This window comes from Phyllostomus discolor, chromosome 13 (assembly GCF_004126475.2).
Source record: "Phyllostomus discolor isolate MPI-MPIP mPhyDis1 chromosome 13, mPhyDis1.pri.v3, whole genome shotgun sequence".
NCBI classification, from domain to species: Eukaryota; Metazoa; Chordata; class Mammalia; order Chiroptera; family Phyllostomidae; genus Phyllostomus; species Phyllostomus discolor.
The window spans coordinates 45,806,190-46,071,004 of NC_040915.2; the positions used below are offsets into that span (position 1 = coordinate 45,806,190).

A 264,815-nucleotide genomic window follows, 5' to 3' on the forward strand; every position below is an offset into this window, starting at 1 on the left:
GCCGGGTGGGGTTGGGATCCTTCCCCGGGTGATGATGAAAGCTGCGGTGTCTATTGCACCGAACAGCCGGGCGCGCGCAGATAAGGCCCAGAAGGAGGGAGTCGGCTGGGGCGCGCCCCCTCGAGGCCAGGCAGCTGGGCCCGGCCCCGCCCCGCCCATGCCCCGCCCCATGCCCCGCCTCTTCAGTACCTGACCCCGCCCCCGCTGGCTGAGGTACTTGGTGGTCTGCGGGCGCTACGTGGGTGGGGCCAAAGTTGCTCCGCCCCTCGGACCTTTCATTCCCTTCTTTAGGCTGCGTGTTGCGAAATCGGGTGGGCGAGATGTGGGCGTGGCCTAACCAAGCCCCTCCTGTTGCCGGGCCCGCGTTGGAGACGCTAAGACCAGGCCAGCCAGGGAGAAGCGAGTTGATGGGCGGGGTCAGGTCCGGCCCGAGCCCCCTCGGGCTCAGTCTGGCTCGCGGTTGACATGGGCGGAGTTCGTGTAGCCCCGCCCAGGCCCCGCCCAGGCCCCGCCCCTGCCGTGGCCGCCCTCCCCCGCCGGGCTGCGCTCTCTCAGCCGGTTCCTCTTTACATAACGGCGCGGGGCGGCATGGGCTCGGGCCACCGCCTCCGCCCGGCGGCCCGCCCGGACTATCGCGGCCCGCGGTGGCGACGGCGGCAGCAGCAGCAAAGTTTCCCCGGCGGCGGCCCGGGGGCGCATCCCCCCGCAGCTGTCAAGCTCTGGCGGCGGAAATGATGAGACGCTGGCCATTTTCCGAGCCCGGGTTTCCTGCCTGAGCCCGGCTTGAGCGAGCCGAGAGCCAGGAGCCGGCGCGCAGAGGGAACGTGCCCGGGGCGGGGGCCCGCCCGCCCCCTCGGGATTTCGTGGGGCCAGGGGCGCGCGACGCCATGGGCCGGCCGGGCCCGGACCCCCTCTCTCTCAGGTAAGCCCGCCTTCCCAAGCGCTCGCGTCCTCGGGGACGGGAGGGCTTTAATGGGGGAAGAGGAGGCCCGTGTCCAGTTCTGCTCAGTGTCTGCGCACTCGTACGACAGCCTGAAATGTTGTCCTGCAGCTAACTCGAATGGGGGCGTTCCCGGGGTGACCCTTCTTCAGCGCCTGCGACACCCTCCCAGTGACACCCCCACCCACACACGTGCTGGGGATGTAATGGGGGTAGCCCAGGCGGCGAGGGAGACACCGAGAGGGTATGGCCAACACTGCCAGTCCGCCTCTTTAGCAGCCCAACCCGTTGAGGGCAGCAGTCCCCCTCAACTTGTGATCGGTGAGGAAGGGTCGGGGGTCACCGCTAGGTACCTTGAAAGTGAAAGTTGTCCAGCTGAGGCTGTGAGAATAGGAGAGCCCTCCAGCCTCGGCTCACTCCCTCTCCCAGGCCAGGCCATGTGGCTAGGAGAGTAGCACCCCGATTTTGGAAGCCCCTCTCCCCACTCCTTGCACTGTGGGGGTAAGCCGGGTCAGATGCCCCCATGCCACTGAATTTGGAGGTTCACAAGGTTTAGGGGGTCCTAGAGCCCAGGTCTCTTTGGCCAGGGACCCTCACAACTAGGACCTGGGGCTCCAGGGGAATTATCCCACCAAAGAAAGGGTGGGGTGGGGTGCGGGGCGTTGGACTGATAGGTCAGCAGGGCTGGGAGGGTGTTTCAGAGGCCTTCCATGCCCAGTGAAGAAACCCCTCCCTCCCTTCGGCCACCAGGGCTTTTGGAATGATGGGGACTGCATTTGAGGAACTGCGTGTGCCTGTCCCGCTGCTGCTTTTTCTCTTTAGTTTCCTCATTCCCCTGTTTCTCTTCCCCATTCCCGGGGCCACGATGATGTAGGTGAGGAGGTCACTGCCTGCAGCTGGGGGCCTCCAGGGAGGGGCCTGGCCAGGCCGGACCTAGGGGGAGGAAGTGAAATTGGGGTGTGGGCAGGGGCTTGAGAGCAAAGGGCCTGGCGATGCAATGTCTGCAGGGCCATGGTCCAGCTTTGGGGGCAGGAGGGGCTGAGACCCGCGCCCCCTTTGCCTGGGAGGTGAGCATCCCCTGACACCCGCCCGCTGCCAGGCTTAGCTGGGGCCGCCAGCCCATTCCGCATTCCCACTTGTAGCCCAGCCACGGGGCCCCTGCCAGGGCGGTGGGCGCATAGGTCTCCAGGGCTGTGGGCTCGAGTCGTGTCTGGATTTCCCGTCACTGACCTGGCCGCCAGAGCGAGCGGAAACAGCTCTGGCGGCTCCTCAGGGCCTGTGGGGGCTGGAGACCCAGCCCTAATAGGGGGAGAGCAGGCAGAGGCCGCCTGGGCGGCCTGGGGTCAGTGAATGAGAGGCCAGGGCCTGTTGGGGAAGCTGGAAGGGTTTTTAATACACTTTTTCTGAGCCTTTTCCCACAACCCCCCTCGGGGAGGGAAAACCCTTCTGAGCCAAAGGGTGAACATTCCTAGAACTTGTTGGAGTCCCTGCGGGCTACAGAGGCCGCGGCAGGGAAGGGGGCTGGACTGAGGACCTTCAGGGGCTCAGCAGTGGCAGAGGAGTGTCCTGGAGGCTTAGATTCGATTCTCTCACCGCCTCCTTTCCAGCCGAGGGTGGGGGCAAGTGCTGACACTGGTGAGCCTCAGTTTCCCATTATGTTAAATGGGGTAACAGCAGGTTTGTGGTAGAGACTTCAGGAGCCAGTGTCTGAGAAGCACCTGCTGCCTGGCAGAGAAGGGGTTCAGTTACAGGTGGAGGTGGCAATGTTATCGTTGCCATCATGAGTGTCACCGGCTGTGGGCTGTGGAGTGTTTGTTGGTGGGTGCCTTGAGCACCTCCTGCATGGTCAGCTCCGGGCTCCCTGAGTCTTGGGGAGAAGAATTCTGAAGACTCAGGCAGGTTGCTCAGATGGTGCTTCCTTGGCTATGAGACCTTGCTTAGCCACACCAGCCTCGGTTTCCTCATCTGTCAAATGGGAGAGTACCTGCCTCTTAGCGCCCTTGGGACCACACATACGTGAATTCACCAAGTGTTTACAACTGCGTGACCAGGGGGAGGAGGGGCGATAATGATGAGATTGTTGTTATACTGTCTGTCCTGGATGTGAGCTCTGCTTGTTCTCCTATCAGGTCCTCCCCCTCCCCGCTCTTCTGGACGCTGGGCACGAGCCTTCTCTGATAGGGAGAACTTTATTTTTTTTAACTTTTATTTTATTTATCTTTTGGAGAGAAGGGAAGGAAGGGAGAAAGAGAGGGAGAGAAACATCGATCAGTTGCCTCTTGCTGGCCCCCAACTGAGGACCTGGCCTGCAACCTAAGCATGTGCCCTAACTGGGAATCGAACTGGTCACTTTCGGTTCACAGGCTGGCACTCAGTCCACTGAGCCGCACCAGCCAGGGCTGACAGAACTTTCTTTTTTTTTTCTTTTTTAAAAAGATTTTATTTATTTAGTTTTAGAGAGGGAAGGGAGGGAGATAGAGAGAGAGATATCAATGTGTGGTTGCTGGGGGTCATGGCCTGCAACCCAGGCATGTACCCTGACTGGGAATTGAACCTGCGACACTTTGGGTCACAGCCCGAGCTCAATCCACTGAGCTACACCAGCCGGGGCTGACAGAACTTTCTAATACAAGTCAAACTCTGCCCGAGACCAGCAGGTGCTGGACGGGGAGCCCTGCTGCAGCTCAGCCTGGGGGCCCCCTGGGATGTCTGGGTCCCAAGGTGCCACCCGGGACCTCCTGGATGGAACCTCTCTTTGGGCAGAAGGGGGTGGGGCTGGAGGCGCCTCCCACTGCCTGTCCTGGCACCCGCCCACTTTGAGTGGCAGTGACAGGGTGCATAAAGCACTTAGTACTGGGCCCTGGCACTTAATAATAATAGTTATTATTATTATTATTATTATTATTTAAATGAGAGGCCTTTCCTGTTAAGTTGCCAGTTCTCCCTGGTAGCAGCCTGGGCTTTGAAGCCAAATATGGGCTCTGCCAGCCTGTAGCTGTGAGGCCTTGGGCAAGTGACCTGACGCCCTCCGGCCTCACCTGTCCGTTGAGGGCGGAGAATCCCAGCCTCTCCAGGTTCTGTGAGCCTGTATGTGGGCTCATATTCTAAGCGTGTGAGCCCGGCAGAGTGTTGGGGGTAATTTCTAGGGCTCTGTGACCTTGGGCTTGTCCCTTAACCCCCCCTGAGCAACAGGTCCCCTCCTGTAGGTCATGGGAGTACACGTGACTTCACAACAAGGTTGTTGCGAGAAGAGGCAGGTGCGGAGCCTCGCGCACAATCAGCGCTCGGTCAGCGTGGGCCACTGCTGCTAATGCCCGGGGGAGGGGCTGGCACTGAATCGCCAGGTTCCCTGGGAAAGGGTCCCTAGGGGGCCCTGGCTGTGCGGCGCTTGGGGCCGGGAGGGGCAGGAAGCTGCTTCCATCTGGCAGGCAGGAGAAGCCCGCCTGGTGGAGTCCGAAGGTGTAGTGCCAGTTGCGAGCTCGCAGCTCCCCCTCCTCCCCGAGGAAACTGAGGCGGGCAGGCCGCCCAGGGGAAGTGACTCAGCTGGGGTCACTAGCTGAGTCAGGCCTAATTGGACCCAGGAGCCCTGCACCCCAGCTCCCTGGCTTCCGGGGGCCTGAGGTCCCTTGGGAACCAGGCGGGTCCAAAGGCCACAGCTGGATACTGCTTGCTGGGGCCCCTGAGGCCTGGGTGACCAGCTCTCCTCGGTCAGGGCTCCAGGGTCCCCCGGCCGCCACTGGATGCTCAGCCCCGCGTCCTTCCTCCCAGCCGGGGCAGGGGGCACTTCCCCAGGAGAGCAGGTCCTCCCGCCGGCGTCCCCGGCTCGCCCAGGCCGGAAACACGGCAGCTGAGCAGATGGCTGGAGGATTTTTCCTCCCACGCCACCCTGTCAGGGGTCGGCAAGGGGGGCCGGGCTGCAGGCTTCCTCGCGAGCCAGGCCTGGAGCCTCTGGGGGCTGGCCCGGATGTGGGCCCCCACCCTGGCGGGCCAGGGGGAGGCTGCCGCTGCCCCAAGCGTCCCCAGGGAGGCCTGGGAGGGAGGAAGTTTGTGCCCTGCTCACCGGGAGCTGACTCACAGGGCGCCTGACGGTGGGGGGTGGGGGAGCCCGGCCTCGGGGGCCCGGGGGACTGGAGACGGGATTGGCGGAGGTGGACACAAAAGGGCCCTTGGCAGGGAGTCTGGCCCTGGAGAGCTGGCACTCCGGCGGTGTCGTGTCACAGGAGGGGCCCAGAGAGGGTGACGAGTGTGGGGAGAGGCACAGGAGTGGGTGGGCTTGAGGGCACCCCTCCTGAATCGCCCCAAAGCAGCCCCGCTGGCGGGGGAGGGGGAGCTTGCTGAGCTGCTTCCCCTCGTGCAAGTCAGTCTCACCCTGCTCTCCTCGGCCCCAGGGCAGTTAACCAGGAAAAGTCGCAGGCTGGGACGGAGAGGGGTGGGGTTTGGGGAGCACTGCCCATTCTTGGGGGGTGGGGGGATGGCCCCTGTCGTTCCCCCGCCTCCCCAAGCCCTGCTGGGCCTGGGTGTCAGTCTGGGGCGGGGGCAGAGGAAGCAGGGGGCATTTCCGGTCTGGCAGACTGTGCCTGTCTGATAAATGTCCCTGAGCGTGAGGGGACCCAAGAGAGTGCATCAGGGCCCCGCCGGCAGCCCGAGGGTCTAGGGCAGACCCCACCTCTCAGCCTCCCTGGGGCCCCAGAGCCTTTGTTCCCTACTCCCCAGGGCTGCTCCACTGGGGGAGCTTGAGTGTGTGCAAGGGCCGTGGGCCACCGGCCCGGCAGTGTGTGTTGGGGTCCCCCCAGCTCTCTGGGCCTCCCTGGGCAGAGGGTCTCAGCTCCTGGAGAAGTTGGTGGTGTGGGTGGGAAACACAGAAGTGCTCCCCGTGGCCTGGAGTCAAACCTGGAGGCCTCCCCAGAGGAGGTGTCTCTGAAGGTTTGAGACTTCCTGCCCAAACATCTGTGAGCTGGGGGCAGGGCTGCTGGGGACCTGAGGGAGGGTGGAGGCTCTGTTTGGCTCATTTTAACTCCGTTTACCACAATTTAAAATATCCTCCCCACACCTTGGCAGGTAGAGTTCCCACAGGTGGGTAGGAGCCTTCTCTGCACCTGGGCCCGATAGTTTAAAGGGACACGGTAGCTTGCCGAGATTGCATTACCCGGGGTGGTAGGATGGGGGCGAGCCTGAGAGCCCCATCTCAGGGGTCACGGCCCCACGCCCAGAGCCAGGGCTCCCAGCTGTGTCAGAGCCTGACCTCCTCTCCCTGACTGGGCAGAGGCTTGAGGGTCCCCTAGGATGGATATGCTTCAGTGAGGGGGACCAGACAGCAGGCTGAGACTTCGGGGCCCTCACCAGGTCGCCCTCCGCGGGCACTCCCGTGGACACAGTGGTTCTGACGGTGGTTCTGAGTCCGGGGTCCTGGGTGGCAGACCGCCCCCTAACACTGCCCCTCAGCCGGGCCACAGGAAGCTGTCTCCATCTCCTTGTGTTTGCGGTGGGGGCTCGGGGGTGGGGTGCCAGGAGGGGATCTTCTGGCATCACCTCCTCCTCATCCTCACCCTGCTGTGGCACTGGGGAGTCCTGGGGCCCTCCCCCACAGCTGCGGAGTCCCTGTCCCGGAGGCCAGACTGAGCAGGTGGAGGACCTCTGGGCGTGCAGACCCCTCTGGGTAGAAAGCTGTTCGTCCCGCCGGCTGCCCAGGTTCCTGAATGCTGTGGTCGGGGGGCTGAGGTGCCCAAACATCCCTCTAACTCCTGCTCCACAGCCTCAGCCTGGGGGCTGCTGGGAACCCCCAGGTGGTGAATCATTGCTTTCTGTCCGGAGCTTTTTAGCCCCTGACCCCAGGGTTGGCATGATCTGATCAACTGCCCTTCCTCCTGGCTTGGCACCTAGTAAGTGCTCAATAAACGGCCGCCACCTGAGCCGAGGCCCAAGACGGAGACTGGCTTCCCATGGCCTGGCTGCCTACAGCGCCAGAAGCCTCCTGGCACCGCCGCCTCCTTGCTCTGGGCCACAGCTGGCCATTTCCTGCCTGGAGCAGCCGCCTCTCCCCTGAGAAGGCCTTTTGTTCGGTTCCCGTGATGCCCCCGCCCTGCCCACCAGGCCAGACTCTCCCTGTGGTTTCTCCTGGCCGGCAGGCCTGGCCTCCTCGGGAGCCGGCCCTGCTCCTCCCTAACAATAATCGTAATAAAGTGGCCATGGCCATGCGTTTCTGGAGCCCTGCGCCAAGCACCCCGCAGACATCAGTCCTTAGAATACTCCTAGCAGATGCCCAGAGAGCATCAGCCCATTTCACAGGTGGAGACACTGAGGCTCAGAGGGGGAAGCCCCTCTTCTGCAGCACCTGGCAAGGAGGTGACCCCGGTTTTGGTTGGCAGTTCCACCACGGAGAGGTCATCTGGGTGGGGGTAGGGGTCTCGGCGGGTTCCTCAGACCCCCACCCACTCACTGCCTTCTCTGTCGGCCCTCCTGGGTCAGCGGCGTGGCTCTGGAGTGCGCCATTTGCAGCCTATCCGGACCCCGAGAGTTCACTAATTCACACAGCTGGCATTTCTGAGTTCCCGCTGTGGCCGGGCCCTGGGGAGCAGGCAGGGCCGGGAGGGCCTCTCAGTCCGCTGGCCGCACAGCCCTGGGGGAGGGAGGTAAACGGTAGGCAGCAGGGCTCCTGTTCACTGAGAGTGACTGGGTTCTAATCCCAGCCCTGCCCCTCGCCGGCCCCGTGAGCCGGGGAGAGCCACTCCTCCAGCACCTCGGTTTTCTCAGCTCTAAGTTGGGCGTGACTCGGGGACTCCCCCTCCGACGGGGGACGGACGAGAGAAGAATGCGTCTGCCGCAGAGCAGGGCACACGGCACGGGCGAGCGTCGCCTGTTTTGTTTCCTTGCTTTCACCCTGTGGCTATTTCCCTGACCCCCTGGTGCGCTGGGGACCGGGAACTGAATGGGACCTTTATGCTCCTGCCTGGGTCACACTCATCCATTCCACAAACACTCGCTGGGAAGAGTCTTCTTTGTGGGGTGCATTCGGCACCCACGGGCGTTTCGGGGGCGCCTCCTGCCGTCCATCCTGAGCTGTGGCGCCTCTCTGTGCCTCAGTTTCTCCAGCTGTGAAATGGGGGCCGTTGTCGGCCCTACCTCTGAATGCCGTCATGAGGCCTGGCGGGGGCGGGGGGTCCTCGTTTTGCCAGGGCAGTCAGAAAAGTGTGTGCGATGCAGCGAGTGCTCAGGACACGTCACTCTAGGGGAGAAGCCGGAATGCGGGCCGTGGCGAGGAGGGGGCCATCCATCGCCCGCGCAGGGACGGAGCCCGGAGTGGGCACAGCTGTGCCGAGAAGGCTCCTGCTAGGGTTTGGCCCCACAGGTGGACGTCGAGACTGACACGCAGGGGCGGCCAGGGACAGGTGTTCCAGGCAAAGGGGCGGGCAGGCAGGCAGAGGCCCAGGGTGCACAGGAGGTGGGCTGGCCCATCGGTGGGCGCCGGCCGCCGCGTGTCAGCCGGAAGAGTGAGAGGCTGCAGATCCCGCCGGCCTCCTGCATGTGTTCACTCGACAGGAACTTGCTGAGCCCCTGCTCGGTGCCGGGAGCTCCTGCTCGGTGCCTGGAGCCGCCGCCGCAGAACGGGGAGCCCCTGGCCTCGTGGAGCTCAGTGTGGTGGGAAGACAGGCGCCCATCACACAGTCGTAGCTGCCGAACGGCAGTGTCACGCTGTGCGGGGTTGGTGAGTTCAGGGGGGCTGCCCGCCTGCGAGCAGGCGGGGCTGCAGGATGCCGGTGCAGTGACCGCCCAGAGGCGGCGGGGGCCGGTGGGGGCCGGGGCCTGGCGTCCGAGCGCTCTAGTCCCCAACCTGAGAGGACAGCCCTGCCGCGCCTGTGTCAAGGCAAGCTGCAGGGCTGGCCGGGGCCCAGGACACCCCCACGTGCAGGCGCAAGCCTTCCGCTCAGCAACGGGGCGTGGGTTCTCAGGGCGTGACGGTCAAGGGCATGTGTGGCTCCTCGCCCTCCCCTCTGTCCGGCAGCTTTTGCTGCCTGCCTACTCGGTGCAGGGAGCCTAACGTGTGCGGGTGCTCAGCCCTGGGCTGTCTTGGGTGTCCTTCTGTGACCAGCAGCGGCGTCACCACCGTGGTCTGGAGATGGTAGGGTGACAGAACCCCAGTTTCTGGGCTCAGGTCTCCATGTGAGCCCCCTTTTTAAGGACTCCTCATAGCCATTGTATGAGGCCGATACCACACTGCTCCCTGTTTGACAGGCGAGGAGCCCCGGGTTCAAAGAGGTCCAGTTGGGTATCAGGGACCACCCAGCCTGTGTGTGTGTGTGTGTGTGTGTGTGTGCACGCGAGTGTGAGATGCAGCCTCAGGAGAGTGAGCATTTCTGTCTGGGTCTCCGGCACTGCTGCATCCCCAGGTCCTGGCACAGTGTCTGGTACATAGTAGGCCCTCGGTAACATTTTGGGGGGCAGGCAAATAAGCGGCCATGATTCTGTGTCCCCCAGTGGGGGCTGGAGCGCAGCCGGGTCCAGCTGGAAGGAGGCCAGTACTGGTGGTGCCCTGGGGTTCAGCACCGCGGACAGCAGAGGGTGGGGGGCTTCCGCCCCTCAGATGGGCCTGAGGAGGGACCTGAGGGGCGGAACGGAGGGGAGCCCCAGGCAAAGGTCGGCTGAGCAGGAAATACCTTTGCACCTTCCCTGAGTCTAGGCAGTCTGTCCCTCTCCATTTGTGGCTTTGTGTTTATTGGCAGCAATACACGGTCCTTGTAACATTCAGATAACAATAAAAACAGCCAGCCCTTACTGTGCTTTTCCTAGTCTCTGAGGCCTTTACATTAACTAACTCAGTTCTCACAACGCTCCAGTGAGGCAGGCACAGTCATGGCCCCCACTGTACAGACGGGGACACTGAGGCAGGGAGAAGCTGAGTAACTCACCCAAGGTCACACAGCTAGTAAGTGCCGGCGCTGGGCTCTGAACTCAGCCTCCCGGCTCCGTGTTTTTGGGTTCTGTTTTCAAAGGGGAGAAGCATCAAGTCTGAATACCTGTGCGTGGGGCATTCACATAGACCAGAAGTTCCAGAGACAGGCCACACTGGGCGTCTGGGACGTTCCGGACGCAGGAGAAGGGTTGGAGCGGTTTTAGACTTCAGAAGGGAGAATGGGTGATTGGCAGGTGGTTGAGGAAGAGCCGGACACACCTGGCAGGAAAATCCTCGCGAGGAGACAGGAACCACGGGACGCGGGGAACCGTAGCGACGGGCTTTGTGTTGTCAACCACACCTTCTGGCGAAGAGTCGCCACGGTCGTCCTGGGTTACCTGTCGCCTGCACCCCAGGTCTGGTCCCTCGGCCACAGAGGTCGCCACAGTTTCTGGATGGGTTTGCTCCAGCCACGCCGTCCTCGCCCACCACGCACACGCATCCACGTGCCCACGAACGCCGGCAGTGGGGTTCCGTGCGTGTGTCAGCAGGACCACGCCGCGTGCATCGCTCTGTGGTTTGCTTTGTTTGCCTCGTGGTGTCCCCTGGAGATCTCGCCGAGGTGGCGGCACCGGTCTCCACATCCTCCCCCACTACTGCAGGAGATCCCAGCCTGCAGGTGCGCCACGGGCTCCGGCCGAAGGGCAATGGGGCTGTGGCAAGACAGGAGCCTGAGGTGTCCCAAGTTACAGCAACAGGCTGAGAGTGAGGGGTGGAACAGCACCTCTGTGGGCCAGCGACGGCCAAGGCCTGCTCTCGCGTCTGTGGGTCTGCTGCCACTGAGGATGGGTTTCCAAGGGATTATCGAGCCCCAGGAGCCTCGGCTCCTGATTTACACATGAAGTTTCTAATGCGTGTGTGTGTGTGTGTGTGGGGGGTTGCATCAGCTTTGTCTGTGGCTGGTGTAAATCCTTTCAGACCAGGCTTAACCCACCCCCACCCGCCTCCACCCACCCCCACCCTTGTGGTATAAAAACCTGTGGGGACCTCCAGGGCCAGGACCCAGTGGCCCCCCCCCCCCCAACCATGCCCCCGGACCAGCCGTCCACGGCTTCTCCTTTCTTCCCTTTTGTCTTTGGGCCTGGCAATGGCCTAATAAACCTCTTTCTTTTAAAAAAGACTTTCAGCCACGGGAGGCTTAAATTTTTGCTTAACAGTTGTATCTACTTTTCCCCCATTTTAAATGTTGGGCCGGGAAAGGTCTAGCAGGGGGTTGTCCTGAGACTTCTCTTGAACACTTAAAAGTGGAATTACTGGGTCCGGAACTGGGACCCGGCCACACTGCCCTCCAAGAAGGCGGTGCCGCTTAACGGTAGCCGCAGCTTGGTACGGAAGCGCCCGTTTCGTTGCATCTCTGCGTTGCGAGGGATCTTCGATGGCCGGTGTTGGGCTTGGTGAATGACGAGCCCCCGGCGGCGGGTTTAAGAGGTCCGATCTCACCTGTGTGCTCACTCCCTGCTGCCTGTTCCCACCTGTTTTTCAGCCCGGCCGCGCCACCTGCATCTCCGCCATGAACGGGCCCGCCCTGCAGCCCTCCGCGGCTTCCTCCACGCCCTCCGCCTCCTCACCCACGAACGCGGCGCCGGCCCCGGCCCCACGGGGCTGGAGCGAGTTCTGCGAGCTGCACGCGGTGGCCACGGCGCGAGAGCTGGCCCGGCAGTACTGGCTCTTCGTGCGCGAGCACCCGCAGCACGCGCCGCTGCGCGCCGAGCTCGTGTCGCTGCAGTTCACCGACCTCTTCCAGCTCTACTTCTGCCGCGAGGTGCGCCAGGGCCGCGCGCCCGGGCCGCCGGCTCGCGACTACCGGGAGGCGGGCCGCGGGCCCCCGGCCAAGGCCGAGGCCCCCCGAGCCGAGGCGGGCTCCGGCCCCGCCGCCCCTGCCCTGCCCAAGGCCCGCAGCTCGGAGGAGCTGGCCCCGCCGCGGCCGTCCGCGCCCTGTGCCCTCCAGCACCTGCGCCACAGCCTCCGCCACATCATCCGCCGCCGCTCGGCCGGGGAGGTGCCGGCGGCTGGAGCCGCGGGGGAGGCCCGGCCCAAACCCGGCCTGGCCAGGAAGTTCCTGCCCTGGAGCCTGGCCCGAGAACCGCCGCCCGAGGCCCTCAAGGAGGCGACACTGCGCTACAGCCTGGCCGACGAGGCCTCCATGGACAGCGGGCCGCGCTGGCAGCGCGGGCGGCTGGCCCTGCGGCGCGCCCGAGCCCCGGAGGGCGGCGCGGACCGCGTGCTTGAGCTCTTCGACCCGCCCAAGGTAAGCAGCCGGCGGCCTGCGCTCGGCGCGGGCGTGGGTGGTAGCTGATGGGGTGGGACCTCGGACTTCCAGCAGGTGGCCGCCAAGTGCCCGGAGGGAAGTATACCTTTTCAAAACTGAACTTTCTCTTTGAGAACCACCTGATGTATGGAAAAGTCGCTAAGACAGTGCCGAGTCTCCCTGCCCACGGCGCCCAGCTCCGCCTGATGCAGCGCTACTGTGTGTTCGCCACAGGAGCCCGCCCACCCTGGTCACTACTATTAACTGAACTTGGCGGTCACTCTGGGTTTTGCCCGTTTTCCCCAAGGTCCCATTTCTGCTCTGGGGTTGGATCTAGTCGTGAGGCGCCTCTAGTCGTGTGGCTGTGACGGGTCCTGTCTTTCTTTTCTTGTTTGTGGCGACCTCCACAGTGTTGAGGCGCGCCCGTCAGCGATTTTGTAGACTATCCAGGGACACCCCGAGTCACCTGGGCCGTGGTAGGCTGGCCCGAGGTGCTGGGAAACCCTGACCCAGACCGACCTCGACATGCAGGCGGCTGTTTCCTAGGGCGCGGAACCGCTGTGGCACTCCTTTGCACGTGCGCACTCAGGCCCCGATGTGTTGTGGATGTCTTATTTCTTTCCAGTTTTAACAGTTTCGTCTTTTCCCGGTTGCAACTAACTCAATCCCAGCTGCGTCGTGAGACTGAAGGGCCGCTGCTCCACACACCTGTTCCACCCCCACCCAGGTGTGTCGGGTCGATGAGACGTTAATGCCTCTCTCCGTGGCCCAATTGCGTGCTCTAGGGGGCGAGCCGAGCACACGTGATCCAGCCCTGGGGGCTCGCAGGCTGGGTCGGGAGGCAGTTACACGCTCGTGCTAGGGACGGGGCACTGGGCGGGGCGGGGCTGTGGGAGGAGAAGGCCGGCGGGTGTGCACGGAGTTGCAAGTACGGGCTGTGTTCGAGAGCCAGAGCAGCGGGCGGCCCAGCGGGAACCTCGGGCCCGAACCGTGAGCGGGATGGGGTGTTGTCAGCGCTTCCTCTCGTGTGACGAAACCGTCTCTCTGACTTCACCGCGGCGTCGGGTGCACACACCCGAGTGTGGGGCGTGCCCCTGAAGCTCCGTGAGTGTGTGTGTGTGTGTGTGTGTGTGTGGCTCCCTTCACCAGTGACCCCCACCGACACTGGGTGCCACCCCACGGACGACAGGCCTCCGTCCTGGAGCTTCGTGGACGTGCAGTCACGTGGCCCGTGGCCCTTTCTGTCCGGCTGCTTTTGCCCAGCACCGCGTTCTGGGGGTCGTGCGCGTTCCCGCGTGTGTGGCCGGGCCGTTTCTCTCCGCCGCCGGGCAGGGTCGCGCTGTGGACGCACCAGCTCCGTGAGTTTATGGCGCGTTTACCCACTCACCGCCGGTGGGCGGCGGGCCGTTCCCACGGAGGGGCTCTGACGGACCAGGCCGCCGCGAGCGGTGCCTGGAGGCCCTGGGGGACAGGCGCTCCCACTTCTCCGAGGTCGGCTGCGGAGCGGGCCTGCAGGCTCACGCGGTGAGGGCGGGGTTAACTTCGTAAGACACGTCTAACCTTTTCCGAAGTGGCCGCGCGATTGCGTGCGTGCGTGGGTTTTCAGTCCCGCCCTTCCGGTGGGCGGGCTCTGGGGTCTCGCCGTGCCTTTAATTTGCATTTTCCTGACAACTCGGGAGGTCAGGCACCTTCCCAAACGTTTGGGGGACGTTAGGACGGACTCTTGTGAAACGCTCGTTGTCTTTGTTGAGTGTCCACCTTCTCACCGGTCTGCGAGGGTGGTTGTGTGTTCTGGACGCGCTTCCTTTGCCCGGTAAGTGCCACCTCCCGCTCCGCGCGTGGGTTCCCTTTCTGCTCCTTGAGAGCGGAGCCTCCTCCCCGGGCGGAAGGTCTTGTTTTAACGAGGCCCCGTTTACCAGCGGCTGCCCTTCGTGGTTCGTGCTTCTCGCGTCCCGTTGAAGAGACCGTTGCCGCCTGGGTCATGAGGCTCGTTCTCGCTTTTGGTTCAGAAGCTCTGAGGCCTGGGCGCCCCCGTTTTGGGCGGGGGTCCGCCTCGAATCCGTTTCCGTGTGCGGTGGGAGGTGCGGGTCTCGATTCCCCACGCTGCAGCGCTGTGTGAGGAGGTGCCGCTCCCCCCGCCCCCCCAAGGCCAGTGTCCATGTGTGTGCTCGGGGCCCGCCGGCCCCCTCGGCCTGCGTGCCTGTCCTTGGGCCAACACCACAGGGATCACCGAGGTTTCGTGGTGAGTCCCGAGAAGGTGACTTCGGACTGAGAGCTTCACCCCGAGCTAAGTCAGACCCTCGGGGTGTCCCAGGCGGAGGGAGGAGCAGCGACAGAGCCCCGAGATGGGAGAGCGTTTCGCGTGTTTTGAAGAATGACGGACAGGCCGGTGTGTGTGTGTTGGGGGGGGAGGTGGGGGGGTGCGGAGGGAAGATGGGGACCGTGTGGGGGCAGAGGCCCCCGTCCGGGGTTCGAATTTCACTCCAGACACAGTGGGGAGCTGTCGGGGAAACACAAACACAGACAGAGACTCGGGCTTCTCGTTGCTGTCGGGGTCAGTGACGGCCGGAGAGGCGACCAGCGGCCGAGTTGTGCCCCCCCCCCCCCCCCCCCCCCCCCCCCGCCCCAGGCTCCACTGCAGAAGCTGCTGCTGCTGCTGCTGCAAACAACCCGTCTCGGCGAACCAGGTGTCAGCAGTCAGAGGGGCCGAGTGGGATAATGAGCTCGTTCTTCCCCGGCCTGGAGGCCTTAGGCGAGCGACACCAGTTTTCCGAGCCTCAGTTTCCTCCTCCGCACAAGGGGCCCATTCATAGCGCCCGCATCGTGCGGCTCATGTGGTGGCCGGGCGGCGCATCTGCCGAGCGCCTGACGGGGAGGCTCCGTGTGGGCGCTGCGGGCGCTATGGCGACGACTCGGGGGCTGTGAACGCGGGCCTCTCTCCAGGGTTGCTCTGGGTCGCGTCTGGGCTCCTGTTCTCCGTCCGGGCTCCTGTTCTCGGGGCGCCCTGAGCTGGTGAAAGAGTCCGGGACCAGGAGTCCGAGGGACAGCCAGACAGCCGGGGCTGGGGTGGCCGGGGGCAGGGAGGGACGGGGTGGGCCAAGGGCTGGGCTGGGCTGGGTGGGGCCCAGAGGGGCTGAGACAGGTGCGGGGGCGGCCCGGGCATTCCTGGCCTCGGGGCGGCCGCGGCAGAGTGTGGCCCAACACTGCTCCTAGAAGACCCTCCGGTGGCCACTCTCCCTGCGGCGCCTGCCCCTCCCCCCCATCCCCTGCCCCAAGAGGCCCCACTCCCAACCCCCAGCTCGAGTCGGAGGGTGCGGGGAGCCAGTCCAGCCAGGCCTGTGAGGCGCCACCCTACCCGACAGCTGAAAGAAAAAAATAAGAAAGTTGGATTGGTTGCCAGTGTTCAAAAACACAAAGTGGAGGGAGCTCACGTGAACGTCCGGATTCCTGGTTCCTCTTACAGAAGCGCCTGGCCCTGCCCGAGCTCTGCCCAGGGAGCCGTGGGGGGGGGGGGGGCCGGCGGCGGGGAGGGTGGCAGAGGCGGCCACTGGGCTGAAGGGTGGCAGCTGGCCTTGGGGCAGGGACTCCCGGGCGCTGGGGGTCCATGTGGAGCAAACCCGCTGGCCACCGCCTTTGGGCCAGCCCTTGGCTCTTCTGGGCCTCAGTTTCCCCGTCTTCCCAGGCCTCCGGGCTGTCTGAGATGGTCTCAGAGCCTTGCGAGCCCTGCGGGGCCTGGGGGCCGAGCCTCAGTTCCCCTCACCTGCACGGGGGTGAGGCCGGAGTTCCAGCTGCGGCCGAACTGGCCTTTGTAGCCAGCGTCGACCGGGCACCTGCTCTCCGCCCGGCACCCTGCCGACCCAGCTCCGTCTAACCCTCCCTGCAGCCCTGTGGGGGGGCCTCCTCCGGTGGGGGGGCCCACTCCGCGGGCCGGCGAGAGGGCAGGTGACTTGTCCAGCTCTCTTGTGGCCGACGTGGGGCCGGAGCCCGGGCGGCCGGGCCGGACCTGGGGCCGAGCGGGTCTTCAGGGGGCATAGCAGCGGGCTGGCGGCGGCGTTGAGGGTGTCCGTCTGGAGTCCTCAGACCAGGAAAGGCTCCCCGTGGCCACCTCATCCGAGGCCACCGTCTACCTTGGGGACCCTGAGGCCCAGAGCAGAGGGAGGGGAAGAGGGAGGGGGCCACCTCAAGGGACTCGGCCCACAGCCCTGAGCCCCCGCCGCCCCCTCCTGGCCTCACGTGCCCCCAGGGAGAAGTGCTCTGGTGGGGGGCGGCCGTCCTGCTGGCCCGGGGGTGGTCGGGGTGGGCCAGGCACTGAGGTTCTGAGTGCTGCCCGCTCTGCTCCCGGGCCGGGCCCCCTCGGACAAGCGCCTTGAGCACGCTGGGCCCCAGCTGCCCTCCTCCGTAGAGTGGGCTGGTCACGGCGCCTGCGGGGGGTGGAGTCACGTGGGCGAGGCCGAGATGCGCTGGGTGCCCACTGGATAAGTGAGGGGAGCCCGGCCCCGGCCCCACCCCCACCCCCACGAGCGCAGAGTTCAGCCTGCGGGACTGGGTTTGTGCTGAGAGGCCACTCAGGCCGAGGGCCGCCTCCGCTCCCTGCCCGTGCCCGGGGTCAGCCCGGGAGCAGGCCGGGGCACGTGGGCAGTGGGTGCCCGTGGACGCCTGGGTGGGCGCCCAGCAGCTCGCAGGGGCCGGCCCCGCGGGAGCAGCCCACCAGACGCCCGCCCGCCACGAGCCTGCAGGGTGGACGCCGGCGCCGCGCCCGCGTCGCAGACGGGGACATCGAGGCCGAGGTGGCCGCGGTGTGGACGCTGGGCCGGGCCTGGAGCCGCGTCCCCGAGTGTGGGAAAGAGGAAGCAGAAAGCGAGGGACGTCGTCCGCCGGAGGCCTGGTGGTTTCCTCGAGGCAGGAGCGCGAGGAGGAGGAGGAGGAGGAAGGCTGGGCAGGAAGCTGCGGGCAGGAGGGGCAGCTGCGGCGATGGCTGCCTCTACCTCCCGGGGTGGGGAGGCTTTGCCCTCCCCCTCCCTGCCTCTGCTTTCTCGGGTGAAAACAGCCGCCCCCCGGCCCCACGGCCCCAGGGCCCCAGGGAGTGGTCATGCCCCCCCCCCCCCCCCAACCAGGAGCTGCGCCCAGCGCGCCACCCGGCCCGGCCCGTGCAGTCACCGCCGGCCCCGGGGTGTGGGGACAACGACCCGGGCACTGGGGCACGGAGAAGCCGAGAGGCTTGTCCAGGGCCGCACAGCAGGGAGGTGGCGGCGCTCAGCACAGAATCCGTGCGTCTGGGCCCCAGAGCAGGCAGGGGCCTCGGCCTCCGGCCCGGCCGCCCCTCCCGTGGGCAGGCAGGACCCCGCGGGTCTCGGGGGGGGGCCCCCAGCCCCACCCTCCCCAGGAGCACGGGGGGCAGAGGCTCGGAGGGAGATGACGACGGGTTCAGTCCTTGCCCCGCCGTGGCTGCCGTGCGACCCGCGTGGGCCCCTGCCCCTCTCTGAGCTGCGACGTGGGCAACCCGGGGGCTCCATCCTGGCCCCCGGGCTGGGGCGGGGGGCGGGGAGGAAGCAAGGGGTGCCGGTGGGCAGGGCTCCTCGGGGCCGCCCCATCTGGCCCTCACGGGGTTCCGCGTGAGACCCTCTTTGAACACTGCTCTGCCGCTCAGAAGCACGCCCGACCACGCCGGAACCGCGGGCGATGGTATCGCCGAGCTTCCTCTCAGCTCGAATCCTGTGAACCCGCAGAGGAGCAAGGGCCCCGATTCCAGCAGGCGGGGGAGGGCGGGCTCGGCACCCATTTCTGGTCCTTCACTGAAGCCCCCCAGCGCCACCACGGGGGGCCGGTCCGCGTCCCCTCCTGCTGTCCGGGGGGGGGGGGGGGGGGGGCCTGCCTGCTGCTGCCGGCTTCTTGGAAGTTCGCCTTCTGTGGTGTTTGCTGGGGGGCGGGGGTTGGGTCTTGGGGGGGGGGGGACCCTGGCGCTGCGGAGTCTGGGCTTCGGACTGGAGGCCAGGGAGGGGTTTGATGCCCTGGCCTCTCTGAGCCTCAGTTTCCCAGTCTGGAAAATGGGACGTCGGTCCTTGACTCGCTGGGCGGTTAAGAGTCAAAACAGGCTCAGGGAGGGCCGGGAGGGCCTGGCACCGGGTCCCCGCCCTGAGAGGCGGCGGAAGAAGGGGCTTCCTGTGCAGGAAGTGGCCGGACCCAGAGGTGGGTCCCCAGATGCCCTCCCAGGGACGGGTGGCCACCTGGCCGGCCCCGCACCGGCGGGGCCTGGGCACCAGCTGACGAGCCCGCGGGCTGGGCGGCACGGCTGGAAATCCCCCACCCACCTCCTTGTGAATGGAAAGGAAACCAGCGTGCACCAGCCGAGATCTCGGCGTTCCGAGCGGCCTGCCCTCGCCGTGGGGGGGCTGTGGGGGGGCTGCTTCCTCCCCCAGGGCAGGAGGGGCCGCCTCAGCTTCCTCTTCGGGGCCCCACACCCCTTTTTCCTATGTCCTCCCTGAGCCGGGGAGGAGGCCGCTGTGTTCCCCGGGCCGTGCGCCTCAGCCTCGGGGGCCGGTGGGCGCTCCCTCATCGCGGCGGCTGCTGCCCGGCTCGGCCTGTCACAGGCCCGAGGGGACTCCCGACCGTGCTGAGCAGAGGGGGTGGGGGCTGACCCTGCCGGTGGCAGCAGCAGCAGCCGCAGCCCCAGCCCCAGCCCCAGCAGCAGGGGGAGAGACTTCTCGCGGCCGCCTGCAGCTGGGGGCCCTGCTCCGTCTCATCTCGAAGCTCCGTGTAATCTAGGAAACGGCCCGCCGAGGGCCTCCAGGCTGGCGTCCCTAATGGCTCTGGTCTTGTTTTTTTTTTTCAATGAACAAAGCTCATGGAAGGAATTATAAAAAAGTGACTGAAACACCACCCACAGCCCCGCTCCCCGGAGCGAATCAGCGTTTCCATCCTGGTGGCCTTGCTCTCCTCTGGGTCCGGGACGTCTCCCCCGAATGGCCGCCCCCCCCCCCCGCCCCGCCCCGCCCGGCCCGGCTCCCTCTCCCCCAGCCCTGCCGCCAGCCGGGCGCTGGCGGGGGCGCCGGAAACACAGGTGGGAACCTGCGGACCAGACCCCCTGCCCCCGTGGCGCGGACCTGTGTCTGCCCTTTCCCGCGTGCGTGTCCTGAGCGGTCGTCTGTCTTCCAAGACCGTCTCCTCTGAGATGCTGGCTGCCTGATAGCTCACGTCCACAGTCAGGCCGCGCGGTCTGTGTGTCTGCGGCCGTCTGGGTCCCCGATTCAGCCATCTCTGACTCTCTCGTTCAGACAGATAACCCGGTGACGGCGTCGCGTCCGTCAGTCTTGGTGCTCGCCCCTGATTGTCCCCTTGGGCCAGGGTCCCCGAGGGGGGCGTGCTGGCCGGGGCGGGGGGGGCGGCTGTGGGAGCCCCTCGAAGCTCGCAGGGGCGCGTGCTCTCTCTGAGCTTCGCCGAGACGCCGTTCACACGCCGCGGGGTGGGCTCGTCTCGGGCGTGCGCCCCCGGGACCGAACTGGACGAGGCTTTCCTCGTCTCAGGAAGGAGCGGGCCGCTGGCCGTCCCTGCCCCAGCCCCGGGCGGCCACTCCTCCTCTCTCTGCCTCTAGAGTTGCCCGTTCTGTTCTTTCCCGTCCGTGGGATCACACAGCCTGTGGTCCTGTGGGACCGGCCTCTGTGACCGAGGGTGGTGTCTTCAAGGCTCACATCCTGCTCTTCCCCTCGGCTCTGGACCAGGTCGTGGAGGCCGCTGCCAGGAACCCGGGGTGCGGGCAGACCTCGAGGACACGGTGCCCCCCCTCCAGGCCGGGCGAGGCACAGCCTCTTGCTGGAGGGGGGTCGTCTGGCTTTCCGGCGTGAATGGACGCGACACCCGTGGTGCCCTGGAACAGGGCGTGTGTTCCGTGTGGACGTGCGTCTCCGGGGCCCGCATCCGCAGAGCGGCGCTGCCGGGTTAGGGGCCGAGTGTTCGAAGGGCGAACCCAGCTGGCCTTCTGAGCCCTGGACCGAGTGCGCCCCCAGCCGGCGACTCCTCCGCCTTCTCCCGACACCCACCACTGCCCGCCCTTCCGGTCAGAGCCGCTCTCCCGCCGGCGGCCCCCCACCCCCACGGCGGCTCCTGGACGGCTGGGCACCCCGGGCATCTTCTCGTGTGCTCACCAGCCATTTCTAAAGCGCGTGAGGTCCCCTTTTCAAAGAGCTTTCCAGAAAGGCTCTACCCACCCGTCTTCTGGCCAGCGGTGCGAGCCCTGGTGGTTGGTTGTCTCGTCCTCTCGGATTGCCAGCGCGGGGCGGGGGCGGGGGGGGGGGGCGCAACCCAGGGAACACAGAACGGGCCATGTGGGGGCGCTGCAGGGCCGTCACCCCAGGGGAACCCCAAGGGGGCCCCCTGCGCCCATCAGCAGGCAGCCCCGCCCGGTCCCCAAGCCCTAGCCCCTGGCCACCACTAGTCGACCTTGTCCCTGCGGACGGGGACGGCTTCTCTCGTGCTGCCTGGTCCTGTGGGTTCTTCTGCCTGTCTCGCAGGCCCTTTGCTCCGCGTGCTCGTCTCCTGCACCGTCCGCCTTTCCGCGCCGCTCGGCCGGAGTCCTCGAGTGCCCTAGCTCTCCGTCACGTGTGGCAGGGACACCCCCCTCCCCTGGTTTGCCGTTCGGCTTTTCTGTTTCAGCCCCGAGTTTCTCGGCTTCGGAGGTTTTTCAGTCTGGACAGGGGGATCCGGTGACCTTCCCCTTCGTGGCTGCACGCTTGGGTTTTTCTGCTGAGAAAGGCCTGGGCTCAGACAATCGCTTCGGTCTTGTCTTTCACTTCTAATTACTGAGTCCAGCTGGCTCTTCCTCTGTGTGCCTGGTGTGATTTCCTGTCGTGCTTTCGATGTCAGTGAGCGGCTGTGCTGCAGGGCACGTCACATAGTAGGTGCTCACTAAACTCAGGGGGACCGGGTGCTCGGACGGGGGGGTGGGGGGGGGAGCGTTGCTGCGGTGGCTGCAGCTGGGACCTGGCCCGCTTCTGGGGCTCCCGTTTGTCAGCTCAGCCCGGGGCGCTGCGGCCCCCAGCCTTCCTGGCGCCCCCCCAGCCCCTCGCGCTGCGCCAGGGGCCTTCGCCGTCACCTCTTCTTCTGAATCAGCGTTCTTCGAAGGCAGCCGGTGGCCGCCGTCCGGGGCTCGGGGATCTCGGTGACAACGAGCCCCCCCACCCCCGGCGCACCCCCACGGAGGCCAGTGACAGAGGTTCCTTGTTGTTCTCTAACCACAGGTCTCTCCACGTCTGCGGGCGCGGGGCGGACACCGGGTCCGGCCGGGCCGTGGGGCTTCCCCGTGTGTCTGCTCGGGCTCTGCAGCGGGGCTGGGAGGCGGGCACCCCCCCCCTCCCGCCGTTCGGGCCCCGGGGGGGCTGGGTGGCTCTGCCCCCCACCCACCCCCGGCCCTGCGATGCCCGCCGTGGTCCCCCACAGGCCGCCGTGGGCCCGTCTGCCTTCCCGGGGTGTGGGGTCCACGGAGCCCACAGGAAGGCTGGGGGCAGTGCCAGGTTTGGTGCTGGGCATGTCCCTCCCCACGCAGGGCCCCGGACACGTGACGTGGTCTCGCAGAGCCACGGCCTCCCCTGCTGCCTGGAGGGGCTGAGAAGCCTCTGGGGCCTGGGGCGTCCCAGGACCGAGGTGGCCGGGACTGGCACCGTGTGAGGGAGGCCCAGGCTGGGTAAAGGTGTGGCTGGGGACAGGGCGCACTGGCCTGGGGGCTCTGGCCACGTGGGGACAGTGGGGGGCGGGGAGGACTCCTGGCAGGGGCGCCGGGAGCAGGATGCGGTCACTCGAGGTGTGGGTGGGGGCAGCGGGTGTGCGGCAGCCGAGGGGACGGGGTCCGGCTGGGCCTGGGACCCTGTGCCAGACACGTGGTCGCTAGAGGCCTGCCGGGTGCCGGCCGGGCGCTCCCGAGGCCGCTGTGCCCACGGTGACGGTCCGGGCCCGCAGCGCAGGGGCCGGTGGCCAAGCAGCCTGTGACAGCCCGCTCTCCCAGGCAACTCAGCTCCGGAGGCCGGGCTGTCCCCCTCGTCTGTCACCCTGGGGGCCACGGGCTGGGCAGGGAAGGTGGCTGTATGGAGGGGACAGAGGCAGGGGGTGTCCCTGGGTGGCCTGGCCCCTCACCCCTGCCCTGCAGGCCCCGTCCCAGGGCGTCTGGCCCCGCTGAAGCCGGGACGTGGCCTGGCCGCCCGTCGCAGGCGGTGGAGGCGAGACGAGCCGGTGAAGGTGCCGGTGGGTGACCAGCGCCCGGGCTTGCCTGTCCGGCCTCGCCCACGCGGACTCCAGGGCAGCCCCCCTCTGAGGCGCCGTCACCCTGACCTTCGGTGCGGCCTGCCACTGGCGGCTCTCAGAGCGGGGTGCAGGCCAGCCTCCCAGGTGGTCCTCCGAGCCAGGGCGCCCCCCGCTCCTGGGGGCGGGGCCGTGGCTGTGGGATCCCAGGCCGGCCCTGTGCTGGGGGGTGGGGGTGGGGTCTCTCTCTATGGGGGTCTCTGTCTCTGGGTGCTTGTCTCCGCAGGGGGAGGCCGCGCCAGCCTCTGAGAGGGGCTTTGTGTCCCTGTCGCTGTGATTCTGTGTGTGTGTGTGTGGGGGGGTGGTCTCCGTCTCTCTGAGAGGGGCTTTGTGACCGGGTCCCTGTGAGTCTGTCTGACGTCGGGGACCCCCCTGCGGGGGGGGGGGCTCGTCAGACGGGCCCCCGCCCGCCAGCTCCCCAGTCTCTGGCTGGTGACCACCCCGGCCTCCTGGAGCCTTGGAGGGTCCGAGTGTGGGAGGCCCCGGGGGTCCAGGGCTCAGTCCCCCGGGGTGTGACCGGGCACCACCCGCCCACAGGAGGGCAGCAAGCGGGTGGGGAGCCCGTCTGTGAGCTTGTCGGTTGCACTTGGGGGTCTGCGCCTCCCATTTTTCCTTGGCTCTTGCGGGGCGGGGGGGGGGGGATCTGTTTCTGGCACTTGCAGGGGGCTCTCATTTGCCAAGGGGAAAGCTGACCTGATCCATGTGGCTTTTCTCGAAGCTTCTCTGGTCCCTCTCCTCCTCTGTGGGGGCCCCCCAGGGGGAGATCTGGCCCGTAGGGACGTGCGCGGGGGGCAGCCTGGGAGGCTCCCGTGAGCGCAGGGCAGCAGGCGGGTTCCCTGCGGAACCCGGAGGGCGTGGGCCGCCATCACCTCCGCCTTACAGACGGGGAAGCGAAGGCCCCAGGAGCGAGGCGGTTTTCTCAGGGGTCACCCAGGAGAGGGGGCCGGCACAGGCATCTGAAGCGGGGGGCTTGCAGCCCCGGGCGCGGGCAGAGGAGGGAAGGGACCGTGACCCGTACGTCCGACGTTGGTTCAGTCCCCCCCACCCCAGGGGAGCCCGGGGACGGGGGTAAGATAACTCTTCCCACCCCGCGCCTGCCCCTGCTCTCAGGCCTGAGGGCCGGGGCCCTGGGCGGCCGCCCGGCCACTCCCCATCCGCGTGGCAGACCCTCTCTGAGGACCTCCTGCGGGCCAGAGCCGGTGCTGGGCCCCAGCGGGGGGCAAGGCTGGGTGCCCTGTCCCCGCCCTCGGAGGAGCTCCCAGTCAGAAGGGGGGGGGCGCCCCATCGCCAGGAAGCAGTGGCCGGGCCCGATAAGCCCCAGGCACAGGAATCGCGCTGACCATGGCGGCGTGACCAGAGAGGGCTCCCTGGAGGAGGGGGGCCTCATTCTCCGCCACGACCTGCAGCAGGAGAGGCCGGGCCTGGGCTGGGCCTGAGCCTGAGCCCCCGCTCCGCCTGCCCAGGCCTCCGCTCCTTTGCCTGTTGCCCGGGCTCGGTCACTGTGCTGGGGTCGGGGGTCAGGAGCCTGCCCCTCGGCCAGTCTTCTGCTGCTGCAGCGGGAAGGTGGGGGGACGGGGGGGGGGGGGTCAGACCTCACTCCACCCCACCCCCTCCCTCCTCCTCAGCCCGAGAGGTGGGGGTGTCTGCAGTGGGCCCGTGCCCGACTGACCCCCTGCGCTCATGATACTCGGCAAACAAGAGGCCGATGACAAATGCTTTTGTGGGAATAAAATTGAGGGCGTCCGACCCACCAGGCCCTGTGCTCGGGGCTGGGATCCCCTGTGAACAGGGCCAAGTGCCCCCGGGTACCGTGTCCAGAGGGGCCTTGCCGAGGCGGCACTTGGGCTGAGCGCCCGAGCAGGGCGAGATCTGGTGGACTCAGAGGAACTGCCGGTCAGGCGGCGGCAGCGGCAGGTGCAAAGGCCCTGGGGCGGAGCGTGCTCAGTCCGTTCGCCTCCAGGGGAGGACAGTGTGGCCGGAGCTGAGTGTGAGGGACGGGGCTGCAGTCACAGCGCCGACACGGACGAGAACCCACGGGGGCCCCAGACCCCCCTTGAGGACTCTGGCTTCCTTGCTTAGTGCAGTGCGGCCCACAGGGGAGTCTTGGGGGGCAATGGGAGGCAGCCGGAGGAGCTGGCTGTGGCTGGGAGCAGGACTGGGAGGTGGCAGCACCTCAGGGGGCACAGGATGTCACCCTGTTTTCCAGCCCCTCCCCCTGTCACGGGGGGGGGGTCCCCCACGAGCAACTCCTCTGCCCCTTCAGGGCTCCCGTAGCTCCCCGGTGCCTGGGGAGGCAGCAGGGGGTGGTGTGTTCTCTGTGCCGTCCCCACGGAGGTCTTCCCAGCCCCTCCTCCTCCTGTGGGAGGTGGGGGCAAACTGCCAGCTGCAGGGGCTGTGGCGGTGACAGAGGGAACGGAGCAGGGCGGTGAGTCTCCTCACCAGAGCGCCACCGTGGACTGAAGGAACATCGGGGACCGCCCTCCACTCGGGCACAATGCCCTTCCTACTTCCTTGGTCCCCAGCACCTCCCTTCCTTGACATGGTGTTCTTTGCTGTGAAACCTAGAACATTCTTGAAATGGGGCCGGTCTGGGAACCCAGCCGTCCTGCAGCTGCTGGCTGGGGGGCCCCCCTCCTGAGGCGCACAGTAGGCACGCACCGAAGGGGCTGTGAGGGCGCTGGCTAGTCCCAGCCGACCCCCCTGCCCTCCCGGGGGCTGGGCAGCCCTCGCTGGCCCCTGGGCTCATCCTCCAGGAGCCTTCCCTCCAGCGTCCCACTCCGGAGAGGTCAGCAGACGTGAGCAGCCCCACGCTCTGTGCCCTGCAGGACAGGAAGATGGCCGGGGGGGGGGGGGCGGGCAGGGGCAGGGAGTCCTTGCTGAGCACATGGTCAGCTGACGGGGAGACAGCCCGAGGGCTGACGACAGCAAGGGGGCAGCGGCGGCGGCGGACAGGGTCCTCCAGGAGCAGCTTCCGGAGCCTGGGCCCCCGAGGCTCGTCCGGCCCGGGCCGCTCTGCTGCCGTCCGCGGGCTTCCCCACGTGCCCCCGTGTGCCCGCGCTGGGCGCCGTGGTGCTCACCGTCTGCGGGACGCTGGGGCCCAAGTCCAGGGGACCCAGGGTGCTCTGCGCCAGCGCCCGCTTCTCTGGAAAACCCCTTTGCGTTGGCTGCCACGGAGCTCAGACGTGAACTTGAGCACCTGGGGTTCCCTGTCTGGGTGCCCCTGTAAGCCGCCTGAAGTCCTCTTTGGAATAAGGACGTTTCCTTGTGTTTCAGGTGGTTCCGATACCGATCAGTGAGACTCGAGTGAGCGTTTTCCGTGACATTTCACCTGCTGGTTTTGCTCCTTCATCCAGGCGGCACCCACCGTGGGCACTGGGTGGGGGCGGGGTATCGGCTGAGCCTTTGGGTTTCCAGGGCCGCCCGCCCTCCCCCTACTTGGGGCGGTCGGCGGGGTTCCTCCGCCTGCGGTTCCTGCGGAGACCAAGGCTGCCGTGGGCGCTGGGCCCATGGCCCAGAAGGTACCGAGCGGTGCCGCCCGGACGCCAGCTCGAGGGCAGGGCAGGCCTGGCCGGGGCGTGGGGCTTGAGCCTAGACACCTGGCCGTGTGCTGCGTCCCACTTCCTGGGCCACTGCTCCTCTTGGTGGGAGAGGAGGGCCCAAAGCCCGCGGAGACCAGGCTTCCAGGGGCTGGGGTGGCCTGGGGGACACCAGGTGGGGGGTGGTCTCTCCTGTAGGCTTTCGCTGGAGGCCCCTTCGGTGTCCAGGCGGGTCGCTGTGGCTGCACCAAGGCCAACGTGAGGGTCTGGCCTGCCCCCACGGTGGAGCCCACGTGCTGGGCCCTTGGCCGCTCCGCTCCCCGCAGAGGCGGCGGCGGTCACCGCTGGGTCTGGCCCCACAGGCAGACCTGCTCCTGCCGAGGGGTCCAGCGTGAGCTCCCACTTCCCCACACCGCCTCAGACGAGCCCCAACGGACTCACTCCCCCAGCCCCGAGACCCCTTGGGGACTTCCAGGCCCACTGTGGCCACCTCACCGCGGGACCCGGAGGCCCAGGTGCTTCCCCAGCCCAGCGCGTGCGCAAAGGCCATCCCGGGGCCTGGGGAGCTCAGCTCAGCTCTTAACGTGGCGAAGCTGGCCTTCACCGCCTCCCGCCTCCCCGGCGGGCACGCAGTTCCCGTGGGAGACCAGCAGCTCTGAGCGCCGAAGGCCGAGTGTGTTTTGTTCCTGCCGGGGCACCGGCACCAGCGGCTCCGTGAGGGCTTGGCCAGGCCCTCTGCTGGCCCCGGCCCTCAGCACCCAGGGAGCAGCGGCAGGTGGTGGCAGTGCCCAGGGAAAGCCAGGCCGTGAGCGACGGGCCAGTCTGGATGCCGCCGTCGTTTTCGTTGGCCCCCAGGCCGACCGGGGGCTCCCAGCCTCTCCACTGGCAGCCACGGAGACCCTGGGCCAGCGGGAGCTGGGGGACGGGATCTGTGGGTGCAGGCAGAGCTGTCCACACGGCCCTCCAGAGACGACGGACCTGGAGCCAGAGCTCGCTCGTGTTACACACACGTGCATGGGGCTTCTGCCCAGTGCCGGCGCCCATTGCCCCGGCTGGCCGTCCTCCCAGGCTCACCCGGCCCCTGGCTCCTTCACGTTATTTTTTTAAAAACAAACTCAAGAGACACCCAAGTATATCATGGGCACAGTCACAGTGAAGTGCATTTTATTTTAGTGTGAACTACAGTCTCTCCACTCCCTGTATCTTAGGGTATGTAGGTCACGTCGCGTGTGTGCACCACTGCAGGCGGTGAAGGGCACGCTCCGAGTCACTAGCAGGGCCCACACGCGGGGGGTGGGGGGCCGGCTGGAGCGCCCTGCTCAGGAACCCTGGGTCTGACACTGCAGCGGACCCTCGAAGGCTCCCCCCCGCCTCCGCTGGCCTCCGGCCCCAGCAGCCCCGTGGAGAGAGGCTGTTCAAGCAGCTCTGCTTTCCGGATGGCCCAACTGGGGCAGGAGGGCTGAGCCGCTGGTCCGGGGTCACACGAGAAACGGGAGGGTGAGGGGATCAGAGCCCAGATGAGCACAGCCGCGGAGCTGCCGAGGACAGAGTCAGAGCTCCCTAGCGGCCAGCGCCGAGTGTGGGTCACCCCACGGGAGTCACAGTGGCCCTGGGAACGGAGCCAGCCTTTCGGAGGTGGGGCGCTACACACGTCCCCCAGGAGTGGACACCACAGGACGTGGTGGGCGATGCAGCCGCTTGTACCACAGCCACCTCCAGTGGTTTGGCTGTTTTGATCACCTGAGCAGTGTGACTCCGAGGGGGGTCCCCAGAGCTGGGGCTCGCTGGCCCTGCTTGCTCTGCGAGGAGGCAGGGGAACTAGGGCGTGTGAGAGAGGGGGAGCCTGCCGCCCCGCCACCCCACGTTCCTCTCCGAGTTTGGGTTCGCGTCTCTCCATCACGGCTCTTTGTCAGCACGCCTCTCCACCGGGAAGGCCCCCGCTGGTCCCTCCACACAGCGGCCGGTGCTCGGGGTCCTGCTCCAGCCCAACCTCGGGTGCGGCTGTCCTATCTTCAGGCCTCTGTCACTTGCCCCTCCGATCCGGGGCGGCGTGGAGTCAGACCCGCTGCTGCAGACCCCAGCCCTGCACCCAGAGCTGTGTGACTCTGAGCAGACAAATGGGCCGCCCTGAGGGTTGGAAGGCCCTTACCCTGCAGGCAGGCGGTAGCCGGGACTCAGACACCATCTGTGCAGCCGGCCCGGTGGGTGCGGAGGGGACCCCTCTCCCCACCACCGCCCGCCAGGTCAGCAGTTCCTCAGCTGCTGGGGGTGGGGCTGGCACGGAGGGCCCCACATTCAGAGTGAAACCGGTGGCTTTGCCGCTTAATCTCTGCACTCACTGGGGCTGGGCCCGCGGCCAGGCCTGGAGCAGAACTGAAAGGGAGGCCAGGCCTGTTCCCCTCTCGGCCTGGCCTACTTCCTCTCGGCGATCCTGAGGCCGGGAGCCCGCGGGCGGGGCGGGGGCCGGGCAGGGCCCTTGCAGAAGCAGGAGAAGGAAGGAAACGGCCCTCTGTGCCTTACCCACTCTGCAGACAGGAAGCGGGGGCTCGGACCGGCTGGCTCTGGAAGCTGCCGGGGCACAGAGGCCCCTGCTCCCCAAGTGAGGCTGCTGTGCTCCCCACGTCTGACCCCCAGGCTGAGAAGCTGGGGTGCAGGGGACATGGGAGAGAAACTGGAAAGGGGAAAAGGCTGGGGTGGGACCGACTAGCTATGCAACCCCTCGCTTCCTCCTTCGTGCCGTCAGTGTGACGACGCAGCAAACCCCGGCAGAGGCCAGTGGTTCCTCGAGTGCTGCTCCTGCCCCCAGATGGCTGTGTCCACGGGCAGGACCGGGACCTCCCAGGAGCCCTGTGGGGCGCTGGGGGCCGCACCAGGAGGAACCCCAGTCTGGCTAGCCCTCTCGCCAGGCTGCCGTTCCCCCTCCCTGTTCACTGGCCTCCCTGCCAGGGGGAGGGGCTGGAGGCAGGCAGTGAGAGGTGCCTGGCTCCTGCGTGGCCACCGCACGGTTAAGCACGTCTCTGTGGGGACCACCTTTGGAAAGGGCAGCTCCCGGCCAAGAGGTGCCCTTCTGGATGGAGGGGGTGGAGGCTGGATCCCCCAAAGCCTGACTCTCGTTCCCACTTCCCCGCCCTGTGCTGGCTCTTTAGGGGCCACCGCCTGGCCCTTCTGGGGGAAGGAGCTGCTGGAGACGGTGGGAGCTCAGCAGGGCCCCCTCTGCCCAGTCCCAGCCCATCTCTGGCTCTGTCCACCGTTCTTATCTTCCAGTCTCTGCTGGAAGTAGCCACCGTTGCTGGCCCAGGGTTTGGGGACCATTTCCCACCTACGCTGGAGCTCGTGTGTGTGGATGTCATGGCAGGCTCCTGGGCCCGAGGCTGTGTGGGGCTCTGGGCTGGCTGTCACCTGGGGCTGGCCGGGCACGCTGGCAGGAGCCCCCAAGGCCTGTGGCTAAGCTACTCCTCCAACCCCTCCTTGTCCTGAGACAGGACAGGTTAGTGAGTTTTTGGGAATTGGATGCTCTGGCATTCAAAACCTGCTCTTCTCTTCCCCGAGTCAAACGGCTTCACCCCCAAGATCTGCGTTTTTTTCATAAGCTGCAGTGACAGAATCTGCTTCCTGGGGCCGCTGTTAGGTCAGAAGGAACCCATACTAGTGGGGGGCTAAAGACATGGCACAGACTTGGGGCCCCTGGCAGAGCCAGGCAGCACCAAAGAGCAATGTGACCTGGGTTAGAGCCCCTCACGTCACGCCCCCTCTCCGGGCTGGTGACAGGTCGGGCAGTCCACGTGACAGGGCTGCGCACGGAGCTCTTCGCCCCAAAGGGGAGAGGAGAGAGGTCAGCAGGCGAGCACATGTCGGTGCCGGACTGTCCACCCGTCCAGGTGAAGGGGAGTTGGCCCCCGGCCCACACAGGACTCACTCCGGGGATCTCAGTGTGGGGGGTGCTCCAGGGGCTGGAAGGACCCCCTGTGGGCTCCTGAAAGCCAGACGCAAGACTTTCCTCCAGACTCAGGGTGCCCGCTTCGCAGCACCGTGAGCACGTGCTCAGCAGAAAACTCAGAGGCCTGGGGGTGGGGGCAAAGGGCCATCCGAGGGACAAGCCCTGAGTCTCTGCCTTGGTCGCCTAGAGCTCCAAGCCCAAGCTGCAAGCAGCCTGCTCCAGCCTCCAGGAGGTCCGGCGGTGCACACGCCTCGAGATGCCCGACAACCTCCACACCTTCGTGCTGAAGGTGAGTGGCGCGGCCTCCCACACCCAGGGGCAACACCCCGCCCCCCACAAGGACCCCATACAGCCGTTCCCTTCCTGCCCACCAGGTGAAGGACCGGACAGACATCATCTTTGAGGTGGGAGACGAGCAGCAGCTGAATTCATGGATGGCTGAGCTCTGGGAGTGCACAGGCCAAGGGTGAGGCGCCCCAGCTCTGCTCCTGGCACTGTTCCCCCTCCACCCTGATCTGCACAGAGCCCTAACCCCAGCCTCTTCTCCAGCAGGTTGGAGAGCGCGGACCCAGAGACGCACATTCCCTCGGCTCCAGAGCCCGGCACGACCAGCTCACCGAGGGGAAGCACCGAGTCCCTGAACCAAGGTCAGTGGGTCTGGGCCTTGGTGCTCTGAGTAACGCCTGAACCAGCCTCAGCCCAGGGTGTAAGGTACCCGACAAGGGGTCACCATTACCCATCTTCTCTAGCAGGGGCTTCCCCTGGGGCGTTGCTGGACCCCGCCTGCCAGAAAACAGATCACTTCCTGTCCTGCTACCCCTGGTTCCACGGCCCCATCTCCCGAGTGAAGGCCGCCCAGCTGGTCCAGCTGCAGGGCCCCGACGCGCACGGAGTGTTCCTGGTGCGGCAGAGCGAGACGCGGCGCGGGGAGTACGTGCTCACGTTCAACTTCCAGGGCATAGCCAAGGTAGGGGCAGGGCAGGGGGGGCCGTGCCCCCACCCCAAGTTCAAGGCCCGTAGGGGCCACTGCCTGAGCCAGCCCTCTCCCCGCCTCCCCCCCCAGCACCTGCGCCTGTCGCTGACCGAGCGGGGCCAGTGCCGCGTGCAGCACCTGCACTTCCCCTCCGTCATGGACATGCTCCACCACTTCCAGCGCTCGCCCATCCCGCTCGAGTGCGGCGCTGCCTGCGACGTCCGGCTGTCCAGCTACGTGGTGGTCGTCTCCCAGCCCCCAGGTGGGAGCCCACTGCCCCTGGGTCAAGGGGGTGGCTGGCCCAGGGAACCGCAGGGGGCGAGAGCTGCTGCGACCCCAGGGACTTGGGGATCTTGTCTTGGGTCCCCCCGACACCTTCCTGCCCCGTGGACGCTGACACTGCGGTCTGTCACTTGGTCCCCAGGTTCCTCCAACACCGTCCTGTTCCCGTTCTCCCTCTCGCGCTGGGACTCAGAGCTGGGGCTGCCCCACCTCAGCGCCGCTGCCTGTCCGAGGGGGCCGGGCCCCGGGGGCCCCCCAGGCCGGTCCTCCCCCCCAGAGCAGATCTTCCACCTGGTGCCTTCGCCCGAGGAACTGGCCAACAGCCTGCGGCACCTGGAGCCAGAGCCCCCCGGCCGCGCCCGGGACTCGGACTACGACATGGACTCCTCCCCCCGGAGCCACCTGCGGGCCATCGACAACCAGTACACACCTCTCTGACGGGCGGCGGACGCCCCGGAGGAGCAAGCACAGCGAGTGGAGACAGGACTTGTGAATGTAACTGCCTTTCCTTCCTTTCAGAGAGAGGGGACACTGTTAACTGTTCTTCCAGTTTGGACGCAACCCTTCTATCAGGCCTGTTACAGGGCCCCTCTAAGTTGCAGGCTGACTTTCTCCTTGTTTACAGACGTGGTTCTTGTTCGCAGATGCCGCCGGCTCCCGCCCTGGGCCGGCCCCCGTCACTCTCAGGAGGGGCGGGCAAGGGCCAGGCCTGGCAGTGGAAATGTGTTCTCTTTCTCACTGACGCTGTCGCAGCTGATGACAGGCGCTCTGCTAGCGGGGAGGGGTCCTCAGGAAGCCCAAAACACTAACCAGCCCTGGACTGTCGCATGGTTTTCCCGTTGTGGCGTCAGTGCACGTGGCCGCTCTGCGGTGCCCCCGCCACGGGCGACCACACCTCTCCTGCTTCGACACTCAGCCTTACGACTAAGCTCAAGAATGATGTTAAACATTTTACCTCAGATAAATTTTTCAAAGGATTCAGGTTTGAAAACTAAACCAAGCATCGCTCATTTCACTGTACTGTCTGAACTAACACCCAGGTTTCTGCAGCTAGAGACAGCTATGCAACCCCCACCCGACCAGCTCCCGGCCGAGCCAGCCGCCGGGCCTCCTTGTCTGGCGCGTCCTGAGGACAGGCACCTGCTGCTGAGCAGCCGCTGTCCTCCCCGGTGCAGAGAAGTGGAGCCTGTCACCCTTTCGGGGGCATCCAGGCAGTTACTGAAATAGGGTGGCAAGCTGTTGTTCTACCCTGGTGCCTTATGAGTCAAAAACTGGATTCTGCTTCACAGCAGCTTTACGGTGGGCGTTAAACTGAGGGGTGAGGGAGGGACAGGCAAGGAGGGAAGGAAGAAGGCTCCCAGGCCTGCCTAGTAAGCCCTTCCCGAGCAGGGCCAGCTCCGAGCTCCCTGGCATCCACTGGCTTATTAGGTTGTCCCGCAAAAGGGTTCCGGCTAATGCTGGAGCCAAAATGGAAGCTAGGACTCGGGGCCACAGCTCTGGAGGAGCTCCGGTGACGGCCCACGGCTGGCGCCCTGTCCCTGCGGTCCTGCTGTGCACAAGGAAGAGTGCACTTGGGCACGCATCTCCGGCACCCAGGGAGATCCCGGAGTACAACCTCCATCCATGCTTCCTTCACAAGCGATACAATTCCTAGTGAGGGGGCTCGGGGGGACGGGAAGCCAGCTGCTTCTGGGGCCAGCACAGCCAGGCCCACCGAAGGGGCCCCCAGGAGCCTGAGTCTGGGGAGTTCAGCGTAGCTCTAACGTGCACACACACACATACCCATCAGTCAGCCAGAGGCTGAAGGTGAGCCTTGGCCTGAACCCAGCCAACTGCGGCCTGCCTTACCTGGGCGAGCGTCTGGTCTGCTCCCGCCAGCTGCACTCTGCACTCTGAGAGGCCAGGCTTCTGCTTCTATTTTCTGTTTTTCGCTGGGGGCCAGTAGCCACCTCTTTGCTTTTAAAACCAACATTCCTGGGTGTTGTCACGGGTTGTAAAGCAGCTCCAACCCCGATCCAGATTTCTGGTCCATTTCTAAGACAGATTTCCTACACACCAAGCAGGTTTCTCTAAGTAATGAGTGCTAAGCAAAGGGTGCACCGGACAAACAAGCACTATTAAGAGAGAAACCTCATCACAAAAGTCAATGCCGACAAGTCACTGGTGCAGGAAAGGGGTCAGACAGACAATGAACCGAGCGAGCCCCACCCATCGCATCTGGGCTATGACATCTTCAGGCCAGGGTGCTCACTCCTTAGCAATCTCGCCACGTAGAATCCCCAGGCAGTGCCGAGAGGCGTGCCAGACACGGCCAACGAGCAGCTCCGACCCCCTGGTTACAAAGTACAAGCTCGGACTGACAGAGAACCGAAGTCACCCACCTGCAGACTGCTTCCGTGTGAAGTGTCCATGAAAAGCACTTTTCTCTAGACATGTCTGAGTTACCAGGACAGCTCAAGTACACCCTGACAGAAAGCCCCGTCCTGACCTGGGGAGAAGTGACCCCGAGGCCATGCCTCTCCCTTCTGCTGCAGCAGGTTGGGGTGCATGGAGGGAGCAGTGGGCCCCTTGGCTGGACGCCCTCACAGTGACCCCACGGGCGGCAGCCAGCCCCCAGCACGACAGCACACGCCGCCCTCCTTCCGGGCCTGACGTGACCGCTGCTGGCGGCGCGAGGCCCCGGCAGCAGCCTCCACCGAGAGCCCACGCTCAGTGCCAAAGGGACAGTTCGCGCCGCGGTCTCGTCGGGCGCCCCTGATCGCAGACGCCGAGGGTGGCCTGACTGTCCCCAGCACCAACATCCCCTTAGTCGGACGCTAACAGACTTCCACAAACTAACAGTCACCAGCACCAAAGAATGAAGTCAACTAACCTGCCTTGAATTTTAGACCAGCAATCCATATGGCTTTATCTGGTATAAATCTTCTGCCTTTGATCATTTCTGGACCGTGTAGGAGAAAGGAATAGCAATCATTAAAATCTCAGACTAGAGAACACTATTTTTATATGACAGTTTCTTAACCTAAAATCAAGGCCTTGCACTCTCCCCTCCCCTAAGGGCTGCCCGTGCTTTCTTCACGCTTTCCTTCAGGGCTAAGCCTCTCCGCGCACCGCCACGTGAGCGCCCCCCTCCCGCAGGCCGCAGGGGCCTGCAGCACCTTACCCACCGCCGCTTCACAGGGACACGTCGGACTCCAGTGTGCGGCTGGAATAAGAGCACATTGTGACAACACAGAAAACGGCTTCGTCTTGTATCGTGGTGGGCAGAAGGTCTTTGGCAAGTTTTTATGTCTTGTTTATGTACTGTATACGTAACTTATTCTTGAATAATGCAAATTTTGCTCTAGTGTACAAATTGCTACATATGAATTAAAAAAAGTTTTCAGGATCTTGACTTGTTGCCGAGAGAATTCACAGGCTCGACCTGGCACAGCAGGTCTCCCCGGAGCCCGGGCCCTGCTCCAACACTTGCCTTCCCTTGCCCGCCTCCCACGAGTGGGCACACTCACGAACACTCGGGCGCCCACAGCCGCGAGCTGCTCTGTGGGCCGCTGCGTCGTTTCTGCCCTCTGGGTTTCTCTATCCAAGTTTTTTCTTTCCTCCCCCATCCCATCTGTTTTTTTTAAATGAATTTTAATTTTTTCAGTTATAGTTGACGTACGATATCGTATTAGTTTCAGGCAAATCTTTATCACCGTTTTTTAAAAAAAGTATCTCCCGCCCCCCTACTGGTCAAACAGACAGATGCCTGCATCAGGACACCTGCCTGACGCACACACTCATCTGGGTCCGGAGACTCTAAAAAGGAAGCTCCCAGATCAGTGTCAGGCTGGGGATGCGGGTTTCAGCGCCACCGCCTTGGGCCGGCCTCCCTCCTCCGGGAGCAGCTCTCCATCCACCAGGGAGAGTGTCTCAGTCTTGTCTTTTTCCAGAGAGACCTTGAACCAGAACTAAAGGTGAAGAGGAAAAAGCATTTGACAACTAACCTTCCAGGGTATTAAGAAAGCACACTCCGCCCTCCTGCCTTGGTATTAACCAGCATCTTATACAAACGCACACTAACTGGGTATCAGTTTTTAAAACTTTTTTTATTTTTTGATTTTTTTTAAAGTTTTTATTTTATATTATCTACAAAGTAAAAGTTTTTCCCTTAACTTAAAAGTTGAACCACTGTAGACAGTGATCACTTCATCAAACTTGATTTATAAATAATAATCCATCAGTTTGACGGTAAGAATTTACTGAAACTTTGTCAAGTTTAGTAAAAGGGTGTTCCAAGTCTTGATTTGTTTTTGTTTTTTTTGTTTTTTAGCAGTAATCGCAGCAAGAATCACTCTTGTTACTTTTGCTAGCTGATGTGTTCATGACTTTTGAGGGTCATTAGAAAATAAATAACTTCCAGTTTCAGCAAGCAGAGCTGGGTACTTGCAGGACTCTGAAACAGCACGTGGAAGTATGGGACAGCCCACAAGTTCCTAAATGCCTCTACTCAGTCCAAACATCTTCCACTGCAAGTGAACTGTTAGCATTCCTATCGGATGTTACAAGAAATCAACATATATTTTTAAAAAACAAAATAAATGAAATTCTAGTTTTCTGTGCTTCCAGTTGGTAGAAGCAGTAGAAGGGAGGAGGGAATTTGGCCTTTCGGTTCCTCCAGGGCAGCCTTACAACTGCTGTTGGTGGTGGGCTTGTACTGTAAAAAAGAAAAGTGAATATTTAAACAGAAAACTGGCAACACCGCACGTTAGCCTAGTGTCTGCAGCACGTGACTGTGAACTATCCTTGTGCTAGCTGGACAAGACTCAAAATTCGGTTCACTCCCCCCCGTCCCATCTGCACCAAAATGGGGAGGGGGAGGGGGCAGGTGGAAACAAACCAGTAAGACATAAAACCACTTCAGATAAAACTCCCAGAAGACTTGCTGCTCGTGGGGTAGGAAAACAGGCCTCACCACACCCCCCCCCCAAATGCCAGCCAAGCACCAGCACTGCTCTCAGAGGAACAGGTCAGACTGAAACCTCACCGTGGCAGCCATCAGTATTAGAGCACCATCGCGGCCTTCTCTCCCTGTCAGGGCGTAGCTGGAGCTAAACTACTCTCACAACCGATCCACGCACAGCACTCCCTCCTCAGGAGTTGGCTCCAGAGCTACAATCGAACTGTCCTGGTGGTCGCCCCCCAGTCAGACTTTGGGACTCGGGAAGGAGACGCTGCCCTGTCCAACCTGTCATGAACAAGGCCAACTGAGCCCTCGGCGTGCACCAGCCCCACAGCTGCTGCCGCCGCCGCTGCTCCTCGAGCCACACCCTGTACCGGCAGAACACACACAGACTCGGCTCCGGAAGCCTCCGGCCCTGACGCTGGCTGGCTGCCGCAGTCCCTGCTGCGCACACTGACGGGTCTCGCTAGCTCTCAAATGCGGGGTTGGAAGCGCTGGCCCTGCCTGCCACTCGACCTGTGCGAGCAGAATGCTTCGGGGTGCCCGGCGGCCCCTGCACACACACGCCTCACCTGAAGGGTGCGTCATATAGGGGAAATGCGCTGTTGTCGAGACTGGAATGGGCTGTAGTGCACTTTGAGCGAGGGCGGCCTGGGGACCGCCGGGTGGCTGTGTCGTCATTAGCATCATTGGCGCATGGGCAGTTGGATGAGAAGGAACCATTCCTGACTGTACATGAGCCTGAAACAGAGAGCTCTTTTACGCATACAGGCAACATCTCCAGCTTAAACAACATGTCAACTGTGTTCCTTTCACGGGGCTGGGGCTCTCAGGGAAAGGCAACAGTGGCCCTTGGGGCCCTTTCTTTTCTCGGGGGACACTCCCTAGGAGAGCACAACTGACCTACAGACATGCTCTGCCCTTTCGCAGATCGACCTGCAAGGCTGAGGGAGCAAGCACTGGAGAGCCCGGGTGACGCCAGGGCTGCAGCGTCCTAGCCTTCAGCGCTCTTGATCACTGGATGCCACGCGTGGGGCGTGGTCTTCATCAAGATCAGGCCCCCGGCCCAAGGGCCACGCGCTCAACTAAAGAGGCAAGATGCAATCATGCTTCCGAGTCTGGCTTCCCTGTGGGGCCTGAAGACATTTTACACAGGACAGAAAGCAGATCGTTACCTTATGAGCAGGGACTGTCAAATTCTGTTCTCTGGATACTCTCCTTGTTTGCCCCCAATGCCCACCCCTCCACTTCTTGCTTGCTCACCAGCACCCCTCAGTGAAGAATGAGTCAGGGCAATGAGAGAAGAGACTCACCCCTCTACTCTGCTAAAAGATACGCTGATGCAGCAGCAGGAGGAGAAAGATGCAGTGAATGCCTCCAGTGAGACAGGGAGGAGCAGTAAGACGGAACCCAGGCCAGCCCACTGTCCCTGTACCAAGCGACAGTGAGTTCAACCTGGTCTCACTGTCAAGTTGGGAAGGTTTTTGCCATCCCAGACAGGCAGACCTCAGTTCTGCAGGGATGTGGCAAGGCCAGGAGGAGCCATTTCCGTGCCCCCCACACCATGCACAACTCCACACCATGATAAGCCTTGGATGAAATGCTGTTTTTCATTCTCTTACATATTCACATGGGCCCATGGCATACCTGGGCTTCCCTGTGTTAATCCATTCTGCTCTTTCAGCACAAGAACACAAAAGCGAGGTTTTTAGGAACCCCAACCTACATGTAAACTCACGTACCCACTTGGCCACCGGCCACGGCTAGACACCTACAGGGCCCCAGCTCTCGGGAAGCTCCCGATTCGGCCGACCCGTGCAGACCCACACCTGACCGAACCAGCACCCTCCCCGCCATCCAAAGCAAACCGTCCACTGCGGTGCGCCACACTACAGAAGCCTCCCGGAGCGGTGGAACTCGGACAAGGACACCTGAGAGCGCCACCTGAGTTGCACCTCCAGCTCCCACCACACCACAGCCTCAGCGGCACGCTGTGTCACGTGACATGTAGTTCAGCAAGGCAGTCTAGCTCAGACCACCTACATGCTGTTGTGAAAGCAGCAAAGAGAGACATCGAATATACCGCAGATTCGCCCTTCACACTCCAGGGCGGGCCTCACGGACAGCGTTAGAGCCCGACTCCAGTGCGGCTCCAACTCCTCATTAAGACAGTCCACCTCGGCCCGGGGTTGCCCTGGACGTGAGTCAGTCGCTGATGCAGACAGCAGCCACCGAGATGGCCACCACACCGTTCTCCCTTTAGCAGCTGACACTGGGGGTGAGCTCCAGAGTGCACCCAGGGCTGCTCGATAAGAAAAACAGGAAAACCTGGGTGCTTTCGACTTCTCCTTACACTGCCCCAACGTACAAGGCCAAGCCTTTCCAAGAAGTACAACACGCAGTCAAAGCAGATGCGCGGGTGACCAGAGGAAACGAGAGGAGAGGTTCCTCTGGGATCCACGTGGCTAACGTGCGAGCTGACAGGCCCAGGGCGGTCCGAGGGTTGAAACTTGTTCCGGTCCGCCCTCCCTGCCACACACTCTGTGCGTGTGCGTGCACGCGCGCATGAGAGAGATTATATATATGTATGTCTACACACATACATATATACATGTGTCCATCTCTCCCCCAGTGAAGCTACTGAAACACAGCGAAGCAGACACAGGAAGGAAAGGAGGGCTGGGCTGCATTCCGAAGTCCCAGGTATTTACACGCTCCCGGCCGGGAGATGTGGCAGGACTGCCCATTCAGCAACTTCACTGCTCCCGTTACAAAACCACACGAACATCCATGTAGGGCCAGATCACATGTATTTGAGCGGGAAAAGGGAGACAGGCAAATCACACACAGGGTTTCCTAGCTTGGAGAGCATCTGGCTCTTTGCTGCTTATCTGGTAACCTTCACGTTCTGCCTGGTCCTTACGGAAAGTTGCCTAAAGCTGGTTTACCTGAGGTACGTGGGCCATGTGGGGTGGGGTGGTGTATGCCGGCTGAACGTGAGAAGGATGGATTGTAAAGACGGTCTGTTGTGCTGCTGGGAAACTACTCTGTGGCGACTGCGTGTTGGAGGCAGGCGTCATGGAAGGTGGGGTCGGCGCCAGCCCCGCGTGGTAAATGGCTGACTGCTGCTGCGGGCTGGCCAGATGGAGGGCCTGTGCGGCCTGGTGCTGATGGTGCTGCAAAGGGACAGGACAGGGTTAAGAAAACCACTTCTTCACTGAAAAGTAGCTGAGGGTCAAACACACACACGCACACACATGCACACGCACAGCTGAGCTTTGCGCATGGAAACGGGCTCCCCCCTGGGCCCGCCTAAGATGGGGGGCGATGGCAAGCACAGAGGATGTACAGGGTGGTCCGAGCAGGGTGGGACCCGCTCGGAGACCTCCTTTCTGGGGTGCAAGCCCCATCCTCAGCCTGGCAGTTACAAGCCCTCGACCGAGCAGACGTGAGGCAAGACTACTGCCCCAGGGGACTGACGGACGCCAGAGATGCTTGGCTACCTCGGGTGATGATTTAAGAAACTAATAGGAAAAAACACTTATCATACAACTATTAGGAATAGAAAGAAAGTCCCAAGCAAATTTCTCATTCTACGTTAAATTAGATTTTTCATTACTGATGCTTCCAGAATTCAGTCATCTTATTCTTAACATGTATCTTCCTGTGACTTAAAACCAACCCTGGGGCCACAGCCTGCAGAGCCGTGTGATGGCTCCGCTCCGGGAGGCCGTGCGAGGTGTTCTGACCATGTGGTGCCCGGCCTCTGCCTGGCCCCTGCAGGGAGCTCTCAGCAAGGAGCAGCAGTGGCGATGCCCGAAGGCCTCTGAGTCTCTCCTTACCTGAACAGGGCTGGGTGCAGGGTGACTTCCACCATGCTGGCTCTGCTGCTGTCCGGTGGGGGTGGCTGAAGGCTGAGGATGTGGAGTATGTGGGTGCAGGGTAGCATTAGGGTGTGCGTACTGCTGAGCAAGGGAGCCAGTGGAAACTGAAGTGGAAGAAAAAGTGCAGTGTGTACGATTGGCTCGTGACGATGCTAACAGTCCCTCGACTACTGAGACAGCCTCGTCTACTGAGTTTCTTGAAGCTCAAGGCCTAACTTATGCTGTTACCAATCTCTATATTTACCTCCATTTAGACCAGCATTTTTCATAAAAAATAAGTGATGTTACTTCTTAACATTAGATTAGCATTTATTCACATAACACAGCTATATACTTTACATTAAAATCCAATTAGTTTAAATGTACTCAACATAACTAGGTTTTCCTGAAAAGGTAACATAGGCATAAACACTTCAAACAATCTCTCTCTCTCCCTCCCTCCCTCCCTCTCTCTCTCTCGCTCTCTCTCTCTCTCTCTCTCTCTCTCACACACACACACACACACACACACACACACTTTAGCTCAAGGCCATCATCTGGCTAACCTCACCATGCTACTGCCCTGGATCTGGCGCTGTGTCCCATGGGCACACAGTATATTGGATCTGGGGATAAGGGACTGGATCAGGTATGTGGCAAGGTCAAGGTCTTATCTTCAGGGTCAATGACCACAATTTTTCTCAGCTTATCACAGAAGCTACCTGGGCTCTCCCTGTTTCAGGATCTCTCACCTTGCTTTATAAAAATCTAGTTGATAGAATTATCTAAACCATGTAGAAAAGTGAACTCTCTCCAAAAGCATCTCAGCTTTTAGAAAGAATTTTACTAGTAAGAATACCTTCAAAGGAAACATGAGGAGCCAGTTTATTTAACAACATGTTCATTAAAGATAAGAACCCAAAGCCAATTCTTTGTGAATCTCAGCACGGACCATACCTTGGTATAAATCAGGGAGATTGGGTATAAATGCATTTATTCATGTCTTCCCAAAAGAGCAATTTCAGAATCAAAAGCACAGAACCAAAAGATGGGTCACTGTGTCCAGTGACTGTCCACAGCACACTGCTACGAAACGGACGGTGGCGGAGCGATGAGCTGAGGTCGTTGTTCCAGCAGCCCATGACTCAGCCTCCTCTCCAGTCACTGCTCAAGTCCTTAAAAAGCTAAGCCCGAACGTATACGGACATACAGGGGGCTGGTGGAGACAAGCAAGCACTGCTTTGGGACCAGGCACCCTAACTTCAGCAGTCCAGAGGGCGAGGCTGCTGCCAAGGGCTCTCCGAGTTGGGGGGCGAGTCCCAGGTCAGTGTCCTGCAGAGGGCTGGACACACACAGCAGTTCTGCGACGTCCAGCACTGCAGGGCCAGGGGCCACCACCGCTCTGGCCCAACCGCTATCTCCCCAACCTTGTGTATCTTTTAAAAGAGGGAAGGACAAGGCAAAGAGTCAGTGCTAGGATCACCTGTGCATCCACTGCCAATGCCACAGCAGGTGTTAATGCCCAGTTAGACTAAACAAAGGGAGCACCTGCACTCCGACATCGGGAAATCTCCCTACCTCGTGCGAGTTAACATACACTGAAACACACAGGACAACTGCGGCGACACAGCCGCTGAGTGGTTTCTCTTCACTTTATAAGTAATTTTTATTTAAAAATTTTCAGTATAGTTGGTATAAAGTATTATATTTCTCTGGGTGTTTTTAAGAAGTCAGCTTTTAAGAAGTCCCAGAAAACAGCCTGGCAGCTAGGAAACATAATGTGCTAACTGTGCTGGACTCACTGGGCCACGAGTCTGGGACAGCAGGCAGAGACTTCTACTCACTGGCTCACTGGAAGGCCACTCTTCACCACCGTGCTCGTAAACTTTCAGATCCCCCGAACTGTCTAGGCAATGACTTAGTCTGAAACATCTGACATAAATATTGAATCTTTATTCTTACAAAAATCTTACACTTATCTCTCAAATTTAAGTGATTAAAACAGTCAACCACACGTAGCTGGTAGATGGTCAGACGGCACCACAGAAAGTGGTTTAATTCCGTCACCACAGAACGTTCTACTGGACAGTGGTGTCCAGCCTTCATTTTCGCACCTTCAGTATTAAAACATTCCCTGTCTCCACGCTTCTTAAAAGTTTCATCTGTAGCAATACTAATCTGGGCAAAAGCAATTCTCAAGTCCCACAATCTATTTATGAGGTTTCACAGAGTAGAGAATCTCAGGGTTCTATTTTTTAAAAGTTTATTTGTTCAAGAAATTTTTGTACTAACAAGTTTAGATTTCACTTTTAATTATCTTATAACCAAAGTATTAAGAAAATAAGTAACAGATAAAAAAAAACACCATCCTTCCCCTACTCTAAACATCAGTAAACTACAATGTATTATTAAAAAAAATTAAGCAAACGTAATATACAGTTCTTAAGCAGCAAATAAAATTTAAGTTAGCTAATTAGAAATATTTTCCTTTGTTCATCTCCTTGCTTAAGAGACATAAAGCAAGTACATTGTCCAGGAACAACTTTTCCTCCTCAAATACAAAAATGGAATGGCTGGCTAATTAAAAGTCAATACTAGTAACAACAAAATATAGTTTGGTTCCTTGAAAGGCCAGAATAATGGGACAAAAAAAGGTGGGAAAGGGGGAAAATTAAAAGGCTGGAAGGAAAGAAGAGAGGTAAGAGGAAGGAACCAATATACAGTAAACAAGGAAAAAATAAAAGCGAATTAGGGAGTAAGAAGGGGAGAGCAAAGGGCAGTAAGTTCCGATCTTTAAGAAGTGGATCACTTAACCACTTTTATTACATACACTCATTAATTTAGCTCAAGACTTCAAGACTTAACGATAAATGGAATTTTTGTCAAAAGTTTCACTTAGCTATTCATCAGTTAAACTTCCGTTTATAAAACTTAATTTGCCTTCATGAAACCTGGATTAGGTCAAGCAATCAAAGAGGTATTGGCCAGACCTTGTCCAGAAGTTTCTTTCCTACTTGCGGTGTTCCTGGAAATAAATGCTTAAAAGTCTAAATACAGGATTTTTAAAATCCTCCTAACCACATTCCAAAAATAGTTTCCTAAGCCATGATCTTACTGAAGTCAATTCAGTCCATAAAGCTGTGTGTTTTAGTTAGTGAGTCGATTTTTAAATTTTGACCTTGGATGCACAAGTTACGAGGGATCACCAGCACTGCAAAGCTTTAAAAAGAAAACAAAGCAAAACAAAATCTTCCAACTTTTAAATTTGATGTTAAATTTAGAAAAAAATGAAGACAGCAACAGTTGAAAACTATTCAAAAGGGGAGTAGAAGGCAACCCGACCAAACCATGACCAAATGGCTTAGAACAGGGAGAGGGGAGGGGAGGGGGACTTTGAGCAGCAAATTAAATTACAAATAGCAGCCCCCGCTGTTGGTTTCTTTTAAAAGGTGCTGATACTCATTTTAAAGGGAAGTTGTACTAAAGCAGTTAATGCTTAGGTGTGATGATTAAGGACCTTTCAGCTTGCTTACCAGGAAATGACTCCAAAACTAACAGAGACAGTAAGATGGTGAGGGTAACTACATTTGAGACCTCAAATTGAGTGCATAAAAAAATGAATTACTGACACTGTCTTTTACGTGCTATATCACATTCATAGTTTCCCTTTAATAGTATTTATATACAGCAAGACTCCTTTTTAAAGAGTATCTATTAAAGGATTAAATTTGTTAACATTTCCTAGCACCACATAAATAATATTGATACACTTATTTTTGGATACCAAGTCATGGCATAATTAATGAAAATTTAAGTCAAAATGTAAACCTGGCATTGAGTAGATTCAGACAGTGAGTCATTCAAAAATAACTCAAAATTTAGTCTCTAAAACAAAATTTTAATCCTTAATATCCTTGACAATATAGTATTTCACATAAAGTGACACATTACTGGCATAAATCTTTAACAAATTTGTGCAAGTTAGTACTGTTCCTATTCAAATACCAAAAGCCCATGACTAGCTTTATTTAAAAACTGACCTACAAATAGAGAAAACACACCTTACAAAGTTCATTTCCAAAAGAAAGCTCTGTCCAGACTTTCTGCCTTTAGGAGCGATCATTTACCTTTCCACTGGTGGTGAGAGAGGGCCGGGGTTGCCAAGATAATCTCTGGTAGGTCATGCTTTCCTGCTTAGACCCAAATATTTTAAACCTTCAGTCATGCAAAGACTAAAAAGACAGAAATGTTTCTCCCTTAGTTTTTCAATCCTATTCAATTCAACATCCTGGGAAGAATAAACTTCTTACCAGGACACTAAAAAACCCTAACTTTTTAAAGTTGTTTTTTTTTTATACTAAGTTTATGGCTTGGTTAAAAAAAAAAAAAGGCTACTTAGGAAAAGCGTCTCACATAAGGAAAATATCAGGCATTTCCAAAAGTCACATGTTTGCTTGGTATGCAAAAATTGATTTCTGAAACAACTCAATTTTTAAACTCCAGCTTTCTTAAGCTGGGTTATATTTTCTTTTTTAAAACTCTGAATTATTTACAGATATATTTTTAATAATTTTGTCTGGCACAGGAAAATACTGCTCAACAAGTCTACTCCCTTAACATGTATTCTTTAAAAAGTGTTTTACTGTTTAATTAAAATTAGTATAAAAAACCCAACTCACTGGCAAAGTAGAAAGAAGGGCTTGTCTCCTTGTTGTATGGTAATTTGGGACATGCTGAATTTGGGAAATAGAAAGGTAAATTAGCCTTTTGAGGTCTGCATTTTCCTAATTTTCTGGAAAGGTTGACATATTTAGTAATTTCTTTTTGTATCCATGCATAATTCATAATTCTTATTTCACAAGAGATGACAAGCACTTTAAACACGGCTACAAAAACTAAGTAAGACAGGGCTGAACGAAAAGACACTTTTCTTCTGTGCACTGGAGTGTCAGGTTCTGCAGGCTGACTTGCTTAAACAAAGGAATAAAATTATTATCTAATAAACAGAGCAACACGGCACTCCACTGATTAACCTTGATACCAAAAATGTACCAAAATAATATTTACCAGGTTTAATCCAAAAGACAAACAATTTTGCACATCACTATTAATATGTCATTATTCTGTAAGATATTTATCAGGCACCTGGTAGTGGGTCTGAAAACTCAGAAATCATAGCAATATTAAACAGGGGGCGACACTGTTTTTTCCTAAGATGACTGCGTCAGGGGTGTGTGTGTGTGTGTGTGTGTGTGTCTGCATGCACTTGGAAGGACACGCACCCAAACGTTACCAGATGTTGTTGGGGGGAGGGGTAATAGGTGCCGTTTTAAACCTTTTTGCCTACTTCTTTTCCAATTTACCTGCATTTAACTACCAAAAACAAACCGAAGAAGATCCTAGATCTAACTCTTCCTGATGGCTTTATATAGAGAAAGTTCCATTATCACTGTTTCTGAAAGGGAGAACACACTGCCATAAAATGAAGCGGATGGATTAGAAAACTAGAGGTGAAGGAGGGAAGAAAGTGACTTCTTTGGAGGGAGGGTGGAGAGGCCATGATGAAAGTCAGATCAAGGTCAAAGGGATGAAGTCTGTGATCAAAGTCCTTTCTAAGATAGCTCTCAAAATGTGTACATGTATCTCCTAATAATTAAACTGTTCGGTAATCTGTTAGCACATTTATATTAAATATACCAAAAATGCAAAAACAGTATTAGTCTCTCGTTTTGCAGACATTAGTGGTCCTTTCTATTCTCAAAGCCTTTACTATGACCCCATCAATCAATGAATGACAAAAAGGTGACATAATTGTCACCAACATCTGGGTGCATATTCCTCTGTTTACATAAAAAGCTTTTAAAATCTGCAGAAAGGATGTAGCTTAAAAAGAAACAATTCATACTCAAAGTATTTGGTTCCTTTCAGAAAACAAAATATAAACTGTTCAAGGGAGATGAGTATATCATTAGCCTACTAGTATATCATTTCTACACAACAGTTTTGTCTTAGTTTAAAATAATATACTTAAAATTGTCTACATTTGTTAAAAAATTTGTCTATATTTGGCATAAGTAGGATTTAGAATATCTAAAATAATTAAAATAAATTACTGACATATTAGTGAATTTACTTTAGCAGATTAAATTATGGTTTATGACAGCAAAGAATAAAGTAATTCTCTAGTGTTGTTTTTAAGGTATGAACCTCAAGTAAGCAGCAAAAATCATACTAAATCCACAGCCTTGCTCTAGCCAGCCCTGGTCAACAGACATCAATTAAATACGACCTGTGTAAACTGCAGGAGAGTCATTCATATTTAGTTGAGTAACTTTCTCCTGGCATTAAAGAACTGGCTCTGATGACTAGTAAATTAAGTCCAGTGTTTCGCTTTGTTTGCAACATTTCTTATTTACCCATACTTGAGCGTACTTTAGGGTCCAAGGTCAAGTGCTTTTCAAATGAAATGTTCTGGGAAAGTAGTTATAAAAACCACCAGTGCCTCAAATAACAGTATTTATTGTACAGACTGTTTCAAACCGGTGAGGCTGTTTCAAACCAATGGACATCCATCCGAAAGACAAAGCCAGATGTTAGCACCGAGGACAAGGCCCTGCTCAGCATCACAGCATCGCCAGAAACCCTCAAAACCACGGGTGCACAAGAGCTGCTCCCTGAAAGCCAGGAAGTTTTAGCTCACGAGTTTCAGATCTTATTCCAAGAGGAGTATGCCAGAAAATGGAAATACATAATTGTTTTTCCACTTATCATATCATGATGTATTCACCAGAAATATAAAACAATCATAATGAACTTTTCACCTAAGCCTTTAGCAAACTAAAAAACTGTTGAAACGTATACAAACTGCGTAAGAGCCAGTGTGAGGAATCAATGGTGCTTTTTCACACATACCCGGTCCTGGTGAAGACAACTAAGGACACGCCAATGACAGGAGATCATAACCAAAATCATGGGTCAAGTCAGTCTGTCAGTATATTCTTTTTTTAATTTATTGATTTTTAAGGAGAGAGAGAAAGAGAGATTTGTTGTTCCACTTATTTATGTACTGACTGCTTGATTCCTGTGTGTGCCCCGACTGGGCATCAAACTACATACAACCTTTGGGATATCAGGACAATGCTGTAAGCAACTGAGTTCCTAGCCAGGACTAGATTCTTCTTCTTCTTCTTTTTTTAAAGATTTTATTTATTTATTTATTTATTTTAGAGAGATGGGAAGGGAGGGAGAAAGAGAAGGAGAGAAACAACAATGTGCAAGAGATATATCTACTGGTTGTCTCTGGCATGCCCCCAACTGGGGGCCTGGCCTGTAACCCAGGGACGTACCCTGACTGGGAAATCTGGGAATTGAACTTGTGACGTTTTGGTTCACAGACTGGCGCACAATCCACTGAGCCACTCCAGCCAGGACTGGACTATATTCTTGAAAGAAATGTAGTCATTACATCATTTTTATCTAAAGGGCATAGCCCACAATGAAAAGTCTGAAGTGATCATGTAGGAAATTAAAATCAGACCTCAGCGTTCTGTGAGATCAGGGAGCCTGTGGGCAGGAGCTCCCCGCCCCCCGCCCCCAGGAAGAACGTGGACACGCTGGGTGACGGGCGACAGGAAGGGCGAGTGTTGTTGCCCGAGTCCCGTTCCTGCTCACCTATTAATGTCAGAAACTGTTATCTAAAGTTAAAACACCTTTACACTCTCCGTCATTCAAAAAGTTTAAAAGAGGTTTTAGAAGATGAAATGTCCGTGCAGTTACATGTAACTGTGATTTCATCCTCACAGTGGTCATTCTTTTCAAATCTCTCTCCTCTCACTCCAAAGAACTGAAATGCCAAATCCTAAATGTCAGTGCAGTTGTTCTCGGCAAAGCAAAACACAAAACCTACATCTTAATAAAAATGGCAATAAAGGTGCATTTTAAAAACATAAACATGGGAAAATTCATGAATTCTATATTACACAAGATATAAATGGAATTCTTGTTTTAAATTCTCAACATTGAAAACCACATTATTTTAGAACTTCAGACAGCTGCTCAACTGACCTATACGAAGTTCTCTGCCTATAATATTAAGATGTAATTTTTGCTTATTAATTAGCCTTATATGCATTTAGTTTTATATACAATACTAGTCATTTTCATCTTACCACTGTTTATACTTAAAATGTAAATGTCTAAAGCAGACCTATTACATAATTTTGACCCCTTAAAATACAGCATGATGTGGAAACAGTAACATTATAAAAAATAGCAGTAAGACCGTGTAACACCAGTAAGCTCCAGAGCAAGAGTGGGAAGTGCTGGAGAATGCTTTCATTACGGCAAAACTTCCCTGCACGCCTTGCGCAGGGCGCACACCAAATGACGATGCTGATGAGAAGAGGTGAAAAGACACCTCTCTCCACAGAAGATGGTTTCTGTTACACACATCGTTACACTTGCTTACAGGAGAGACATTCGAACAGAGGACTTTCAGAACGGAAGTAATTATTAGCCAAAGACTTAAAAAAGCAGGTAAGAGATAGAAATGGGTCCATCTTTTCTTTAATTTCTTTACCCTCAATGTCATAGAAGGCCAAGTTATTCTTAAAAAGGGTATCTTTTCAGAGCTTTAAAACAAATTAAGAGCTGCCAGTCGCACACTGGAAAAGACAAGGCAGGTGCTCCCTACCATACATCGCATGCGTCTGCTCGGGAGCCCCGTACTGCGCGGCTGAAGACGACACTAAGCCAGGCTGGGCGTGCGCTGCTGGCGCCATCATCCTAGCGTTGCCCTGTATTACAGGGCTGTAGACATGAGGGTGCTGTGTTCAAAGAGAAAAGAAAGAGAAAACACTCAAATACCACACAGACTCACTCAAGCAGATTTTAGTTAGATGTTTTAACTCCACAGTGTCCACTTTTTCACAAACAACTCTGAAAAATCTAAAACTTGTCTTGGCTACTTCTTTTGAAATACTTAAAATAATCAACAACCTTCTAATACAATATTTAAAAGCGCCTTCCCAATCCTTAGCTATCAATCACAGAATTTAAAAAGTGCAGGTATAAAGAAAAAAACACCTACTAAAGTTCAAATTAAAAGTTATTTAGCCCTGAGCAGTGTGGCTCTATTGGTGGGCATTGTCCCACAAATCGAAAGGTCACTGGTTTGATTCCAGGTCAGGTCACACACCTGGGTTGCAGGTTCGGTTCCTGGTTGGGTCAGGGTGCTTACGAGAAGCAACCTATCAGTGTTTCTCATATTGCAGTTTCTCTCCCCCTCTTTCTCCCTCTCTTCCCCGCTCTAAAAATAAATGTCTTAAAAAAATTAAAAGTTGTATGAATGGAACAAAAATGGTGAGTTAGGTCCTATCAGCCTTACCTGAGATTGATAATGTGGCACGTGCTGAACAAGAGGCTGATTTGGAAACTGCTGAGGACTATAGGCAACGTATTGTGTGGAGTAAGCCGGTGGGGTGGCTACAATGGGAGGGCCTGCTGCTGAGGCTGGGTGCATCATGGTGCTCTGATGATGCTGGTCTTGCCGCTGTTGGGGCATATTTGGTACTGCAGAAAAAGATGACTTCGTATGAGAAAACAGCATCTCTGTGTACAAATGCATGAACATGGTCCCTGAGGCTCTGCAGGATTTGACCTTCCTGCTTGCCTCTCCAGTGCTGTGTCATATGACCCCTGCCACTGCTTCGGCCACTCTGGGTTGTTTTCCCATACACAGGCTATTCCTGAGCCCCAAACACCAAGTCCCCACTCCCAGCTTGGATAATTCTGACTCTTTCTTCAGGAGCCAGCTTGAAAGCAACTTCCTTAGACCCCCCCTTTATGATGACAGCCAAACTGGATCAACCTATGAAACGTTTCCTTCAGACTACTTCTCAGATAATCCCTGTTTTGTAACACCAAATCATGCCACCTGCTAAAGGAAGGCACTGAATTTATTCAAAGAAAAACAAATGTACAACAAAAAAGCCAAAATAGATCCAACGTTAACCTTAACTTCATTTTTCTTAATTTTCCACCACTGAACTCGCCAATCATGTCTTGCTCTTTCTCAAACACAGAACCACATGCTATCATGTAGGCAGGTGTCCAAACAGCTCTTTTAAAAAATTACTTTATGTCCACACAGATTCTGCTCTAGTCCTCCCCCTGCTAAAGCTGCAATTGAGATTTTTGCTCCAATGTCATTTTCTCTATAATGTTCTTTCCAGTTTCCCCTAGAGCTAGCTGCAAGCTCTGTGTACCCTTTCCTCGCATGTCTATTATAGCACCAACTGTTTTATGTGATGAGTTTATGGTGTGATTTTAAATAAGCCACTGGAGGGAAGGCATCATAAACCACTGCTTACATCAGGTATGAGGCACAAAAAAAGTGTAACAACTTAGTATGTTCATAAAATCATTGGAACTATATAAGTAGCTGCTAGTTTAGAGATAGAATTTGGTTAAATACTTGAAATTCTTTGTTAAAAATGTACTAATTGCTGTTGAAAGTTAGGAAAGCCCATTATATACTGTTTTATTTACTTAGAAAAGCAAGCTTTTTAACAGAAGAAACCAACACAGTAAATATTTTTCCGAATTTAATCTTGAGGTTCCTCACATCAAAAAAGCATCTCCTTTTAGTAAGGACACCCCAAAATCAAGCATCACTTTTATCAAATGAAAGTCTGTCTGATTAAGTTCACTGAGTCGCTCTGGCTGGTGTGGCTCAGTGGAATGAGCAATGGTGGGTTGCCAGCCAGGTACCTCAGCTGGGGGTGTGCAAGAGGTAACCAATCAGTGTATCTCCTCACACTAAAGTATCTCCTCTCTCTAAAAAGTAAACAAACTCTTAAAAAAGAAAAAAATAAGTTCAATGAGTTTAATTTATTCACTACCATTTCTTGTGATACACATTATGACCATCACATATTAAAACACACTCTAAATGCTAGTCAAGTTTACTATCTTTTTTTATTTTTAGATTTTATTTATTTAATATATTTTTAGAGAAAGGAAGGGAGGGAGAGAGGAGAGAAACATCAATGTGTGGTTGTCTCTCCCACACCCCCTACTGGGAACCTGGCCCACAACCCAGGCACGTGCCCTGACTGGGAATCAAACTGGCAACACTTTGGTTTGTGGGCCAGCACTCAACCCACTGAGTCAACGAGCCAGAACTTTATCATCCTTTTTAAAATTAAAAATTCTAGTTACCAAAAAATGCTTGAATACAATCTTAAGAGCTAAAAAGTTCAGCCCTGGCTGGTGTGGCTCAGTGGACTGGGTGTCATCCTGCAAACTGAAAGGTTGCTGGTTCAACTGCACATGCTTGAGTTACATGTCTGGTTGGTGGTGTGTGAGGGCAACTGATCAATGTTTCTCTCTCTCTCCAATAAATAAATTAAATATTTTTTTAAAAGATAAAAAGTTCAATAATATAAAATTACCCTTCCAACATCTGCATAATATTCTCTTCCAAAACCAACCACTGTGTAGCCTCCTAGACCATCTTCTATGCACGTGCATACACACACATACATACACAGAGACACACGTGGTTTCACGGTGGTATGTTTTTTCCTAAATTGAATCTACTTTAGTGTTTACTTAAATTACAATTTTAATGAACCATACTTCAGCTGTTTCGTTATGTCAATGGTTTTAAACTGGGAGTAATGTTGCCTTTCAAAGGACATTTGGCAATGTCTGGAGATATTCTGGTTGAAACAATTGGGGGAAGGAGAGGTTACTACTAGCATCTAATGGGTAGAGGCCAGAGATGCTAATAAATATCCTACAGTGCACAGGGAACACCCCTCCACCCCACTGCACAAAGAGTATCTGTCTCAAAATGTCAATAGTGCCAAGGCTAAGAAATTCTGCTTTGACAAGTCCTTAACTCTGGCATATTTTCAAACACAATTCCACTTTTCCCAAAGGTTGCAAAAAAGATAACATTGCATTATGTACCAAGAAGACAGAGGTGGTTCTGTGCAAAGGCCCTACCGCCATGCAGGGAAGACATGCCTTATACAATCCATGGCTGCATTCCAGAAGCAAGTCCTTGACTTTGTTATTTCACGGAGTACAGAGGCAGAATACAAAATTAACATAAAGAGAGCAATAACCTTTATGTACAGTACTTCATGAACTTACTTTGTAAATAACTACTTGGAAGATGCAATGGAAAAGATGACCCCAGTTTACATTAACAAGACAAGAAAATACCTAAGGCATAAACTGAAGAAACACACAAACTTTTCAGAGAAACTCAGAAACGTTACTGAAGATACAGAAGCAGATTTAAACAAAGGGAAAAGCATAATTTGTTCTCAGATAAGAAGACACAATATAAAGACAGCATTTCTCTCCTAGGTTAATTTACAAAAATTTAATGTGATGCTAATAAAAATGCCAACTGTCAAACTGAATGTTAAAATCCATAACCCCTACTGATAGAATAAAATGCCCTCAACAGTCAACCCTTTTTAGAGGATAGTAAGAAAACAACTCATTATTTTGAGAACTGCTTATAAATGATAGGCATTTTAGTTGTCTTTCTTGCACAAACTATACTTCACGGTAACAAGATAGTTTTTTTAATAGAAATATTCCAGCTAACAATTGAGGAAGGATGACAGAGGCTGTCATCAAGTGCAACCCAATGAGATAATGGCTCTAGGCCTGGACAACGGTCATCAAGGGCCGTTAAAACCAACACGGAAGGACTGGTAGGGAATGTCTGATCAGGTTACTCCTGCTGTCACAAAAAAGAGATGACAAGACATCACACGACTCCTAATGAAAATACGCACACTATCCATGAAACAGTCCAGATTAAGTTTTTTAAAAAAATATAACCTAATCTTATCTAATACCAGTTTATAAAGAGACAGAGGGTCACTTTAAACAGCACAGGATGCAATCCACAAAACTGAGATGGTGGAAAAGAACACAGGAAAAATTAGCTGAATTTATATAAAATGTTAAGGGAAAACACTCTAGGGAAAATTGTAAATTCGGAAAGACTTATAGAGAGCTACTGTCAATCAAAAGAACAGCATGGACTTTGGATTATGGTTCAAGAAGCCAACTATTAAAAAAAATGTGTAAGACAGTAAGACAAATTTGTACTCTGGATATTTGATGAGTAAGAAATAATTGCTGACATTTTCAGGTGTGAATAATAATACCATTAAACTATGATTTAAAAAAGAAAGAGTATAGACTTCCAGCCAAGATGGAGGTGCAGGTAGATACACTTTGTCTCTTCTCACAGCCAAAAGAAGGACAGTAACAGATTTAAAAACAAAAAACAACCAGAACTGTCAGAAATTTGAACTATATGAAGCTCGACAACCAGGGAGTTAAAGAAGAAACATTCATTCAGACTGGTAGGAGGGGGGTAGAGAGGGGCAGCTGGGGCAGAGAGGACATGCAGCAAGGTGGCAGCCGGAGGATTGGGAAGTCCCACATTTGTGTGCAAATAAACTGGGAGGGACAACTAGGGAGTGAGACAGACCATACAACCCAAGGTTCCAGTTTGGGAAAAGAAGTCCCAAAACCTCTGGCTATAAAAACCTGTGGGGGTTGCAGCAGCAGGAGAAACTCCCAGCCTCACAGGAGAGTTTGTTGGAGAGACCCACAAGGTCCTACAACATACATAACCCACCCACCTGGGAATCAGCCCCAGAAGGTCACAATGTGCTTGTGGAAAGTGGGGGAAGTGACTGAAAGCTGCTGAAGAGCCAAGCAAGCAGCACTGTTAGCCTCTCGGACCCCTCCCCCACTTACAGTACCACAAAGCAGCAATGTGGGTTGTCCCACCTTGGTGAATACCTAAGGCTACTAGGTAATAGCCGTGCCTCCAAGACAAAGATTTATGGCCCAAAGGAAAGAACACATCAAAACTCCAAAAATAGAACTAAGTGATGAAGAGACAGCCAACCTGTCAGATGCAGAGTTCTAAACACTAGTAATCAGGATGCTCACAGAAATGGTTGAGTATGGTCACAAAAGAGAGGAAAAAGTGAGGGCTGTGAAAAGTGAAATAGAGGAAAATGTACAGAAAACCAATAGTGAAGGAAGGAAATCAGGACTAAAATAAATGATTTGGGGCAGTTCGAGGAAGAAATAAACATTCAACCAGAACAGAATGAAGAAAGAAGAATTAAAAAAAATAAGCAAAGTCTTGGGAACCTCCAGGACAACTTTAAACGTTCCAACATCCAAATTATAGGGGTCCCAGAAAGAGAAGAGGAAGAGCCAGAAATTGGAAACTTATTTGAACAAATAATGAAGGAGAAGAACATCCCCAATCTGGGGAAGGAAATAAGACTTCCAGGAAGCTCAGAGAGTCCCAAGGGAGTTGGACCCAAGGAAGCACACACTAAGGCTCATCACAATAACATTACCCAAGATTAAAGATAAGGAGAGAATCTTAAAAAGCAGCAAGAGAAAAGGAGACAGTTATCTACAAAGGAGTTCTCATAAGACTATCAGCTGATTTCTCAAAAGAAACTTTGCAGACAAGAAGGGGCTGAAAAGAAGTATTCAAAATCATGAAAGGCAAGGACCTACATCCAAGATTACTCTATCCAGCAAAGTCATTTAGAATGGGAGTGCAGATAAAGTGCTTCCCAGACAAGGTCAAGTTAAAGGAGTTCATCATCACCAAGCCCTTATTATATGAAATGTTAAAGGGACTTATCTAAGAAAAAGAAGACCACAACTATGAATAGTGAAATGATAAACTTTCAATTATCACCAACTAAACCTAAAAAAAAAAACGCATTAAAATGAAAACAAACTAAGCAAACAACTAGAACAGGAACAGAATCACAGAAATGGAGATCACATGGAGGGTTATCAGTGAGGAGGGGGTGGTGGGAAAATGGTGGAAAAGGTACAGGGACTAAGAAGCATAAACGGTAGGTACAAAACAGACAGGGGGAGGTTAAGAATAGCATAGGAAATGGAGAAGCCAAAGAACTTACATGAACAACCCACAGACATGAACTAAGGGGGAGGGGGAGCTGGTGAGAGGAGGGTGGAGGGGAATAAAAGGAGGAAAAAAAATAGGGCAACTATAATAGCATAATCAATAAAATATACTTTTGCCCTGGTTGCTGTGGCTCAGTGGATTGAACGTGGGCCTGGGAAGCAAAGGGTCACCAGTTCGATTCCCAGTCAGGGTACTTGCCTGGGTTGTGGGCCAGGTCCCTGAAAGTGTGGGGAGGGACGACATGAGAGGCAATTACACACTGATGTTTCTCTCCCTCTCTTCCTCCCCTCTTCCCCTCTGTCTAAAAATAAATAAATTTTGAAAAATCTTAAAAGTAAATAAAAAATAAAATGTACTTTTAAAAAAAGAGTATAACTCTTGAAGATGCACACTGAAATACAGCAGTCTCCTTGCTAGAGTCTTTGTAAAGAGTCAGTGCTTTCTGGTGCAACATGTCGATGAGAACACACTTTCTGTTCACATCTTCCCATTTCACAATTTCAGATACAAGATTTGTTCCTGAAGTTTTTTCCTTCCCTCACTAAGTTGAGAACTTTCACCCTTTTCACATAAAGAAATCACTTTAGCCCTGGCCAAGTAACTCAGTGGTTGCAGCATTCTCCAATATGCCAAGGTTGTGGGTTCAATCCCAGTCAGGGCACACACAAGAATCAACCAATGAATGCATAAATACATGGAACAACAAATCTATGTCTCTCTCCCTGCTTCCTCTCTCTGAAATCAATAAATATTAAAAAAAATTTTAAAAAGAAAATAAAAGAAAGCAGTTTATGGCTCCTTTTGGCATATTCAAGTTGTCAATATCACTAACTCTTGCACCTCAGGGCCATTATTAGGTAAAATAAGACCGACTCAAACACGAACACTACGGGTACCATGCTAGTCGATCCGATAACCCAGAAGAGGTCACAAGGTGACTAGTGATGGGTGTGGGTGTGTAGCATATGCACCATGGACATGCTGGACAGAGGTGATTCAGGTCCCAGGCAAGACAGAATGGGACAGTGCAGTATTTCATCACGCTACTCAGAACAGCATACAATTTACAACTTATGAACTGTTTAATTCTGTAATTTTACATTTTTATTTTTAGGCCCCGGTTGACTGAAACCACAAAAAGCCAAACTGGATGGGGGGATTACTACATTAGAAAGCTACTGCACTATTAATTCTTTAAGGTGCAATAATGATACTGCAGGTGTTTTATGGTTGTTTTTTTTTTAAGGTGAGAAAACCCCCTTTAGTGGAATTTTGATGATTTCTGAAGGGAACTACTCTCTGCTTTAAAAGAAATTCTGGGCTTTGGAGGAAAATTATATGTCAGTGTAAAGTAAGAATGTCAGGAACCTTGGTAAATTAATTTAGCAAACCCTCTTTTCAAATTTAACACTGAAAACTTCAAAAGTCAGTTACTGTTTTGAAGATCTTGAACTGTCACAACTGACGAGTACTCCTCCTGTTTTGTTTATAAAAAAATGCATCTGAATACCTCATGTAATATGTGGGTCATCAAAAGTCCAGGCTGAACCACAAGCATTTCTTCATTATAAACTGAGTTACTCATTCATGCAGCATGCAGACTACAAGCAAACACAGGCAGGATTATTCTCACCTTTACCTGCTCTATATGTCTTGGCTTGATTCACTGGCATGGGCGTCATAGGTATAGGGTATAAAGGCTTGAGGGAATAAAAGAAAAATAGATTAGGCTCTCAGGACAATAAGAACACATTTTTACCACTCTCTCAGTTGTATATTGCTAGAAAGCTAGCCCTGAGGTATTCCTGATTTTCTGAGTCATCAAAAAAATTAAAACACCCACAGCTAGAAGGACAAACCCCAAACTATAGTAAGTCTAAACCATCTTTCTCACCAGAAACCATTCTCAGATTCAGTCCTTACACTGACACCACCTCACTCCCCCCCCTTTTCAAACACTTCTGTTACACCGTCACTGCCTGAAACCACTGTACACCTACGGAGTGCCTACTGTCAAACACAAATAACCCGGTGAGCAAAGAACGTCAAGTGCTGTGACTTACTTGCACGCCTGGGCTCACTGGGACTGGATACATCATATTTGGTGCAAAACAAACAGGCTGAGTATAAACTGGGGTTGGCTGCTGATGGCCCACCATGGACGGGCTGGGCTGTGCTTGAGGGCGAGGCGAAGTCGGGGTGGTGGACGGCTTTGGCTACAGAAACAAACACAGACTCTCTTAAGGTGAAAAGCTAACTATTATTGTAACTTGAAAACTAATTTTCCCCGTCTTTCTAAGTTTTATTTGTTTTTAATTGTCCCTTTTAATGAAAAGTCTTATAGAAAATAAACCAGACGTGTCAAATAAAAGAGAAAAACGCTTTGGTAAAAAGTTAAATTTTGCCCTGGCTGGCGTAGCTCAGTGGATTGAGCGTGGGCTGGGAACCAAAGTGTCCCAGGTTCGATTCCCAGCCAGGGTACATTCCTGGGTTGTAGGCCATAACCCCCAGCAACCGCACATTGAAGTTTCTCTCTCTCTCTCTCTCTCTGCCTCCCTTCCCTCTCTAAAAATAAATAAATAAAATCTTAAAAAAAAAAAAAAAGTTAAAATTTGCCAATAATCAACACTACTACTAAAAATAGTGGTGACTTTTAAGAAACTTGAAAGTGTTTTAAAAAATTAAAGAATAATCTATTTTCTTACAAATTCAGTAGAATAGGTAACAACAGCATGACTATGAACCTGACAGCCCGCCTAGACTCTTCAAAGTCTGAGTCAAAGAGCCCGAGAGATTTGCCCCAGACAGCACACACCTGATGACAACACAAGGGTCTCTCCTATGGCTCAAAAATGCTCATTAGTGACCATAAGAAACCATAAGAAAAGGGAACTGAAAGCCGTTTTAGCATACTATAACTGAATTTAGATGTCAGGTATGAAAAAAGTATACTACTAATAAATTAATTTTTTTAAAAAGCTAGATTACTTCAAAGAGGAAATAAATTTACCTGAGAAAAAGAACGAGGGTTGAACTCCTTTGCATTGGGGTTCAATGTTGATTTCCTCACTTGCCTAAATCGGAACAAAAATATAAAGGCCAGTGAAAGCTGCATGGAACTTCTGTGTCTCTCAAGTCTTCTTTACCTGACAGTATTTTTTTAAAAATTGCTAAACATATATAACAATTCTCACTATCATTGATCCACTTCATTAACATACACATATCACTCCTTAATTTGATAAAGACTGACCAAAAAAGGACAAGTTTTTTTTAAAGTATAACACATAATGTTTCTCTCACAGGCGATCAACAGATACCTTAACTGAAAAGACAGTAGTGGCCCCTTATAAAATGTCCTGAAATGCAATCTTCAATAAACCAATTTCTTGCATGCACTATTTTTTAATGTGACAAAGTGTATCCTACACGACATACCTTAGAAAAAAAGTGTTAACTACAATTTTTTTTTGCCTCAAATCAAGAATAAGTACTCTCCAACTCATTAACAAGCTGCATTCCAAAAATTCAGCTGTAACTGGACTATAGGGGACCCATAACAAATAAATCAATGGTGTTTAAGTTGGGTTCTGTGGCTAGCCCATAAAGGTCCATTTAACTGATAATACAGGGGTAGGCAAAAGTAGGTTTATAGCTCTGAGTATATTCTTATATTATGATTTATTAATTATTGTATTTGTCTTTTTGTTATTTTATAACCTTACTTATGATTTATCTTTTAAGGTAATGATGGCTGGTAATTTAACCTCCTTTTGCCCATCCCTGTATGAGGGGGATCCAAAAACACTTGGAATTTATTTATAAAAAAATTGTGTATCTATTCTTACATGTTTAAACTTCAGTCACCTTCAAAGTATTCTCCATATGATGCAATACACCTATTGAGACATTTTTTCCACTGCTCAAAACAGTTTTTGAACTTGTCGATTTTGATGCCTTTTAGCGCTTCTGCCATTTTTTTTGTTAGTGTGACTTCTTCCACGTTTCCCTTTGAGGACTTTTTTCACCCAGGGAAACAAAAAAAAACTCGTTCAGGGTAAGATCAGGTGAATAGGGCGGATAGGGCATGGGGGTCATGCCATTTTTGGTCAAAAACTGTTGATCACTCAGTGTAGTGTGGGCAGATGTGCTCATAAATCACCCATCATGAATAGGCAAATGTGTTGAGTCTTCAGAAAAAATTTTATTGAAGCCGAACACAGCCTCTCTCAACAATGCCAGTCGGTACACTGATGCAGATGGGTTCCTAGAACACCCAGCTAGAAGCCTGTACTACAAGGGGCCTGCCCTCCAGAAGATAATTCCAGGTTTTTGGGGCCCTCCTCTCATATAATAGATGTGCAAAATTAAGTCTACTTTAACGAAGCTAACCATTAACTAAAACATTGTTTCTGACAGAAAATGTTGAGCTCTAAGTAGGGACACCAGATACTCCTCCTCTCTTGTGCTGACAGTGGCAGTTCTTACTCCTAGCAACAGAGCCAGTACCTAGCACCCAGGGGATATAGGTCCCAAAAGTAAGATTTCCATGCCCTGTACATCTACAGAAAAAGCCTTTCTTAATTTATACCTAAAGGTGTTTTATTTTGTTTTGCCATTAGGTACAAAAATGGAGAAGGGAAAAAGAGTTCAGGGTACAATGACCTATTTACTTAAAACATCCTTTGTTTAGACAAGTTGTTTATAATCTGAAAGCTACTTATGAAACATTCTGAAAGTCCAGATAAATTCTTGAGTTGGAAGGCCCTGGACACCTTAAGAAAAAGTTAAGTAACAGGACATGCTAAATGCCAGGTTTACTCACTCAGCTGCGTCTTTTTTCTCCTCTTTATCATCTTTCTCTTGTTTACATCCAGGACTGGAAGTCTGAACCCCTTGGGATGTGACCTCAGGTCCCCTCTTGTGCTCCGTGTTACTGAGGATTGAGGGGGAAATGCTGGGGCTGTTTGGTTTGCTGCTGCCACTGGTGCAGTTGCTGCTGCTATTTTCAATGAAAGAATCCTTAGCATTTGGTTCAATTTTGTCTTTCATCAAGTCTCTTGATTTTTCTCCCTCTCTATTTTTGGTTAGCAGTTGATCCATAGATTCAGAAGTAGAACTTGGCTGCAACTAAATAAAGGAAATAATTACACTTGATTTTAAGTAACTATAGTAGTCAATTTTCTCCATGCACACAACCAAACTAATATTATTTATAAGCAGAAAATACATGGAATAAGGCTTCTTCATACTTTAAGAGTAATGTCTTCATTATATGGCAGTAACAGAGCCATAGTCATCTACGCATTCAAATGTCCTAACCTCAAAAATTAAATATTTACTGATTGTCTACCATGTGTCAGAAACTGTGCCTGCTGGGTATGGAAAATATTAAACTAGTGCCTGTCCTCCCAATGCTTACTACCATCTGGGTCAGATCAGACACTTAACAGATGAGGGAAATGCCATGGGGTCCTATGAGAAAAAGCAACTTACAGAAAAAGGCAGCTTCTCAATGTTAAGTGTCATCTAGTCTAAAATGTGAAAGAGGTCTGGGGAAGGAGGGAGTTTGCAAAAGGGAACTGTCTATGTGAAAGAAGTATCATGTTTAAAAACGAAGGGGAGAGCAAAAAGATGGCCCCACCGTGAGAAAGAAGAGCGCCTGTGCCCACAGCAAGGGTGGGCACATGTGCAGGAGGGACTCAAAAAAAACAACCAACTCTACCAAGAGGAACTGAGAAAGAAGATAAAGGAACTTGGAAGCTATGATAAGGACTCTACTTTTAATTCTCAGGTTAATGAGAAGTCACTGAAGAATTTTAAGCAGGTTATAGTGTTGAGCAGAATTTATAAAGATGAGCACAGCAGCTCTGTGGCAAGTAAACTGGAGGGAAGCAAGAGGGATGCAGAGACACCGTTATGGAGGCTGGACTAGACCAGGGCCTGGCCTCGGGAAGCAGTGGCTCGGAGAGTCGGAAGTAGGTGGGTTTCTGAGGAAGACCTCATTAGGCATGTTGGTCCTTAATACACCTCCATAGACCTTCTAACCTGTGAGTAAAAGAGGAAACCACAAAACACAAGTACCAACCAGCAAGAACAGAAGTCAAAAAGGTATCAGTGAAATAAATAATGGGGTAAGTTTGCAGAACAGAAGAAATCAATGCTACTCCCACCTGAAGATGATTTAAGATGTCATACTCCCCAGAGGAAAACAGGGACAAATGAAGAAAATGGCAAGGAAAAGAGAAGGAAAAGTAGAAGCTGTAAAGGTGGAAATGAGAACAAGTACAAGCAGCAGCCCTGGGCAGCTGCACTGCAAAAGGGGCTGTAAGGGTGGAGAGGGAGAACTATATCCTCAGCAAAACAATGTCAAAGTGCCACTACCGGGGCCCTTGGCATTCTGGGAAGCGGCACTATGTAGCTCAGGGGCTCTCATGGCTAACTGCATCACCAACGTAGCAGAGGGAGAAGGGTGACAGGACATTTATTTGGACCTAGTAACAATTTAAGTCACAAAACGGGCACTCCATTTTTAAGCCAGCATTTGTTCATAAAAATCTTTAGCAGTGGCTACAGAGATCAACTGTGTACTACAGAAGACTTCTCCAGTGTCTACCACAAGGGTCTTTGAGTAAGGCAAAAATGAGACTTCTGTTGTTGTTATTCATACAATGGTAAACATATCTAAAGTTCTCACTATTGGCTGGACACTGTTCTAAACTACAAGCTCATTCAGTAGTTACAACGCCTTATTTGATGGATATACTATTATTACCAACTTACAAATGGGAAGAGTAAGGCACAATTAATGCTTTTGAGCATTCTGCCATATATCCTATCTGCAGTATATTAAACAGAAGGAAACTGAGATTCTTTCCCCACCAAATAGGACTACTTTTAAAAAATAGAGATATAATTGACACATAGGAATGTATTAGTTTCAGGTGTAAAATATAATGATCCAGTCCAGTGTATTATGAAGTGATCACAGTATGTCTAGTTAATAGTTATCATCACAGTTACAATATTTCTCTTATAATGAAAACTTTTAAGATCTCTTAGTAACTTTTGAATACCATTCACAATACAGCAGTGTTGACTATACTCACCATGCTGTACATCGCACCCTCATAACTCATTTATTTTGTAACTAGAAGTTTGTGCCTTTAGACAACTCTCACCAATTTCACCAACCCCTGCCTTTGGCAATCATTGATCTGTGTCCATGGGTTTGGGCTTTGTTTTTTTCAAGATTCCACACTCGTGAGATCAGATGGCACTTGTCTGTCTTCACTTATTGCACAACGCCCTCAGGGTCCATTCGTGTTATCACAAATGGCAGGGTTTCCTCCTTTTTTACGGCTGGATAATATTCCCTAGTGTGCACACACATGCACACACACCTTTTCTTTATCCATTCACCCATCCATGGACACCTGTGTTGCTTCCATGCCTTGGCTATTGTACATAATGGTGCAATGAACATGGGATACAATTATCTTTTCAAGTTAGAAACTTTTCAAGTTTCATGTTTTTGTGTCCTTTACCCCAGAGTGGAATTACTGAGTTATGTGACAGTTCTATTTTTAATAGAATTCTTCAAGGATTCTCCATACTGTTTTCCATAGTGGCTGCATCAATTTACATTCCCATCAGAAGTGCACAAAGGTTCCCTTTTCACACATCGTGGCCAGCACTTTTCATTTTTTCTCTTTTTGATAGTAGCCACTGTGACACGTGTGAGGAAACGATTCACCGTGGTTTTGATTCGCACCTGCCTGATGACTAGTGATGGTGAGCGCCATTTCAAGGATCTGCAGTCATCTCTCTGTATGTCTGTTCTGGAAAAATGTACATTCAGATCCTGTGCCCATTTTTTAATCAGATTCTTTTTTCGGGGGGTGTTATTGAGTTGTGTGAGTTCTTTATATATTTTGGAAATTAACTCCTTATCAATTTACAAATATTTTTTCTATTCAGTAGGCTGCCTTTTCATTTTATTGATGGTTTCCTTTGCTGTTCAGAAGCTTCTCCTTTTTTTTTAGATTTTATTTATTTATTTTTAGGCAGAGGGGGAGGGAAGGAGAAAGAGAGGGAGAGAAACATCAATGTGTGGTTGCCTCTTGTGCACCCCCTACTGGGGACCTGGCCTGAAACCCAGGCATGTACCCTGACTGGGAATTGAATTGGCGACCCTTTGGTTGACAGGTCAGCACTCAGCCACTGAGCCACACCAGCCAGGGCAGAAGCTTTTCAGTTTAATGTAATCCACCTTGTTTACTTGTGCTTTTGTTGCCTTTGCTTTTGGCTCTTAAAGGAAAAAGAAAAAAACAGTAACACAGGGTACTCCTATTTCTGTCTCAATGAAAGCCCAGGGTTCTGTGAGCCATCATAGTTCAAGGACATGTGTGTGTCCTGAGGGTGGTTCTGTCACTAAACAATGCAGTCCATACTACGCAGTGAGCTCAAACACACAGATAGCCTGGCTTATCTTTCACTAGCTACGTGCATCTGGGAAAATTATTTAACTTGTCTTTGCCTCAGTTTCCTTACATGTACATTGGGAATAATACACATACTTCAAAGGGATGTTAGGGCAATAAAAAACTTATAGACACTTACAACAATGTCTCAATAAATGTAAACTAATATCATAAATGTGAGCTGGAAAGAATTAATAACAGATTTGATTTTTCAGGCCCCAAACAATATTAGGACTAGAAATCCTAAAGTGGCAGGCTTTCATGCTGCATCTACCTGGAATTCAGAAGTCAAGTATTAAAAAAGATTTATAGCCCCGGCTGCATAGCTCGGCTGGAGCGTTATTCCGTGCACTGAGGGGTTCAGTCTGATCCCCAGTCAGAGCACATGCCTGGGTTGCAGGTTTGATCCCCAGCTGAGGCACATTCAGGAGGCAACCAATGAATGTTTCTCTCTCACACTGATGTTTCTCTCTCTCCTCCCCCTCCCCGTCTCTCCCCCACTCTCTAAAATCAATAAACATATCCTTGGGTGAGGATTAAAAGTACTACTAAAACTAAATATGTAAATAAATAAAACATACTTAACTCTAATTGAGACAGTGTGATACTGGCATAAAGGACAGACATATAGCTCTATGGAGGAGAATGGAGAGTTCAGTAATAAACCTTCACGTTTGCTGTCAACAGATTTTCAACAGAGGTACAAAAACAATTCAATTCAATCTGTTTTCAACAAATGGTGCTGGGAGAAGTGGTATCAACATGCAAAAGAATGAATCTGAATCCTAATTTCACAGTATGTAAAAAAATTACTCAAAATGATCGCAACTCTTGCCCTGGCTGGTGTGGCTCAGTGGATTGAGTGCCGACCTGCAAACTGAAGGATTGCTGGTTCGGTTCCTGGTCAGGGCACATGCCTGCCTTACAGGCCAGGTCCTCAGTGTGGGGGGGGCAGGCAATCACACCTTGATGTTTCTCTCCCTCTCTTTCTCATCCCTTCCCCTCTCTTTAAAAAACAGTAAATAAAATATATTTAAAAAAAATGATCACAGCCCTAAATAAAACTCATAGAAGGATGGCCTGGCAGGTAAGGCTCAGTGGATTAAGTGCCAGCCTGCGAACCAGAGGGCTGCCAATTTGATTCCCAGTCAGGGGACATGCCTGAGTTGTAGGCCAGGTCCCCAGTAGGGGGTGCACAAGAGGCAACCACACATTGATCTCTCTCTCCCTCTCCTTCTCCCTCCCTTTGCCTCTCTAAAAATAAGTAAATAAATAATCTTAAAAAAAAAATCTTAGAAGAAAATAAGAGCAGATCTTTATGACTGTGATATATGCTGCTGGTGGGAATGTAAAATAACACAGTTGCTTTGGCAAACAGCCTGAAAGTTTTGCTCAAAAAGTTAAAAACAGTTACCATATGACCCAGAAATTCTACTCCTAGGTATTTCATTTCTCCATGCAAGAGCAATGAAAACATGTCCACAGAACAACTGTACACTAATGTTCATAACAGCACTTTTCATAATAGTAAAAAAGTGGTAGCAACCCAAAGACTCATCAACGGATGAACAGAAAAACGAGTGGTCCATCTGTGCAGTGGCGTATGCGTCCCCCATGAACAGGAATGAAGCACTGACAGGTGCTCTGACATAAATGACCCCTGAGAACATGATCAGTGAAAGAAGCCAGTCACAAAGACCACATACTGTGTGACTGAGTTATTATCGACTGTCCAGGACAGGGAAATCCGGAGACACAGAAACCAGACTAGTGGTTGGTTGAGGCCTGGGAGGACAGGGCACTTGCTAGCAATGAGGAGTGGCTGCTAAAAAATATGAGGTTTCTTTTGGGATGAAGAAGGTGTTCCAAAATTGAATGTGGTGATGGTTGTACAGCAGCGAATATACTAAAAACCACCGAATTATACTCTTAAAATGGTCAAATTGTATACTATGTAATTTTTATCTCAATAAAACTGCTTAAAATAAACTCACATGCTTCAAAGCAAAACAAAACTCTTTCCTCCATAGGATAGTAACTCCAGTGTGCTCTAAGAAGGGGCTGAAATAATGCTGAGGAAACAAAAGCAAATGGGCGAGAATACTTGTGGTATGACATTGGTGACATCGAACTGAAGGTCATGCAAAAGAGTATCACCTTCCGCTTAGGGGTCTGTTCGCACGCAGTGAAAAGAAGGGCACGGGAAAGAGGCCCTTCCCTCTGGCAGGGGAATGCAGCTGAGCAGGACGAGTGCTCAGGAGGACTTCAGCTAGGAAGAGGTTGAAAACCAGATTTTTCCCCTCTAAGAAGCTAAGTTTCAGGATGATTTCTTGAGTTGTCCTCAAAATGTGCCTTGATAACCACGGTATATTAAATGTTGTGTAAAAGAATGAAAACAGTTATCCAGGAGAAACTAGAGTGTGCTCAGTAAGTCCATGGAAGATTTCTACCACAACACGGTCGTGCACCGAACGTGACCCTGTGATGCGTCAGAGCCCCGCGGTGCAGGGCGTCTTCCACCTGCCGCGTCACACCAGATAACCAACGCCTGGGCCTTGCTCTGCTCTTCGGCGAATAAACTAACCAAATAAATATCAAACAGTACCTTACAGTAGTTTCAAACGTCAAAATTATATTCATTCATTTGGTATTTTTATTGTTCTTATCAAATCTGATGGTTTTAGTTACTGTAATTACAGCACAGGCAAAAACAACTTTAAGAATGTTTAGCTTTCTATACACACGGTTCAATGTTTATGGTTGTAGATATAATCCATTTTAGTAAATAGATCACAGAATAATTCTTAGTGATGTTTAATATTTATCTTTTAAAATTCTAATGCAAGAACAACAATGAAAAATAAACAAAATCCAAATCAACACTTACCCTGAAATCATTCTTAAATTTCTTTAAGTCATCAATCTGTTTTCTATGCTCAGAAACAATTGGTGATATACCTGTAAAATTAATAACTGTTAGATACAGATTTATTTCTAATCTTTAAACTTAAAATTCTTTTAGGATGGGATGTTAGAAGTGAAAATAAGTTCTGTTATCAAAATAACAAAATTTTTAATAATTATAGACTTTGGAATTTGTCAAATTATGCATCTAAATATACACAATATTAAGAAAAAGTGATCAAAAATACTTTATCAAGGCATGAGATTAGACATATTCCTTCATGTTTCTATGGTTATACCTAAATACTTTTTAAGCTCTAACCTTTATTTTCAGCTTTTGAGAAGCTAGGTGATGTCTCATTAGGCTTTACATTTTCTTTATTCCCTGCAGGAGAGTTCTGCCTCTGATCTTGAAGCCTGGAATCCTTAGCTAGAAGATAATATTTTTAAAAATTCCAAGTTACATACATGACAGAAAAATAAAATAGGAAAATATTCAACAATTTTTATCTCCTATGTTTTTGGAAAAGATTATTTCCATTTAAGAAGGCTTTTTTCCTTTGTCAAGATATGAAATACCAATAATTTACTTTATATTAATATTTACTACTCAGCAATGTTAACTCCCTTAACAAGACATTCAAGAATAACACATGATTAGCAGTATTACTTAAACAGCTCACTTCATTTACATAAAATTTTAAATATGCACACTAATACCCACCTTTGAATAAAACACAGCATTTTTCATATAACGTTCAACCCATAACAATGCTGCACTCTACAAGTGGTATCACGGACCTGGAAGCCCTTCCTTACCTACCCTCAATAGACGGGGTAACAGCTCTGTTGGACGCAGGACTGGCAGGTGTCGGAGACGCAGCTGGAACAGGCATAGCGACGGCTTCGGCTGGGATAATACCAGCTTGCGGAGAAGCAAGAACTGGTCCACTAGGAGTATTTCCAATACTGTTTTGCCTGGGAGACCTGGGTCTGTGAGTTTTGGGGGATAATCTTGGAACTAGAAGAAAAAGAAAAGTTATTCATTACATTCTCAGCCCCACTGGCACATCCTCGAAGAGGCTTCTTTTAAGACCTGGGGAAAACAGTCCTGTCTGACCCCCATTCCCAATTACTCCTGATCCTATCACCTAATTTTTCTTTTCCAAGGTCTCAGGAATAGTAGTGGCGATTAAGAATAAATACAGTAATACCTAAGTACAACTGTAGTTTTCCTTCTAACGGAATGTATTATTTCTCAAGGCAGTAGTATATTAAATGAAGTCAGAAACTGGATTTCTAAGGCAAGATAAATGCCACTTTAAAAAATAAAGATAGCAATGTTCTCTACTAAGAAGTGAGACAGTTTCTTTTAAAAAAGTGCAGGATCCCTAAGAATGAGGCTTATACACGTCTCCTTCCGACAGTAAACTTGAACACCTTCTGGCAGCTTGCAGCCAGCCAGTCCCATGTGTTCTTTCTTGCCACGTCAAGACCCATTCTGCAGTATCTAAGGAAATCGGGGACCAATTCAGCCAAGAAGGGAAGATAACCCAAGCAGGGGTTTCTATGCTACAACTTCAAAATAAGTATCTAACAGGTTTCATATTCCATTATAAGCCCATTTATAGAGCTCAGATTCAAAGGTTTAGAGAAAATGGTTCAATTTGCTTCACACTGGTGGTTCTTTACTTTTTTGAGCCACGGGATCATAGAGGGAAACTATTACTAAATAATTACCATTTTTCTAATTAGTGTAAAAAACAAGCTAGTTACACTGTTCTGTATTTTTTAAAGATTTTATTTATTTATTTGTAGAAAAAGGGGAAGGGAGGGAGAGAGAGGGAGAGAAACATCAATGTGCGAGAGACACAGCGATTGCCTCTTGCACACCCCCAAGTGGGGACCTGACTCGCAACCCAGGCACATGCCCTGACTGGAATCAAACCAGAGACCCTTAGGTCCGCAGGCCAGCACTCAATCTACTGAGCCACACCAACTAGGGCTATGTGTATTTTTTAAAAAAATTTAAAAATACATATTTATTGATTCCAGTGGGAGAGAGAAGCGGTGTGGGTGGGGAGAGGAAAACATCGACCGGTTGCATCCCACACACCCCCCAACCAGGAACTGAACCTGCAACCTTTTGGTCTACAGGACACCACTCCAACCAACTGAGCTACACTGGCAGGGCCTATGTATGTTTCTAACAACTACATTTTTATTCTTTCACTTCTATAATCATGTTTTGCTCTCAAAATTAATTTCTAGATGACCTGAGTATGTCAAATGACTAATGGTAGAAATGAAGAAATAAAGATATTTAGAAATTCTATTTTGTTAACTGAATTATTTCCTTATAATTGAAGACCAAAGAAGAAAAGAGAAAGTATAAAGGAATTTACAATATAATTATACATACATAAAGCCGAGCAGTGTATATCAATGCAAGACATTTAACAGAGCTGGATATCTTTTTGTTTGTTAAGCTTAAAGATATTTTTTCTTTTAAAGGTTCAATGCACTAAGATAGACTGTGACCAAAATACCCACAATCATTACATGTTCTAACTCTCCACAGTTACCATGAAAGCAAAACGTAAGTAGCAAAAGCAGTCTTAATGATAAGATCTTGTCAAAGTGTAATTTTTACACTTTTATAGCTGCTGTCAGCACATTCCTCGGGCTATTCACAGGTAAAACCTGAGTCCCTCATGTATGTTTAACATTCCTTACTTATAAGGGAAGCACAGTGAGGAATCAGTACCACAGACAGATGCTACAGAGCACACAGCACAGGCCTCAACAAGAATAGAAATGCAGTCCTTCCAAACATTGTGACATTCTGTATTTGACTTGAATTTCAGTGGTGCTTTATAAAAAGTATATTCATACTTATGAGTATCATATGAATCTCATCACAAGTCCATAAAGTAGACTCGGCAAAAATTATTTTACTCACTGGGAAAACTGAAATTCAGAGTGATCACAGGATTTGCTCTAACATATGGTGAAGTAAGCTGTGGAGCCCAGAATAAAAAATACATGGTTTCCAGTTCCTGGTTACTTCATTTTTAATATATATACTCACACCTCCTCAAACAGCCTGATCACTGCCCTTCTTACTACAGTAGAGTTACAAAATGAACACTGTCATTATGCTCTAAGCCAAGTGCTACTTACCCCCGCTGACCACTGACGACCAGGTGCCCCCTGCAGGACTGGTCCTTGCTGCCGGAGGGGCAGCTGCTTCACTTGGTGGGGTGTGGGGCACAAATTCTAGGCCACTGGAAATGGAACCCCTCCCAGCAGAAACTCTATGATTTCGAGGGTGTCGCTGGGCCTTTGGGGACATCCTTGGAGGCCCTAAGAAAGGAACAGTGAACATGACATAAATGCCACAATGTCCATCAGTACAACTTTTGTGCTCAACACACACACACACCCATTCACACATATTCCATTCATATTCATTCATTCTCTCTCTGTTTTTCTTGGTTTAAAAAAAAAGGGGGTGGGGAGCAAGCCATACATATTTTTGGTGGCATTCTTTCAGAATTATTTTGTAGAATGCCACCAAGTTTTACAAATAAACTTTATTTCTCTTTATCTTTAAAGGAAGGAAGGGATAAAGTTGGTGGTAAGAAATCAATGAGATGTCAGAACTCTTCAAAGATTTGAGCCATGTGTTTAACCTATATTCATTATTTGTAAGCATATAAAAATAAGTATAATAAAAAAATGTTAACAAGTTACGGCTACATGATGGAATAATTTTTATTTTACCATATACTTTTCACTTCTTCCCTCAAATTTTCTATATTATTTCTAAAATTATAAAAAATATTTTAAAACAAAAAACCCCCTTAATCCCTATATGTTTTTGTGTTATTAAAATTTACGCACACACCCTCCTTAAATTCCTCCAAAACCTTGGTGTGCCTCCCTGTCCTGCCATGGTGATCAGTGTCACAGCCCACGGCTCTGACCGCCCCTGCCTGCAAGCAGCTCCTTGGACTCCACAGGCTACGGGCTGAAAATTCCACTGTTACGACATGACTTTTAAAACCGGAACAACTGACTTTTAGGGAAGAAATTTGCACTCTATGAATTATCAAAATTCCACATTGTTGATTCTGCCACCTCAGTAATGATTTCTATTTCTAAAGAAGTCTGTGCTTCTGTCAACACCACTGGAGAAACTACAGAATGGCTCTCATTGGAGAGGCCGGACAGGCTACCACTGGACAGAACTCACCCTAATGTCGAAGCCCAGGCTCCGCACCCTTGCCTCTGCTGCCGTACTTTTTATAATGTCACATTAATTTGTGTCCTTAACAGGAATTGAATCATGGATACAATCTTAAAAAGAATGTTAATCTTATATAGAATAGTTTTCAACTGGAGACAGGAGTGATTTATAACAAAGAATGATTAAGAATTGGGTATTTACATATTTGTTTACATCTCTATTAGAAAAAGACCGATAAAGTAGAATGGCATAGCTCAAGAAAATCAAACTACAACCTTAAAAAAATTCATTCTTTTTGGTAATATAGCAAATACAGAAACAAAGCATACTTTCCTCTATTAAGCACAGAAAACAACTCTTTAGTAGTTTTAATTTTGAAGTTCACACTTAAAAAATGCTTTGGTGTCACCTAACTACATAACTGCGTAACACATTTTGACTCAAACTAGTTAAGGAACCCTGAATGGAGCCTCCCTGAATATGCAAAAGGCCCACTTCTGCGGAAGCAGGCCACAAGCCATCCTTACAACTTACTGTCGTGAAGATGTTCGCACTCACTGAGGAGTCCTGATTTATCTAACGTATTCTTCTCACGATACGAACATCACGTATTTAACAATGGACTGTAACAAATACTCAGATGGAAGTTAGCTTCTGGTGTAGTGGCCACCAATACAGGCGCTTCTGGGTAAGGAAGTCACCTTATGGTCATGCAACGTGCTGCTGAAGGTTAGCCTCTTCAGCCAGGATCACATGACCTCCCTGCCTGGATGGCAACAATTTATTAAAGAGCGACCACACAATTTTCTCCAGGGAAGCACTTTATGCCAGAAGACCATATTAGTCTCAACATTAGCTATATCTACGCAAATTTGAATGAGCAAACCCAATTAAAATTTTAACACATATATCTGAACATCAAAAGGACATTATCACTCAGAACATAGGTTTTAAATTTATGCACTGCATTTAAATTAAACTGTGACCTTTCTACAACATATCCATATATTTGATATGTAGCAATGGTGAATCCGCATCAAATATTGAATAAGAATTACAGAATTTTACTTTTTACTTTTTACATTTTACTTTTTTAGAAGGGCAAAAAATACTTAAAAGATTAAAATTCATACACGGTTTTTATTAAATCAAGAACTTCTTCCAGATTCAAGTAGACTTTCATTATAAAATATTGCAAAGCTAATTTTTTAAATTCCCCAAACATAAAACCAAACACGACTGTAACTAAGGGTTGCCACACAAAGGCAGCTACATGGACTCTCCCTTTCAGAAAGCACCCCCAAATCACCACTCCTGCCTACGGCCAACAGGTAGGTTCACTAGCACCTGGGCCAAGGAGCTGGGAAATGAACACGTTCAGCAGTAAGTCCGAGACTTGCTGAAGAAAGCTCACCGTTCACCACCAGCCACCTTACACAGTGCAAACTGGGAGGGGGAAGGCCCTGGGGCAGGCCTTCCAGGGCTGCAAAGGAGCCCAGCAAGGATCCCTCCCAGTAATCCCTGGTACCGGATTACCAGGCAGAGATGAACCCCATTCTTACAGTTCAGGATAGTTCAGTTTCACATAGCATTTTATCAAATTTCTCTCTAATGAACAAAAGGTTAATAGAAACAGTTTAATAAACTAAAGTTAAAACACGGAAATTATAGTTTATCAAATAATGAAGAGGAAACTTTTCTAATTATAAACTCACATAGGAGTTAAACAAAGACAAACAAAAACATGAACAAATTGTGGTATTGTACCTTCTGAAGACATGCGTTTAGGCATAGTAGAGACAGGAGCTGGAGAACCATGAGCAGAGGGGTGAGACGGGGGTCTGGATGGCCGCGAGGGGGGCCTGGAGGGCGGCCGTGTAGGGGTGGCTGCCCGAGGTGGAAGAGAGTTGGGACCTGACTGGTAGCGAGAAGGTGGGCGAGAGGAAGGAGATGGGCAAGGCGATGGCCAGGGAACACCTGACAGAACAAATGATATGAAGGAAAGTATAAAAACTAAAGAAAAAAATGAGGGAAAAAAGTAAACAGAAAAAAAAGTAAAATGATAAAAATGATTTCTTGTACATTTTAACCCTTTGAGGACAGTCATTTGATTTGTGATAAGTTTTAGCATAACTTAAACCGACATAAATTCACATTTTACTTTAACCTCCTTAAAATTAAGTCTGTTTAAATGAATACACGTTCCCAAAGGGTTAATTAGGATCTACACATACTACTGAAGAAGACAGTTAAGACTTTGCCTATTAATCCTGCTTCTATAACTGTTTCTGAGTAATCAATAGATTAAAGGAGCATAACATATACTAGATAATTTCACACAATAAATCACAAAAACTCAGGAATAAGATTTACATTAGTTTTAGCTTTGGGACATAATGAAAATAAGCAGCAGCTATAAAATCCCATTAAAAATGGTGGTTTCTCACAACCATCTGTGATTTTCATCTAGCGTACATGTAAGGTTCAGTCTGAAACCTCATTAAGCAAGTTCATTTAAGTAGAAATAAAACATTACTTCCACTATCTTCTCTAGTCACAGGAGTGACAAAGGTTAATAGTAACTGCCTTTTCAAAAAACATTTTAATCTTTTCAAATCAGGAAATGTGGGGCCTGCTGTATAATTAATTATGCAGTTTTTACTTAAGAGAGAATTAACTTATTCTAAGAGACTGCTTAATAAACAATGCAACTACAGAGCAGTCCGACCAAATAAACTGACACCGACGTGGGTGCGCGCAGGCCGGAAGACTGCCAACGCGAAAACACAACACGGCACTTACCGTGGCAGTCCAGTCTCCTCTCCATAGGCCTCCACACACTTGAGTATCACACATGTCCCAGCCCCCTCCAGGGTTTTTATTTTGAAAATTCTGTTCACGAACAACTAAAATTCTTTACTCAGTGAGCAAAGAAATCTCATCCCCATTACTAAGTATAGAAATACTCAAGAGTGTTCATTTGGAGAGGAATTCTGGAGAAAGACTCAAGGAAAATAAATGAAATTGGAAACTTGGAGTTCTCTATTTTTCCTCTTAACTTTCCAAACTTAAATTCCTAAAATTGATTGCCCACTTCTCCCCCTAAATCAGTAACATACTATCACTAATTACTGTATTCCCATACTGTCTCAGTACCGCTGACTAGTATCCCAGACTTAAATGAAAGACCCATGATCTACGAGCTCTGTTCGATCTCGACTTAGAGCAGAAAATGATCTTCCCACTAAAGATACAAATTTCATTTACTGAAGCTGAACTACAATATCCACTATTACACTCAGAGTTGTTTTTGTTGTTTTTTAAGCACATTTCACTCTTCACTTTCTCCACATGACTCTTGGTCGTGTCTTGTGTTAGAAGTCCTCTCTAAACTTTCTTGAAGTAAGCAGAACATAAATGTATAAGCACACAGTAAATAAAAATAAATCTCTATTAATACTGAGTGTTCCACACAGGTTAGAATTTTCCATTTAAATTTTGTGTAAACAATTTTATCATCAAGTATTTTTAAAACTGAGAACATACCCAAAGTTTCCAATTTCTTTATATGTGGAAGGTTTTTTTAATTTTATTTTTTTGCCAAGTGAAGACATTTGCCAATGTCTTTGGTTAAATTTAGCACATTATCTTAATACGTGAGTAGTACATCATGTTAAATACATTCCAATGACTTACACTAATTTTTACTAATTTTACTAATTATCCACCAGGTAAATTTAAATTAATTTTTGAAGTGTAAACTACTTCACATAAATCATTAAAGGTGTGCACATTCTTATCATTATGCAAACTTGTAAATATTTAGAAAGCTGTATATTTAATCAATGACATTTGACAAATCTGGTCAAAATACTTGCCTCCATTAACTACTCTTTGGTCTGAACCAGAATTCGGGTTGAAATCTGAAGTGTGAGAGGTGGATCTCGATGGCATGGGGCCCGATCCAGGCTGGCCCATACGCGGTGAATTCTGTCTCCCACTTCCCCAGGGTATGACTTCTCTATTTCTTTGTCCAGGAGGAATATATTTATTTTCCCTGAAAATGAGAGATCCTCTAAATTATCTTATCCTAAAAGGTACCAGGCCAATGAAACAAACCTTATAAAGTAATTTAGGAAGGAGGGAATTCTTGTTATAAGAAGGTTAAACACCAAACCAAACTGCATCACTCCCAGACAACCTTTCTCTTCCACTCTGACCCGAGTTCTAGCCTCCGGCCTCTCCTTTCCCTCAGACGCTCCTTCCCAAGCACGCAGTTTAACAGCTGTGTGTTCGTTCTAATCCACTCGGCCTCGTACACGGCTGATTCTATCAACCATGGTTTATCTTCCTGAAACCTTCTTCCTCCTTGGCTTTCTCTTTGTTCCCTCTGAGATCTTTTCTCTCTGTGCCTATTCACGGGTTTTCATGGCTTTAATAGCAGCAATGCTAATGAATCCCAAATCCTCACTGCCAGTCGCCCAGTCTCAGCATCTCCCAATGAACACTTTAATTCAAATCACCAGACTCTAAGCTATGAGTGTCGTAAAACAGGATATGTATCTTACTCTAACAGGTATACAGCGGTGCTTTTCAACACATTTGTGAATAAACAAAGAGCTGTTAGACACTCAAGTGCAATAAATTGCACAAATGGCCCCAGCTAGTCGTATAGCTCAGTGGATTGAGCACAGGCCTGTAAATCAAAGGGTAGCCGGTTCCATTCCCAATCGGGGCACAGGCCTAGGTTATAGGCCAGGTCAGGCCCCCAGTAGGGGGCAGGTGAGAGACAACCACACACTGATGTTTCTTTGCCTCCCTTCCCCTCTAAGAACAAATAAATAAAATCTTTTAAAAAACCTGCAAAAATGGACTCACTGTATCTCCTCTCAAACTCGCTCCATGTTTTCTAGCTCATCGCCAGTACAGCCATCTGTTCACTCAACTACCAAATGAACCTCAGGGTTGCCCCTGGTTTTTCTAACTGTGCTACTGCCACCCCTGGTCTAATTAGTTACCAGGTCCTCACCCTTGTACGATTTCAAAACATTAACTGATCTCCATGTCCGGGCCAGTTCTCAATAGCCCAGAGTTTCCTTACGTAATCCCCTGCCACAAGGCATTCTTTCAGTATGACATACAGAGTCCTTTGCTACCTCTGGCCCTACCACCAGCATCCGCCATCACACTGTCGACACTCACCCTGTACTCCAGAAGCATGGAACACTGGCCTTTTCCTCAGCTGGTTTGGTTCTCTCACATCTTTCCACCAAGTGAGGGACTCTACACTCTTATTTCTCTTTGAGTGACAGATTCACTACCCTATCACAACACAACACGTCACTTCCTCTGACCCTACAGGTTCTGCCAGTTCCTCTGCACACCGGAAGTTCTGAGTACTCTGAACACACCTCTAATCTAAATGAGCTCTTCCAGACCTCGGCTTACGCATAGTGTATATCCAACACTTGGCTCCACAGAGCTGAGGCTCCCAAAATATTTTCCAAGATTACTATAATCTTTTCTTTAATAGAGCCTTAAACCAATTCCATTTGCATTCTCTACCTAGGCTACATTAAGGGAAGATGAAATATAATAATACACCTTGTCACACAGACCTTGAGTTGTGTATCCAAAATACTGCATCATGATTTCCTTTAAATACCTAGTGTTTATGCTGTGACCCTCACGTTCACTGGAATTTCTCTGAACTGCTGTGTATTTTTCTTCTTCGCTCCTATCATCATTTTCCAGGGCCACCCGGGCTTTGTACTGGGCACTTGATTCAATTTCTTCTGCTAATTGGTTTGCTCTTGCTTCTCGTTTTAAAAATTCTTCCGAATTATCCCTTTCTAAGGGCACCCTGAAACATTGGGAAAAGAAAAAGCAAAGTGAATGCTTTAAAGTCATCGTTTATATATCTGTCACAATCAACTGTTAAGGGAAATTTAGAGTTTGAAATAAAACTCTGGTAAAACTGTAAGCGAGTTACAGTGATATTTATTTGTAAATAAAAATTTGAATTATGTTGTTACCTTTTCCCTAGAGGAATGTAACATTTTCAAATCTGGTTAAATTGACTATTCCCCCATAACCTCTATACTTGAAACATTTAGTTTTTACAATTTAAAAACATAACAAAAATGAAATTTCTTCAAAGCATAAATTTAGAGTACAGGTAAACTACATTTATTTTGTTTTAATGGGAATTTATCAACTTAGGCAGTAACAGGATAATGCTTTCACAGAATTGTTTAATTTGAAATCCAACAGAAACATTTACTCCACGTAATAATTTAAGTTGATGATAAAGACAAATGCACTAAATATATAAATTAAACTTACGTATATGAAGATAAACTGCTATCATATGTAGACACTACACCATAGTTTTCTTCATTATATCGAAACATATCATTGGGATCCCATCCATTAGACTAGAAAAAAATGAAGCTCATTTTTCAAAATGACAAAATATTTGTCTTCCTTAATCCAGTTATAATCAATATCTGCATTAACAATATCATACTATACCAGTACAATATAGCAAATCACAAATATAGGCAAAATATTCTTTTAAAAATGTTTTTTTGGCCCGGGTCAGTGTGGCTCAGTGGATTCAGTGCGGGCCTATGAACCAAAAGGTCACTGGTTCAATTCCCAGTCAGGTCACATGCCTGGATTGCAGGCCAGGTCCCCAATAGAGGGCACACAAGAGGCAACCACACACTGCTGTTTCTCTCCCTCTCTCTAAAAATAAATAAATAAAACCTTTAAAAAATGTGTTTTTTTGTTTTGTTTTGTTTTATTTAGAGAGAGGAGAAGGGAGGGAGAAAGGGAGAGAAACATCGATCGGTAGCCTCTTGCATGTGTCCTGGACCTGGGAATGAACCCACAATTCAGGCACATGCCCTGACCAGGAACTGAACTGTTGACCTTTTGCTTTGGGGGATGATGGCCAACCAACAGATCCATACTGGTCAGGACTAGAAATTTTTTAAGGAAAAATTTTTCTTCTACATCAACCCCTACAAGTTGGTAAATAACTATATAAAACAATTATTTGAGAGATTGTCAGTAAAAGTTTAGAACATTTGTTATTTCATAAAATATGAGCCTTTAGGTCAGGATTCTCTCCTTTCCCTATTCCCTTACAGCCATCTTTTTCTTTTTGAGAGTAAAGCAAGTTTTATTCTGGCAGAGAAAAAGAAAAGAAGCCAGGAAACAGGCACCGTTTGAGAAGAAATGAAAAGTATGCGTCCAAGTGTACGCAGGCCAACTCATGAGTGAGTTGTGCCCTGCCAGCCATTTTTTTATAGGGTATTTATTGGAAATCTTCTTGAGTTGACTGATCATCAGGACTGTGTGAGACAAGTGGTGTTTTCTGACAGCCAAAAATATTCCCAGTGTTTGGGCGGAAGGAAGGGAGAAGCTAAAGCTTCCCCGCTGCATCACTGCTTCGAGGTGGAGCATGGTACTAGATCCCTGCCAGTGCCCCCCCCCCCACCCGCCGGGCATGCCCAAAGGGAAAGCAGTATGACGGAGTGAACATGTAACCACTGGACAAAGTCACAAGAGCTAGGTCTGAGAACTAGCTTTTGCCATTAGTAGCGGTGGGTCCTCAACAATGAGGTTCTAGGGCTTGGTGCCCTAACCTGTAATCTCAGTATAGGTAACTCTACAATTCTATGAGGAAGCTACCATTCTCTAAAGCTAAACTGTGTGTTTTTTAACTACATTCTTTAATCTGTAAGAATCAACAAATCAGGGGCAGAGGCAGGAGAAATCTTCACTGGTGAATATTAATGTCTTAGTAATCACTTCTATGACCATATTTTTAGGACTATAAGACACACCAGACTGTAAGATGCACCCAGATTTTAGAGGAAAAAAATAGAAAAAAAATTTGAAGCAAAAAATGAGATAAAATATTTAATAACCTGTGACCCTGCTCCAGCACAGCGAGCCAGGCAAGCTACATTAAGACTATAAGACGCACCCCCTTTCCCCCCAAATTTGGGGGAAAGTGCATCTTGTAGTCAGAAAAATATGGTACTTAAATTCCTCTTTTAAAGCCTGACTGATGGAAAAGACCAAATACAGTATTCAATCATTACCCATCTTGAAGAGAGAGCACAGAGTCACCCAAGCAACATTAACACTGAAGCTTGCCTCTAAGTCAACCATCAACTGGGCCTTCTGTGCTAATCCAGATAAAACGATAATGTAATTCCACCACCACCACAACCCTTTGGCCCTAACACATGGACAGGGAACCAGTTACCTGTGGAGGTTTTAAAATTACTTAAGTAGTAGTATGTGCTCCATGTACCAAATCTCAACTGTGCAGAAAGACATCCAACGAAATTGATGTCTCCAATCCCGGCATGCATAGCCACTATTAACAACTTCTTGTGCTTAATCTAGACAGTCTCTATGCATATATAAGAATATAATCAGCTCTCTCAAAAATTTCAAATAGGATCTTCTTGTCCTAAAACTTGTTTTTTCTTTAAGTCTTGCATATCTTTCCACATCAGAATGCTGTTCTTTTTAGTGGACATACAGTATTTCAACTGAACAGAGGTACAATAAATGTACTTAACCCACACCCTTCTAATGGACAGTGAGGATGTAACCAATTTTTCACTATCAGAAATGGCTGCAAAAAAAATCCTCATACATAATTATTTGAGTATCTTATGAATATATTAGGGCAAAAATAAATTCTCAGAGGTAGAAGTGCTAGACAAAGTGTTATGTGTATTTTAAATTTTGATAGATATTGCCTGAATGCTCTCTAGAAAGCATCTATCAATTTTTCTATCATTAAAAAAAAAAAAAAAAAAAAAAAAAAGAGTGCCTGTCTGGCTGGGTAGCCCAGTTAGTTGGTGTCATTTCAATATGTCAAGGTTACAGGTTTGATACCCAGTCAGGGCACATACAAGAATCAACCAATGAATGAAGGAATGGGTGGGGCAGCAAATCAATGATTTTTTCTCTCTAAAATCAATTTAAAAAAAAGAGGAGGGCCTACTTTTCTATACCCTCCACACAGGTGATGTGCTACACAGGCCTCAGAACCTTCACATTAGGTTATATATGCTTCTTTAAAGTTTGAAAATTAATAATGATGTACTGCCTATATCATATCCAAATAATGAGGTTTCCTATGTAGTTATGACTGAACAATGACTTAAAAGATAAAGCAGATTTGTTATGAAAACTTCTCTGTAATATTCCATGGAAGAGTCTTCATCCAATTTAAATTCTGATAACTAAACACTCATTTTTGGCAAGAGACTTTGCTTTCTATCTCTACAATTTAGAAAATTGATTTACAGAATCCTAAAGATAGAGTCTTTATTAAGCATTTGATTTACAGATGATGTGGTATAGGAAAAGTAAAAATATTTGCCAAGAGGCTTTTAAAAATAGATTTGTGTGGAGAATAATCCTAATTTAAGACCAAGAAATTTACCTGTTGCTTTAATTCTAATGTTACCTAACTATATACTTTAATAATGGGCTTCCTCAGAGAGGCCTAAAGTTATACTTGGACCTCACCTAAAATCAACAGACAAGATACCACAACACTCGCCTTGGGCTGCCTTACTGGGGCAGAGTACTCAAAGCAAAACAGGGTGGCATTTCCAGTTTCCCATGGTTCTCAATTTAAATTTGTAAAAGTTGCTTATTATGACTTACTTGAAAAACAGAGACATAATTTGAAAGTATCCCAAAGAAACATTTTTCTGTATTTACTGCCCTGAGGTGGGGCTGGGGGAAATACAGATGATAGTCACTATTTACACAACAGAACTGCTGCTCTAAATACACTTATAAGAACAACAACATACTTAAGTTAAAACCAAGTGATAGGATGTCATACCACATCACGTGGCCATAGTCTGATACTAATCCAAACATATTACTTACAACGTCATTTTCCAAAGCTTCTAGTTCCTCATTGGCAGTGAGTTCACCTGAATCCCAGGGTTCCAGGTCCTTCTCTTTGTGTTCACCATTCACTTTAGCACTGATTGCAGAATCAGTAAATGCATCTGTAAAGGATGTGTTTGGTTTAAAGATAATACAACCAACTGGACAATGATTACATTATGTACACATAAATTATCAACACAGAAAAAAATTACCAACAAAGATGTATGCTAACAAATAATTATGAAAAGGAAATCTCTAACACAGAAAGAATAACACTCATTAACAATATGCTTTCAGATGTTCAATGCTCCTAATACTATATCCTTCAAAAAACTTAACTGGCATCATAGGTAATTATTAATGAAAGTATATATTCCCATATAATTTTAAGCTACATACAACTTTTTATGTACTCACAAGTCATTAAGTTATATCAAAAATAGTTACTCTGTGTTTTAGGAGTTATCCGGAAAATTTCTATCCATTCACCTAAAACAAGACCTCTTGTTTAATGAACCCAGTGCTTAAGAGACACCCTCAGAGCTCCTGCAACCAGACCTAAGATTTTTAAACTTTCTGAACATATATCTGTATGCAAGTATCAGTGCTCTAACATATTCCTGCCATCAGTAACTGAAGCTATTCTAAATGACTCATCCTTGCAGACACCATTCTTCCCTACAGCCACCCTGTTACAAAGTGCAGGCCTTGCAGTGTTAACTGTCCCCAAAAGTTATAGGCAGCAGGCCTATCAATTATTTCTCACTTGTGCCCTCTTCTCCTCTCTTCATGTTACTGAGGACAACTGGCTTGTGAAAACAACGTAGTATCACTATGTTCAACCAATAGGCACTATCCACTCGGGCCATGTAAGCACTAGAAAATGGCCTGGCGAGAAACACTTGCATTTGAATGACTGGATCCACAGGGTATCGTCCAGCACAGGGCTAGGCACTGATAATTCTGCTGGTCTGGCTCTGCGAGAGGGGACTGGCTCCCAGTCCTTGTGCCCTGACCCTTTCTGCAGTCTGCCACCAAGGCAGAGAAGGAAGGGAACAATCGACATCTGTGTCTTCTTCAAAAGAGCCACTTTCAGAGGGATCTGTGATTTGGTACTGCTTCTGTAACTATCACCTGCTCCTTAGTGGGCTACGTGATGACAAAATAAGAAATTCGAGCCAGAGATTTTAGGGATGGCACTACAAATCTAACTAGCTCTTTCCTCCTCTCACCCTAAACTGGGGGTGTACGGGTGTGTACAGGTGTGCACACACACTAGGGAATAAAAACAATTGTACCATCGGGCTTAGCTGCCAGCTCTACCAGCAGCACACCTCCCACTGCTAGCAACTGTACAAGCCAAGAGCGTCCAGAGGGGAGTCCCCAAAGCAGCACACCTCAGCTGGGAGTGGGGTGCAGCAGTCACTGGAAGATGACTGCGTTTGAAAAGGCTTTCTAAGGGGTTCGGACAGGCTGATGCCGTCTCCATGATGCCATCTTCAGATGAAAGCCTCTGATGGTCCTAAAAACTTGGCTTTATAAGACACTCACCTGAGTCAAGCCCTACTCTGTATCATGTTAAAGTTATACAAATTCTTGGTAAAAATTAATTTTGCCATGTGTATTTTCAAGAATGTGAAACGCTCCAAGAAAACATCAAATAGTAACTTACATTAGGAAGCTAAAATTCCCTACTTTAATTTTCACAAGACTAGAACTGACAATAAGGTTACAGGAAAATCCCAAACCAGTTGTGTTATCTTCTGCAAGAAGCAACAGTATTATTAATTTATAGTTAAGATCCTGTTAATGTTTTAATCACACTCATTTTTGAAAAGCACCTATGTATGTGAATAAAGCATATATTTAGGTGGAAATCCAGCATTAAAAATAGCATTATTTTTATTCACAAAATTAAAGCTTAAAGCAGCAATAGATTTTTTCATAGAACTACGTAAATGGACTTTTTCTCACTGTAGGTATGTATGTCTGTGTATCGTAAAGTATCCAGGAAAGACTAGAGACAGCTGAGCTGACATAAAATTGAGAGACTGAAACATACGAAAATAGCTTAAATAACTTTTATCATCGGTATTATTCTAAACAAAACAGAAAGGCTCCCTCAGTGGGAGCCAAGGTGAAAAAGCAAACCTCATTGAACTGTAAGTTTTATTCTGCTGATCACAGTTTAGGTTGTAGTAACAGGACATTTATTCAATAACCTATTTCTTTCAATACTCATTTTTATCTTAAATCTTCTGTTTACAATACCAGACTTCTAAAAGGAATGGACTATTTACATGTTTTTACTTAGCATTATGGTTTTCTTTCAAGGCAGAAATGGGGGAAGGAAAAATGCAAAGTGTTCTCTTAATAAGGAATGATATTCCTTTTAAAATTTCCCCCAAAGGAAAGTCTCTCGTTGATGATGAGTAAAGAGTTTGGGAAACGATGTGCAGAAACAAAGTCAGCACAAAATGAGGCTACAGTGTCAGGGTGCCGGGGAACGCCCTGCTCATAAATACTCTATTTCAGATCAGCACCATGTCATTAGCTGGAAGGAAGCAAGGCCTGCCTATTCCATTCTACACTGTTACCATTATCCACCACTGTAAATTCTAAAAATGCTGTTTTATTTAACAGCCATGTTTGGGTTTTTTGAAAAACATGGTTGGTATTACATAGTACAGTGTTGTAGCCAGAATTTCTGCAAAGTTCAGAAAATCAACTGGCTGTAACCTAATTGCAATTATGGGAATTTGCATGTTGATTTCCCAATGCCATAAATTAGAGTGTATTAACTTTCCATTATCCTCTATGGTAAGAAACAAAAGCATTACAAAGGCAAGATGCAAGAATACAAAGTGACTGTTAGAAAAATGTTACCTGTTTCTGAAGGAACTATAGGTACAGAAAGAAAAAAAAGAAAAACAGTAAAAATTATCAGATGAAACAATAGATATAACTTCATCATGTGCTTCATTCCCTGCTTTATAAACATTCAATTTACAAAAAATCTCTAAACTAGAAAGGAAAAAAAAGGTACAAGATTATCTGACTCCCTCCCCAAGTCCCCCTATTCTACCCCCACAGCAAGTGGGCTCTCAAAGCCTCCCTTCTTTCTGATTCTGAGCGGAAACCCAGTCATTCTGGGCCAATGGAGCCACCTGGTGGTGATCGGAAAGAAATGTCTTAATACCTGCCCCTACCCCATGATTACCCCTCAGCCCCAAACCCAGGAAACAGGATAGGCACTCTCCTCCTCAAGTTCCCCTCTTTTACTTCTCAGTCAGTTATGACCCTGAAAAAGCAGAATTGCCTGAGAATATTTTAAAGAGCCAAAACAGTGGTGAAATTAGGTTGTTAGTAATGTGCTATAAAATAAATATAAATTAAAACTACAAAGTTACATAAAACTATTTGAAATTTAAAAATCCTTATCAGACTTAACATCAGAAACCCTCCAATATACTTCCAGAAAAGTCTTCACCAAAATTCTCAAACCATTTCCTCTTTCAATTAAATCTGCTTTTTCTCAAACACTGAAATTTTAGATAAATAAAAAACGTTATTTCAATAATATTGTTCTGTTTTGACCAATTATTAATACTGTGACTTTTTTCAATGACTTGAAAAAGTATTTTCTCATCATGTACCATGAGTTAGCTACACAAGGACCAATCTGTACACAATAGAATCTCCATTACAGTGGGTGGGGTGCCAGTGTCGCAACTGATTAGCACTTACTGGGTGTCACTGAGTTTGGATGAGCTAGGGAGTCACATGTGACTAAGACACAATCCCTGGCTTTTCCTGGAGGAGCTCCTAGGTACAGAAGAGTAGTTACAGATGTGAAGCACATCTTGTAGGATCAAATGTGAAAAGTGTTCAAGTTTAAGAACACAGTTCTGAGGAACAAAAGGCTGTGGCTTTAAAACCAGCAGCTGATCAGGACTTCAAACACACAAGCAAGCCCTGGCCAGGTAGCTCAGTGGGTTAGCGCGTCCTCCCAATACCCTGAGGTTGTGGGTTCAATCCTGATCAGGGCACACACAAGAATCAACCAATAAATACGTAAGTGGGGGAACAACAAATCGCTCTCTGTCTCTCTCCCCCACTTCCTCTCTCTCTCTAAAATCAATAATTGAATTTAAAAATATAATTTTTTAAAAAAGAAGGAAGAATTAAGTAGGGAAAAGTAAAGGGGCTGTAACAGACTAGAGTAGCACTAAAAATTTCTCCAAATGTACACAAGTCCACAGATAAGATTACCTTTGTATTTCATATTCACCTGTTTTTATGGATTTTCACACTGTTAAGTATATACTCAGCCATGAATTTTATTACAAAGATAATACTAAAGAACACAGTATTAAAGAACATGAAGAAAAAGGTGGGGATAACGAACACAGCAAGGGCCCAGGATGTGTGGGTAGGACCTAAAGGACCAAGGGGACAAGTGGAGGCAACCCCTCAGGCAGGAAGGAGAAAAGGTAAGAGAGGACAGCAGGGAGCATGGGGGGCGGGCACGGTACACAGGAGCCTCTAGATTAGGGATTCTTAAACCTTTTTCTTTGATTCATGTACCCCTTTGGCATTTTGGGGGAGCTTATGGATTTAATTGCATAAAATACACAGGAAATCAATTATATGAAACAGTTATCAAAATCTAAAAAACCAAATCTGTGCCATAGTAATATATGCTTCTTTATTAATCCAGTAAACAGTAAGATCTAACAGCAAATCTAGTAAGTACTGTAATTTTAAAGAGGCAACAAGCATAAGTATTATTTTGAGATATCCCTATCTATGCAAGTGATATAAAATTAACTGAATTCTATAGGTGCTAGAGGTACAGACACTGCAAACACTAAGTTTGCTGCCCATACTAAAAATGGAGAAAAATGCTAAATTTGAATTAAAGGTTATTAAAAATAACAATTTAGTATTTTCCCCCATTGAAGTTCACTGATGCTTGGGAATCCACTTCACAAACCATTTGGGAACGCATGGATCCGGGTCAAGGACTCTGTCTACATGTTCTAGAAAGTAGGAAGAGCATTCGCCGTGGATAAAGCAAATGAAGGAGACGGAGTCCACCACAGGCAGTGGTCATTAAGCTTGCAGAAACAGGTAAAAAAAAGGTCTGCTGAGCGCTCCTGAAGCTCCAGCATGAGCCAGAAACTATACTCCTAACCAGCACCACAATGGCATTTTCCTCAGCCACACCCAGCAGGCTATCTTTATTTATAGGAGTAGACAGAGAGGAGTTTAAAAATGGAGAGCCAGAGGAAGATCAAACAAATGTCTCAATTTCTTCATTTAAACAAATGGAGGGCTTGGGAAGGGTCCGAGAGCCTTATGAGGAGCAAAGAAAGGGAGAAGAGTAAAAGTGAAGTTGGCTGTTGTCAGAGTAGATCCTGAAGGGCATTCTAGAAGAGAAGCAGTTACAAGTGATGACAGAAGTCATGAAACCAGACTGCTAAACTGGGATAGAGATGAAAGACAGGAAGTAACAGAGCTCAGAAGGCTAAGTTTCTGCAGGCATAGTGTTCTGTTCCAAATAACCAACCTGAAAATAAGTTTTTGTAACATCTACCATTCGCAGACTAACATTTGAAAGTATCAGGGTCCTAGCCACAAAACTTCAAAGCCTCTGTTCTAAACACCAAAAAGTTATAGTTACATTACAAAATACACCAGACAAGCACTTGCCCATTTAAAAATGCAGGCGTGGATCCTGCTCATTTTGAATGACCACAACTATTTTCCAGTTGTAATTCTGGGCCTATTAAGCAGAACTATTTCATACTTAAGATGTTAGAAGTGGTTGATATACCATGGAGATGAGGTTATACAACAATACAATTCAAGTCTTTGAGGTTAGATCCATAAAAGTCAGTCCTAAAGTTTTTCTTTCAAATAAAAATTTCTTAGGGGAGAATGAATCAAGGAGCGCTAGTATAAAGTAATAAAAACATAACCTAGGTCAGCCTGAATTCGCATGTGGTAGGACTGGGACAGGAAACCAGGATCTGCCTCTGCAGCACACGTACCCCCAGAACAGGCAACAGAGCCTTCCCTGCTTATAATCTCTTCCTGTCCCAGCAGGTGAAATTCTGAAATAAAACAAAGCCAGTAGTGGCAAAACCATGACTTCCCAGTAGATGGGGACGTTACCATTAAGAAGAACACACCAGTAAGCAGTCGTGTGACCTCACAACATGATAAACAAGACACAATTTAAGACAGGACTGTCCCAATACAACAAAATTAAGAAAAGGCCAACTGTCTAAATCCTCACATTATACACAAAATTTTAAAATAATTTCTTACTTAATAGAAAAAGATGTCATTTTTCCAAACAGAGACCTATCTACCTAATCATATCTTTGCCTCTAGGGCACTTGCATAAGGAAAATTAGCTTTGTGACCTTTACGTAGAAAGGGGGCTGTTTTTACCCTGGTTAGCACAAAGATAAAGTAATTGCACCAGGTCTGTCCAGAGGGTATCCAGCCACATAACTGAAAAAGAAACATTTACTGAAGATACAAAAAACGGTGTACACAGGACAATGACCCTTCAGTCCCCTTCAAAATAGTCCCCTTGACACTTCACACAGTTCTCCCAGTAAACGGTGTACACAGGACAATGACCCTTCAGTCCCCTTCAAAATAGTCCCCTTGACACTTCACACAGTTCTCCCAGTCACCGTCAGCTGCCCCGTCATACTTTCCTGAATCTCACTGACAATCTGAAATCTCTTTCCTTTCAAAGGTGATTTTAGTTTTGGGAAAAGGCAGAAGTTGCAGGGCACCACATTTGGCCTTCAGGGAGGCTGAGTCACCTGGGTGATTTAATACTTCGCCTAAAAATTCTGCATAAGACGTGATGCATTTGGCAGATGTGCTGTTGTGATAAAGCTGCCAGTCATCAGCTGCCCACAGCTGTGGTCTTCTGAATCATCTGAATATTTCCACGGAGGAATGTTCAAGCTTAATGCAAAATTTGGTGCAGATTCGTTGCTCTATTCACTTAGTCATTTTGAATGCAGTAGTTCACATGCTCACTCAGTGGTGCCTACTGCCCCATGACTACTACAGTGAAGTCGTCATTATTCACGCATGCACATTCCAGTCCACTCTCCTTGGCTGCCAGGTTACACTGATGTCGCACAAACCATCCTTGTTATATTAGCAATGGTTGGACTTTTTCCTGATAGACCTTGTATCTCCAAGGTATGGTAAAACCTTTAATTGTATGATTTCAAACTGAACTGAAATAAAGCTGATTTGTTTTTGTTTTTTAAACATTTTATTTATTTATTTTTAGAGAGAGGGGAAAGGTGGGAGAAAGAGAAAGAGAAACATTAATGTGTGGTTGCCTCTTGCGTGACTGCACTGGGGACCCGGTCTGCAACGCAGGTATGTGCCCTGACAGGGAATCAAACCAGTGACCCCCTGGTCCACAGCCTGCGCTCAGTCCACTGAGTCACACCAGCCAGGGCTAAAGCTGATTTCTTCCTATTCTTCACTAATGAAAACACTAGGTACATAGATACAAATTCAAGTATATGTGCATTTCTAACACACAACAGCTAAGGGGAATTACTTTAAAAGACTTTCAAATAGCCTGTATACAAGCTTCAACATGTAACTCCCTTATCTATCTTATCTATATAAGGGAGTTACATGTTATAGATGCTCCTGACTTCTCTCACTTGTATAAGAATCACCTGGGGGCTTCTTTCTTTTTCTTTTTCTTTTAAAGATTTTATTTATTTTCAGAGAAAGGAAGGGAAAGAGAAAGAGAGGGAGAGAAACATCAATGTATTGCCTTTCACACACCCCTACCAGGGACCAGGCCACAACCTAGGCACATGCCATGACCAGGAATCGAACTGGCAACCTTTAGCTTTGCTGTATGACACCCAACCAACTGAGCCACACCAGTCAGGACGGGGGCTTATTTTCAAAGTTGACACTTAGGATTTTGTTTTTTATATTTCAAAAGTACATTAAAATGCCTACCAGAAGCAACCTTCTGTTAGGAAAACAGATTCTGGATATGTCATACTGTAGGAAAGCTGTTTTTATATTTGGCTAGAAATAACTGCTTTTTTGAGTTTCCTATAAATGAGTGGTAATTATAATTCTAATCAACTATGGCAATATGTCTATGTAAAAAACAAAAAACAAACACACACTAGTTTTTCCCTGGTTTGGCAGTGAGTGTAAAAATATATATAAAATTTTAAAAATATCAGTTGAAAGAATAAATATACATTGAGTACCTACTATTTGTAAGACATTAATGCTAGACACACGGAGAGTACACATCCCTAGTTTTATAAACAGGATTTCTATAATCCAGAACATCATAATGTTTGAAGAGAGACAAAATACAAAATACACTGGCAAAAAGATATCACATACTGCTTTATAAAGCTAAATGTTCAGGATGAGGCAAACAACTGGTTCTCCAACTGTGCTCCAAGGAACCCTATGCAGGTTCCCTGGAGACCTCAAGCAGATCAAGGGAAAGCTGAATAGGTAAGGTTACAGGACACCTCCCATTCCTCTCCTCCACCAACTGCTTTGTTGTAGCTAGGATTCAGCATAAGACTTCACTGGGGGCAGAGAGAAAGAATTGTTCTGTTTTAAAAGTAAAATGCAGGAAAGTTTGGTAGCCATTGGTATAGGCAATAATGAAAGATTAGGTTGAAAAATGAGAAGTTCCACTGGGAAGGGCCCTGCATGGCAGGTATTTGTCCAAACTTATTCTTGTAAGCAAAACAGGCCGTAGATTTTGAGATGGTATAATAAAAGCAATGCTTAAGAATTTATTTGTGATAATATCCAAGATTAACCACAAGTGATGGAATTTGGAACAAAAATTAGGAAATTACAGTAATGTTTGGATACAAACTATCAATGAGAACAAAGAGGAAGACAAGAATGTGAATGTAACATTACAAAGGAAAAGTTGACGGAGCAAGGTAAAAAGGAAGAAAACTACAACTTCCTCCCCAAACTTAAACTAAAAGAATCCTTGCATCTGTATTATCCACTATAAGCAGCTGAATAATGGTTGAAAATGAGGCGAATCTTCTTTGGAAGTGCACTATGTTGAGCTAAAAGAATAAATCTAGCTAAGCTTGATTCTAAAAATCTATAATAGGTATTTTTTATATGTCCAATCATAAAATAAATGACCATTCTACTTTATCATTTGCTTCAAAAGAAAAGAAATGATAAGGAAAGATTTTTGCTTTTATCTCCAGAAGTTGTTTCATAAAATATCGTTAACTTTGAAACTACAAAGAAACAATAAAAATCACCCCTCAAAATAATAATCATGAAATTATTTGCTTATGACTAGAAGGGATCTTATGAAGCATGATGGCACTGTGTACACAGGGAAGTTAACAGAGCAGCAGCAGCAGGCAGGAGAGCAGACGCGATCCAGGTGTGTTCTCACTTTGAGAGAGAGGCTCAAAGATTACAATGCCTACCACACCAAGAGTCAAAAGAAAAATTTGTATTAGTCAGGTGTAAAGACTATAAAACAATATTGCTCCAACCTGAGAACAAAATTTAAAAAAATATAAATGAAAAGACATACATACAATGTTCTTGGACTAGAAGACTTAACATCGTTAAGATGGTAGTACTCCTCAAATTGATCTACAGATTCAATGAAATCCTGTCATTTTGCAGAAATTGGCAAGATGACTCTAAAATTCACATGAAAATACAAAAAACCCAGAACAGCCAAAACAATCTTGGAAAAGAACATAGGGCTTTAAGGACTAACACATCTTGAATTCAAAACTTACTACATAGGTACAGTAAGCTAGACAGTGTAATACTGGCATAAAAAACAGACATACAGATCTAAGAAACAGAATTGCAAGCCCAGAAATAAATCCTTAATTCATACAGTCAACTGATTTTTAACAAAGGTGCCAAGACAATTTAATGGGGAAAAGAGTCTTTTCAACAGGTTGTTCTTGAACAACTAGTTATCGATATGTAAAAGTATGAAGTTGGATACCTACCTCACCCTTTATACAAAAAATTAGGTCAAAATAGATAATACATCTAAAGAAATGTATTTATATTATATATAAATACACTTAAAAAGTTGTGGAAAGGTCTTCTATTCCTGGTAGCTATACACAACTACCAGGAAAATGCCATTATTCTGTTCTCTAAGCAGCAGTTACGTTGGACTGTGATCTCCATAAAAAATTCCTGAGCCTGCCTGCCTGGCGTAGCTCAGTGAATTGAGCACGGGCTGCGAACCAAAGCATCACAGGTTCGATTCCCAGTCAGGGCACATGCCTGGGTTGTAGGCCACGGCCCCCAGCAACCGCACATTGATGTTTCTCTCTCTCTCTCTCTTTCTCCCTCCCTTCCCTCTCTACAAATAAATAAAATCTTAAAAAAAATTCCTGAGCCCTATAACTTACAGTAAATATACTGCTCAAGAAACAAATGAGAGAGAGCACCTTAGCAAGACAACTGAGGCCGAGGCTATCGGAAGAGCTGAGGTAGGCAGAGTCCTAAAGCCTGTCAGCTTCAAAGGGGGCACAGCCAGCAGAGGAAAAGCAGAAGTAATGAGCTCTAAGAAACACAGCAAACCACCTGAGTAAGTTCTTTCCTGAGCAACGAGCAGCTCCAAAAGGACAGTATGTCGAGTCTTTAGTTTTAGTCCAAATGCCACCTGCTTCGTTTTAAAAAATTAATTAGGAATTAAAAACCAAACCAAACCACCCAAGTCATTTTGTTTTCTTTGGAGATCTGATTTAAGTACACTTTTGACCAAAGTCTGGAAAGAATCAACTTATATGAAAAAGCAAACCCAAAAGTACTGTTCTCGTTAAAAATATTTAGTTTGCCATTTGTGTCTCTGTCCTTCTTACAGAGACCAACGAAGCAGCCTAGAATATGACTAGAAAACAGACGTCTCATCAACACACTGTTCGGAAAGAGCACGGGGGAGAGGCTTCACAAGCGACCAGACAAGTACTTCAGATACTACATTATATGACCCAAAGCTTGAATACCAAAGCCTATAGCTCTAGTTTGCTCCAGACTGCATTAATAATAATAACAAAACCTCACATTCTTCCTATATAAAACGAATAATTAAATTTTATAGTGTTATAATAAAATGACATAAAAACAGAAAAATACCCGAGAGAAAAATATTTCCTACTTAAAAAACAGTAGTTCTTATTTTTCCTACTAAAAAAAATTCTGAGATGTACAAATTGGATTCTGTAGTTAAAACTTTAAGCAAATTATTTTTTTTAAAGATTTATTTATTTTTAGAGAAAAAGGAAGGGAGGGAAAAAGAGAGGGAAAGAAACATTAATGTATGGTTGCCTTTCACATGCCCCCTACTGGGGACCTGGCCCGCAACCCAGGCATGTGTCCTGACTGGGAATCAAACCAGCGACCCTTTGGTTCACAGCCCATGCTCAATACACTGAGCTACACCACCAGCCAGGGCAACAAATTATTTTTTAAATAAAATGTTTCGTCTTAGTTTTTCTAAGCCTTCTAGTGACATAAAAGGAACTGTAATTAGCAACTCAACATTTGGAAAGCAATTCAAAAGTTGAAGAATGAGAGAGAAAGAAAAAGAAAGTAAGTAATTCTGTAGAAAATTTAGGGCAAAAAAAGTAAATTCTGAAATATTCAGGAATCAAAATATGAAATTTAGGAACTGAACTGCCAGTACTATTAGCCAACACAGTAGTCTTTTACAAAAACGTACTCTCAACCCTATAGCCAAAGTGTTCAGAAATAGGTAAAGAAAAAGTAAATGAAATAAGTGAATTCCAATTCTTACAGCTACATGCATGTGTTTGTTTCCTTGGTAAATATATAAAACAGTTTACAGATTCAAGCTGTTTTGTTCTAATATAAATTAGAAGAGCAACTGTTCAAATGCACATGCTCACTTAAAACTCTTTGCCAGGGCTATCTGGGTAAAAAAAGCAATCAGCTTTATATTTAGTCACATGGAATAGACATTAAAATGGAGACAATTTATCCACATTCTTTCACTGCCCTGCTTTATTACTAGCTTTAACATATCTGCTATTCATAAAGACTCCAATGAGACTCTGCAGAGCAAGAGAAAATAAATCTAAACCCAGACAGCGACTGGGTATGCTAGCATCACACAACACTACAAGTAAACTGTCTTCCTGAAAATGTCCTAGACTCATTTGGAGCTAACTACTAGACAGTTTGACCACATAGAGTGTAAGTCATTTTCGGAGTCTCTCACTGCAACAAGGTAAGTATTAAACTTTCTCACTCTTACCATTCAAGCAAGTTGAGAGAAAAAAAAAAAACCACATCCCACTGCTTTGAAACTACATTTCTTTGACTACTAGTGAAGTAGACTATCTTTATTGTTTTTCTTAGTTTGCAGCATGTCTTCTAAAATTTATGGTACTTCTTCAAATGTCTTTAATTTTTTTATAATCAAATATTTCAGTATTTTACTTCATGAATTTTTGCTTTGATGGCATGCTTATAAAGTCCCTCCCCATGTCTAAATGATATCAATTCACAGATTTGTTCTAGAACTTCCATAATAGTTTTAATGCTTTCTCCTCTTTAACCATTTAAGTTTCACGTTGGTGACTGCTATGAAGTGTAAATCTAATTCCCTCAAAGTCCACCTTTACTCCATATTTAAGTATTATCTTTATCATATATTAATAAAATACCTATATAAATTGTCTTTTTTGGATTCTGTATTCTTTACCACTGTGGTAATTAACTATGTTTATTTTTTATCCTCACCCAAGGAATCTTCACTGCTTTTAGAGAAAGAGGTAGAGAAACATCGATGGAAGAGAGAAATATCAATTGATTGCTTCCAGAAATATCAATTGAAGGGCCCCAACAGGGTATCGAACCTGCAACCTAAGTATGTGCCCTGCCCTGAAACTGAACCCACAACCAAGCCACATAAGCCAGAGTGATAACTATGTTTTAATTCTAGTACATTTTACTGTATGGTAGGGCAAGTCCTCTTTTGTGACTCCTGTAGAAAAGAACTTTAGAATTTTGTCGATTTCTACAACATAGAGATATTATCTTTAGAGATTTGAGGACAACACAAAACTTTATAGAGTTACATATTTCCATTCAAAGTAAGGAACATTTCTCTACTTAGTCAAATATTTTAGGTCCTTCTGCAGTGTTTTTATAGGTCATCAGCTTATCCATATATATGATGTTTATTTTTACATATTTCAAGTTCTGTTTCTATTGTGAATGTTTTTATTTTATATAGTCTAACTGATTAATGATATTAAATAAAACAGAAATTTTAGTTTCCATACATATCTTGAATCAGACCACCTTACTCTTAGTACTAAACAATATTTTAATTTTGTGTAAATTAAATTCTACTTTATGCTGTATTCTACTTTTTTGCATTTTTAAAGATTTTATTTACTTATTTGTAGAGAGGGAAGGGAAGGAGAAAGAGAGAGAGAGAAACATCAATTTGCAGTTGCTGGGGGCCGAGGCCTGCAACCCAGGCATGTGCCCTGACTGGGAATCGAACCTGCAATGCTTTGGTTTGCAGCCCGAGTTCAATCCACTGAACTACACCAGCCAGGGCCTCTTCTTTGCATTTTTAATAAATAAAAACATATTTTTGACCTTAGCATACAAATAAATACAGCAGAGAAGTTCTATATGCTATAAAAATGTATAAACAAAAATTTTAAGGTCACCTTATTTTAATAAGCAACTTCCTATACTATGTATCTCAAATTACTCCATTTAGCTTTCCCTCACCTATTCTACCATACCATTTTTTTTAACATCTCAATAATCTCTGTGCTACCTACACAGCAGACCAGTAAATGCTGGTCTACTTGCCCCCAGTAGGGACACATATCCTTCTTTTAGTAGCCCACAGCAAAGCTGAAGCAATAAACTTCGTAATGGTTCTAACAAAAGAGCATTACAATACAGAGTTACTTAGAGCTGGCTCACTAGAAAAGTGACTCTGAAAAGCCCAAGCCAACCCTCCTTATAGGGCTTTCCTGCCCCCCTACCTGGATAGCCCCTAGCCATAAGACCACCTGCCTATCCACCACCCCAGGTGCCTACCTACCACAGGGCCTTTCCTCCCTCCTGCCCAAAGGGCAGGCTGTTGATCCTGATCAACCAGCTTTAAGGCTGGCTGCCCATCCAACTTGAGCATTTCCTGCCCGTCTATCAAGTCTACTGCACTCCTAGCTCGAAAAATGTGCCTACTCAGCTGCAAGGCTGTGGCTTGCCCACCCCACTAGAGCACCAACCACAAATGAATTTGAAACACGTTTAAACTTCTCAGAATCCAAGGCTTCCCAGGCCATATCCTGCTCTAGGATCTGACTCTTCTTAAATGGCTGCCATGGCACTCCTAATGTCACGCCCATCGGATGAGATCCCTCTGTTACTCACAGGACCTTGTCCTATCAGACCTACAGGGCAACCACAGGAGAACACAACAGTGCAATATTGGAATAAAATAATCTGTATGACACTATTTCACACTGCTCTCTAAACCACACATTCACACCCCAGCTTTCCCTAATTACAACTTGTCTGAGGTCTCCATTTGGAAAACTATGCCACGGGTTTCAATATACCATTTTTCTTGCTTTTTTTCCCATGGCTTGGTACCCACAACTCTGAAAATGCCTAAGGCAGAGCTTCTTAACATGGAGTATACGAACTCCCTATGGAACTGTGATACCATGGAATTAAATGTAGAAGTCTGTATGTGTATTCTTTCTGGGGTGAAGGTATACAGTTTCACTAAGTTCTCAAAAGGGACCCAAAATAGATTACGTCTTGAATTTCTCTGTGCCGTCCATAGTGACAAACACAGCAATGTACACATTCTACAGTGCAATAATATTTGTTGCTGGGCTATTCACATAAGACCACTTATAGCTTCCTCACTCTTTACATGGAGACTCTAATTTCATTCATTCAAAATACATTTATATTTTACCTGTACTATGTGCCAAAACACTGTATTAGCCTCCAAGGATTAAAAAAAAAAAAATACAGTAGCCACATACAAGGAGCTCAAAGTATAATAATGAGAAACAGTGAAATATCTAATTATAATACTACGTTATCAGTAAATGATCTGGTCAATATGGGGTGGGTCGATGTGATAGCTGAAATTACGAGTATATACAAGCAGCTGATATGGGCTAAGCGGAGGGCAAAGAAAAACACTGGGAACACAAGCACGTTAAGGGCAGTGTGATGGCAACAAAGCCCAAAAGTAAAGTATTCAAGGAATGATTAATAAGATAGATGTGAAGAGCAGATTCTGAAGGAGGGAAATCAGCAGTGTCAAATGCAGCAAAGACTGAAAAGAGTACAAAAAAAACAAGCAATTAAAGGTTACTGGCAGCCTCAGAAGCTTCCAAGTTGTGAGTATCAAAGGCAGATTATAACAGCAGGAGAAGTCCAGTGAAAATCAGAGTTAAGAAGCTTGGTTAAGAAAGGAAGAAAGGCAGTATAGCCACTACAAGAATTCAAGATAAAAAGTGATCCTTTTAGGATGAGAAGGATTTGAATAGGTTTTCAGGCTAAAGGGAAGGAATAAGTGGAAAAGAAGAGGTTAAGAGTTCAGAAACAGAGAGCTGATATAAGAGCAAGGACCCAGAAATGGCAAAACGGACAGAGTCCAGGGCATGACTGGAGAAGGTGAGACTAAACGGGAAGTGAGGTGTTCCCTCCACTAAACACCAAAGGAAAGAGAACAACGCCGGCAAGGAGGAAGACGAATGTGTAGCTGGAGGAAGGGCAGACGGTTGGTGATGGGAGAGCATTCCCAATAACCGTATATGATTTTTCACTTACTATGACAAAGGAGCTGGTAAGCAAAGTGATTCTTCAGGCTAAATCCAACTTGAATGGTCACAAATAAGGAATTAAATGAAATTACACAGTATCAGACTACAGTCAAAGCATGAGGTTAGAGACAAAGTATATTCTGTGTTATTTCACCAAAACCAGTATGGTATGTATTTTTGATCAGACCTAACAGCCTAAATGCGGTAGGGAAAATGATTCAGGACTAGAATGGGCAAACTTTTTCTATAAAGCACCAGCTATTAAATGCTTTTTGACTTTGTAAACCATATACTCTTTATTATAATTACATCACTCTCTATTGCTACTGCATCACTGTAGCATGAAAGCAGCCACAGATGATGCATAAAGAAATGGCATAATTGTGTTAAAATAAAACTTTATTTACTGATGAGTGGATTTGGACCACAGGCCTTAAGCTTACCAACTCCTGTTCTTTAGGCTGAGAATACTACAATGGAAATAAAGCAATAGAAAGAATCATGAGGAAGAATGAAATAAAAAGTAGGAGAAGCCACAGAAGTAAAAACATAGTTCAGTTGGAGTATTAAATCAAAGAGCAACATATGAATAAGGAGCAATAATAGGAACAACAGAAAGAGGATGAGGGAGAAAAGCAGGTAAGAAAGGAACACTAGAAAGAGACAGGAAACTAAGTAAAAAGCAAGTTGAAATGATATGCCAGTTGCTTGAAAAGAAAATTTTTAAAAAATGAAGAGAAAAAAACTGAAAATATTCTAGATCTGTTTGCAACTGAATTCAAAAAAAGGATAAAATGCTAATTATGTGTGTACAAAAGGAATCCACAGCTTATAAGATGTAAAGCTATTTTCATTTTGCCCATAATTCAAACTGATACATGTATAACATTCAAGAAAGCAAATGAAATTTACTCATAAGACCATAACAAGATTATCTACTATTTCTAAGACTCTAGTTCATTTGCATTTTTTGTATATAAATATGACAAGTTTTAAAATTTACTGACGTCAATAAAGCTAGCTAGCATTAAGAACTTAAAAGCCACATCGACCTTACTAACTTTAAAAAGTTTCTCCAAAAATAAAGCCAAAGACTTAAAAAAGAAAAGAATCTCAACCCATATAAAAATCTGAATTTTATACTACACTGGAAATTTTGGTTTTACTTTTGGCTTCATTTGTAGGGAAATCCTTTAAGCTAAAAGCAGATTTACTGACACAACTCAGCTAAACAAGATACAAGACCCCTTGATTTATGCCACTACAGCATAACATTTAAGAGCAAGACCTGGAGTGAGAGAATGCTGGGTTTGTGTCTTCATTTTTACCAACTTATTTAAAACTGTGACTCAGTTTCCTCATCTACAACATATGGCTAATAATCATACTCAGTTTCAGAAAGAAGTTGTAGCGACTAAAATGAAACCAATGCACACAAAACACACAGCAGAGAGTCTGACACACAGGTTACGCACTCAAAATTTAGCCATTATCAACCTTAAGAAGTAGACATCACTATTACAAAGAAAATTAAGAGAAAGCTCTGAAAGAAAACAGTGTCTTCCTTCTCACTTACCTCTATAAACCCTTAAAAATTTTAAAATAAAACCTCAATCCATCTACCCATTTAAAATGCACAAAAGTAGTATCAAACTAACACCAGCAGACTATTCAAGATAATCTCCAATCCTGAGACAAAAAGACACCTGTGAGGCAGGGAAATAAAGTACCAACCCTCAAGACCCACAGAAAAGAGCCGTTTCTAGGACCTTACGTGAACCCAGAGGTTCACATCCCTGACTGCACCTCGGAAACACATGCCCAGAGCCTCTCTGAGGCTAATTATAATTTAAGTCAGAATCTCTAAAATTGAGAATTAGACATTTTTGAAACTCCATGGATAACTAAAATATGAACCCAGAATTAAGAATCAATGGTTAAACCCTACCTTCCTTTACTCAAAGGGACTAGAAATCTGAGTAAGTCTTTAACACAAAATAAAAGCAGTACTAAATTCCGTGATTTCTATTTTTTATAATTAACGAACAATGCCAATTAATTATTCTAAAAAAGTTTTCTCTATACTGACAGTATCTCCATAATAATTTTTTTTTGCATGTTTAAAGATTTTCTTTTTTAATTATATTTTATTGATTATGCTATTACAGCTGTCCTGATTTTTCCCCCTCTGCCCCCTCTCCACCCAGCACCCCCTACACTGCTCAGGCAATCTCCACACCATTGTTCATGTCCATGGGTCATAAGTATAAGTTCTTTTGGTTACTCCATTTCTTATACTGTACTTTACATGTCCATGGCTACTCTGTAACTGCCTATTTGTACTTCTTAATCGCCTCACTTCTTCACCCTTTCCCCCATACCTCACTCCTGCCTGGAAACCATTAAAACACTCTCCATATCCATGATTCTGTCTCTGTTCTTGTTTACTCACTTTGTTTTTTAGATTCAACTGTTGACAAATACGTACTTTTGCCATTTTATCATTCACAATTTTGATCTTATTTTTCTTCAGTAAGTCCCTTTAACATTTCCTACAATAATGGTTTGGTGATGATGAACTCCTTTAGTTTTTTCTTGTCTGGGAAGATCTTTATCCGCCATTCAATTCTAAATGATGTCTTTGCTGCGAAGAGCAATCTGGCTATAGGTCTCTACTTTTCATGACTTTGAATATTTCTTGCCAAGCCCTTCAGGCCTGTAAAGTTTCTTTTGAGAAATCAGCTGACAACATTATGGGAACCCTCCTATAGGTAAATAACTTCTTTTTTCTTGCTGCTTTTAAGATTCTCTCTTTATCTTTAACCTTTGGTATTTTAATTATGTGTCTTGGAGTGGGCCTCTTTGCATCCATCTTATTTGGAACTCTGTGCTTCCTGGATTTGCATGTCTATTTCCTTCACCAAATTAGGGAAGTTTTCTTTCACTATATTTTCAGATAGATTTCCAATTTCTTGCTCTTTCACTTCTCTTCCTGGAACCCCTATGATGTGAATGTTGGACTTCTTGAAGTTATCTTGAAGTTGAGGCTGTCTGCACTATCCTCATTTTTTTAGGATTGTTTTTACTCCTTGTTCTGCATAGTTGTTTTTTTTTTGCTTCCTTATGTTCCAAATCATTGACTTGATTCTCAGCTTCATCCATTCTACTGTTGTTTCCCTGCAAATTGTTCTTTATTTCAATTAGTGTATCCTTTGTTTGACTGGATCTTTTTTATACTGCTGAGATCCTCACTAAATTCTTTGAGTATCCTTATAAAGTGTTTCAAACTCTGCATCTGATAGATTGCTCATCTCCATTTCATTTAGCTCTTCTTCTGGAGTTTTGATCTGTTCTTTCATTAGGGCCATGTTTGTGTCCTCATTTTGGCAGCCTCCCTGTGTTTGTTTCTATGTATTAGGTAGAGGTGTTTTGACTCCATGTCTTGGTAGTGTGGCCTAATATATTAGGTGTCCTGTAGGGTCCAGTGGCACAGCCTCCCCTATCACTTAAGCCAGGTACTCAAGGTACACCCTTTGTGTCAGCTGAGTACACCCTCCTCTTGTAGTTGAGCCTTGATTACTCTTGGCAGGTCAACAGGAGGGATTTACCCAGGCCAGTCAGCTGCAAGGATGGGCTGTGACCACTGACCATCAACCTCCACCCTCCATGTAGGATCAGCTGCACAGGAGTAGGGTGGTGATGCTCTGACATGGTCTGTAGTTGTCCACTGGGTACACTGACCCGGGGATTTCCTGAGTGGTACAAGACAAGGTCAGCCTCCACCTGTGTTTTGCCCAGGGCCACCCTGCTTGAGCTATAAAGCAATTTGAGATGGTTGCTACTTGTGCTGAGCTTGGCGATTCCCAGGCGAAGCCAAGCTGTGAATCTGGGCTGGCTGCAGCTAGTGAAGGACCTGGGGCTCACTGAGGCCAGCTATGGCTTGTCTGAGAGGATGTAGGAAGTTGTGCAGCAGGAGCCAAGACCAGCCATTCACATGGGAAAGCAGCTTAGGTGGGCCCATGAGTTGGGTGGGGCAGAGTTTCTGGGGATCTCCAAGGTGGGTCAAACAGTGTTAGTCAGGTTGATGGGAGTCTCAGATATGGCACCATCTTGCCTGTGGGGGAAAGGTTTAGAAAAAGGACAATGGCCTCAGCTCACCTAGATACCAGACACTTCAGATTCTCCCAGTATTCCACTGGTGCCTTTTAAGCTGCTATTCCCGTGTTGGAGCTCAGAATGAGAGTCCATTTGTGGGTTCTTTAAGAGCAACAGCCTGTGGCTCCAACAGTTTCTTCCACCAACGCATCCCTGCTAACTTTTGCAGCCAAAAGTTGTGGGGACTTATCTCCCTGGCACTGGAACCCTGGGCTGAGGGTCCTGGTGTGGAACTGGGACTCCTCAGTCCCAAGATATCCCTCCTGAATTTTTAGCCACCACATGCATATGTGGGACCAGCCTGTTCTGTGTCTGCACCCCTGCTACCAGTCTGGATGGATGCAGTTTCCTCAATTCCCTAGTTGTCAGACTTCCATTCAACTCAATTTCTGATGGTTCTGAGTGATGGCTGTTCTATATTTTAGCTGTATGGTTTAGCTGTATGTCAGACTTCCATTCAACTCAATTTCTGATGGTTCTGAGTGATGGCTATTCTATAATTTTGATGTGGCTGTATGAAGAGATGAGCCATGCCTGCCTATGCCGCCATCTTAACCAGAAGCCCTATAATAATACTTCCATAGAAGACATCTTCTGCCAGAATAGTGTTAAGAATCTGGCTTAAGAGACCAGAAATCCTAAACATGTGACTTAATACTATTTTCCTATTTTCAGGATACTATGCACTGGACACAATTGTATAATTCGCTAAACCTCTACAGTCTTTAAATAAAACACCTAAAATTACTCTACTATTGGATGTCCTCATCAAGAAAACTATATAAAAATATATCTATTCACTTACTGAATGTACTAAACACTGTCAAAGCTGTCACTCTGATCTGTATTTTCTTGGCTTTCTACAATAAACACAAATTACTTGAGTAATAAAGATATAAAATAATAAAATAAAATAATAATTTAAAGATATTAATTTTGAAAAGGATCAAAGAATGCAATATTGTATCTCCAACTAACAGTTACATTCCAAATTTAGGAAATGCCAATTCACTTTAAGAACAAAAAACAAAGCATATCATGAATGGCTGTTAGCTAAATGTCCTGGTACCCGATAGAACAGGGAACATTTTGTTGTTGTGGCCAGTACATTTTCCAGAGTGCTATGTATTAAATTGAACTAAAATTTTATCTTCCCTTTGGCTTATGTTCCAAAGTCAATTTTTATATTTAAAACAGTGAAGTACTACAACAGTATAAGTATAAATATATATATTTGTACCCCTACCCATAAACAAGATCAATTCCAAAGGCAACAAGTGAAAAAAGACTTGTTTCCTTGTATGGGCCACTGAAGGACATGTAGACAAAGAGCTGTGAATCAAAGACACAGACACCCTGCAAAGCAGAGTACCTGGCACTGCTAGCTTCTGAAAAGCAAGCTGACTATAGGTGAGAAACCTGGTAAGAGGTCCAAGAGAAAGGCTTTAACATTTGGGTGGCTTGCAACTTCTAAATAACAGTGTAAAAAAATTAGCACAATAAAAACAGTTGTAGTCACAAATTGAATCATAAAAATTAACAACTGTTGAGTTATAATTTGCAATAGAAGTGACTGTGGAATTTGACAAAAAGGAAAAAAATCAATTTAAGAATTTTAGAACCAAATTCAAAACTGCCCAGAAGAGTCTTTCAACATCACTGAACACTCAGCACTGCAAAGTGCACTCCCTAAGTGAGTAACAGCAATTCCTACATCTTCCTCCTCGATGGATACTTGAAACATTCTAAATTTTTAACATCACTACATCATTACTTTTATATTCTCAAAATGTAGTCCCACACGCCGAATGTTTTTTCTAGTATACATGATCTACTTTACTATTTATCTTCATTAAATAATCATTTTCTATCCACAGCTGCCTTTCTACCTTAGTCCTGTGCTTTCGATTTCTTTCCAGAGTATTTATAGAACCATAAGCATAATAAAATTATAAGCATTATAAAACTAAAAAATTAGAACAAATGGGACAAAAAACTTTCAGTTGCATAAAATCAGTAGCATTCTTAACCATAAAACTGTAGAAAATCCTTTATAAACTATTTTTTTAATAAAATACAAACTCCCATTATCCTACTAAAAGCACCAAGGATTCCACTCAAGGATTTCCACTCAAGTTTTAAATATTTCCCAACAAAAATGCATTGAAGTTCCCATTTGTTTTTTAATTAGATTATTTTTAAAAGCTCATATTTCTTTTTTAAAAAAGCCTGTAGAATCTGCTTGAACAAACCTTATAAAGCATGAAGTATATTTAGGAAATAAAAACTCACCTCGTCTTGCGTAAGTGGAGTCCATATCCTTAAACTGTACCACAACGAAGTCTGAACACTTGAACAAAATACTCTCCATTATTTCTTCACGTTTTGGCCCTGAACTGGATTCTGTACTTTTCTCATGTGCAGCATCGAGTACCAAATCACACTAAAATGAAAAACACAAGTAAATATTTAAACATTTATAAAATAAAACTTGACAGGCATTCTTCAACACATCAAAGTACTATTCTTACATACCTTTGGCAAAAAAAATCCATCTCAAGAGAATTTATAGTTATATCTTTTTCTCAGAAATACAATGTTACCCTTTCCATCATTCTAAAATCCTTTCACCTAAAAGTTGGTCTTTGCTACCATGGTATGTCTTCAGGACATCAACAGTAATAAGAAGGTAAACATATGAACAACCCGATCCCACCCTCTTCTGGTCCACAATGCTTGAAAAGGTCAAAATGTTTTAATAAGCACACGGAGCAACAAGTCTTCTCAATTATATATACCATCTATGAAATAATCAGTATTTGAAACTAAAGAGCAAAATCATTCAAAGTGGTTTTAAAAAGTGCTTTAAAGGTAAAGCACTGGGCGTGAAAATGTGACAAACACGTCCACCTTATAACTACAGATTGCTAAACCAGAAACTAAATAGACACTGTCGGGAAACCACACAAACATATGGTAATTGATGATTCATGAGCTTTCACATTTAACAAAAAGGAAAAGATTAAAAATTACCTTAGGACTGTATGTTTTAAAAACTCCTTCATATATACCTCCATTTTTCACTTGTACTTCACATTTGGATCCCTAAAAACATACAATGAATTTATCAAAGAAACAGTGTGCTACTCAGTCATGGGGGGTAATTGCTTTCAGTTTACTTTTTGTAGCTTATCGAGCTCCATTCAACATATCCAGTGTTCACTTGACAGAATAAAAAATTTTAAAACATAATACACTGAATTCTCAAAATTCTTCAGAGTATCTTGCTCAGAATCTACAGTAGAAACTTAAATACTGAAGTTAAGTATTTCTAACTCCAAATTTATTAGGTGACAAAATAATGCACTAAAAAACTACTAATGAAACTACCAATGTTATGTACACAGCAATGTTAACAAGAATGCTTTTTATAATAAGAGTTACAATAATTTGGGTAGAATTCTTATCTCTTTTTTCTAAATTATCCTGATTAAATATGACCTAACAATGTTACACAGAGACTCATTCACCCACATTTTATAACTTCATAAGATTACTTTCTTGCACTCCCAAGGCAGTTTCTCCCCAATAATCTGACAACTTACAACAACTGATGTAAGTATATGAACCATCCTCATATTTGCATAGATTCCATCAAAAGTTATCTGGAATATTAAGAAAAAACATTATTAGCAATAGGTATTTATCCTTGCATATATATTACAATTAACATTTATTTTTGTTACAAAATGTTTAGTTAGGTTTGTAATACCTTATATGCATTAAAGAAAGATTTGGTTTACTTTGGCCTTTGCTTCCTTAGAGAAGCTTAGGTGTTCAAAATGAAAATCAGTCATACCAACCAACAATGTTTCAACTACACACAATACAAAAAGCAAAAGTGAATTTATGTATGTGAGGAAAGACAAGACCATAGGAACAGACTACACAGATCAACGGCTGGGGAGTAGGTTTCACTATAAAGTTGCATGAGGGATTTTTGGAGGTGACAGAACTGTTCTACCATCTTGATTATGGTGATTGTTATAAAATTGTGTGCACCGAAATTCAGAGACCTGTACACTAAAAGGATTGAGAATGTCTTACTAGATCAATAGGACAGAGTTGGGGGCCTCTCTATAGAAGACCCTTTGACTACATGCTCTCAGCACACATGAATCAAGGATAGTGCTATATGGATCAATCCACACCACGCCTTATTACATACTACAAAGTGTGTGTCTCCCTGACTCTAAAAAAAGAAAATCCGTCCAAAAAAGACAAAGTCTCAAAAATTACTAGGCTTCTCATTTATCTTCTTCCATCATGTGGAACTTATACCTTCTCCCACTCATGCCCAATTTAATTTCACTGATAAAAAGTTCTGAAATTTAAAACCAAAAGGCCCTTTCCAAGGGAGAAAAGTGACAGGAATAAAAGATAGCACATTAATTCCAAGTCAAAAACCCAAATTGCTCTGCAAACTCCAGTTCTGGTGTTCCACTTACTTTTCAGGAGAAAAATTTGCCTTCAGTCATTTATAAAAGAACACATGACATCATTATACATGAAAAATATTATAGATAATTTCACCATTTATACAGTCATCATCAAAAACCACATATATAGCTAATAATTTTATACCAAGCAGGATTGATCTATTAAAGAAATCTGAGCCCTGGCCCGTGTAGCTCAGTTGGTTGGAGCATCGCCCCATAACCAAAGGGTTGCGGGTTCAATTTCCCAACAAAGCACATGCCTAGGTTGTGAGTTTGATCCTAAGTCAGGTGCATGCGATCCCCAGTCTGGGTGCATATGGGGGGGGCAACCAATTGATGCTTCTCTCTCGCATTAATGTTTCTTTCTCTCCCTTCCTCTCTATCTAAAAGCAATGAAAAAAAAAAGTCCTCAAAGTGAGGGTTTAAAAAAAATTATGTATATACACACATTTAACTACCTACCTACCCTACAGGCTCTGGCAGAAGTAACAGTACTGAGTGTGGTTGGTAGGGTATGTAAATGTCTCACACAAGATGGACAGCAATTTGAACATTTCACCTAAAATGTCATATGGTATGCTTGGGTGTGATATTGTTATGCTACAGCATTACATGCTTTTGATTTTGTAATAAAAGATTTTTATGTAACAAAAAAGGGGTGTTATTTGTGCCAGTCCCTGTATATATGTCTGACCTATGACACTAAAGAGAGGGAGTTATTTTGCCTTGGCTACTGGTCTCTGTGTAGAAATCACATTTTAGTTACCAAGTTCCCAAACAAATGACATTCAGGTTACTCACCGTAGACTGAGGCAGTCCCTTGTTATTGTTTCGACCTCTGAAAAAATTAAATATGTTTATTAAATTCAACAGACTAAATATGCTAAAAATATTTTCAAATTTAACACAGCTTATAACCCATTCCAATGAGGCACAGGTGCTCAATCTGTAGGGCGGGATCGTCCGACAGTAAGTATAAAAGCCATCTAAGCACTCTCCAAGTGCAGCTCTCTCCAAGTCTCGCTGGCTCAGAGGCCCAGAACAGGTATGGGTCACGAAAGGGAGGGAGGAGGAAAGAAAGTGAAAGTTATCAAACTAAAATAAATGAAGTAAAAATAAAAATAGACTACTGGCATAACCAATACTAAATATAATAGTCTTTACTCCAAAAGTAACCAATCACTCTGTTATAAAAAGCTACCCAGGAACAAATATAGACTCTATTCCTGATGTGCCTGACGCCCAGTCACCTCCCGTATTTTTCCCTCACCTCTAAAAATAGGCACTGTACTTACAACTGCAGAAAAACATCTGCAAATCAGTTAAATCACTGAAAGTACTTTCACTTCTAAATAATACATGCCTCTGTCGGAATCTATGTAGCGAGTGCCTTTCCCCTGCCCCCCAAACAATGCAGTACACCCACAAAGCAGGCTATCAAGTCATTTCCAGTAATAGGGACTCTATTTTCAAGTTAATTTAATTAGAGAACATAATACACCCAAAGGCTTGCTCCATTAGGAAAGAGTAGGCCCCTTATGAAATGAAAAAAAAAATTAATAAAATGAAATGTTGTATTCCTCATAAACATTAGTTACTCTGGAATAACAGAACTGGAACCTCATTTTGATAAAATTACAACTCTCAAATTAAGCCACAAACTTAAAACGTTCAGAGAGAAGCACAGTTCCGGTCCAGAAAGTCCAGCAGCACGAACGGTGCCAATCCCAGGAAAGCCGCACTGATCTAACGCACTCCGGGGCCAGTGCTGACTGTGACTTGGCCTCCAGCTCTGCCACCTTCTCTCATCTAGAAAATACTGTCTTGAACCAAATCACCTCTGAGATTCCTTCCATTACTAACATTCTGATTCTGTACCTCTTTGCCTCATACATAGCGCAAAGAAATTCCTGAAGTCTAAAGAATATGACTGATAATGTATCATTTACAGAACTGACCACAAACCATACGCTACAGAAACACAATGTCAGGTCTCTCACCCCTATGCTACAGACAGGTGAGAAACCAAACCTTAGCAGTTAAACATCTTGACCAAAGCCACCCAGTTCATGAGCAGCAGAGTAATATTTGAACCAGGTGTTCCAAAGTCCAGACTTTTTATTTTTAAGTTATACTGCCTCTCTGAAATTGCATCGCAGGGAATAAGCTAATCTCGCAATTAAACCTAATAAAATGTGTACATTTTTTTCAAACATTATTTGAATTTACTAGGTTTTTCTATTTATTTGTACTCTGTAGCCAAAGGGTAAAAAAACAGCTAAATCTTGCTTAAAAGGATTATCGTTAGTGGTTGCTGAGATCCACAGTTGAAAGGCTGAAGCAAATGGCACCAATTACATGCTCCGGAACTCATGTGGCATCCCCACAAAGCTATTTAAGAGTTTAAAACATAAAATTCTTTTATAGTAGTCACACTATTTCTTCATTGACTATACATTTATGTATTTGACTTATAAGAGCACCAATTGTTTTGACAATCCAATTTACTTAGAATAAATAGTTCAACAGGGAAAACAGTAAAAGACTCACCATTGTATAAAGTGGTACAGAGTGTGGAAACCACTGGCTTCCCTTGATACACCAGGTGGTTGGGCACCCAAGGGGAATGTTAGCATATCATAGCAGCATTCTCTGTAACTGATAAAATCCCCAATGCATTCTTGTTTTTCTCTTTCTGGATCCACTCAGAGTATGCCTTTACTTTGGTTTTTTCTTTAGTATTTTGAAACAAAGCATACTAATATTTCATACAGTAACAAAAATGAACATTAAAAGCCAAGATCACATTCTAGTCCTAAATATACTTATGATTAGATTGATTAGATTTAACAAAACTATATTCAGCATTCTCAGCTTCCAATAGTTATTAAATGAGGTTTAAGTGTGATTTAAAATGCCAAATTAACACCAAGAAATTTACAAAAATATTAAGTTTACATTGCTTCAAAATAAGGCAAGGGGGAGAAAACTGATGGGGTTAAAAATGAAATAAGATGGCATGAATTTGAAACTGTTGAAGATAGGTAACAGGAGACAATTTCTCTAACTCAAAAAAAAAAAAAGTGCCTTCTGATGTACTGCAGTCAGAGCCTAGATTTAATAAGGTTTAGAAATCTACCAGTTTACAGGAAACATGGGGCAAAATGCATTAACTGATATCATGAAGTTACAAATCAGTTAAATCCAAAATGTGGTAAAGTCAACCTAACAAATAACAGTTTCAACAAATAAATGACAGCAGAAAACACAGCATGGGGAGAGGAATAATTATTATAAACTTCAAGTCACACAAAAGCTAAGTGTGGCTTCCCAATTTCAAAAACTTATTACAAAACTACAGTAATTAACAGTGTGGTACTGGCATAAGGACAGACATAAAAACCAATGGAGCCCTGGCTGGTGTGCCAGCCTGTGAACCAAAGGGTTGCCAGTTCGATTCCTGGGTTGCGGGCTAGGTCCCTAGTGGGGGCCATGTGAGAGGCAACCACACACTGATGTTTCTCTCCCTTTCTCCCTCCCTTCCCCTCTCTAAAAATGAAATAAATAAAATCCTTAAAAAAAAAAGGAAAGGAATAAAGAGCCCAGAAATAAATTCTTTTTAAAAAAGATTTTATTTATTTTGAGGGGGGGGAGGGAGGGAGAAAGAGTGGGAAAGAAACATCGATCAGTTGCCCCTTGCACACCCCCAACTGGGGACCGGGCCTACAACCCAGGCATGTGCCCTGACAGAGAATCGAACTGGCAACCTTTTGGTTTGTAGGCGGGCACTTGACTGAACCTCACCAGCCAGGGCTAAATCCTCATGTTTATGGGCAACGAATTTTTAACAAGGGGATTGAGAGCATTCAATGGGGAAGACATCTTTTCAAGAAACAATTCTGGAAAAAATGGATATCCACATGCAAAAGGATGATGCCAAACTGTTATCTTATATGACACAGAGAATTAACTCAAAATGAATCAAAGACCCAAATTTAAGAGTTAAAACTACAGCACTCAGAAAAAAACAGAGGAAAATCTCCACAACCTTGAATTTAGCAATGATTTCTTAATTGTGATACCAAAAGCATAGGCAACATAAAAAAAAATAAGGTGAGAATTTTATAAAAATTTAGAACTTTTGTGCAAAGGGTACTATCAGAGTGAAAAGACAACATGCAGAAGAAAATATCTGCATATAGTGTATCTGGCAAGAGAGTAAATATCCAGAATACATGAAGAACTCCAACAACTAAACAACAATAAAAGGTACAATCTAATTCACAAATGGGCGAGACTTCCATAGGTATTTCTCCAAAGAAATAATGCAGTTTGCCTAAAAGCACATGAAAATATGCTCCACATCACGAGTCACTAGAAAATGTAAATCAAAGACACAATGAGCTACCACTTCAGCCCTAAGATAGCTATTATTAAGAATAAATAAATAACATGTTGGCAAAAATATGGTGACATTGGAACCCTCCTCGTGCATTGCTTATGGAAAGTAAAATGGTGCAACTGCTGTGGAAAACAGTATGGCAGTTCTCAAAAAATTAAACACAGAATTACCATATGATCCAGCAATTCCACCTATAAACATATATCCGAGTAACTGAAAGGATATGAACAGATATTTGTACATCAATATTCACAGCAACATTTACAATAACAAAAATGTGAAAAAAAATACCCCTGAAATGTCAATCAACAAATAGACAAACACAATGTGGTACATCCACACAATGAAATATCAGCCTTAAAAACAAATGAAGTCCTGATATATGCTACAGCACAGATGAACCTTCAAGAAATGCTAGGTGAAATAAGCCACACACAAATGGACAACTGTTGTATGATTCTACCTGAGATGTAAGTAGAATTCATAGATGAGAGAGCAGCAAGGTAAATGCCAGGGGCTGGGGAATGGTTAAAATAGGAAGCAAGCAATTGCTTAAAAGGTAGAGGGCTTCATTTCGGGGTGAAAACGTGTTGGAACTTTATAGAAGTGGTGGTAGCACAATAATGTGAATGTACTTAATGCCAGTAAACTACTTTTAAAAAAGGTTATACTACTCAGCCATAAAAACATATGAAACACTGCCACTTGCAACAAAATGAATGTATCTTGAGAGTATTATAGGTAAAATAAGCCAGATGGAATGACAAAAACTGTACGATTTCACTCAGCTATGGGATATAAAACAAAAAGCAACAAAACAAGCAAGTAACGTAAACCTACGAGACAGCCAAGAGAATGGTGTTATCCTGGGAAGGGAGTGCGGGGAGGACAAAGAGGGTGAAAGGAGTCAAATATAACGTGCAGGAAGGAGGCTAGGCTTGGGCAGTGAGCACAGACTAGAGTATACAGATGCTGTATTTATTATAAAATTGCACGCCTGAAATTTATGTAATGTTATCAGCCAATGCTATTCCTCCAATAAATTTAATATAAGAACAGATTCTAAAAACTCGTTAAAATGGTAGCTTTCATGTTATGTATATTTTACCACAATTAAAACAGGAGGGTGGGGAAGGTGGAGGAGGGTACAGGAGGGATGAATGGTGATGGAAGGAGACTTGACTAGGGTGGAGAACACACAATGCAGTGTACAGACGATGTGTTGTAGAACTGTGTACCTGAAACCTGTGCAGTTTTGTTCACCAGTGTCATCCCAGTAAGTTTGATTAAAAAAAAACAACACCTCAGATTCTCTTCCCAAAGTAACTTCATTTGCAACTGTGTGTAGTTGGTTAAGTTCATGCCTGAGTGCTCCAAAAACAGTGGAGGTTGCCCTGGCCAGGTGGCTCACTTGGAGTGTCATCCATATACCAAAAGGTCACAGGTTCGATTCCTGGTTAGGGCACATACTTAGGTTGCAGGGGTTCAATCCTGAGTCAGGGTGTGTACAGGCGGCAACCAATCTATGTTTCTCACACAGAAGTTTCTTTCTTTTTACTTCCTTTCCTTTCCTTTCCTTCTTCCTTCTTTCCTTTCTTTCACCCCCCACCTTCCTCTCTAAAATCAATAAACATATTCTCAGGCGAGGCTTAAAAAAATAAAACAGTGGAGGTTGCAGTCAAAGGTAACTGGTAGATTATTAGTAGAATCATCAGATATACAGGCTTAACTGGATAAAAAATAAGATCCAACTATACACGGTCTATAAAAAAGATACTTTAGATTCAAAGATACAAGTACTGGATCCAGCACAACTAACACCCCTTTTTTATTACAAAATCATAATAAGCATGTAAATCTATAATACAACATCACACACAAGCACACCATATGACATTTTAGGTGAAATGTTCTAACTAAAACTATGAATTATTACACCCATATTATTACCCTACCAACCACACTCAAGCAGACATTACTTCTGCCGGACCCTGTAGAATGAAAATAAAAGGATAGAAAAAGACATATCACGCAAATAGCACATACAAGAATGCTGGAGTGGCTGTACTATCATCAGACAAAACAAACTAAAACAATGTTCCCCTGGCCGGATAGCTCAGTTGGTTAGAACATCATCCCGATATGCCAAGGTTCCAAGTTCGATCTCTGGTCAGGGCAACCAATGAACGCATAACTAAGTGGAACAACAAATTGGTATTTCTCTCTCTCTAAAAAGCCACACCTGGCTGGTAGATTGAGAGATCAGTAGATTGAGCTACAGCCTGCAAACTGGAGGGCTGCAGGTTTGATTCCCAGTCAAGGCCTGGGTTGTGGGCCAGGTCCCCAGTAGGGGGCATGAGGGGCAACCACACATTGATGTTTCTCTCCCTGTCTTTCTCCATCCCTTCCCCTCTCTCTAAAAATAAATAAAATCTTTTTTAAAAAGCAATGAAAAAACGTTAGTACAGATAAAAAGGGTATTTTATAACAAAAAGACCGACCCATCAGGAAGAAGAGGCGTTCCACCTGGACTCTCTGTACTTTCTCACAGCTCCGGGGCAGTGAAGGGTAAGCTCTTCACAGAAACTGTGTGCGCCGCCCTGAGCCAGAACCCCGCTGTCTTTCACCTCGAGAACTCATCTCATGCTCCATCTCCTCTCATCCCACTACTGACCTGACAACTGAATTCCAACTACTAATGTCAGTACACGGAATGATGGAATTAGGAGGTTACCATCTGATAACCACCATAATAACTGTTTCAAGCAAAAATTGCCACTGGATGCTAAATCTACTAAAGGAGAAACAGGGTATTTAAATGAGTATCGTCACAAAATAATTCCCCACAAGATATTCGTTAATAACAGTGAAAAATAACTTTATAGTAAAGGAACCTAGCAGACACCATCCTAATTAAGCGATCAAAGTTAACCATACCTGCAACGGGTCAAATGCATACCATGTTTTTAACTCCTGATATCATACAACAGAACACATGCATCACTTTCTGTGCTATTCCTGTCAAAAATGCATAATCTGAATTGAATTACAAGAAAACATCAGGCAAGCCCTAGTTAAAGGACATTCTGCAAAATAACTAATTTTTGAAAGTGTCAAGTGATAAAAGACAAAGAAAAACAAAGTACTTTGGATTAAAAGAACCCATAAAGACATGACACCTGAATGTAACATATAATCCTAGAATGGTTCCTGGACCAGGGAGGAAATTATTTATTTGCTGTAAAGAGCACTAGAAGAACAACTGGTAAAATTCCAACATGGCCTATAGATAATAGTTTGACATACTATTAATTCCCATGGTTTTATAAGAGAATGTCCTTGTTATTTAAAAATACATTTTAAAGCATGCAGGGCTGAGGAGCACCATGTCTCTCACATGTTTGATAAAATAATTTTATGTTAAATTGCATGTGTATTTTTAACATTAGAGAGAAAATTAAAAAATTAACATAGTGAAATGTTACTTGAGATAGGTAAAGCATATAGAATTATTTGTACTATTGTTGCAAACTTTTCTGTTAAGTCTAGAACTATTTATAAACAAAATACTTTTAAAAATCAGTAACTGTTGTAGCCCTGACCAGTGCGGCTCAGGTGGTTGGGCACCTTCCCTCAAGGTAAAAGGTCACTGGTTCCATTCCTGATCAGGGCACATGCCTGGGTTGCACGTTGGTCCCCGATTCAGGGCATGTATGAGAGGCAACTGATTGATGTTTCTCTCTTCCTCCCTCCCTTCCCATCTCTCTAAAATAAACAAATGAAATCTTTAATGTAAAAAAATTAGAAGCTGCTGTTAAATAGACCCTGTATCTTATTTTGTAGTTCACTTCAAAACATTGTATTTCATCTTATTTAATATGCTGGGTTAGCCAAAAGTTCATTTGGTTTTTTCCCTAAGATGGCTCTAGCAGCACAGCTGTCATATCAGCATGTATTTAAAAAAAAAATCAAAATTGGTGAATTTTTCTGCAGCCATTTTAATACTGAAGATGGAAAAAGATATACAACATTTTGGCATATTATGCTTTATTATTTCAAGAAAAAGAAAAAGAAAAACACAACTTAAATGCAAGAAAAAGATTTGTGCAGTATACTGGGGAAGGTGTATTGAACATGTCAAAAGTGGTTTATGAAGTTTCGTGCTGGAGATTTCTCACTGGATGATGCTCCACGGTCAAGTAGACCAGTTGAAGTTGACAGTGATTAAATCAAAACATTGAGAACAATCAACATTACACCACGTGGGAGATAGCCAACATACTCAAAATATCCAAATCAATAACGTTATCGGTGGAAATGAAAAATGTGTCTCATTTTACAGAAAAAACTAAACAGACTTTTTGGCCAACCCAACACAAAGAAGAAGGCATTGCTGACTGCAAATATCAGATTGAAAATAAACATGTGAAAGAAAAAAAAATTAGAAACTGTGGCTTACTTTTACTTTATTATCCAAAGTGTCTATTTTTTTTTTGGTAAATAAAAATTTAACCCTACCCCGCCTATGCAAACGTTACCTTTACAAGAAGCCTTCCTTGAACCATGCCATCCCGATCACACATATGGTGTTCTCTCTAAGTCTCTAGATTGGAATTTAGCATATCTGCCTTGCACTACAGTTGCTGGTGAACCCGCCATATGCCCACTACTCAGGGTCTGATCACATGGTGCTTTCTGTGCAAATCCAAAAATGATGCTCCCACAGGGAGTCACAGACACAAACTGGAGAAAACTATGCAGTTGGCAGCCTTGCATTCATGAAAATTAGAAGGTACCAGAAACAGATGTAGCCCCAAACAGCACATCATGTGGCAAAATAAACACCTAGACTACAACACCCATCACGCCTTGTCTAGGAGCTCTCGGGTGAAACAAAACCCAAACCACCAAGGTTGACAGGCAGTATCATATTCACCTTTATATCATCTACCAAAGTTAGCACAGAGGACCTGTACATTGCATATGATATATACTTAATGCATGCTTAATAAGTCAGTGAGCGAGTCAAAGAAGAGGGGATAGAAAAGAAAGGAAATGAAAGCTTTCAGAATAATCATTCTCTAAATCAAGGGTCAGCAAACTATAGGCTTGGCCACTTGTTTTCATCTGGCCTCTAAAGTATGGTTTTTAAGTTCTTAACGGGTTGTTTAAAAAAAGGAAGAAAAGTCAGGAAGAATATGTAACAGAGAAAGTTATATGGCCCATAAAGCCTAAATAGTGGGTTGGCCTAAGAGTTTATTTAGTTTTTTTCAGTACGATGGCTCCAGTAGTGCTCAGTTTTCTTTTACTTCATTAGAAACAATTTTGTTAAGACTGTACTGTGACAGCTATCATATTAGCATGCATTAAAAAAACTTTTCAAAACTGGTGAATTTTTGTGCAGCCATTTTAATATTGAGGATGGAAGAAGATATGCAATATTTTCAGTGTATTATGCTTTATGATTTCAAGAAAGGTGAAAATACAACTGAAATGCAAAAGAAAGATTTGTGCAGTGTATGGAGAAGGTCCTGGGACTGATCAAAGGCGTCAAGAGCGGTTTGTGAAGGTTTTTGGTACTATTGACATTCTGGCCAAATAATTCTTTGCTGTGGGGCTGTCTTACACATTGAAAATGTTTAGCAGCACCCCTGGCCTCTACCCACTAGAAGTCAATAGCAGAAGATAGCCAGCATACTAAAAATACCCAAACCAATAAAGTTGTTGATAAAAATGAAAAAAAAAAGTGTTTTATTTTGCATAAAAAACTAAATGAACTTTTTGGCCAACCCAGTACTTACTATCTGGGTCATTACCAAGAAAAGTCTGCTGACCTCTGTGCTGAAAAAAATGTGGCTGCAGTGTTAATAACTGCATTTTAAAAACAAAGTCTATGGCTGTTTTACACAAACCAGTACTTCTAAAAAAAACTTTCAATAGCATTAAATATTTTTCATGAAAGTTTAATGTATATATAATCAAAAATTGTCATGAGCCCTGGCCAGATACGCAGGTGGTTAGACCATTGTCCTAATAAGCCAAGGTTGCAAGTTTGATGCCCAGGTCAGGGCACATGCAAGAAGCAGTCAATGGACGCATTAATAAATGGAACAGGAGATCAATGTTTCTCTCAGTGTCTGTCTCTGTTTCTCTCTTCCCCTCCTCTCTCTAAAATAAGTAAACATTTTTTTAAAAGAGAGAAATGTCATGAAAGTGCTCTTATTCTCATTTAATTATTTTTAAGCTTTACCAAGAAATTCAATTGAGGTTGCTCTACATACTGATAAAACATCAAGGTATTTTAGTAATGTACGTTTAATGACAATGCTATGAGCAAGTTCCATAAACCCAAGAACTTTGTACTGATCACTAAATCAACAGCACCTAGCATAAAATAACGAAGGGTTAAACTGTAGATAGATTAAAACAGACTTGAAACATACCAAACAACTTGTGAACCTCATGTGCATCCTGATTAGAACAAAATGTAAAAGAAAAATAAACTGATGAAACATTCAAATTTAAGCTTCTATCTTGTACAATAAAAAGAAAAAAAAGGCACAATGATTCGAGAGGAAGAAGGAAAAGTGTCTTTAAAAGGCCACATGCTCATTTAAGCAGAAAGTCCTATGAGAATGTACAAAGAAGCTGCTATAAATAAGAGGTTAGCAAGGCTAACTCGAAATGGATCAATGACCCAATCATAAAAATTTTAAATTAAAACTTTTAAAATATGGGAGAAAATATTTTTTAGAAAGATCTTTATGTTTAGATAGAGGGGAATGGAGGGAGAAAGAGAGGGAGAGAAACATCAATCAGCTGCCTCTCACACAACCCCCAAGTGCGGACCTGGCTCGCAACCCAGGCATGTGCCTGACTGGGAATCTAACCGGTGACCTTTCGCCTTGCGGGAAGATGCCCAACCCACTGAGCCACGCCAGTCAGAGCTGGGAGAAAATCTTCATGACCTTGGGTTAGACAAAGATTTTAGATAGGACAGAAAAAAATACAAGCCATAAAAGCAAAAAATTGATAAATTAGACTTCATTAAAGTTTTAAATAGTCTATTCTTTGCAAGACACTGTTAAAATGAAAAGTCAATCCATGGATGAGGAAATATTTGCAAAAGATATTGATAATGGACTTACACACAAAATATATGAAGAATTCATATTAATAAAAAGATAAAAAACCTGAATAGGTGTACAAAAGACATGCTCATTTAACCAAGTAAGATCTACTGAGTAAAACTGAAGACTGACAGTAGCAACTACTAGGGGAGATGCTGAGCAACTGAAACTCTCAGACACTGCTGATAGGAAGGGAAAACGGTACAGCCACTTTGGAAAAGAGTCTGGCAGTTTCTTATAAAGTTAAACATACAACATAGCAATCCCACTCCTAGGTAATCATTCAAGAGCAATAAATGAGAATGTTCAAAGCTGGTTTATTCATAATAGCCAAGAACTGCAAACAGCCCAAATGTTCACTATCTGGTGAACGAATTAACAAACTGCGATAATACAGTCGGCCCTCTGGATCAGTGGGTTCCACACCTGCAGATCCGAACAATCACAGGTCAAAAACATACAGGGGAAAACGGCTGTTGCTGACACGCACTGTGTAGTTAGGCCTAGAATGGGTGTGTCTGTACTGAACAGGTGCAGACTTTTCTTCTTATTCTTCCCTAAACAATACAGTATAACAGCTATTTACACAGCATGTACATGGTACTAGGTATTACAAACACGCATGTGTTATTCGACTGTGTTTTCAGTAAGGCTTCTGGTCAACCATAGCAGTTAAGTTTTTGAGGAGTCAAAAGTTATACATGGACTTTCGACTGTGCAGGGGAGCGGCGCCCCTAACACCTGTGTTGTTCAAGGGTCGACTATAATTTTAGCATTCCTTAAATCCCTCACAAGCTTTCTTCCATTGTTCTCACTTGCATATACCTTTTCAGAAATGTTGAATACAATAGTAAGTCATTTCATCTCTGCTACTTTCTAGCCAAGTAAATTTAAGTAAGTCATTTAGTCTCTCTGGAACTTAGCTTCTTCATGAGTAAAAGAGGACAGGACAACAGACTAGTAGCAGTGTGTGTTATAATAAAATGGGGGAAAATCACGTGCACACAGTATCACATACATGTACACCCTAGAAGAATAGGAAGCTTACGGTGTGGTCCACTCACTATTTCCCCTTCCTTTCACTCCTGACCCTAACTGACTTTTTAGATCAGGAGGCTTCTCACACACACTGATTTCTGTGACTGGCCGGTGGCCATCCCTAAAACATTAAAAGAAATAAAACCCTTAGCAATATAGTAGACCTACCTTCTGATGAAAACAGTCAATCCCGCCCCCAAGATTTCTATCAATTATTCTATAAGATAGAAGCAAGCATCAGCAACTGAAACATATCGGAAGTGGCAAGGGCAGTCTGAATTCTCTGCCTTGTCTCCCTCACTAGCGTGTAAGCTCCAGGACGAAAGAGCTCGCATCTGGCCTGTTCACTACTGTATCCCCAGAGCCTGGCAAACACAAGGTACTCAAGAAGAAGAAAAAAAGTTTAACTCTGGAATGCCTAGAAAATGTCATGTGCCTTTTGAAATGACAGCTTTTCCTTGGCAGGGTAAACTTGTCTGTTTAATAGAGGAACCAATGCTCATATAACCAATAAGTAATTTACCACTTATCAAGTATACAAAGTTGTACAAGGCATGTGCCCCTTCCTGTCCTCAAGATGCTCTAAATCTAGAAGGAAGGCAATGCAAGAAGCTCCTTTACTTCCACACAAGTTAGATCTCAAATAGTTTGTCACCAAACATGAGATACAAATGGCAAGTAAGCACATGAAAAGATCTTACACGTCATTAGGTATTAAAGAAATGCAAATTAGAACCACAATGAAACACCACTAAATGACTGAAATTAAAGATTAACATACCAAGTCTTGCCAAAAAATTAGAGCCATTAGAAATCTCTATCTGAAACTAATAATATTGTACATCAACTGTAATTGAAAAATAAAGTATTTAAAAGAAATCTCATCTATTGTTGAGGGGAATACAAATTAGTACAGTCACTTCAGCAAACAGTTTGGCAATTACTTTTAAAATTAAATACTTGCTATACAACTCAGAAATCCCATTTCATTATATTTAATCAAGAGAAATGTAATTGTTATGATCACACAAAATCTACACAAGTACTCATGGCAGCTTTATTTATAACAGCCAAAACCTACAATTCAAATGTCCATCACTCGATAAACAAACTATGGTGCATGCATACTGCTAACAGAATACGACTCGGCACCAAAGATGAAAAACTACTGTTAACATGAACAAACCTCAAAGCGTTATGACAGAATGCAATCACAAAAGGTTATACTGTATGGTCCCATATATATGACAGTCTAGAAAAGACAAAACTATAACGACAAGAAGCAGGTCAGTAATTGCCAGGGCTAGAGAAGAGGGGGACTGACAGAAAAGAGGCTCAAGGAAACTTCATGGGGCCGTATTTTGTGTGTGGTAGTGGCTACATGATTATATGTCTCTCAAAACTCAAGAACTACACACAGAAAGGATGAACTTTATGTAAACTATATCTCAATACATCTAATTAAACAGCAATCTACCACAGTAAGGAATAACTACCTAGTAGTTTGAGCTAAATCACAGTGCACTGAGCAATGAAAAACTGTTTAGTCTTTTCTGTATAGCTAGATGTTCCTAAGTCCAAAATGGACAGGAGGAGGTTATGAAGCTTGCACACCCAATACACAAACACTCCACTGGGCATCTCTTAATAACCGCCCCACGTGTCACTGCAGATTGCCAGGAGTGACCAACCTTGTGGCGTCTCTGGGCCGCACTGGAAGAACAGTTGTCTTGAGCCACACATCAAATACACTGCGACACGTAATCACAAAAAACCTCATGGTGTTTTAAGTAAGTTTATGATTTTGTGCTGGGCCGCATGCAAGCCATCCTGGGCTACATTTGGCCCTCGGGCCACAGGTTGGACACCCCTGCCGGATTAGACCCTTTAATGAATGGACTGTGACACGGTAGCACTGCTTGTAGGTCTTGACAGGAGTTTCTGCAGTCAAACTGTAACTACTTTAGCCTTCTCCCAAACTTCTCCCACCCTTAGCTACAAACTTCCCAGTTTTCCCATTTCATTCATTAATTCTCTGTCATTTGCTGATTATTACTGACTAAATAAAAATGGTACTTTTGGATCTCTGTCCTTCAGAATAATTCATCCTGTCCCAAGTCATCATTTTCTTACTACTTACAATTTTTAAAATCTCTCATTTCAACCACGATTAAATGCTGACACTGTTAATACTCGGCATTGCTACACTTGTTGAAAATGATAGCTTCAACAACAAACTAAGCTTACAGTAAACACACAGAATTTAAAAATGGCCAGAATGGTTGACTGTGAAGTGTCCATAAAGAAACAAACGAGAGACCATCTGCCGGTGGGGTCGCCCCACTCACGCTGTGCGGCGTAGCTTGGCGCCCATTTCCGAGTTCACCCGAAGGAGCGAGTCTGTCGGTGGAAGAGCTGCCGCACTTAAACACGGGGTGCTGCACAACGAATGCCAAAGCTGCAGGAAGAGGAAAGAGTCGCATTTTCCTGGAGCAAATGTGGTGAGGCACTGTGCAGCAGGGATCCGGGCTAAGCCTTTCGAGACTTATGTTTGAGAGGACAAGACGACTAGATTGGAAGAATATGATTTATGCTGGAGAATAAATAGTGAGGGCAGTTTGTTGAGGGGCTTGACTTTCAGGCTGAACAGTCTCGATTTGATTCTACTAGTAATGAGAGCCACTGCAAGTTTCTCAACAGAAAGAGGACACAATGAAAGATATTTAGGGAGACTGTTATGGCTGTGAAGTAGTACCTGGACAAGAAGTGACTGATCAGAAGCTTGCAGAGCTACAGTCAGCGAATACCATCTGGAACCCAGGACAAAAAAAATTACCCCACCCCCTTCTCTATTCACGGCTTCTCCAAGGCCAAAAGAAATCTCAGTATCCTCTACGTAAGACTCCCATCAATCAGAACTGGCATATGAGGTAAAACCTGTTTACCATCTAGGCTCAAAACCAGAACAGGACACTCAGAGAGGAAAGAAAAGAAATGCCTGGTAGAAACACTATAGTTACTTTATTTTTGTTTTATTGTTGTTCTATTACAGTTGTTCCAATTTTCCCTTGTGGCTCTCCCTTGCGCCCCCTCCCCACAGTCAATCCCTGCCCTGTAGTCCATGTCCATGGGTCATTTATACTTGTTCTTTAACTAGACCCTTCTCCTTCTTTCCGCTCCCCCACCCCTCCTTCCTCCCCTCTGGATCCTGTCCGTTTGTTCTTCGTTTCCAAAAAATATGGAATGCTACAAGAGTTTCCGTGTCACCCTTGCGCAGGAGCCATGCTAATCTTCCTCCTATCATTCCAATTTTAGTATATACTGCTGAAATCAGTATGAGTTACTTTATTTTTAAAAAGGACAAACACACTTCCACTTGAAATATATGTGACACAAAACAAAACAGCCAGCCCCGGCTGGTGTGGCTCAGTGGCTGAGTGCCAGCCGGAGAATCAAAGGGTTGCCAGTTCGATTCCCAGTCAGGGCACACGCCTGGGTTGCAGGCCAGGTCCCCAGTAGGAGGTGCGCAAGGGGCAACCGCACATTGTTGTATCTCTCCCCATCTCTAAAAAATAAATTTAAAAAATATTTTTTTAAAAAAACAGTGAAGTGGAGCCTTTGCTAATCATAACATTTAGAAAGTGATTTTTTTCTGGATAGATGAATTTTTTTAGATTACTAAACATGACATTTTGAAAACAAGTTTTACAAAATATATTAGGAAAAAAAGGAACAAGATTCTAAAGCCAGCTATGCAGCCAATGATGGGAGAATATGACAAATAACCTCTGTGGCCTTAGTTTCTTCACCTATAAAAAGAATGAGAACTAAAAATCACCAGGGCCACTTCCAACTCCAAATCTGTATGATTCGAAACTACTGAAGGTCTGCTATGTGCCAAGAGTAGAATATAAGAAAAATGTAGTATCTCACTTTTGAAAAAAAGTATTCTTTTCTTCTTTTAATAGATATAGAAACTGAGCCTGAGAAGGAGTGGCATACCCATTCATTCAAACACATGACTCAGTGCCAAACCTGTTCATAGAAACTGGGATATAATAGTGAACAAAATAAAGTTTCTGCCTTCCTGAGTTAATTTTTTATTTTATTTACTGATTGGAGAGAGAGGAAGAGACATCAACTTGTTGCTCCACTTATTTATACATTTATTGGTTGATCCTTATTGTGCCCTGACTGGGGACCAAACCCACAACCCTGGCACATCAGAACAACACTGCAACCAACTGAGCTATCCAACCAGGGCTCATAGAGTTAAATTTTAGTTACCAAGGGGTGAACCCCAATTCTAGCCTAGACTGGGGTTGTCATATAAAATAAAGGATGCCCAGTTAAATTTGGGTTTCAGATAAATAATTTTGTCCCATGCAATTTGGAATATCTTTATACTGAAAAATCAGTCACTGTTTATCAGAAATTCAATTTTAACTGGGCATCCTTTATCTTTATTTTCTCCATCTGGCAACCCTGGCCTACACGTAACTGCAAAAGCCTTCCTCCATCCTGTTACTGCATCTAAGTACATCTACATAGTGACTTGACTACATCAGTGAAAAACTACTTTATACTGTAGCACAGCATAACACAAAGTGATACAGAAGTTCTTTAAAACAATTCTTATGCCCTTAACAATGCAATGCATTTTAACGTCTTCCATTCTTTTTCATTTTTTCGAAAATGCTGGTCATGATCCACTAGAGTGGTTTTACAATCTACGAAGGGGTCATGACCTGCAGTTTAAAAAATACCTCTTTGAGAGGTATGAAAAACAAGTTAACCTTGTCTTATGAGTCACCCTTACAAGCTCGCCAATTAACTACATTGTGCTATGAAATAGTAACGCCTCTGGGGTCTACTATGGCATAGAGCTAGAAACTTATAGTCAGCCGGGATGGTGTGCAGTCACACATCACGTAACAACATTTCGTTCTATGACAGACCACATATATGACGGTGGGCCCATAAGATGATAATGAAGTCAAAAAATTCCTATCACCTAATGTAACGCATTACTCACATGTCCGTGTGGATGCTGGTATGAACCACCCCACTGCACTGCCAGCCGTATAAAAGCACAGCACACACAATCACAGCAGCAGGCTATACCACCTAGGTTTGTGCAGGTCGACTCTGATTTTACCTAACAACATGTTTCTCGGAATGTATCCCCATCAATAAGCAGCTCATGACTACTTTCCGGGGCCTTGTACCCCTTTTCTATAATGCTCCCATTTCTTAATTATCATGCAGTATGTTTCTCCCTAAAAGCATTACCTCTCTACTGGCTGGCAATCTGTAAATCAAAAAAGCAAACTACATAGAATCATGTGCAAAGTAAAAGCAAATAAACTCTGAGAGATGCCCTGAAGGGTTTACCTTTCTGTAACCTCCAAAGACTTTAAATCTTCTCTGTACCTGATTTTCAAGTATGTTTCAGGAATAAACGGTTAACTACACAAGTTCCACAAAAAGATGTTTACGACCCCCAAAAGAAAAATGCATGATTTGGTTCAAAACCAGCCTTCTCTTTTTCAAAACTAAAACTATAATCAAGATTAATCTTGAATATTTACAAAGATTACTGCTAAGAATATTTTTAACACGTTCCATAAAAAGCAGTACAAACAAAAACTGGCAATCCTAAATATTGACAACACGGTTAGATAAATCCTCTCAAGGTAATACTTACAAGAGGACAACATTCTAAAGGTCTGATACACTTGATAATAATAAGCCACACTCATTTATAATTACATCGCAGACAAGCTTCATACCACAAACTGATGGGATTTGCAAAGACTCCATTATAGAATGCCATTTTATCCAGTCCCAAAATGCAGTCAGCTATTAATCATGGCATGAATTGATATTTTATTGTCACTTGACTCAACTTCAAGGCTTAAAGTAATCTATGTAAGGATTTTTTAAAGTAAATTTCAAATTTTCATGTGCATACAACTGCAAATAATTTTCAGCAAATAAAACCTAAGGTTAATAATGGGTGTGGGAAATTTTCATAGACAACCAAGATCCATAACAATATTAACCCATTAAAAATAAAATCAAGGAATTAGCACTGAAGTAGACTTCATGTCACATATGTACAAAATTACTTTTTTTGACTTCCTATTTTAGCAAGCCAAATTCAAGGTTACAAAAAGATATACGTTAGAACAAGGACTGTATGTGGTTCTATATTCTTTAAAATACACATGATTTTGTTTACATCTACATTTATTTAAAGGAAGGAATGTCATAAACTCTACAAATATGTTACACTAAGTCCCCTAACCTTTCAAAGCTTAGGGCTTTTCCCATTTTATTGTAAAATAAGATTCTGTTATTTCTTCATGCTCTGAAATGCTACAGTTTCACGGGGAAACAAATATTTAAAGAGATGATACACACTGTTGAATCCAAAAGTGTACCACATGATGCCACTTTGTTTAGCACGTGTGTGTGTTATGTGTACGCTCACAAAGAGCCCGAAAGGTGTATGCCGAATTTCTTGCAGTACTTCTCTCGAAGGAAAGACTGTCGCAATTTCAATTTTACAGGAATTTGAGCTTTTCTTGTTTTTTTTTTTAAATTTTTCTGCATTCTTACTTTTCTACAATGAATATTTAAAGCTGTTTTTCAAATTATGAGATAGACTTTCAAACATAACTGACAAAGTACTCATTCAAAGACTGTCTCAATTTATTAATTTCAAGAACAAATCTATTCTGGACACTGGTTCAAGTACATCTCCTTTCTGTGTTCGACTATAAACAGGTAAAGATCAGGAACCACATCTATACATGTCTGAAAGCTCTAAACCTTATATATATGTAATACATATTACACAAAATCTTTTGAATTGGTGTTTTAAGTAACAGGAAAATAGTTTACGACACACCTGCCTACGAAATTACAGCTCTGCGTCATTTGGCAAGCCCCTCTGTGCAGAATACTACTGTTCTACATAGAATGTTCATCTTCAAAAGCAGAAGAAATTCTTTTTGAATAGGAAACCATACTTAAGGGTATTGAAACATTAAAATATACCTCAATCTATTTCCAATCATAAGTCATGCTAGTAAAGGTTATGGGTCCAAAACTGTCTCTATTACAAATTCCAGATTTAGATGCTAAAATTTTTCAAAGGCTTTACACCAGCTTCCTATTCGCTGATGAGTACATTTTCTGGTACAAAACATCCCTTTTCCTGAAGTCTGTTTAACATCTAAGGAAGCATCAAAACCTAGAGAAGAAAGAGCACTCCACTTTTCCTTTATTACTTCAGTGATAAAGACCACTGTATCAACCTCTTAAAATCTTGGTAAGGTAATAGTCATGGATGACCCACATACACTGTGAAATTAAAAAGTACCTTCACTTAAAAAGATACAGTAGCAGGTAGGCCTGTTAATAAACTATTTCCACTGAAGTTGTCATAATCATTTGAAATGGCTACAAGAGTTTCATTCAGGCTCAACATTTTATGCAATTATCAAAATACTATTATTATCCAGCCCAAATAGAAAATTACAGTTCTAGGGAAAAAAAATTCTAACAACTTATAATTCATTTTAAGGTATAAAAACGCGTTAGTTCTAACACAGCTGTAGCTATTTAGGACTAAAATCAGATCCTCCTTTAAGTGGAAACATATGGCTATTAAATAGCTATGATATGAGTTAACATCCCCTGTGTAAAACTGTAACTGTCTTTCAGATTAGAGAAACACAGAAAATGCAAGTTTACATTTAATTCCCCTCCCAAAAAGGAGCACCATGACTGATACCATGAATGTTTTGACTTTTCAGAAGCAAATCTTTAAGCAACTAGAGACTTTTCTTTGATAAGCAATATGATATAGGTTTTTGCCCAATGTTAAAAAGTGTATTTTCTAGTCCTGGCTGGTGTGGCTCGGTGGATTAAGCACTGGCCTTCAAACTAAAAGGTTGCAGGTTCGGTCCCTGGTCAGGGCACATGCCTGGTTTGCGGCTGGTCCCTGGTTGGAGGCCTGAGAGAGGCAACCAATCAATGTTTTTCTATTTCACATCAATGTTTCTCTCCCTCTCTTTCTCCCTCCTTTCCCCTCTCTCTATAAATAAATAAAATCTTTTCTTTTTAAAGTATATTTTCTCTAAGTACTTGGAATGAAAAATTAAACTGATAAATAAGCCCAATAGAAAAACAAAAACGTGCTTCTTTTAACAGGCAATCACAGCTTGCCTCTAATGACCTAGATGCCAATTAACTTTTTTGGTTCAACTTCAAATTTGGTTATTGTCAATACCCACATTAAAAAAATGAAATTAACAAAAGATGATGCAATTTAAATCTTATAAATTACAAATGGGGTTGTGTGACTAATTAATCTAGATAAAAAGCAAATGGCTAACTACCTCACCTCCTTCAAAACTTTCCTCAAATGTTAGCTTCTCAATGAGGCCTCCCCTAATCCATTTTAAATCGAACTCACTCTCCTCCCCCAACCCCCCACATTACATCCTTAACGTGTCCCCCTCTCATCTCCTAACTCCTATCTAATGGTACAGAGTTTGCCAACCTAATGTCATGTTCATGGTCTAGTTCATCACATTAGAATGTAAACACCACGGGAGCAGCTATCTTCTCTTCACTGATAGATCCCAAGCACCTACACCTGCCTTATACATATATTGTCAATAAATTTGTGTGTTGAGTAAACGTAGGTTTTTTTAGGCTCTTCTAAAGACATTTAAAGAAATGAACATCTCACTGACATTTAAATGGAAGCATAATGAACAATGAAGCTAAACTGTAGCATAATTTCTAAATTGCAAAGCCTTCAGAGAAAGCAGTAAAAGCACAAAGTCGAAAATTATGAAAACTAAAGCTTTTTTATTCACCCTAAACCCATCAAACAAACTCTAACATTAAAGTATTTAGAAGTGAGACTATGGTTAAAGGTTGTAAACCCACCCCCCCTTTTTTTTTTAATGGGGAAAAGATATGGGTTAACCAGTGATAACTCCCAACAGTGCCATGAAACTACATAAAAGTTACCGAAAACAAATTTGTCACAGGGTAGCAGCTAATAAAAAATACTTCGATGAATGAGGGAAGTTAGCAAAACAACAAACCACCAAAAAGCTTTAGAACAAGTTCCTCAGGACTTTCATTCTTCGAGGTAGCAGGTACCAGCACGACAGACCAGAAACCGTGTTTCCTCACTAATACTGACAGTCACAGCTTTCAGCGCGGCTTCACACGCACCATGTCACCAAGTCCTCGAGAAACCCAAATCACAAATATCATCAGGTAACTAACAACAGCACTTAGTACTGTATGCACTTTGACAGTAAGTGTAACTTTTCCCTTGAAATTCCCTCACTGTGTCTGACAAACTACAAAGAAACCGTTCCATATAAGAACCACCCTCTCAACCCTGGAAACTCGACTACAGGGCACAGCTAGCGAGAGCCTTGAAAACCTTCAAGCCCTTTGACCTAGTAAAGCCACTCCTGGGAACTTTCTCTAAGGAAATAATTAGACTGAACCAGAAAGCTATTAGTATAAAGATGTTTATTGCACCATTATCTATAATAGCAAAAATGTGGAAACGCAATTCCCAACAACAGAACGGTTAAGAAGAAACTTTAAAAAGGGGGGGGGGGGGGGAGAGCTAAACAAAATAAGTCACTAAAACTACATAAAAATGAAAAGGTAAAAAGACAAAGAAGGACTGGGTGAAGGTAACATGTTTGAACTTCAATACTGTGGTTACACTGTTCTAAGGGAATAAAAGCCACCTTCTGAAATGTACGTGACAATTAAAGGCAAAATTTTTTAAAGCCATTCAAATCAACTATTCACACTCTTCCACAAAAGACCCAAAAGTCAAACATGAAGAAACGTTGTGTTGTATTATTGTATTAAAGCAGACAAGTGAACTTCCAGACTTTCAAGAATAGTTTCTTATCTCTAAACGCGTCAAACCCAATGCTGCATTTTCGTCTTCACTGTTGGCCCCAGACACGTGTTTAACTGCTGATACATTCAAATCCCAGTGAGGACACTCTAGAGAGTGTAACTGGTTTGTTTATAAAGAACCCAGTTAAATGATTCAGACTTGAAAGACTTCTACAAGTGCATTAACTAAAGACATGCACAAGAATAAAATTTCACATTACACGAGTCCAATACATTAAATGAAACCATGTCTTTATCAAAAAGAGTAGGGCTACAACTTATACCTCAAGAACTTTAAGTCTGAGAGCCAATGCAACTTAAAAGTCTTAGTTTTAACTCTTATTTGGGCGAGGTGACTCTGCTAGATTTCTGATTGATACCTAAGAAGAGGGAAAAAATGCATCATCCTGTTCTAGAAGAATTGTATTTAAAATTTTCCCATCTTTCTCTATGGATGCCACTGAGAAAGGGGAACTTTAAGTTACAGAACCCTCAGTGGATTAGCTAGGAAAAAAGACACTCCGTGTAAATGAGTTCAGCTGGATGCAGCTTTCGTAGGTGTTTCAGAGAAGGGAAACCGGTGTGCGAGGCAGAGTAGGAGTCAAAGAACCCGTGTTCTCCCCCCCACCCTCCGCCCCGCACTGGTGGCCACAGCACCACCGCACTTAGAAATCAGCTCCGTTTCATCTTGATGGGCAACTTCTGCCGTAAATGAAAATTCTTTGGAAATGGATTGCTAAAAACCTGTTTTCAAAAAAAAAATGGATGAAGAAAAAAAAAATGTTCCTTTATCCCACCTTCCAAAGCCCAGGATGTCCATCTGCTTGAGGAGGACCCCGGTCACCCACTGGCCGCCGCCCAGGCCCGGGGCGGCGCGGATGGGCTCGGGCACGCGGGGCGGCCCTGCGTGCCCTTGGTGCGCTCTGGCGGCGCTCCCCGAGCTAAGGACACTGGCCACAAAGGAATGGAGTCTATTGACATTTGCTGCCCCGTCTGAACACTAAGCATTTTCTTAGTTGGTGAAACACGAACTGACCCCCACTCCCACGCACACCCCCTCCCGGGTCAGACCCGGTTACCGGAGGCAACCCTGCGCCCCCGGTTCCCACCACCAACCTGGGTACCGGGGGAGGGGGGCGAGGGGGAGACCCCGCAAGTAAACACCCGCGTTTCTGCCTCCAGGAGCCCCGCCACGTCCCCTGCTGGAACCCCGCGCCCCTCGAAGTCTCAAAACTCGCGGCGGGGGTTGGGGAAACGCGCGGCGCGCCCCGCCGCCCCCCCCCCCCGGCCGGCCCCCAGTCCCGCCCGGACTTCTGACGCACGCCGGGCCGGCCCTCGCCCACCGCTCCCCAAAGGCGCCTTCTCTCCCGCGGCCTCGGCTCGGCACTGCGGCTCGGCCGCCACCCGCGCAGGAGGCCTTGCGGGGGAAGCAGGGCGGCCGGGAGGGGGCCGGGCCCTCCCCACCCCCAGGTGCGGGAGGGCGGAGCGCTGCGGGAGCTCGGAGCCCGGCCGCCGCCTTCCCTTTAAAGGCCGAGGGGTGCCGGGACCACTGCCCACCCACCCGGACCCAGGGGCGGGGTGGCGGAAGGCACGGGACGGACCCTAAGGGCCCCAGATGTGCCCCGAGGCTGCCCCGCTAACGGAGAGGGAGGGACGGGGTCCTGACTGCCCCCCCCCCGCTAATCCCACGGGGGGAGTGGGCAAGTTTCTGGAGACGGGACCAAAACCCCAAGACCCGTGCACGTTCACGCCGAGGGTGGGGGCGCTGCCCAAGCATCCCCCCCCATTTGGGGCGGAGGAGGCATAAAGAAGGTGGAACAGGAGCTGACAATCGCCGAGACCTGTGAACCGCTCCCAAACGCTTGAATGCAGAGGGGGAGGCTGCCCAGTCCTTCCATCTTGACCGTTCGGGGGAGGGGGTGGGGTGTTGCAGGAGGCTGGACACGGCCTGACATTCCCAGAGGAAACCCGCGGCGCCTCCCACCCAACCCCCCGGGCTCCAGACCCGAGCGGGGAGCCCCACCCCCACTGCGGGCCCCCGGCCCACCGCCCGCCCCCCCACCTCCGAAGCCCGGCCGGTCACGGGGCGGGGACCGCCGTGCGGGACGCGGGGGAGGGGATGCAAGGCCCGGGCTGGGCCCGGCCCCGAGCCGAGGGGGCTGGGGCGCGACACCCACCTGCCCAGGCCCGGCCGCCCGCCGCCAGCGCTCGCCGCCACCGAGGAGGAGGAAGCCGCGGCCGAGGACGACGAGACTGAAGGCGATGACGGCGCGGCGGCGGCGGGCGACGTGAGAAGGCCGCCGCCACCGGGCTTGCGGGCATTGGCGACTGCGGGTGGTTGCTGCTGCTGCTGCTGGGGCTTCAGCGACATGGTGAGGGGCCCATACACCGGCCCGCACGCCGGGCGGGGACAGCCGGGAGCCGGGCGCGCCGAGGAGACGCCGGAGCGCGGCGGGGACGCGCGGGCGCCGAACGGGGAGGCGCGGGTTAGCGCGGCCGGGGGGGCGCCCGGGCCCGCGAGGGGAAGAAGGAGGACGACGAATGGGCGGGGAGGCCCGCCGAATCCGAGGAGCTGCCGGGAGCCGGGCCGGGACGCGCCGCCGCCGTTGCCGTTGCTACCAAAACAGTCTGAGGCGGAGGGAGGCGAGCGCTGCCCAGAGGGAGGGGGGCCGGGGCCGGGCGGAGGAGGGGCGGCGGAGGGATACGGGTCCCGAGCTGCGATGCCGCCGCCCCGCCGCTCCGGCCGCGGGAGCGAGCGCCGTCCGGGCCACCTCGCCGCAGGTAGGCGGCGAGGCTCGATGGCCGCTGCTGGGCCCCGAGGATCTGCGGCCGCCGAGCGCATCGGGGGCCGGACACGGACAGGCTCCCCGTAGCGTCGCCGGGTGGGCGCGGAGGTGCGGGATGGGAACTCTTTACCGGAAGTCGGAAGGGTCGGACGGAAGCAGAACGTGAGGCGGCCCCAGGGCCGGGAGGGACACGTGAGGAGCGGGCGCCGCGCTGGGCCGCGTTCGCGGGGGTCGGGCGAGGGCCCGGCGGCCGGCCCTGCCCAGGTCCGCCCTCCTCGAGGCGGGTCTGCCCTTTGGCGAGGGCGTGTCTGTCTTTGCCGGCGGGGCCGGCCTAGTACGGAGGACTTGAGGGAAGCGTTTCTTCCCCGCCCCCCAATATTCCTTCAACGTCCTCGGACTGCTAAGAGAACCCGAGATTGCCCCCACCTGATGCAACCTAAAAAAAGGACTGCGAATGCCGTCAGGGCGGACATTATGTCTTGCTACGTGTAAAGCACCTTGGACGCGAGCATCTCACAGTTTTCTTTGTATCGCCAGCACCTGGCACACAGTAGGCTCTCTCAATGTCACTTGGCGTCTTGAAAGGCAGGCCGTCCTCTGTTTCTCTGCCAAGACTAATGGAATCAAGCAACCTCCCGGGGCCATTCACATCTGGTTACCTTTTCCCCACTTTTTCCACCCCTGCAACACAGTAACCAGAAAACCCTTGGGTATCTGACCTTCATTTGAACCCATTTCCCCTCACTTGAACTTCTTTTTCTTCATTCATGAGACTCAAAAGGAAGTGTACGTGATTGGTAGAGCTATGGATAATGGGGTCTCCTTCGGTGGAGACAGAACAGACCTCACAAGAATGTGCGAACTTTAGACCTTGGCCCCTTTAGAAGTTTTACTTTAACTTAGGTTGTTAGCCAGCACAGTAGTCCTTTTTTAAAAATGTGTTGCAATTAAACTGGAAGCGAGTACGTAACTTTTTTTTTTAAGTGAATTCAGTGTTTAAAAAAAAGTGAAGTTACTTTAGGAAATGATAGGAAGAAAACACCAAAATTCCCCTCAATATTCCAGATAAAGACATAGTATACTTAGAGAATGATTAAGCCACGAGTCTCCAGTAGCCAAATTGGAATTAACCTCCTATTTAGTTCAGGCAGAAATGATCGTTATATTCTGCAAACACCTGAAAAGTAGGGAAATCAGCTTTATCTCCTGAGTAAAAAGGAGACTGGGGGGTTGGGAGGGGGGACTAGAATTCTTTTAAACCAGTAGTTGCAAAATCCTTTAAAAATTAACCCAAAGGAAATTGAGATTTAAAAACCAGAGTAGAAATGCGATAAACTCTGTGCAGTTTAATGAGTTGACAGCCATATCAGGGACCAAGTTCCCAGAATTCAATCTTAGGAGCAAATTTCAGACAGATGGAAGGAAAAAGGGAAGTAAGTGGAATAAGAAGGCCTGGAACTGACACAATTGAACTTGATTCCATTTACTCTGAGGAAGCTCAAGTTTTCACCCATTATCACTGTAACTATTTTTATCCGTTTTATTAAAGTATAATTTATGTTATGGAGTTTGCCCATTTTGTTTAGACAACTCGATGATTCTCAATACATGTACAGAGTTGTGCAACCATAACCACTAATTTCAGAACCTTTCCCTCCCTCCAAGAGGATCCCTCACTCCCATTTGCAGTGACTCCTAGTTCCCATCCTCAGCCCCAGCAACGAAGTCACTTTCTGTCTCAGTGGACTTACCTGTTCCGGACTTTCCTATGGAATCTTACAGTGGGTGGTCTTGGTGTGCCTTCTTTCTCTTAGTATATTGTTTTTGAGGCTTATTCACGTCGTCGCATGGATCAGGGTTTCACTCATGATCACAGAGTAGCACTCAGTGGTATAGTTGTGTATCTACTCACCAGTTGGTGGGCATTTAGATTGTATCACGTTTTGGGCTATTGTACATCATGCTGCTGTGACCATTTGTAGACATTATGTCGTCACATCTTTTCATTTCTCCTGAGTAGATTCCTGGGAATGAAATGTTCGGTGACATGGTAAATTTATATTTAACTTTTAAAAACGCTGTCAAACTTTTTTTCCCCAAAGTGACTGTGCCATTTTCCATTCATGCTTGGAATGTGTGAAGGTTCATCATTAAAATTTGATTTATGTTTTCCTATTAAAACGGAAACTGAGAGAACCTCTACTGTCATTCTATTTGATACACTCCCCCCACCCGCATTTTTCTTTATGGAGAGATTACCACCCAGAACCAAGGAATATCTATTACTGTAAACTCTTCGCCTGAATTCTGGACACCTGAAGTGATGGTTATCTAACAGCCACTGTGGTGTGACAGGGCTTTACCTAATGACAGGATTATGTGCCTTATGACGAAATGGTGTGGCAGGCGGCCGAAGATGACCCCATATGATCCTGTCCTGGTGTTCAGACCCTGTGAAATACCCTCTACTTGAATATAAGCTGGACCTGGTGGCTTCTTTCTAACAAAAAAGAAAAAAGTAGGGGTTCTCACTTCCAAGATTAGTTTACAATGTACTGTGACTTTCATTTGGGACTGCCCTCTGCCACTCACTTGCTTTGAAGAAAGACAGCTGCCATGTCAGAGCTGCCCTCTGGAGAGCCCCGCCCCCCCACTGCAGTGAGGGCTGCCTGTTGGCTGCCTACAGCCCTTCGAGCGAGATTGGAAGCAGATTGTGCCCGATCAGTCCTTGATATGACCTCTGCCCCGGTCAGTGCGCCTTAACTAGGCTTTGTTTGAGACCCGGAACTAGAGACGCTCAGCAACACCACACCAGATTCCTAACCCTTTGGTTGTCTAAGTGAACAGATTTGGGGGTGATTTGTATGCAGCAAAAGATAACTAATATAAACAACCCCCCAAAAAGTGAGTTCCTGTGATTTCCGTGTGCATTCAGAATTCTTTAAAGACAAATGCTGAAGTCAGGGACTAATATTGTATCCGATAAACATTAAATTTTCGAGTACCACCCCCCACCCCAAATGATTTCGGGGACACGCATTTAAACAAAACCAAGTATCATTGGAGAGTTGTCATCGCAGGCAATGAGAAACACTCATGAAAGAGTTCTGATATTAAGAAGTATTGCTACAATTTTACCTTCTAAAAAAGCGGTGGCCATTGCAACCACTATTTCGGAAATGAAAAATAGGATCAAGTGAGAAACCAGGTCAAGACTTTCAAACTTGGGTATTGAGTCCTGCGGATTCTGCACTTGCTTTCTGATTCTCCGTGCCCCTTCAGCAAGGCACGTGGCGCTCTAATTTTCATCACTTCAATGATTAATCAAGTCTGGGGATTTAGAGATGAAAAACCGATGTCGCCATGCAAAGCAGAAATGCAGACGGTGATTTGCCGTCACTCAGTACAGCAGCAGCACACATCCGGTGATCCAGGATTCCCAGCGATTCATTTACCCGCAATCATTTCTCTTCAGCTCTCTCCAGTCGATCATGTTTAATGTATGATGCTACATGATTCACTCAATGCTCTTGATTTCACTTTCAAAAGCATGAAAATTAATTCAAATCAAAACTAACACGCACTCCCCTCACTCCCCCCCCCCCCCAAAAATCCATCATCTTGAAGTTTTTGCAAAGACCAATCCTCATCTGAGAGAAAGAGTGAGAGAGAGAGAGAGCGCAGATGTAATTTCAAAAATAGGACCATGGCTAATTAAACCAGTGTTTTTTTTCTAACCATGGTTACTCAGAATTCTTAGAGGCTAATCTATTTGTAGACACTCCAGGAATCCCAAAAGACTAAAAGCAGTTAAAAAAGCGGGGGGGGGGGGGGGGGGTACTTCCAAGAGGCATTATTTATACACCTTGTATGCAAAGTAACAACTTTCACATAAGTTTGAAAAAAAAAAACAAACCCAAGGGTGTGTGGTAAAATAGTAGGGAACACAACAACATCATTTGAAAAAGCTTTTGAATGAGCCCTTTCCTCCCCACAAGCACACTTCTGGTTGTTGAGTTGCTCATTTTGTCTTACCTTGTGGGACAGAATAACGATGCGGTGACATTATTCACGAGGCAAAAGCTGGATGCCAGCTGAAACAGACACAGAAGAAAGAATTCTTTATTTTTCATTGGAATTGCTTCTGCTGTATGGAGCCAGAAATTTAAAGAAACTCAGCCTTTTTATTCTTCCTCTTTCTCCCTTTTTGCCTTCGGATGCCCCCCCCCCCCTTCTGGGGGGAATTTTGCGGACAGCCTGTTGTTTCAGGGGCCACGGATTTATGGAAAGCTCAGAGGTGACGTGAGGCAGGCACCACGTGGAAAATGCAGGAGAGGACATATGCAGCACCAGCAACAGCCGACCTGGCCATTAGCAACGGGGTCTTGTTAAGTTTGCTACAGGATACCCAGAGCCCCTCAGTCGAACCCCGGAGGGATCAGACTGTGATTAATACTGACACTGCTGACTCATGATCTTAGGAGAGGGACCGGAGTCTTGTTCCCGAGTGGAATCAGATACGGGCTTAACAATGCTCCCTGTCTCGCTCTAGCCCAGTTATTATTGAAACTATTTATTTTCCATAAGGTAAGCCTTAGGGCTCAGGAGTGGTACTAATTGCAGACCTTTCTATAGCATTTACTATGTACCAGCCCTGTTCTAAGTGCTCTTGACACGATAACTCACTCATAGAACCCTCACAGGCAGCCACTGATGCTCGCCAGGAGGGGAGGACGTTGCCCCGCCCTCAGAGGGCATTTGGAAGTGTCTAGAGACACTTACGTCTGTCACAGTTGAAGGGGAAAGACTACTGGCATCTAGTGGGTAGAGGCCAGGTGTGCTGCTCAACATCCACAAGGCACAGCACAGCCCCACCTTCCCGAACACAGGACCGCCCAGCCCTTCGTAGCAGTCGTGCCCAGGTTGGCTGAGAAACCCCGAAGTAGCTGGGATTGCTCTCCTCATCTGACCGATGAGGGGACTGAGACACAGAGAGGTCCCGTCACTTTGCTGCAGGTGGCACTCAGCACATGGCAGAGCTGGGATCTGAACCCGGGCGGTCTGTCTCCGGTGTGTGGGCTCTCCACCACTTTGCCTCATGAGACAGTGAAGGCCCGAGGGGGCCCGAGGGGAAAAATGAACTTCTCTCCTTGGTTTCATCAGATGCCAGCCCCCCGATGACTGCCTGTTTCTTGATGAGACAGAGAGCTTTCTCTTGTAGACGTCACCATCTGCAGGGGACAAGCTAGCAGCGCCTATTGAACCTGGAATAGCACCTTCCCAACAAGGGCGAAAAGCCGAATGTACGAAGATAATCGCAGCAGCGCTGGTGAGAGCCTGGAGTAGAAACTGCATCCACAGGGGATGGTGGAAGGCCCTGCAGGGCGTCCCACAGGCGACGAGGGAACCTGGAGTGTCCTCAGCTGCTCAGCAGGAAAGAGCGGATCTCCGCAGGGACCCAAAGGCCCTCTAAGCCTTTGTTGCTTGCAAACAAGCAAATTCCGAAGGCAGAACTGCCTGAGGGGATAGGTGTGTCAGTTCACTGGACTGTGGTAATCAGTTCACGATGTCTACAAATATCAAATCACGTTGTATGCTTTGAGTACGTACAGTTTTATTTGTCAATTACACCTCAATAAAGTTGGGCGGGAGCGAGACCTGGTGTTAAGCCCAAAACCAGAACATTTTAAAATCAAATAATAAATAAGTATAGGATATTTTTTATGGTATACGCCAACTTGTGTTAAACCAAAGGGAAGTATGAGTATGTGTGTGTGTATACATATATCATATATGTTTATTTTACTATCCACATATGCATAGAATATTTCTAGACGGGGCACAAAAAGCCTGGTCCTAGGGAAGAGAAAGACTGACTTACCATATTCCTTTTCACCGTTTGAAAGTTTACTTTTGGAAACTGGTTTTACCATGCTCACATTACCTCTTTCCCAAAACATGACAAAATAAAACGTGAGGGCGTCCCAAGGCATAACCTTTGTCTAGCGCTCCCCCGGTTCACGGGGCACTCTTCTTTGCAGTGTTTTCTTTGGCGCTCGCCCCGGGGATGGCAACACCAGGGCAGAGACGTGGCACCAGCCACCCAAGGTCGCTCCCTGCCGGCCTGGCCCGTCCTCACCTCCCACCGTCAGTTCGGTTCCCGTCTCCACCACTTTAATGGCATTGTGTCCCACCACAAGCTGCCGTCCTCAACTTCTAGGCAGTGCGCGCTAGGTCACAGACACGGAAGGGAGGAGCCTGTCTCGGGAACTTTTCACCCCTGCCCCCCTTCCTGTCCCATCTGCGTGTTGTTTTCGGCTGAGATGCCGTATTGGCCAAACAGGTGCTGCCGAAGCTTCGCTCCCGCCAGCGAGATGGAGTGCACCTGTACCTAACAGGCACTTAGTGAACCTAAGCTGCTTTCATCTGATAGAGACTAATCCTCCATTTATACGTGCGTGTTTCTTTGAACCCGAAACGGCACATGCTTCCTAGCCCTGCCTGCTCACTGCTACAGCCAGGGGCCCCTGCGGCGGGCCTGGTGTCCAAGGCCACCCCCTAATGACCCGAGCCTTTCCAGGCAGTGAGGGGACGGGTGGACAGCTAGCCCTTCCGACCCACGTGTTTCCATCCCACGTGGTCTGGGCGGAGTTTGCCTTCAGCCCTGGGTAAAGCTCACCTCTCTCCCCGTTAATGTGTCCTTGAAGGCCTTCGGGACTCTGTCCGTCCAGTCCATCAGAAAGACCCTAGAGCTAAGCCAGCATGAGGGGCCTTCCCCCGGGAACTGCTCTCGGTCACTAGCCTTCTGTGGGTTTAGAGGGGGTCGGAGCAGGGGTCCTGCGACCATTGGTTCCCCTCTCCTCTGCGCGGGGGTTCTCTTCCATTGCGCAAGGGGTTCATTGCTGGCCTCGGAGGGCCCGTACAGTGCCGGTCTTCACGCAGCAGCCAGCAGATGCTGGGCTTCAAGTTTCCTGAAAATGACTCAGGGATCCTGACACACGAATGCTTTTTAAAGTTACAGAAGCCTTTTTAAGAACATCCTGAACGTTTGTGTATCTGTTAGCATTTGCTGTGTAACAAACCACCCCCACCCCCCAACGTGTTGGCCTACAACCACGAACATTATTGTTTCTTAAAATTCCGTGGGTCAGCTGACCAATCCTTCTCCCACCCTGGGCCGGCTCGACTGGGGTCGGGTGGTCTACGAGGGCCTAGTGACGATGTGGCAATCAGGTCTGTGTCAGCCGGGGACGGTAAAGACAGCTCGCCGACACATCTCTAATCGTCCAGCGGACTAGCCTGGGCGTGTTCGAGTGGCAGCGGTAACAAGGTTCCCAAGAGAAGCACGAGAAGCCCCAAGACACAGGTGCTTTCCAGATCGGTGCTTGCGTCACGGTTTCTCCTGTCACATTTAAGTCAAAGCCAGACACAGGGCCAAGCCCAGATTTGAGGGATGGGGGAGTAGACTTCAGCTCTCTCTCTCTCTTTCATTGATTTATTTTTAGAGAGAGGGGAAGGGAGGGAGAGAAACATCAATGTGCAGTTGCCTCTTGTGCACCCCCTACCTGGGATGGGGGGATCTGGCCTGCCACCCAGGCATGTGCCCTGACTGGGAATCGAACCAGAGACCCTTTGATTCGCAGGCCCACGCTCAATCCACTGCACTACACCAGCCAGAGCAGACTTCAAATCTCCTGATAGAATAACCTGCAAAATCCCTTTGCACAGGCAGGGCATGCAGGGAGGAAAGAACTTGTGGCCCTTTTTCGTTACATATCGTAGTGAGATGGGACATTTGAAAATCAGTTTAAACACTCCTCCCGGCGTTCAGAGGAGAGCCGAGAAGCCTCCTTTACGCAGTTGGTGGCATTCAGACCCCCGTCACCTCCTCGGGACCGCAAGCACCGTCCTGATGAGCACAGCACCGGGGACGTTCCTGCAGAGCTGCTCACGAGGGTTAATTTCGTACGTCACCCCGCCTGGGGCCTGGGCCACAGGGTGCCCGGGTATCTCATCACACATTGTTGCTGGATGCGTCTGTAAGAGTGTTTCTAGAAAAAAGTAACATTTGAACTGGCAGGCTCCACAGATCGCCCTGTCCAGGGCTCCAGGGCGAGTGGGCAGACGCATTGAGTGCTCTCCCCCTCTGCCCGCCCACGTGATGGGACGTGGGTCTTCTCCTGCCCTCGGACTGGGAATCAGGCCGCCAGCACTCCTTTTTCCCAGGCCTTTGGACTTGGACCGGAACGTGTGGCAACAGTTCTTCTGGCTTTCAGGCCTGTGGCCTTACGCTAGAACCGCACCTCCAACTTCCCTGGGCCTGCAGCTTGCAGACAGGCAGACTGTGGGACTTCGGAGTCTCTGTAAATCAAGCGAGCCAATCCCATCTATAGAAGGGGGACCCCCCAAAACCCGGAATTTATCCTTATGTGTTTAAACTTCAATCACCTTCAAAGTACTCTCCATTTGATGCAGTACACGTACCAAGACACTTTTCCCGCTGCTCAAAACAGTTTTTGAACTCGATTTTGATGCCCTTTAGTGCTTCTGCCATTTTTGTTTCGTTGTTTCGCCTCTTCCATGTTGGCAAAACGTTTCCCCTTGAGGACTTTTTTCATCTGGGGAAACAAAAGAAAGTCACTCAGGGTGAGAGTGAATAGGGAGGGTGGTACATGGGGGTCATGCCCTTTTTGGTCAAAAACTGCAACACTCCACACAGGGCGGGCAGGTGCGCTCCTAAATCATCCATGATGAAATGGGCAGGCACGTTGAAAGAGCTCTCCCCCCAAAAAAGATATTCACCGACGCCAAACACAGCCTCTCACAACACCACCAGCTGGCACACTGATGCAGATGGGTTCCTAGAACACTAACCTAGCAGGTGAAGCCTGTTCTACAAGAGGCCCGCCCTCCAGAAGATAATTCTGGGGTTTGGGCTCCCCCTCGTATATCTCCTGTTGGTTCTGTGTCTCCGGAGAACCCTGACAGATAGACTGGTTCTCCAGAAATGCAATCGCATGACCTTGCGAAGGTCATCCTCCTTGTCCTTGACCGACACTGAGAGCTGCGGCGGGCGTCCTTGAGCTGCACGGGAGCTTTCGGAGGTTGTCCTGCAGGCAGATGACAAGAGCCCCGGTGCCCAATGACCCAAGCCCAGCTTGTGGAGATTAGATGGCGAGGCACGGGGATGGCGTCTCCAGCTTTCATGCAGATGTTCGGCATGGTCTTCGAGTCTGTGATTTTCAACTCTTCCTCCTCCTCGGCCTGATGGAACCCTTTGATCTCACCGTGTTGGGCAATGTTATCACACCACTGTACAAACGCACCTTTCATTCCAGGCCGACCTTAAAGCCCTCTCCTTTCCCCCATTCCTCCAAGGGCGTCCCTGGTTAGCAGGACACTCCCCAACGCTGGATTTAGAAGGGGGAAAGGCATGGAGCAGGTGCTTGAAAGTGTTCCAGGCCAGGAAGTGTCCGAGCAGTGAAGGCCGGGAAGAGAGGAGGGAGAGATGAGTGAGAGAAAGGCAAACGGAAGCGGAGAATCTAACTCCGGGCCTTCCCTGAGTTGTCCAACCGGGACTATTCTCCCCACAGCTGCACTGACATGTAATTCACATTTTATGTCATCCATGCACTTACGTGTGCACAAGTCAGTGGTTTTCAGCACGTGCACAGAGTTGTGCAACCACCACCACAGTGTAACTTGAGAGCATTCCCTCATCGCGAAAGGAAATCCCACCCCCATTAGCACTCACTCCCCTGGTCCGCTCGCTTCTCCTCGTCCTCCTCCGCGGTGTCGAGTACATTCACATTTTTTTATAACCATGGCCACCACCCCCCTCCAGAACTTTTTAACCACCTCCCACCGAAACTCAGTCCCCACTAACCACCACCTCCCCATCCCCCCACCCTCAGTCCACGGGAACCCCGGCAGTGCCCCCATCGGTGTGAACGTGACTCCTCGAGGGACCTCGGTAAGTGGCATTGCGCTCTGTTGTCCGATGGTGTCTGGCTTCTTCCACTCCGCACGAGGTTCATCCAGGTTGCGTCACGTGTCAGCATTTCTGTCCTTTTTTAAGACCGAATAATATCCCACCGTACTAATCTAACCCATTTCAACTTACGCTGTTTTACACTACGTTTCAGGACTTGTTTTTCGTAGACTTACCTCCAGCGACTGAGCAATGGATTCACCCACACGCTTCTCCACCCCCTTCCAGATGAACAATACGAGCTGGGCGGAGCTGACCCTCCTGCAGCCTCCGTGGCCCAGAGGGAGAGAAAGGCTAGGGGCTGTCGGGAAGGGAGAGGGAGTGGCTGGGCGGTGAGGGCCTGTGCCTGCGTGTCTGTCTTCCTCGGGACCTGCCGGTCTGGCCCTCCCCACCGCAGGCCCACAGAGACCCTGGGTGCCGTGCATTCAGAGCACAGACCTGCAGCAGCGGAGGTGACAGGCCATCCCACGGTGGCCAGAGCCAGGCCTTGCCGGTGCCCGCTGGGCCTGTTGGGAAAGCCTTGGGGAGCCAGGAACCGAGGAGGCAGATTTATCACTTCTTAATCCCCTCCCCCCCCTTTTTTTTACTGTGTTTGAATCCGCTGACCTGAAGACTGTACGGGGAGGATCACCCTGTCCGTAGTTCCGTGTAACACTGACACCCACGTCCGCTCCCACGGTGTGCCCCACCGCAGCCCGCACTGCGTCCGCTCTGCTCAAATGTTGGAGCGGAGTGACCAGAATCGCTGAGCAATCCTAACCGTGCTGCAAACGGCTAGGGAGCAGCCGGTGTCAGAACCAGCCCCCGCTGAGTTCACCCAGCAAATAACGGTTGAGATATAGATATATGCAAATAATATACATAATATATAATATATAAACACATAATGTATATATTTATCCTATGCCAAGCTCTTTTCTAAGTACTTTAGGTGGATCATGCCCTTTAATCTTCACAACCCACTCTTTTCATTTTTGACTGTGACAAACTATATGTAAAAGGTGCAGTTTTAACCATTTTAAGTGTGCCGTTCTTCGACATGAAGCACATGTCCATGAACTTACCCTCCTAACCGCATTTATTTCCCACCTCAAACTGCTCCAAGGCCAACCCTCATGAGCATGAATGAAGGGCAGAGGTCTAGGGTTTCCTCCCCCTTGCTTTTTTTTTTTTAAAGGAAAAGTCAAATGCAAGATTTGGACCCTGTTGGTTTGACATAGATAATCAGGTCGTTGATGGACACCTGTAGAAGCTGTCTCGCCACTTCTCACCCACTGGCACGGCCACGCTCAGAACAACAGGAAGCGGCAGGCGCTGACGAGGACGTGGAGGCATGGGAAACTGCTTCGGACACTGCTGGTGGGCGTGCAAACTAGTGTGGCTGTCGTAGAAAACAGTGTGTTGGTTCCTCAGGAAGCTAAACACAGAAGCACCGTACGACCCAGCAATGTCATTCTGAGGTGGACACCTCCCACAATTGAAAACAGGCACTGGAAGCACCATCCGCAGCAGCCAAAAGGCGAACCATCCCAAGTGTCCGTAATTGGGCGGGTGGATCAACACCAGCGGCCTGTCAAAACAATGGAATATCATTCAGCTGTAAAAAAAAAAAAAAAAAATGAGGTTCTCCTGGCTGGCGTAGCTCAGTGGATTGAGCTTGGGCTGCAAACCAAAGTATTGCAGGTTCGATTCCCAGCCAGGGTACATGCCTGGGTTGCAGGCCATGGCCCCCAGCAACCGCACATTGATGTTTCTCTCCCTCTCTCTCTCTCTCTCTCGCTCTCTTTCTCCCTCTCTTCCCTCTCTAAAAAATGAATAAATAAATCTTAAAAAAAGGGATAACTATCTTTTAAAATAATGAGGTTCCAATACATACCACCGGGCATGAGCCTCAGAAACATTGTACTGAGTGAAAGAAGGCAGACACAAAACCACGTAGTACAGGATTCCAGGTACATGCAGTGTCCAGAACAGGCCGACCTCCGGGGGACAGAAGGGGGGCTGAGGGTTGCCAGGGCTGGGGGGGGGGGGCGGGCAGTTGGGGGTGGGGGTGGTGGAGAATGAGGAGTGGCTGCTAATAGCTGTGGGGTCTCCTCTCGAGACGACTAAAACATTTTGGAACTAGACAGAGGTGGTGGGCATACAACATGGCGAATGTCCCAAATGCCACGGAATTGCTCCCCCTTAAATGGTTAATTTTATGTTGTGCGTTTCCGTTCAGTCGGAAAACAAAACCTGTCTGGGCTTCACGTTAGATCCTTTAACTCACGCGGCCTTGACTTTCATGAGGAAACAGCACTTTCGCAAAGACTCAGTGATAAAAGGATTCTTGTGTCTTTGCAGAGGACACGAGTGACGAAATTTCTAGGGCAGAGGGGACAAAGCAGCGTTCCGAGTCAGAGAGGAGTCTCCATTCATCTTCTTTTCCTTCTCCCTTGGGTCAACACACGTTAGTAAAACCTGGGACTTAATCGAGTATTAAACCTAGCTCCTCCTCCTTTGAAATACCGGCCCCGCCTGTCACAGTCACTCACCCCCAGGGTCCTCCTGAAACGCTGGGTGTGAAGTCTCCACGAGCAGCCATTCTTTCCTTTCTCCCCAAACACCCGTCTTGTTCAGGTGTCCCCCTTCTCCCACACAGCCTCAGGCCTCCAGGAAGCTGAGCGTGGCCCCTGACGTGACCGTTCTTAGCACCATTCCCGGACCAGGGACTGGGGCAGGGGTAGCCCTGTGACCCAAATCATGAATGAAGTGTTCGAGGGAAGTGTGACTTCATGGCATGGTGCTTTAAAAGGCCTGCCCACACATTCTCCAACATGCCTCTTTAAGAAGTGGAGCTTAATTCTAGTCCCCTTGTGAGCGGGCTGGACTTAGGGACCGGCTTCCAACGAACTGAATGGTTCCCAAGTGATGGTGTGGGCCCTCCCAGGTCCGGTCATTAAAAGGCTGCGGCTTCCCCCTCCTGCTGGCCTGCTCGCTCTTTCTCCCTGAAGCGGCCAGGGCATGAGGACACTCGGGCAACTTCTACCCCGTGGGCGTGGCGTGTGTGTACAATACATCCCCACACCTTTCATTTTCTGAGCTCCGGACCCCTCCTGCCTCTCCACCCCCCACCCGCTGTTTGTTTCCCTCTAGGTGCCCTGCAGCACCTGCAGACCCACGTGCCCACCGTCACGGCCGTGACCCTTCCCCCTCCTGGCCAGCGTCACTTCCCTCCCAAGTGAAGACGGCCCGGGGTTCGATGCCAGGCCTGCTCTTGGCTAGTCAGGTGACCCTGGGCAAGTCGTTTCCCTTTTCTGAGCCTCAGTTTCCTCGTCTGTGAAATGGAGGCGATTAGAGCACCCGCCTCCCAGGGCCGACTGGGAACGCTATCCCCCAGTCCTTGCCAAGGGCTGAGTGCGGGGTTGCCGCGTGACTCGTGTCTTTGTATCAGGCAGAGAGGTGAAGCAGGATGGGGAAGGAGAAAGGCCCCCTGCCCTGGGCCTCGAGCCACCAGCACGAGCGTCTCACTGATTCAAGTCAAAAAGAACTCCGTTCCTCCCCTTCTGGCGCGCTCTACCTCAGCTCCCAGGAGCCCCTTGCCCGTGGCCGTGCCCACTGGTCACCCCCAGGCCCGGCCCCTCCCACCTACCCCCTGCTACCCCATCCCACCCCACCCCTTCCTGCAGCGCTCCCTGATCCAGCTCTTGGACAACTCGGAAACAACTTCCCATCCGTCTCCACCTCTCCACCCCCACTGGCCCCATACTGAACCATCATCGCCCCGAGCTCCTAAAAACCTCACTGGGCTTCAGCCTCTGGTCCCCACCCTCCTCTTCCCCGCCGTGCTCTCTACAACCATGCCAGACTTCTCTCTCTTGGACACCCGTCTAATCAGGCTGCCTAGACTAGTCCCTCACTTCCCTGCCCTGCCCTTACTTCTCTGCTGGGCAGACAAGGTCTTCCTAACCGGACCCATCTCCCATTGCCCACCCCACCTGCATTAGTTTCCTTCTGCAGCTGTAACAAATCGCCACGGACTCCGTGGGTTAAAAGGGCACAGGTGTATTATCTTACGGTTCTGGAGGTCAGAGGACCATGATGGGCCTTGCAGGGCCAAACTCAAGGGGCTGGCCTGTCTGGTTGCTGCCTTCTGGGGGCTCCAGGGCACGGCTCACATCCCTCGGCTGCAGCCCCGTCCCAGTGCCCTTTCTCGAGCTGCTTCCGTGTTTGCAGCACCTCCTATGACTCTGCTCTCCGGACGCTCGCGATCGCCCCTCAGGCCCACCTGGGTGACCCAGGCGGCCCTCCTCACCTTAGGTTCCTTCTGCCTGATTCCTTCTGCAGAGTCCCTGCTGCCACATATGGGAACATGCACAGGTTTGGGGGGTTAACATGCAGCCATGTTTGAGGACCCCCACCCTACCCAAACACATGACACCCCACTTTAGCCAGCTGGGAATCCCCTGACCCTCTCGGGGTCCACCAGGCACTTCCTCCCCTCTGTTCCTTTGCTTCTGTTTCCTCTGCTAAAGGACCCTGGCCCACCCCTCTCCACCTGCCAGTCTCCCTACCGTAACTTCGAGGCTCAGTACAAAAGGCACATCTCTTTTGCGGCCCCCCTCACCCCACAGCAGGGTAGAGTGAAGGGCACGGCCCCAGACCACTGCATGTCCCGGTGTTGGGCCGCACTGGCCGGGTTCCACATCTGACCCCGTGTCCGACCGGGAAGTCTTCAGGAACAGGGACTTTTCCTTGAGGGTGTTTACTGCCCCAGCTCCTAACACATAGCTCATGGCGCCACACAGGGTGCAAAAGGTACTTACCGAACGCAGTGAAATCCTTTGAGAGTTTCTGAGGTCCCAGTTGGTGGTGAATTGGTTTTATGGTGGATGACGGTTGTTTCCTCGGCCTGGCTCTGCATTCCTGAACAACCCCCGCCCCCCACCCCACCCCGCTCTTGCTTTCCTATCAGCTCCCTTCCTCCCACTGGGGAGCTCCCGCTCCCCGACCCAGCTGCTTGTGCACACAGTTGCCCTGAAACCCGCAGCACTCTGGCCCACGGCAGCAGAGAGACTCGAGTCCGCGGGTCTCACATGGAAGCTAGGGAGGGGAGGGACAAGCATGCCCCAGCTGGTGTCAGGGGCACCTGCAGCTGTGTGGGGCTCTGCCGCTCCCCACGGAGGGAGTCGACCCAGAGGGAGAACCGAGCTCGGGGTGGTTGGTGAGCTCTGCATATGGGGGACAGTAGTCCCCAAGGCCAGCTCCAGCCCGGACCTCTCTGCATGAGAGCTAAGCAATGCCCTGTTTTGCGGAAATCATGTAAGGCTGGATTTCCGACTGAATGAATTTTGACTAATGCAAGCTCTAACGCTGTAAGAACATACAAGGTCTAGTGCTCTGCCCCGTGGAAACACCCAGCAACGACCACTTCCCAGCACCCTGATGTGTCTCCTCCTCTCCCCTCTCCTGCCCTTCTTTTGATGGAGCTAGAGATGGTATCAATCGGGAATGCTTCAATCTGTTTAAGTGATAGAATGCCCTCCTAGCAGGACTTGGCTGATCGAGGTTTATTCATTGCCGGTCTTAGCTGTCTGGAGGTAAGCGATTCCAAGGGCCCAGGTTGCTTCTCTCTTCCTGCTCTGCCATCCTCCGTGGGTCGGCAGCACTGTGCCGCTGGGTTGCAAAGTGGCTGCTGGGACACCGAGCACTGTGCCCTCACACACGCATCCTGAGAAGGAAGGAAGGAAGGAAGGAGACGGCAGCAAAAAAGCGCTCTCTCATTTCCACTGTTTGTTTGTTTTCAGGGAACAAAATCTCTTCCAGAACTCCCAGCAGCCTTCTCTTTCCATCTCACTGGTCAAAGCCGAGTCCGACAACTTTCCCTGTCCAATCTGTCACATGGGGGAGCAGGACTGAGATGATCGGCTACAACTAATCACGATTCTTCTCTTCGCTAAGAATGCAGCACGAGTGTGCAGATGCGATCTGGGGTGGTGAGGCCCCTCGCCAGTCCTTCCCGGGAGGTGAACCGTGGTTGGCCCCGTGGAACGTGACGGGGAGTCTCTCGAGAGTGCTTCCGGCCCAGGGCTTTGGTAAGGTTGCAGAGCCGCTGGTGTAACCAATCCAGACCTTGACCTTCCTCCATTCTTACTTCATGAGGTTATCGCTCCCCCCCTGGCAGGAGCCATGGTGAGTTGGGATTCTGCTGCTCACAGCGGCAGGAAGGCACCTCTCACATGCATTCCTCCACCTGACCCAGAACTTGCTCCGGGCGCTGCTCTCCAGACCTGCCTTGGCGTTCCGGGAACAGAGGCCACAGGGCAGGCTGGCAGGCAGCTCGGTCCTTCTGGACTCCACCCAAGCGTCCCTATGTCATTCCTGGCGTGCTCAGTCATCTTTGCCTTGACCCCTTCTGCGTCCCTCTGGTGTTTTGTGCGCTCTCCTCATTGGCCTTCCCGAGGCATCCCAGGTGTTTGCGAAAGCCTTGCACATTCCAGGGGCTGTGCCGGGTGCAGGCACCATCCAGGTCACCCTGCCCCTTTCCTGCCTCCAGTCGTGCAAAGCCTGCTTGGTGTTGTTCTGCTGGGCCTGTGCTCATTCCTTCACCTCGACCCCTGGCCCCGAGCGGAGGGGCTCCTCCAGGCTGGGCCTTGTGCAGATGAAGGAAAAGGGTCTCCGCTTTCAAAATGCACGTCGTCCAGCTGGGGGAACGTGCCAGAGACAAGCCCAGGAGCTGCCAACACAACGGTCTGATGAGGGGCAGCTATTACGATCACCCCCATTTTGCAAAAGATGCAATCTATTTTCTGCTCTGAGGTGACTGCCCCCTAGACCCCTCCACTAGGCAGAGGCAGAGCTGGGGCCTGAGCCCGGGCAGGCCAGCTCCAGGCTGAGGCACGAACCCCCGCACCCCACTGCCTGCCCAGGCACAGTGGCACCCCAGCTGGGTCTCTGCTCGCCAGGGGAGGCCTGGAGCAGACCTTCCCTCACCGCCCCGGGGAGGAGCCGACCCTGGAGACACCTCGATCTCAGTCGCTGGCTTCCAGACTGTGAGACAGTCATTTTCTGTTGTTTACTCCATTCAATGTGTGGCCTTAGCAGAGCAACACATCATGCAAGTCTCAAGGTAGCTGGGGAGAAATAAAGGAGAAGAAGAAGGATATGGGATAAAATTGAAAAGGCAGGTCAGGTCCTGGCCGGGTGGCTCGGTTGGCTGGAGCATCGTCTGGATATGTCAAGGTTGTGGGGCTGTGGGTTCAATCCCCGGTCAGGGCACATACAGGAAGCAACCAATGAATGCATCAATACGTGGAACAACAAATCAACGTCTCCCCCACCCCACCTCTCTCTCTCTCTCTCAAATTAAAAAAAAAAAAAAAAGGCAGGTCAGGGCCAGCCAAATCAGTGTGAGATGAGATCAGAAAGGCAGGTCAGGGCTACATCACAGAAGACCTTGTAGGCTTAGGTAAGACTTTGGATTTTATCCTGAGACCCAGGAACACCGTTAACAGGCTTAGTAACTGTGTTAAGCAGAGTTTAAAGTCCTGTGGAAGGCACGGACGGGGAAAAGAGTCGCTGTCGGAGGGAACGGAAGCAAAGAGCGGTGTGTGTGCTTCCCCCAGTAACAAAGTGCCGCGAGCTGGAGGGCCTAGAACCACCCAAGTTGATCCCCTCACAGTTCTGGAGTCCAGAGTCCGAATCAGCACTTTTTTTTTTTTTTGCACACAATCGACCATGGAGGCATTCCCTGACAAGACTACAAAAAATAGCCTTGCTCTCCTGTCCCCTTTGTACACCATGTCATTTTTCTATGCACTTAACCATTGTCTGAAGTTTGTTTGTATTTTAGGCAGGTAATGATTAGGACTGTTACAGTGGCTGTTATATTCCCCAGAATCTAGACAGTGTCTGGCACTTAGTATGTCTCTAAGTAATCCCCGAAAGAAACAAGTAAACCATATACAAATAATTAGGCATGGAAAAGACCAAAAGAAACACACTAAAGTGCTAATGATTTCTTCTGTTGAGATAAGGGTGCTTTTCAATTTTCCTCTCCCTGTTTTTGCTTTAAAAATAAAATAGCCACCCTGGCTGGTGTGGCTTAGTGGACTGCGCGCTGGCCTATGGAGTGAAAGGCTGCTGGTTCGATTCCCAGGCAGGGTACAGGCCCTGGTTGGGGTTGTGCGAGAGGCCACCGATCGCTCCTTCTCTTGCACATCATGTTTCTCTCCCTCTCCTTCTCCCTCCTTTCCCCTCTCTCTAAAAATAAATAAATAAATAAATAAATAAATAAAACCTTTAATGAAAAATAAAGTGAAATAACTGACTTTGGGAGGGAGGTGGCAATGTTCTCCTTCCTAATTTGGGTGGTGACCACACCACTGTATACATGTGTTAAATCTCATCCAGCTGCACGCTTAAGAGCCGCATTCTACTGTATGGTAATTATATCTCAAAAATTAAAAAAATAATAATATACTTGTGTATTTTAAAAGTTAATGTTCTTGATGAAAAGCAAGGACCTACAACCTAGACTACTCTATCCAGCAAAGCTAACATGTAGAATGGAAGGGCGGATAAAGTGCTTCCCAGACAAGGTAAAGCTAAAGGAGCTCATCATCACGAAGCCATTATTACATGAAATGTTAAAGGGATGTATTTAAGAAAAAGAAGATGACCAAAACTATGAACATTAAAATGGCACCAAATTCACAATGATCAACTGAATCTAAAAGCCAAACTAAGCAAACAAGCAGAACAGAAACAGAATCATAGATATGGAGATCATTGGGATGGTAGCCAGTTGGGAGGGGAAGGAGGAGAGTTGGGGAAAAGGTGAAGAGTTTAAGAAGCACAAATAGGTAGTTACAGAATAGGCAGGGGGGTGCTAACAGTATAGGAGACGGCACAGCCAAAGAACTTACATGCACGACCCATGGACATGAGCCAAGGTGGAGGGGCGGGTACTGCGGAAGGGAATGGGAGCTACTGGGTGGAGGGGGGCGAAGGGGGAAAAATCGGGACAACTGAAATAGCATAAACAATAAAATATATCCAAAAAATAAATGATCATGTTCTTGCTATTGTCTTACAGCATTTAGAATATATCATCGTAAATAGGATAAGTGGAAATAAGAGTGACATAACATAAAATAGGTCTTGGATCTATAGTATAAATTAAATTTGACTTGTTAAAAATTTTTTTTAAAAAGGAGCTGCTCTTGGGAGACGTTTGCATGCAGCACACACACCAGTTTAGACCTACAAAATTAGCACAGCTTTACAATATCCCCCAGTAGTTTATAAAAATGTTGTTCTAGGCTTTCGCTGTCCCCTGGTTTTCTGTCACAAATTGAAGCCACAGATTAAGCTGATCCCACCGGAATCTGAAGTTTCCTGTCAGCCTGCGTGTGCCTGTCTGACTGTGCCTCTCGGGGAGGTAACGGGGTCGACACTGTCAGAGAGAGAGCTCCTTCCAGTTGAGACGGTCTCGTTCCCAGAGCCAACTTTCCCAGCTAGGGAAGCACCTGGGTTTCCATGTAGCTCTACAGAAAAGAACTGAGGCGTCAGCGTAAATGGTTGGTGTGGACTGGGCCCCAAGCTTCCCGGGGTAAAGGGGCCACGACAGGCACCCATCGCAGCGACTCCCCAAAGCCAGCCCTTGGGTCCATGTGTGTCGGGGGCAAGGGAGCCGCTGGCATTTTCTCCCTCCCTTATCATCAGCTCTGGCTCCAGTCCCGGCGAGGTGGGGGAGAGGACCATGAGAAGTTTCGAAGTTGGGTCCATGAACACGGTGGCTCCACGGGACTGGTTCACATCCTCACACTAAAGTGGTCTTAGTTCAGTGGTCTACGAACACAGTTCAGGAGCAGAGTGGCGAGGAGCCCCGATTTGGGAGTCAGACAATGCTGAGACTGCGCACTACCCTGTCACGCGTTACCGTGACCCCAAGTCCACTCTGGTGGTCTCCTGGACTGTCTTCGCTGAGCGCTGGCTTCCCGATCTGTGAAACGGGGTGACTACCTACCTTCCACGCTGGCGTCGAGGACTGAGTGAGACGGCACACAGCAAGCACTCGGCACCGTCACTGCAGTCCGGTAAGTGGTGCAGAATTCAAGAAGTGGGCGCAGCCCTGGGGTCCCATTACGTCAAGACAGGACAGGACTTGCTTCCACCTCCGATTCTCAGCAAGTGCAAGACGCTTGCCTGCGTCAGCTTTGGGCCCTACCAAATAAGACGGGAATTTTGGGGTCCGCCCCTCTGGATTGCCTACCTGGGGTGACCAGCCCTGGAAAAGCGGTCTCTCACAGGAACGTTCTTCCAGGCTTTTCCTAGTCCCCTCAGGTTCAGACCAGCGACACGTCATCCAATCAGGGTTCTGCGGCATCAGTCACCTCTCTTCTCACAGGAACGTTATCTCAGAAGACAGAAGGAGCACTGGTTACAGGAGCTCACCGAAAAGGCAGCTCTCTCCCGACAGCCAGCTAACCAAGAAGATGGTAGGGCTTGGGGTGGGTGATCTTTTTCAAGATCCTTCTGGTTCTCAGAAGCAGACACATTTACAACGGTGAGGGGCAGAGGGGCTGCGGGGAGAAAGAAGAGAACACAGCAGCACACGGGGAGAAAAGCACAGGAGACAGCTTTAGAGTTACTCTGGCTCAGGAGAGCCAGGAATCTCGCCAAAGAGAAAGTGTAGTATTGGCAGCAACCGAAGGATCCTGTGTGGACTTTTAGGAAAGATTTTGGGCCACAGCACGAGGCCTCCTCCGTCGGGGCCAGGACAGTGCTGGCAGCGGCCCCCAGCCCCGGCATGTTCCCACATAATTGAAGTCGAATGTGCCAGGGGGAGGGAGGGTGGCCGGAGGAGGCCTCCGGGTTCTTCCTGGCTGCAGAATCGCAACGTTCTGCAGTTGGCCCCGTTTGGGATCCAAGCCAGTTAGTGTTGATTTTCCGCAGCATGGAAACAAATGCCGTGAAGCTGTTTTCCTGAGGCATGCATTTTGAAAAGAGGATTTTCATTCCACCCCACCCCACCCGCCGGCCCGGGCCAAGGACAGGTGGAGTGGGGAAGCAGGAGAGCTGGGTGACGTGGCCCTTCCATTGCTGTCCCTTTTGCAAACCCTTTCCGGCTCACAGTTTCCACGTAAGCATAATCAGTTAGAGCGTGTGAGTGGGCAAAGCTACGGCTGAAAGCTAAGTCTTTCACAAAAGATAATTCCTGGAAAAGGCTGCCGGAGGACCCTCTGGCTATGTGCGATAAATCACAATTCGCTCGCTTTCCGCTGGAAGGTTTCCAAGACAGCAACTCTCCTTATTCCTCCTAAAATTTTCCACTTACTCTTCTTCTTCACTTCCAGGTTTTTCTCTGTGATCTGTTCTTCTGCCAAGAAATTAGTTTGTGTTTCTTCTTCACAGTTAGCACCCAAAGTCTTTGGGTGCTAACATTATGCTAATGAGGTAAAGTGATACAGGCAAATTTCTCAAGTGGAGGAAACACCTCCTTCTTTTAATGGCACTGGACTTCTCCGAGCCCTCCTCCGGGGAGGGTCTGAACGCGTGGCCTGCTGGGCCACAACCAACAGATTGTGCGTTGACAGTCAGGAGTCGCTACAGCTGCAGGGGTCTCCGTGGGCTCTTGCTTTTTTTAGTAAGTATTTTTATTTTTTAATTGGATTTTTAAAAATCTTCAACTGAGAATACGATTATTGATTTTAGAGAGAGGGGAAAGGATGGAGAGAAAAATCGATGTGAGACAGAAACATGGATCGGTTGCCTCTCTTATGCACCCGACCAGGGACCAAACCCACAACCTAGGCATGTGCCCTGACCAGGAATCGAACCTGCAACTTTTTGATTTCCGGGACTGTGCTCCAAACAACTGGGCTACTCTAGCCAGGGGTGGCTTGTCCTTTTTATTTATTTGTTATTTTAGATTTCATTTATTTTTAGAGAGAGGGGAAGAGGGGGAGAGAAACATCAATCAATTACCTCTCGAGCGCACCAGGCAGGGGACCTGGCCCGCAGCCCAGACATGCACTCTGAAGATTCGAACCAGTGACCTTGTGTTTGCAGGACAGCTCCCAATCCACTCAGCCACACCAGTCAGGGCTGCCTCTTGCTTTTTAAACGAGAAAAAGCACATGATTTGCTCTGAGGCCTGCTGCTTCTTCCAGCCAAAGATGGCAAAAGACACGGAGGCCAAGTCAAAACTGTTTTTCCTATTCAGCATCTATGCCCAGGGCTCCAGGTTTATCTTCTGAACAGAATGGCACCATGCGTCACAGGCTAGGGTAGATTTACCCTGGGCATCGCAAACGTTCACGTTCCAATACCTTGCAGGTGATTTCACTCTTTGGTTGACTCCACCCCCTGGACAGACCTCTCCGCATTTATTCGGAGACGCTGCACCTGAAAGGAGTCTCAGGTCTGGGGGTTTAGAACATGGTCTGAAAAGCAGCGAAGCGGCTTTAGTTCACTTGGTGCGCTTGGTAATCAGCCTCGGAGGAGCGAATGTTATCTGCACCGGCACAGCCCCGTGCCAAGTCCCAAACCGCATTTTCCAGATCGTTCCAATGAGAAGTCTCTGACCCGCAGCAATTCGACATTAGGCCCCAAAGACCACAATCACCTTATAAAGAACAACAGATTGTGCGTCTCTTCCTGGCCCTCTTCAAAGCAGCAAGAATGCAAAATCCCCTTTCATGCTCTCCTAAGCATCCAGAATTACAGCAAGGAACTGCTCCAAGAAGTCTACTAGCGAAAATGATTCTGAAATCTTTTGGCTTCTGGAAATAGTTTTCAAAATTAATGTTTGATAGAACCCATTATCGAAGAGAGTGAGCATTCCCAGGTGAGCGTGTGAGTTTCTGGGATGCAAGGTAAGGATTCCCATTAACTTTAAAAAAATGAAAAGAGCATGTAAAGGAACAGATTATGACGGTAATCAGGAGAAATAGGCCACCACCTCTCCCTACCCCCCATAAAGAGTAAAAAAAATAAAAGAAGCCTTATATAACTTCCCTGAAGTCCCCTAATGCACAAGTCCAAAGAATGCCTTTTCGTTCGCTCCAAGCTGACCGCAGTGCAGCGTTTGGGGGAAAAATCAACTTCTAAGGACACACTTGGCTTTGACTCAGAGGTAAAACTCGGGGTTCCTGATGGGAAAAGATTCTATTACCCTTCACTCTTCCCTGTCATTTAAAAATTTACCTTTAAAAGCTCCATCTATTGGTGAGGTCACTATGTAGATACCCTAGGATTCCCATTTCAGAAATGTCTGCAGGCAAGAGTGAAGTCTGGCTGGTGGTGGAGGCGTGCCAGGGGAACACTCCACTTGGGGGCCTCCTGAACTCGCTGGAGGTGACGTCTTGGAGTGGTTTAGTTGCCCCTTGGCGCCATTAAGGAGCAGGAGTCAGGGCTCGAGACTCCTGAAAAATTTCCGTCCTGCTGCCAAGAACTACCCCAGCAGAAACACCACAACAATTAATTCAGTTTTATCCTGGAGAAAACGAAACAGCTTTCTTCAAATGTTGTGACTTTGGTTTTTTTTTTTAAGATTTTATTTATTTATTTTTAGAGTGGGAAGGGAGGGAGATAGAGAGAGAAACGTCAATGTGCGGTTGCTGGGGGTTATAGCCTGGAACCCAGGCATGTACCCTGGCTGGGAATCGAACCTGCGACACTTTGGTTCGCAGCCCGCGCTCAATCCACTGAGCTACGCCAGCTAGGGCTAATGACTTTCTGTTTTTGGATGAGCCCGTGGACTTCATCCCACGAGCCAGGATTTGTCACCAGCCCAAGCAATGCAGCACCGGGCACAGCGGCCAAATCTTCAGGGTAGTATTTGTGGTTCGTGGATTCCGATTGAACTAGGAGAGGGGTTTCCAAGTGATGACAGAAGGAGGTTCATTTGTGATCTGACAGTTTCCTACACTCAGCTGGCTGGCTATTTGAGAGTTTCTCAGCCCCTTTGAGGAGGACAGTTTCACCGCACAAGCAAGGAGAAGGTGGTTGCTTCAATGCTTTATCTTACTCAGTGTATCCTAACAAGTCACATTTGTGATGGTTTCCAAAAATAAATCTCAGCATGGTGACGGGTCTGGAAAAAAGTCTTAGGTGTTCATTGCTTTTAGTGCAAGAGTTGTGCCTGGGTCTTCTCCTATCCCAAGCCTCCAAATTAAAATAATTTCTCCTCATCTGTATCTGTTCAGGTTCTTATTATTAATTAGGGAAGTTGGAGCAAAGGGGCAGAAAGATGAAACTAACCTAGCTGCTCACTACCATGTTGCAAGGTTGAGGCCAAGGCCACTGACACTTCCTCAGATTATTTAGATACAAGCTCCCAAGCAAGTGTCAATCAGAGAGACACAAATTTCACATGCAGAATCATTTCAAAGTTTGGTTACTTTAATGCAATTTCACTGTTCAAGGTAGTATGGATATGTTACGTGGTTCATTTCCATCCTGAAAAACAAAACAAAACAAAACACTAACAGCTTCTATCTTATGTAATTTTGTCAAATTCAAACATAACCCTTTAACCGGTTTTTAAAAAACATTTCCTTTACATATCTTACGATTTTTATTTTCTGCAACATTTTTTAGAAACCTTCAAATAACTTGGAAACATCTGCCTATTTGCTCAATCCTCTGGGTACGGCCTTTGAGAACACTTGTCCCGCCTGCACAGAAAATCCATGTTCTCCCGGCTGGTGGTAGAGCTGCTGGATCGAGGTGATCACAGAGAAATGAGGAGGCAGCAAGCTCTGTGAACTACTTCTAGTTCTCTTCATTAGTATGCTCTGATCCACCCCAGCTTCTGCAAGGTCAGACACGCAAGACAAGTACTTGGCCAAAAAAGCAGGATTCTAACTAGTGTAAAAATAGATTTTAAATAAAATAGAATCTTTATAGGAAAGAGAATCAGGTTATGCTTTACATTCCCACTCTTGTTCTAAGATGTCTGTGGTATCTGGTGAGTCCGAGGGGGACTCACAGTTGGTCTGCCCTACGCAAAACTCGACAGTGTCTAAGTACATTCATTTTGCACAGTTACAGGTAAGGTCCTGTGGGAAACGCTGTGCAGCACATCCCACAACAATGGGTGGTGATTAGAGATATGGTTGGTGTGCTAACAAGTAACTTGTAAGACATTTATGTCAAAGGGGATGAGGCCTAACCACAGGCTAAAAAATTCTGAAATGTGGTAATTTGAGCTTTGGCTAATTATAAAGCAGAAAACAAACTCATCATTTAGCAGTTTGTCTTGTTAACCTATTCAGCTTACCTCTTTTGGAAGCTAAGTTCCAATGGCTCTACTTTAATTTTGTTCGTTATGGCGTATCATGAATTGTTCGACATCTGTGTTTCTGGAGAAGTACACAGCCCCTCTTGTTGGCCCATAAGCATTACATGACTGTTTTAAAGAGGGCTCTGATAAAATTCTTATTTTCGGATTTAGAAACAGCCTTTGGTTATAGCTTGAAAGCGTAATTGAAAATCTGCCCAAGCTCCCTCTAGCCGCAACCTGAAAATGCAGCTCAATCTTTTGTAAACATTCAAAAAATACTGATCCCAGCAAAATACACAATCAGCTAGTCTGAGGCCTCCCTCTACATTTCCGAATGGATGATAAGTCTGCTCATTCTTGCTAGATGCTGGGAAGTTCACTCTGAGATGTGAGCCTCGGAGCCACCATCAGGCCTCCTCCTTAGTTGAGGTTCACAGGGAGGGGCAGAGTCATCAAAAATAAACAAAATGGAAACACCACCGTTTTTCCTACACTGGGTCTACTCAGTCTGCCCCGGGTTGTTTGTTTTTCCTGGCTAGCCCCAGAGCAAGAAGATACGGCTGCTGGAGACAAGCCAGTGCTGCTTTATAGGCCCAGCCTCTTTTCATATAACATTCAACCAGTCCTTCAATTCCCCAGAGGCAGGGAGGGATGACAATGATATGAGGCTAATGCTCGGGAATTTTCATAAATCCTCAGTAGCCAGTGTGAACCTCTCTCTAAGGCAGCTGCAATGACCTCAGGGAGGTCTGATGCTTTAGAAATAGGTAATGTTACCTACTGACCCCAGAAGTGAACGTCAAAAACACCAACTCAATAAATACAACAGAAAAATGCACAACAAATTTGGGTCACCTATCAAGTAGGAAGGCAAAATGGTCATTAGAACGTCTGAGGTTAGTGAACTAAGGTTGGAAAAAGCAGCCACCTTTTAAAACACTGCCCTTTTCCGTCAGTTCTCCTGGTCGTCAGCCCTCTGCGTTCATTACACCAAACACTAGCAAATGAAAGATCCAAACAACTGCAGCTTGATCCTCACTGGTACTTATTTAGGGCCCACCCTCACATTTAGGCCCCAGCACACCCTGTCTGTGCCAGGGAAGAGAGTCTCGGGGACACCTGTTTCTGTGCAGGTCACTTGCCCCTCTTGCTGCGGCCCTTCCTGGAGGGCAGCTTCCCACTGCCGCCAGAAGAGGCAGGGCTCGAGGCTGAGGCCATGGCGATGTTGATCTGTCCCTCCTGGATCTCCTGCCGGGTCTCGGCAGGCAGGTGGTTGATCTTCTGCTGCGCCTCAAGGTAGAACATGACGTCACGCAGCTGTTCCTGGATCTCAGTGATCTGCAGATCCTTCTGGTCACAGGTCTCCTTCAAAACCCTCTCCTCCTCCTTCAGCTTGTTCTGCAGGAGGACCTGATTGGCTCGCAAACACTTGTTCATCTCCTGCTCCTCTTTGAGCTCTGTGGTGAGTTTGGCTACTTTTGTGTTGAGCTGAGTGCACCTTTTGCAAAACAAAGGAAGACAAAAGCACATTTTTCATTTGCTGACACAGACCCCTTTCTGCTCTGGGATTGAACAGAGGAGCCATGATCTCAGAATCTACTTAGGGTGGACTCCTCCCTCCCTGTTCGGGCAGACTGGTTTGCCGCCACTGCAACAGCTACATAAAGCAAGAATTTTGGTCCAGTTAACCCAAGTATAGCTTCAAGACAATTTTTCTTTTTTAAGCACAGAAATTTCTTCATGGCAAAAACTATTCTGTGATTCATGGTAAAACTTCTGCTCCTCTGTTTTGCAGTCAATGGTTAAATAGGTGGCTTTAGAGAGGATAGCAATGCTAAGAAGTTACGAGGAAAAGGGTTATTCTCAGAGAGTTAAGTAACCTGGCCTCACTGCATTTATGGAAGAAGGGTTTTCAAGAACAGGGAGCGCCCTTATTCTTGATGCCCAATCTTATGCGTAAGCAAAGAATCACAAATTTAGACATCATTTTTATGCATCAGAATGCCAAAGAACCCTGGCTGGTGTGGCTCAGTGGATTGAGCGCCAGCCTACGAACCAAAGGGTCAAGGGTTCAATTCCCAGTCAGGGCGAACATCTGGGTTGCAGGCCAGGTCCCCAGTAGGGGGCGCACAAGAGGCAACCACACATTGATGTTTCTCTCCCCTCTCTCTTTCTCCTCTCTCTCAAAATAAACAAAATCTTAAAAACAAACAAACAAACAAAAAAAAAAACGCCGAAGAGCTCACACCTGGGAAGAGGCACTCCCACACATGGCACCCGAGCGGGGACTGGTACAAACTCTGGAGGTCCACTTGGAGATCACTGGAAAGTCATAATCTCACATGCCCTTTGACATGGCTGCTCTACCGCCAGCAACCCCTATAACATACACTCAGGACTGCGCTGAGCATCTCTCTTCTCACCCACGGGAAAAGACGTTCACTGCAACGCTGTTTACGGTAGCGTTAGACCTGAGACAGCTTAAATGTCCATCAACGGGAGCTGCTTGAAATTATCGTGGGACGTCCACACCACGGAGTCCTATGTAGCTATTACAAAGCTCAAGATAGAGCTAAATGTGCCAACGTAAAAAAAAAAAATCTCCAAAACAGAGTATTTAACAAAATAGAGCATCTAATATTATTCTAATTTTGTAGAAACAAATATTACGTATGTGAGATGTTTATATAGGAACAGCAAAAGATCTGTAAGAGTCAATACTCACTGGTACCATCAATGATGGTAACCTCTAGTTGTCAGGATCTAGGAAAACTTACAATTTTAACTTTTTAATTCTTTACTACAGTTCAATTTGTTAGGCTGGTAAAAGTATAGAGGATTTCTGATTTTTATTTCTACCAGTGTGGCAGTGTTTTTACAGCAGCTAAAGAAACCTCCGGTGGCGAGTTTCTGTTTGGGGTGAGGAAACGTTCTGGAACAGACAACGGTGACAGCTGAACAAAACTCTGAATGTACTTAACGCCGACGAACTGTGCACTCAAAAACGGTAAAATGGAAAACTGTATGTTATCAAGACTTTTACCATACACGTACGAAAACTACTTTAAAAAAAAATCCAACTTCTGCCTTGACTGGTGTAGCTCAGCAGGATGGGTGTTGTCCTGCAAACCAGAAGGTCACCACTGGTTTGATTCCTGGTTTGGGGCACACGCCTGGGTTTCGGGCCAGGTCCCTGGTTGGGGGCATGTGAGAGGCAACCAACAGGTGTTTTTCTCGCTCTCTTTCTCCCTCCTTTCCCCTCTCTCTAAAAATAAATACAATCTTAAAAAAAAAACCCAACTTCTGACAATGGGGAAAATGTGTGAAAGGTCAATGGGAACTCTTTGTGCTATCCTTGTAACCTGTGTCAATCTAAATTTACTCCAAAATAAATGGTCTATTAAAAAAAATTTTTTTAAGAAACAGTTATCCCCCCTGAATTTATTTTTATCCATTTGCCCAGAGGTAAAAGCCCAGTTACTTTTGTGAATATAACTTAAGCCAGAAAGACGATTTCCATCAGCAGTAGCTACCTTCCCACATAACAGCAGAGCTACAGTCTTGCCGTGCTGCTCGTGAGATTTTCGCCTTATGTTTAACTTCTGTGGCCTTTAATTCTTGTCCAAGGTCAGAACGCAGGCCATCTCCAGCTTAGACACAGGCTCTTTTCTAACTGCCATTTCTCAGGCACTATGGCTTTGGGCACAAGGAAATTGACTGCTACGGACACAACACGCTGTGTTTTTTAATAAACATGAAATCACAGTACGTTCGCTCCACATACTGTGATTTCTCAATCACAGTGTGACTCCTAAAAACCTGGTGATACACTTGAAAATCAGTATTTCCTTAGGAATGAAGGAAATGAACTGTTTACATAATTACTGTTACAATAAAATACCGATTTTAAAGAACAGACAGATTATACCTACTTTCTTTCGACAGACTGCTTTTCTTTCAGGAGATCATTTAGTCTCTCTTCCAGATTATCACATTTCTCAATTGTTTCTTTAAATTTGGCCTTCATGTTGTTAATCTGAAAAAGCAAACAGAGGTTTCTTTTTTTAATCTGGGGGTGGGGTGGGGAAAACATCGATTTGTCATACCACTCATTTATGCGTTCATCGGTTGCTTCTTGCATGTGCTTTAACCAGAGACCAAAACCTGCAACCTTGGTATAACAGGATGATGTTTTAACCAACTGAGCTACCCCTCCAGGGCCAACTGGAGATCAGTTTCATTTCACAAAGATAAAGTTGTGTGGATCTGGGGGCTAACTTCTCAACCCCCCTCCCCCAATTACCTGTAACTTTGACAACCCAAACTTAGAAAAGGTGAGACAATCGTTTCAAAGAATTCCTGTAAGAGGAATACAAAATTTTGAGAAATCCTTTTTTCCTTACTGTTTCTTTATACTGGGATAAACAAAGGATCAGGAGCTGCTGAATGTCAAGGAAACTGCTGGAAAGTGAAGAATGGATCTCAGGCAGTAGAGCTGCCGGAGACAGCTGGTTAGAGACACTAGAACAGGGCTTCCCCTTCTTAACTCACCATTGTTTTTGCCTCCTGAGATTGCATTCCACAAACTATTACCCGAATAATCTAAGAAGCTTATCTAATCTAACTGATTTTCTTTGGGGTTTCCCACCCTCAACTCACTATTAAATTTCTCAAGTACCATGAAGCCACATGGAATATAATCAGTTCTTGTTTTACTGAGTTCTTTACAATAGAGACAATACATACGGAACTCATTCATATGACATCTTAAAAACTTAGATTCACTCCAAGGTAAAGATGTACAGGTTTAGGAAACGCCTCACCTCTACTGACCTTAGGACACGGGGAGAAGATCAGGTGGGAAGGGGAAGCAGTGAGGTTGGGTAAATCACAAGGCAACAGTGACAGGAACTGAAAGTAACTGAGGATTTAAATCCTATGGCCCAGGCACCTGCTAAGTATTTTATAAGCAGTATCTCCTTATAACACACCTATGACTTAAGCATGCCAGCTTCTTACAGAAACTGAGGCAACACATCCAAGGTCACTCAGATAGAGTGTGGTGGGTCTGGGACTGGACCCCCAATCTGGGTCCAAAGCCAAGTTCTAAACCTCTCTTTCCCTACACTGTAGTCCTAAGCTGTACAGCAAAGGAATAGTGACCTCTGGGCAAGATCTAAACTCAGCAGAGATCCAGGATGCATACATTGTCCCAAAGGGCCACTGCTTTTAACATTTCCTTTTAAACATCGTTTTATTTATTTATTTGAGAGAGAGAGAAAGGAAGAGAGCAACAGAAACATCGTTTTGTTGTTCTACTTATTTATCCATCCACTGGTTGTTTCTTGTATGGGCACTGACCAGGGATTGAACCTGCAACCTTGGTGTATCAGGACAACACTCCATCCGAGTTAGCAGGCTAGGGCCAACACTTTCTTTTTAAATATTTGCCATATGGCCTCCCTAGCAGGTCTCTAAAAAGTACTGCTCCCTCCTTTGTAATAATAAGAAAATAACTGCTTTGGAGAAATTAACTTTATAGCCAACTACCATTAAGTAGGAAGAACATGCAATTAACGGGAGATTTCTGTTTTTTCTCTGTCATAAAAATAAAAATAGCTTTAAAATTGCTTTCATTCTAGTCTGTCATTCATTTTCTCCTCAATATTGCTTTAAAATAAAAGAGCATTAGATCCATTTGACATTTTCTCCTAAACTGGCTCCTGTTAGTTTAGGGAAATCAGAACAGACAGAAATGGAATCAAACTGTCATGTTTTGATCACTAAAGACACTTAAGCCAAACACATTTAAATCAAAATGAAAAATACCAAGTAACCCCAAAAGCTTTTTAATATTGCTTTTAGATGCTATAGATAGAATGTTACGTGGTTTAAATCAGTGCTTTTAAAAACATTTCTGTCCATTAGCCCAAAGTAAGAAATACTCAGTATACAAACACACACAACTGAAACAGGAGTTTCACAAAACAGTATCAAATGTGATGTACTCTGACACTTTATACCTATCCTGTTTTATTCTGTTTAATAAAAATGCCAGTTGTGGTCCACCAAACTCACTTTACAGCCCACAGCTGGAAACACACTGATCGCTACCATGGATCCAGAGGTCCACGGAGAACAGCGTCATCTTGAGGGGAATCCCCTCGTCCTGACGGCTTCGTGTGTGTGCTTCACTCACGGCCCCGTCAAAACCGAGGACCTACAGGCGGGTATGTGATTCACGAGAACAGACCCTGCTCACACGCCATAATAAAGGTCCTACCAAAGGCACCGGGGGACAGGAACAGTATCATAATTGAAGTTCACAAAGAAGCTCGACCTTCATCTCCTCCCCTCCCCACCACTAACTTTCAAGAGGCCCACGAACAAGAATCGCTGTCAGCGAAACCCACGCTCGGTTACTGTTAATCCTCGCACGTGCTCTACTGCCGGAGGTGCCAATGGACAGAGGGCAGGTTGAGAGGAGGATGGGGGCAGGAACTTCCATTAACTTGCGGGTGACCAACACTTGTTACCAGACAACGAAACATTCTTTCCAAGCCCTTTGAGCTTTTCATTTAGGGCTGCCCTTGCCTTCATCTTATCCCTACCTAAACTTAAACACAACGTTCAGTTTTTAGCTTCCCTGCCGCTTGACTTTTCACGGGCATGTGCTAGAGAATGCAGTTAATCCTAAAGAATCTTAAAAGGCAGAGAGAATCCTGAGCTGAGCTCCCGAGGGTCTGCACGAAGCACTTTAGGTGGTCACGCTGGTGCGGCCCGTGGAAAAGCCCATTAGTAAGGCTGCTTGGGTTGCCGGTGCCCCTTCTTCCCTGGGAGCCCATCGCTGGTCGCTGAGTGGCAGCAACCAGCGCGCCCTCCTGAGTGCCGCCAGAGAGCCACGTCCTTCCCCCATGTGCTCCAAACAAGCCCTATTCAGGACCCGAGTGCCTCTGGAAAGGCATTTCCATTGCTTGGACGGTTCTTAGAAGAATTTCATCAAGAACTTTTAACTAAAGGTCATTTTAAAGCTAGTGTTAAGCCTTATTTTTATTTGATTTTTATCCTCACCTGAGGACATTTTTTTTTCACTGCTTTTAGAGAGAGAAAGGGAGAGAGAGGAACGTCATTGATGGGAGAGAGAAGCACCAACTGGATGCCTCCCGTAGGCACCCGAACAGGGGATCGGGTACAGGGGACTGGGGATCCGGGATCGAATCTGCAACCTAGGTATGTGCCCTGACTGGGAACTGAACCTGCAACCTTTCAGTTGTGGGACGATGCTCCAACCAACTGAGCCACAGTAGATAGGGCAAGCCTCATTTTTAAAAATTTGATTTCTCCTCATTTGTGGCCACACCCAGACACTAGGACCCACGGGCCTGGCATTAGGAAAGAGCTTGGCCCTGCCTGCTCGGCTCCAGGATAACCCTCCTCGGAGGTGAGCCCCAAGCCCAGATCTGTGGTCCCCATCCGAAAGCCCAGGTACCGGTGGGGATTCAAAAAGCTATCATGTAAAAAACTTCAAAGCCCTTATTTAATCCTAGGGGAATCAGTGATTTATGAACACTGTCTGTAGGTAGAGAAAACGGTTCCTAGGTTCCTAATTATACATGGTCCTCCGGTGTTCACTGGTTTTCGAACTCCCTCTTTGGGACCCTCTGGGTTCCTTGTTCATGCCAGAGACAAAGGGAAAACCAAGTGCGTGGACTCTGGGACCTCCACCTGGGTTTCCACCCAAATCACACCACTTTTCTCTTTTAAATGTCGGAGTAGCGAAGGGCATCTTTTTAAAATGGCATCTTTGTTAAAAATCTGAAAACCGCTGCCCTAGACCAGCGATTTTCAACTTTTTGCATGTCATGGCACACATAAACTAATTACTAAAATTCTGCTGCACACCAAAAAATGTATTTTTTGCTGATCTGACCAAAAAAAAAAAAAAAAAAAGGTATAATTTTGATTGATTCACACAAGACAGCTACTGTTGTGTTGGCTGTTGTCATTTTTCTGACAGTCTAAGAGAAAAGAGGTCAGTGCTCCTGACTACAGAGTCAGGTGTCGCAGATTTTAAAAATTCTTGTGGCACACCACTTAAAAATTGCTGCCCTAGACCAATGAGGAACCATGGTGACCACGGAAGTTCCAGCATTTCTGCCCAATTTTTTTCCCATCAACTCCGAAGTAACGTCTTGTTGTCTCAGAGGCCCATGTTCAGCTCCCCAAAGCAGCTGTTCCCAAGCTGACAAACCAACTGGCTGACTCAAATTACAACCCTCATGTACATACTTCTATTTTTTAAATAGAATTACACCAGGCGCTAGAAAACATTACCGAAGTTAACAAACAAACAACACCCCAAACCTCAAAATACTAAAGCCTTTAAATCCAAGGTTTCTTTTTTCCTCTTTTTTTTTGGTACATGCCAGATATTTTACTTCTTCCTTAAGTTAATATGGTATTGAGGTCAGCAAACTATAAAATTTTGCTTGATTTTATGTATGCTCAATTTAGTAATCCTACAGGAGACTATATGTCTGACTCTCTCCCCTTCTTAAATTATACTTGATTGATTACATTTGCAATAGTTTTTGGGGGTTTTTTTGGATTAATTTCATTCTCATTGTGTCCCAGAAATGCTTGTTCCCTGACACTGGCTGTCTCTGGTATAATGACAATTCAGGTGCTTCCCGCTTCTTCCTGGAATCCTGGTCTAGAGTTAGGTTTCTGGAGTGAGCCAAGTTTTTTCCAAATTCTTGTTTTCTTTTTTCTTCCCCCCAACTCCAGCTTTATTGAGATATAACTGACATACGTAAAAGAAAGGTTTCTTTTTAGAGGCAGAAGGGTCTTCACCCATCTACGAAGCTGAGAAGGAAGGATCCTGAGATTCCTGCGTCCCTGCAGCTCCGCCCTTCCCCACCCCGACATCAGGCTGCCCCGAGGCGTGGCGCTTCAGCAGTCACTACCCCACACACTTACTTCCTCTGCTGTGTCCTTCTCTATCCGGACTATCTTGTTTTCCCAGTAGATTCGCTGCGATTCCAGCTGGCTTGTTAGTAAATATGAATACTGAAAACATGGAGAACAAACAACAAGACATAAGTCACTGTAGTCAGTCTCTGAAATCCAATTAAAACCTGACTTCTAATGACCTACAGAAAAGTAAGAGTAACCATCAAAATACACGTTACACCTTGGTTCCACTGTGCTCACTAAACCACAATTACACTTCTGTCATCCTGGGGCTTCCGATCCAGTCAGGGACACACAGGACGCACAGTAAAAAAACTTAGGTGCCTGTTCAAGCCGCTTTAAGAAGAACATGGTTTTTAAGTCCAAGTGTAATTCAGATCAGCCCACCCAACTACTCTCCCCTGCCTCCTGCTTCCCCCGCAGGAAGCTGTCCCATCTCTCCCAGCCTTGGGTCCGGTGGCCCCTTTCTCAGCTCCCTCAGCACCCCGCCTATCCTTAATGGCACCTACAACACTAGCACTTAATCCCTGGTTTTTCTGCCTGTCTCCCTTGTCTGGACGGTATTATCTCAAAGCTGTAACCTTCGAAAGCAAAGACTGTATCTTTACGTCTGTACCCTCAGAGCCAGGGACACGCTGGATGTTAAGAAACTCTCTTGGCCTGACTACGTGGATGAACGAACAGTGCAGTGTAACTGCAGGGAAGGACAGATGGCCTCTGACAGTAGGACACGGAAGGACTTCTGAGAGAGAGATCTGAGAGGGCTCGTGACACACAGGAGGAGGGGACGATCGAGAGAGGTGTGACCCCAGCGAACCACTGAACCCGGACGTGCGCTGTGGACGTGCGCTGTGGACGTTCAGGTCTCTTCGGAGACGAAGAGGTGACACCAACGCGGCCTGCGGTGCAGCGGGTGCAGAGGTGGGGTCTACGGAAGGCTCTGGGGCGCTGCATCGAGAGTGTGCGCCAAGGAGTGGCCAGACCACACCTGCAGTTGGGAAAGGCCATTCTAGGGGACTAGATCTAAGCCCGTGTGCAGGCCAGAGAAGAGACTAAGAGTGGGACAGAGGGGACAACTGGGAGAGAGAGTCTGCGTGACCAGAAGGTGTGCTCCAGGAGGGCAGGGAGTTTGTCTGGTGCTGCGGCCCCATCCCCAGGAGGAGCGGCTGCCGGGCGGCAGCCCTCAATAAAACAATCGTTGAAGGGACTTGCAGTCACGTGGAAGGGTTCTTCATTCTAAAACCTTAATGTAAAAGGCCTGAACTTTTGTCATATCAATACAATTTATTGACTGTAAATTGATTGATTGTAACACCACCACCCTTATTTTAGGCCACTCTACTGATCTGTCAGAACTTAAAAGCCTGGAGATGAGCTAGTTTTCAAATGTCTATTTTCTCCCAAGGTTAAGGTATTTTTTTTTTTAAACAATCATTTTGAAATTTGTAAAACAGGACTCATGGGAAACCTCTCCTTCATTAACATAAAATTTACACAACATCAATTTTATAAGGAGACGGTTATTTACTGCTATGGAGGAAAATCAGATTGTGCTAATTTTGTTGTTTCTTCAAACATATGAATACCCAAGAGAGCTTTACAAATATAAGCTTCAAATTCAGAAAATATAAACTTTGAGTATACAATTGTATAGAAAAGCCTCTAATTCGCAAAATGCCAGCCCAATACATAGGGAAAAGCTCCTCGGGCGTGGAAAAATACCACCGGGGTTCCCTCGTTCTGACCAAGTCTGCTCAGTTTCCGACTGCACTGTAAGTGCACTCAGTTTCCCAACGGGGAGATTCTTAACTTCCGGGGTTACAGCAGCTACAGAGGACACCTTAATACTGAACCTGAGACGACTTGGAACATTGCACTGAAAATAAGGCACAGTGAAACGTAGACGTTCAAAGAAGAAAATGAGAATAAAATAATTTTAATAATCCTTCACAGCAGTAATAGAATTTTTTAAAAAGTTGACATGCAGAGTCAAATGGTAAAATTAAAACCCCAAAGGAGGGCAAAGAAGGAAAAACCAAGACAACTGTAACAGAGTAACAATAAAAAAAAAATGCTTTTTTATTAAAAAAAAAAAGAGAGAAATCTGTAAGAAAAATGGGAAGATACTAAAAATGGTTCTCAAAAATAGTGTAACGTGTTTTAAATAAAAAAGGCTATACTGTTAAAAAAAATTAAAAGCCCAAAGCATCGTTCAAGTTAGAATAGTAGAAAAAAGTGGTAGACACAGCTATTTAGTAATTACTAGTAACTTCTCTTACCTCTAACTGTAAGGCATCTATTTTCTCTTCCTGGCAGGTATCACCCTCACATTCATACTGCACTATTTTTCCATCTGTTTTACTTGCAACCAGTCGATGGACATAATTATCTAAAGAAAAGAATAAGTCAACCAAGGCACGTTTCTCTCAGAATGAAAAGAGTCTCCATACTCTTAACTCCATAACTGACAAAATTTTGGTTTTACAGATCTAAATTGCAATATTTCTTTAAAAGAAGGCTAAATCATTTGAATTTTAAAAAAGAGCAAGAGGGGAAGAATGGAAGCATTAACTCTCTCTATAACACACATTTCAGGCCGTTCACAGGAAAGAAAGCCCTGCAGGGCTTGAGTCTGCCGCAGCTGTCAGGAAGATTTCAAGCTGCGAGAGAAAGCGGGGAGATTCTCAAGGAGAAGTTTTCACACACAATGAACCCAAATGGAAGAACGAGAGCGGTGCTCACCTCCAGCATAGTCCCAGACCCGATGGTTGGTCAGCTGCATGGCATACGTGTGCTGGGTCTCCTCAAAGTGCTTATAAGCATGTCGACTTACATATCGCCCACATCCTATGTGGCCACATATTAAACAAATCCAAAGGTTCTGCCAAGAAGAAGATATGATTGTAATTATATAAAAATACATGACCTGCCCCACTCACTGTAAAAAGGGTGCTGACACAGAACAGGATTTAGAGTTGTTTCTATGGGACTTTTAATATATGTTTAAAATCCAACAAGCAAGGATGCTTTTACGGATCATTTTCTTGCTCTGATTTTAATGGAACTCTACATAAATAGCAAGAAAAAAATTTCATAATTTATCAATAAAAGTGTAGGCTTTTTCAAAGAATGAAGAATAAAATTGTATTTTGCTTAGAAATCAAGTAATTTTTGTAGCTTTATTTCTTGCCTGATGCTAGACAAAAAAAGAAAAAGTATCCGTCTCTAAAAGGAATTCGTAAGAATTTAAGCCACGCAGGGCAGAAGAAAAGCCCAGACAATGGAAGCTGTGTTCATTAATCTCCCCCACCACCCATTACTTACTTCCTGAACGCCACACTCGAAACACTTATTTTCCTCTACTGGCTCGGGAGTCTGACAATACCGGCAAACGGGGCACCTGTTCGGGACGCCAAAACATGAGGATACAGGTTAAATGTAAAACAGCTGTCGCATCCCCCAAAACTCAAAAACTGAATCTTAAACTCTTCCTCTCTAATATACTTGTATCTCAACTAAAAATATCACTCAAAATACACTTCCGAGCTATCTGCAAACAAAATTAAAAAATACCAAGTCTTGATAAAGCAGAGGAAAAAAGAGAAATCTTCATCTGCCTTATACCTTTGCCTACTGTCCTGTCTAAAGCTTACATAATAAAAAAAACTAAATATCTACAGCTTAGAATTAGGAACTTTGAGAGACAAATTATTAATTTGGTTTCACGTCTGGTTAGCCATAAGGTAATTTTTACTTTAAACAATCTGTTTTGTCCCAGCTTCCCAAAGGTTTAAATCATTTAAAATGTATCTTGTCCTCTCAAGACTACTCCTAAGAGTTGGAACAAAAATTTGTAAATTTTACCAAAGTGGAAAAAAGAAAAGGTGATACACTTCCTGAAATGCACATGACATTTTCCCACATGATGAATATCGTGGGAAGCAGATACCAGTGCTCTCTGAGTACTCCAGTTCTGATTTACAAAAAGCCAATAAAAATGGCACTGAACATAAACTCATAGATACACGGAGTAGAAAGGAGGTTACCAGGACCCGGGGTGGGGAGGGAAAAACAGAAAGATGTCAAGAGGCACAAAGTTCAGCTATGTAAGATGAGTAAGTTCTGCGGAACTGGTGTATGTCAGTGCGACAGTTGACAAGACTGTGTTATGTACATAAAATTGGCTGAGAGAGGAAATTGTGGATGCTCTTACCACAAAAAAATAAAAAGAGAGAGAGAGAAAGAAAAAGAAGAAGGAAGAAAGGAAGGAAGGAAGGGAGAAGAAAGAAAAAGAGAAAGAAACAAGGGAAATGGTAAAGGTATGAGTGATATGTTGATTGGCTTGTGGTGAATATTTCACAATGTATAATATATTGGGTCATCAAGTCATACAAACACCTTAAATATGTAATTTCTGACTGTCAATTAAATGTCAATAAAAATGGGGGGGAAAGGGGTGCATTGAAAAAAATCCAGCCCTGGCTGGTGTGGCTCAGTGGACTGAGCACTGGCCTGTGAACCAAAACGTCACTGGTCTGATTCCCAGTCAGGGCACGTGCCTGGGTTGCAGGCCAGGTTCTCCAGCTGGGGGTGCGTGAGAGGCAACCACACATTGCTGTTTCTCTCCCTCTTTTTCCCTTCCCCTCTGTTTAAATAAACGCTTAAAAAAAGAGAGAGAGAGAGAGAAAACTTGAAGAAGTAACAAAATGGCAGCTGGAAAGCACCGGTGTCTTGTCCAAGGTAGAAACTAGCCCTCTGTCATCCCTTTGGTCTGTGTGCTGGCTGCAGTAGGGGTTGGATGAGTAAAAAAGCAGAGTAGGTTCTCCCTCCCAGGAGCACGCCCACTCCTTTTTCTTCCCCTGAGGTGTACATCTCCTAGGGGTACGCGTGGCACTTGCAACCAGGGGAGCAATGGGCAGTGGCGGCTCATCCAGGGCTACACCCCTGAACCTGTCTCCAAGGCCCCCTTTCCTCTGACTGTCCAGGGAGCTGCCAGCAGCTCTGCCCTGGCTCCCTTCCCTCCCTCCACATTTCCAGAGTGCCAAGGCGGCTCCGCCTAGGCTCTCACCTGCCGCTGCTCCTATCCTAAGCCCTTCCTTGCCGCACTGTCCTCAGCCTACTATGCACCACTTCTCCTGGTAGGTGTGAGGGGCACAGCAGAGAACAAGTCAGACAAGGTCCCTGCTCTGTGAAAGCTGACACTCTTCTGGTCACTTGAGGGGGGAGAACAGATTCCTGTGGACTTTCACCCCTCCAATTTCTGGACTTTGGAAGGTGACCCTCCCCTGCTCTTGTACACCCCTTGCCCACACTGCCTTCTCTCAGGTTCGCCTCTTCACCTGGATAACTCCTACTCACACCCTCCTCGAGATGTCACTCCTCGGACAGCCCTGGCTGTGTCAGGGTCCTAGTTCTCCAGTCACAGCGCTGCACACTGCCCCTTTGTGACACCTGCTACGGTTATGAACTTCACATTTATTTGTATGACTATTTGATTCTGTGCTTTCCTCTCTGTACTGTACAAGGCCAGGTATGACTTACCTTTCTAGCTGAGTCCCACAGTGCAGTTTGCAAAGGGAACAACAATGCTTGATTTTTAAAAAGAAAAAGAAAAGGTCCAGGTTCTACCCGCACGATGCCACCCCACAATTAAGGCCTCTGCTGTACGGGGAAGCAGGCCTCTGCAGGGGTGTGCGCACCTCAGCCTTAGTGCCTGCTGTCACTACTGGCCACCGAGCCATCAGCATGCCTCACATTTACCAACAGGGTGATAAATCTACTGTGGGAGACCGCTGCAGCCCCATGGGTAAGAAAGCCAAAGAAAATGGGAGGTATCAAGTGCAGGAAAGAAACACGATTTTAGACCTAGATTTCATTTTAGTGTAAGAGCCTCACACCTAAGCTTCCCTTTCCTCCTCCCTCATTCTCTGGCCCCTGGAGGGAAACACCTCATGCTGCCTTGGGAAATTCCACAAGGATTCAGAATCAACACACTAGAAAGGAATTAGTCCAAGAATGCCGATTCCCATATAAACTTGGGAAAGAAAAAAAAAAAAACCCAAAAGAAGGTTCTTCCATGTGAACTTTCTACTATTGTGGTGCCCGGATTTAAAAAGTCAAATGCTCGGAATGGTTCATTTTGGGAGGTGGCTATTTTTAATCCTGGGAAAGGGTGACCGTGGGCTTTGACAAGGTGGGAGGTGAGCTCCTGTACTCACGTCGTGTCGTCCCAGCGCTGCAGACACTGGCTGTGGAAGCTGTGGTTACACAGCGTGGTGAGGATGCCATTTACGGACTCATCCATGCGCTCCAGACACACCGTGCACTTGGGGAGCTCGGTCAGGTCCATCACGGGGAGGCTGGCACCCTACAGCGGACACCTCATGTAAGTCTCACTCTTCACCCACCAGTTGTTTTTATTAACTTTTTAAAAATATATTTCATTGATTATGCTATTACAGTTGTCCCATTCCCCCCCCTTCACTCCCCTCCAACTTGCACACCCCCTCCCACCCACATTCCCCCTTTAGTTCATGTCCATGTGTCATACTTATAAGTTCTTTAGCCTTGACATTTCCAATACTACTCTTACCCTCCCCATGCCTATTTTCTACCTACCTTCTATGCTACTTATTCTCTGTACCTTTTCCCCCTCTCTCCTCCTCCCACTCCCCTGTTGCTAACCCTCCATGTGATCTCCCTTTCTGTGGTTCTGCTCCTGTTCTAGTTGTTTGCTTAGCTTGTTTTTGTTTTAGGTGTGGTTGTTAAAAATTGTGAGATTGCTGTCATTTTACTGTACATGTTTTTTATCTTCTTTTTCTTAGATAAGTCTATTTAACATTTCATATAATAAGGGCTTGGTGATGGTGAACTCCTTTAACTTGACCTTATCTGAGAAGCACTTGATCTGCCCTTCCATTCTAAATGAAAGCTGTGCTGGATAGAACAATCTTGGATGTAGGTCCTTGCCTTTCATGACTTGGAATACTTCTTTCCAGTTCCTTCTTGCCTGTAAGGTCTCTTTTGAGAAATCAGCTGACAGTCTGATGGGAACTCCTTTGTAGGTAACTCTCTCCTTTTGTCTCACTTTTAAGATTCTCTCCTTTAATCTTGGGTAATGTAATCATGACGTGCCTTGATGTGTTCCTCCTTGGGTCCAACTTCTTTGAGATTCCCTGAGCTTCCTGGACTTCCTGGAAGTCTATCTCCTTTGTGAGAATGGGGAAGTCCTCCTTTATTATTTGTTCAAATAATTTTTCCACTTTTTGCTCCTCTTCCTTTTCTCCTTCTGGTACTCCTATAATTTGGATGTTGGAACATTTAAAGATGTCCTGGAGGTTCCTAAGCCTCTCCTCATTTTTTAAAATTCTTGTTTTTTCATTCTTTTCTGGTTGGATGTTTCTTTCTTCCTTCTGGTCCACACCATTGATCTGAGTCCCAGTTTCCTTCCCATCACTATTGGTTCCCTGTACATTTTACTTTATTTCACTTAGCATACCCTTCATTATTTTCCATCTAATTTGCAACCACATTCAACCAATTCTGTGAGCATCCTGATCACCAGTGCTTTGAACTGTGCATCTGATAGGTTGGCTAACTCTTCATTGCTTAGTTATATTTTTTCTGGAGCTTTGATCTGTTCTTTTATTTGGGCCATTTATTTTTTGTCTTGACACACCTGTTCCGTAGTGATGGGCGGAGCCTTAAGTGTTCACCAGGGTGGGGCAACCCAGTCTCTGGGTTGTGAGTTGTATGTGGGGCAGGGGTCAGAGAGGGAACAATGGCATTTGCTCCGCTCTGTCGGATTTCAATCCCTTCTGCTACTTCCCACAAGCAAAGTGGGCCATTCTGGTGCTGATTCCTGTATGGGTGGGCATGTGCACATTCTAGGACCCTGTGGGTCTCTCCAACACACTCTCTTGTGAGGCTGGGAGTCTCTCCAGCACCTCAACCCCCATTGCTGTTTTCAATTGGTGTTTTGAAGCTTTATTTTCCTGCACTGGGACCCTGGGTTGTGTGGTCTGTCTTGCTCCCTAGTTTCTTCTGGCTTATCTGCGCACAAATGTGGGGCCACCCAGCCCACCAGCTGCTCACCCCTCCACCATCTGCTGCCCGCTCTGCCAGCCACCACTTTGCCGAGACCCCTCTCTGCTTGGCCGCCCGATTCCGCTCCTCCTACCGGTCTGAGTGAATGTCTCTACTTTAACTCCTTGGTTGTCCGACTTCCATACAGTTTGGTTTTCTGTCAGTACTGGTTGTTTTTTGTTTCTAAATTGTTATTATCCTTATTTTGGTTGTGCAAGGAGGCACAGTGTGTCTACCTACGCCCCCATCTTGGCTGGAAGTCCAGCCAGTTCTTGTTTAAAAAAAAAATCAGTAGAGACTTCTAGCCAAGATGGAGGCGTAGGGAGACACACCATGCCTCCTCGCACAACCAAGATAGGGACAACAACAATTTAGAAACAGAATAACAATCAGAACTGAACACAGCAGAGCTCCCTGCCTTCACAGAGCTGACATTCTCGGAAGGGAGACTCCTACCAAATCCCCACAAAGAATCTGCAGCGTTACCAGACTCCACACACTAACTGTAAAGGTCTGTGACTGTTAACAGAATACACATGAAGCAAAGCAGATAGGCATGGATCTGAGTGATTTTTTCAAAGAGTAGATAAAAGCTTAATATTTTCTATTAAGTGATCATATCAACACTGGCTTTATTTTTTTATTTACTTACTATTTTAAAGATTTTATTTATTTACTGTTAGATGGGAGGGAAGGGAGAAAGAGGGAGAGGAACACCAATGTGTGGTTGCCTCTCACGCACCTACTGGGGACCTGGCCTGCAACCCAGGCATGTGCCCTGACTGGGAATTGAACCAGCGACCCTTTGGTTCTCAGGCTGGCACTCAATCCACTGAGCCATACCAGCCAGGGCCATTTACCTACTGATTTAAAACACACTTATCAAGTCCCTGCTCTGCGTGCCCAATGCTATTTAGGTGTGGTGCAGTGGTGAGCAGAAACAGATGCAGTAAATCTGAAAAAAGGTCAGCTCCACGCTCACAGAGCTTAAAATCTAGTAGAGACAGAAAAATCAAGTTTTCTAAAAAAAGTATAATCACCACTGGTCATAAGTACTAGGAAAGTAAAGTACATGAAGCTATAACAGTGTGTGAAATAGGGGACACAATGGTGTAGGGGGTCAAGAAAGGCACCTGCGAGGCAGTAATATTTGACCCGAACCCTGCCAGCTGTAACATGAGCAGGAATTAAATACCTGGGGGTACACATTTTTCAAAGGAGCTTCAGAAAATAGTCCAAGACGAAACCAAGCAATCCCTCTGGACACAGTGTCAGGAGGCAAAGCCCCATGCACTCAGTCTAGAAAGCAATGCCCAATTTCTCTGTAAGACTTCAAAATGGAGCCACAGCCAGGGAAATTCTAAGGAGTGGAATCTTTATTAATATGAAAATTGTGGCTACCTTGACACCTGGCTACTTCATTATGTTAACTCAATGAAACATGAAGTTTTTACAGGAAAAAAAAAGATGAGCAGGAATTATTGAGGCACGCACAGAAAGACACGCTGAGAAAAACTGCCTCCACGGTCCCTGAAGAGCAGACGTCCCCAGGAAACCCCTCAAGAAGCCATGTCCATTAGAAAGGAATGTAACCCCGAGGCCTTGGGTTTCCTGGCACAAGGAAAGTCTCCTTTTACCACTTAGCGATTTTTATTTTACCTAATCCAATGATAGAAGAATGTAATCAGAACTTATTTCCACCAAGTTAATTTCAAGATATAAAGACCTTTAGGTGTACTTTAAAAGGAAGGAAATCTCAGAAATATACAGAGCTGGATCTACTATTTTATAAACTGATTCCAGTGAGCACATACTGCAGGAAAAGTTCCCACGGAGGGTGGTGGATCAGAGCCGCTACAAACTGATATTGAAACAGAATCAAGAAGCAGGATGGAGGTTAAGGGTTGATATTTAAAACACACACACTTCTTTTAGAATCCAGGTGATATTTCATCAATGGGGAATAGCTGAACATTCAATTTTAGTAATATAGATAATAGCCCTGACTGTTGTGGGTCAGTCGGTTGGGTGTTGTCCTGTGGACCAAAAGGTCACAGATTCCATTCCTGGCCTGGACACGTGCCTGGGTTGCAGGCCAGGTCCCTGGTTGGGGGCGCACGGGAAGCAACTGATCAATGTTTCTCTCCCATATTGATGTTTCTCTCTCCTTCCTTTCCCATCTTTGTAAACACACATCAATAAAATCTTTAAAAAAAAATACAGATAGTATCCTTTTATGTACATTTTTGGACAGTTTTAAGAAACTGAGATAAAACTCACCACTTTAAAGTGTACAACTCAGTGTCATTTTGAGTATATTTACAAGTTGGAGCAACCATCACCCCTACCTAATTCTAGGACATTTCTGTCACCTTAAGAAGAAAACCCATACTCGCCTGCAGTTACTCTCCATTCTTCTCATTAGTCTACTTTCTGTCTCTATGGGTTGGCCTTTCTGGGTATTTTCAGAGATATCTTAACATTCAGCTTTACGCCATTCTGGTATGTGTATCAAATACAGCAATCACCCATACTCACGTCTTCAGACTTCAGCACTTCAGCCCTTTCCACGTAGACCAGCTGGCAAACATCGTCTTCTATCGAGTTGAACTGGCGGCCATTGCACGTCATGTAAAAGCTATCTGCATCAGCCTGGGCACACCAGTGGGGAAAAGGAGAAGATTGAGAGAGACCCTGAACAACAGTCTTATGTTCACAATGCATGGCTTTAATTATTCTCCTCATCACCTTTCCAAACTCAGACTTGAGAGAGAGAGGAACAGTCAAAAGTAACATCTACGGATGCGGGCAGCGGGTTCACGGGCTAAGCGAGCTCTGCAGGTCAACACTCTACATCTCTACAACGCTTCCTGATACGTCATGATTTACTGTAACTAGCAGAAGCCACTGAGGTGCAGTTAGCTGACAGCCAGTGTAATTTTAATATTCAACCAGCAACAGCCAACATTTCCCTGGACAGCAATACTTCTTCCCCCCAGTCAGCACTTTCACAGCAGCCGAACGTAAACATGTATTTCTGCAAGGCCTGGAACCATATCCTAACTGACGACTGTTAGGGAATAGTGTTTTTAAAAAAATGTTAGCATCTATGTTTGAAAAAGTAAAAGACCAGGGGAACTGGTATGGAGTATAAAGCTAACTCCTCTTCAATGCATTAAATAATAACACATGCTAGATAAGGATGCCATTAGGAGATTTTAAACAGCCTAGAATGTAATGCCAAAAGCAAGATGAACGAGCCTTTAAAATGCTAATGGTCTCCCTCTCTTGGAGTGGATTAGTAGATAGACAAAATCGGAAGTAGGCCCTTGCAGAGGCATTTGTGAATGTGAACAAGTAAACTAAATCTTCTACATTAGACTAACCTTAGTAGAAAGTAACAAAGAGATGATTTCAGTTTTCAAACTGCAATTTTTAGAGGCAGTGGAGAGGCCAAGGCTTGTCTGGATCTCCCTCCCATTGGCCATTAGCCCAAACACAGGAAGTTGTGTGCTCGGGCCCTATCCATGTGGACAGGCTGCTTGGGTGCAGGGGGTGCTCTGCATAAGGAATTGCCTCATTGTTAACGTCTAGGAAGATATTCGAGTCTGTACCAGGCGGAAACTGTCTTGCAGGTCTACCCTTGTGTGGTTTTGAATCTTAATGGTAAAAGCTTGTAAGCATTTCAGTAGCTTTTAATTTCACTCTGATGATGTAATCAAGGATGGGCTGATTATCCTTTCTCTTTCTTTTTTTTGATTTTAGAGAGAGAAAGGGGAAAAGTAGGAGAAAGAGAGGGAGAGAAACATCTATTGGCTGCCTCCCACAGATGCCCGGACTGGGGACTGAACCTGCAACCCAAGCATATGCCCCGATATGGAATCCAACCAGCCACCTTTCAGTTTGGGGGACAGCACCCACCCAACTGAGCCACACCGGCTGGGCAACTTATGCTTTCCTAATATGAGAAGGGAAATAAACAGCTGAGGTGGGATGACTAATTCTGCACAGTTATATTTAGCAGGGGAAAGGAGGGGTTTTCTTTCATAAAACAACCTGTGTATCGGGTAGAGTGCACTTACTAACTTCAAAATGCTAAAAACTAGTTTTTGGATAATATGTCTCTTTAATACTAAGAAGAGGCAACCTAAAATGGCTTTCCCCATTCTTTAAATGGCTTTTCCTGAAATGCTTAATTGTTAAGTAGAAGCAGTAACTAAATTACCGCCATTACGCAATTTCTTGCAGACAGCGGCTATCTTCCCTTCCCCACACTTTCATCCCATGCTCACTGGAAGGGGGACAGGCCCCAGGAATTAAAGTGAGGGCTCCATCCCAGCTCAGTCACACTATTTCAGGCTGTATAATCCTAAGCAAATCACCAACCTTTCTACCTATGCAGTCAGTTTCCTGGTTTGTAAAACAAGGACGACAACAGTACTTGTCCCCCTTACAGGGATGTAGTGGGGATTAAATGAGATGATGCACATTAAGTGCATAGCCCAGGGAATGGTATGGAACAAATAGTCAATAAAGGTTGCATATCATCACTATCCTTGTTGTTACACCTGCTACCACTTGCTCACTGTTTCTGCAAAGCTCTTCAGTGATCTCGGAAGGTCTCCTGACAGTCAGTGAAAGCGGCTGTTTAAGTGCTTTTCTGTTCTCAGCTTGTAAAGTCTAAGTCTCAGGAAAGTTGAAACACTTGTTTTTAAACGTGTCCTTCCATGGCAGGGTGCTCTCAAAGGTTAGAGATAACTGTGCACCCTCTCGTACACGGAACCCCACACTCAGGGGTCTCGTTCTGTGGGCCATGGAAAGGTGCACACACAATCCGACTCTCACTTCTCTGTTCTCCTTCCCAGGGCCAATGAATGACTGCTCCTGCTGTCAGCTCCGGACGCCCATGACGAGGAACGAGGAAATGGTAAGTGGGCCTCGAGTCATGGGCTCCTTTCCACCCACAAATCGTGGTGACTAGTCAGGGGTAATGGCAACTGATCCTACAGACATACTCATTGTTGTCAATCTGAAAATTGGAACTATTTATCTGGAGCAAATTCAGGAAGCCTGTTTATCAACGAGGTGAGATAGTTTTTAACAAAGCTGCATTTCAAAATTAATGAACAAATGTAACAGGTTGTTAAAAAACAAATAAATGAAGCCTACAGATAAGGTAGGTCTTTAATAACCTGAACACCTAACACTTATCTCATTTTTACATTCATATAGAAATATGCATACTCATAAGAATAAACATGTAAAACTAAGAGAATCTTTCTAACATCTTCAGAACTGAGACACAAGTATTGCTTAATGCAACTAGTGAAATGGAGTGTATGACAAACCTTATATCAAAAAGTATGTGTTATAAAGCACAAGTGCTTTTAAAAACTGAAAATATCACCATTCTTTCAGTGTTTCTGTCTCTCTATTGCAGTGATTTCCAATCAGAATTCTAAAGCATCTTTAATACTTCAAGAAATGTCAGGAAAATCCTTCACCACCAAAATAAAAAAAAAAAAGATTTTATTTTCTAAATGTGCCAAAGAATGTCTTTTAAAAAGAGAATGAAACAAGCAGAGGCATAATGTTATAATGGCACATAATAATTAGTGTCAACTTTTAAAAGTTTGGAAACTACTGTTCTACTAGAATAGTTACCATTGGATAAACACACACACCCCCCACCCTGCCTTTTATACCCAACGTAATTTATTAATTAGAATTCAGTGTCTGCTAATGAATTTGGAAATATTTCTAGAATTACAATACCCTAGAAGATACGTATAAATCTTAAGTGCAAAATATTGTAAATTACACACACAGCTAGTATCATACAGTTTCAAAAACACAGTTTCTGTGGCAAAGAGATTTTTAATATCTTAACTTTTACCTGTGCACTAAACTTTATCAGCACCATATATTGATTTGGAGTAGAGTCTCTGATGATTTTCATTTGTTCAATTACTTCATTAAATGGGGCGACAAACTTCATAAGGTCATGACTGGTCATTGTAGCAGGGACTGTGAGAATACACAGCATGGCACTGCGCCTCACATCTTCTTTTAAGGAGGTCATCTTACTAACGAGACAATAATCAGACTGTCTTGAACAGATGAGGTATGGTTAATTCACACAACACTAGACAACTCTTATGTCCAAGAAAATAGGAAAGAATAAAACATAATATTTCACAAATCAATTTAAGCAGGCTGTTATTTTACCGGAAAACCCACACTACAGGGGTAAACGCAAAATCCCTTAAACACATCTGCAGTGATGTTTACGGTAAGCTTCGGAATGTTCTACGCCACACCCACCACTAAAATTTTTAACCTTCAGTTAAAGGCCTGTTATGGTTACAAATCTGCATTAGGCAATTTGCAGCTTGTGTCTTCTTCTCACTAGTTTTTTAAAATAATCTCTCATTATGTAACTTAGAAGCACAATTGTAAATATGGACTTCTCTAAAGGGTACAGAAAAGAGTGCTAAATATAAGAAAGGGAATTCTGAACCATTCTGAAGATTACCGAAAGTGTTGCTGGGCTGGAACAGCTGGAATAGAGAGGGAAAAAAACCTCCCACAAAGCAATTTGCTTTTGAAATGCTGCAAACTCACTTCCACAGCTATGATTCCGAATGACTACCTGAGTATTTACTGTTTCCTGGTAGGAATTTCACAAACAAGTTAGGACAAGGGCAGCCTTTAAAGAGATCAGCTCGAAATTATCCCAGGAGGTGATGGCCCAGTTTAAAGATTATCTAGCCAAATGCTTCCTTTGTTTTGGCCTCCTGCAAGCTTTGCTTGGACTACAGAAAAGGCTAAAAAGAGGTGATAAAATTACAATCCATTACCTATTTTCTTAGTTTCTTTCAAAAAGATTTGGTGGGGCTGTGATACTCCTGTGATGTTATGAGTCATTTATATATTTTTCTTGTTTATCTTCTTTTCTTTCAATTTTCCAATCACCTTTCATGCCTGCCTTCTCAGGGAGTATTTTCCTAGAAAGTCTATCTACACGTTTCTTTCATAAGAAGTTCTAATCCAATCTATAAGATCGATCAAATATAAAATATCTAAGAATTTTCTAACACACGATATAGAAAAGTACTATCTTTTTGAAGCTTAGAATAGCCACTTCCCTTCAGGACAGAAGATTTTTCTCTTCCCTAAAACAAAAACTGGACCAACTAAAAAGGAAAATGATTTTTCTTACTTTGTCTTATATAGATGCATGATACCATGAACTATTTCAACGGATGGATTTCCACTGAAGAATGAAATCTGGTCTGGAAGCTGTTTGGATGGAGAATCGGGAGCAGCATTTATGCTTTCTTTGCTCTGATCCTTACTTCTCTGTGCAGTGGAGGATGCTTCTGAAGACTTTCTTTCTTCCATGGTAGCTTTCAGCTCATCTTTCACAAATCAAAAATTAGCAGGTTATAAATTGGTAGGAAATATTTGCTTAAGGATTCTAATTAGATTAAAATTCTGAGTCAGAAGAATAAACGTTGACAGAGAAATTGTAACACATTCCATTAAAAACTATAGTCATAGAACAGCCGTGTTTTGGGGGCATCTCAAATTATAAGAGCTCTTTGCCCCATAAAAATCTCATTACCACCCTCAGAAACTCAAGGATGGCTCCTACATTTGGCAGTGCCATAGTAAAAGCAGGTACCTTACATCATGCACTTTTAAGTGGGCCATTCGGAGCTGTTAAGTTTGAAAACCGAACCTGCCAGTTCTGACCACCTCCATGCTGGATATGTGGCATGCATCCAGTCCCCTGGTTGGAGTGAGCTGGCAGAACGGGGGACATACAGCACGCTTATCTGGATTCATTCATGATCTGCCACTGACCTAGGTGGTCAGCAGCTCTCCTCACTGATGACAGCTGTCAACTCAGCTTGTTAGGATTAACTCAGGAGAAATATTTGGGAAGATGAGATGTGGCCTGACAACCTCATGTGAGGCATGGTCAGTGAGAGAGAGAAGTGTCCTAGAGATCAACATCATGGGCCCACTGACCGACGTGCGTAGAGCAGACCACCAGAGACGCATGTTACAAAAGGGTCTAGGGCTTTGGAGAGTATACCTGGGTTGGACTTGATGGTCTCGATGATCATGTCTGTCATCTCTCGACGGCCAAGATGCTGATGTATGATTGCTGCTCTCTCCCCCGGTGACTTCCCTTCTAAACAGGCTGCAGCTGAAGCGAGTGTCTTCTTTTTGATCTCCTCATCAGACATTTCCCTGGCTGAAGAACACATGAATGATTAATACCGGATAATAAAATGGGCTCGTCTCCACTCTGAATGTATCCATTGACAGGGTTCCCTTTTCTCTCTGTTGCTCTCCTCCATCTCACCCCCTTCTGGGGCTCCTGCGGTGCCCAGCTGGACAGTCGAGAAACACCCGGTGCAGTAAGTTCAGAAATGCAGGGCTGTTCCACGGAAATTACTCACTTTAAAGCAATTCAAGGAGAGTAATAGCTCAAAGAAGCTTGGACAGTGGTTATGTCCGGATGAACCAACCATTCTGTGATACCTAGTGCGGCACAACTGCGTGTGGAGCCCAAAATGAAGATATCAAGTCATTATCACTAAGAAAACTTCCAATACCTTCAGGGGTAGTCTTCTTCAACACCCTGTGTTACGACTCATGCAAATCTAGGACCACTGTCTTAAGTCAAAGAAACACACAAAAGCGAAAGGAATTTGGAGACTCCACTGAACTATCCTTAATGTAAAAGTTCTGCCAGGGCAGTGACCAGACCTGTTTTGCCTATCACTAAACCCGCAGTGCCTACTCAGCACATGCTGGAAGCTCTTTAAAGGTTTATTGCATAAATGTCTGAATGCATCAATGGCTCACCTATGTAGAAGTGACTATGTGGCTAATGCAGAGTTGGTTGACTTTCAGAACTCAGAGATCACTGCTAGCCTTTGAAAAGGGCTCATAACCCGTTAAATCATCTTCAATCTTTAATCTGCCGCTCCAAAATTCATATGCTCAGGAAAGTTTCCAACACCACCATCCCTACCTGCCTCAGTCCCTCTCCCCAAACCAAATGGAGCCTCTTGTAATAGTTTCCCAAACTGTGTCTTGCTTACCTTCACAGCACTTAGCCCAGTTGTAGTTCTACATTTATTCCGTAATTAATTCATCTGTCTCCCCCAGTGAACTGCTGGCTCCTTGACAGCAGGGGCCCCGGTCTGAGCCCGCATAGCAGACTAACGCTCCAGCAGACAGGGAGCACTCCGTGAGTATTTCTGGTATGTTCGAGTTAGGTAATTGCGGTTCAAGGAAGAGTCACAGCTGCATTCCAACCTAAGGAGGCCATGTGGCTGCTAGAAGAACTCAAGACTCTCAAGCCCAGCTCTTAGTTAGAATCCCAGTCTCTCCACTTACAGATCCTCGTGGGCAAGTCATGTAATCAATCACTGGGTTTCAGTTTACCAATCTGGGAAAAGGGGCCCCCACCCATCCAACCTAAAAGAGCTAAGATAAAAATAATGCCTACGGGGCATATGGGAAGGGGTAGCATATGGGAAGTGCACAAACGTTTGTTATCATCATTACCATTGTTATAATACAGGCGCCTAAATGAGTGCTTTTTTTCAAAGACGAACGAGCTCGCTAAACCAGGGGCCGCCGGCGGGAACCCAGCCCCTGCCCCCGCAGAGCCCGGAGGAAAGCAACTTACAGAACTCGGCTCTCACCCAGGGCGGAGCCGCGACGCGCCAGGTGTAAACAGCGCTGCCGTGGGTAGACGCAGGAGGGAGGGACCCGGAAGGCCTCCGGAGAATGGAAAGAGGGGGAGCTAGCCCCCTCTCGGCTTCTTCCTGAGGCTGGGGCCCCGGCGCGGCCCTTCCCCGCCCGGTTCTTCCGGAGGACAGCCCCCCACCCCCACCCCCACCCCCGGGGCCCAGAAGCACGCTACGGGGAAGGCGGCCGGACTCACCCGCGGCGCTGAAGCCGAAGCCGGCGGGGACGGGCGAGTGTTCCGCGAGCTCCAGTCGGATGACAACCAGTGACACACTCATAGGGCAGGCGCTGGCCGGCGCGGGCCCCGGCGGGCTCAGGAGAGGCTGGGAGGCGAGCTGGGAGGCCGAGCGGCCCGCGGGTAGCGCCGCCACCGCCTCAGCGCCGCCGCAGCAGCCTCGGCGGAGGAGCTCCTCTCACGACCCTCGGAGCCACAACAACCTCCACTTCCGCCTCCCGGTCACAGGGTGCCTCTTGCGTGGGCCGGCGCGCGCTGCGATTGGCTGGGGTGGCAGGCACGTGGCTGGCGTGGCGGCGTGGAGCTGGATCCCTCTGGACGCGAACGCGAAGAGGTTGGGAAGGAGGAACGTCGTGGGCGTTGCAGGCACTCGTTTCCCCCCACATGAGGCCGATCGGTGGGTTTGCGCCCAGGCCCCAGTTAACCGACCCGGCAGGCGTCGCCTCGGCGCCCCTCAGCCGAGAGCCCCCGCTCCGCGAGGTCTTCGAGGTCTGCAGGTTGTTGGAGGCACTCGCGTTGCCTCCTTTGGTCGTGTTTGACCGTAGCTGTAAGTCTAGGCAGGGTCGCTTTGTGTCAGCCCGCCTTCACAGAGGGGTACGCCGAGACTTAGGTGAATCCGCTTCTCCGAGGGCCCCTAGGATGAGTGGGGGCTGGACTGCAGTGATTTCGACTCCGTTAAGCTAGGGCGCGGGGCTGGTTGAGCGCAAAGTGCTGGCGATAGATCCTGGTCCTGCTCCCCCCCGCCCCGTCTCTTCACAAACGTTTACTGAGAGCCTAGGGCACTGTTGGGGGTGGCGGGGATACCTTGGTGAGTAAGATAAATACCCAGTTCCTGTTCTTATGGAGTCATCCTTGGCCACCCGTTATATGACCTTGGTCCAGGTTTTACGTAAAATTGGAATAATATTCTCATACAGCTGTGAGAATGAAATGAATAGAGCCCGTGACTCTGTACACATCAGCTTTTCTGAGATTCAGTGTTCTTTCCGTATGCCTTTAGCATAGAGGTAGTCACAGTCAGGACCTAGCGGCACATACATGACCAGTGTGCGCTCTTCTAGTGATGCTGTGATATCTAGATGTGTCACGGCACATCCTGGACATGCGAAGGTGTATAGACTATATATACACGCAGCATGAACGTGGGATGCACGTGTGTATGTAAGCTGTGACTGTGCTCTATGAAATGAGTTTCAGTATACACTTGATATCAGGGTTTCTCAACGTTTTCACTGTTGACATTTTGGGTTCTGATCATTCTTCTGGGTGTGTGTGTGTTTCCTATCCTTTAGGAAGCGTTCAGCAGCCTCCCTGGCCTGACCCTCTAGATACCAGCGGCACTCCCCAAGTGGTGACGATCAAAATGTCTCCAGACATTGCCAAATGTCTCCTTGGGGTCAAAATTGCCCCTTGTTAACCATCACTGGTTTACGTACAAGTACGCATGCCGTATGCACACAGTATATGCATATGGCATGGGAACTCGTGTGAACACTTTATATTACAGCAGTAGATAACACTTAATAGTGTGCTGGGTACTAACCTGAGTACTTTACATACTTTACCTCATGTACTAAACACTCATGTAATAGTAACAAGGACATCATGTAATAGTAGCAGTAGGTAACATTTAATAATGTGCTGGGTACTAACCTGAGTACATACTTTACCTCATATACTAAACACAACAAAGACTTTTACATTATAATAAAAGTACAATAATTGTTCCCATTTTATAGAGGAGGAGGCTGAGGCTCTGAGAGAGTGAGTAACTTGCTTAGGATTTCACACTTATTGAGTGGCAGAAGTAGAATTTGAATCCAAATACCTCTCTGATTCCAGAGCCAACACTCAATCTGTTTACTAAATCATCTTTTTAGTGTGCAACTCAATGTGTGTGCCTACTTAGGCCAGCATAGTTTAGGCGGTTCCATCAGTAGACGTGGCAGGTAGCATGGAGACGCGAGAAATGACAGCGTTTTCTGTCTCTGAAGGAAGTATTGGGAAGCGGCTAGAACGGAACGGTCGTCTCTAAGTGGAAGGAAGAAGCAGGCCAGTCACGGGAGCCTTGCCCACGCGTCCATTAGTGGGAGTATGTGGAGGGCAGCGTCGGCAGTGAGGACAAAGGCCAGTCCCCCAGGCCCCAGAGACACTTTTCATCTCTGTTAAGCCCTCACACAAAATGTGTTGGTGCTTTTAGGAACCTATAAATAAATTTCTCCTTCCATTATAAACTTGGGCCTTGGCATTAGAGCATAAGTAAAACGGAAAACGCAAATCAGCCTCTACATTTTTCATTTCAAAATTCACTCCCCGATTCAGCAAGTTTCCAATTACGTGAGAAACACAGTACATCGTCTTGAAGATTTACTGTTTAAGAATCTTTTCTTTAGATTCTTGGTTTATTGCATCCTTAGGGTGGCACTGACGCGACTCTCATAAACTTATAGGTTCGCTTACCAACCTGTTTCACTCTAACCTGGTTTTCAGTAAGTTTTCAACTACAGAAATCACATAAAAAAACAGATTTTCATGAGGAACTGACTGCAAATAGAATTTGCTTTAATTATTTTGTCCTCCCCACCCCGCTGCTTTTTATCTCGGACCTATGGAAAAGTTTAAAGAATAGTGTAAGATCTCTCAATACGCTTCATCATATAACTTTCACCTGAATTGTTTTGCCACATTTGATTTGTCTCTGCATGTATCCATAGGTGTACATATCTGTGTGTGTGTGTGTGTGTGTGTGTGTGATGTATATGCTTGTTTTTTCTGAACCTTCTGAAAATAAGTTTGGGCAAGAGGCGATGGAGAACAGTTAGGAAGCTATTGCAGTCACCTGAAGGAGGGCTGACGGCGTGATGGTGGAGTCGTAAGTGCTAGGAGGAGGTAACTACAGGGCGTCTGAGGAACGTACAGCAGAGACTCCTCGTCGGTCCTTTCTGGTAGCCAGACAGGTTTGAGGAAGGAAGTGACAGGTGAAGTATGACCTGAAGGACAACCTGGAATTAGCCAGGTAGCCAGTGGAAGGGAGCATCCCAGGCCAAGGGAAGAGCATACGAGAGGCTTGGGAGCAGGAGGAGAACGTTGCTTGAGGAAGCTGCATACACATTTGTGGGTCTGGATCGTCCGGGTTAATGTGTAAAAACTGGGGGAGGCAGATCTTACAGGGCTTTTTAAGTCAGGTTAAGGAAGTTTATTTTGAGGGCACTGGGAAGCCACCAAAGTTTTTAAATGAGGTTAGGATGTGATCGAATTCACACTTTTGAGAGATTACGGTGGTTGAAGAGGGAAGAAAAAAATGGGAAGGACGTTTGAGAAGAGGCAAGGGGATGATTTCGGGGGCTGTTGCAATGATCTGCCGGTGAGATGCTGGCAGTGAGAGTGGAGGGAGGTCATGGAGATTTCAGGAGGAACTGGTAGCCCAGAGCAACTGGAGTTGAGGTTGCTGGGTGGAGGACTAAGGGAAGGCAGGGGCCAGCTCCACAGGGTTCTAGCATGGGGAGCTAGGTGAATGGCGGAGCCCTTTACCAAGCTAAGGAGCCCGGGGAAAAGGAGCAGTCGGGGAGGGCAGAGACGGAGCTCAGTTCTGGCTGTGGTCTGGAGTGTCTGCTGGAGATCGGTGGGGATGTCCAGCCGACAGCCCTGAGCTCCAGGGCCGAGGTCTGGACTGGAGGTGGTGAGGGCAGACTGCTCTGTGCCTTCTCACGCAGCTCTGGCCTCAAGATGCACATAGGATGGCTTTTCCAGTCCTCACGTCTCCAGTGGGCTTGGAGGGCAGCCTTCCTGGGACACAACCAGTGCGGGCCCCACGGAGCCTGGCGATGGACACATTCCGGAGGCGGTCCCTACAGGGCGGTCATTTTTGACATGGGTGGAGTTCTCATCCCTTCTCCAGGGAGACTGGTTGCAGGTGAGCTCTTTCTACTTCACTTTCAGAAATGGGGTTGGGGGTGGGGAGGAATGGAAGGTGGTAAGGGGAGATGGAGAGGAACAGTGGGGCGGCAGTGTGTCCCAGTGGGTAATATTCCGGCTCTTGAATCAGATTCCAGCCACCATTCAGTGGCTGATGATGTTGGGCAAATTATTCAACTTCTCTGAGTCTTACCCTCCTCATCATTAAGTCAGGGCCAATAATAGTACCCACATCTTTGGGGCGTGAGGAGAGTGAAATGAGGTGGCCCACAGCGAGTGTTCAGCTCACCTAAAATTCCCAGTACGTGTTGAGGTGCCATTGTTATGCGTAGGGTTTAACCGCCTTTCCCTGAGAACTGGGCCAAGTCCGTCTGCGGTCTTGAATGCTGAAACCCCGCCCTTTGACCACAGCCTTCCCTCTTCCACCAACCTCCCGCTAAACCCGCGAGAGCAAACCTCCAGTCTCTGACCCTGTCTTTGTCAGCCCCTCCTGGTTTTACCCTTTTTCCTGCTTCGGTTAACTGACTTCACTTGGACTAGTTTTGGCTCTAGGCGTCAGACAACCTAACAAAACAGTGACGGAAACAAGGTGAGGTTCATTTCTTGTGCACAGAAAGCCCAGGTATGGACTAGGGCGCAGCTCTGTGACTTCAGGACTCGGGCTGTTCCCGCTGTGTTGCTCTGCTGTGAGTTCCGCCTTGGCTGCTTCACCTGCTGCCATTACATTCTCATTCCAGCCAGCAGGAAGGAAAAAGGGCCAAACAGCTGTCCCTCTCCTTTTGACCTGCTGTGGCGGCTGGTTGGGCAATTCTCCATGCTAAGTTAACTCAAGTGCAGGTTTTCTGTGCTCCTGGGTAAAAAATTACCCGGCTGTGCAAACTGGCCAAGTGAGCTATTTGTTGTTGTTGTTGTTGTTCCAGGAGTAGCTGGGCTCTCAGCTTCTCTATTTCCCTACTCATATTTCCCTCGCTTTTACCAGAGGGCTCTTCCAAACCCCCCCAGGAGTCCCCGTACTGCCCCACCCCAAGCCTTCCTGCCTGGCAGACAGAGAACGTAAAGGTGACAGGGCAGGAATCTTCTTGACTTTCTCTAGAATATCTTGAGAACCCATTTGCTTCTCTCCACTCCTACTGCCTCGACCCCTTTATGTCCCTGTCTCTTAGTGAGTGCCAAAAACTGTGTCACATGCAAAGGTGAATGTCCTGTGGCCACCTCCACCTCTCCCTGGTGGTTCCAGCCTTCACTGGTTTTCATTGTGAAAAGCTTCTTCTTTATCCTTCAAAAAAACTACATATATGTATATGTGTGTAACTAAGTATGTATACACACACATGAGAGTGTGTCTATGTATATGTGTGTGACGTGTATACACAAATTCCAGCTTGGATCACACTCCACAAACGTTTCCACATCTTTCCTTTTCGGACTCGGTAGATTACCTCGGCACCTTTTTCACACCACTAGGCACGGGTGCAGTTCAGGGGTCAGCAAACCCTTTCAATAAGGGCCTGGCAGGCTTTGCGAGCCCCGTGGCTCTGCCACAGCTCTCCAGCTCTACTGCTGCGGGGAGCAAGCAGCGACAGACAACAGTGAAGGAACAGGCGTGGTTGTGCTCCGACAAAACTTTTTCTGCAAAGGCAGATGGGAGACAGATGTGGCCCCTACGCCACATTTTGCTGACCTGCGGTCTAGTTTATACATCTTAACATCTGTGTGGGATTTCATTAGATGGATCTACCATAGTTGATTTAACCAGCTCTTTATTAATATATTTATGTTTCTAGCTCTTTTTAAAATATTTTACTTATTTATTTTTAGAGATAGGGGAAGGAAGAGAGGAGGAGAGGGTGAGAAACATTGATCGGTTGCCTCTTGTATGCACCCCAGCGAACCGGCGACCTTTCGCTCTGTGGGACGATGCCCAACCAACCGAGCCATACTGGTCAGGGCTCTAGTTCTTTTTATTACGGGCAATTCTGCGCACACATCCCGTGCATAACCTTTGCTTACTCTTGTAAGTGTTTGTGTGGGAGAAGCTCTTAGAGGTGGAATCACTACATCAGATGCGTGTGCATTTAAAGCTGTGCTCTCCACTGAGGCTGTGCTCGTCCACACTCCCGCCCGCAGCACGGGGGCGCGCCAGCTTCCTTAGGTGCTTGCCACCTCCGAGACCTTGGGAGATGCTGTACCCTTTCGTTCTAAAATTAAAGAAGTATTCCTATTTGGAATGGGTTTGAAGAGCCTTGCTGTCCTCAGAAGACACATTCCAAATTGGTAACGTTGGTTATTTCTAAGAAGGGGATTGCTTGTCATTTGAGTTTCTTTTTATGCCTCTCTATCTTGTCTGAAACATTTTTGATGTGTAGTCACTACTTGATCAAAACAAAAGATATGTGTAAGTTATGTTACGTCTTAGATATAATTATGAATGTTACATTTGCCCCATAGCAGCTGCATATAGAAAAAAAGCAACTCGGTGCAAGACACAGCAAGCCCAGTCCAGATGTTCCCAGGATATACGAATGCCGGTCCACCCACTGCCTTAGCTCTTTGAGGAGAGGCATTTTCTCCCTTGTTCCACAAAGACGGCATCCCTCAACTGAAGGTTTCCTGCTACACAGCCGTCAGGGATTACTACGGTTTACCAAATGGAGGGCTAGTTTCGGAGTGCTATCAGAATCTGGCTCATCATCACATGCCCTTCCTTCCTGTGTGGCCAGGACGGTGTGCGTGACCTAATACGTCTGAGCCAGCTAATGAGAAACCCGGGAAGAGCGTGTACAATGCGGCGTCCAGTGTCATCTCAGGCAGGCGGTCAGGACAAGAGGCTGACGGTGGTGTCCCCTCAGGCACACAGAGGAGCACTGCTGCTCCCCCGCAGGTCGGAGGCCGAGATCTGCGTTTCCCGAGTTCCTCCCAGCTCTCAGCAGAGCCCGCCTGGCACCGCAGCGATGCCCCCGACTCCCTAAACTGTAGCCGTTTGTTCACGGGTTTCACCTATTGCATATCTTACTTCCTGTAGAATGGGAGGAACAGAATCACATCCCTTCCGGAACTATATTGAAGACCTTCGTCTCAGGCGGTGAGAACGGGCTCTGGATGAGATTTATGCGAGGAGAGATGACAGTAGAGACTTTCTTACCAGAATTTGGGAGACTCTACTCTGAAACTGTGAGTGATAAACATATTTGAATTTCCATAATTCTTCTTGCCTAACACTCATCCATATTTATTAAACTGCAAATAAAGAAGTGAAAATCTAATCATTATACATTTTAAGCTATTTCTTCCATCCCCAGGCACCCAACTTCAGCTGCACATATGAACAAGTAAAAATATTCCGTTACTAAGCCTCCCATCAGCTATTGTTCGTCTGAAACAGGAGCTGTCTGCACGACAGCTTTGATCGGAAATCTTACTTAAGCAATCACGATGTTGAGCCTTTTCTCCACACTGTGTGTTTTTCTAAGGCCTTCATATGAACTCATGTGACCTCCATAGTAGCTGCTAAAGTGTAATGAGAACACAGTGAATAAAGCCCTGTGGATGGACGGTAGAGATGGCCGCACAACAATGACTGCCCTCAGTGACACTCAACCGTACACATGACATGGTTAAAACGGTCAAGCTTGTGTTATGTGTATTCTACCATGATTGTACATATGTACATATGTATACCTTTGAAAACACGATGCTAAGTCAAAACAAAGCCAGTCAAAAAAGACCATAGACTGTGTGATTCCATTTATATGAACTGCCCCAAAGAGGTGCATCAGTAAGACACAGACAGTGGATTAGTGGTTTGCTTGGACTGGGAGTATTGGGAGTGTGGGGGAGGGGATGGGGAGGGACTGCTGATGGGTGAGGGGTTTCATTTTGGGGTGATGACAATGTTCTAAATATGATTGTGGTGATGGTTGTACAACTTTGTGAGTATATTAAAAGCCATTGGATGAGTTTAAATGGGTGAGTTGTATGGTATGTGAATTGTATTTCATTGAAGGTATTATAAAATGCGTGTATAAAATAGTAGCCTTGCCTTTGCAGATTTTAAAGCATGATAAGAGTTTTCAAATCCCACACAGATTGAATTAAAAAAAATTGATCAGAAACTGAAGTTCATAACTGTGATGCTGAGGCAACACAAAACCACTAAATGTCTTCTGAATCACTAAAAATTCAGTTACATCCAGTTAATACACCTTTAGAGTTTAATGTATCCTCTTTTGGTATCCTGCTACTTTTTAAAACTGACAACCCATGAGTGAAATAAGGAACTCCTTTAACTGGAATACTAACATAAAGAGCTCCATTCCCTAGCCATGGTAACTCCAATTCTAGGTCACTTTTTTGTCATCTTATGTGCAAAGCTCTGCAGGTGGCTGAGGGAGAGGATTCCTTTAGGCAGCAAGCCAAAGGCCCCACTTTTACGCCAGGTAGCGGCAGGAAGCTGGGACTATGTCTGAGTCTTTTCCTCTGCTGGTGATTTTACTCTGAATGCTCGCTTGCTCTCCCCTCCCTCCCCCGTTCTCAGTCAGAGACCTGTGTGCCCGTGGGCTCCTTTTTCTCTCTGCTGACCAGTGAGCAAGTGGCGAAGCCGTTCCCAGTGATGACTGAGGCCATAACTCAAATCCGGGCGAAAGGACTTAAGACTGCAGTCTTGAGCAATAATTTCTATCTTTCCGATGGCCAGAGCTTTTTGCCCCTGGACCGGAAGCAGTTTGATGTGGTAAGTCTGAAGTGATCCAAAACCATAATCGAAACAGTCTGTTCTTGCTGCAGGACGCAAGGTTTACCGCTGCCTCGTAGCAGGACTCGAGTGGTGGGTAATTTTATTCAGACACTTGACCAAGTTAGGCCGAGACACAGCAGGTTGAAAAGAGGACTTCTAAATTATCACTGAGTTCTTGGCAAAGTCACACGTTTATGGGATTTGGTAAGTGGGTGAAGCCTCAGCTTTAGAGACTTCCTTACACTCTGGGTATGAACCGTAGTCGTCACGTGACTCACACCTCCGTCAGCCTCTTAATGCGCCCTTTGACCTTTCCTTTCAAAGACCAACCATGTTGCCCTGCGTTTCTGTGGCACCGGTTCTCGGACCGGCGCCGTCCAGTGCAGCCGACTCCAGTAAGAGGGATGTCCGCATGGCGCTGCTGGTCACATATGGATACTAAGCACTTGCAATGTGGCCAGCGTCACCAAGGAACTGAAGTGTATTTCCTCTTAATTAGTTTTAATGTAAATAATCCCACATGGCTAGTTGGTGCTGTGATACACAGTGCACGCAGCCCTAGACTGTCGCAGTGCCAGGAGGTTACGTCTATGAAGGATCCCATCTCCCTGAGAGAAGATAGGTCGTTATCTTGGGATGGATATAAATTATTGATAGATGAATTGCTTAAACTGAAAACCGATTCTTACTGAGCAGTTACTATGTGCCGGGCACTGGCTGTGCGTGAAGGGACACTGTGCTCAACCTGATAGCTACCATCCCCACCCTCTGGAATACACACTGCATTTCAAGTGCTCGGTCACCACCTGAGGCCAGTGGTTACTATACTGGAGAGACAGCATTTCCATCCGTGTGGAAAGTTCTGTTGGATCGTGCTATTTTAGAACATACAATCCAGTCGAATTGACGGGCAGAAATTCAGAACACACGTGTTGGAAATGAACCTCCCCACCTAATGCCGCTTCCACCCTCTACCCCCTCCCCCTCCTTGGAAGAGGGCTGGCAGGGCTCTCTGCCCTCTGGACACTTCGCCTGGCTCCTCACCTGCTTTAACTGCTGGTTTCCCCACTCGTCCACAGTTCAGCCCCCCTCCGAGCTCCGTCCCCTGTGAGTGCTCAGGGACCTCGTCCAGAATCCAGCCCTGTCTCTGCCAGCCTCAGATTTCTCAGAAAACTGCACCTCAGTTTTCTCACCTGTAATGTAGGAAGAGCAATTTCTTTGTGGTAGGGTAGCGGTGCAGATCATAGGAGATAATGTATGCAAAGCACTTGGCACAGTGCCTGGCACACAGTAAGTCCTCAGCACAGAGATTCGTTCCACCAAGTGTGGCTACAGGGATGGTACCTGCATCTGGACAAGTTAAGTTGGCCAGGCTCACATTGGGCTCTTCCACTGGAAACTACAATTTGAAAGATCTGTGAACTAACTTAAAACAGTGGACCTGTTTGTTCAGACCTCACAGGCCCCCTGGCGTGTGCTTCCCAGCTGCTTTTTGGCCGGTTTTCATATTGCAGGTCTGTAGGACACCTGGAGTTTTGAAAACCCATGTCCTCAAGAACAAGGATTTAGGTGTTTGTTCTCCAAAGCTATAAGGCAGGAGAAATTTTTTTGATAGAGGTAAAGAGATAGGGTAACCTCTCTATGATGTCTGTCGACGCTGGAGGCTGTTCCTGACCTCTTCAACCAATGTTATAGGAACGTGTCTCTGCTGAGATGCATGTGACTTTTGAAAAAAAAAAAATGTCCTCTAGCTCTGGCCGACGTGGCTCGGTTGGTTGGAGTGTTGTGCGAAAGGTCGTGGATTCGACTCCTGTTCAGGGCTCATACCTAGGAGTACATGTGGGCCCCTGGGCTGTGGGCTCGCCCGGATGGCGTGTTTGGTCGCATATGGGAGGCAGCTGTTTGATGCTTCTCTCGTATCTTTGCTTCTCTCCCTCCCTGCTTCCTCTCTCTCTAAAAAGACAAAGGTCAATAAAAATATTTTTAAAATGTCATCTAATTTTCTACATTACTTCTTATTGTAAAAGAACACATTACATAAAGTTCACCATCTTAACTATTTTTAACTGTGTAGTTCAGTAGTGTTCAGTGTATTCACATTGTTGCAAAACAAATCAGAACTTGTTCATCCTGTGAGGTAGAACAGAAAGAGAAGGGGAGGGATTTCATCAATCTTAAGAATTGCTTTGCTTTGCCCCGAACGGAACTACGCGTGAGAAGAGATGTCTGCTTGTCCGCACTCGGCCCCGTTGCCCTGGGCCCTGGGCCCTCTCTTCTCCTGTCTCAGCCAGCACCGCTGTGTGGCTTCCCTGCAGCGTGATGCGTTGATTGGTGTGTGAAACACCTGGTGTCCCTGCTGCCTACGACTGACGTTTTCTTGAGAAGGGGCTTCTTTGTCCTTTTAGCTCATTCAGGTCCTTAGGGGACCAGGAAGAGAGGTCCCGTTTACGCAGGACATTTATTTACCAGAAAGGGTAGTTCTCGGCCAACCTTCAGTAATGCCACTGTGGAGCAGAGGGAGGGGTCCTCGGGTTTGTGTCCTTGGACTTGGAGAGTGTGGGTCATTCCGGAAGTGAGTCAGGGATTTATTTCTATTCTTAGGGCAGGCCAGAGGCTATTGGTGGTAGGCCTCTGTGGCCATCTGAGGCCCATTTTGTAGGAGATTCAGCCCTGGGGACAGTGTAAGGGGACTCCCAGCAGGGTGCTGGGTCAGAGAGAGCCTGACACTGAGACGGCTTTTTCCGGGGTCTCCTGAACCCTCAGCAGCCACACTGGTCCCAGGTTAGATACACAACTGAAGCGAGGCTGTCAGGATGCGGGAGGCTCTTTACAAGAAAGCAAGTGCCTTTGCCACCAACGGTCTCTCTGGTGTTAGCCCTCCTGTGGGATTTATCCGTATAAATTGAGTGTGGCTGTTTTTTACCTTCTGAAGTGTGGACATTAAAGGCCTGGGTCTTTTGCAACAGTAAACAGTGCCTTCTTTCTGGAAAAATGGTGAAATACTTTCCCCAAAACTGAAACGTACAACTTTCCTTCTGCTCAGCGTAGGCACAATATCTAACATTAGCAAAATGCTTTGTCATTTTGGAGCTCATTCAAGTTTCCTTAAGTTTCGCAACAGCCGCTAGGACAGGTGAGATGGCTGTCAGTTCTCCCACTTCACTGATGGTGAAACTGAGGCCCGTCGCGGCTCCGCTGTCTGCACGAGGTCACTGTGTCTGAACCAGAGCTTCAGTTTTCTGAGTCGGCCCCCAGGTTTAATCCAAAACGTTCAAATCACTCTATTTTAAAAAGCAATGGCATTTTCTATCAAAATAGTCTCAAGTTACTTGTTTTAACAAATCTCAGCTGTCTTCCCTCTGTTCTTTAAAAAAATACAGCAGCGTGTGTGTGTGGGGGCGGGGGGGAGCACCGCTTTCAGGGCCCTTTCTCTCTCATTCCCGCCCCGCCCCCAGGTCGTGGAGTCCTGTCTGGAAGGTGTCTGCAAGCCGGACCCCAGGATATACCAGCTGTGCTTGGAGCGGCTCGGCCTGCAGCCTTCTGAGTCCATCTTTCTCGATGACCTTGAGGAGAATGTCAAAGCAGCTGCCGGCCTGGGCATGCACACCATCAAGGTGAGGGTCACTGCCCCCGCACTCGTGCGAGCATCTCCATGCTGTCCTCTGACATTCATCGTGGTGGCTGTCTGGAGTGGTTTCCCCGTGTTGCCGGAGCCTGTTTGTTTTTTAATTCTGCAATCCGTGTGGCTGGCTGCTTGCATTTCTAATGGGGAGTAAGACAGACGTGTACTGAGGAGGCGGTTTGAGGAGAGGTACGCAGCAGGCGAGCGGCAGGCTGCAGACGTTTGGGATGGCAGTCACGGGCTGTCCTGCCGACGCCCTTCTGGGTGGGGAGCCAGCAGCCACTGGCCCCACAGTCTGGCCCAGGGTGTGGCCGAAAGGCTCCTGAAGGCTGGGGAGGGGGGTTCTCGCTCCAGCTTCCCACCACTGAGTTTTCCTTTCGAAGCTGGCAGGCTCACAGAGACAGAGTGGACGCTGCAGCACAGTCTTCTTCCCTCCTGGTACAAGGGAGGGTCTTGGACTCTTACCCGGAGCTGCCCTGCAGACAGAAGGTTTAATGTGTTTTGGAATTAAATGGGAAGAGGAAACCCGTTCGATGGCTTCCTCATTAACTGAATATCCTGACTTCAGAGTCCTAGCCCAGACGACTGAGTTCTTGGGTGTTCCCATTTGAGAGAACAGACAGGAGGAAAGGTCGAGGATGACTGGTAGCCTGTTCAATATTTTCTTTGAAACCAGGTTCATGACCCAGAGGCTGCAGTAAAGGAATTAGAGACTCTCTTGGGCTTTACCTTGAGAACAGTTGTTCCAAACACTCGCCCTGTGAGAAACGCAATGGAAATTCCCAAAGATTCCTTGGAGAAGTACCTCAAGGACGTGCTGGGGACCCAAACCACAGGTATTTGAGTTCTTGTATTTTGGTTAACTCCTTCCAAGGTCAGGCCTTCGGGCTGGTTCTCACTTGCAAAGCAACCGGAGTGCAATGTGCCGGAGCCCAAGAGGCAGCCTGGTGAGGAGAACGGCCCCTGAGCCCGCGGGTCTCCGTGCCGCCTTCAGGTCTGCTTGGGGGGAAGCAACCACCGCCTCCGTTTCCACGCACCCTCCGAATGCGCCTGCCCGCCTGAGCGCGCAGCGAGGCCTGCGAACAGCTGTCAGGGAGGAGAGGGACGGGGGCTGCAGAATGTGCCCAGGGGGGCTGGAGGGTTCTGGGGGTTTTTTCTCGAGGTGACAGCGTGTTTGTAAAGGTGACTGAGAAGTTACATAATGTAAAATGTGACAGGTTGTCTGCACCTCTTCAGAAGTCCCACCTTCTTCACGTTCCACCCTCAGAAAGACAGGGGCCTCGTGAGCTTCTGAAGACATTTCTACCTGGTGACAAAGGTTCGCCTCACCCGGCTGGTCTTCACGCTACAATGTGTCCCAGTGACTGGCGCGTTCTCAGGGCCTCTGCAGGTGGGGGGGCCCTTGCTCCCCCCAAGTGCTCACCAGGCCTGACCCTGCCGAGCCTCTGAGATCAGATGAGAGCCGGCGTGTTCAGGGTGGTGTGGCCATAGGTGGAGGGGCCCCTTCCGACCGAGCCGGATAAGTCGGGCAAACCACCATGGCTGGCTCTTCTGATCAAATGAAACAAATCTGTGTCCAGAGTTCAGCCTTGTTATGAAGCTGAGGGCTAATTAGGATGTGTCTGCAAGAGAGACGAAGAGTTCGGCCTGCTGGGGTGGGAAACCGCATCTCAGGAAAGCAGCTTTGGCTCAGGCGGTAGGCCGCTGCTCGCTCCTTTCAGCTGTCACCCCGGCGTCAGGCGCGGTTTGGCTGAGCTCGGGCCGAGGGACGCACAAGGGAACTGTTCATCCTCGGGCTTAAAGCGTTCCGGTTAGCAAGATGGGTTGCCATGACTGTGCTTGTGGTGGACAAACAAAACTCAGAAGCGCCTCTTCAGAGACTAGGAGTTGGCGGGAAGGGCAAAATCGGACACCATACAAGTGGGAGTATCATTGTGGTGTAAATCCAGTGGCCTTGCCGCAGTGGAGTGGCACGTGACTCTGGACCAAGCTGGTGGAGCGTGGTGCCATTCCTACACAGTGTACCCCAAACACTGAACTCGCTGGGAAAAAAGAATGTCTCTCCAGGTCTGTCCTTCAGAGTGGGTTTGAGCTTTCTTTATTTTCCAACTTGCAGGCCCATTGGAGCTCCTTCAGTTTGACCACGGGCAGTCAAACCCAACTTACTACCTCAGGCTGGCCGGCCGGCAGCTGGTCCTGAGGAAGGAACCCCCGGGGACACTGCCTCTGTCTGCCCACACGGTGGGGAGGGAATTCAGGTGAGCTCCCGGGGCTCTGGGCGCACTGCCTCCGTCTACCCACACGGTGGAGAGGGAATTCAGGTGAGCTCTCAGGGCCCGGGGCACCCTCGCCCACTCGGCCTCTGGGGCTCGGCCCCTGAGCTGGCAAGTCAGTGCTCCATTAAATGCCTCGAGACATTTAAAACTACACGTGTGACTCTCCAAAGGTACTTCAAGTAAGAACATGTAAACTAATTTTATTGATAAGTTTGTTTTCTATACCAAAACCTGTGGGAGACTAGACATTTTTAGAATTTCTAGATGAAAAAAGGCATTATTAAGATACTCTTTAGTCTTACCCTTCAGTCTTAAAGACTCTAAGACCTTAAGTCTTAAAATCAATATGTATTTTTAAAATATTTTATTTATTTTTAGGGAGGGGAAGGGAGGGAGGGAGAGAGGGAAAGAAACATTGATTGGTTGCCTCTCACACATGCCCCAACCAGGGATTGAACCCACAACCCTTGACCAGGAATCAAACCAGCGACCTTTCTCTCCACAGGACGATGCTCAGCCAACTGAGCCATGTGGGTCAGGGCAGAATCAATATATTGACGGGGCTACAGCCCAACAGTTGTGGCCGTGAATGGGTGATGAATACATGGGGCTTTCTAATACAAATGTCTCTACTTACGTATGTTTGAAATGTTCCATAATAGAATGTTTAAAAGAATAAAGGTGTTACAACTCATCCCAAATAAAATCGCTTGCTTTGCAAACAGGAAAATGTAAACATAGTAGATTTAAACAAAACTACCTGTGAATCTCTTGGAGAACGAGTTCTGGAGAAATGCATGGGCTCCAGGGTGGGGCCTGCATTCCTGGAGGACTTCCTCCTCCTGCTCCTCCTGCTCCTCCTGGGCTACCTTGCTCTAAAGCTGTGGATGGTAGGGAGGACAGTGCGATTTTGGCCCCAGGGCCCTTCTCGTTCTTTCTGTTTACTGTCTCTGCTCCGGGCTTTTTGATTTCTTGAAATCCGACTTCTGCAAATGTTGCAGGGGCTGATGACTGACAATTGTGAAGCCTCAGGGGTTCGACAGAAGAGAAAACCTACAGCTTTTTCTGAGCATTTGTGTATGTGTCACGCAGAAGCGGTGTGTATTTATAGAAGAGAGGCCCTAAAATATAAAACCACCGCTCCGCCTCATGCATCCGGCCTGCGAGCCTCCTCTAATCATTCCCAGAGGCACAGGCATTCTGGAGTGCTGAGTGACATTCCACAACTCCTGGAACGCACAGCATTTCCCTGTCAGTAAAGGAATAAAGTGTGCATTTGAAAGTGAAACCTAATATGGTATCTGCTTATAAAATGCCAAATGCAAATTTGAACAACTGTTTTGGAAAACAGTGTGGCACAATTTATTAAAAACCTCAGAGTAGTCATACTTTCAGACCTAATAATTCCAGTTAGGAGGTCTCTTTTTAAAAAATAATTCTAAAGAGGGGAGAAGAGCTGTATGCATGAATATGCTCACCACAGTGTTGTTTATAGTAAAAAATTGGAAACACCCTAACATTACAATAATTGGGAAGTGTTTATGTAAACCTTGGGAGATCTACCAGTGGCAACGACAATAATAGTACTAGCTAACATTTACTGAGTGTCACTGTGTGCTGGGCACACAGTATAATAAATGCTTTGCATTGTTAACTCGAAGCATTTTCACAGGTCCATGATATGCTACTACTATGACCCGCACTTTACAGATGAGGAGAGAGGGGCTTAAAGAGGTGTGTGAGTGATGGGGTGTGGCTTAATGCCCATGGGCAGTGGGATTCCATAGCCCAGCCTTAATACTATCATTGCAGCCAATAAAAGTATGCCTGTAATAACATAAAAGTGTGTGTGGTGAAATTTTAATGTAATAAAAACAGATACAAGCCATATATAGAGTATTATCTTAACTACTTTTTTAAGACTTTTGCATGGAAACAAAAATTAAGTAAAGGAACAAACCGCAGTGTTTGCCCGGTCATGTCTGGGTAGCGTGTCAGTAGTATTCTTCAGTTGCATGTGACAGAAGCCCACCTACTGACTTAAGCATAAAAATAAGAAGGGAAGGTGGTAAAATTTATTGGCTTTATCATTTAAATCTTGCAGGCGTGGCTGGATCCAGGGGTCCAGATAATGCCACCAGGACCCATTCATTCTCTCTCTCCATCTCTTAACTTTCCTAGGCAACCAGGATCTTTCCAGCATGCCCTCTGAGACTGACCCATTAGCCCAGTATGGGTCACAGGTTTGGCCCTGCACAAACCGGTCTCTGCAGTCAGGAGGATGCTCTGCTCAGACTGGCCATCTCTGGGTTTTATGCCCACTCCTGGAACCAGGGGTTGGGTCAACCGGTCCCCCCAAACCAGGAGGACCTACAGTGGGGGACACCTGTTCCCCAAAGGAGAATCTAGTCTTACGGTCAGAATGGTGATGTGGTGAAAGGAAACCAGGCAATCAAAAGAAGAAGCCAGTTGCTGGTGATTAGATTATTTTTCTGTTTAAAAATTTTAAAAGTTTCATCCTTACATGTTTCAGAGAATTTACCAGTAAAGCCACTGGGGCCTGGAGTTTTCTTTAAGAAAAGGTTTTTGACTATGAATTTAGCTTAATAAATATTAGAGTTTTTAAATATTTCTTAATTTCTCTTGAGTCCTTCTTTGGCCCATGGCTAATATGAAAATATTACTTAATTTCCAAATACTTGGGCCTTCTTCCTGATTATGAATGTATTTACACCAGCTTTCTTATGCTTACCGATTGCATGGTACTTCCCTTTCCGTCCGTTTTCTCTTACTTACCTTTTTTTCTGTCTTTGTTTTTATAGTTAAAGTATGTCTCTTATGAACAGCACATAGTTAGAGCATGCTTTTCTATCCAGTGTGACAATTTCTGTCTTCTAATTGGAATGTTTAGTGTATTCAATTTAATATAACTATTGAGATGTTTGATGGTAATCTATAATTTCACTATTTCTTTTTTGTTTGTTTCATCCATTTTTTCTTCCTGTCTGCTTTTGGGTCAATTGAATATTTTTTAGAATTACATTTTAATTTCTGCACGTACTAATTTTTAAATCAGAAAAACAATGATAAGAAAGCCTCATCATCAGTCCTGGCCATGTAGCTCAGTTAGTTAGAGCGTCATCCCGAGACACCAAGGTTATGGGTTCGATCCCTGGTCAGGGCACGTGCAAGAAGCATCCAATGAATGAGTATGTAAGTGGGGCAGCAAGTCTACATTTTCCTCTCTGTCTCTAAGAATCGGTTAACTAAGAAAAGAAGGAGAAGGGAAGTCTCACCAGTCCACCCCGCAGTGACGCTCGTCTCCCTTTGTCCTGGCAGGATAATGAAAGCCCTGGCAGACGCTGGAGTGCCCGTCCCCAGAGTTCTCGACCTCTGTGAGGATTCAAGGTAACGTTCGGGTTGATTTGGTCCCTTGCACAGTCAAGCTGCAGAAGAGACGGGAACACACTGAGTCAGATTCCAGGCTGTCACAGTGAGGACAAGCTTGGGTGGGAGAGAGAAGAGGCTGTACGGCGACTCCTTGGAAGCGCACAGGTCTCCCGGTTACCCTGAACGAGAAAGAAATGCCCGCTTTTACGAGAGTTGGTAGAAAACATCTTTCTTAACATTATAAAAATATATATCCTTCTAGTTTATGTTGTTTGTTTTTGTTTAATTGTTCTCTTATAGGCTTTCTGAACTTTTAAACTGCTTTGTAACATGCTTTTTGAGTTTGTCCCTTTTCCCTAACGTTTTAATTATGAAAATTGTGAAACATACGGTTGTGTGTTTGTACAATTGAAACGTACAATTGTGTTTCACAATTGATTGTGAAATCAGGGGAAGTTATAATAATGGTAGATGTTTCAAAACAGCTTTTTAGAGTAGTGAGCTGATTTCTAATAATGAGCAAAAGGTAACATTTCAGTGTGCCACCTTAATTCTATAGGGTGGTATATGTGCCATGCATACCACTGGATAATGATAAAAATCACATGAAGAAGAACAAGGGATATTTACTGGACCCTCGTTGGAAGTGCCGGACACATATGCCAGGCACTGCATATACATTTGTCCTCTTAATTCTTACAGCTGCCCTTTGACATTTTACAGATCAAAAACAAAAACCAAGCTCAGAGAGGCTTAGTGACTCTCTCACGATCACACTGCTGGGAGGGGGTGGGAGTTCTCTCTGACTCCACAGCCACCTCTCTCAACCTGCTGCTTTCCTGTGTCCTCGACCTTAAACCCGTTCCAATGGCTTCCACCCCTGGACCAAAGGAAAGAGAAGGGGGCATGTCGGCCAAGAGTACGGACAGGGCTGCGTGTGCGTACACTGGTTTGGGCGGAATGCTTCTAACCCCTGGTGCTCCTGTGCGCAAAGGAGAAGGGAAACGTCCAGCACTCTGGGTTCAAATCCTCCCCTGGCACCCGCAGTGCTCACACTGGATGGAAAGGGCGGTGCCGTGACCAACAGCCCGCCACACTGCGGGGGGGCCCTGGAAACACCCTGTCTGTGTCTGCCCCTCCCAGGATCATCGGCACGCCCTTCTACCTGATGGAGTACTGCCCAGGCCTCGTCTACAAAGACCCCGCTCTCCCGGGCTTGGAGCCCAGCCAGAGGCGGGCGGTGTACACGGCCATGAACAGAGTCCTGTGCAGAATCCACAGTGTGGACTTCCAAGCTGCGGGCCTAGAGGACTACGGGAAACAGGGTGAGCACAAGGCCGCTCGTCTCTCGTGCTGAGCATTTCCTCGCTGTTGCCCCTGCTCCGGGATCTGTGTGGTGTCAGGGTGTGAATGCACCAGGCGGCTGCTAGACATGAGGTGGGCTTATTCGCTTTCTACTGGGAAATCCAGTTTCATGCTAATGTGGATGTCACTCACCGGAACATTCTGTCCTGGGATCAATCCCTTCGTGGAGTCAGAGTCCCTCTTCCCTGCAACTTCTATCTCACTAGATCATTTAAATGTCTTTTTTCCTGATACTGGCCAAGGTCATTTAAGACACTTTCTTCTCTGTTTTTCATCCTTTCCCTTAAGGGCTCTTTCAGCAGAGACAGATTTTTAAAATGACATTATGCCAAGGTGTTTTGTTTGTGTAGTGTCTGCTTTTTTTTTTTTTAATGTCCGAGAGGTCCGATTGCTCCTCATCCTTGCCAGCATTTTTTATTGTCAGTTTTTTTTTAAGTCAGGTGTGTTGAGCCATAGCATCCTGTGAATCTTGACAAGTGTACAGTTTTAGAACCACGACAACTGTCTCCATGCTCTTGCATGCAGAAACGCCACCACCAGCCAGAGTCTCACTTTTTGTATCCTGCAAAGCCCAAGAGTATCTGACCAGTATAGATTCCTGACCATGGTCCAAAGCATCTGTCAGCTAAGCTCTATTTTCCTTTTTCTCTGCTTTTAACCAAAGCATGTCTGGTTTTCTGTAGGGCCACATCACAGGCCGCAATATGTGTCCAAAGTGCATCAACTTCCTAACGTACTTCCGCCAAGTTATTCAGGTTCCCCCACTGCACACGCACATGACCTGGGTCTCTAGCACTAGCAGTTTGAGTTACTTTGTTACAACAGAGAGGCCTGCCAAATTCACATCCAAATTGTGTGTGGGGGGGGTTCCTCACCGCCTCACTCCTTCCAGGTCCAGCCAGATCCATACCGTCCCCCATATCCTAACCTGTGGACCAGAGATACACATTCAGTGGGGGTCCCCCTCCATCTTGGTGGCCTCATTGGGAAATATGTATTCATAGTTCACCTTGAAGTTCAGATGTAAGTGGGCATCCTGTATTTTGTCTGGCAGCCCTAGTTACCAGGGACAGGGCCCAGGCAAAGACAATAGACGTCACCAGTATGGACCCATTGTTTCAGATGAAAAGAGCATCAGACCAGAAGTTAGATGCTAATTTGTTGGGTGACCTTAGACAAGTCACATCACTTTGTCACAGTTTTCTCAATAGTAAAGGTTTGGTAAAAATATACATAAATAATAATAATAAATAAAAATGCAGCCCTGCCCTGCCTCCCTTAGAGGGCTGATGATGTAAAAAGCAAATGAGGTGGCAGCTGTCCCAGTGCTTGGAATGAAGGCCCAGCCTCAGGTGGATGAAGTGATGGGCCTGGGACAGCGCACTGTGGAGAGAGCAGCTTATGGAAGGCTCTCCTGAGCGCCGGTGAAGTCTTTGTCTTTTATCTTTAAACAAGACTGTCTTGATGCTCTATGACCTATGACCATGAAGGGACAAAGCAGTAATCTGACTGCTGTCATGTGGCCGGGCCCGCCGCCCGGGCGGCTGGCTGTGCGTGAGCCTGAGAGCACAAAGCAGGGTCATCGCAGAGCAGATCCACTGACCCGGCCTCGGGGGGCGTCAGCTCCTCCTTTCCAAGAACTCTTGCAGTTTCTCAGATTATATCAAGAACCCAGCTGCTGGGCAGGGCACTGGCTATATGTGCGCAAATATACTACCATTCACATAAAAGAGGGTGTGTTTGAATAAATGTAAATGTTTGTACGTAGAAGTGAAGAATCTCTCTAAAATGACACTTAAGAAACTGGTCACGTAGGTTACCTTTGGGGAAAAAGAACTGCAAGGGACAGGAGAAAGACTTCGCTGCATTCCCTTTTGTCATTTTAATTTTGAGCCTGTGAATAAGTTTGTTAAGAAAAAGTACACAATCATGATTTCTAATCCAAAGGAACTTTTGACAAAGGTCCGTTCGGCACAGTCTAGTTATTACAAAGCTCTTTTCCACCGAGGACCTGCAGGGAGCCCATCGTTCCCTTCTCTCGGCCCAGAGGGGCAGGCTGCTTTGGAGGGAAGGGCGCCTGGATGCCTGGGCGGGAGGCCTGCCGGGGACCAGCAGAGCCAGAGACATGGGGACGGGCACCCGCTTCCCGGGGGGAGGGAATGTGTGCGGCGCTGGGTTGGGGTGTAGGGACTGGGGGTGGGTCCTGGAGGGGCTGCTTCCACGGCGGCTCAGCTCCTGCGGTTTTGTATTTCCCTTAGTATGATACTTTGCAAACTTACAGAGATGTGAAATAGTACAAGGAACAGCTATACAGGGAGGGGCAAAAGGAGGTTTACAGTTAGAGTATGCAAAACACCGAGTTTATTCTTATGTATTAATTACTGTTTTCCATACGAACAGCTGTAAACCCACTTTTGCCCCACCCTGTATGCACCCGCTGCTAATTTTAACAATGGTTAACTTCTGTCATAGTGTTTATCAGTCTGTTTAAATATGCGTGTATGTTTATGATTAACGAAGTTGTGGAGACCCTGATACTTCATTTCTAAATATTTCAGTATGCATTTCCTTTAAAAGGGATGTGCCTCAGGACCACTATCACATCCGAGAAAATGCACCATTCCCCCAGAATATCTAAAACCCAGTGCATATTCACATTTTCTCATTATCACCCTCACATCTTCCAAGTGAAGGTTTTTCCCAAATCAGGGTCCCGTTAAGGCATGCAGCACAGCCCCTCCCACGTGCCTCCTCGTGGAGTCGTCTTGATTATTTCCTCATGCTTTCATTTGCTGCTGTCTTCTCTTTCCTGTGACTCTGCAAGCTGGAAGTTAGTTCTAAAGGCTTGGTTTGTTTCGGGTTAAACTCCTGTGGCTTCGGACCTTTGCCCCTCCCGGCCCAGCTGGATGCTGTGCCGGGCAGGTGTCCAGACGCTCTGAGCCTGCAGTGCCCTCCACAGAAGGAGCGTGATCTCTCCGTCCCCGTCTTTAGCTTCTGGGGACCATTTTTTTCTCAGATGGGGGGGACCTGACACATTATTATCGGTTATGATAATGGTGATAATCAGTAATTGGCAGTTGACAAAAACGGTGACAGTAATCATGTCCACCATGCACTGAGCATCCCTGTGTGCCAGCTCTGTATTTGTGGGCATGTCACACAGGGATTTCATGTAGCCTTCACGACAGCCCTACAGAAATTAGTACCAATACACGATACAGAGGAAGCCAGGGAGGGAGACTCAGAGAAGTCAAATCAACTGAAGACCTTGAGTGGGAGCCAGGTTAACTCCAGAATTCCTTTCAGTCTCAGGTGCAACTTGCAAGTTCCTCAACTGTTGAATCTCTTGGGTTCCCTACCAAACCGCCGAATAAAAATAGCAAATCCTGGTGTAGTACTTACTGCATGCTGGGGACAGCGTCTGGGGCTCTCCATGTGCTGCCCTTCCAGCAACACGTGAGGACCATCTCACTGGTCAGGGCAAACCGAGGCACAGGGAGAGAATGGCAGAGCTGGGATCAGATCCAGGCAGTCTGGCCGCAGTGTCCACACTTTTAGCCAACCACTGTTTGGCCAAAAAGGGATTTCCTAAAGGCTGTTAGGGAGCTCATAGGACCTCAGAGAGGAGCAGGGATCAGGCTTGGAGGCCACGTGGCTGGGAACGGGGCCCAGACCACACTGATCCAGCCAAAGCAAAACAGGCAGTGGCTTCCTCCTGGGCAGCAGCAGCAGCCTGTGGGAAATGCCAGTCAGAGGACAGTGATGCTACAGAGCATTGCAGGGGGTTTCAGAGCCCTGGCTGAATTCCGAAACCTTTGGACGCTGCTGGAATGGCACACCACGCTCTAACTGTCTTCCCCCAGGGGACTATATCACACGCCAGGTGCAAACCTGTACCGAGCAGTACCGAGCCTCAGAAACCAGCACCATCCCGGCGATGGAGCGGCTCATCGAGTGGCTGCCGCTTCATCTTCCTAGGCAACAGAAGATCACGGTGGTGCACGGGGACTTCAGGTAGTTATGAGGAGGGGGGACTCTGAAAATGTGAAAAAGGATGGGAAGGGCATCTTAAAGGGGAAATGAAGCAGCTGGTCTCGGCCCAGTTTACTGTTGTGACTTATTCCTGCTACAGAGGCTCTCCCTGCACGAGCCTTTTAAGGCGAGGTTTCTCAGCCTTGGCTCCACAGACAGGTCTCTAGGTTGGGGGTTGTCCTGTGCAGCCACGGGTGTCATTACCACACCTAGGTCTGAAGGGGCCAATGTGCACTCCGGTTGTCATTGCCGCATAACCAACCCCTCCAAAACTGCGTGGCTGTAAACAATGACAGCAGGATTTTTGCTCACAAATTTGCAATCTGGGGACAGGAGGGCTTGTTTCAACTGGGTGGCTGGCTCTCAGGCTGGGGGCTGGGACCACCCAAGGGCCCACTTTCATGCCCGGCACTGGGGCACAGGAGATGTGAACAGCTAGACTCCTCGGGCCCCCCTCTCTGCCTCTTTGTGGTTCCCACATGGCCTGTCCAATGTGGCAGCTTCGGGCTAGCTGGACTTCCTACCTGGGGGCTCAGGGCTGCGAAGGTGTGTGTTCTGAGAGAGAGGGCTGGGCAGGAGCTGATGACCGAATCTCAGGTGTCACTCAGCATCACTTCCATCTGCAGTAGACGAGGTCTGTCCAGAAAGTGTCCAGCCGTGTCCTACGAAAAGTAGAAACATTTATTGAAGAAGATACAAGAGACATTGTACATAGAACAATGATGCCTCAGTCCCCTTCAGAGTAGGCACCCCGGGACCTCACACAGTTCTCCTAATTGCCATTAGCTGCCCTGTCATATTTTCCTGAATCTCATCAATGGTCTAAAATCTCTTCCCTTTCAAAGGTAATTCTAGTTTGGGGAAAAGTCAGAAGTCACCGGGTGCGACATCTGGGCGGTAGGACAGCTGAATCACCTGGGTGATTTGTTGTTTCACAGAAAACTGCACGAGATGTGATGTATGAGTGGGCGCACTGTCGTGATGAAACTGCCAGTCACCAGTTGCCCACAGCTGCAGCCTTCTGAATCATGCAGATAGTTTCCGTGGAGGAATGTCCAAGCTTAACACAAAATCTGATGCAATTTTTTGCTCTACTTGCTCAGTCATTTTGAATGTGACAGCTACACAGTACACATGCTCACTCAAGGGTGTCTACCCCCCACCCACTGACTAGTACGGTGAAGTCGTCATTGTTCACGCATGCACATTCCAGTCCACTCTCCTTGGCTTCCAGGTTACATGGATGTTGTGCAAGCTGTTCCCATTATATTAACAATGGCTGGACTTTTTCTGGACAAACCTCATGTTTGTCAGAATCGAGTCACTTCCAGAGGTGAAGAATTAGACGCTTCCTTTTGTGGAAGGAGTGTCAAAAGAATTGACATGCCTGTTTTAAAACCACCACAGGGAAAGAGGAATTACCAGGACCCCGAGAGGTTAGCATGTAGAGAGGGACTATCTGACCAAAGCTCTGGCCCTCCAGAGAGGAATGCGGCCGGCCCTCAGCCGTGTGAGAGGGAGCTGGCCGGTGCCTAGTCCCTTCCCATCTCCTGCTGGGGTCCTACGGGCTGAGCCCATCTGAGCAAGAGGGCAAGGGAGCCAGTGCGTATGGCCACAGCCCCTGCAGCTCAGGCTCCAGGGACACAGAGGGGCCAGGGGGGCAGGGTACATCTGGAGGAGCAAATGGAAGGTGCCCAGCACAGAGCACACTTAGCGGTCAATTTTCTTAGGACTGTCTCTCTGTTCTTTCTGTGGCCTGTTCAGGTTGGACAACCTGCTGTTCCATCCAGAAAAGACCGAGGTGCTTGCTGTCTTTGACTGGGAACTTTCTACCTTGGGCGACCCCCTGGCGGATGTGGCCCACAGCTGCATGGCTCACTACCTGCCACCTGAGTTTCCCATACGGCCAGGTAGGGACCGCTGATGGGGAGAGGGGAGGACTGAGCCAGCTCCGTTCTCACGGCATTTGGGCAGACTCGGAGGAAGCAGCTGTGACTGGGCTGGTGGTTTGGGTAGAAAAGCATTTGGGATTCATTCCTGTCACAGCGAAGGGAAGTGGGTGGAGGGGCATTTGAAGTGAGGAGGATAGGCATAGAGGCACCTCTTGTGCTTTTACACAACTAATTTCTATTTAATTTCTTAAATTAAAAGTACAGGTTTATTTAAAGATTTTAAGGACCAACAGGTAACCAAGAGTTAAAATCATCAATAATCCCAGAGATAACCACTGCCGACCTTGTCATCTTTTTTTCCTGTGTATATACACACATTTGTCTAAATGAAAATGTAATTATATCATTTCATGATCTGGATTTTTTTCACTTAATTATACACTTTGGATATGTCTTCATGTCAGTATTTCTTCTTCAGCATCATTTTGAATGACAGCTTAGCATTGTATTGTATAGAGTAAGCTTAATCAAGACATTTGGTTTGCTTCCTATTTGAATGTGTAATTTGTTTCAGTTTTTTGTATCTTACCCCTACTCTCACCAAAAAGGCAGAGAACATCTTTGTAGTAATATATTTATAATATATATTTACACATATACTGTATACACACACAGTATACTCCTAGGATGAATTCCTAGCAATAGAATATATTACATGCTTCTAAATTATGAATATGTTACAAATGAAGCAAATCTGTAAAGTTTTTCATTTGTTGTAATTTTCTTTTTCATAATTTGCTGGGATCTTTCCCTTTAGCATTCTTTATCACGACTGATGGGAAATAACAGGTGTCCACGCTGAACTGTTGTCCAGATGGAATTGGAGGCCCCCCATTCCTCCCTGGACGGCCAGTTCAGTCTGAAACTTTTAAGAGCCAGTTCAGGAATAATAGCTTCGCATCTGGATCCCAGCCATCTGAGGAAGGAAGGAAGGGCCTTTGAAATAAGGAGCTAATCCTTTGAACCAGCTGTGAAGCGAACTTCTGATGGGGGAGAGATGTTCAGAATTGAAATATCTGTGGCCACAGAGGAGCGTAGGGTCACCGACTGCCCAGGACGGCTCTGTCCCCGCAGGTTTGGGTGGCCGAGATTTGGCTCAGCTGGGCATCCCCACCGCAGAGGAGTATTTCCGGATGTACTGCCTTCACATGGGGATTCCTCCTGTGGAGAACTGGAACTTCTACATGGCCTTCTCCTTCTTCCGGGTGGCTGCAGGCGTGCAGGGGGACCACAAGCGCCCGCTCCCAGGTAACGGGGAGGCCTGAGCCTGCTCCTCCCGCTGGAGACGCCCAGCGGCTTCAGAGGGGTGGGCTTGGCCAGACTGTTCCATTCCATTCATTCAACCCCTTGTCTTTAGGTGGATATCACGTAGTTATATTCTTTAAAATACTTCAACTTTGAAATTATTAAGATAATGCACAAAAATTTTTTAAGTAAAAACATATACGATAAGAATTCGATCACGTAGAAGGACGTAAAATCAGTTCCCGTTCTTCTCAGCACCCTTCCTCAAAGACAAGCACTACTGTTAACACCTTGTTTGCGGGTAGTTTTTATCATGTGCTTTACTACCAGTCAACGTAAAACGTATAAATACGTTTCCCGCATACAACGTGTTAAGGTTTCTTGGGCCGCCCAGTGTTCTCTGTATGTCTGTCTTCTCTCTCCAGGTTTTATAAAAATGTGGGCATCCTACTTCAGTGCCTTGATTTGAAGTTATTTATGCATAAGAATTCCTATGAAACGTGTATGTGTGTGTAGGATATGATGTGTGTATATGAGACAACTCGTAAGGCAAATACCTTGCTTTATTCTTTTTTTTCATTTAACATTTCAGAGACCTTTCATATGAGTAGGTGTATATCTCCATCATTCTTTTCAATTTCTCTAGCACATTCCACCGTGTGGATAGGCTGTAATTTACTCCCCCACTTCCCCACTGATGTATATTTGGATTGTTTGCAGATTTTTGCAATCACACATAAGAAGTGGTTGGTGAACATCCTTTCTCACACATGAGTGAATATATCTAAAAGATAAATTCCCAGAATTAAAATTCCTGGCTTTTCTTAAAGTATGTGCATTTAAAATTTGTGTAGACGTTACCAAATTGCTCAGTAAGAGGATTGCTGAAGGAGAAAAGGATGAGTATGTTTCCTCTGAGGGTGCCTTTGCATACATGGAAGAGTACTCTGTTGCACTAGCTAGGAGTTCTGGATTGTACCTCGTCAGTTTGAACTTTTGAGAAGAAAAGTTACGTGTTGTTACCGGTACTTAGAACTGATGGCTGGTTGAGTGTGTGCTGTAGGTACATGCATCACCTGTACAGTGTTTTCACATGCACGAGGGGATGGCATAATGTTAATTAGTTTTAATTCTAAACATTTTAGGGCGAGCAAATAAAATAATTTATATCCTAAATTAAGAATATAGAAAGGCAGATCAAAGTTGGCTTCCTGTGTAGAGGGGAGGCAAACAGAGAGTAGATAGACTCTAGAAAGTGACTAACCCAGTAGCTTTAAGCACAACCAGCTACTCACATTAAAATCTCGAAATCCCATTCCCAGCGAAAGCAGCCGGGATGCTTCGGAGAAGTGGCGGGTTTAGGTCTAGGGCAGGATATGTGCACGATGAACCTGGAACATCTCGTACCGGAAAGCAAGGAAGCTGTTGAAGACTGCTGGGGTCACAGCGAGAGGGCTCCGGGGCCAACTTGAACAGGCTGTCACCTGCTCACGGTGGGAAACTTGCGGCACAGGGACGATCGCTGAAGTGGACTGAAGCGCATCCAGCACGTTCAGATCCACGAGTGAAGAGTGATGCTGGAGGTTTACCCCAGGAGAGCCCAGGGCCGATGGGCTGGGGATGGCAGAGGAGGAGACAGATCGGCCTTGCTTTGACAACTGCTGAAGCTGAGTGATAGATATCTGCTGACTTATTATATCTTTCTCTCCACTTTTGTGTACCTTTGACGTTTTCCAGAACGCAAACTAAAATGAAAGTCAAGTAGACAGACACCCAGCAGTGGGTCTGTGAATACTACAGGCACGTCTTAGCTTCATGGCCATCGACGCCCCAAGGTTTCTGGCGGCCTATCGCCCTTGGCCAAGTGGCCATGTTCTTCCGAGGAAAGCAGGTGCAGTAGGGGAACTGAATACTCATTCATTCACAAGAACCCGAGCCTCTGCTAAGCCAGGTGCTGTGCCCGGTGGTATTGGCAATACAAAGTCATGAGCGAAACCGTGTCCGGAGCCAAAACCAGCATCTGGGGGGTTTTCAAGTTTAGCCCTTCCTGATCTGATAATAGCAGTCTTGATAAGCAGGAACTCTGGGAAATGGTATTTTCGCCTCCCTTGGGTAGCATTAGCTCCAGGCCACCAGTTCCCAGTTTTCATTGTGGCTTTGCAGTGAAAGCCCACCATCAGGTGGGGAACAGGCCTGGCTGCCAGTAGACATTTTCTCGGGGGCTGCTGAGTTCTCGAGGGGTTCTGCTCCCGTGCCTGGGGATAGCTGAGTCCATCGTGCATTATTCGTTCTGGAGTCTCTACACCTATAAACCTCACTGGATTGTCCTCAATTTGCCCATCAGGAAGCCATTTAGACAGTTTCCAAGATCCTGTGAGCCGCTGGCTGGCTTCATGCTCCTCTGGGCTCGGAGGCAAAACAGCTGGTGTTTGCCACCGCAGGAGGAACAGAAGCACTGCCTTTGGGGTGCCGGCTCCCCCAGGCCTCTCGGGGCATTCCCTTCCCTCCTCACCGGGAAGCCAGCCAGCCGGAGTGAGTGGCTGACTTCTCCCACACAAAAATAGCGACGTCTGTTCTCGAAAGGGCAGTGTGCAGAAGTGCCCTCGCCCGTAGCGTCAGTTACCTGCAGTCAGCGGCAGTCTGAAAACAGTAAATGGGAAATTCCAGAAATAAGCAACCTGTAAGTTTTAAACTGTGCACCGCTCTGAGCAGCGTGATGGAATCTCTTGCCGGCGGGCTCCGTCCCGCCTGGGCCAGGAGCCATCCCTGTGTCCGGCGTCCCCACGCTGCGCACACTCGCGTCTGTCAGTCACTTAGTAGCCGTCTTAGCTATTAGATCTAGTAGATCCACTGTGTGGTGTCACAGCGCTCGTGTTCAAGTCACCCTTATTTTACTTCGTAATGTCCCCAAAGCGCAAGAGTAGTGATGCTGGCAAGTCAGACATGCCAGAGAGAAGCCGTAAAGTACCATCTCTAAGTGAAAAGGTACATATGAGAAAAAACATAATACAGAGAGAGCTTGGTACTGTCCTGAACATATCTCCTGTGAAGGGGGGCTGTTATAAAAACATTCAATGGGAGGAAACAAAAAAAAAAACTGTACAAACACCGATATTATTTCTGTACATTCGCCTTCTCTAAAATCGTTGTTCTGTTTGAACAGTTGAGATGCTGGCGCGGCCTTGGAAAGGGGGGCTGAGAGGAGGAGCATTTGTTCTGAAGGCGCTCTCTCTGTGGTGACACTCGCGGGAGACTTCAGCTCTTTAGACTGGGAGGAGGACAGCGGCGACCAGAGCCCGGGGACTGATTCGCAGCCTGCACCGGCCTGTCCCAAGGGTCACTGTCCTCTAGTAATAAGTGGGTGTGGAAGACTAGATTCCTCGCAGGTGGCTGCTGACATTCTAGAAAGGAAAAGGTGCTTGTGGCTACAACTTCGGAACAGGCCAGTGATGTGGTCTCTTCTGCTGGAACTACACTGGGAAAAATATTCCAGAAATGAAATGAACCCAAGCTCACACAGGCGGCTTCCCAAGAGACAAAGAAAGCAGCACTCTGAGATCAAGATCCAATCAAGGAGAAAAAAATTAAGGAAACACATTGTGCTCTCTGTTAGGAAAAGAAAACCACTGCAAATAACAATGCGTGCTAAGGAGGTGCCTTCCCCTCCGCAGTGGTGCACTTAGTCTGAGTAATGAGGGGAAACATAGCCCACTCGTGCTCTTCGGCCCTCCCCGCGTGTCAGTGACTCTGGGAAGGCGGCTGTCTGCATCCCAACTGGCCCCCTCGGCCTCAGGTCCACACCCAGCACCCAGCAGGAGCTGAATAAAGACTTGTTGAGGTCTAGGGGTTTGCATTCTCTGCTACAAGTAGCCAACGGATTTGGTTCCTAGTTTAAGGAATAGTATCATCTTTAACACTAACGCTGCATGAGAATGGCTCTTTTGAGAAGTTGGCCATGGAAGGAGCCAGAAGAAAAACAGGCCTCCGGGAAGGCCCAAAGAGAATGAGGGAGAGTCTCATTCGAGCCCAGGAGAGCCGGCTGTAGAAGAGCCCGCAGTGCACACACACAACCACCAGCGGGTCTCAGCCGCCCCACAGCGAGTGAAGGAGGCCTCGCCAAAAAGACTGCATACCTGTGATGTATCTGTGACACCCCGGAAAAGACAGGCCAGAGGAACAGAGATACTGGTACCAGGGGCTGGGGCGAGGGCTGGCTACAAAGGGGCACCGTGGAAGTTCAGGGCCAATGGGAGTATCCTGTATCTTGATAATGGCGGTGGTCACCTGGCTGAACTTGCAGACTTACACACTTCATAAAAAGGGTGTATGTACACAATACCTAGATTTAAAACAAAATTTTAAATCCTTTTAAAATCTCGACGAGCCTGTTAAAGAAAGCAAACGAGGTGGTGAGAACAGGGCCTGAGCGAGTTCGGTGATGCGGGGACGGTGTCCATCTAAGAAGACGGCACCCAGGAACCCCTCGAGACACTGCTGTTACGGTTTCACAGCACGGGCAGCCCAGGGTGGCACACGGCTTCCTGTAGCCCCCCGGTGCCCGCAGAAGTAATCTGGGGTGTTACTGATTTATTTTAGTTTCTTTAGAAAAAGGACAGATACAGAGCAGGAAACAGGCCAACTGAGGCCGACTTCTGGCTGCCAGGCCACCAGTGAAGGTGTGAGCACATTTCCCCCCAGGACTCAGACCCTTGTCTGCGGGGGAGGAAACCATCACGTTGCCCCAGGAATCTAAGCTGTTGTAACAGGCGAAGCACTTAACCACGTCTCATCCCTGGCAAGTGCTCAGCAGATGGTGGTAGCTGCTGATGCAATAACAGTATCCTCATGTGCTGATACTATTATTAAGGGCTGTTGGGGAGTAATCACTGTTTTCCTTTGCTTAGGGCAAGCAAGCTCGGCAGCCGCTGAACACACTGGAAAGCTGACTGAGCTCCTGTCCGACCTGGCCTGGGAGTTCGCGGTCAAAGAAGGGTTCCGGGTTTTCAACAAGACGCCAGCCACAAAGCCGTCGGTGGGGTCCTACCACACGAGGGCTGGCCCGCGGTCCCTGCTGGGCACGCCAGGAACCAGGAGTTATAGCTCCCTTGCGGAACCGTCCTCAGCCCACTCCTCAAAGGGAGCTCTGCTCACCTCTCCGGAGGGCCTTTCCCCACGGGTCAGGGAGCTCTGTCGGCGGCTGGAGCAGTTTGTGGAACGACACGGGTGCCCCGCAGAGCCAGAGCTGCGGAGTCACCAGGCCTCGGCGGAGAGATGGACGCCCTCCCCACTGGCCGGGTCGGGAGGAAGACCTTGTTGAAGTGGCAGGACTTCGGCTTGTCCACTAGGCACCTCTGTCCCCCCCCCTCCCACCCCCGCCCAGGCAGTGAAGGGACGGGAGAGCTGAGCTGGACCATCCTCGCTTTCCTCTGCCACCATTCCTGGCCTCTGGTTTCTGGCCCTGGCGCCAGTGGGACTGTAATGCGTGTTCGAATGATGTAAATGTGAAACACTGTGATACCGAATACCTCAGTTAGTAAAGTCTCCTTTGAAGAATCCGTAACGTCAGCGCCAAAGGGCCGAATCGGTTGTAGACTGTGTCTGTGCTCTCGCCAGTGAGCACAGTGCCACAGCCTTAGCTGAGAAACGGAAATGCCCACTGTTCTGCGTCAGGATTCCCTTTGCCGCGTCTTCGTGTTTCATTGAGGTCTTCGGGAGCACATCTTTCGCCTATGATGCAGCCATCATCTATCTTTACAAAAATAGCATTATCACTTTTTTCTAGTTACAGACATACTGCAAAATTACCAAAGCTCAAACGTGACAAAGTACACAACACAGAAAGCTTTCTCTAAAACTCTGTCCCCTCTGAGATGATCACTGTCAACGATTTCGTGTATTAGGTTCTTGGCTTTTTTTCCTATTATATACTAACATATTTTATTCTTTTTTTTTTTTAAGATTTTGTTTATTTATTTTTAGAGAGAGGGAAACGGAGGGAGAAAGAGAGGGAGAAAAACAACAATGTGTGGTTGCCTCTCACGTGGCCCCAACTGGGGACCTGGCCTGCAACCCAGGCATGTGCCCTGACTGGGAATCGAACTGGCAACCCTTTAATTTGAGCTCATGCTCAATCCACTGAACTACACCAGTGAGGGCTTATTTTATTATTCTTATATTTTAATGGAATCAGCCTATACATTCGATCTCCTGCTTGCTTATTTAACTTAGCAATGTGGCACCTCCCCACACCAGCACCTGATTGACCTCCAAGGGCTTCTGCAGTGTGGGTGTGCCATAAATTGTCTGCCGTCCCCCGACTGAGGGACACTGGGCGTCTCAGCCAACAGTCTGGGTGCAAGCCACAGAAGTCAGCTCTGGGTCAGTTAAGGAGGCAAGGCTCTTCGTGAGCTGCCAACGTGCACGGCGAGACAGAAGACCCAACTTTAGGAGACAGTAGAGGGTGATGCACAGGGTCTCCATATGCCCCCCAGCAAGGCAGCGGAGGCTGCGGCCAAGTGCACTGGGCCCGGTGCAACAAAGGACCCTTCAGTCGCCTTCTGTCTGCACGGAGCAAGCTCTCTGCACATTCGTCGTTAGGACAGTAGTCATGGCGACAGTGATGATGGGAGGTTGGCACGTGGGGTGTCTGGGAAGTGCAGACGCGGGAGTGAACTGACCGCTGCCGTCAGCGCTAGGACTCGGCGGCCCCAGGTCCCCTCGGGCTTCTGCCACCCCCAGACCCAGCCTGATGGTGCGGCCTCGCACCATTGTCTTTGGCACATGCGTCGTCTTTGGCCGCCTACCCTCTTCCCTCCAATCCCTTTCATCGTTTCCCACAGGCCAAAACAAAACTAAATCTCCGCCGTACTTCCCTGACTGACTTGTCCTGTGCTAGGAGAAAGCCAAGGCCGATGACTTTGGAACCCTTTCCTGCCCTTGGAGACGGATCCTGGGGGAAGATGCGGAGCAGCACCGACCAACGCGGAGGAGTGCGCGCATCTGTGCGAACTCCCGGGCGTGTCTCTGGATGCGCCCGAGGCACCTTCCTCACAGTTCTCCGTGGCATGTCGGTCCCCCTCCTGGACCGACAGGGCTTTCTCTAGCTTGCACCGGACTCAAGAGCACTGATACAAACTTAAATTCCCCCTAATGGGTGAGGACAGCTGCGGACAGCTGGCTGGAGCCGACGCAGGGAAGCAGTGAGGGACAGGAGTTTCCCAGGGCACGAGCCTGTCTGGCTTCTGAGTCTGCAGCCCACCGGTGCCAGTCTCCTCTCAGCAAAGGAGGTCCGTGGCTGGGCATCTTGGGCTCTGAAGTACTATATTCAGAATGTATGTGCCTTTGCACATCTCAGGGGAGGGGGAGAGCTTCCAGGAGGGTGCCAGAAGGGCTGGGACTTGGAGGATGCCCTGGTACATGCTTCCTGAGTATTTGGAGTTTTAAATACGGACATGGGAGTCACCATTATGCTTTTTTTTTCCTTTTCAGATATTTAACGGTTCTGCTCCAGACACAGGGAGCGTGGAGCTTCTGGTGCACTGTGGCACCGAGGGGCAGAAGGCCCGCTGGCTGGTCCCGCTGCTGGAGGGAAAGGCCCGCTCCTGCTTCGCTATGATGGAGCCGCAGGTGCCACCCCCGGGCTCCTTACCAGGCCAGGCCCTCGCCGGGCCCGTGGCCTCTGCCACACGTGGAACGCAGGACCCTTGCAGTCCTTCAGCAGAGCATGTTCTCACTCAGGTTGCCTCATCAGACGCTGCCAACGTTGAGTCTTCCATCGGAGAGGAGGATGGCTTCTGTGTCACAAATGGTCACAAGAGGTGGATGTCAGGTATCTGGCCTGGAACTCATTTTTCAGTCACACTTGTGTGGGTCTGTGTGAATAAGCATGTTTCTCTCTGCCCCGCTGTTGTCTGGGAAACAACAGCAGGGGGGGCAGCTTCTTTTCCAGTTGATGCAAAAGAGGTTCTGTCTCCGTGCTCCCTGCAAACCCCAGGAGAACAAGAGGCTCTGTGTGGGTCACCAGAGGACCACACCTGCGACAGTTCTAGGAATCTCTCGCTCACTCCCCCCCGCCGCCCCCCGCTCTCCTCATTCTGCCTTTGGAAGGCGGAAGGTCACATCGCCAGTGGCTTCTTCTGTTGCGGGATCAGATGCCTGCACCAGAAGGGCTAGTGATCACCCTGCCATCCATTCGTTGCGAGTTCACTCTGCAGGGCCCTCCATGACTGCTGCGTGGACCTCCCTCCCTGAGTCCCCACTTCACAGAGGAGGCCACCTGGTCAGAGAAGTGACTTCAAGTGCCAACTCCCCTGTCCACCCCTCTAGGGAGTAGGGAACCCAGAGGTAAGGATTTGCCTGCTTCTGAAGCCCGTGCCCAGAGCCACCGTTACACCTCACACCGTCTGTGGGAACAACAGAGTGGGCTGCCGGTGACAGAGGAGCGGCTTTCCGCCTCCTGTCTTTGTATTTGCAACTTCACATGGCGCTCTTTTCTTTAAATGCATTTACAATGTTGGATTCATTCCTCACTGGGACGAAAACCAGTCGTTCTCATTCCTGGTCCAGACCCTGCACGTAGTCACCTGGTTGTGCGAGGTCTTAAAGAGCTCTGTGCACGTGCTGCCTTCAGCTCTCCTGGGCCAGGACTGCATCTACGGAGAGCTCTGATGGCCTTGGCATCAGATGACAAGGGTCGTCTGATGAAGCTCTGCACGTTCATGGGAAAAACAGACCCGCATGCCCCACACCACCCGCAGCAGTCTGTGCTCTTGGTTCCCACGAACGCCCCGGGAATAAAAGTCATCCGGCCTCTGACAGTGTACGGGCTGGAGGATGTGCCGGGTGAGCCGCCAGGCCCCTCCCGTCTGTGTGTGGGTCCGGGCCTGAGAGGCACGTCAGCGTGCAGTACAGTACCTCGAAGGGCATGACGACGTTCGGAGGGCCGTGTGTTCCTGCCTTTCGTTTCCATACATGACTATCAACCACACAGGCAAACTTCAGACAGGCATTTATACTTTCTTTTCTCTTGTAAACTTAGAAGATGAGACAAAATCTGAGATAGAGGCCGCTCAAGACAGAGGCAGGAAGTGCACTCCAAACCTCCTCTGCTAGATCCGGCCGGCAGCGGACCCCCAGGCCTGCTGACAGCACCCACGTTTCCTTTTGGTGTTTCCGAGGGATCACTACGTTGCTAGAGTCCACACTCGGGAAGTTTCCGTTTACAGTACAGTCATTATGTTTTAGAAGAGGAATGGCAAACTATTCATTTGACATTGTAAACTGGTGACTTATTTTTCCATCTTTGATAGGCTCCTTAATGCCCTACTCCCCACCATGTCCCAGTTAGCAGGCTGAGTAAAGGGCAGGGAGATTGCCAGCAGGTGACTTGAATTGAGGCAAGGGATCGACATCCAAAACGGGAAGGTGAGTCTCTCAGGAGGAACCCTTTGGGTCCTGCAGGTGGCCACGGGGAAGTCCTGTTTGAGCAGGTGCGTGTGCCCAAGGAGAGCAGCATGGTCCTGGGTCCTGGCCGAGGCTTCGAGACCGCCCAGGGCAGACTGGGTCCCGGCAGGACCCATCGCTGCACACGGCTGATCGGGCACCGGGAAAGGGCCCTGGCGCCCATGAAGGCCCGCGTGAGTGCTTCCCCTTGCACCTGCAGCTGACCCGGAGCCGCCCGTCCGTTTGGCTGTGGGACCTAAATCCTAACTCTTTTCTGAGAGCTGACTCAGTAGTTGAAGCAAGGTGATGTTTTTGCCAAGAAGCTGTGTCCTGGTCTTTGCTTTGCATTTGCTACTTCACTGAATTTGAAATTCAGAGTAGAGTGGGTCTTACTCTGTTGAGGTGACCAGAAGGAAAAGGCTGGGCCCTGTAGCAGCAGGGGATGAGGGTCCAAGGTCCAAAGAAAGGGTCACAGGCTCCCAAGGGCCATTTCTGCTCCTAACTCATCTTTAAAAATCAGACACCGGGAAAAACTCCCTTGGTGCCGTGTGTCCCTGGGGTTCCAGCATCTAGCCCTGTCCCGTCCGCTTCCCTGAGCACGTGCAGGAAACTACTGTGACCGCCCCTCAAAGACTGGAAGCCCATGCAAAAGAGCTGTTGCTGGGAATGGTCATTCAAGGCAGGGGTGTCGTTTCACGCAGATGAAACCAACCTGTGAGACCAAACAACTGTCTCACAAGGAACTACACAAAGATAAAAAGCAGTCCAGTGCATTTGCATTACTGAGCAAACCTTCTGTGATTTACAACCTTTTGAGTTGCAACTGACCAATTCTCTTTTTTCAGTTAAAACTAAAGGAGAAAACAAAACTTAAAAAACAACAAACCCTAAAACGAAACAAAAAAAAATTCCTTATAAACTTTTCTGATTGCTCGTGACTTTCGGACTCATAGAATGTCCTTCGTAATTTACAGTTGCCCAGAGTGGGGCTCTGGCACCCAGACCTGTCAGTAGAGGGCGCCCTCCCCCCACTTCTGTGAGGTGCCCATTGCCGCCTAATTCCCAGAGTAGCCCTGGGCCAGAAGCTGGCTCAGATCCCAAAGAGCTGCTCCCGCCTGGCTGCTCAGAGCAGCCGAACTGCTGGAGTAAAGGGATTCCAGGAAACGGTCTGTGCAGCCACCATGCTGACCGGCTGTGCGGTGCACATGAGTGTTGTCCGCGCCTGGATCTTCTCCCTGGAAATCCACTGCGGCTAGAGAGCTGGCAAACGGTCGGACGGACGGCTCACTCCTGCTTCTGCTCCCTGCCCTGTCCGGTGCACTCCACCCACCCTGTCTTCAGGGCACCCGCCCCAGGCCTCGAGCTGGTCTCCTGTGTCCACAGGTGAAGTCCCATGTGGCCTTCGGGAAGCCCCTGGTGAAGCAGGGCACGATCCTGGCGGACATCTCAAAGTCACGTGTAGAGATTGAGTAGGCCCTGCTGCTGGAGCTGAAAGCTGCCCACCTCATGGACGTGGCAGGGAATAAGGTAGGAGGCCGGGGGCCCCACCGATGACAGGCCCTGAGGTTGGTGGCCTGAGGGACTCTCTCCTGGGAATCTGCAGACACTGGCCCCTCCTCCCCCCTCAGCGAACTCCTGAGAAAGAGCTTAGCTTCTTGACACTAATGACTTCACTTCAACTCTACTTAGAACTATTTGGGCAGCTGTTCAAAGATGGGAAAGGCGCACTAAAATAGGACAGAACGTTCCCCTTACTGAGCCCGTGGGCTTTTAGGTCCAAGACGTGGGCCCCAGAGGGTCACACAGCCCCTGGCCTCGCTCTGCCTCTGGCTAGACTGCAAGGCCTGTTGGTGCAGGCGCCAGGCAAAGGAAGCGTGAGCACGGGAGGAATTCACCGCAGAGCAGCGTTATTGGCCAGCACGACATTATTCCTTAAATGGCTCTTTCCGAGTGCCTTTAATGGCATGACGTCTGCATGGACCTGCACCCTCTCCAGCTCTGTACTAAACCCCCCGGGAGCCTTTACTTTAGCCCAGAGGCCTCAGTGGTGGGTGGGAGGAAGACTGGGGCTCAAATTCCCGGCTCCTTGGCGCTCTAGTACTGGGTATGGTGGAGGCTCTCGGGGCCTGGCCCCGATGCCCCAACTCAGGGCAGATTCTTGCAGCTTGGTCTCCGAGTCCTGGCTGGCTGAGGTCCAGGTCAGGCTGGAGACGGAGCTGCCTGTGACTGTGATCGAAGCACAAGCCACTCCCCACCCTGCCTTCCGTGTGTGCGGGCGATGCTCCCCATCCTGCGGGAAGATGTCTGCGTGCCTGAGTCTGTTCTGGACCAGGCGCCTGCTCACACCTCACCATTTGCTGAGTCACCCTCACAGTCACCACTGCTGAGCCGTCCATTGCCCCAGGTGCTGGGCGTGGGCCGTGCACTGGGCAGGGGCTGCCTCGTGGAGCTTAAGGTCCAGGCGGACCTCAGGCCTCTGTCCTGAGCCGTTGTTTCTGCTCCTCCTGTGAAACTGATTGTCCTCCCGAGCATTCTGCCCTCGGGTCCGCCCGTCTAGTCTCGCCCCCTCCTCTTCCTCACAGGCTGCAGCTTTAGACACTGCCACGATTTACATGGTGGCCCCATCCATGGCATGCCGAGTGACCGACCGTGCTATCCAGGTGAGGAGACCGGAGCGCGGGTTCTTGGAACCTTTACACAACACGGGCGGAACTCCCTCGCCCTCAGCCGCCCGACTTCCTGTAAACTGACAGTCACCCGTTGCTGCACGCTCACCTTGCATGTCATTTCCCTTCTTATCCTGGGCACAACCCTGTAAGAGGGCCACATGCATACTCTCACTTTGAATATGAGGAAACACGGGCACAGAAAAGTGAAATGACTTTCCCAAGGCCACTCGGCTTGTAAGTAGCTGATCTCAGATCTAGGGGAGCTTGGTCCTTGTTACACCAGAGCCCTGCCTCCTAACCGTGCAGGGTGTCTCCTCCCCAAGTCGTAACACCTGGCCCCAGCATGGAGGTTTCCCGGGGGGCAGAAGTTACTTAGCAGAGTGGACTTGGGGAGCCTGGTGTCCACAGGATGGCAAGTGGGGCCCCAGCTGCAGCCTCCCAGAACATGAGTTGTCACACAGACAGCTGCTCTGAGCCATTCTGCACAGGCCCTTGTTCCTGGGGTGCGGAGATGAGGGCTCACCCAGGGCTTCCTCCCGTCCCACCCTGCCCGCCAGGCCTTTGGAGCAGCAGGGCTTGAGTCACGACTACCCGCTGGCTCAGTTCTTCGCCTGGGCCCGAGCGTCGTGCTTTGCCGACGGCCCCGATGAGGTGCACTGGGCAGTGGTGGCCCAGGTGGAGTTGAAGCCTCACATGTAGACCAGCAGGCCTGCGGGAGCCAGAATGTCCCTACCAGACCGCAACGCCCGGTGTTAAACGATGCACTTCGAAGGCCTGGTGTGTCTGACTCTTGCACCGTGTCGGCAGCTGTGTCCTGGGACGGTCATTGTGAACACAACCTTCCTGGGTCCCCACAGCCGGCATGTCTGTGACGAGCCTTGAGTTCGCTGTTTCAGCCAAGGAGGAAGGGACCGAGCCCGTGAAGCCGGTCTGCAGGCTCCCGGCCGGCGCAGGCGGCCCACGTGCCCTCTCTGGCGCTGGCGCGTCGAGGCTGTGCGAATCCGGACCAACATCAGGAGCCCCGCCGGGTGGGGCGCCTGTGCTTGCTCCCGACGGGGCTTCCCGGTCCCCGCGGGCCCTTCCCCTCGGGGAGAGGGCGGCCCTGAGGGCTGCACCTGAAGACCCAGGCCCAGTGCTGCTGGGAAATGAAACCGGAATCACGAAGCTGCCGCCATCTGATTTTCTTCCTTTGAGTTTCCACATCACAGAACACTAATTATGATACTATTTTGGAAGGAAGGGGGCTTTGGGAACACGAAAGGATAAGAATACATCTCAAGAGACTTCATGAACGTCTTTGCATCATTCAAAAGGAATTGGGAACAAAGGTCCCCGCTTCAGTCCCTCTGTGTCCGTGCGCCTCTTGTCTCCTCACACGTGTTTACACAGATTCCGCCCAGTCACCGGCTCACACAGGTGGGGGGCCCCGACGCTGTCACCTCTGGTGGGTAGGTCCTGAACGGGCCACCCCACCACTGTCCATGTGAATGTCACCCAAGGACTGTGGCTTTCCGGCGTGCGAGGGCCCACATTCCTCCATCGGCCCCGTCGTCAGAACACGTCGGGGGAGGGGAGCTGCTGGACAGTGCGCTGTCGCAGCGGAGAGGGCAGTGGCCTCCTCTGGGAAGAGCACGGAAATGCCCTGCTCGAGGTCTGAGTTCTTCCGGAAACGGGTGCCCCACGAGCCCAGGCAGCCTGCGGAGGTAAGCCGCCAGCGGTTAGGACCCCGCCTGCCAATCTCATGATTGGTGATCGTGTGGCCCACAGCTGCCCATTTCAGGTCAGACCAGGTGGGCAGGCACGGCCCACTTGTCTGCTGCATGCAAACGCGACTTCCTCCAGGAAGCTGCTTTACGCAAGAGAGGGCCCAGCGGCCTCAGCCAGGGCCACGTGCTTCAGGGCACCAGAGAGTCTTGGGGGGCTTGTGAAAGGGCTCCCCAGACATTCTTGCCCCTGTGGCCTGGAGAGGCAGGCCTTCCTCAACCACAGTGCTCGTTGCTCGGGAAAGCTCAGGGTAAATTCAAACCCCCTAACTAGCTGCTATCACAACGCTAGCCACACTGGCAAACAGCCTTTTGAGAAATCTGTCAGGGTCCTAGCACCCTGAGCCCCGGCTTCAGGCCTCGGCAGGGAGGAGGGTGCTGTGAGAAGGAAGTGCCGTGGCCAGTGGCCTGACATCACGTGATCGTCAGAAACCCTCGTGGCCCCTGAGGTTAACCTTGCTGAACCAGTCAACAAGCTAGTGCAGCTGCAAGGATGGAAGTAGAAGCCATGCTGTAGGGTGACCCCACATCTCCCTCCGCAGCGAGGGTGGGAGGCACTTGGGCGGCGGCGGCTGACCCAGAATGTCAAGTCACAGAGAGGCAGCCTCGAGCAGCCCCTCCTCCGGGGTCTCCAATTCTGTCCCATCATTCCACTCACCACTATCAAGTGCACCCCAGCTCTGGGCCTGACACCGTTCTTGGCCTTGGGGAAGGTGCAGGAGACAGGCGCAGTTCTCAGGAAGCTCACACATCTCAAGTAGGGGATGGTGGGCAGTGTGGCAGGCACTGGTGGGGGTTGGGGAGCGGGGGGCTCGGGAGGGGCCTCTTTCCAGAAGAGGCGTTCGAGCCAGACCCTCATGACGAGAACGGGCAAGGGTGCTGCAGAGGGAGCAGCAAATGCACGGGCCCTGGGGAGCCAGCCCGTGTGTCTGGGGTGAGGAGCAGAGAGAGTAAGAGCTGCTCAGTCGTGTGGGGGGCCGTGGGGAGCTTGGTTAGGAGTTTGGTGTTGACTCTCAATGTGACAAAATAGTGTTGACGGGTTAAAGAAATACTAAGAATCCTCCCTGTCTATGCCCAAGCCGTGACCTTTTATTGTAAGAAGGAAGGATGGGTGTGCTGTCTCCCGGGGAGAGCTAGCCCTTCTCCCTGGAAGACTAAGCATCGTTTTTAACTCGGTACCTGTGAACACTGATCGTTTCCTTGGGGAAGAACTGGCTGCTCTCCCGGAGGGAACCGTTAGTCAACCGAGTCAGTCACAAAAGGCCCTGGGCGCACAGCCGCTTTTGTCTAAAACAAACGTAAGCAGAGCCCCCGAAGTGAAACTCTGGAATCCCTCCCGAGGGAAGGACGCTTCTCTCAGAACCACTCCCAGACGAACCCCGAACACGGCTGCCTCCGGGACTCCCCGTGTCTGTGTTCGGGTGTCGGTGATTCTCCCGCCTGGTGAGGTGTGTTCCCGATTCTTGCTTTCTCTCTGCTCTTGGTTAATAAATCGCTTAACTATTCGCTTTTCCCTTGGGGTTTTTATTGGGTGCGAGTCTGAACCTCCAAATGAAGTGGCCACGATCCCATACGTGCCCCTTAGCGGCACATGCCTATAGCCCTGGCCAGGTGGCTCAGTTGGTCGGAGTGTCGTCTCATACACCAAAAGGTTGTGGGTTCAATCCCTGGTCAGGGTGTGTACCGGAGGCAACCAGTCCATGTTTTTCTCTCATTTCCATGTCTCTCTCTCTTTCGCTCTACCTTCCTGTTTCTAGAAATCAATAAACATATCCTTGGGCGAGGATTAAAAAAATAGTTTAGGCAGTGATTTGACAGGACTTGGTTAGAGTTTTAAAAAGATCCTCTGCTCTTCAGAGTCCACCAGGACGAAGAAGGAAAAAAGGAGGATGAGAGCCAGTTCCAAGTTCCCTAACGTTGCAGAGGGCTCCCAAGGAACCAATTTCCTGCAAAACTGGAAGGGAAAGAAAGGCAAAGCAAAGGCAGGGTGGGGTAGGGCCGTGGGCCCTGTCCGCCTGCAGCGAACGACGGGCATTCCCGGTGAGCACTGCGGTGATGGCCTGAGCACTGCGCTCCTCTGCAGTGGAGATCGGTGTGTGGTGGGTGCGCGCTTGGGCACAAGCAAGCTCGGTGTGCCGATGACTGTGCCTGACCAGTGTTATCTGTGGAACACCTAACATCTCGCCACCAGCCCTGCGGGGTTGGACCGACCTTACTAGCCTGCCTTGGGGAAGGGAACAAAAGTGCTCATAACGTACTAATATTTTTTTTCTCACAGCAATATTCTATCCCAGAGCCATTGAGCATTCTTCTGCTGCTTTCTTGGCAAGCACAGGAGGCTGGACTGCACCCTCCTCGGGGGTCCAGGGACAGTCACAGGACCACAGCTTCCATCAGAAGAGCCAGCTCTGGTGGGGTCGTCCATCCTTTCCTGCTCTCCCTCCTCCTCGCTCCCCTAAACCAGAGTATGGTCTCGGCATCCTTGCCTGCTCCCTCAAGTCCTGGTTTCAGGTACTGTCAGATAATTCCAGTATAATCGTGTAGAGGCAGAAAGAGATAACTCCAAGCAACTCCTGGGTAGGGCCCCTTCAAGACAGCAGCCAGCAGTGAACCTGGAAGGACAGGCTCCAGTGTTCTCGGCCACAGAGCCCCATCTTAGTCCCCTGTGGTTGCCTAGAGTCAGCACTTGTCTGTCACCACCCAGGCCTTCAGAGCTTCCTGGGGAGGCTTTGGGGATGCCCAGGCCTGTCTGTAGTCACAGCAAAATGCAGCCCAGGCCCAAGGCTGGAGCATTGCTCTAAAGACATCTGGGTCTGTATTTCTGTCGCCCTCTGTGGTGCCACGTGGCTACAGACTTGTCCCCATCTCTCCCATCCCCCCGTGGACCTCAGCAATGGTGGGCATCAGACAGAGGGAGAAGACTCAGGTTCCAGCAACCCGGGTCCAGACCTGAGCTCGTCTGCTGGACAAGGACTCCGGGAGCAGAGTCTGTTTTCATCCAGAAGGCTGGCTCGAGGAACGACCTCAGGGAATTCTGTCCAGGCAGCAGGAGACAGACAACCGATAGGAAGCAGAGTGGTAAAGAGCGGTCAGAGACAAATAGGACACTGATTAAAGTGGTCAGGACAGATGCTGATCAGGGAGGTGCTACTGCAACAGGGAAGGGGGCGGGGCTGAACGGACCTCAGCTTCCAGCTGTAGGGAGTGCACTAGACAGGGAGAAGGAGAGAACAGGAGGGAGGGCAGTGGGGACTCTGTGCGGGGAATTCCCTGCTACATTTACAAAAAGCCAGACGCTGGGGGCTGGTCCACATAAAACCCACCTGGGTTTGCTAACTGCTAGCTTACCCAGGTTAGGCGCCTAGCCTCCCACAGAGACTGGGAGACAAGGTAACAGTAACTTCTTTGGGCAGCCTCAGTTTTCTCAGGCAGCACTTTCCCAGGGCTAGGACTATTCTAAGGGTATGGCCTTGAGCTGCTAGAAACTGTGTTAGAGTTTGTACAAGTCTTTTGATATGGCGGGGATGGACTAAATAATTCGTGCTGGGAGTCTGAGGTTTCTATAGGCCAAGGGTAAAGCCTAGTCAAGAAGAAAGCTTACAGAAGCCTCGTTAGTTTGGCTCTGGGTTTGAATCCTGACTCCATGACAGACTATCTGGGAGACAATGGGACGTGATTGTTCATCTCCTAGAGTTGGTTTTCTTTTCTTTTTTTTTTAGATTTGGTTTGTTTATTTTTAGAGAGGGGGGAAAGGAGGAGAAGGAGAGGGAGAGAAACATTAATGTGTGGTTGCTTCTTGCGTACCTGCTACTGGGGACCTGGCCCACAACCCAGGCATGTGCCCTGATTGGGAATCGAACCTGTGACCCTTTGGTTTTCAGGCCGGCACTCAGTCCACTGAGCCAAACTAGCCAGGGCTAGAGTTGCTTTTCTCATTTAACATGTACTTCCCTTCCAGGATTGTTGGAGGATTAAATGAGATGCCTCAGGGTTTATAAGAAGTTCCTAAGATATGCCAGTTTTTCATATGTGTCTGGGTGAAAAATATCCTTGGAAGAGGATTAAAAAAACACAAAGAATGTTTCTTATACCTCATACTTATGAGAATGACAGTCATCAAAAAGACCAGCAACAACAAATGTTCGTGAGACATGGAGAAAAGAGAACGCTTGTGCACTGTAGGTGGGAATGTAAATTGGTGCAGCAGCCACTAGGAAAAACAATATGGAAGTTCCTAAAAAAAAAAAAAAAAAGAGCCCTGGCTGGTGTAGCTCAGTGGATTGAGCGTGGGCCTATGCACCAAAGGATGGCAGGTTCAATTCCCAGTCAGGGCATGTGCCTGGGTTGCAGGCTAGGTCTCCAGTAGGGAGTGTGTGTGAGAGGCAACCACACATGGATGTTTCTCTCCCTCTCTTTCTCCCTCCTCCTCTCTTTAAAAATTAATAAATACAATCTTTTGAAAAAAAAATGTGTCAAATCAACATGCTGTAGACCTTAAACTTACACAATGTTACATGTCAATTGTATCTCCATATAGTTGAAAAAGGTACTAGAAGAAAATATAGGAGAAAATTTTTAAATAATCTCAGAATGGTAAAGGATTTCTAGGCGTAACATGAAAGCCAGAGATATAAAAAAAAAAGCGTTGACCAAAAACTCACAAAAAACGAACACACACTGTAAAACAACAAAAAGCACAAACTAAGTAAAAAGATGAATGATATAAATGAGAATCGGCAGAAAGTATTTGCATCACATATGACAAACCAAATGTCAATTGCCTCATATATTAATGAAACTAACCGCCAATCCAATAAAAAATGAGGAAGGGACATGAACAGCCAGCTTGCAGCAGACGGAGAATACATGACGTTCTGTAGGCAAAGATGCTCAAACTCACTCCTAAGAAATGCAAAATTAATGTGATAGGGAGATGCTATTCTGATTAGCGAAGCTAAAAAAAAATCTGATAAATTGTATTGGTGAAGGTGTGAGGCAACTTGTAGATAAGTTAAATATATGAGTAGATATTATTACATTACCCTTCATAGAGGTTTGATTAATTTACATCCCACCTGCTGTCATGTCTAAGTTGCCTCACAACTCCTTGTTGCCTAACCTTAGACATGTCTCAGTTGCCTCATAACTCCTTTGACTTAGCAGTTCCATTTCTGTGAACTTCTCAGGCATGTCAAGGATATATATTGGAAACAACCTATATGTCCATCCATAGAAAATTCATTAAAAAAAACGGTAGATGTATCTCCAACAGATTCCTATGAAGCTGCTAAAGAAAAGGGGACATTTCCCCCTGTGCTGTGGCAGAACCATCTCCCCCACACAGTATGAAGTGAAAGAAGCAAGCTGTCTGGGAAAAGAGGAAGCAGGGCCTGGGGTGCATTCAGACGGGAGAGGGAGACTCATTTTTCAGCTTATCTCTGCAGCTGATCTCCAAACCTATTTCCCCTTCTTTTTGACTTCCCAGACTCCTGTAAAATATGGAGGAATGGCCAAGGGACTGAATTCTAGCTCGTGAAACAGGCTCAGCCCATGAAACCTTCCCAGATGCCATCCTTAACGCTTTCTTCTCCTCTGGTTGTGACTTTCGCAAACAGGTGTTGACATCAGAGTTACAGAAAGAAAAGTGCCTGGGTCCCTTGTTCCTGCCTGGAGGGGACAGTCTCTGTGAGTGAGACTCACCACCAAGAGGAACTTGACTGTGGTTGGCCACTGGGACTCACGGCATATTTGCTATGGCAGCTCTGTTAACTATTGCCATATACTTGTGTTGCCACATTAGCACATCAAAGCAAAGCAAGAAAGCGCACACGCTGTCGGTTTCTTCCAGACTGTGGATCACCACCTTTGCCTGGTTCTCTTGAGTTGGGCCTCAGTGCCAGGGGCTCCAGCCGCAAACAGCAGCCCAGACACGGGCTGCCTGGATGTCCCCTTCCCTCCACTCCTCTGCTGTCAAACACACTTGTGTTTGCAGGCTCAGCTCATCCTGCCAGGTTTCTTCACCTCTTCCTTGGGCTTTAGCCGAACGTTGTTAGCTAATAGTTATCAGTACCCCTCCCCCTCCCCACCCAACATCCTCCCATTCGTCCCTGCGCCTCAGTGCCCAGCCCCCGATATCCATGGAATAAAACCGTTTGTAAGGTCCTTACTTCCACCCATGCCCTCCTGTAGTCCATTAAACCAGTAAGGTTAATGCACAAATCGAGCGAGTCGTCCTCCGGTTCTAAAGTCCTCCCCACTGCCTTATCTAAGGCCCCACCTGCCCTGGCCCCACCTACCTCTCCACCTCACTTCACCTCCCCACATGCTCCCCTCATGCTCCCCTTATGCACTGGGCTCCATTCTTTCCACTGCTCTTATACAAGCCAGGGTAGTCCCACCTCAAGGCCCTGCACTTGCTGTTCCCTCCCCCCGGAATGCTCTTAGACCTTTACCTTTTCAATTCAGGTCTCACATGCCACTTCATGACCCTGGGATCTAAAAATCAGTGCCCTCTGCCCCAACCTAGTCTTTACCCTATGCACCTCTCTCACATCCCCTGTCACCGTCTGGATCCATCTTGTCTCTGCTTTAACTGTCTCTCCAGCACAGTGCAAGCCCTCCGAAGTCAGGGCCACCGGCGCTGAGGTTCAGGCCTGCACAGGTTAGGTTCAACCAGTGCGTGCTGAAATCGCGAGGTCAGGTAAGCCCACACACTCGGGGCACCACACAGGGGCCAGTGCAGGGCACAGAGGGGGGCACGAGGTGGGGGCAGGGCGAAAGCCGAGGGCAGCACGCCGCCAACTCCAAGCCCACAAGCTGCAGCCTCCGAGCAGGGCCGCTGGGACAAGGGGGAGGCTGCAAGCACGCCCCGGTGCCCCGCCCCGCGCCTGCCCATTGGCTGCCGCGCCTAGGAGGGGAGGGGTCGTGGACACTGTGAGCCCTTGGGACGCGGCCGCCACAGACCCCCGCCGATCCGATCTGCGCCGCCCCGCACACCAGCTCCGCTGCAGCATGTTGCGCGCCGCTGCTGCTCTCGCCGCGGGCCTCGGGCCCCGCTTGGGCCCCCGCCTCCTGTCCACAGCCGCCACCGAGGCCGTGCCGTCCCCCAACCAGCAGCCCGAAGTCTTCTACAACCAGGTGACGCCGCCGGCCGCTTTGTTCTCTCCAGGGGACGCATCCTGCTGGGTGGGAAGGCCCTAGGCCTGTCTGGGCCTCAGTTTACCCAGTGGGGGCTCGAGGGGTTAGCCGTAGTTGGTCTTTGTGCTCATGTAACCTTCCTGCGAAACTTCGGGCCCCTTCGCCGCTTCGGACAGCCCGGGTTCGTAATCCCGCTGTGGCTGGTCCAGAATTGGTTTTTTGTTCCGCCGCCGCCGCCGCACGTTTACCAGCGCCAACTCTCGGTTTTCAGGCCTCTTGGTCGCCCCCGCATCCTCACCCACTCAGAGGGAGTCTTTGCAAGTCCTTCTTTGCAGGAACTTTTCCGTCTTTTTTCTTGGGCTCCTCTTCCCCCAAGACTCCTGCCTTTGTCGAGGAATTCCAAAGTGGAAAAACAAGGAAAGGAGGGCTCCTTCAAGCTACCGTTCCTCAGTTTGCAAAGGCAGAGGCCGAGGCCCCTGGGTGCTCCCGCGGCTTTCACCTCCAAGAACTAGGAAAGGGTGGGGTCCTTCGCCACCTGGCCAACGCCTGCCCCCCTAAAGTGTCCACCTTCCAGGGAGCTGCCTTCTTCTACCAAACCAAGGAGGGGCCTACACTGGTAACACTGAATCCCAGCGGCTGGTTCCTGGTTCAAATAGGACTTTGTGGTATTCTCTCTCGAGCTCTGAGTTTGGGTGAAGTGCCGGAATTCACCGAGGGGGAGTCAGTTATGAAACCGCCCGTTTTGTGTGTGCTGCAGGCGCGGCTGCTGCCTGTCCCTGAGCCTCAGTTTCTTCTTCCGTGAAGCGGGAAGGGGGTTAGAGGGTGAGGCCTTCGGGCAGCACAGGGCCCATACACCCCTGTGGGCACCCACAGAAATAAGAGCTTCTAGGTACGGGCACAGCCTGTGTACCTGCAACCCTTCTAGGCAGGGTTTTGCTGTGTAATCCTTACCACAGCCTTCTGTGGTAGGTACTATGGTTAGCTCCGTTTTGCAGATGAAGAGAGTGAGTCACAAAGAGGTTCAGTGACTTGCCTAAAGACTAGAGTCAGTGGCAAAGTGGGGGTTCAGGTCTAGATTGCCGAGAGGAAGTCCCGACCCAGACCATCTGTGGTGCTCTTGATGCCACTCTGAGTGGGCACAAAGGGGTCATCGCTGACTTAGGGTGCTGGCGAACCGGCCCCCAGGTGACTACTTGCCACAGAGGACCTGTGTGTCTGGCCTGGAGATTAGCTGCAAATGTGCACACAGGTGATGGGTAAAGGCGCACCCACATGATGCTAAGGGGTGTTTCAGAGAATAAAAACAAAGTGTCCTTTGGATAACACAAGCCAGAAGTGTAGCTCCCAGCCCTGGCTGGCATAGCTCAGTGGATTGAGCACAGGCTGGGAACCCAAGTGTCCCAGGTTCGATTCCCAGCCAGGGTACATGCCTGAGTTGCAGGACATAACCTCCAGCAACCACACATTGATGTTTCTCTCTCTCTCTCTCTCTTTCTCTCTCTCTCTCTATCTCCCTCCCTTCCCTCTCTAAAAATAAATAAATAAAATCTTTAAAAAAAAAAAAAAAAAGAAGTGTAGCTCCCTTGGTAGGCTGTGTGAGGAGACGCCCACAGCAAAAGCTCAAGCCGTCTACAGCCATACCACCCTGAACCATACACCCTGAACACGCCCGATCTGGTCTGATCAAAAACTCAAGCAGAAAAATCCTCCAAGGGAGAGGCGGCACCACCGGAGCCTTCGTGCTGACAGGATCTGATTACGATCTTCCTTCTTTGTGCCCACAGGGAGGTGGAAAAAGGGGTACACACCTACACACAGGTCTGGTGGATGGTGCGAGTCCTGTTGTCCACACTGAGCCAGGGAATGTTAAGTTGGGGAAGCGGAGTGCATTGTCCCGGTGGGTTTTTTTTTTTCCCACGGATTTTTTGACATCGTGAAAGTAACGTCTGCTCGTGGTATAGAGATGCAGAGAGCACTGTAGCACTTCTCCCGTGCCCTGAGGCCCTGAGGCGTTCCCTCCAAGAGCGCCGTTGGCAGGCGTGTGAGCTGGCAGGCGTGTTCTCTGCGTTTGTGGGTGAGAGAGAGGGAGAGAAAAACGGATCCTTTTTTGTGTAAACGAGATTCTAGCACTCACTGTTCTGAAGCAATCTCACTGAACAAGGTATCTGCCTTACCCTTCCCCGTTCCTATTCTTCCCAAGGACTGCAGCGCGTCCCAGGAGCTGGCGCTGGCTCCTTGTGAGGCTCCTTGGGCTGTCTCCAGCGTTGTGCTGTTGGACCGTAGCTGGTGACAACGCCAAGGCCTAATCCTAAACTTCTGAGCCCCTTATCTGGGCTTCTGTATACAAAGTGGACATTTCCCTGGGAGTTATTAGTTCCTTAAAATTCAGTGAATTGTTCTGGAGTCTGAAGCCTGGGGTTTCTCCAAAAGGGGACATTCAGATAGAAAGGCTTTGAAGCTGCTTCTGCAGACGCTGCTGGGTGTTCCTGCTGAAGGCATTTGTGGGGTTTTGTATTTGGGGGGAGGGGAGTTGCACTTTGAGCTTATCAGGTCTCACATGGATGGTGGGCAAAAAAGGTACTTTCGTCTACCTTCCTGGGGTTCTTTCAGCTCTAGCTGGCCTAGTCGGTGGGGCTGCAGCGTTCGACAAACCTCTTGTTTGGGTTAGGAAGATTTCAGGACGAGTTCTCCTTCCGCCATTCACCAGCGGGGACCGGTGGGGGTTGCTGCTGACGGCCAGGCTCCCTGAAGATCGACATGTCTCATCCTTTGTGGGTTCAGGGACACACTTCTATCAACGTACCTTTCTTTCTTCCCTGACTTGGAGAGCAATTCAGGTCTGGAAAGGCAACGCAGAGGAAAACCCAAGGGGCTGTGGTTTCAGCAAAGCAATCCCTCCAGAATCTCGCGTGGCTCCTGCTCTCACTTTCAACGTCACCAATTTGTGTCGGTAGATGTCACCAATTTGTGACGCAGATGAAAATATTGTTAGACAGTTTCACACTCTGAACTCAGGGTGCCTGCCACTTGGAAGTATCAGTTTGGGCAGGTTCATTCATTCACCAGACATTTCCTCAGCACCCCCAGTTCCAGTGAACGGAGCAGACGGGATTCCCTGCCCGGGGAAAGCTTGTACCGTGGAAGGTAGAGACACACAAACAAGTAAGTGAAGTGCCTAGTGTGGCACAAGGCAGGCAGTGTTATGGAGAAAAAGAAGGCAGGAAAGAAGTTATGGAGGGTGGTACAACTACTTAACTCTGTGCCTCAGCGGCTGCATCTGTAGAATGGGGTGAAAACCCCGTCTACATCAACGGGTTGCTGTGAGGATGAAATGGGGTCGTCCTCGGACAGACCTTAGCAACTTCCTGGCTCACGGCTACCGGTGTCCCCATACTTAATGCAGCCTTAACTGACAGCAAGGAGCACAGTGATGCTGTTGAGCTTTTTAGGTAATGGTGCCATAACTCCATTTAAAAAATATACTGTATTTATTTATTTTTAGAGAGAGGGGAAGGGAGGGAGAAAGATAGGGAGAGAAACATCGATATGTGAAAAATACATCAATCAGCTGCCTTTCACATGCCCCCACCTGGGGACCTGGCCTGCAACCCAGGCCTGTGTCCTGACTGGGAATCGAACCGGCGACCTTTCAGTTCGCAGGCCTGTACTCAGTCCACTGAACCACATCAGCCAGGGCGACGTAACTCCAATTTTATGTGGGTGCTGTTGGAGTTGTAACTGGTTTCCTGAATGGGAGTTTGGGGGTGAATTAAATTTGTGTCTCTGTTCTTCGCCTCTTGACCATAGCACTCAGGAACTAAAGCCAGGACTGACAAAAAGGGAAACAAGAAAGGCTCTCTCCAGCCCTGACCTGTGTAGCTCAGTTGGTTGGGCGTCGTCCCACGAAGCGAAAGAACGCGGGTTTGATTCAACCCGTGCCTAGTTGCAGGCCGATTGATATTGTTCTCTCTTTCTCCCTCCCTCCCCCTCTCTCTAAAAATAAAATAAATACACTCTAACAAACAAGAAAGAAGGGCCTCTCTATGAATTTTCTGATTGCAGGAGTCACACGTCCCCAGTACAAAGTGCAGGCGTGCACGTGTGTTGGGTGGACATGTGCAGGTTTCCCCAGATCCAGTGGTTTTCGATCCCTTACGATCCATCAGACCCTGTGCTGAGGACCTCCACCTGCGTTTCTGCCTTGCGTGCTACCAACGACTCCGTGTGCCATCTCACAGATGAGGAAACCAAGGCTTGGGCAGGTCAAGGTCACAGAAGTATGAAACCAGGGTTCAAAGTTAGCTCTGTCCAGTCACTCTCAAATGCATGCCCTTAGCCACATGCTGCCTGGCGACCAGGCATTCTGGTCAGACAGCTATGTGAGGACTGAGGGGACAATCGAACGGAGTGTTTGAAACTAGGAGGGAGGAGCCGCGCCTGTGTTCACATTTGTAATCATCACACTGAGATTAGGGTATGATTGTTACTCAGTAAATATTTACTGAGGGTGTGAATGGCCACCATTTATGAAACTGATTATAGTTTGTGCTCCAGTAGCATGGAATGGGAAACAAGTATTTCTACTCAAAAGAGACCTTTTTGCAGAGTTTAGGAGTTAACGGGAACAGGAATGTGGGGACATGCAGGGAGTGCTGAATTGGCCGAGGGAAGAGACAGCAGCAAGACAGGGGTTGCCAGCCTGTAAGCCCATACGCGCATCGACAAATTGAAGCCATGCCTGGCTGGCCGTCAGTCCACAGTAGAATCGGCCCTCCCATCTCAGAAGTGGGGGCGATCCAGGAATGCAGGACGAAAGGTCCTGGTGAGTGGGGAGAGGACAGCGGCTGGGGTCAGGTGCCAGAATGTCTTCAGGAAGTCTGGGGGAGCTGGCTGCTCTCGGCTTTAATCCCAAACTAACCCGGAAGTTTCTGGATAGTGTGTGGAAAAGTGTGAATGCATGTGGCATTCCATGTTCACCCTGAACTTTTTCTCTTTGGGATCTTGTAATACAAAAGATAGCATCTGCTTTCCATCGGACGGAAGCTAGCCAACTGCCACAGAAAAAGCAAATGACAGCAGGAGTCACCAGGACTGAGGACCACAGCCTCTGCTCGCCCACTTTTGGGGGAAATAACATATTCCAGGCATGTAGATTTCCTAGGTAACAGATCTGTAACTCTTTCATGCATTAAAACTTGAACTAAAATCTTTCTAGAACGTGTCCTGCCTCCTCAAATTGGAGCTACTGAATGTCATTGAACCTTTTATCAGGACCTTGGACAGATAATGACTGTCCATTGTCATGCGGTGGAGGTGGCATGGGACTGTCACTTTGTCAGGACCCTGCCGTCCTGTTCCTAGCTCTGCTGTCCCTGCCCTAACTTCTAAGCCACGCCTCCCACCCCCAAGTTTCTGTTTGCAATGCCTAATCCACGGGGGCCTGAAAAACAAGACAGACACACCGGGCAGCCAAGGATCACGCTATTCTCTGCCTTAGCAATTCTGGTCTTTATACTGCGACCTGCCCCGAGTCCGGAAGGTTCCGGAAGGTTCAGGTGAAAGGGAGCTTGCCGCAGCAGCGCGGTGGGGAGCGGTGCACACTCGTCCCGAGAGTGTTGGTAGGAAATGGCTAAATCGGCTGCGGTCGGTCCGTGTTGAGGAGCACCCGCCCTGCTGCAGGAAGCAGTACTGGGGCGGACCTGCCTGTGGGACTGTGTCCCAGATAAACCGTTATTGAGAAAAGCGGGTTACAAAATAGAAGTCCATGATGCCCACTTGGAATGGACGCCCTGTCCCCCCACTCCTGCCCCTGCCATCTGCCGCTCCCTCCAGGGCACCCTGCACCAGGCACACACCCAGGGCCCCTCTGCTCCGCGCCCCCGCCGTCACAGAGCCCTTCCAGCTGCTGGGTCCCGGTCCAGGGGTCGGAGCCTCGCCCTGCCGTGGGTGTCGGTGTGCTGAGTCTTCCCCGCCCAGGATGTCAGCTCGAGGAGGCAGGACTGTGCTGTTCCACTCAGTGCCTGTGTGCACGCGTGAATCCAACGTTCATGACTCAAAGTGAGAGCTACTAAAATGTACAGAAAATAGAGCATTTTGACGGAAAAGCTGTGTGAGTCTGGCCAGCAGTCCAGCACCCGAGCCCTGAGGGGGCTGGGTGCGGCTCTGCTTCCGGAGGCTGACGAGGAAGTGTGCGCTGGGAGGGCCCCGCCCCCGGCCCAGAGCTAAGCCTGTTGTGTAAGCCAGGCTTTGGGATCCTGGCAGGAGGTTCTGATGCATTTGTTTTGCAGTTTTCCCTTGTGTTTATTCAAGAGAAGTCGCTGGGAAATTCCTCACTGGAAGCAGAACTTAACTCAGAGGCTCAGTTCAGTTCGTGAGAACCTTCCTACCTTGGCCCTGATCCCCAGGAAGGGAAGACCACTGAAGTCTGGCTCTAGGAGAAGGGGAATGGGAACTCCAAACAGAAGGAAGATCCCAGATTCCTGCAAACCCAGGATTATCTTACCCCTTAGGAGGAGGGTGGATCAATGAAAATTCAACAATGGAGACTGACTCAGCAAATTCAGGGCTTTGAAAGGCAGAGCCATGCCAGGGAGTGGCCTTCCCAGGGTTCTCAGGCTACGGTCAGGGGCACAGGGTGGCCCTGCCCTGGGAGGAAGGGGTGAGGACAGTGGGAATTTAGCCAGACTGGCCTGGCTCTCGGGTTCATCCCTCCTAATCTTTGCAAGATACTGAGTAAGCCTTTTTCAGGACAAACTAACTTAGTACGCTGCCGTGCAGGGAGCGATGCAGAAAGAGGTGTGCACGCCAGCCCGGCCCGGCCCGTGCCCCTAGAAACCTCACACCGGAGAGGGCCACGGGGCCTAGAGTGGCGTGAGTGCAGGGCTGAGACCCGCTGTGAGCAGGGCTGGCTCAGGGGCTTCACACCCCCTGCTGCATTCAACCCTCACTCCAGCCCCTGGACCTTTATCCCTGGGGACTGGTGGACCCGAGGTCACAGGGCAGAGCCAGAATTCAACCCAGGACTGTCTTGCCTAGAGGCTGGTGCTGTTTACAGCACCCGGAATAAAAACTCAAAGACAGACCTGCAGCGGGGCAGTGAGTAAACCCCAGGATGGAACGGACATGACCAGCCTGCCTGTCCTCCTCCCGTGCCTCAGGGAAGCGGGTGGGTGTGAGGCTGTGGGACCCGAGCCTGTGCTCCATGTGCAGGGCTCCACCAGGGCATGGCCAAGTGCGGCCTGAACGCAGGTCTACCTGGCTTTGGGCCTGAACTCCGTCTGCCGCCCCCCACTGACCCCCCACCACCGAAACTACCCTGTTCACCCACTTCTCAGCCCTCTTGCTCCTCCTTGTGGAAGAAACACAGGTGTAGTTTTCCTTAAGATTAATGATCAACCAACTAATCTGAAACCACACAAACAGCTCCAACAACGTGACTGATGTTTGCCCACATTCTCCTACCAAATGCCGACAGCCTGTGACTAGGTGCGCGGCTGTGGCTCCACTGACGGTGCGGTAGGGACTGCACGGAAATACCAAATGGGAGCCTCCTGGGAAAGTGACCTTTGGCAGGCCCCTTCCTGCTGGGCTCCTCCTGTCACCACCGTCATTGTCAGAGCACTACACACTCACTCCACAAAGGCTTGACGCAAGCCCTTGGAACCCTCGCGTGCCTTTTATGAGGGGGCGTTAGAGAAGACTCCCAGAGGTGCGGGGAGGTGACGGGCCTCACGCCATGTGACTCAACTAGGAAGAAAAGTGCCGGGTGCATCCGGATTCTAGTCCCCGCCCCTGCTCTTGAGCCCGAGCCGGGCCGCCCTCCTTGGCCCTGCTGGCCCTGCAGTCTTGGGCCCTGGACTGAGCTCAGCCCTTGGCTGTGTGTGGCAGCTCCTTTTTAGCAGCCGGAGCTCGAGTCAAGTGTCTGCCCCTCAGAGGCCCTCCCCAGCCATCCCAGCCATCCCAGCCGAAGTTCTCCGTCCGCTCCGCTCTCTAGTCCCCTCCCTGGATCCTGTTCCGCTCCTCTGCACTCACCATGAGGCTGCCTGCGTGTGTTTGCCTCTCTGGCTTCTGTGCCCCCCAGAACGCCAGCTGTATGTGAGGAACGGTCCTCACTGGGTTCGGTTTCCGCTGTGTCCCCAGCCCTCGAACGGTGCCTGGCACATCGCAGGTGTTCACGAACTATTTGCTGAGTGGACCAAAGACTAAGCTACCTTGGCTCTCGCCACAACTCTGTGCTCTGGCGTGTCAAAGGAAAGATGGCTGCAAATTCTTTGCAGCTCCTCCCAAGGAGAGCTGGAGGCTCTCTCCCCCAGGTCCCGCTCCATGAACCTGGACTGAGCCTGTGACTCAGTGTGACCAAAGGAATTTGGTGTCAGAAATGAGGCCACGTGACTTCTGAAGCTAGATCTTAAGAAGCCTATCAGCTTCTGCCCGGGTCTCTTGGAACATTCTTTCTGTGCAAGCCAGCTGTCACGCGAGGTGTTTGACGAGCCCAAGTCCGCCATGCGGTCAGGAAGCCCAAGCAGCCATGTGGTGGCAGACACGAGTGAAGAAGTCACCTTGCACGTCCAGCCCCCACCTCCCCCTGCCCCCCAGCACCCTCACTTGGCAACCACACGAGCGAGCCCACTCGAGCCCTGCCCAGCTGAGCCCAGTCAGTGGACACAACTGTGAGATGACGACAAGTCAATTTAAGTCACCACATGTCGAAGGGATGTTACCCAGCAGCCCATATAGACAACTGATAAGGAAGATAACTCTTCATTTTTCAGATCAAAGAAACCAAGGCACTGAAAGATGGAAAGACTTACCTGAGGCCAGTTGGTGAAGGGGGTCCTCCAGCTTGGATTACTCTGAAGCTCATTTACATTTGTTCTTTCTGGGTTTTTTTTTTAACATCACACGTAGTCAGTTTTGGGTTGAGAACTGCCTGGTCCTTAAGAACTTCTGCCTTCTCATTGCAGATCTTCATAAACAACGAGTGGCAGGATGCTGTCCGCAAGAAAACATTCCCCACTGTCAATCCTTCCACCGGGGAGGTCATCTGCCAAGTAGCCGAAGGGGACAAGGTGAGAACCGGTGACTTACCTCGGTGAAGGCCTGAGAGGGGTGGGGGCAAGCAAAGATCAGTTAATTTTTCACTTAATTTGTTTTCATATGACTGCAACTGTACCGTGTGTGTATTACTTTCATACCTAAAAAATGCCAATTAAAATTTCTGAGTAAATGAATCAACAGAAACTCTTTGTTGCAGGCAAAAATGCTAGACTGTACCCACATTCACTAATTCATAGTGCCATGGACTGTGCACTTGGAATTGCACTTGAGAACATCTAATCCATTCTCTCCTTTTCAGACCTGGAGGGAGTTGCATGGCTAGATGGAAATCATTTTTTTAAAGATTTTATTCACTTACTTTTTAGAGAGGAGAAGGGAGGGAGAAAGAGAAGGAGAGAACATCAATATGTGGATGCTTCTCACATGACCCCCACTGGGGTCCTGGCCTGTAACCCAGGCATATGCCCTGACTGGGAATCAAACCTGCGACCCTCTGGTTCACAGGCCAGCACTCAACCACTGAGCCACACCAGCCAGGGCAGATGGAAATCTTTTTGAGCAGAATTTGGATCTCCTGAGATCTAGCTCTGGTGTTGGTAGTATGTTTTGTTTGCATTATATATACTTGTAGTAATCAAGTAGTAGTAGTACTTTTAAAACTTAAAATATAGACGTTAATAAAACTATTTCATTTTCTTGAATTGAAAAGGCATTAAAAATAATTCAACAATGCCTCCTGCCCTCTGCTCTAAGACAGTCTTCTACATTCATGATGAAGGCCTTTGCTAAGAGCAGGTGTGAATACTCCGGCTTGCAGGGTCGTCTGGCGTAAACGTGGTTAATGAAAACTGTGCTTCCCCTTCCTGGCACACATCTCCCCGCGTGAAGAATACTAGCTGGGCTGGTCCCACCCACTGCTCCCCCGAGGGGAGGGAAGCCGGGTCCACCTGCATTTGTTGAACCGCTGCCAGCCGTCTGGGGAGGAATGGTTAACTTCACGGGGCTTACTTTCTTAGGAAGGGGGAAGATGCTCAAATTCTAACCACTCCGGAGTGTCTCTCTCTCCAAAACTCATTGGGGGATTCTGAAGTGAAAATACAGGAATGGAAACTGTCGGGGTCCTCGTTCGCCCCGTGACTCCTGGAAAGGGACGCCTGAAGCCCACCAGGGGGTGCCCTTCCGGGCCGGGAAGGACGGTCAGGGGCAGGTTTCTGCCCTGGCAGGGCCTGGCGGGCAGTGGGGTGGGCAGTATTTGGAGGTGGCTATTGCTGAGAAGGCCTGAGCTGCCTTGCTGGGTGTTTTCCAGGAAGACGTGGACCGGGCAGTAAAGGCTGCCCAGGCTGCCTTCCAACTGGGCTCGCCCTGGCGCCGCATGGACGCATCCGAGAGGGGCCGGCTGCTGAACCGCCTGGCCGATCTGATCGAGCGGGACCGGAGCTACCTGGCAGTGAGTTCTCCGCCCCCTGCCCTCTCGCCTCACGAGGCGAATGGGTTCACAGCATCCCACACACAGCCAGGAAGGGGCCACACTGCTGACAAGTAACTGGTCAGATTGGCGTAGGCTGGGCCCCTTGGGGATATGCCCCACACCAACCAGAGGAGTCTCCTAGCATCTCCTTTGATGCAGTGGGTTTGGCTGAGAAAGGAGGACACTGGGGAAGAGAGAGGAGCCATGCTGGGGAGCTTTCCCAGGGGGAAAACCCCAGGATGGATACCTCTCCTGGGCCTTCTCCCTGGCTTCCAGAGGCAGAAAAAAACAATGCCCTTTCCTCTCCCCAATCTATTCCTTAATGCAACCAGAGTGAACCTTCTAGAAGGCAAATTATAGCACCCACCCCTAGGCCTTCCATGGCATCCTGTATCCTTAGGGTAAAGTCCTCTTCCCTCGACATGGCCTGCAAGGTCCCGCCTGGTCTGGCTCCATCTCCCAACTCAGGCTGGACCGTGGTCCCCGCACACAGCTCAGCGCACCTGCCTCCCCTCCACTTCTCCACTACCGAGCTTCTTGGAGCATCAGGGCCTTTGCACAGGCTGTTCCCTCCGCCGGGGGTGCTCTTCTCTTCACCGATGTTTGTGCCTTCCCCCTTTGCCTAGTCACCTCCTACATGTCCTCAGTCGGCGTTTCTCAGACTGCCCTTCTCCTTCCTAGCCCTCCTGGCCCACGTGACTGATGACTCAGGTCTTCCTTCCCTGGCTCTTGACTCGGGAAGCTCCTTGTTTGTCTCTGTATTCCCAGTACCCGGATCTGGCGTAGAGTAGAAACTCAAAAAATGCGTTTGTGAAATGACCGAATGAGAAGTTGGTGAATTGTTCCTCCCATCCCCCTCCCCGCTGCCTTTGGAGGGGGAGAGGCAATGGCCCAGAAATGCCGCAGCACTTCGGTGGCCCCAAGTGGCCACAGGCCCCTCTCAGTCCATGCTGAGCCTCTGCACTGCTTGTCCCTCATTGGCTGTGATTCCTCCCTGCGCCAGCATGCCTGTGCTGATCCCGTTCTCCTCTCCCAGGCCTTGGAGACGCTGGATAATGGCAAGCCCTACATCATCTCCTACCTGGTGGATTTGGACATGGTCCTCAAATGTCTCCGGTAGGGCCTCGGGCTTCCTGGTCTTTGTCCTGGCCGGGCCGAAGGGGCGGGGGTGCAGCTGGGGGGGTAGAAACAGAGTGATGTGAAAGGATCACGAGACTCGGAGGAACGTATTCTATTAGACGCAGTACTGACATTGTAATCTGGGCACAGAAGTTTCTTTTGCGTTTGGAGTCAGTGTTGGTAATTTATGTTTTAGTTCGATTTGTCCATATCATCTAGGTTCCCTAGTTGCTGGTCTCAGTTGTTCGTAGTATGCTCTCAGAGCCCTTTTTATCGCTGTGAGTAACGTCCTCACTTTGTTTTCTGATTCCAGTGATCTGTGTCCCCTCCCTTTCTCCCTAGTCTAGCGGAAGGCCCTAGTCAATTTTGTGAATGTTCTCAAAGAACCAACTTTTGGTTTCATTGATTCTTTCCATTCTCCATTTCAATGGCCTCTGCTCTAATCTTCATTATTTCCTTCCTCTTGCTAGCTTTGAGTTAGTCTGATCATAAACATTTTTGTGATCAAGAAACACAAGATGAGGAAGGAGGGCTTTGTGGGAGCTCTCTGTCGGCAGCAGAGGCTCGGTCCAACTTGGGCAATGCAGAGTCAGGACTCTTAAATCCGGGAGGTCGCTGAGTGTTGCTGCTGCCCACCCCCGCCCCTAGCTTCTTTCCTGACTGCCAGCAACCTCCTTCAAGGCCAGTCTCTGCACACTGGAACCTGGGGTTGCTTCTGGTTTGCATGATTCCAGCCAGACGAAGTGGCAGTCTCTTAGTCCCAAAGCCAGATTCCTGGAGGAGGGACCCTGAGAGGCTGGCCTTGAGTCTGACAAGCTGCAGTGCATGCGGGGGAAGGGACCACTGTGCAAATACCAGCTGTTCCCCTGGACGGAGGTGGAGAAAGAAGCAGCACCAGAAGAGTCGGGGTTGGGCAACATAGCAGATTCTCACCCGGGGCAGTTGTGTCCCCGGGGGGACAGTGGGCGGTGTCCGGAGACATCTTTGGTTGTCACAACTAGGTGGGAAGGGGTGCTACTGAAACCTAATGTGTAGAGGCCAGGGACTCTGCTAAATATCCTGCGATGCACTGGAAAGCCCCACACCACAAAGAATCATCCCCCCGCACATGTCAGTAGGGCCAAGTCAAGCACCTCGCTCTACAAGGATGCCCCAGAGAGAGCAGCCTGGCGCATCTGGGCAGAGGCCCAGGCCTCCCTGAGTTTTAGCAGTATGCCTTCGTGCTGATTAAAGAACTGTTCTGCCCTGGCTGGCGTAGCTCAGTGGATTGAGCACGGGCTGCGAACCAAAGTGTCACAGGTTCGATTCCCAGCCAGGGTACATGCCTGGGTTGCAGGCTATAACCCCCAGCAACCGCACATTGATGTTTCTGTTTCTCTCTCTCTCTCTCTCTCTCTCTCTCTCTCTCTCTCTCCCCCTCCCCCCCTCTCCCTCTCTCCCCCTCCCTCCCTCCCTCCCCTCTCTAAAAATAAATAAATAAAATCTTAAAAAAAAAAAAAGGATAGATATAAGATAAGGAAAAAAAAAGAACTGTTCTGAGGCATGTAAAACACAGGTAATACAGACCTGGGAGGAAGGGAACAGCCATGCCTCGGCATGTGTAGATTGGCAACCCCCAGGCTGTTTTTCTCCCCCACATCACAAACCCGTATTCACACGCAGGCCAACTCCGGCCTCAGGCTAACCTTGCCTGACCCACGCACTTCAGTGACCTTTTTACATTACGTGTTTCATCTCTCGTTTTTCCTACTTCCCTGAAAATGTAACTGCCGCGTGCTGTAAGTGCATGCCCTTCTCCGCAGCTCTAATTTGCTAGGTCGCTTGTGTCCCTGTGTGTCTAGGCCATAAGGCTTACAAGGGTTGGGGCCCGGTCGATGACTTGTCTTTCTGGGGACTGTTCAGATGGGTTTGCACGTTTCCACCAGACCCAGTCCGTGCTTGTCAGGTGCTGACCTGTGACGCTCGGCTGGCACCGCAGTCCCAGTTTAGTAAATCTGAAGGTGTGTGAAAAATGCCGATCCCCAGGCATCCACCCCAGAGAGCCAGACTGCGTAAGTGGGAAGTGGGCTCCTGGAATTTGGCATTTTTTTAGAAGCATCCCAGGTGATTCTGAGACCTAGAGGCTGGCTCCCTGGAGTGGATTATTGTAACCTTAGCAGGTAAGTTGTTCTGGGGACAAGGCAAGAGCGAGGGCCATTCTCAGGATCACTCGGTTGGAAGTTTCTTTCCTTCCTGCCAGAGGCGATAGGGGTCCCTGACAGTCATTGATTAAACTTGGACTTTATTTTTTTAAAGTTACTATGCCGGCTGGGCTGATAAGTACCATGGGAAAGTCATTCCCATCGACGGGGACTTCTTCAGCTACACCCGCCACGAGCCTGTGGGCGTGTGCGGGCAGATCATCCCGGTGAGTGGGAGCCTCTGATAGAGAAAGGCAGGTTTCTCGGGGATGCCTCGGGACGCAGCGATCTCCGGCAGGCTCCTGATGGAGAACAGGGGCTTTGACAAAGCCAACTTGGGTTCAGATCCCAGCCCTGCCACGCATGAACTCTGTGACCTTGGGCAAGTCACTCTCCCCTTAAGCCTGAGTTTCCTTAGCTGCAGAGTGGACGTGAGCATGGAACCTGCCTTAAAGTGAAGGGGTGGGGAGGACTGAATGCAACAGCTCTGCGTGGTGCTTAGCACAGACACAGCGCTCGTGGGCGTGAGTCACTGTTGTTTCACCCACATCTGCCTTGACCACCTGCCTTGAACCTATGATCGAGTTAGGGGGAGAAGTCCCTGTTGTGTCTACTCTTTGGGAAGGCACCTTCTGTGGCTCAGACTTTGGCAGTGGCTTTTGTTTATTGCAGTGGAACTTTCCGCTCTTGATGCAAGCGTGGAAGCTGGGCCCAGCCTTGGCGACCGGAAACGTGGTTGTGATGAAGGTGGCCGAGCAGACTCCACTCACTGCCCTCTACGTGGCCAACTTAGTAAAGGAGGTGCGTGGCTGTCCGTGACCTCTAAATGCTCCCGTACAGGCTTGCTCTAAAGGAGTTCTGAGGAGGGGCCCAGAGTCGGGGAGTGTATAGAGCAGGAGCCAACACTCTCCTATCACCACACTCCAGGCGAAGAGGCCCTCTCTTCAAAGACCCCTTTGAATAGTGAAATGGTTCTAAGTGAAGACCGTGGGGGGTGGGGGGTGGACAACAGCCACAGGGAACTCCACGAATCGTGTTGCTTGCTGCCCCATTTAGAATCCCCGAGCAGCACCCACAGACTGCTGGTGCCCCCATGTCTGGGACACGCTGCCGTAGCCCCTCTGGGAAGGGACGTGTGTCCCCTGCCCGGGCCCTTTGGAGTGGGAGAATGACGCCCAGCGTCTCCTGGCTGTCTGCACACAGGCTGGCTTTCCCCCTGGCGTGGTCAACATTATTCCCGGATTTGGCCCCACGGCTGGGGCTGCCATCGCTTCCCACCCGGATGTGGACAAAGTGGCCTTCACAGGCTCCACCGAGGTGAGGCGTCCCCAGGACCTCAAGCTTGTTGGGTGTTTGGCCGGAGCTCTCACTGTCCTGAAAGGATGGTGCGTTCGAGATTAGCCTCTGGGTGCTGTGTCGGGGGTCCGGCCCAGGACTGCCCCTGAGCAGCTGCAGTGAGTGTGCCAGGAGTGACCGTGCAGGGTCACGCCCTCTGTGGGTTGGTGGACACTCCAGCTGCTGTTGGGGGGGCCGGCATCCCATGCGGGGTCAGTAGGCAAGGCTGTCTAGACTTCGTGAAGCCCAGAGCTGGCTGCCGGCCCCAGGCCCGAGCACTGTGGCCGTCTCAGGCGCCTTGACCGGCATTGCCCTGATGGGTACGGAGCGTGGGCTTCGGGGAGACAGAAGTTCAAATTTGGCCCCGTCATTATGATGCGGGTGACTCACTGAATGTCCTTGGAGCTCTGTTCATCGCCTTTAAAATGAGGGTGGCAGTATCCATGTGGCGCATGTTCATTCAACAAGTACAGAGGCGGCCTTGTGCCAGGTCCTGAGAACGTGGAGGTGAGACGCACCCCACCCCTGCCCTCAGTGTCCCACGTGCAGGGGACTGCACTCCAAACGTCGTGGGAGGGAGACAGGGTTGTGGGTGCGAACTGCTGCTGGACTGAGTGTGAATGCTGGTTGCACGTTAACCGGCTGTGTGGCTTGGAACACGCGGCTCGAGCCGTCTGAGATGCAGCTCCCGTACTTCCAAATCAAGGAAAAGGGCTGCCCGGACTGGTGTGGCTCACTGGGCTGGGGGTCCTCCTGCAAACCAAAAGGTCGCCAGTTTGATCCCCAGTCAGGGCACGTGCCTGGATTGTGGGCCAGGTTCCCTGCTGGGGGTGTGCAAGAGGCAACCGATGGATGTATCTCTCACACATCGATGTTTCTCTCCTTCTCTTTCTGCCTCCCTACCCCTCTCTCTAAACATACATTTTAAACAAATCTCAAAAAATCATAAATCGAGGAACAGGGTCACCCCTACCTGCGAGGCCATCGTGAGGACTGAATTTAATGCACGCGAGGCACTTAGCACCGTGCCTGGTGTGTAGGTGGTGCTCCGTGCACAGAAGCCACACGGCTTGTGTCGGTGCCGTCACTGTCATCCTGAGGGTGCAGAGGGTGGGGCCGTGACGGGGAGTGGGTGCCCAGACTTGGTGAAGCGCTCCAGCTTTCTGTAGTCCAGCCACCCACCCCCTCGCGTGGTGGGGTGCTCCGTTCTGTGTCTGTGCCAGCGTTTGGTCCTCTGTCCCCGCACCGAGAGCTTGTCTCTGTTCCTGCTGCCCCGCAGGTTGGCCGCCTGATCCAGGTTGCTGCAGGGAGCAGTAACCTCAAGAGAGTGACCCTGGAGCTGGGGGGGAAGAGCCCCAACATCATCATGTCAGACGCCGACAGTGAGTGTTCTGGGGGAGCAGGTCTGGCGCCGGGGGCAGCCACTGGCTGTCTGCACTGCGGCCCCTCACTGCGGCCCCTCACTGTCCGTGGGCATCGACGTCCGCCCCAGGGCCTCAGGACGGAGGCCGGGCTCCTCAGCACAGCCCTGCGGCCAGCGTGACCCTGGGAGGGGTGGCTCCGTCCTCTCTGCTCCCTGAAATCAGCTGGGGCGGGGGGCTGCTTAGTTGCCCGGCTGCGCCCATGCTTCCTCTCAAACACCTTTTCTCCTGTCACATCCTTTTTCCTGGTCCTGCCGAGGAGCTCCGGGGTTTGCCCTCCCTGGGGCTGCCTTTCCCACCACCTGGGGCTGCCTGGGCTGGTCCCCCAGCCGCCCTTGGCTCTGTCACCACTGTGCGTTGTGGCCGCTATGAGGGCAGGAGGGAGAGATCAGGGCCCTCTTGTTCTGGCACGTGGCCTGGCCCCAGCAGGCTTGCTGGTGGCGTGAAGGGACTAACGGGGCAGGCAGCCCCCGGGGCCAGGGTCATCCTGCTCTCCTGACGGCTGTCTCTCTGCCTCCCCAGTGGACTGGGCCGTGGAGCAGGCCCACCTTGCCCTGTTCTTCAACCAGGGCCAGTGCTGCTGTGCAGGCTCCCGGACCTTCGTGCAGGAGGATGTTTACAACGAGTTTGTGGAGCGGAGCGTCACCCGGGCCAAGTCTCGGGTGGTGGGGAATCCCTTTGACAGCCGGACTGAGCAGGGGCCGCAGGTGGGTCTGGGGTCTGGGTGCCTGGAACCAGCATGGGGAGGTGGGCAAGGCCTGGCCCTCAGAGCCAGTCAGGCAGGGCTTCGAGTCTCAGCTCTGCCGTGTACGAGCTGTGTGTCCGTGAGAAGCCACGAGCCCTCTCTGAGCTGTCATTCTCTCATCCTTAACACCTGCCCTTATGACTCACAGGGCGCCCTGGCTGTGGAGTGGAGATTAACGATAATTGCATTTACATAAGAAATACTAGCAGTGTCTGTGCAAAGGGGAATGCCTGGTTCCCAGACCTTGGTCACCTCTAAAGTGCATCTACCAGAAGGATACGTGCGGATCTACTGACCACGGTTTCCTCCGGGGAGTGGGGTGGAGGCCTGCGACCCTCGGATGGTCTCCACTCCTGGGCTGTTCTGAGTGGTCCTGCTATGCATCTCGACATCTCTCTTTCTCTCTCGTTTCCTTTATGTAATCATTACGGTAATACAGATTTGCATACAAATTTAACTGAACGGTGTTTAAAATATAAGACCCCCCGGCCCCCGTCCATGTCCTTCCCCATGGGCCATCCCCCTCACACGGAGTGAGGTTGCTGGGTGTCCATTGTAACAAAACAGGGGTACGGAATACATGGTGTGTGTCAGTCGGTCATCATGGGTCTGTCCCTAACGGCAGCACGGCATGCGGCGTGCCGTGCTCACGCTGGCCGGCCCCTCGGCTGACAGGCGCTCAGCGCTGTTTCTGTCTGGGGCTTTTACGAGGTGCTCCCCGGTGAACACCCCCATCCGGGTCCCTTTGTCAAGTGCAGAGTACATTCCTGGGAGGTCAGGGGCTGGACCCAAGGGTGTGAGCTTTACTTTTCGACTGATGTTAGCAAGCTGCTGGCCGGAAGAGCCGCACCAGCTTCCAGTCCTCTTTTTTTTGAAAACTGAGATAATGACATAGAACACATTTATTAGTCCTTCTAACAGGGTACGCACATTACGGTGCATGTAGCATATACCCTTGCCGTCGATGTATTTTCTTACTATTTTAAATGATTAGTCATTTCATAGTTGAGAAACAAAAACAATGGGTTTGCTATGCATTTTCTGAGGGCTAAAGGGGTTGTTGAACTTGTCCTTTTATTTACTGGCCCTTTGTACTTCCTCCCCGAGCCTTGCTTACTCATTGGCCTTGGCCCGTTTCCCAGTTGTCTCCTGGCCAGGGTGGCTCCTGGCCTGAAGCTGGGAGAGGTCTGGCTCTAGCATCCCTGTAGCTCTGGGCTCCTCCTCCCACAGGTGGATGAAACTCAGTTTAAGAAGATCCTCGGCTACATCAAGTCTGGGAAGGAGGAGGGGGCGAAGCTGCTGTGCGGTGGAGGGGCGGCCGCTGACCGTGGCTACTTCATCCAGCCCACTGTGTTTGGAGATGTGCAGGATGGCATGACCATCGCAAAGGAGGAGGTGAGCATGGGGCCAGGAACGGGAATGTCCCTAGAAGCAGACAGTCCAGTCTGGCATCTTGACACTGTGACCCAGCAGCTGGCTTTGGGAGAATCCTGGCTCCCTGCCTAGGACAAGTTATTTACAATTCACTTCTGGCCTCGTCAGACTCCTCTTCAGCCCCTCATGGCGACCCACCCGGTCGGGAAGAACATCTCCATCCCCTGGCACCGCCCACGGGCCCATTGTGTTCTGGTCCCTGCGAGCCATGTCCGAGGAACGAGGTCGCCCAGCCTTCCTTGTGGTCTTCATACGAGCTGGGCACCGGGCTGGCCTGAAGGACTGACCCCCCACGTGGCGAGACGCCCTGTGGTGTTCCCCCCTCGGCGCTCACCATGAACACGGGGCCGCTGCTCTGTCTCATTCATGCATGTCACAAACATTGATTGAGTGCCTACTATGTGCCAGGCTCTCTGTAGACCCTGGAGAGCCAGGGATAGCCCAGACACGTTCTCTGCCTTGACCCCACTTCCCCCGGCTGGATTAAGCCCTGCAGCAGCCCTGTCAGGGAAGGTATTATGGTGTCACCCCCTTTCACGTGTAATTCAAAGTAAAATAATATTGAAATGCAAAGTCAGGGTAAGAAAGTCCGACAGAGTTCTGCCTTCTTTTCCCCCATGATTACTTTGGTGCTTTTTTGGCAAATCTCAAATTTCGATTTTCTGGAAGGGTGGGGGCGCTGTGCCCCCGCTTTGCCAGCGCCCGAGGCGTCCAGGCGGCTCACAGTCCCAGCGGCTCACAGTCCTGGCTCCAGCCACAGGCAGCTCCCGGGGTGTTGTCCTCCCTCTGTCGCGACACTTTCCAGTCCCGAGTCAGCCGTTCCCTCCCGAAGCCCGAGTTTCCTTCTGGGACTTCGTGAGAAGGGGCGCCGGGTGTTCTTGCGGTGTCCTGGAACTCCGGCGCCCTCCTCCCCGGTCCTCGCCCCACTCCGGTTTGGCCAGCTTCTGCTCCTGTGTCACAGCTCAGCTGGCACTCCCGTGGCGGGGCCGTCCCAGATGCCCCTGCTCCCCACCACCCCCTCCGCCCGGCAGGTCCTCCGGGGGCTCTGACGCTCGCCACACGGCTCAGAGTGCTGATGTTCTAACCGCCAGGCTGCATTAGGGTCGCTTTCAGCCCCCCAGTCCTCTCCCCTGAGAGGGCCGAGAGCAGCCACCCCCGGCGGCAACGAGCCCACGCAGCTCCCGCGTCTTGGTCTCTAAACCACCCCGTTCTTCACTGAAGGGAACCAGGATTCCGTGAGGACGTGGCTCACTCCAGGAACGGGGCGGGGGAAGTACAAGAAAAACCTGGAGTGTCTTAAGAGCAGAGACCGTACTTTGCTCCCGGTCGTTTCTTCAGCACGCAGTGTGTGCCTTGCTGAATGGCGGGCTTACGTTTTATGACAGTGAAGCTATGTGTAACATGCCGGTAATGCACACGCTGCAGGGTTGTTCAGAAGTGAGCTACGGTGTGTAAAGCCCATGGCTTTACATGGGAGGTAACCAGTCCCCATTAGCCTCCTTCCTTTCGCGTTCCAACGAGCTTGGGAGCGGTCATCTTCCCCTGGGACCGCCAGGGCATGTCTCGGGACTCGTTACCATGTCTGGAGTTGCCTGCTCAGCACTGCGAGAGCTGGTGGACAGCAGGCGGGCCCCTGTCTGCCACTCCCTCCCACTCTGCTCTCTCACAGATCTTCGGGCCCGTGATGCAGATCCTGAAGTTCAAGACCATAGAGGAGGTCGTTGGGAGAGCCAACAGTTCCAAGTATGGGCTGGCCGCGGCTGTCTTCACAAAGGACTTGGACAAAGCCAATTATCTGTCCCAGGCGCTCCAGGCGGGCACTGTGTGGTAAGAGCCCCCCAGGAGCCCCTCACTCCCAGGCAGGGATCCCTGAAGCCAGGGTCTCCCGGAACCCAGTGCTCACATCCCAGAATTCGGGGTACTGGCCCGGTTGCTCCCGGCTCAGGGTGCGTGTGGCACAGCAGGCAGGTGAGAGCTTCCCTGCCTCCGGGCCTCCAGGGCACGTGCCCGTGCAGCTGCTCCTGGGCACGCACACGGATGAGCAGGGGGCTCCCCGCCGAGATGGGACGAGGGCGGGAGACCGGAGCTAAAGGCCCATCACGCGGTCTTAAAGCTAAGCACCTGCTGTACACTCCTGAGGATGGTGGTCATTTTAAAACCCAGACAATACCAGGTGTTGGTGAGGACATGGAGAAATCTGAACCCTCGCACACTGCTGGTGGGAGTGTAAAATGTTGCAGCCATAGGAGAACAGTCTGGTGATTCCTCGGTAAGTTAGACACAGAATTACCAGAGGACCCAGCAGTTCCACTCCCGGGCGTATACCCAAGAGAAGCAGAAATATACATCCACACAGAAAAGTGTGCCCGCATGTTCATGCTCACAGCGGATTATTCACACCAGTCAAAAGGCGGGAGCCACCTACAAGTCCACCAGCTGAGGAACAGCTAAACATAACGCGGTCTCCGAGCACGGAAATGCTATTTGGCCGCAAACAGGAAAGACGTGCAGACACCTGCTACAACACAGCTGAATCTTGAAAACATGAGAATGAGTGGCAGAAGCCAGGCACCAACGCCCCACACTGTGTGGGTGCACCTGCAGGAAATGGCCAGAACAGGCAGATCCGTAGAGAGCCGGAGAGCAGATTAACAATGGCCGCCAGGGGCTGGGGGAGGGGAGAAGAATGAGGGGTACAGGGTTTCTCTTTGCAGTGATAAAAATATTCCGGAATTACTTACTGGTAATAGTTTGTACAACCTTGTAAATAGGCTATAAAACACTGAATTGTATACCTTAAAATGGTGAGTTTTAAATTCAGTTAAAATTTCATGACTTTTTTTTTAAGAGTTTATTTACTTGGTTTTAGAGAGAGGGGAAGGGAAGGAGAAAGAGAGGGAGAGAATCATCAATGTGTGGTTGCCTCTCACGTGCCCCCTACTGGGGACCTGGCCCGCAACCCAGGCATGTGCTCCAACTGGGAATCAAACAGCAACCCTTTGGTTCGCAGGCCCATGCTCAATCCACTGAGCTACACCAGCCAGGGCTAAATTTCATGACTTTTTAAAAACTGCAAAAAAAAAAAAAAAAGCTTAGCAGCTAATTCGCAAAACGAGTTATTAAAGTGAGGTGCAGCCACGCGGTGCTCCCTGCTACTGACGTCCGCCTGCGACCACGTCGTGAAGGATGAAGGTGACCCCTGGGTTTCCTCTGTGGAGCTGCGTTCAACTCCTGCGTGCTGGTCATTACTGTGGTTCCTCCCATCCATTTTTTCTCTATGAAATTTTGTAGCAACATAGGAATTCCACAGGGTATGACACATCCCCCCCCCCCCAGAGTGACTTCTGAAACCTTGTTTCAAATTATAGGGTCAACTGCTACAATGTGTTCGGGGCTCAGTCACCGTTTGGGGGCTACAAGATGTCTGGGAGCGGCCGGGAGCTGGGAGAGTACGGCCTGCAGGCATACACCGAAGTGAAAACCGTGAGTGCTGTGCCGGCGCCCTCTCCGCCCCTCCCCCATGACAGCCCACCGGTGCTGCTGCTGCTGCTGCTGTCTTGTTTTAGGCCAGAGAAGCTACAAAATAGGGCCAAAACCCACGAGAAAGAACTGGAGACGGGGCTGCCACCCAGCCTACACAGTCTTGCTGGGCTTCATCATACGCCAAGTTCTACAGAACCTGAGCGGAAGGAGAGACCCCAGTGGGCCGAAGCGGCAGGGAAAATCTAATAAGAACAGTTACGAGGCATTAGATCATCAAGGGCCATCAGTGGACCCATACCCATACCCAAACTGATTTTGCAGTTTCAGCGATAGGAATGTATAGCCTGAGAACTTCAGAAAGACAAAGAAAGCCTCATCTCCATAAATATTTATCCCAGCATTCTCTCTCCTAAGAGGGAAACATCGGAGGTAACATAAGTGTTCAGTACATTAGGGAGCATCCCAATCACAGAGTACTAAATAGCCACGAAAATGTTTTTGTAGGATATTACAAAATATCCTTTAAAGTGAAAAAGCAGGATACAAAGTAACATGTGCAGCATACGTCCAATTTAAAAACTGTACGTGCACATACATAGATACCCAGGGGCCTCGTTTATAAATATGAAAAAGACAGGAGAGGCGCACTGAAGTGGAAGATTTTCTCTCTGCAACGAACACAAATCGCAGTGTAGCCAGGAAACGTACTCACGGGTCGTATACGAAGGAAAGAGAAAGGGCCGAGCTGGGCTTCCCCAGGACTGGCAGGGAAGGCTCGGGCGGGCAGAGCGGCGGGGCAGCGAGCAGGGCGAGAGGGGGCAGTGGTCCCCGCGCAGTCCCGCAGTGGCGAGTCTGAGGGTAAAGGACTGGGAAGACACACCTAAGTTCCCAGGAGGCTCGCCGGAACAAACTAAACACACCGGCTTATAGCCGACTTCCCCGTCTTGCAAGACCCTTGCAAGGAAGCAAGACCCAGGTTTGAAGCTGACACTGACATGCCACTGGCCTGCAACTGTTGATCAAACAGCAGTTGTGGACCAGGTTATTTAGGTGTGGAGGGAGGGGCTGGGGAGGAGGAGGCCTGAGCCGAGGAACCGCTGTATCTACAGGTGGACTGGAGGCGGGGGGTGGGGGTGGAGGGAATCTGAAAGGAGGAAGCTTGCGCTGAGGTGCTTCCTGGAGGAATCCTGACCTAACAGCTGTGATGCCGAAGGCCTGGGGAACTGAGGTGGGGAGGAGAGGAGGAAGCTTTCGATGAAAGAAGTGGCCGGGCTCGGTTCCTCAGCCCAGCACCCACACGGCACCAGGCAATGTGCTTAGCGTTCGTGATCAAGATTCCTGTATCTTGAGCTTTGGCACTCAAGGGATGATACTAATAAAAACAGGGATTTTCCAGGAGAGAAGTCAAGTTTGCAAGGGGGACCGATGAGAAACTTGCTTCTTTTAAACTCGTTTTTACTGAGTTTACTGATGTTGTACCAGAGTCTGTGCTAGACTTTGTGACGTTTGCCACCTTGACTAACGCGCACAACAACCTCAAGAGGTAGACACTGTGACTGTCCCATTTCACCGATGAGGAGACTCGGCGGGTAGGGGTGAAGTGCTAGCTCAGGACGGGGGGAAGCTGGGATTCGACCCCAAAGCCATCTGGCCGGGAGTGTTCCCAGTTAGCACAGTGAGACGCCTGCGAGCTCCAGCGTGTTACTACCTCCCCCCTTGATTCTTCTGGAGGAACACACAGACCCGGACTGGGGTCTCTCAGCCTCGGCACTATGGACACATGGGCTGGGATAATTCTTTGTTGTGGGGTCTGTCCTGTGCGGCCTGGGATTGTCGGGCAGCATCCCTGACTCCTGCCCTCCAGGTGCCAGTAGGAATCCCCACCCTGTCCCTAGTCCTGTGACAGTCAAAGCTGACCGGGACCGATGAGGAGGCAGAGTGTGATGTCCCACTGGACGCAGCCCTGGTGGCCCCTGGGTTGGCAGGCGTGAGGAGGGAGGGACGCCCTGTGCTCACACTCGGGCAGCACCGGCTGAGGGGGCCTGCAGGCCAGCACGAGCATTTAGGAACTTCTCTGCACTCCTCTTACAGGTCACAGTCAAAGTTCCTCAGAAGAACTCATAAAGAACCACGCTGGCTTCCTTACCCACCTGGGGATGTCAAGTGCAACAAGATCAACAATGGAACCTTAGAAAAACTGACCCTTGCCCTCTAAACCTCTTGCAAGAGAAATTCTCCCACAAAATCTCTTGGATCAAGAAAGTCCCAGAGTCTGAATTCCTTATGGGCGGGTGTGGGGCGAAGGGCACATGAACGGGAAAGCTTTTGAATCTGCAACAATACTACCAGCTTCAGGGCGTCTTTCTGATACACTTTTGTAACTTACCTTTATGAGGGGAAAAGTCACTGTTTGCCACTGTGCTGGCACTGAGGCCACAGCCAGCATCTTGCTTTGTATTCTTCGCTAAAACTCATTAAAAAACAGTGCTCATCTTCACTTCTTCAGTTCTTCAGTAACTCTTCCTTGTAACTCCTCCTTGGCTCAGGAACCCAAGGAAATGCTGCCACAGAGGTGTGGCATCCCTGTGTTTGTGTGGCAACTGCACCCCTCCCTACTATGAGAAAAGAGCTTTTGTGTCATGTATTTTAATTACCGGAGACCTGTGGCCTGTTCACCTGCGGCACGCTCTGTGCCGGGCGCCTAAGGATGACACCTGCACAAGACTCCCGGCCCTGCCCTCAGACAGAGAGCCCCCGTCCCAGTGGTTCTCTGTGCTTAAGTTGAGACACATACCATCAGGTCAGGTGAGGCAGACTCATGCTGGACCAACTTCACGAGACTCATTTGGAGACCAGACGTCAGTTTACTCATTTTTTAAGTGAGGCCTGCATCTCCAGTAACCAGACCTTTTGAGTCTCCTCCTACCCAGAAGACTGCCTTCCTGTAGTCAAGGGACCTGGCCAATTAGGAATTTGCATTCCTAGTAAACTCGGAGGCAGAGCTTCCTGCGTGAGCACTGGAACTGGAGCAGAAACGGCTGACTCGCGGCAGTTTGTGAAGTCAGTGACCATGTTTGGGTCAGAGAGTTCTGTAAGAGTCTGAGGAAAAGTCTGATCCCCTCTTAAGAAAAACAACACCTTTTGCATAATTTTTGCAGACAGTGTCGGGGAAGTAATGAAGCTCATTGTTTGACCCCTAGCCTTACGTCCCTCCAGCCAAGCCTTATCTGATAAATGACCCCAGTCCACAAAAGAATAATTTCACTTATTTGAATAGCACTTCACACTTTTTGTCATATGTGCATATACCTGTATTATTTACTTTTTTCTTTAAATCAACTCATTCAGATAAAAATTTTAAAAAATACCTTATTGCCATATGTTGAAAAATAGCATGTAACTGTAATAAATAGGAGGCATTATGCAAATGATGAAAGCAAAACAATGTTACTACATTTAAAATAATGAGATGAGGTGAACCTAATCACTTAGATCATAGATTCATATACGAGTAAATCTAGTTATTGTACAAATGTTCATACCTGAAAAAAGTGTGTCTCGGGGAGGAGGAGACTAGGGTTTTATGGACCAGCCGTCAGCATCCACAGGACAGCCCAGCTCGCGTTGCTTCACGAGGGAATCTGGTTTTACTGCCAGTGAAACCAAAACTGCACTTTAGCTGTGATGGTCCCAGTGCAGCAGAGGGCAGAGCTCTGCCCGCCCCTCTCCCAGCCTGCTGGCGGCCCCCTCCCGGGGCTGGGGCGGCACCGGGGACAGGCTGGTCGGCAGAAACGGCCGTCCCTGCCCTCGTGGTACTTGTATTCTGTATTTCAATAATTCTCAAAGGAAAATGCCTCTTTACTCCATCAGGATTTAGGGTGATGCCTCACTACCAAGTTAATCCAACATCTCATGATTTAGGGTGAGATTACTTCTGGGGAGGGCTTTGTGTGTTTCTTGTTTTTTACAAATAATCTGTCACTTAAGAATATAAGAATATTTTAGTTGTATCAGAAAACCCAATTCAAACCAGTGTTTTTTTAGCGGGGGGGAAGGTGGCTCCCATATCCCAAAATGCTGGGACCTTGGCTTTGGCCGTGGCTTGGTCCAGAAGTCCAGAAAGTTTCCATCTGTTGGTTCTACCTCTGTCCCTTGGGCTTTGTTTTCAGGCCGTCCCCACCCATTTGCTTTCTGGCAGGTCTGACTCCTTAGAAGAGCCCACAGCCCTTAGGAGTCCTCGCCTCACACCTGCCAGGCTCAGGTCCACTGGCTTCGAGAGCTTTTTGCTGGCCCAGGCCAAGATCTTGAGGTTCACGCTGATTGATCCAGCTGATGTGACATCCCACCCCTAGCCCCAGCCAATCCCAGTGGACAGAGGGATGAGATGTGGTGATTTACTTAGACCCGAGTCATATTCACCCTTGTAGCCTGGAGAGGCACTCTCCACTGAGAAGCAGGGATGGACCCTCCACCCTTCAGATTGGGTCTTTTGTCTGAAGGAGGGGACGCTGAGACTGGAGAGTCCCCTACTGAGCGAGCCCCTACCAACACTTTAGTACTCTCAACAATGTTGCCAAGAACCCTGTTAGGAGTGAACTGTAAAAACAGATGTAACGTTTCTTGCACCTGAGCCCTGTGAATCAGACTCGCTGTCACTTTAAGAGAACCCACCCTTTAAACCGATGAATACAAAGGAAATTGTTGCTATGAAGGAATGTCTATAATGTTGGTTTGACACGCTAGACACTTAATCATCTTGTGCCTTCAGTGGCAGGAACCAGTTAGAACCTTAAGAAGCTGTCTGAAGCAAAAACAAAGTCCTCAGGTTATGCACAACCTAATCTCTCCAGGTATACGGGTGTGGGTCAGTCACAGGAGTATTGGATCTGAAGCTGCTGTTTCCGCCATTAGCCCTCCGGACTAGCCAAGAGGAAATGCTTCCACTTTAGGCAGAATAAAGGACACAAGGAACCTCACGAAGCCTGGAGAACCTGGCTAATGCGGCGGTTTTCCTAAGTGTAAGCGCCACCACGTGGGCATTAAGTGCAACTACAGCGCCATCCTCTCCAAGAGCTGATAGGATAGACCTACCTGCTGATGCCTTTCAAAAACTGTTACACACAACACAGGCAACGTTTGGCAGGCAATGCAAAGAAGGGATAAAGGGGCCAGAGTCACATACCCCAAATAATTAAAGACCAGGACTCCAACAAAAAGCTGTGCCCGCGTGTTCACAGCAGTACTATTCATAACAGCCAAAAGGTGGAAACATCCCAAATGTCCACCACCAAGTGAATGGGTAAACCAAACGTGGTCTATATCCACATAATGTAACGTATTATTCAAACACAGAAAGAAATGAGGCACTGATGCGTGCTACTCATAGATGGACCTCAAAAACGCTGAGTGAAAGAAGCCAGACGCAGAAGGCCACATGTGTGAGTCCACCACGCACACGAAATGCCCAGAGTGGGGAAAATCCGTAGAGGCAGCGAGTGGGCTGGTGGGTGCCAGGGGTGAGGAAAGGGGGCCTTACTACTTAAGGGATACAGGGCTTCCTTTTGGGGTGATGAACATTGGAACTAGATAAGAGGTGATGGTTGCACGACATTTTAAATGTACTAAGTATAACTTCAACTGTTCGCTTTAAAATGGTCTATTTCGTGTCATGTGAATTTCACCTCAGTTAAAAACACAATAAAGCAGCCAGGGTCTCAGAGCTGTTTGGGGTCACTTGGGTGAGCTGCCTACCCTCTGGGCCTCCATTTCCTCACAATCCCTATAGTTCCTTCAGTTCAACCCCTATAGTTCCTTCCTCACTCAGCTATTTTGTGAAGGATAAAAGGGAGCAACACAAGTAATGTAATCACTGATATTGACATTATTTACCTTTTTTGAAAATGAAATAAACGCACATGTTAAAAAAAAATTACTGAAATATAAGTCGGGCTCCTAATCTTGTGGCCCCAACAATGTTTTTTTTGTGCACCTACTTAGTGCCAGTGATTCTGACGCTGCTGGTCCGAAGGCCACACTGTGAGAACTGCCACCCTAGAAAAAAAACACACAGTAGGTCATTCTTTGATCCCGCCTCATAGAAACCCTCATCTTTGCTTTTTACTTTTTATCTTGAAATTATGTCAAACTTACAGAAGTTTTAAGAACAGTACAAGTTTCTCAAACACTCTATTCGGATTCATCCATTTTTAGCATTTCACCCCATTTGCTCTATAAACTTTCCCCTTCTTACTTCCCATATGTATTTTCTTCTGTTTTTTTTTTCTGGACCATCTATGGGAACGTTGCAGGTATCCTGCCCACTTACCTCTCACTACTTCGTGGTGTCTGAATTTTTACCTTGGATGTTCTCTTACATAACCACAGTTTGGTTACCAAGCTTGGAGATTTAATCTGATACGCATTGACAGCATACTTGTGGGAGCTTCTGACAACACTGGAAACACTGGACGGACAGGATTATCCTGGGGGAGCAGGTGGCATTTCCTGGTCTGTCTCTGCCCCCTTGGAGACCCTCAGACCCTGGCTGTGAACCGGGGCCCTCACACAGCCAGGCTGGCACCCCGATCTCAGACTTCCAGCTCCAGAACTGTGGGAGACTTCTGTTGTCCACACGTCACCCAGCCTGTGGCATTTTGTTACAGCAGCCCCGACAGGCTGAGACGGCATCCGACCTGTGCGCATTCTAACTCCTACCGCCTCCTCTTCTCAATCCCGCTGCCAGAAACGGGGGTCAGAATGTCAGTTCTGTTTGTTAGCTGGTAGTGGTAGTAGTAACAGTAATAACAATAATGACGATACGAGGGAGAAGAGCTGAGCATTTAATGGTTTATTTTGAAAGCTATGTCAAAATGTCATGCGCTGATACATTTGAAGTAATCACTGTTTCTCATTTCTCAGCTGGAAAGTGTGAGTCAGTTGTCGAATGAGATATTGTGATTCTTTGGAAATTTTGCCTTTTCGGAATCCCACTTTCCATGTGGGTTTCAAAAGGCTACCAAGTGAAGTTGTCTAATGGGTATAAAGTTTCAGTTTTGTAAGGTTAAACACTTTTGGAGATTGGTTGCACAATAATGTGAATATATTTAACACTACTGGACTATATAATATATATATATATATATATATATATATATATATACACACACCTTAGAAATGGTTAAAGATGGTCAGTTTTATTATACATTTTTCCCACAGTAAGGAAATAATGTTTGAAAAAGGCCACCAGTGAGACGCCTGAGAAGCAGCCCCAGGGGAGAGAGGGTGTTTCTGTGGCCCCCGAAGGAGAGATCGGAGGAGCCACAGTCGGCAGGAGTCCTCTCGCCTGGGCAGAGGAGGCTGCACGTGGGATGGTTCAGGCCAGTTCAGGGAAGTGTGGGGTGGGGGGGGCCTGAGCAGCCCTGGCAGGGATGCTGTGGGCATGCGGTTGGCCTTGACAAGTGCAAGGGTCCCTCCCTTCCAACTCTGAGAGGCTGAAGGATCTGAGCTGAATCGAGCTCAGCAAATGCTAAAACTTTCTATTCAGGGACTGTCAAATGTACCACGACATATTCTGAGGAACAGAAATGCAGGTAAACAAATAAAACAGGACATGTTTTCACATTACAGGAGAATAAATATAACTTCATGTAGTCTCGGTGCCTTTCTGGTAGAAATCCACTGCCCAAAGTTTATCCAAGAAAACAAACAAGTGGGCAGGTGGGCAAAGCGTGGGAGGAAAGAGCACTTATTTATAATAGCAAAAAACATCAAATGACTTGAATGTTCATTAAAAACAAAACCAGTGACCGCTTGGCTCGGTGGCATTCAGACCGAGGAGACCTCACTCGAAGTGTTAAGTGAAAGGAAGACGGGGTGGGGGGAGATGTGGGGCAGGAAGTGCAGAGAGAGACGGAACACTGCTCCTTTCTGCTGCTCCTCTCCCTGCGGGCTGGCTTTCGCCACTTTAATATTCATGAGGCCAACAAAGGCTGCCTCAGCCTGGTGTAGGGTTCCAGTCCCCACTCCCAGGAGACTCGGATGGGCCAGCTTGGGTCAGATGTCCATTCCTAAGTCAGTCGGTGGCTGCTGCTGCGGCTGGAAGACGGGGGTTGCGTGACACCCACTGGCAGCTGTGCCCACCCCCTAAGCAGGGCTGCTGGGTGCTGGGCACCCTGGAGATGTCGGCGCTTGCTCAGCAACTGGCAGCCCCTGCATCACCAGGGGGCTTCTCGGCAACGCAGGGTCCTAGGTTCCGCCCCACACCTATGGATCACAACCTGCATTTTAACAAGGTCCTCAGGGGTCTGTAAGTGTGTTCAAGTTTCGGGGACTTTATCACAAAAGTCCCTTTCTGGTTTCTCACAAGATCGGTGGACTCTCATTTCCTTCCTTCCTACCCTCTGTCCCTTCTCTTATTAAAACGTCTTCACTGAGATATATCATTCACACACCATTTAAAGTATACAATTTTTTTTTCCCCAGAATTTTGTATTTATCACCACAACTTTTAGGGCATTTCCATTGTCCTAAAAAGAAACCCCATCCTCCTTGGCTGTCGTCCTCTATTTCCAGGACTGTCATGGCCCCAGAAAGAAGTTCTGTGTCCAATAAGGAGTTAATTCCAATTCCCATCTCCCCAAAACCCCCAGCAACCACTGGTCTGCTTTTTCTCTTTATAGATTTGCCTGTTCTGGGCATTCCATATAAATGAAATCATATAGTACGGGAGGGGGCAAAAGTAGGTTTACAGGAGTGAGTACACAAAACAGAGCTTATTCTTGTATTATTAATCATTGTATTATTTTCCACAACTGTAAACCTACTTTTGCCCCACCCTGATTGTGGCCTCTCGTGACCGGCCTCTTTCACTTAGGTTCCCACGCAAGGTTCATCCACGGTGCAGCATAAATCAGTGCTTCATTCCTTTCTATGGTTGAGTAGCATTCCACTGCATGGAAAGGCCAAATTTTGTTTATCCCTTCACCTGTTGATGAACATTTGGGTTGTTTCCACCTTTTGCCTATTGCGAATAGCGCTGCTGTGAACATTAGGATACAACAGGTTTTGTTTGGACACCTGCCTTCCGTTCTTTAGGGTATATATCCAGGACGGAACTGCTGGACCACATCGTGATTCTCCATGTAACTTTTGGAGGAACTGCCAGCTGTTTTCCAGAGTGGCCGTGATCATTTTACACTCCCATCAGTGTCAAAGGTATGAGGACGTACGAGGGTTCCAATCTGTCCACATCCTCGCCAATGCTTACTCTCCTTCACACACACGCGAGCGTGCACACACACACACACACACACAATTACGGCAGCATCACGTGTCTTCTGCCGAGCAGGGCTACTCTTCCGGAACTGCTGACTGAGGACAGTTGTGCCTCAGAGACGACGGCCTTCAGGGGCAGGGGGACCACATCCCTGCACCCCTACATTTCAGTCGCTGAGCTCCTGCCAGCACCGTTGGTCACTTGTTTCTTCCAGTGGGATCCATCTTAGTAAATGCACCACTGTCCACCGGGTTGCTCGTGCCCAGGTTCAACCCGAGAATTACCTGGGCCACTTCCTTTCCCTTCATCCCCCCATATCCAACTCGTCACCACCTCCTGCCGATTCCACCTGCAAAACACATCTCAGATCTGCTCCGTTCTCCCCAGTCCCTGCGGCCGTCATCCTAGACCAAGACACCAGGGCCTCTCACACGCACTCCTTGGTTTTTTCTTAACCATCTGTATTGGTAATCTACTGCTACATAAGAAATTACTACAAACCCAGCAGCTTAGCCCTGACCGGTGTGGCTCAGTGGGTGGGGTGTCACCCCACAAAGAGAAAGGTCACCAGTCAGGGCACATGTCTGGGTTGCAGGTTAGGCCCACAGTCGGGGCACCTACAGAAGGCAACCAAATCAATGTTTCTCACTCACATGGTTTCTCTCCCTCTCTTTCTATTTTTTTTTTTTTAAAAGTAGCACATGTTTGCAGCTAGCTCTCTGCTTCCTGACAGAAGTAGAGCAGTCTAAAGGCCTCTCTTCATTCTATACTGTCTCTCTCTCCTTTAGTCCAGGAGTCCAAATACAACTCATTCAAGACCTTTTTGGGTTTCCTGGGAACCTCCTTGGAGTTCACACCATTAGGCAAGAGCCGCACCCACAACTCTCCCTGAAAGGAGTCCTTCTCTACCTTAGGCTCCTGCTGCAAGGCCGGCAGATCCATGACCTTAAGCTTCCTAGAAACTCTGTTGTTTGGTTGAGAGAATCTGTGAGATGCATCCTGAATCTTTTGAAAGGATCTTTTCCATGAGTGAATAGTCGTTTGAGGTCTTAAAACGCCAGTCACAACTTTTACTTTCGATTTAGGACATGTTATGGATGGAATGTTTGCATACCCTCCAATATATCAAAGTGCTAACCCCTCATGTGATGGTGTTCGGAGTGGGGCCTTTGGGTGTAATTAGGTTTAGATGAGGCCACGAGGGTGGGGCCCCTGTGCTGGGAGCAGTGTCCTCACAAGAAGAGGGAAAGAGAACAAGAGTTTGCTCTCTCTCTACCATGTGAGGATACACCGACAAGGCCACTTGTCTGTGAGCCAAGAAGAAGGCTCTCACCAGGAACTGAGTTTGTCAGCACCTTCATCTTGGACTTCCCAGCCTCCAGACCTAGAACGAATAAATGCCTATTCTTAAGACACCCACTCGACAGTATTTTGTTACAGCAGCTCAAGCTAGAAGAGACGTTGGTACTGAGGAGGGTACTGTTGCAACAAATACCTAAAAAGTGTGGAAGTGGCTTTGGATAATGGATAATGGGTAGAAGCTGGGAGTTTTGAGGTGCATGCCAAAAATACGGATGCTGAGGGCAGTTCTGGTGGGGGCTCAGAAAGAAAAAGGGAGAACTGGAGAAAAACCTATTTCCTTAGAGAGTGCATACATAGTCATGAATGGAATGCTGACAGAAATAAGGATGTTAAGGTCCATCTTGTTAGGCGATCCTTGTTGTAAAGTGGCAAGGAACTTGGCTGAACTGGGTCCCAGTGCTTTTGCAAAGTAGAACTTGGGAGCAAGGAAACTGGATATTCAGCTGAGACTTCTAAGTACAGTGTTTGAAGAACAGTGTGGTTCATCCTGACAGCTGATAATAAAATGGGAAAGGCAAGAGATGAATTGAAGAAGGAGCTGTTACACAAAAGGAATCAGAACTTAAAAGATTAGGAGAATTCTTAGCCTGTCTTTACTGCAGAAAAGGGAGAAAGTATGTTTGCAAAATACCAAAGGGTATGATTGGACTATCACTCGATAAAGAAGTTATTGGATTATACGAGCAGAAACACCCCACATTTGAACAAGAGGACCAAGACAGAAAGCAAAGAAGGCAGGCTTTCAGACTCTTTACTTTCCACAGGACAGGACAATAAAGCTACGTGGCTGTGAAGGTGCTCTATTCTTCAAGAAAAGGGAAAGTGACCCCAAAGGCAAGTCAGAAACCATCAGGGCCACTGCCTGGGTTTCAATAGACCAAAGAGCCTTCCCCTGAAGACAGGGTGGCAGGGCCACCCAGTAGAGCCTTGGGGTAGGAACCCCCCCCCCCCCCCAGCAGAGCTGCAATGCCAGTGGGTCCAGAGGACAGAGCATGGAACCAGTGGCTTATTCTAAAGCCTTAAGAGCTAACAGTAATGGCCTTGCTGGGTTTTGCAAGAGACTTGCTTGGGACCCACCACCCCTTTCTTCCTTCTGATTTCTCCCTTTTAGATTGGGAATGTCTCTTCTATGCCTGTCCCATAATTGCATTTTGGAAGCAAAAGAGAGGGCACCCAAGATGGAAGCCAGTCTTTCTGTAGCCTCCCCAGCTGTAGTGGACGGAACCTCTCCTTCCCCAGGGCTCTGCCTTCTCCATTCACTGACTCCTTCAACAACTATTTATTAACACCTGCAGTGGGCTGAGTGTTAAAAATGTAACCAATCATACAGATTAGAGCCTTTCCCTTGCTGCGATATTTATTCTAGTGGGGAAGGACACTACAGAATAAAGAAAACAAATGAATACATAAATAAAAATTGTGAGAAGTATAAAGAAGTAAGTTACGATAACAGGAATATCCGATTTGGATTGGAGACCAGGGTTAGGCATCGTCTTTCTGATAAAATGGTATTGAGAATGTGGCTTCGGACTGTGTAGGAATTAGGCCGTGTGTGTGCTGGGAGAGGAGAGCAAATTTCTGGGCAGAGGGAGAGCACGTGCAGCGGCCAGGCTTAGAGGGTCCGAGGGCAGGGACCTGGTCT

At 48.3% G+C, this 264,815-nt stretch overlaps 5 protein-coding genes, 2 long non-coding RNA genes and 1 other non-coding gene across 22 annotated transcripts; 3 read left to right on the forward strand and 5 right to left on the reverse strand.

Moving 5' to 3' along the window:
- Positions 1-522: 522 nt before the first annotated feature.
- SH2B3 (SH2B adaptor protein 3) lies at positions 523-32,474 on the forward strand. 5 transcript variants are annotated; one of them, XM_036014930.1, is made up of 8 exons: positions 523-922; positions 11,371-12,135; positions 30,080-30,181; positions 30,267-30,358; positions 30,442-30,539; positions 30,642-30,859; positions 30,956-31,127; positions 31,290-32,474. In XM_036014930.1, the coding sequence occupies exons 2-8, from the start codon at positions 11,398-11,400 to the stop codon at positions 31,583-31,585; spliced, it is 1,716 nt and encodes a 571-aa protein (XP_035870823.1). In that variant the 5' UTR covers positions 523-922; positions 11,371-11,397; the 3' UTR covers positions 31,586-32,474. The 5 variants fall into 5 exon arrangements, with proteins under 5 accessions (XP_035870823.1, XP_035870820.1, XP_035870821.1 ...); XM_036014927.1 differs by lacking the exon at positions 523-922 and adding an exon at positions 1,919-2,007; XM_036014928.1 differs by lacking the exon at positions 523-922 and adding an exon at positions 1,919-2,007 and having other exon boundaries at positions 30,445-30,539.
- A 2,742-nt stretch (positions 32,475-35,216) lies between these two features.
- Positions 35,217-130,332, reverse strand: ATXN2 (ataxin 2). Of its 10 annotated transcripts, none has more exons than XM_036014083.1 (26): positions 129,816-130,331; positions 105,910-105,946; positions 104,215-104,274; positions 103,643-103,714; positions 102,902-103,052; positions 83,433-83,447; positions 80,541-80,665; positions 76,947-77,038; positions 76,267-76,464; positions 74,480-74,658; positions 72,369-72,578; positions 69,533-69,715; positions 67,173-67,370; positions 66,672-66,779; positions 66,333-66,403; positions 59,788-60,092; positions 57,973-58,036; positions 57,026-57,178; positions 56,596-56,662; positions 49,338-49,522; positions 48,645-48,777; positions 44,632-44,685; positions 39,932-40,077; positions 39,038-39,265; positions 36,662-36,830; positions 35,217-35,843 (listed from the first exon to the last, which is right to left on the reverse strand). In XM_036014083.1, the coding sequence occupies exons 1-26, from the start codon at positions 130,007-130,009 to the stop codon at positions 35,815-35,817; spliced, it is 3,426 nt and encodes a 1,141-aa protein (XP_035869976.1). In that variant the 5' UTR covers positions 130,010-130,331; the 3' UTR covers positions 35,217-35,814. The 10 variants fall into 10 exon arrangements, with proteins under 10 accessions (XP_035869976.1, XP_035869977.1, XP_035869983.1 ...); XM_036014084.1 differs by having other exon boundaries at positions 56,602-56,662; positions 129,816-130,330; XM_036014090.1 differs by lacking the exon at positions 129,816-130,331 and adding an exon at positions 128,755-128,778.
- LOC114510534 lies at positions 120,911-121,013 on the reverse strand. The gene has a single exon (XR_003685694.1). It is a non-coding gene; the product is annotated as a U6 spliceosomal RNA (small nuclear RNA).
- A 24,450-nt stretch (positions 130,333-154,782) lies between the features above and the next one.
- On the reverse strand, positions 154,783-167,540 carry LOC114509624 (BRCA1 associated protein). The gene is made up of 4 exons (XM_036014734.1): positions 167,402-167,540; positions 164,666-164,755; positions 159,619-159,722; positions 154,783-157,184 (listed from the first exon to the last, which is right to left on the reverse strand). Exons 1-4 carry the CDS (start codon positions 167,408-167,410, stop codon positions 156,821-156,823), a joined length of 567 nt encoding a protein of 188 aa, XP_035870627.1. The 5' UTR covers positions 167,411-167,540; the 3' UTR covers positions 154,783-156,820.
- Positions 167,541-182,654: 15,114 nt separating this feature from the next.
- ACAD10 (acyl-CoA dehydrogenase family member 10) lies at positions 182,655-225,906 on the forward strand. The gene is given in 25 exon segments (XM_036013651.1): positions 182,655-183,153; positions 186,470-186,669; positions 189,694-189,842; positions 191,206-191,400; positions 194,859-195,017; positions 195,702-195,861; positions 197,142-197,283; positions 200,641-200,709; positions 201,835-202,016; positions 205,920-206,070; positions 207,853-207,998; positions 209,115-209,288; positions 214,190-214,599; positions 216,024-216,036; positions 216,181-216,323; positions 216,774-216,911; positions 217,023-217,148; positions 217,976-218,126; positions 218,745-218,920; positions 220,110-220,253; positions 221,309-221,386; positions 221,953-221,979; positions 221,981-222,843; positions 225,018-225,198; positions 225,437-225,906. Coding segments are annotated over 23 exon segments (3,624 nt in total). The 5' UTR covers positions 182,655-182,776; the 3' UTR covers positions 222,095-222,843; positions 225,018-225,198; positions 225,437-225,906.
- LOC118498039 lies at positions 209,472-211,433 on the reverse strand. Its single transcript, XR_004900558.1, has 2 exons — positions 209,654-211,433; positions 209,472-209,565 (listed from the first exon to the last, which is right to left on the reverse strand). It is a non-coding gene; the product is annotated as an uncharacterized LOC118498039 (long non-coding RNA).
- On the forward strand, positions 220,055-259,964 carry ALDH2 (aldehyde dehydrogenase 2 family member). 2 transcript variants are annotated; one of them, XM_028528252.2, is made up of 15 exons: positions 220,055-220,059; positions 225,902-225,908; positions 230,137-230,295; positions 239,259-239,363; positions 240,659-240,799; positions 241,857-241,936; positions 244,235-244,346; positions 244,792-244,920; positions 245,323-245,436; positions 246,734-246,836; positions 247,398-247,582; positions 248,851-249,015; positions 250,724-250,881; positions 252,423-252,537; positions 254,629-255,034. In XM_028528252.2, exons 3-15 carry the CDS (start codon positions 230,170-230,172, stop codon positions 254,659-254,661), a joined length of 1,566 nt encoding a protein of 521 aa, XP_028384053.1. In that variant the 5' UTR covers positions 220,055-220,059; positions 225,902-225,908; positions 230,137-230,169; the 3' UTR covers positions 254,662-255,034. The 2 variants fall into 2 exon arrangements, with proteins under 2 accessions (XP_028384053.1, XP_035870619.1); XM_036014726.1 differs by lacking the exons at positions 250,724-250,881; positions 252,423-252,537; positions 254,629-255,034 and adding an exon at positions 259,845-259,964.
- Positions 241,814-256,297, reverse strand: LOC118498038. The gene is made up of 2 exons (XR_004900557.1): positions 256,080-256,297; positions 241,814-241,994 (listed from the first exon to the last, which is right to left on the reverse strand). It is a non-coding gene; the product is annotated as an uncharacterized LOC118498038 (long non-coding RNA).
- Positions 259,965-264,815: the final 4,851 nt, after the last annotated feature.

Bases quoted from the DNA above. Each gene is read 5' to 3' on its own strand.
- SH2B3 (XM_036014927.1), top strand. From the start codon at position 1,933: ATGCAATGTCTGCAGGGCCATGGTCCAGCTTTGGGGGCAGGAGGGGCT. The intron at 30,359-30,441 runs GTGAGGCGCCCC...CCTCTTCTCCAG, and splicing joins TGGGAGTGCACAGGCCAAGG to CAGGTTGGAGAGCGCGGACC. The intron at 30,860-30,955 runs GTAGGGGCAGGG...CTCCCCCCCCAG, and splicing joins ACTTCCAGGGCATAGCCAAG to CACCTGCGCCTGTCGCTGAC.
- ATXN2 (XM_036014083.1), bottom strand. From the start codon at position 130,009: ATGTCGCTGAAGCCCCAGCAGCAGCAGCAGCAACCACCCGCAGTCGCC. The intron at 103,053-103,642 runs GTAATTTTTAAT...TTTTCATTTTAG, and splicing joins TTAAAACATACAGTCCTAAG to TGTGATTTGGTACTCGATGC. The intron at 77,039-80,540 runs GTAAGTAATATG...ATTTTTTTCTAG, and splicing joins AAGCTTTGGAAAATGACGTT to TCTAATGGATGGGATCCCAA.
- LOC114509624 (XM_036014734.1), bottom strand. The intron at 159,723-164,665 runs GTAAGTGTGTGG...TTGCTTTTTCAG, and splicing joins AGAAGGACACAGCAGAGGAA to ATTAACAACATGAAGGCCAA. The intron at 157,185-159,618 runs GTAGGTATAATC...GTTTTGCAAAAG, and splicing joins AAGCAGTCTGTCGAAAGAAA to GTGCACTCAGCTCAACACAA.
- ALDH2 (XM_028528252.2), top strand. From the start codon at position 230,170: ATGTTGCGCGCCGCTGCTGCTCTCGCCGCGGGCCTCGGGCCCCGCTTG. The intron at 241,937-244,234 runs GTAGGGCCTCGG...ATTTTTTTAAAG, and splicing joins ATGGTCCTCAAATGTCTCCG to TTACTATGCCGGCTGGGCTG. The intron at 244,347-244,791 runs GTGAGTGGGAGC...TGTTTATTGCAG, and splicing joins TGTGCGGGCAGATCATCCCG to TGGAACTTTCCGCTCTTGAT.